We start from the raw sequence: 288,358 nt of genomic DNA, 5'->3' as shown, positions 1-288,358 counted from the left end.
TTGCCTGCAGACTCAAATCAAATTAGTCTCAGGGACAATGTCTCAGGGACAATGTCTACTTGACACTAAAATGAGCTTGATCTGAATTTTCCACTTGAGATGGATAGACATCAACATTTCAATGACAGTCCAAGACAATTTTTTTTCTCTGTTTGTGCTTTTTTTTTCCTCTTATGACTTGGAAAATGTTCAGCGTACAGTGTGGAGGAGGATATGCCGAGCTATAAAAATATAAAATACAAAGAGATTTAATTGCTCTAAATTGCCATGACTTAGGCTGTGGTAAACTGTAAAATTTCTGACTAAAAGCATTTACACCAGAGAAAGATGCATTTGCGGTCAAGCAGGAGAATAGAGATTACCGGAATTACCAGTTAAAATGTTTTCTACTAATGTATTATTTATCTAGAGCCAAAAAATCTTTTTACTCATACTCTTGGGGTAAACCAGCCATTATTTTTTAAGTGCTGCTAAAATAAACATTGCCTGTATGCATTTCAGATTATTGCAACAACACAACAAGACTAGGCTGCACAGTCATCCTTAATCATGTTTCTGATTGGTAAGGTCATAAAAGGCCAAGAAATCTCTGCAATATTGCACAAATCGTGTCCGAGATTACTTTTATAATGTCCGCTCAGATTTCAGTGAGGAAACTTTACTTGCACAGCCTTTTGGCAAAGATGAAAGGGCCAAATAATGCATGTATACAAAAGGATTAAAAAAAAAGTTGTTTTACAAGTAATTTAGATCAAAAAGTGGAAGTTCATTATTTCTGTGTCATATCCTGTTCTTGTGCAATATGATGGCATTTTGTTTAAAGAGTGAAACTGCTGCAATTTTTTTTCAGGTTTTCATCTCAAAACTAAGGTGGTATCATACAAATAGGACCAGTTAGCTTCTTTCTCACAAACCTTCCGTTTATTTAGTTTTAGCTACATAGATTTCAGGATGCAGTTGCTATCAATTAAGCCTGTAGACATGTTGTGTTTGTGGTTTCTTTGTGTGTTCTACATTGGTGAAACTTGGTGGCACACAAAAACACGAGCTAGCTATAGATTATAAAGAGGAAGTGGTATCCACAGGAATATCATCCCTGAAACTATTATCTATAGGATCTGAGTTACATTTTGAAGTGAGTAAACTTATTCTGTCAAGGCAATATGTAAGGTGGTGTAGAGACATTTTGGAGACCAGTTGACCTCTTCTTTGAAATAAATCCCCAAACATTCAAAATAACTAGATTAACTATGACAAAACCTGTTCTACATTGAACTGATCCTAATACTGGAACAGTGGAGGGAAATAGAGATGAAATACACATCGGAATCCCTCACTCTATCTTTTTAAATATAAAACTCACTGTAGAAGAAGCTTTGTACAGTCAGCCATAGGATATTTGGTACAATAATACAAATCTGTGTCTGACAAACAGATCCGAGGTTAGATAATTACACATGCAGAAAGAAAACAATGACTCATGATCAGTAGCCCCCTCACTCATTAGCTGTGTGTGCAATACATCACACGTAGAACTGTGTATTTATTTAATCTAGCTCAAATGATGCAATTTCCTGTGTTTAGGAGAATTTAATTTTGCACTAAACCTATACACAGTAACAGCCGTGGGGGTTTATATAGTTTCTATGTATGTTTCTTCTTTCTTATATTTTCCTATACAGAATGTGTAAACAGCGGTTAGATTCTGCTTCAAAGCCAGCCTGAAGGCATAGAAAAGCTTACAAATACACAAGTTACAAAAATTTCTGTGTAGCGTCCAGGAAACTATCCATATGTTTAGTGAAGAGCAACCTTATGTGAGGGAAAACATAAAATAAAAAAAAATAAGAAAACTTAAGCAGGACTGTAGTGGGCCATAAGACTGCAGTCATACTGTATTTTATTTGAAAAGCAAAGCAGACACGCAGACCTGATTTACCTTCTAAAAAATGAGCGTCTATTGGTCTGACAGTCTTGCAGCTGTTCTTATTTTACTACACGCCCAGATGTAACACATATCAGCCACTCGTAACATTTATCTTGGTGTTTACACGTAACAGTCCTCTTATCGTAAACTTTGGCCATAAAACATAAAGAAACTGTTCACATGTGATCCATTAATACATTGGACTGGTTTTGAGTTTTGAACAGATGACAGATAAGATAAACTTGAAAGAGCCCGTAGTTCCCTCTTTTCTCTTTTGATTCCACTCTCATTATTTAGCAAGACATTTAAAAATGAAAATAGAAAAGATGCAACATCTTTAAACGTTGCAGTCAAGGCATAATAAATCTACCAAACAACGCCTCTCCTTCACAGAAACAAGAATTATATTACAAAAAATACATTATTCATTCTCCATTCAATATATTTGCATTATGGAAATGTCTATTTTCTTTGCTCTCAACCTCAAGCAAAACATGACTCAACAACCAAGTGTCTCTAAAGTTTTCAGTCCATGTGAGGGCACCTTGAAACCTCAGCATTTAACACCCAAAAGAGTTTAGATGATCAGACAATCTCCTGATTACACCTGTATAAATAACCACACTATATCACAATGAAAATATTAGAATGTAATAACTAAATGTATCCAATTCTTAATTTTATATTCTTAATAACAAAAAACCTACTAGAGGAAAAAAGGCAACTGGAGCACACCCATTAATTCACAGCCTTTAATTGTGCAAACAGTCTAATTGGATGAAGACATGAGGCAAACAACATATATAATAAACCAAGACCAGGTGTACAATTATCATTGTATAATTAGTTGAACAGGTTTTCAAATCTATTGGATAATGAATCAAAGGGTGGGAGTTGCCATAGTCAGTGATCAGGTGCCACACCCCTAACACCATGTCAGAAACAAAAGAACATAGACTTCTCTTAAAGTTACAAAAATAAAAGTACAAAAATCTGTCAAGTGTGACAAATTGGAAGAAACATGACTGATTCAGTTATTCATTTATGCCAAAGGGCTCCACTGTGTTCAGAATGTGAATCCAATATGCCTCTCTGTGGAGCAGTGACTTGATGATGGAGAGGAGCACACAGATTAATTCACAGCCGAGGAGATGGTGAAATTTATTTCTATTCCCCAGAACTTTAATGATGCTGCAGAGCCTTGGTTAACCTCCATGTTCTGTGAATGTATTGCAGTCTTATGTTAAGATGTGCAAATCTTTAAAGCTCTTTTTGTTTGTCTGACATGAACCAGACCACAGGGACATTTAAGCATATAGACAATGTATGTGCTGCAGCAGTTAATGAAGGATTTAATTAAGTATTTTTTACCAGTACATGGATGTGTTAAGTACTTGGTGTCTAACAAGTTAAAGCATTGTGCACAGCGGGAAAAGCCTGTAGGTTGATTAGAGGAGACACTGTTAGGTGGTTCTCTAATGCCAGAATGAACAGTCTGTCTTTCAGATTGTAGCAACGTGTAAATGTGATCAGGGGAGTCACAGAGGTGATATTATTTAGAGATGGGTCACTTTTGAGGACATTCCAATGTTTAAGGATAATATTTTTGACTCTGCCTGCCAGAGGAAATTACTCAGTAGAGAAAGTGATCAGTGAGGAAGTAGTGGTAGCTCTAGTTTTCTTAACTAACAGGGATTCCCACTCTGTATGTAGGCCCCTGTGTTAGGCTGAAGAGATATATGATGTAAGGTAACTCCTATGCTGGAAAAGCTCTTTCATTTCAACAGCTTTAGACTGGAAATCTGTAATAGTACTGCAGTTTCTGCACAATTTCAAGAATTGACCAACATGAATATTGCAAATGAGTTGCTTTGGATGGTTACTCTCAGCTTTTAGAAGATTGTTTCGATAGATTGTTATCTCAATAGTACTGTTGTTTCCCTTGTAAAGTGTTTGGTCTATAAAGTAGACAAAGGTTTCATACTGTTCCATAGTGATAGAAAGATAGTTAGTAGTAGAATTTATACATTTCAGAAAATCAGACAGCTCTCCTCTATCACCTCTCCATATGACCATAATGTCATTAATGTATCTTTTCCACAAATCAAATCTTGGACAAAAAAGTTTTTTGGAGTGAGTTCTGAATGAATTTCTACTGGACCTAAAACCTTATTACATTCTCTCAGAAAAACAAATTCAAATGAAATTGCTGTTTGCATGTTGAATATATTTTTTCACTAGTCTTTATATTCCTTTTCTGCTAATGGAATCATGTAACAGCATTTAAATGTCTAATGAAAACTGTCTTTGTAATCTCCATGTCTGGATCATTTGAGACACATTTACGGTCTGTCATAACAAAATACCTTCAGACTTAAAATGATCTACTCGGATGGTAATGACAGCTTTGAGTAAGACAATGACTGCTTGTTGTACGTATGGTGAGCCCACATGAGCTTCAGAGCCAGCCAAAACATACCCTTCTCTGGGGACTTCATGAGAAGCCGTATGGTCCTAGTGTTGCCATGTGAAACTCATTGGCTTCAAAATGACAAAGGTTTAGCTCTCTGTGACCGAGATCTTCAAGCTGGAAAACTTGTTTTTTAATGATCAACTCATGCATGACAGCTGCGACACAATATCCTGGTTTGGTAAGAAATGATTTACAAAAATTTTAAGAGTATGTGCTAAAAATAAGAGTGATGACAGAGTAGTGAAGAGTCTTTTGAACTTTTTTCTTTATTCAGAGCTTCTACAAAGCAAAGTTAGGCCTTTAATTATGTTTCTGTAAGGCTGGTTGACATGGAAAAAATATCTATATCAATGCTCTAATGTCGAGCGAGTGTTGCTGTAAGCATCCCTGCTAAGAGAACACAAGCATCCCTCCAATGTGATTGATGTCTGGCTTTTAAGTAAACTTAAAACACAAAACATGAACATGCTTACGCCAGTTAGAATCTGGCAAATACTGGACCATGATGTCCATGATGATGGATGTTTTCAATCTGGCATAGCTTCGAGATATCCTTATGCCATAAACAGACTGCAATAGCAGATATTTGTACATTTATTTACTCTGATGCAGAATCAAATTGAATACTGGTCGTCTTAACAATGCAGCATCCTCCAGGGGAAATTATCCTTCATGTTGTATTGTACATGTTATTGTTCTTTGAGAACAGTGACCCATGTGCACAACTCATCACATCTTTGAAAAAGCTATCCAGAGGACATCTCAGGCCTGCACAACAACAGGGAGCCTGGAACACATCACCAAACACTAATTTGTGTACAGAAGAACAAAAGAGGAACTGACATTTTAACAATTATGCAAGGATTAAAGAATGTCTTTTTTGTTGTTTGTATGATATTAGTGTAACAAATCTTATTCTAGCTGACCTCTCTCCATCCAGAGAGAAATGGGGATTGCATGCAGAAAACAGCCGAGCCTTTTCATCCAGGTACAATCCAGGAGAATTTATCGACCATGTGGTGCGCAGATTCATACAATACTTCATCATAGGCTGGAAAAGAGGACGTTTGATTCATGGTTTCTTGCTCAGCTTGATGGCTCTTATCTTTTTTTTGACAGCAGTCTTTGCTTTTCAAAACCAAAACAATAAAAACTGGAAACATATGGTGAGATGGAAGAAAACCAAAATGACCTGCTGCGCTCTTCTCATTCAGCCACAAAAGAGCATTTGTTTTCAAATGCCTTCTTAATTTATTTATTTAATCAGTGTGTTCACTACATGATTGAAGTGTAGAGAATGAGGTAATCCTCAGCTAAAGACAGATGGCATTATGTCCAACATCCCTGTATTGAGCTGAAGAAGTGGTCATGAAGTGATTGATGGAGGAATTTGTTAAAAAGATAGATCTGATTAGTGATTTATTTTGGCCCATTAGGGAATTAAAAGGTGACAACTTATGAAAAACAACTTTTTAGGTGCATGAGCCCGAAGGACCTCATATCATTGGCAACAATTATGAGTGTATACAATACATTTACTGTAGAAATGCTCCCATTTTCTTGGCAAATGCCTCAACATGTGTTTGAATGTACAGAATATCAACTTTCAGAAGAAAAGGAGACAGCACACACCGTATTATCCTTCAAAGCAGGAAACAAAAATCCATTTTCCAGGTCATTTAGCATCGTAATATCTGATGAAATATTGAATACAAATGATAAAAATGATATAGAAAAGAAGTATTGTAATAATCAATTCCACATGTTTCCTTGTTTGTTATAATTAAGTCAAATCAAGTTGATTTTATTTATATAGCCCATTATCACATATCACAAATTGCCTCAGGAGGATTTACAATCTGTACAACATATGATAGCCTCAATATATATACAGTTAGAATAATGACAACAAATGAGGCAGATAGTGTCAACAAATCGCTACTTCAATCAAGAAACACTTACAAAAGTCGACTTATCTCCTCCCCATAAGAATATTCCTTTCAACTGTTCAAAAATATTATTCAATAAATAATAATAATACATTTAATTTGTACTGCACTTTTCATTCATAGTGAAACTCAAAGAATTAATAACATTGAGCACACAACATAAAGAAAATAGTAATAAGAGTTCAAATGAAAAAGCCTTCCTGAATAGAAAGGTTTTTAGGCCTATTTTAAAAGAGTCTGGGGTCTGTGCTGCTCTCATATGGTTAGGAAGTCTGTTCCACAAGTGTGGTGCACCATGGTGTAGAGCTTAGTACTGGGGGCCTGGAGGAGCAAGCTGCTGGCAACTCTGCCGGCAGGTTTGTGGTATAATCAGTTCCTGTAGGTAGGGAGGCGCAAGTCCGTTGATTGTATGTGAGTAGCAGGACTTTGTAGTCAATCCAGAAGGAGACAGGGAGCCAGTGCGATGAAAACAGAATTGGTGTTATATGTTCGTTTTTTCGCACTCTCATCAGGATCCTGGCAGCACTGCTTTGAATGTACTGCACTGTATTACAGTGGTCCGGTCTTAAAGGCATGGACAAGTTTCTCTGCATCTGACAGGATTAGAGAGGAGCAGAGTTTAGAGATGTTTCTGAGATGCTAGAAAGAGGTTTTGCATAGATGTCTTATATGGTCATCAAAAGTCAGCTGAAGGTCAAAACTAACACTCAGGTTAGTTACTATGGAGGAAAGTGGGAAGTCCTGGCCGTCAAAGGTGAGAGGATGTATGGGGGATGACTGAATCTGGTGCCAATAGGGAGAGCTTAAATTTTGCTGCTGTTTAAATGGAGGAAATTTGTGCTCATCCAGGCCTTAATCTCCTTGAGGTGCTGAGCTGTGACATGGCTGCCGAGGGGCTTGGGGCAGTTTTGATGCACAGCTGGGTATCATCATCATAGCAATGAAAAGACATCCCATGTCTGCTGATGACACTTCCAAGGGGGAGCATGTAGAGGGTAAAAAGGATGGGGCCGAGAACCGATCCTTGTGGAACACCACAGGTGACAAGGACCGATCTAGACCTGCATCCTTCCAGTGAGATGTACTCCGTCCTACAGGAAGGGTAGGACTGAAACCACTTAAGTGCAGAGTCTGACAGTCCAGTGGTGGTGTGGAGGTGTTCTAAGAGGATAGTGTGATCCACAGTGTCAGATGCAGTGCTCAGATCAAGTAGAATCAGGGGAGAAAGGGACCCTGTATCAGCTGCCATCAGCAGGTTATTCACAGCACTGAGCAGAGCTGATTCAGTGCTGTGTGCTGAATGAAAACCTAGTGGTGTACTGGTGATCGGGCATACTGGGACAAATCCCAGTGGGCTGCCGCATCAGTAGGCCAGTGGACCATCAAAACAAGCGCAGGATTCACAACAATCTGTTTTTGGGCCGGTGGACTGTCAAAAAAATCGCTTTTTACCAGCCCAGTCTGTCTCTTTACTGGCCCTCTCTGTGTGCCTGTCATTAGGGGTGCGAATGATCACAACCCCCTTAGGGCCGGTCCCAGAGGATAAGTCCAGGGCTGAATTTCTCTCCAAGTGCACCGCTTCAAAAACCTGACTGAAATTTTTCAAATAGGTTGTTGTTTTTAAGGTGGTCCTGAAGCTCAGAAGCAACCACCTTCTCCAACATCTTGGACAGGAATGCGAGGTTGGAGATAGGTCTGTAGCTTGCAAGAACTTCTGAGTCCAGGTGGACTTCTTGAGGAGGGGGTGGATGACTGTGACCTTGAGGCCAGATGGAACACTACCGGTTTGAAGGGAGAGGCTGACACTTTGGTTGATCAGGGGGCTGAAAATGGGGATGTATGATTTGAGCAGAGCTGTGGGAATGGGGTCCAGGGCACAAGTACAGGGTTTCATCTTCCTAAGGATTTCCTCAGTGTGGCTCTGCCTGAAGCCAGTAAAATGGAGTAGAGACGGCGAGCTCCCAGACAAAGGGTTGATGACAAGAAGAGGCAATGAAGAGGAACTGGACATCAGAGAGCGGATGTTGTTGACGTTGGCTCTGAAAAAGTCAATGAAGCTGTTACATCGCTCTTCTGTAGCCTCAATTGGGGAAGATGATATTATATATAATCAGTGCTGCATTGTGGAAAATAATTGTCTTGGAATGAAAAAATGTTTCAGGAAACAGGAATGAGAAAATATCTGTTATATATCTCAAGATGCAGACAACCTACATTTAGTTTTCCATTGTCTGTGGGTGTTTATGGGACCTTATGCTGTCTGTTAGAGGAAAAAAGAGAGAAGTCTGTTAGATAATAGTAATCACATTATGCAATACAATTAAGTAGTCCAGAGAAGACTCTGAGGATGTGGATTAATGGCAAGGCACAACAAGTTCACCAACTTCACATTAAACTAGAGATGCCTGCACATCTGGACTTGCTGGGAGGGAGTAATAGGGGATCCCTTGGCACTGCCAGATTCCAATGAAACAGAAGATTTTTGCTGATTAAAGTCAAAACAAACTCCTCCACCACCATCAGATTATAATTCCTCGCAGTTTATTTCCTCGCAGAGTTTGCACTTCCTCTGCCAAAACTAGAGCTTGTTTAAAGCCAGTTCCAAAGTGTTCCCTATACTAGCAACACTCAAAAATGATTAATATGCTGAGAGGGGCCAGCACAACGTTGCCATTAACAAAACTTAAGCAGCAGAAACTGAAGTCAAGAACATGTCATCCATCATGGATTAAAAATGACTTCATTTTGGGTGATTACTTGGAGGGGTGTTATGTGTGTGTGTGTGTGCGCTTTGCATAGCTGGACATATTTTTCTCCCAGACATTCATTACATTCATTTCAATTGTTTTATTTCAAGGTCAGATGTACAGCGTGTTTAGAATATGTCATTTGATATTTTGGACCATTATGGAAGTATGAGCAAAGGAATGTAGCAGGTTTCAGAGAGTGAAACCCTAGTATGGAAAAATCATGAATGTCAAATTAGCAACAGGCAATTTCTGTTATACACTTATACACATCAACTAAATTCATTCACTGTGGTCTAGCAGCACACTTGCCAGAGCAACAAGGACTGGCACACAGATAGAAAATCATTCTTACTACATCACCATGTCACAAGAATATATTTATAAATGGGATTATTACTACAGACTGTTGCTGGATAGCCATTATTTTGTTCTGTTGAGTTTCTGTAGATCATTTTGTAAATTGAAGGGTAGTTTCACAAGAAAACAAATGAAATCAAAGACCCATTCTCTGTACAGTACATAGCTTTGCACTACATCCTTATGGAGGATATATTATTTAAGATAAACAAACCAGTAATGCAAAACTACCTAATTATTTTTTCTATTAGCTGGAGGCATCATTGCATGAGGTCCTCTGTAATGTAGAAAAAACAACCTCTGTAACTCTCCAATTGAAAAAAAAGTCTCAGAAAGCTCATTAATTGGAAGGAGGGTGCATTTGTCTTCATATTACATCATGGACATGGGTGCTTTGTTATTGTTTTTATAATGGCTCAGTAATTGTACACAGAACACCTCTTTGTCTAGTATTTCCCTGTAGGACAAATGAGTTCACATTCATGGCTCACACAACACTGCCTAAAATTGACATTCCCATGAGTGAACCATAAGAACTGAGCAGAAACCCGTGTAAAACTTGCAGCTCTGTAAATCCGTGTGGATGCCGACATGGCAATCTATTCAAATAATCCATAACAAGTACCAGAGTACTTCACACGCAGTCTATTCATAGGAACATCTGCAACAGCTCCGGGGTGTGGGCTCGAGAAAGTTAGATTTATTTCAGGGCAGACTGGAATTGCAGCTAAGTGGCATGGGTTTGAGATACAGAGTTGTGACATCTCCCATTTCACTTCACACTTTGACAGGCATAAAACACATCAAACATTCAGCTTTTGTCGCAGTCTGAATTTACTGTATAGTGTTGACCAAGAATTGCAGTATATTATTCAAAATATATCCCTTTTAACTTTGAATATAATACACTGAGAGTCTTCAGACCCCCTTAGGCTGAAAGGTCGAATCATATAAGCATTATGTGTTGAACATTACTTTAACTGAAGTAAACAAGCCACTCATGAAGCACCAAATTCCTCACTGCAGCAGTGCTTGGATAAATGTCTTTCATTCCGTGAATGTAGACATTTTTATTCTCAGAATATTTTGTCCTGCCAACCACCAGTCTCCAAAACCAACAGAAACTATTCAACACCTCCTCAAAAAAAAAAAATCACTGACATTATGTCAGTCTAGCTAGCAGCCAGCTGTATAGAATAAGGACATAAAGGATATTTACAGTCTATTAAGAAGTTAATGGACATAATGAATACGAAGTTACCAAATTTGCATCATTTTATTGTAGTTTTTCGAATTAAAGATAAAAGAGTCTGAAACATATCCGTCCTCTGATTCCAGTCCTAGCTAAATCAGGGAACCCACTTTAATCTAATGAAAAGTGTGCCACCATCTGCCAACCCTCAAGCTGCTTGGTAATATTTGAGGAGTTGGCAGGAGACTGACTCACTAAAGATTCAACAGGACAAGAACAAGACCTCATCATGGCTTTTGATAGCAACAAGAAAGTAGAAACCTTACCCTGGATTCATAGCAACGCTCTCTCATCTATAAAATACTGTACATACCATAACTGCTAAGCCTATCCAGAACACATCTTTGAGTTACGACTTGCTGCTTGACTTTTTTACGGTTATCATCTCAAGCCAAAAGTTAATCTATCCAATTGTTTTAAATTATCTTTTAGGTTCTCAGTTGGACCAAAGGACACATATCCTAAATCATGACTTGCACGAATAACAGAACGTTTCTGGTGTAAAAGAGCTCTGTGGAAAGAAGGCTGACTTCACAGAATGCCTTGCTGCAATGCATGATAGATATATGAGTTGGGAAATCTATCAAATATAGGGCAGGAATGGGACATATAATGGATAACGTCAATGAAATTCACTTTTTAGAATCATATCTATGAATTTAAATTTGGAAGAAAGCATTTTATCTGCTTTAAAGGAACATTGGATATATTATAGTGCAATACTTGTGTTAATCCACGTCAGACAGACCATTGAAAGTCATCCGGCACCCAGAAATCCAAGTATTCATCCTTCCCTCGGGATGGTTAAAATAACAACCTGCTGTACATCAGCTGCTCTGCTCGGCCTTGGGTGAGGTTGTGAAACCTTTCTTCTCTGGTCTGGGAGAGCAGACTGATGCCGAGGCCTTCGGGGTCCTGGCCAAACACATGGCTGGCACTGCTGTGGTATTTGCCTTCTGGTCAGAGCAGACATTTACAAGATGTGCCACCCAGTGAGAAGGCAGTGCCCATTTAACACAGTGATTATCAGTGGGAGGTCCAGTCTCTCCCTGTCTGTCTATCTGTCTGTCTCTCTCATTGGATGCCTTATCTGACAATGTCTAAAGATACATTCCTTATTACTCTATATGGAAAGGTTCAAGACATAACAACAGCGTTGGGTATAAAAGTCTTCAGATCAGGTGTAACCATAAACCTGTGCACTCAATAACTCACCCTAAAACCACTCCCCACCTTTAGAAGTCAGAACGAGAGTTTTACCCCCCTGCGGACAGCTGAAACTCTCTGGGGCTGCTGAGCTATGTGCGCTGTGCTCTCCAGTTTACAGACTCTCACTATGTGAATAGATTGTATTTTGGCAGGAGCGCTGACAGAGAGCCTGGATGGAAAGTATCAGTAGGAGCCTGGCTGTGGAAAAGAAGCTGTAGCTCTAATCTGAAGGCCCTTGATCCCTTGAGGAAGATACAGTTCTCACCACAGTCTTACTCTGTAGAGCTTCAGGGTGATATTAAACTTATTGAGAGAGCTTTGACACCAGTTTCACATAGGAGAAAATGAATCTGATGTTTTTTTCTGCAGCTATTAGTGGAAATAGACTGGATGGAATTCACTCCAAGTATGTCATTACCTGATATGTGTAAGTGAACAATCCAGTAAAATTTCACAATCCACATTTATATATACCCCTGCTCAAAGTAAAACCAGGAAAAATAGGGGTTTCTTTACAATTCTGTATAATGCACCACAGTATGTGGCTTCTTAAAAGTAGGAGAACGCACCATTAGGACAAAATTTAACACAAGTAGGCTACATATGTGTCTAGTATTATTAAGTATTATGTGAAATGTGGATAACAAGTTAATGAATGATCAGCATCTCTCCTCAATTAAGAGATTATTGCTTTGTTTGTTTATTTTGACAAAAATAAGAGGTTATTAAATCATCAATGCTGATGCTAAAGGACATGAAGTCATATCTTATAGTTTGTTTGTAGCTCTTTCATAGCTGTTACCTCAAAGTATTTTTATGTTATGTTTATTCCTCCAGACACTTAACCTTCATTCAGTCAGAAAACCATCTGATGAGGAGCAGAACAATGATTGACTTGAATTAGGTGAACAAACTGGCTTTCTCATTTTAGAATTTAGGGACCACTGTTGGCTTTGGCCACAAGAAGAAGTATTTACTGTTCCACAAAGAGAGAAGATTGATAATAGTAATATTTTTACATAATGTTATGTATCCATAACAAATACAAACCAGAGCAGAAAGAGAGCAAAAAATGTTTAAAGCCTCTAACCATAAAATACAAAGCTTTGCACAGTTTTCCTTGTGATTTTACAGCCAAACCCAAACACAAAATATCAAAATATTGTATATGTAATTCTTTGTGTATCTTTTATAAATTGTGCAAAATAGCAATCTGCAATCTAGACAATCAAAACATTGACTTTCAGAAATGTTGCTGAAAGGCAGAGTTTGTTCAACAAAGAACCAAATAGCATCAGATGGTTGGAACATAAAGTAAATTTCTTACAGATTTGTAGGTTTCTAAGACTTTAAGACTTGTAAAATTCTGATATGTCCAACACAATTTCTCTTATATTATGTCTTGTAAAATCATTTCATTTGTTTGTCATCACTAATTCCAGCAAGTGCTTTATGATCAGTTTGTTCTTTCACTTCCAGTGCTGGCGCAGCATTTAAGCTATTTATTTTGGCTAAAAGTTGCCAAGCAAATTACCCCCCTCCAAAGGAAGAAAAACCCTGGGACATACAGTTTACAGACTTCAGAGCAGTCTGTCACTTTCATTTTTCTTTCTTGAACACAGAAAAATGGCAGATTTTTAACTCTATACTCACCAACACTTCATTTTAAAGAGAGGACTGTCCCATCCTGGGTTTCTTGACCAAATACAACACATCTGACATACTGCTGACTATAAGGGAACTTCACAACCATTTCAAGATGTGCAGTGCTGTCTGAGGGATACCATGCATGCTATATTGACATGTACTTAACTTCGTCTTATTCACCTCTTAAAGTGTTTCCTTTTAACACATACTTTATCTCGCACCAATGTGATTCTGATCCCTTCACCCACAAGACCTGATCATGTTCTTTTCTATTTGTCCTTGATAGACCCTGAGAAAATGAATATTATGCTGAATTAAGAGATTTGCCAACCAAGTGTATTCAGTATATTTACTAAAAAAAATAGACTTGGAAGCCTGCATGAAATAAAGGACAGAAACAGATGATTTCATCTGCCTGACCATCAGGTTCATAAATCAATCATGTATTTATGGTCAGGCCTGTAAAAGATTTGATGGCGTGGGGCGTTCATTTTCGCATCTGTACCATCTCCCATTTTGTACTGTAGAATACTGATATGAGCTGGTTTGAAAACTTTAAGAGACACTGGGGAGGCCAGCTATTTAAGAGGTGAACGGCTTAGGTTAGATTGATAAAAAAGTAAGTGGCTGTTAAAAAGGTGCAAGACATGGAATTCCATTTTAGTATCAGACCCATCCAAAAGAAAATGTCATTACATTTGTAAAAACATGATCTGCCAGTTTGATAGAGACTTAATTGCTTCATAACAACATTGTGTTCATATTATGTTGTAACACATGGTGTGTTGCCAGCTAGTTCTGCCAAAGCATGTTTCATTTCACTTATCCACCTACTTCCCTGTCTGTTCTATTTCATAAGTCACCACAACTAATAGACTACTGTGGGAGGACCGATCAGATATCCATTTTACAAAAGAGAAGCTGTAATGTAATCTCACTGCATGGCCACAAACCATCACCTTTCCATACACAACTGGGTAAAGGACCAATTGATCAAAGATGGGAGTGGAAGAAAACATGGTATATAGGATATACTGTGAGTGATGGCAGCAGATGAGTCAATCAGTGAAGATGTATGACGACCATGTTGATAAGAGAGTTATCAGCTAATAGTACCACAACCCTTTTTTAGGACATCAGAAATGTATTCTGTTCTGACAAACTGAAACAAACGAGAAGCTCTGTAAACTGCTGTGTGAAAGGAATATCTAAAAGCAAACATGCTTTGCAAAAGTATAACTAATAACAGAAATAGCAAATCCAGCTCTTTCTGTGCAAAAATTGTGAAATTCCAATTCATCATCACTATCACAACTACAGTATGACCTGTTACTGCATGAGGAATGGAAATTCTGTTTTATTCTGGTCTCTTCTTTGTTAAGCCAAAAAGCCTTAGTTTGGTTCACCTTCACAAGAAAATTCAGACAATTTATCCTAAAACAGGGTTATGACATGAAATAACACCAACAATTCATTTCTGCAAGAGACATTTATCTTGAAGTTTATGCCAGGAAATTGGCCTTTTTCTTCCTTTGAGTACAGAATTTGACTCTTGTAGGTTGTAAACTTGTGACTTGTGAAAGCCTGATCCAAATAAAAGATAAAAACACAGGTTATGAAAGTGACTCAAAATAAAGCAACTTTAGGCAACTGGAGCACATGCTTCAAACACCATATTTGGTGAGTCACTGGGAAAATAAGTCTGCAAGGCTTAAATGTTTTTTTATAAAAGGAAAAGTATTTTATTGTAGCTAAAAGCCATTTTACTCCTTCAGATTGTAGTTCATCAGGCTGGGATCAGCTTTGTCAGTGAGGATATCAGTTAAGAGAAAGTGAAATGTTTGAGGTCAAAGGAATAATTTGACATTTTGGGAAATAGGCAACACTTTCTTGCCAAGAGATAGATGAAAAAATTAATACCACTCTCTTAATTTGTACACTAAATATAAAGCTGGGCCAGCAGATGGTTAGCTTAGGTCAGGATACATGCTGGAGGCAGGGCGAAAGCTTGTCTGTCAGCATTTTCAAAAATGAAAATCTGCCTACTAGCATCTTTAAATTTGACTAAATAACACGATACTGTATATACTGTCCATTTAATCAGTTCAAAAACTGAGATGGCCAGCTATTTTCTCCTGCTCTAACCGTTTAATGCTATACAGATATGAGAGTGGTATTTATCTCATCAAACTCTCAGTAAGAAAGTGAACAGGCGTACTTGCCAAAATATCAAATTATTTCTTTAGATCTTTTTAGGCGGTATATAAGCATACCACCCCAGCTACAAGGTTACTTTAACACTTATTTAAAGCTTTGCTTTACTAGCGTAGCTCCTGTAGGTGATATAATCTAAAGGCAAAGATGATAAGAGGGTTTGTAGGTACATACAGCACAGTGAGATAATGGGAAAGTCAGTGTGGTCAGTGTGAACATACCAAGAAACCAATGGAACAATGGGAAACACATGTTCCCATAATCCCTTTGGGAGGGGCCTATGCTAAGTGTTAGTTACATGCAATCATACTGGCATGAGTCCAGTTTCAAGAGGGAATGGAAATCCTGATGCAAACGTACAGTATGGTTGAGTGCAGGTATTCAGCACTGGTCACCATGAGGGCTTCACTAATCAATTGAAGGTAATTTCATAATATTAGAGTCCACAGAGAATGAATGGGATGGATTGGTGATGCAATGATGGCCACCTTGGAAGCTTCCATTATGTCACACATCAGGCTAAAAAGTCTGGTCCTCAGTGTATCAGCAGCCACCCTGTAAATGGAGCGTGTAATAGATTGTCTTGCACAATAACCCTTTGTGTGATAAGAAGCAATAGCAGCAGTGTGCTTGCTTTGCATGCACACTACCGTGCTTCAGTGAGGACACTCAGGAGTCAGGATGCCACTTAGCTGCATGCCAACCACCACCATATCCTTGGAAATAAATCAGATTGGTCAGCTCTTTCATCACTATTATGTGAAAATACTTGTTTGCAGAGGGGAAACGTGAAGGGTAAAGTTGTTTGTGACTTAGAGGTATGCCACTTATGGTATTTTGCTGTAACAGTAAATTAACCATACAGTAGCTCTCATACAACATGAGCTTAAAAACAATTCAAAATTTTCCGCTTCATACTGTATTTACTCTCCCAGTAAACCAATATGTGAAGCATCTGCATTTCTTTCTAAAAGATCATTCTTTCTCTCACAAGATACCATGAATGAACAGCACATATTTGTCCTTTCCTTGACTTGCAGAAATGTGTGAATAACAGAATGGAAGATCTTAGATTATCCATTCATAAAATAATTTCTACTACTCAGCAGTGATAAATTATCCATGACATATTCTATCTCCATATCCAGAGCTCATTAGTGCGGGTGTTTTGGCTGCAACTTTAGTCTGCAGGTGCTCAGCTTGATTCTTTCACCACATTAACCTACTTTATAGTGCCACCTACAGGTTCCAGTGAGAAAGTGAAACCCCAGTGGATGCCCCCATCGAAGACAATTATCAGTTACAAAGATGATAAAACTCAATCACAGATAATAGAATACTGTCATTAGGTCTGTTTTTGTTAAAGTTTCGATTAAATAATTAAATAATTGATGCATTACAAACATATGATTATATGCATAAAATACATGCATTGAACTTGAAGCCAAGACAACTAGGCTAAAGTTGTCTTGAGGTCATGAGAACAATTGCCAGTGAATCTAAAGAAAAGGGGCACTGCAGTTAAATGAAGCTTGAATGCCATTTGGGAACCTCTAGGTGAAAATAAGAGCAAACATACTGTATCATAGCTGTCAGAAATGGTCTAAATTTGGAGGCCTTGTAGGTGACAACAACCCTTCAAAGTAGGTCTGACCTACATGAAAGTTTTCAGTTGGTTACTCAGACTGCAGAGGTGTAATGACAAAAGATCAGGTAGTCCTCATAAGGTTTTCCAGTCTTTCTGCTGCAGCATGAAAATGTTGAATGAGGTCTTCAGCTCTCCCTGGCACAACATCCTTTTGTCATTACCAGACTGAAAGCACAAAGAGCATATCTATAGACACCCCAAGCCCATAGCCACAAATACACACAATGATGCAGAAAAGTCCATGGCTTTGAATGGAAGAACTGTCCACATGCATAGCCTCTGGCATATCTCTGATCATAGCCACATACTGTGATCAGGCACTGAAAGACCACTAAAGCAGTGGCACAGATGACTCCAAGCCCCCAACCACACACCCTGTCATACTCGGGAATGCAGAGCTGAATGAAACTCTCCAAGTGTGATGTCAGTCCTTCCAAGGCCTTCAACCAGAGCAGTGTGGCAACACTGGCTGCATACACTCTCAATCCCTCTCCTTCCTCTCAGTCTCTTGCCACTCTGCTCTGGTTCTCCTCTCTGCTGGTGGAAATGTCTCCCAGAGGTCCTGTAGCAGTGTAGGATCTCTGTTTGGCTTCAGTGCCTGGCTGTAGTTTCTTGTCCCCCTGTGAGCTGCATGGATGATGGGGTTGGAAGAACTGTAGCCCAAATAAGAAAAATTTTGGAAGTGCTCAATAGGGATTAAAACAGATATCCAACAATAACTTAGTTTTCTTTATTGTGTACAGATAATGAAAATATATAAGAAATATTACAATCACTGAATATAGAATTTAAAGCCAGTGAGATCAAATAGAGAATTATCACAAACAACACAATGATCATTACTCAGCGTCCCCTGGTACAAACACATCTGGATCTGAAATCTCATCTGGACCATCGCCTTGCATGCATCTGTTTGCTGCAAATCTGGCTTTCAAAAACAACTTGAAGAGGATACAGCGTGAAGCTCAAGAGCCCTCATCATCACCACACATGTGGAACATCAATGTAGTTTCAATCTGCAAAGTGGGAAACAATGACATCCGTGGACTGGGAGAGTGTTTTTACACCTGCTTGGCTGCTGTGCACAGGAACAGACACATTTTTTTACACTACAGTATGAAACTGTTCCCTCTGTAGATGAGACCCACTTGTAATAAGACCAGGTCCAGTTCATTCATACCATTTATTAGACTATATCTGTCCAGATGGAGAGTATAAAACCTGCAACAGTATGTTGGAAAGTTTATAAACTATTATACTATTAAACTACTATATAATATTAACTTCTTCAAAAGCAGCTGATTAAACACGAGTTTCCTGGTTTATGATGGAAAAACTGGTGTTGAAATACTATTCACTTAATTTAAATGAATCAATAGCATGTGCCATACTGCCCTCATCTGAGGCTCATTGGTATTGCAGCTACACTACAGTTTTATGTTGCCCTATAACCCACATGTTGTTTTACAATATTTGACACCAAGTCAAAGCACATTTTTCTTAATTGATTTTTTCACAATTTCATATCTAGTTGCCCTGAAATAGGCAATGGTTAACAGAGAGCCTTGAGCTAAAACATGTTTTTATTTGAGCTCCTTCTTTTTTTCTGACTGTTTATAAATTGATTTTGCACTTGCACCAGTAAGGCAGCATTTTCTTCAAGCTTTGTGTTGGCAACAATTCAGCTGAATTCTTCTTTTGTGCCATAATGACTGCACCACTTGGTGGCACTTTTCTCTAAGTATTTGCATCCTGAACACTATTTGAAAAGAAAGTTCAGTCATCCAATAACAATTCCAACTAATATTATTATCATCTCCTGACTGATTCTGGATCCCCAAGGCCTTTTCACTCGAAACCCAACAACCCAAAGATCTTTACACAAAAAATGATTCTGTAAGGTCTGAAATACTTGTACTTTACTTCAGTATTTCCATTTCATGCAACCTCTGCTTTATTACATTTCAGAAGCAAATAGTGTACTTTTTACTGTGCTGCATTACCATGACAGCCATACACACAAAATCTATACACCATTCCATAAAAAAGATGCATAATTGTAAAGTAAATTACCCCACATTATGTAACTTTTTAATGAACTCAAGCTACAACATTAAAATGTTACTTATCAGTTGTTACAATGCCATAATATACTAATACTGATACTAATATAACACAAGGGCCATTCTACCTGCATAATGAGTGCTTTTTGGTACAATATGTACATTTTGTTTATAGGTTTCTGTGACTTTTTCTAGAAAAAAACATTTTTGACCCTACTAGGACCTCTACTTGCCGTGGAGCATTGTCGTGTCATGTCATAGCAGAAAGAAAAGACACACAGGTGTATCTAATTAACTGTGGCTGCATCTGATTTAAGTGCATCTGTTTCAAGGCACTGTATTGTTCAAGCCAAGCTCACTGGCATGGCGTGCTGTCACACCTAAATGGAACAGAGGGATTGTTAATGTTATTAGTTCCACCTGTGCTTTTCCTGCTGTGACAAGTCAAAATATCTGCTGTGATGACCTAAGTGAAGGATCTGAATATTTCTTCTATAGGCAGCTTTTATAGTGTTTGAGCAAGCATGCTTTCATGCCATAGTACACTGGTACAATACGGTGGATCCTTCCCTGTGTCCATTGCAGAAAAACTTGTTTCTCACTGACCTATCAAGAACAGCAACAGCTCTATGATCCAAAAGATACAACCACTAGTCTACATATTGCTTTAGTTTTGGTTATTTCCTCATATGTTTCTTGTGATTAACACAGATTAAGGTCATGTAACATTATCAACAAGTTTTAAACAGCAGATAGAAATAAATAATGAATATCATCTGCACTTGCAATAGAGAAAATAGTGAAACAATGTCACATTTAATTTTACATAGAGTTCTGATTTTAATATTACATGTTTTCCACTTGACTTCTGTTCAAATTTGATCTCCGTTTTAGAGGAGTTCTCTACTGTCACTGCAGTTTTGTTACAAAAAGTAAATACAGTCGAGGAAAGAAAATAGGAAAAAGAGGCCCATTTCTCTGGGCAACTTCCTTGTTAGTGTTGCCATGGTGACCAACGATGAATTCGTTGAAGTCCCGCCCTTCAAGTTTGCCCAGTCAGTGCTCAGTCAAATTCCTGCACTGACACAACAGTTGACACTTGTAAACAGTGAGGTTAAAAGCGGATAAGGCTGATACAGAGCAAGTCCAAACTGAATTCTCAGTTTTCATTCACTGGTACGTACCTATATCTTTTGTTCCCCGACAGTCTGCTTACTTACTACACCAGTATTCAGTTTAGCTTAATTAACCTGACAGTCTGCTGTCTGCCCTTGTTGTTGTTGCTCGCCTACAACTACTAGCGTTACCTGCTGAATGCTCCTGTATGATGTCTTTTACAGGTAGCGAAGGTTAATTTAGTGTATGTAAAAGCTTTATTTACACAATTCTACAATGTCAAACCTTTGTCGCAGGAAGTTTCACAATAGAGGAAAGTGCGCTTATCAGGAAGGAAGTGCGTTTTATCTTTTCACACGTGTTGTATGTTTAACTTGTTTGCGCTTAAGTTAACTGACTATTGTCTTCTGTCACTTGTAGCTTTTCCTTATCAGTATGAGTACGTCATGCGTGTGCATGCCATTAAACTATCAGCTTATTGTTCAGGCATTTGTGATTTAACAGTTGGCTGAGTGCTTGTCATGTGTACTGTTATACACATGACAATCTGGAAAAACTATATATATTGGTATAGTTCTTAAAAGACTACTCAGTTGTTGCGGATGATTGTTGTGGAAATGGCCGTGACCTCCTCTCCAGGAAGTGGAGTAAAGTGTAATTGGCGACTTGACTCGTTAAACCTGAAATACCCTCAGCGTTGCAGGTGGATGTATAGTTGGATTTAACCTCAATACCTTCTGAGCAACATCATCTTTCAGCAGATTCCATGTGCTGTGCTGGACATGTCTTGGGCCAAGCTACTGTATATGAAAACCTGTTGATACTAAATGAGAAGATGACCGGCTGTAGTTAGGGATGGTCTGGTCACAAAACAGCAAAATAATATGATTCAAAATTATATAAGAGATTTTCTTTTTTTCTCTTTAATAAGTCAACAATGGTAACTCTGTAGGAGACATAATATAGTGGTGGTGATAGTTGGGGGGGTGGGGGGACAGGCATCAAACATGCGGGAAAGCCTCCTACTGTGTTTCCTTCTCAATAGCTCTGTTATCTGTCATCATGGACACTTCAAGCCTCATCCCACACACACACACACACACACACACACACGCAGTATAGTCCAGTAAGTTATAATGACTCATTCTTATGAGTCCCAGTTATGTGTTTTTTGTGTTTTAAGCATGATCCATATGAGGCAGCCTATTTATGTCTCCTGTGTTCAGCTTCATCAGGTCATAGAACATTGACATTGTTGACTGTAGCTTTCCTAAATCATATGGCTGTTGTGAGAAGTGACACGAAGTGACTTCTGTTAAGATTCTGCAACAGATACTAAACGAGTTTCTTTTGCAGAATCATGTTGTGGTCAGGAGCATAGGCCACAAGCTAAATGTGTCTCTCTGTAGTCCTGACCACAGAGTCAGTGTCTCTTTAGAATGCAGATTATGAGTGTGCAACCTCTGTATGCAGGTTGACATAAAAAAACAAAAGTGTGTAAAAAAAACCAAGTGTGTTAAACCCATTTGTACGTCATATGTACAGCCTGTTAACCTTCCAATATTTTCATGCTTTTTAGTTCATTTGTTTCGCTTTTAACACAGTTTTAGTTTCTGTTTGAACTTATTTGGCTTAGCAGTCAGTAGCTGGTGTAGCTCTACCAGCTGTGCTCAGTGCTGAGCTCATGTCAAACACTAAAACAGATAAGGTAACTGTATGCAAACCAGTAAGGTCCAGCAGTTTTTTAAAAACTACAGATCATAGTCAAACAGGAAATAGTTCAGCGTCACCCTTTCTCTCACTGTGTCTAAATAATCAAGAGTTCCTTTTTTTGTAATATACGTTTTTTTATACTCTTCATACAGTATTCCCCAAACATATAACTGAGTAGAATGTAGTAAAGTTAGAAAAAAAAAAACAGAGGTCCACATGTGATCTTTGGGAACAATGTCTATCCATGGATTAACAAATTGCTGTTTTTCTTATTTGATATCCAACTCTAGTCTTAGGTCATTGACCACCTGTTTCAACACACTTGCAGAGTTTAAACAAAGTAACCGTGAAACCTTCTCTGGCTTCTAGTCAATAAGATAGTCTGTAGAGATTAGACAATATTATGTATCATTGTGTGCCAGAGGACAGAAACACTACATCATTCTTTCCAAACTGAAATTCACCTTAGTTCCCTTTCTTATTTCCTTTCTCATGCTCTCATGAGTCTGTTGCTTGCTGTGGGTTTGTGACTTTCCTCGTGAAGTTTGTCACGCTTACAAGATGTTGCACAATGTTTCGGCTTAAATTTCCAAGCATGACGTATTCAGAAATACCAAATATTCAATATAGAAACATGCCCATTTGTTAAAATGTTGAGACCAGTAAAATGTCTACAGTTATTTTCAATTAACTCTCTTAATTTCCCCAAATGTTTTAATAGAAATAAAGGTTTTCATCATTTTAATTCAATAGTTTTAAGTATTTTAGAGATTTTTCCTCTAAGTCTGTGTTAAATTAAATGTCTTGCTTTAATTGGCAGTGCCAGAGTTTGAAGGTGTGTGTATTTCTGTGTGTGTCTTCACTTTGTCTCTGACTCTGTCCTTCCACCTGCCTACATGCATGTTAGTTTTTTCCTGTCTGTCTAATACCAGTCCCACATATCTACATTTGCATGGGTCAACACACACACGCACACACACACACACAACCAAAGTGTCTGCTCTGTTCATGAATCGACCATGCCAACTCATGATGCACAACATCCCAGGTTTAGAAGAAGGCGCTCTTCCAAACCAGTGCACAAAGACCTGCAGCCTGCATGCAACCCACCACTAAGTGAGTTATATCAGTCAATATTTCCAGGCAGACAGGACCCTCCTCGTCATACCACAACTTTCTTTTCAGTTTTGGGCTTACTTGTCAAATTAAATTAGTCTCAGCAAGGGCCATCACCCCCTGAACTGAAGAAGAAGAGCAGCTGTTATTCTGGATGTACAGCACACAGCGGGCCATGTTTAGCATTGAACAACAATATCTAAAGCAGACTGATATCTGTGTGTGAGAGACACTGGCAAAAAGAAAGAGAAAAACAATAATAAACATACAGGATTGCATAATGTAATATGAAAGATAAAGATTGTTTCTGTACTGTGAATGCATAATTACCACATATAATAATAACCTAATAAAAACTGAATTAAGGTACCCTTCTTGAGCATATATCCTGTAATCATATTCTCTTAGGGATGTCCTTTTAATGTGTTTCTGAGTTGTTAATGTGCTGGAGTAATGGTGATGTATCTATTATTTTAGGTTCAAATATTGCCTCCTTTTATAGACTTTACATTTAGTACAATAATATGTTTTTGATGCAGTCCATATATTTGGAATATTGTTGTTATTAACTCTATTCTTTAGGAAATGGGCTGTACTTATTTAAACTGAAGACTCTCCTCCTGTCTCTCTCCTAGGTTTCATCGACTAATTAAAGAGGTGGTTGCTAAGAGATGACAATCGGTGACATTGGTAAAAACCTCTGATGCACAGCAGCCTGAAGCTCGACTTCTCCAGGATCTCTTTCCTCCACACCTCTCTCTGTACCTGGCTCATGTGAAGCACGCGGGGAAACGCTCTTAAACCAACGGACTCACAAACACCATGGCGGCTTTCACTGCTACCTCTGCCGTCACCAGTACCACGACCACCACAGTGGCCCGAACTGCATGGCAAAGGCAAGGAAGTGGCGAAGGGGCGGGAAAATGTGAGAGTGACTGGAAGAAGAGTGAAAATGTGGGACAAAACACTATCCTGGAGAAAACCCACGAGTTTTTCCAGATCTGTGACATCGAGAGCAAAGGCTTCATCACCCGACGTGACATGCAGGTGAGGTTGCTGATACAAGTATGACAGCCATGGATATACTGATCTCCAATGTCATGATGAAATGTGAAGACTGATCTTTGATGCATATAAATGAATTAAAATGAGAGAATTTAGCATTATGTTACACAGTTTTTGTTCCTAGGTAGGTACTATTATTTCCTAATTGCTTATGCCTTCAAAGTATAGAAAACGGCTTTCATTTCCTTTTGCACATTTTCATTCAAATAAGGTCAGAAAAAACAACATGTGAATCAAATTAACATGTACTTATACTAAAGTAATACAAAAGTGGCAGAAGCAGAGCCCATCCCGATGGGTGAAGAAGCTGTAAAAAGTTAGGTGACACTTCCTCTGATCTGCGACTTGCACGCTTTCATCTAACAAGTTCCACTGCTTGAGCCTAGACATCAGAATGTCAGCATTGGACCCTGTGAGACCAAGATCTCTGATCAAGTTGTTGAGGTCTTTTTGGTTGGGGTAGTATGGGTTTCTGAACTGGTGGGCTTAAGGCCCTGTATTTATGCTACTGTTTATATTACTGGGAAGTTCTAGAAATTTCTATATCAGCTACTCAGCACTGAATCTATCTGGAATGTTCTGGAAAATAGGTACATTTCAAAACATCCCTGTCCTGGTCACAAAAACAAAGTGTGAAGGGAATAATCACCATTTTCTATACTTTTTAGGCATTATAAGAAAATAACACTTCCTACCCAGGAACAAGTTAAAATGTGTTACACAGTGTAATTTTACACACATGACAATTATACATTTGGTGGCATTTTAATCTGTGAAAAAATAGACACGTCACTACCTTTAATCACTTGTGTACACCTTACCAACAAAGTATCAGCGCTGTATCACCAATTATTAGCATCCACAGTGAACAGAACATCAAATTCACATTTTCATAATTTTCCAAGATTACAAGTCCCTATTCATGCAGAATGGGCAATTCAAGGTGGGTCTGTGCTCTCATTAATGATGTCGAACAGGACACAGATAGAACATGTGCATCTTATTCAAAGCACCATAAAAGAGACTGAAAGGGGGATGCAGTGAGAGACAAGCACAGAGAGCCATGCGGACGCTTTGTCATACAACTCCTCCACTGGCATTATTGTGCAGATTCACTTGCCCCTCAGATATTCATCCCTGCCGTGGCTAATCCTTTGATGAAGCACTTGTAGGCTCTCGCTCAGAGGAGCATAAATACATAGAAGATAAGCTTTGATGTGTGTTTATGATAATGGATTGGAAATTAGCTGGCTAGCAAGACTGGGGATCAGTCCTTCTCACCACTTTTTTTATATGACAGTATTTATATGACAGCCTGTACTGATGAGTACTTAAAGCAGCACTTTTATTTGTTTTACTCTTCACATTCATCCGTCAAAGTCTGTACATGATGTAACAAGCTAAATAGTGACACTGCTTACATTTATTTTCAGTCACAATATTTTCATTGGTTCTTCACAGCTTAAAAGTACATTTCACACTATGTCCACTAACAGGGAAGCTCTACAACTGTTGTGTCTGCTGACATAAGGGATGTGTTCTGCCCAGATAACAGATTTTACAAGAGCAGCTGGTAGTCTTACATAGATGCTGTCCTTTCCCTGTCCCTCCCCTGGATTGTTTGGGTGGCCTCAGTCAACATTTGGAGCCATGTAAACACGGCATAAAACCAAGCTGCTTACAGAGGTGTGGCTGTGTTGGCTGTTCTTGAAAATGGTCCAGCGTTTACTGTCATGATCACAAGGTTCTCATTCTGGCATGTACCTTTGGATTAACCCCTTGTATAAGGAGCAGCTGTCACTCCTCCCCTCTCAAGTAGTGTCTCAGTCAACTTAAAATATTCAGTTAAAGGGTCCTTGATAATATCTTGAGCCACTATGCGTTCCAGTGGGGCTGCTCAGTGGTCAATCATTGAATACTGTAGCTGCACTGGGAAGATACCAGGTGTTAATGTGTTAAACTGCACAAGTGTGAAGCTTAGAGTTGCTGAAGAGTGTGCATGTGCCTTAAATGTTTTCTGGTTTAATTAAGAATGAGGAAAGAGGTTGTTTATAGTGTAACTTGCATCCTGTGTCATTAGAACTAAATTAGTCTAATATAGTCAGGCGGGTTTAAAACTGTAGAGGAAAGAACCACCAACTGTTCCGTTGCACATAATGACCCGTGGACAAATGACTGTCCTCAAGTAGCAGTTGTTATAGCTACAGTATAGTTAATGTCCTTGACGCTCTGTTCTTGCCAATAGCAGCTGTTTTGTGTCTTTTAAATAGAGGCTGAACGGCGAGCTCCCTCTCAGTGCGGAGGAGTTGGAGAACGTATTTGATACCCTTGATTCTGACAGCAACGGATATCTTACCCTTGACGAGTTCTCCTCCGGCTTTAGTACGTTCTCCATCTGTCTCTACTTTAAAAAATTGCTACAAGTATTGTCAGTATGGGTAGTCTGATGTTTCAATTTTAGACCTAAGCTCTTGATTTTTCTAGGTGAGTTTTTATTTGGCCGAACGATTTCTGTAGAAGAAGGCATGGGGGAGAAAAACTACAGTAAAAACTCGCCAGAGGTGCTGTACCAGTCCCAGTGGGAGGAGAGGCTGGCAACCTCAGAGGATGAAGAGGAGAAACATTTTTGCATGCTTATGGAGAGCCTCGGAGCCAACAGTGTTTTTGAAGAGTGAGTACTGTATGTGTGTAAGAGACCGCTTGTGGTTACCGCCTGTGTTCTTACGTCAACTTCATATCTTTGAACACTTTGTCTACTTTAAGTCTACACAATAACGTCTGAAACTATAATCAGCTGTGCAAACTAAACAAGAGTTGGAAGGTTCCATTCTCAAGCAAAGCTGTTCCTGTGTTCCCTTTCTGAGTGTGACTGCTTGAAATTCAACTCTATTTAACAGGATTGCATTTGAAATATCAAAATTTTGTACTAAACATTAGTATTTATGAAGAGGTTTCACTTCCAGAAAACAGACACACTTATCTGAGTCATTCTTGTTAACTTTCTTTGCATTGGTATTTCACACAATATTAACTGGCCATTAGTAACTATAGTTGAGGTCTGTTAAGACAATTCAAGTCAAGTCAGTTTTTATTTATGTAGCCCAATATCACATATCACAATTTTTTCCTCAGAGGGCTTTACAATCTGTACAGCAATACAACATCCCTTATCTTTAGATCCTCAATTCAAATAAGGATCCCCCCCATTAAAAAAAAAAAAAAAAAAAAAAACATTACTGGGGAAAAATTTTAAGAAACCTCAGGAAAAGCAACAGGAGAGGATCCCTTTTCCAGGACGGACTGACTTACAATAGATGTCACTCAGACAATGACTGAGTGAAAGATATATGATAACAGGATCTTATGAAATGCATGACTAGACTCACCTTTAGCAAACAACTCCGACTCAATAAAAAGTGAACAGTAGTGGAGGTGGATGCCAGATTTACACATCCTATTGGCTTCCGCCTACCAGGCTAGAGCCGAAGATGAAAGATGACATTTCAGATCACATCAGTTTGTGCAGCACTAACTTACATCGATCTTGGCCAGACTTTAAGGATAAGTATTTGTAACTATTTAAAAGTTGTCCACGGATTTGTTTGACTTTCCTTAACTTAGGGAGGCACATGAGGCACATGTTATTGTTTCTTGTGGAAACATGAATTCCATAATTATTACATTTCCTTTCATCACCTTCATCACCTTCCTTCATGTTTTTACCGTCTCAAAACTGATTTTAATGTTCATTTCAATATGTCAATCATTGTTTCTATTCAGTGTTTTGTTTTCACTTTCAGTACATACACACTTTCTCATTCAAGGTAATGGGAAGGTGTGTCCAAACTTTTGACTGGTATTATATGCAGTTATGACAATAGTGTCAGATTTTTCTATAAGAATAAATGGATTTTTCAAGAATATCTTGACCTCCTAAAACCAATTTCGGGGTTTCAGCCAATACACCACTATAAACTGGTTCCTGAACTGCTGTTTCTATGTATGTCATTCTGCTGGATTGACGCTCTAATCACTACCTATTTCTTTCATTATCCTCACCACCTTGTTTCTATTTGTCTTCTAAAAAATGATTGCAAATTCCTAGCTAAGTGAAACCATATTACAAAGAATGAAAATAAACAAATTGTCTGTGATGCTGCGCTTATCTACATCTGCTCCTTCATTTTTTATCCCATCAGTCCTGCTGAGGTGCGCAGTTTGTGGGCCCAGCTGCGCCGGGATGAACCGCACCTTTTATCCAATTTTGAGGACTTCTTGGCCAGAGTGACATCCCAGATCATAGAGGCAAACCAGGAGAAGAGGGATATGGAGAGTGCTCTTAAAAGGTCAGGGGACATCTTTGTATCTTTGATTATCAACATGAAAGGTTGTTTATATTCTCAGGTCTCCACTGAGGAGCATTTGGCTGACTAAAGATGAGCTCTGAAGAGGCTCCTGAATTAATTTGTGCATATCATTTAAAGAAGATACTTCAATGTAGTCCTGTCTTACCAATATTTGTCTTAATGCTTCAAGCTGTTGAATGCTGACATTTAAAGATATGTGTGTTAATTTAGTAAATTATCTCAATTTTATCCATATAGGAAAGCAGCAACACACGATGATGAGATCAAGCACCTGTATGAAGAAATGGAGCAGCAAATAAAAAATGAAAAAGACAGAATTGTGCTGCAGGTACATATTTTTTAGGGATGTTGAACAAATTTTGTCACTGTCCATCAAATACTTTACGTCTCATTCTTCTCACCCTCATGCTTCGTTTTTGTGTTTCTCTTTTTGATTCCTGCACTAAAGGACTATGAGCGGTTTCTGTCTCGGAGTCAAGACCTGGAGTTGCAGCTGTCCAGTAAAGAGAAAGAGCTGGAACAGCTCTTTCAGAAACAGAGGAGGGTGAGTGAGGAACAACAAGAGATTCCCCATTTACACTGCTGTATTCCACCCTATGTCTATATTATACAGCATATTGGAAAGACGATACACTCACACTTCATAATTCCATAAGCAAATTCATCTGTCAGTGCAGCAACACATGTGAGACACAGATGACTGATAACAGATGCTGTAAAAAGCTAATAAAGTCATTTAGACTCATCAACATGCATGTTAAAATCTTCACATGACACTGATAAATCTCTATGCCCATTGCTTACTTGCCCATTGGATGACTGGGTTTACCTCCCAGTACTGGCACACTTAATGTTTAGAGGCAGAAAGGTACAGTATAGATATCAAAACATTACCTCAGTCCAACTTTTGTGAAAGACCTTGTGTAACAGTTTTATCAAATATAATCTAATCACTGATTAGATTGTATTTTATGAAACTGTAACATTAGTATTATATAAGTTCACTAGTATTAGTAATCACCGCTTCTCCTGTGAATTTCCGCAGTAGCAACAACAGCTTGTGTTAATACAGTAGATACTGATAGATGTTAATAGGCTCTGTCACACCTTCATTTACAGACTTGCACTCAGGCTTTTAAGGCTAATTAGTGAACTGAAATTGATTCCGGTCACGCCAACAAGGACACTTCTTTTCTTCACAGCCCTTCAGCGCCTCTAATTAATATGTCAGCTGTTAACCAAGTTGCTGTGTGTGTAGAAGAGTTATCCATACACAAGTATACAGTACAGGCTGGCACAGCATTCAGTATGTCTATGTTTACTATTGTCTCTTGTTAATGGGATTCATCTTACAAAAGTAGCAGCTTATTGGTATATGTTTAGAGGCCAACACAATAGTGTGTCCTTACATCACGGTGTCTCCTCGTGTTCACCCAATTACTATTGGTTAAAGGGCTCAATGTACAATTAACAGCCATACATTTTTAGAGCTGAGACCACAATGGTTGGTATAGATTGTGTGAATGTGTACCACTAGGAGTCGCCAAAGTCTCCAAAGAAGTTTTTATCTTCCTAAACACAGGGACTTAAAATTGATAAATACATTTCAGCTGTTACAGATTGTATTTATGTTGATGTGATCAGGGGCGTACTGGCTGACTGATTATTGAATAATACACATAATCCAATAATATCCAATATTTTTTTTTCTTTTTTGGTTGTTCTCCAGTTGGAACATCAGTGCCAGGAGCTTCACAGTGAACAACATGTGACCAAGGTGGAGAATGTGAAGCTCAAGCAGACAAATAATGAGCTAGCTCGGGAGCTGGACCACACCAGCCAAGAGCTGATATCAGCACAGGAGCAGCTGAGTCTGCTGCAGGAGCAGTCCACACGGCTTCACGAGGAGAAAGAGATGTGAGCTGTAGCAAGTCTTATTCAGGCTTCTTTATAACTCCAGGATTCATTATTTGACCTGTCTTCTTGGTTCATGCGCCTTGTTTAGGATCCAATTATGTTTTTGCTTCAAACACTTAGAGAAACAGTAAAACACACCACTATGATGAACTGGTATACTGAACATTTACCGTCATTCTATTAGAAAGAGAAGTCCTATGTTGGGATTTTCAAATGCTGTGATACTCTATATTGAAGAGAATAAGCAAGAAAGAGAGAGAGATAATGTGTGCCATACACTCTAGTCTAATAACTCATTTTTCATTCCTTTGCTCTAGGTTATATTATCTCAGTTTTTAATAAAGTGTAACTGTGTTTAGAGCATTAGTAATAACGGGTGCATTGTTGTTCAAAACAGGGAAATATACAGACTGACTGAGGGATTGCAGCGTGAGAGAGCGAGCCTTCTCAAGCAACTGGACCTGTTGAGGTATGGATCAGGAGAAAAATAGAATTACACCTGAGAGAATAACCACTTATACAGAAATGTAGCATTGATATTGGATGTGATGCTGCACTTTATGCTTTGTTTCTGTTGCTTTTATACTGCTCATTAAATGATGAGTTGTGTAGTCTGGCCCACAGTTTTGAAAGTCTAGTGGAAAAAATTTGTTTTTGTTTATTAGTTCTCTATATTCATGGCAGATGTTGTTTCACTCGGGTGAAAATAAAGTTTACCACAGCTGCTCACTGCTGGTTTAGTGCCAATACCTCAGTCGGTATTTCACCTCTTACTACTGCAGTGGTCACTGTGCAAAGCAAGACTGATTTGTTTCTTAGCTTCAAAACATTTTTAGAATAAATTTTGTTTGTTCCTTTGTTGAGCATTTTTTAAGCTCCTCAGAAATTCTTTGCTTAATGGTCAATTACTATTACTATTATTAATTCTACTTGGAAGCTGCTCATTCTACACTCTTCTACTTTTGGCCAACAATAGCAACCCCAGGTTCAGAGCTTCAAGATAGAACCTGCTTCTCTAACTTTTACTGACACCATCATGATTAGCAGCCTGAGGGAGAGCTGGATGTGTGAGGGCCATTATGGCTAGTAAACTGTTTAACAACAAACACATATCAAACAAGGCTTGGCATTCAAATTCATAATGAATTCAACCAGTTGCACAATGCTGAATTTTGCGTAATCGTTCAGTATTATGAAAAGACTTAAAGTTCTCATTCTGTCTTCAATATCTCTATTTATTTGTTGTATCCAGGGAAATGAACAAACATTTACGGGATGAAAAAGACATATGCTATCAGGTATGTGCTGTGTATTATGATGTAATTCATTCACTGTATTACTGAAATTTCCTGTCTGCACCGCATGTATCCTCTTTTTAAAGGTTGAAGGAATAGAAAAAGATGAAAATGATCACTAGAGTCCAGAACAGTCACCCCAAAATTTAGATTGAACTCTGTATCTTGTGCTGCAGTATGACTAAAAGCTTCATGTTTTGACTCTGCAGAAACCAAAGAACTGTAAGAAAACACCAGTTTTGCAGCAGAGGCCATTAATGAATGTTTTGAAACACACAAACACAAACATCTACAAAAGGTAAACGGTCACCTTGTGATACAGTAATACAAATTGAATCATTATTTGTTAAGACTGTGTCAAATGGAGTACAAGGCACAGTATTTACAGTATATGGCTTTGTTGGTATCATCAAATGTGCCCTGTTCTTACTAATTTGTATCTGCAGTGAGGAGGAGGAGGACCTGACCACCAGCTCTGTGAGGCAGAAGTTAGCCAATGGGTCATGCCAACCCTCTTGCCTGGAGGCGACAAGAGGGCACCTCCAGAGGATCATCTCCATCGAGGAGGACCACCTCCCACACTTGCTCCAGAATAGCTGTCAGGCTCAAATCCCACTTCAGGAGTGTAGTGAAGGAGAGGAAGCGTCAGACAATGAGGAGAATATAGACTTGGTGATGAGCGATATATATCCTTGTGCATCTTCTGCGCAACCACAACATTCAAAGGGAAATGTGGAAAAAAGGAAAACTCCCACCTCACCAAGGGGTCAGCCTGTTGGCAAGGAGACCAGCATAAATGTAAGCATGTGAATATGGTGATATGCTGTTTGTAAGGCATGTTTCTGTACTTCTAATTATGTAATCAACAATTAAGGACTACTGTGATGCTGTACACTTAAATTACTTTAAGTGTTTACATGATTATTCTTGCGTTGCAGAACGCTCTCCCTTTCCTCTGAGGTTTGTTTGGCACAGATGTTCAGTGAGAGGGCATCACTTGTTATTCATACTCTGTTGGTGCCTTCCTCACACAAAGAGGAGTCAGCAACTTGACTGAGTGTTCCCAGTACATCCCTCTAATCTCTACCCCATAATGCCTCTTTTTATTTAGGAGGAAGGTGGTCCGTCGCCGCCTGATCGCCTCTTCAAGATTGTTCTGGTGGGGAACTCTAGTGTAGGAAAGACCTCCCTACTTCAACGATTTTGTGACGACTGCTTCCGTCCAGGCACTTCTGCTACTGTGGGTGTGTAAAGTGCAGACACACACAATATGTCCCTTGTCAGTTCCTGTAAGCAAAGGCATTGAAACACCCAGCCATGTGGTTGACCTCAGGCTCTGTATGTGTTTGCCTACAAAGCACTTGAATGTACTGGTTGGTTTTAACAGTGAAAGCACAGCAGTGAAAAGTAAGACTACAAGGCTGAAATATTTTATATCGACTTGAGCTATGGCTAAGCATTAGTGCTAAACATTCTCATTAGCCTGTACACACTCCATACTGAATATGAGAATGACACACTCTCAAGGCCAATCTGAAAAAATGAAAAGCTGGCATTATGGTCTTGGTACACATCACATCAAAAAATGTTTTTTGTGGGGTTCATTGAAGAGTAAAAGTTAAGTTCATTCTTAAAGAAAACACCAAACTTAAAGGTGCAGTGTGTAGAATTAGAATTTAGTGGCATCTAGCAGCAGAAATGACAGAAATGGAATTTAATATTCATAAGTATGTTTTAATTACTGTATAATCACCTAAAAATAAGAATCATTGTGATTTCGTTACCTTGGAATGAGCCCTTTACATCTACATAGTCTGCCATGTTGCACCGCCATGTTTCTACAGTAGCCCAGAACGGACAAACCAAACACTGGCTCTAGACAGGGTCTTTTCCATTTTTCACGAGTTTCACGGCCACCGTAGGTTCTCCTACATGCGTGGAACAGGGCAGGGGGGTGTACTCAGGTGGTTTGCAATCTGCAACCTCACCACTAGATTCCACTAAATCTTACACACTTGTCCTTTAACACAACTGCAGAGCAATAAAAGAAATGTGCTACAGACTACTGACAAAGAGCTTCAATTAAGCCTTTGAAATTCTATTTCATGTGAGTATTTTAGAAGTAGCACAGTATTTCTTGCATTGTTTGTCTCAAGTAAAAAAATCCAGTGTCAGTTTTTCAGTTTCTTCCCTTGATCTGAGTATATGATATTCCAAAATGAGCATATTCTTGATTAAAATTGGTTACATTAAAAAATAATGTATCATCAATCACATAGATTCAGGTCATTGTGTAGATTTGCATATTGCACATTCGTACATAATTTTATAGTAAATTGTTGTTATGTGTTGTTGGCATGGTAATGTTAACAAGATTACTGATTTGATAAAACAGGTTGTGCTAAGTTTCATGTCTGTATGTGCAGGTATAGACTACAGTGTAAAGACAATAACTGTGGACAACAGTCAGGTGGCGCTGCAGATGTGGGATACAGCAGGACAGGAAAGGTGAGGTATCATCTCGTAAGGTGAAGGCAAAGAGATTTCTAATTTAAAATGTTACTCTAGTTCACACCTGTGCTACTTTAATAAGGTGAAATGTACTTGTTGAATGCTAAGAAGTTTCATGAAATCAAACAGTTTCCTTGTCTTTGGTAAAAATGTAAACACACCACACAGCTTTTCTATCTTTCCATGTGCCAAGTCATTCAGTAACATGGTGTTTTGAACTTAAAGCACTTCAGCAAGTTCTCATATGAAAGCATTATTCCTCTGTTTTTACAAGTTGAATAGATCCAAAGAACAGAGGGAGTTTTCAGGGATTTTTCTAAGTGTCAGTGAAAATAAAATACTTCCTCCTTCTCCCTCAGGTATCGAAGCATCACCAAACAATTCTTTCGCAAGGCTGATGGTGTGGTTGTGATGTATGACATCACAGCTGAGCAGAGCTTCACAGCTGTCAGACAGTGGCTGACAAGTGTAAAGGTAAGACAGTAACAGTCTCCCAGTCACTGCTTCACACATTTTTCACAGGAATTCCACAAAATATCCATATTATATCCAATATTATTATTTATTTCATATATTCAACAAAAGAAATATCAGGCAAAGGTTTTTGTTTAACTTTCTGTTTGCAGTTGTTGTGCTCTTTTGATTTGGCTATATGTTATGGACCATTAATATTTTTCACAGTATATTAATGTAGAAAATATTGGGCTAATACTGTAAAGGTTAATTGTTAACAGTAATTATTCTGTACACTGCTGGCTGGTTTCCCACTGGGGAGCTGAGAGCAACAGGGAAGCTCAGCCTTTTAACTGCGATGCTGTTATGTTGAGTTTCTTTAAGTCTGCAATCTCTCCTCTTCCTGTACAGGAGGGTGCAGGCGAAGACATAACCATTATGCTCTTGGGAAACAAAACGGACAAGGAGATTGAGAGACAAGTTGAGAAAGGAGTGGGCGAAAGGCTGGCCAAGGTGACTGTTTATTTAGTTTTAATAAATGAAAGAAACATGATGATTGTTGAATTGAGAGAGTTTTAACTCCTGTATGATTCTGAGGGTGTTTTATCTTCTTCTTTTTTTTCTTTGTGTTTTATTCTTCTAGTCTCTGGTGTGTACTGTAGTTGCTATGGAGATCAGAAAGAATCATGTGAACCAATATTGTTACATAAGAAACTTTGCTTTCTCTCTTTCAAATATTAATGCAGAGTATGGTCTCAGTTGGCCCACCGTGATCAATGTGCTGTAAAAGCTGAAATTGCTCAGACACACTGTTTGTTTCAGACAGAGCAGTGTTTCTCTTTTGTGGTAATAATAGCCATCATCATCATCATCATTTTGGCTCTTTTTCAGGACTGCCAGATGACTTTCTATGAGTGCAGTGCATGTTCTGGACACAATGTGGTAGAGTCCATGGTTCATTTGGCCAGGTGAGCAAAAGTAAAGTCCTTTGTGTGTGAATTTATCCAACAGGAAAAGAAAACAAAAGAATCAGGAATGTGTCACAACTGTCTGCTGAAATAGCTCTCAAAGTGAGATTTGTGGTTTGTACTGAAATAAGGCAATTCACACAGAGCCACATGTTTAATTTGTTCTGTGCTGGAGGCGCAAAGGACCTTGTCTTATCAGCCGATTACGGGGAGCAAACAGAGAGAAGTGAAAAGATCTGCCATTGTTGTGAAGTAAAAAAATCAAACCTTCATGTTACTGTCTAAACCATATTTCGTCTCCTCTTTGTGTGCGATGTACAGTTACTTTATTTCATTTAGACAGGTATAGTCCATTGCACTGCTCTGTCAGTAATCTATCTATTATATCTATCTATTATTGACATTTGCAAAAAATAACCATACTGCACTGTTGCAAATGTAAGTAGCATTACAGTTTGACTCGACATTATGGTTCTCCTCTTGGGGTTATCCATGCTGTGACGATAGAGCAAAACAGCATTTAATACACAGCAGCATGACAAAAAAATATTAAATAACCATTCAGGGTTTAAACAGACCTGATGCAGATGGAGCAGGACTGAAGCAGGTGCAGGTTGGGATGCAGTAGCAGCCGCAAAACATCACTTTTCAAAGCAACCGGACACAAAGGACACAAGACATCAGCATGTACAGTACACCCAGGTGTTGTGCCAGAACTGATTCATTTGTTTATGCCTCATTATGTTTCTTAGAATTCTGAAAGAGCAAGAGGACAGAGAGAAAGAGAAGACTGTCCAGCTGGTCAGCAGCCCCGCAGAGAAGAAGAGATCCTGCTGCTAACAGATAAAAAAAAAACACACACACACACAGTAGCACTACTATTTACTAAGATACACAACGTCAAAATGTGACCACATTATTCTGAATAGCAGCACAACTTCTTCTCACCCAGTCTTCACCTTGCAGGGTAAAGTCTACACCAGAGTGAATACTGTCATGTGTCACAGATGTTATTGCACTATTATGAATAGTCTACTATAAATTATTTCCCAAATTAGTTGCAATTTTAATTCTCCAAATAATAATAATGTAAGCTAAGTTCAAATATTACCTTTCAGGGATAGATATAGGAATCAGCAATCAAAAAACTGAATCCTTTTTGAGTCAAACTAAGACTTTATCATTTTTTAAATGTTGGATATTCCTTCAAACTTTGACTACTGTAACTCCTAAATATTTATGACTTCCGAAAGCCTTTTTATCTGTCACATGTGGACTTTTTACTGTATGTATTATTCATTCAGTGTTATGAGTACATTTTTAGCTATGTTGCTTTCTCACCTTTTGTAGTACACACACATATGTTGGACACAATAACATGAACACCTATGAGTTATAATCCAATCTTGTGTAGTTCTGTTGTAAACCCTACATTTTGAAGCTTTTGGTGTTCAAAGATTGTTTAATGATGTGTTGATTCATCTCTGTGTTATCTATTAGGGCCCAGATTAGTTGTGGTGTTATGTGGCATTGCTGGATGTGGCACACATGTCTCAGTTTCTTCACCTGCTGATCCTGTAGTCAAATCAATACCTCTCAGACACACAACTGAACAATATTAGCTTAAATGTAGTATTTGTTGCAAGGTATTTTATTTTATTTTACAGGTGTTTATGTTATTTTGTCCATCCTCTGAATATTGTAATTTGATTTGCAATTCTGTGTTGTTGTTGTGACAATACTGAAGGTTGGTGGGCTAGCTGAGCATTTTGTTGGGGGTTTTCTTAGTTGTGTGTACTATTTTAAGAGCCAGACAATAATACAGAAAATTATTTCTCTCCAAGGGACCAAATGAGGTTTAGTGCACAAAATATTTATTTCAGATCATCTTAATCTGTGTGCCAAGTATTTTATGAAAATGATGTCACAGCAACATGTAACATGTTAAGTAAGTTATGTAATCTGTATGTTACAAGAAGGAGTTCAGATTCTATTGTTTGGCATTGCACTATAGTCACTTATAGTGATTCACTACTGCCAGTGTCTTGCACGTCACTTTAATGTATACACAGAAATGTAAATAGCATAAAACAAATAAATAGATAAATAATTGTTGCTGTTAATATAATTTGTAAAACACCTGGTGACTGAGTCATTTCTTCCTTGTACTATGAAATTGTAAAGAAGTTATACAGCATCACCTGGTGGATGAGTTTGCACATTGCTGTTTATTCAATTTTTTAAGTTGACATGACAATATGTAAAACAACATTCAATTTTTTAGTAATACATGTGAATTAACATGCCAATTTATAAGAATTTTCATAGCTAAGAACCGATATGGCCAGCAAGGTTTTGGTTTAATTTGAGCAGCCAAATCTTCATCACATTACTTTTTCCATAGGTGTGTTACTGTGGACAGATTAAGAAGGTGCTCTTTCAATACAAGTATTACTCTAGATAAATATATGGTTCATTGTGTATAATTGATTATAAGCATTAAGTAATGACTCATAAGAATGTATTGCTTATTTGTACCAGTCAGCGTCCTGTCAGATACCAGGATCAAAGAAATTGTCAGACTGTGTGCTCTCAGAAGGCAGCATTCAGTTTGAGACTGAACTTTTTGTTGATTGTTACTAGCATTAATTGCATGCTTTATAAATTATCTAGTTTCTTCAATTGCTTCAAGGTGCTCATACTCTGTATTTTGGTTACAGCCCTGAAAAGATTAATTAGGCCCTCTTGCACAGCATAGAAGACACAGGAATCGAGGCTGGTTCTTGTCTCTAGATATGATATCATTTAACACACAATTACTAAATTCTTTCAAAGATAAAACTAATTGTATTTTATATTGTTTTCCTTAGTTGATGTTTGAGGCAAGTAGGTACATTAATATGAGCTTTTAAAAATATTTAAAACCTCTTCAGATAATCCAGATCCACATCTTGACTAAAGACAACCCTTCAGTGGGTACCTTGGCAATGACCTCAGAGCACCAGTGAAGTGGGAAGATCATTTTCATCAGCTTTCAATACACTACAGTGTGTCCCAACTGTGTCCAATGCAGTAGACTGGAACAAATTCATAAACTCCAGTATCACATCATGTGATGGTAAATGCTACTAGAAGCATGATTCTCAAACTTATTAGGTTCAAGCCAAGATATTAGCACAAGTCTTCAGGTTTTATCTCCTAAGAATACTTCATTGTAATCTGAGATCATAGCAGGCTAGCTAAAGCTTACAAGCATCCCTTCTGAAAAACCACAGATTTCAGACCTGCTTACAAAGGAATTTATAGGATATTATGGGTTCGATTGGTTGATGTGGATCATATCCAGATATTTAAAGAACATCAAATCTTAAATCAATACAAGGTAAAAGGAGAGTGGTTAGTGTCTATATATGAAATTATAGACAAAAGCTAAATGCAGCAGTGCGGAAAAGAACCAGGTACACTTCGGCACTTGTCAAGGCATTTAGGATGGAGGAAGGTATGTTATTGGCATGTCAACGTCACCTCAAACTGACAACACGGGGCACATCTGGAGTCCAAACTGTGCAACAGTATGAGCTTCGACACCTTCTATTATACAAGCTACTAGTACACTGACTATGCAAACACACTTTACCTTTCACATTACACATATACTATACGCACCTACACAGGTTTTTCCTTGGCTGAGGTGTTCCATTGCTGTTAGTTTTCTAACATTGCTGACTGATACTAAATTGATACAGCTATAAACTTACTTGTTGACTTGTTTTCTCTGATGACCATTCCCTACAGTACATAATGACATAAATCTTAAACTTATTTTCTACCTACAGCTTTGACAGAATGTGGAAAATACAGTACTTCATTCATGAGCTCTACTGTATTTTAAAAATGCCATCTATCCCTTCATGAGGTCCAAGTTTATGGTGGAAAACAAATACTGAACAAAACTCACAAGTACATCACTCCATCTCACATATACGCACATCAATAATCAATAACACTCATCAAGACTAGAAAATATTCCTGACCTCATTTTGTCAGTGTTACATTCAGAGTTGTTTAACAGTCAGCATCAATACCTTCCTGTCTTCATGAGAAACTGCGCTGACAATAGCGATATTGTCAATGGGGCCATCTCTGCCTGGTTTCTACCCTGGTCTTCCCTCTCACTCTTTGGCCCACTTGTGTTACGCTGTGTGTCTGTGGATCAAGGGAAGTCTCTGTCTCCCTCTGGTGCTCAGGTGTTGTACTCGGTGAGGCACTAGGGTCCCCAGTTATACTTAACGCATCTTGTAGTCGTGGGATATTGCTGCTTCACATAACTGTCCTTTGAAATCCAGCTCGAAGGTAAAGTCCAAGTCACGCTGCAGGTTGACAGAGAGAGAAAAGAATTTTTTTTTTAGAGAGAAGCCAGAGAAGCAAGAGACTAGGAGACAGCAACTAAGCAAATATGCAGCAGAAAGTGAGAAAAAAAGACAAGAGAGTACTCTCAGATTAGATTGCCTCGACAGCAGAACATGGTGTTAAATAAGCAACAGACTGTTTGTGTCAGACAACAAGAGAACACAAGCGCCGTTTCCTTCCCAGAGGGGGAGGAGAGGACACTGACAAGGTCAACAATAAAATCTATTGTTGTTTGTCTGGAAGTCATTGCAGTGCTGCTGCCTGCTTGACCGCTATCCAACACTGAGGAGAAAACAATCTGTCGTGGGCAGGCAGCACAGGAAATGAGTCACTTCTTAGCTCGGATATAAAGACAAGACACCAAGTAATACTGTGAAATATTTTCATTTTATATTTACTGAATGTTTATACATGTATGTATTTATATGTTACATCTATCTTCATCACCTACTTAGACAGTAAACATTAGATTGTGCAATACTCACAATGTTTTTCTCATTGGGCTTCATAGCAATGCTGCCAGTGATCTCTTCTCCTCTTCGCACAGTCAAATAATCCTCTAGGTAAAACACTGTCTGCTTCCAGTGGGTGTATGGAGCATCAGGAGCTGGAAAAAACACACACAACAGCAATTTTAATCTTTTAACCCTAATGTTCTGTTTGAAGTCCTGCTCTATTTAACAGCTCAAAAAACATACTTCACACTGTTTGGTGAAATATGTTTTGAAGTGATGAATTGTTGCAGAAAATAACACGTATTCTGGTTGGGGTTTCAAAGCATGGTTAAATATAATGGCTTTATATCTGTGCTCAGTGCTGACAATACTTTGCTATGCAGCACTGTTCCTCCTGAGTGTTAGAACAGTTTGTTATTAAGAGGTCTAAAGGGGAGTCAGACGTCATTATCTTGTAAATGACCCTTAAGTAACATCACTATGCAGGATATCAAACATTACTTTGTCCGTGAATTGCTTTTGACAGATGAAATGAATGTTTTTTGTTCTTGCATAATCCATATAACATATAAAACATGAGATACTTCCTCATTGTACTTCCTCATAATAGCAAGCCTTTATGGTTATTTCTGTATTTTGTCACTTACATTAAATGTGCAAGCCCAGTTTGTGGGAGAGGTTACACTTCAATACTTTTCTACATGTTATGTTTTCATATGGTTAGAAGAAAAAAAAAACATGTTTAAAAGGGGTGGGGGTGGAGGGATTGGTTTATTTTGCAATAACTATCATCGTTTTGCATATGAGGAAGTATAGCCTGTGTCAACAAAACACAAGGGTTAAGTTGAGTTTTTTTACTTTGGCAACACACCAAAGTCACAGGCGCGAGGCAAAAGTCCTTGTCAATGATGCATTCATTCATTACTTTACCCAGTTAATCTTCTTGAGTGCTGCCAAGGACCTGATGTCTGTGCCAAAATATACACTGAGCAGAAGGCGGAGAGACACCCTGGACAGGTTGTCAGTCCATCATAGACTCATGATGGTATCTACAGTCTCCTGTCTAGCCAACATGCATGTCAGGAGGACAAAAAACACAACATGTACAGAGAAAGAGCAGAGGCAGGGAACCAATTCTGTGTCCGTCCCTCTTGATTTCAAGATGACAGCTCTGAAGTAAAAGTTGGAAAATGCACGACTGCATTCCTGACCTTGAAACAATCATCTTTCATCACCGTTTTACTTTGTATCTATTGTGCTGCCTTACGTCCATTAAAGTGTGTGTGTGTATATATTTCTGTCTGTGCGCGTGCACAGAAATAGATGGGTAAAATCTAACACCCCAGCCCCAAAATATATGTGAGCAATGCATTCCCCAGTGCCCTGACCGTTACTGATCGCTTGGCCAAGATTCAAAAGGTCAGCTGCACTTAAATCGAATTTCTGCCAGCTGTCCTGGGGCAACTTGGTAATTCTGCCTCTATAGACCAGCTCTTTGTGAGTCCATAGATAAAAGGGCCTGCCAATCAGCACGGCGGCAGCACAGCCCTGGCTCTAGGTTTTTGGGCATAGTTCAGTTAAGACACTGACAAGCATGCTGTGTTTCTTATGCTAATTCAGTAGATGAGATGGCATTTCTACTGACAAGCATGAATTCTAATCTTTGACCCCTGCTTGCCCTTTCCCCATTGGCTGAGAGTCTCTGTGTGTGTCTGATATAACTGTCCTTCATGACTGTATGGGGAATCAATGGCATACTCTGGCTGTGTGTGTGTAAGTTTAGATGTGTATCTTAAAGTTTAGGTAGGCAAGAAGTCTGACATTGAAAAACTTGCCTGACAGACAAACTTGCAGAAAATCAATAGAACAGGAAATGAAGGGAACTGGGTTTGGGCAGAAAAAGCTTGGGTTAGCAAATAACTATATATGGAGGAGATTAAAGGTCCTGATTATTTGATGAATAAAAGATGATGCACATATTTATTTATGCCATAAGATCTATTGCACAAACAAACATTTATAGTGATACAACCTGTTTTGGTTTTTTTTGCTTTGTTTTCTCTAAGTAAGATGCCTTCCACTCCATCACAACTAGAGGTCAGTCACACACCAATTCTGACACAGCATTGCCCAGACTGGCCATAAAAATTCAGATCATGACAATAAGCCTGATATGAACTGCTCTAATGTACAATGACATTTACTGCAGTGATCCATGCTTAAAGCCTCATCACAGACCACGCTAGAAAATGGCCTCTGATCTATGATTAGAGGTACGTCTAAGCACCATGAGGAAGGAGGCAGAGTGAGTTCACACACAAAATTTCACCATGACCTACCTAGAGCCTTCTTAGCTTTCATATCTAGGCAAAGTAACCAGCTACTAAGGTTAGTTATGGGCATAACACACAATGAGCGTGAGAAATGGACCACTGTATAACCTGGGATGTTCTGACACATGGATGTTACACCCATTTTAGTTCAGCTAAAATAGTACTGCGAGCGCCCTAGTGAGGCTTCCCTGCAGCTGATTCCAAACCCCTGGCTGCCAGTATGAGGTCCCACATAAATGTTTGATTCTGGAAGGTTTCTTTTGCTCAATGAAGTGAAATACAGTTCCAAGGGCATTTATTCTCTTTACTCCCTAGTTTTTTCCCCTCCCTCTCAGTAGTCTATACTGTTAAGTGCTTGCTGCCAGCATCCTACTATTCACTGCAACATGATTTTGGATGCTCAGGGTTAGTTTTGGCAAGGAAGGCTGCCAGAAAATGTAATTTAATTTGAATGTAAACCTAAAAGTTTTTAAATCTTCTAATATCATTATTGGTTTACTTGTAACATTGGACAGGTTAAAGGCAAAAAGCATTTTTATTGTTTTAATTAGTGATATATATAGAAACATCCGCCTGAATTCAATATCATAAATAAAAGTGCTTCTCAAGCAAATGAATGGTTGGACACAAGTTGTTTTTTTTCTCACTAATTTCAACTACATTCTTTTTTCAGTCCTCTTAAAAACTTTTTCTCTTCACTGGTTCAGATGTCTGTGCTTTCATCCTCTCAAACAGAGTAATGTATTATTGGTTGTAAGGGCTGTACAGTTCACTTTATCCCAGAAGGGCTCTTTTCTTTTACATCTAACATTTGATCTATATTTGGCTCACTGAAGATGTCAGGGGAAGACATTGTATGTGTATGTGAAAGTATGAACTCTGCTGTACAAGTAGATACTGAATCTGACCTCTGGGGGGTACTGTTCTGTTGCTGAAGCTTTACTCATATCTCTCTGTGGAGGAAGGTAATCCTATTTAAAGAAAAATCCCATTACTATCACTATAATGAATATACCACAAGCTACAGATGTATGCCCACACATACACATAGGTCCCTATATTGCTGTATATAGAAGTGTGAGGCATCTTACCGGTGGAGAAACCTGTCTTCTTGTGACACTTAGTGAACTCAATGTTGAAGTAGGTGACCAGTGCATGGATGTAATCATTCCTCTGGATCTGCAGGCAGAACGATGAGGTGAATGAGAGGTCCTCAGTCTTTACTGTGTAGATGTCCACCTCCTATTGGAGTAAAGAGATGGATGCTTCTCAGATATCTGGACCACATAAACAAAACTCCAACACCATAAGTCATTGGTATTAATATATTAAGCTCTCTCCAAACATCCCTTATTCCCCTTTTAAAGGAATATATATATATATATATTTCTTGCCAAGAATTAAATGAGAAAGAGATACCTCTCTTATCTCTGTCCATTGAATATTAAGCTTGGCTTAGCACAAAGACTGAAAACAGAAATCCCCACAGGACCCAAGTGTAAAGACAACATATTGCAAATTAAACAAATTAATGTCTTAATTAGAGAGCTGTAAAGATGCTGGTGGGTGGAATTTGTTACATTCGGACAGAGCCAGGCTAGCTGTCCAGTCAGCTAGTGATAGCTTATTTATTCCAACCATTGACTAAGGATCTGACAATCTACCAATAATCTAGAAATAAATAAATCCAGAAATTTTGTGATGTTACATACAATACATAAAAGAGACTGAAAGGACGTACATCAGGACATACAGTACAGCGTCCACCCCCATTGGGACTATACCACAATGCTAATAACCATTGACAATGAGGCCAGTAACCCTTGTGTCAATATGACAAGGAGAGGGGGCCTGGGGTTATCTGGAAGCTCTAACTATTGTCAGCCTCCAGGTGTTATTCATGCATGGTGCTAGTAGGCCAAACCTCTAAATGTGCCCTATTTCCAGTCAGTTTAACAGGGTATCGGATACCTCATTGTCCAGCAAGGCCATGTTCAGAAAAGAACAAATTGTTCCAGATCATTGTTTACTGCCATGTCAGCGGCACTGCGCCAACATATCATGTTAGCTTTGATTGCTAAGTAACAGCGGGGACTGCAGCTCACCTGAAACCTACAGCATGCTGCAGGGTACACATGTGGGCAGGAGGTGTGATAATCTTGTTTCATGTACCATCCGTGCTAATAGATATTCACTACTAGCTTTCTGGCTTTGGTGCCAGATGTCACATTTGCTGTGGAGGAATGAGCCTTATGTTTGCTGGCAATAAAAACAATGCAATATTAATGTTGGATTACCCCTGCTGCCTTTGCAAAATAATCACTCTCATAAACACATTTACCATATATTTACTCTGGCCATGCAGAATAAAGTTCTCAAAGTCACATTTCAAAGTTTAAGACAGCAATATAATGCACTGCAATGTTTACCCTCTTGCAATTACATTAAAGGTAAAATAAAAATTTTAAGAGCACTAGGTTGTTAATATTAAATTAATTATTTTCTCCAGGATTATACTAATGTAATGATGCTCATCGAGTATTGTTGCCAAAGTTTTGAGCAGCAGTTAAATAACATGATGTCCTACGTGTGCTACTGCTCAGCTGTGCAACTTTAATAAGGTCATTCAGTAATCCATTTAAAGACAATAAAGTTTGTCAATGGGGTATCATTGTTGCAAGCCTTTTTTTTTTCTCCACAAGATCCAAAGACAGGCAGCATTCCCACCAGCTTCATCAAAAATTTTATTAAACTCTTATGACTGATCGCTGGGCCATTTTTCTTTAATATCTCACAGCATTTAAAATGAAATACTGTCTGAGGTCAAAGAGAACAAAAAAATGGGTGCATGACAGTCAGTGGCATGGAGGAAGCAACTCTGAAGTCAAGGTATGATCGTACTGCAATATTCCAGCAGGACAGAGATGAGATAGGGCAGGGGCGTCTAATCAATGTCAGCGATAAGAAGGCCACCATGACGAGGAGCACAATCAGGACAACTAGACAGGCTGCTATTGACATGCATGGCACAGCAGCCTGATCAGTTTAATCCACACAGTGAGGGACAAAGACAGGGCAACAGCCATACATCAAGGTGGAACTCATACCAGCCACAGCATGTCATGCAATATGTTTACCAATCAATCAATGTCATTGAGTAGTTATGGTTGATATATATGTGTGCTTGCGCATGTGTATGTATGTGTGTGTATTACCACTGTAGTCACAACTGCTAATATATATATATATATATCAACATTGTGCAGTCAAATCATTCCCTCTTACTACTGATGGTCTGTTCAGTTTTCGTTGGCACAGTTTTCCTCCACAGATGAAGTGTACTGACAGTAGTGATAATGTTGAGAAAACAATCTCACCAAAGGGTGCATTTGGTAGCTGATCTGGAGCTTTTGATCATATCGTACAATCTTCATCAGTAAATGTTTACATTTCCATTTTTTCTGATGTCTTCTGACTTCTTGTCAATGTTGGCTTAAAAGCTCAATAGACCTTCTGGTAAGACTGCTGGTATACTTCAAGTGCTCAGAAAAGAAAAATGGAAATTTGAGAAAGTGAGCAAACTCAATCTTGTGATGAAGATCATATAATATGATAGAAAGCTCCAACAGCCACCAGATGGATGTTGTGATAAGATTCTTTTGTCAATTGCTGTTTCCAAGATCAAAAATGAAGTTTGAACCATAGCAGTGATAATCTCGTGATAGGGTGTTGCTGCTGCATAAACCAATGGTCATCAGTGCCACTGATAGAAAACACCTGATGCCTACAATTTGCTACAAGGGTGATGAAGCCCAGTATTGTAAAAAAAAAAAAAAAAAAAAAGATTGATGACAATCAGCCATATTATGATCAGTATTTTACCAACCTTGACTAGGCAGGAGTTGGTCACCACCTGTTTGGAGTCCACTACATCCACCAGTGGTTCCTTCATGGCCACATTGCGGATACAGGTCATGTCAAAGCCATACACGTTCTCCCACCCTGGTAAATACATTATCATTACTTTACCATATTCAGTTGGTAATTAAACAGCAAACATATGAAATATGTTTCTTCTTTCCAAGTTTTTGTTCCATTTCTTCGGTGGTAAAAGTCGTAGGAGGTGTAAACAGGTGGGCTGCAGCTAAAAAACAACACTTGTCGGGGGCTATCTCACAGATCTTCCCAGAATAGTCTGATCTATGACCCCAGAGACAGAACTCCAGTGATTTTGAAACAATTTTCATTATGACAGATGAAGGTCACATTGTGTTCTAGTATGATTTGTAAACATGAGCCTCCGTGAGGCTTCAAGTCTTTCCTCGGATATCCTTGCTGCTTAGGCTAAATAAAATCATGCATTATTCATTAAGCTCCTTAAGATGTGTGTGAGTGTGAGCAAACATCTCTATCATGACCCAAAAGGAGAGAGCTAGTTGAGTGCGCCAGAGAGCTGGTGATAATGAACAGGTCACACACCCTTGGGGACTTTGTAATGTACTGTATTTGCATTTCTTGCCACTCACTTAAATAAGGCAGAGTAGCACTAATGACCACAGGATGCTTTACTGGAGTGCTACAGAAGCCCACTTCTAACTCAGGCCTGCAGAGAGAGACATTTGTGGTCAGTATAGTATGTGCACTTGTCTCACCACTCACTTCAGTCTGGCCACGTCTACAGTTCACAGTTACAGAATAATTGCAGACTAAAGTGTATCCAGGCATCTTAGGAAAGCTTTACAGTCAGTGAAGTAATGTGATATGACTTTCCGGAGATATTATCTGCTGCAGTGTGGTTGTATAATTTCCCAGATGTATGGGGGAGTGTGAGTAGGATGCCTATGGGCTATTGCTCTGTTTCCCTGTTGTCATCTAGGTTATGCACCAGCTTAACACTGACTTTGGCACCGCTTTGTGTCCAGAAGCAAAACATCGCCTACGGTCCTCCTTGCGGGCTTAGAGTGGGATGATACAGAGATGGAGAGGCTTGTTGACTTATAATACCAATTACCGCCCCCAGTGTTATGCCTGAGGAAAAGTTCAGAATCATTTGCAGTGCTGAAAGGGTTGTGCGTGAATGCAACCGCACTTGTGTGAGTACAATTCAGGGTTGTGGACAGTGTTCTACATGCATGGTTCATTTCCAATATAGAGACATAATCCTGGTTATAGCTGCCCAAGGGGCGAACTACAGCTACATTGAGGACACCTGGTGCAATACAAGACAGTTACATTTCAGAATCCAGGTTCAGGTAATGAATACACACACACACACACACAGCCCCACATTTCATACACACTCTCACACTGAGCTTACAATGTATTTTGAAGTCTTTATACTGTCTGTCCTCTATGGCCACCACATACAGAGAGGCACGGTCAGGAAACATTAATCCACCGGGTTTCTGTTTGACAAATGAGGCAAGGAAATAACTCAGCAATGAATTCTGAACACATTATAAAAGGTCTACAACATTTGTGACATTTCATTCCTAAACTAAGTACAAGTTTAAATAATTGAGGAGTTATTGCTCCCTCTGTGTGCTGACTGATGGAGCAGGACCTCTGCTCATGATGCACAACTGCAAGACTATAACTGTTATTTTCCAGTTATGTTATATAAAAGAATACATAATAACAATAAAAATATTTTTAATTAAACATTAAAAATGTCCCATTAATGTAATCATGCTTCCTGACTTTTGAATTGTGTTTTAAATTGTTCGTTTGTTCTGTTAATGCAATAAATCCTGTATTATTATATTTAGTTGAGCAGGATTATTTTTATTATTATTTGGTTAAAAAAATAGTATTTGTGGCTTAGTTTATGCCTGGTAGCTTAGAAACTGGTGTTACTGCAGGACACGCTAATTCATGTCTGTAATACACACATACATATTCCACGCAGCTTACCAGCCACTTGTCCCTGGCAAAGATGACAGTGTTGAGCATGGATTCATAGAAGAGGCAGTAACCCATCCACTCCGATATGATGATGTCGACCTTCTCTACAGGAAGCTCCACCTCCTCCACTTTACCTTTGAAGATGGTGATCACTGAAACACATGACATATCTTTTAAATCATGAGCAATGCTAGATGTTTCAGCATATAAAAAGCGTCTTTACAAACTCCTACACATGAAAGAAAGAAAGAAAGAAAGAAAGAAAGAAAGAAAGAAAGAAAGAAAGAAAGAAAGAAAGTTGGTACAGTATGTGCTCCCATGGTAGCCATGCTGTTCTTATGGAAATCAGCAGCCCAGTTGGGGTTTACAGAGTAGAAGTGGATCTTTGCCCTGCCGGAGATTAGCTGACTTCAGCTTTGTTTGTTCTGCCTTGGCGAGAAGTTATTAAAGAGTTTCCCTGGTGATACAAAGTGTTTGTCTGAATGACATGAGAACCCTCTTCCTCCAACTGGTGATTGCTTTCTGCTTATTCACTGGCCTTCTTGTGCTAAAACTGAACATAGTGTTAACTCTTGTTCCAATTACTGGTGCATACTTGATATTCATAAGTTTATAGATAGAACATTTGCTGACAGTGTGGTTTATGGAGCTATTATTTGGCAGATGCACAGTCAGTAAATTTATTTTCAAAGTTGCAGGGGTGTTATGATAAAAAACATGCTTTGAAGTTACATCATTTGGAAATATGTTTGTACAATTGAATACAAATGAGCCTGTCCAGCCAGTATGAAACTATAAATACAGATTCAGAATTCAACCAACAACCGTTCAAAATCCCAACAGTAGAATACCCATGATCACCCCTCTTCTTCTTTTATACATGTCAGCATCTGCAATCCTTCCTTCCTCTTCACTATGTCTATCATTACCGTAATCAAGTTTGCTGTTGTCTTCCACTGAGAATAAAGTGCAGTGTCATCAGGATGGAGTGAGGAGGAAAACTTTCAGCTCTTACCACTGTCGAGGTGGTTGGACTTGATGATCCTCTCTGAGTACTCTGATATACTGGAACATTCAATCTGGTGAAGTAGAAAAGAAAAAAGTATCAACTGACCATACTGTAGATCAATCACTGTAATGGAATGTCTACTGCACTTGTACTGACTTGTCCTCAGTTTGCTTATAATGTAAACTCAGAACACTATAAATGTTATTGCTGCACTGATGTTGATTGGAAGGAGTATGTCTCACATAGTTGTTGTTTTTTATTGCTGGGGTAATAAATAACACACAGGAGTCCAGTTGTGAAACAGAAAATAAACTCATTTAGATAGTTGAAATTTTGACATTTGATGTCTACATGTTTTGTTACATTAGACATTTGTAATAACTAGTTGCAACAGGTAGTCTCTAAAGACAGATGATGCAACCAGGATGACACTATATTCTTTTATTGAGAAGGGTCGTGGGAAAGCAATCATTTATGTCCCATGTGTGGCCCTAACAGGCAGCAACATTCACTTCTAGAATTTTAAAAAAAGTCCTAATGACCTAAAGTCTTGTTGCTGCACAAGCATGTCTGTCCAACACTGCAGCCACTTATAAGGTGCTCTTTGTTAGAAAACACAGTATTTTTTCTTGTTTCTTATCTCTCTATGGGTGGCTTTCATTCCAATCCTGATTGAAACACTTCAGGTTTGCACCTGGTTAGAAAACTTGAAAGAGTATTAGCTGGCTTACTATCACCAGATTATTTCTTTAAAGAGTGGAAAATAAAAGAACATGAAGGAAAAGAATTTACAAGGTAATGGCTGCCACTGAAACACTGCAAGAGCATCTTACTTTAAGTAATTATGGTGGAGATTAGTCATTGTTCAACCGAAACCAGGCATTTAGCCCTGATGGACCTCAAACTTCTAGTTTCATTACTGTTTTGTCATTTAAAATTCTTTTAAATTGTCTTCACCCTGCTGCTTTTATCTTTATCCCACTGCCTTCCTCAGTCTCTCCTGCAATATCTGCAATAATTTCCCTAAGCAGCATCCTTACATCCTCCATACCCTCTCTTGTTCTGAGCTCCCTCGCTTGGCATATTTTGTACTTCCTGGTCTGCCCACCAGCGCAGGACTCATTGCTGATTTATGGAGGTGCCAGCAATAACAGAGTTACAACATCCAGTAATAAAGGTCCTTCATTCATCAGAGGAAACTCTGGACACTTGTAGTAAGCAGCTCTCAAACAAAAATAAGGACATATTTCAGCAGGAGTCATTTGTCAATACAAGGTTCTTACAACATCAGGGAGTCTGAGAGTATAGATTTTCAGCTCAGTGTGTACACTGTGTTACACCATTCCAGGGACTCGGTTTGTCGGAGGTGTGCAGACTTATTTGTGCAGCAAGAGATCCATCTGGTCGCAATCAAGCAGACGACTCTTGAATGAATGAACTCTAGGTGCTCTGGATCGTAAAAAGGCAAAGCCAGGCTGGGACCCTTGTGGAGAGAGTGGGCTGGAAAATAGAAGCACTCAGGTGTGCCTTGGACTCTCATGGAAGAATGAGGTCTATCAGGCTTTTATTATAGGGCCAGAAACTGATTCGACATGCTCTATAAGCAACGCACCAACTGTGAGATGGACAAATTGAGAGATATCATCTTGGATATTTCTCTTTTTGTTGCTGCAATTCAGTATAACATGCATACTGAGATTAAACTCTGGCCTCTGATGTCTAGCTGAGGTCTACAGCACTGCCTCCCTGGGGCAGCCCTATTCTCTGCTGCCTATTAGTAGAGGAGCAGTCAGGAGGCTGCTGGTGGTGCCCACAGCCTTCTGCCTGTATGTCTGTCAACTACTCGTACACAAGGCCCATGGATCTGCCCATTAAAAACCAGCCTGTATCAACTGCATAAACAAACACCTACAGTAATGCTGCACCAGGTGTTTGTATGCATGTGCACTTGCAGGCATACGTGTGCATGTGTGTACTGCTGTGATGTTAGCGTGTGCCAACGCCAGCCCTCTAATTGGCGATGATCTCTCATCTCTTTCTGAACCTCTATGAGAAGAGACAGCCATTAGCCATGTGTCCATCCGAGTCACGCTTCAGTGGGAGTACTGAAGCCTCGAGGCGTGTTCAGAGTCAACACCCCCTCACCCGGTGCCTCTTGCACCTCTCAGTGGTGTCAGGAAGAGTCACTGTCACTGTAGTCAGTCCCTATGGGCTCCCACTAGTCCTTCTCTCCAGAGACCCAGCAAGTTTCTAACTTTGCTCTGGTATCATGGCACCTGAGTCATAAGTTTGAAACAAGTATCCTGTGTCAGGTTTTTACTTTTACTTAAGTTTCAGTTGGTTTATAAGAATTTAAAGCAAAGAGTTTGTGATATATGGGAGTGAATTCTAAAGCAAACAGATGAACAAGCTTTGATATATTAGATTACTTTTTTTTGAGTGAGTAAGGGTCTGAATACAATACATTCATTATTTCAATATTTCAACATGTTACATAACCATCATTTCTTTAAGATCACAGGTAATATTACATCCCCACCCACACAAACATTATGACTAAAACTGTACAAATAACTATATACCTTATCAGCTTCTTATAGCTAACATTTATCAAATACTTGCCTAATGTCACATCTATGAGAAACTGAGCAACATCAGTATAAATCTTCCTGCCACATGTTGAATTAAATTTGAATATTCACACATTTCTGCCAATTTATGGTCAACCAAGCCTGAGAAAAGTATCTAGCTCACATTAGCTTACTTTATATGCTACCTGCTCTGTGCAAAATTACAGAGAGCCAAAGTAAATGAGTGACTGGTGAACAATAAGCATGGGTGAGCTTGTGAACTGGAAGTCACTGCCTATAGTTTTATATCAGGGGTTGGTGAGACCTGGAATGTGTTATCTATACAGACTTCTTCATGTCATATGGGGTAGAAATTAACATTATGAATTACTTTGCTGATTCAAATAAATTTTTTCAGGTCAGTTCAAAGATTTGTATTCGCTGACAGTGTAGTTTCACTTCATCACCATCACACTGTTCACAGTAAGTGAACGCATCACCGTTCATAACGTTGTTACATTCAGTGCTGATTCAGGCTGAATTAATTTCAGTCAGTAGTAGATTCAGCTAAGCAAGATGAGGTTTTATTTTCCAGTTGGTACAAAATGGTTGATAGCTCAGCAGTCAACTATTTGCAGCAGAGTTATAACGTACTGTGAATCACGACTGAGCTGACAACAGCACTCTCAGTCTCCACTGTTAAAAGCTACTTATAAAGTCAGTGACAATGGGGATTCAGTATATTCAGTTCCATTTGAAGATTCCATGTTAAAGATTTGTTCATACATGTTCTTAACACCTCTGACATGGAGGGTGGAGATGATAAAAATAGGCTATGATATGACTCTGGAGGGATCACATCACTGAACAACTCAAGACTGTGGTATGATTGCAGCGTTGGTTGTCTGGGGGTTAAAATGCTGCGCTTTACATAATTTAGCACTATATCCCGAACATTTTGATTAAATTACCTTGAGCAATGGACTTTGGCAAGGTATATTATGTATTATTAAACCCCAATAGATATCAAAGCTTTCAGATGAATCAGTTTCCCAGTCATGATTACGACTTGGACATTGATGTGAGCACTATTGACAAGTCTGAAACTGATGATTATGGTAACTCTGATAAGATGAAAACCATAAACAAAACACACAAATAATTTAGTGTACTTTGCTCTCATGTTTGCAATCAGTCATTCTTTGCTACAAGTCCATGATAACACTGACATGTTCTATTATAAAATCTGTCAAAAGATATTCAAGCATACAAAAGAAACAAGCACGGAAAAGATTAAAACTGTCATTTTTTACGATAAAACAAACAATACTTAAACATTGACTTAATTCTAAAAAGTGATCCTTCTCTAATTGGGATATCTTTTCCAAATGTCCACTGACTGCATTCTGATGAGCATGTAACTTTAAAGTCTGTCTCATCCATTCATATTTCTTCAAACCTCCGCCCACCTTTTGGCTGCCATCTCCCCTCGCTGCTTTTTTATCAGTGTGCTCACTGCTCTAATTCCGCCGATGCAAAGGAATCTACACACTCAAGCATGAGAAGGAAATTCTAAATCAAGTCTTTAATCAACTGCAGTAACTGCAGTCTATATATTGAAATGTCCCTGCGGTCTTGTGCATGTCGGTCAAACTTAACAAGCTCTAAAAATGAGAATTGCAGAGCATAAAACAGATATTTGCACCAAGAATCTTAAATACTGTGCACTGTGTGAATGCAAATCATGTTTGGGCCTCCACCCTGAAATTGGCTAGACATGAGCAATGGCCAGAATCTGTCCGTCTGCACAGGCATTTCAAATGTCTACACAAGCACTGCCTGTGCTTACTCTGATGCAGACATGCTTTATGTAAACGTTAGTTGCTGCAGCCTATTAAAACGCTCTTACTGAGTGCTCCAGATCTCATCATTCCAGATAAGAATGTGTTTCTGTTTTGGATTACATTATTTAACATCTAAGTGTTTTATATTAATCATTTAATGATGTACAAGCGTGGGGCATTAAATATGGACTTAATGTATCAGGGTTATGTGGCTCAGACACATGTGGAATTTAGCAGCAAAGAGCCTTTTATTGGTACTCTGTGGATCCAGAATCGAGGTTATCACTTTTCTTCCTTCTTTCATGACGTCCATATGATAGAGTAATGTTGTTGTTGGCCCGCAGCCCATTCCCTCCACCTCACAGGCTCATCTTTCACATGGAGCTTTATTGGGTTTAGGTATGATAAAGGTATGAGGCTTTGGTGCAGAGCTCACTCTAAGAACATCTGAGTCAAAGGTGAGCTAAATCCCTGAAGTCTTAGTCCCATTTATATGGGAAAAAAGAACTGCGCCAGATGGGCAGCAGTACCATAACACAAAAATGAGATGAAGCACAAACTTCCAAGTGCAGAATGTGAGGATGGTAGAGACAGAGAGAGAGAGAAACTGCATGAGACAGCATAGGAGAAAAGACAAACAAACATGAGAAGCAAGGCGAAGTCACACACACACACACACACACACACACACACACACACACACACATAAACACATAATGTCAACCAGTAGCTCAGAACAAGTCTCTTGGCAATTCCAAGTTAATCATTCCTCCCCTGAAGCAAATATATGCTGTCTGGAGCCACCGCACAAAAATAAGTTCCACGTGGTTATCCCAAGCTTGTGGTGTGTATCCAGCATGTATCCTCAGACATGCCCTGACTAGCAATTACCTCTGCTCCAGTACACGATAACAGAGAGCTCTCAAATCACGACGGCTCAGCCTGTCAACCTGCCTGAGAGGCCACACACTTTTATCACCTGCCTGTCAGACAAGATATTCCTTGAAGATTATAGGGAGTCTGGGGAAAATGGTTAAAATGTATGAACAGATACACAGGGAGGCGGCCATACACATACAGTACATGTGCACAGTGTGAGCAGGTTGTCAGGCTGGGCTCGGCAGTGATCAGATCCTGATGGTTCTGTGCGATAAGGGGCTCCACTGAAAGGGAAACATGTCTTACCCCGTACACGTGCTTTGCCCCTGCTTTGGCTGCGAACATGGACAAGATCCCAGTCCCGCTTCCAACATCCAACACTATTTTGTCCTTGAACACGTGCTTATTGTGGTACATGGAGTTCCTGTAGGTCAGCGTCCTCACTTCGTCCTTCAGCATCTCCTGGTTTTAAGCAGATGACAAATAATATCAGGAAGATGTTGACAAGGCTTACCCCAGCGGAAAGTGACAATATGTTTTCTTGGATTTAAAGCTGGCCATTGGGGGTCTGGATTTGCTGTGATATCTGCAGTGGAGCAGTGACAAATAGCACACAGCCCTCACCTAATCTTACTCTATTTCCTGTTAGGTGTATGGTTTTACATTCAAATCCATAGCTGGGTGTTCCTGAATACAACCTGTGAGCCTGCAGGATCAGCCTGTCTGCATCTCTTCCCTGTCTCCCTCATTATGTGCATGCATGTGTGAATGTGTGAATTATATTCAGAACCAACAAAAAATACACCTGACCTACATCCCAAAAATATTAAAAATTCATTTCACAGGTCACACTCGTAACGTGCTCTTTTTATGCAGCTTTTAATACTTCCTGTGTCTCCTCTCTTCAGAATGCAGCTGATTTCTATGGGAACAGCTACGCTTGCAGAAATATTCTAATGCAGTTTTGAATAGTAGAAGTATGACATACAAAAAGAGGGAAAGAAATGTTATTTCATATGTTTAATAAGGTCTGACTGTTGATCAAGATTGGAAAAAGTTTCATCGGTTTTGAACTTAATCAAAATTGTCTGCTGCCATTTTCCTTCAAGTAGCGCTTACACAAGGTCATCCGCCTCCCGAGCAGAAATTTGTCTTATGATGGGTTCAGATCTTATGTCCTTTAATGGGACTGGCTGACCGTAACCCCAACCATGGCCCTAACCATTTCTGACATAAAGCATTTATTTGTTAGAGGTTGTTGGGGTGGTCCAGAGCAGGAGGATGAGCTTCCTGGGAGGCTATGTTCACGAAAAAAGGTCACACAGAATCATCATTTAAGAACTGAAACAATCGGGTATAAAAAAGGGAAAAGAGGCAAAAGGAAAAAGGTCAGTGGCAGAAAACAAAAGTAACTATTAGTGTGGCCTTTTCAAGATGGAGAGCATTACATTTGTCTGATTTTCTTCTGTTTTCAAACCAAATTAATAATGGCAACTTTGGGGTGAAATCTTTGGGAAGAGAGTCTTTAGACCTTATTTCGAGGAAAATAACTAATAATATTTTTTCCTTTTTTACAAATTGGGACATTTTACCACAGACTTAATTGATGAGATTTAAGGTCACAGAAACTCTTTTAGAGGTGAATGAAAAAAACACAAAAAAAAGTGATCAGGCAGGAAGTCTATATTTTAACTATATCATCTATGCTTCTTTAGGGGAAGTGACAAAAATAAAATTTTTAACCTAAACTGTCCATGTATTTGTTAGCTAGATCTTGCAGGGATATTGTAATCTGTTGCTCTTCCAAGCATAATTGTGTTTACATCCAGTTTTGCAAAGCAATGTATGATTAATAGGCGCACTCACTCCCATTGACTGACTGACACCCACATTCAAAGTGAAAATAAATTGTAAGCATTATAATAGATTTTGAATACATTTCTGTATGTGGTCTATTTGTCATATATGGTGTTATTATTATTTGTAAATTACACATTTTTCACAAATGTGCAGTTGTATGTAGAGCTGTGATTACAATTATTTGTTGGCCTTATCTGATGAGAAAATTAGTACGTCAAGGAAGATGCATATTCCACAAGCTGCAAGCAATGCAAGAATCAATTTTGTCCTGGGGCTTCTATATTAGATGTGCAAACATTATTTTTAGTTCCTGAGTTTATTTCCTTAGATTATTTCTTTCCTTGGGACTATTTTTTTTTTAAAAACAGCTATTATGCATGACTCAGATATTGTATCAGTATATCAAATTATCCTCAACAAAAACGGATGCAGAAATAAGAAACAGAATAAATATCTATTGTGGATATCACTGTCATAGGACATACAGGCATACCTCATGGATACCAAAGTGGGCATAAGAGTCAAAATAGTAGTCTCGTGAGGTCATCTCTTCGGGGTTGAGGAACTTGGACATCTTGCCCCGGCCAGGACAGCTTGGGAGGCTGGCAGCATGGGGTGTGTGTGGCGGTAGAGGAGGCCGTGTGGCATGCTGGATGGAAGGTACAGGCTTGGGCAACGAGGTGGGCTGTGCCGACTGGGATGGAATTATGCGGATTGGCTGTGGCTGTGGCTGCGGCTGTGGTTGCTAGAAAGAGAGAGATAAAGAAGAAAAACACTTCATTAAGTCTGAGGCCACTGGGATTTTTTAAAGTCAAACTTCCTTTGGAATAAGAGAGGTGTTTTCTTTTGGAAGCATTCAAGTAACAGAGTGATTTATCTGTGCTGATACACCGGAAAACTTCCAGGTTTGTCAACACATGTTCTCTTCCAACCAAATGCATCAATAGTATCAGAGGGAACAGTTTGCATTTATAGACAGTGATTGGCTTAGACTTATCAGCCATTCCCCTTAACATTTTTATCTGCTCTCATGCCTCTTAGCTCATCTGTCAGCTTGCTGTTCAATGAAGCTGTCTGGTGAGTTCACAGAGTCCAGAGAGTCCATTCAATCTGGAGGAAACTCGGATCACTGACATGAAGTCAGCCTGTCTGTCAACAGAAGGCAGAAGGCGAGAAAGCACAGAAGGTACACCCATAATGCCCTGATTATCACCTCTGAGACCTGCTGGGAAGGTATAAGCATGGTGAGACAGCCATGCATCTCAGTACTGAGCCAGTAAACCATTCTGGTGTTTATTCTCATTCCAACTCTCAGGCTTCTAAAAATAAATGATAAATAATTGTGAGGGTGGACAAAAATAGGTGGCGTTTATTAAAAGAATATATTTAATATTTTATCTGAAAGAAGAAAGCAAGGAAGAAGAATAGAAAATTGAAAGACTTGCATCTTTTTCAGGCATTGTATGTATAATTTTAGGAATAAAGACCTTACCACTACTGTTATTGCCTCTTCATTTTTCATTTATCCAGTCTGATCTTGCAGTATATTGTGGAACATGCTTCTGCTGGGATTTAAACTATTCCTTGCATTTTTTGATGTTGTACCTGTATCTTTCAGAGCTATGAATTCTGTACTACACCTTCCTCTCCAGCTAAGGTCATCTAGCTTTTCAAAAGGTGGTTTTCTATCTTTGAGGTGAAGGATAGCACCAGCTTTTTTGACTTAAGTGTTAAGATTTCAACAATGACCTTCAGAAGGAAGTCCAGCTCTACATTTAATGCACCCCAGGCATCTGGCAGAAAAAGAGTTGCCCTGATAAATGATAATGACACAATTTCCAACAATTCTATAAATTTAAAGCTGCTTTTATCCAAGTTTTTTTCCCCATGTTTTTCGTCATCGTTGTGTTTACAGCCTATCTGTACTTTCCCCAAGTGGCCACAAAATCAGTTAATGTTCCAGTGTGTAGAATTTAGTGGCATCGAGCAGAACAGACCTGGCAGAGATGGAATAAAATATTCATAAATATGTTTTAATTACTGTATAATCACCGGAAGAGTCCTTTATACCTACATAGAGAGCGGGTCCTCTTCCACAGAGGCTGTAGTGTTGCACCGCCATGTTCCTACAGTAGCCCAGAACGGACAAACTAAACACTAGCTCTAGAGAGGGCCTTTTGCATTTTACGCGTGTTTCACATCCACCGTAGGTTCTCCTACATGCTTTGAAGGGGTGGATCGAGGGAGATGTATTCAGTTAGTTGTAATCTGCAACCTCACCACTAAATGCCACTAAATCTTAGACACTGGTCCTTTAACCCTCATCATATCAACATATTTAACATACAAGGACTACTAACTGGGGTCCCTGGGGACCCCAAGAATAAAGTAGTGTAAGAAAAAAACGACAAATTTATTTAAAAACTTATTTCTTCTCAAAACATTATTAGTTATGTGATTAATGTCATCTGAAAAAACAGATTATTATTATTATTTTAGGAAAGTTAGTTGATTTACATATTGTGTAATACAAAAATGTAGGGTTGTCGACAGAGCGCATGAGGAAATCTATGTCTGCTGCATTTGTGTCTGTCTCCTTCAAAATGACTGACAGAGTGCTCTCACCACCCCCTGATAGTGTGTGATACTTTAAAATTAGGACCCACGGCAAATATGAACTCAATAAATTGTTCCATCTATTAAAACTGCATAGGTGAAATTGGATGCTTTTGACTGGGCTCCCCCAGGACCCCAAGTACATTGGTATTTAAAAAGTACTCATTAAAACAGAAACAGAAAACAGAGATATGAAGTCATTCAGAACAAATTGATTGACAAAGTCATAAAAAAATCAGAATGATAGAATAAAGCACCTGTGAGATATGACAAAAAGTACAAAAAGTAGATCTCTGGGGTCTGCAGGTACCCCAGTCGGTAGGATTAGGATTAATCTAATAGGACTGACATATAACAAAGTCAATAAGGTGTATAACCTCACTAACAGATGAAGTCATACTGTTGTAACTTACAGCACCAGCAATTTGTGGCACATACATCTAGTGGACTTAAAGTCAGATTTCTGTCAGTGGCATTGATTTTCTTGTTTGAAAGAGTCGATTTTCTTCCTCTCCTCCTTTTTTTCCCTCCTCCTACTTGTATGTATCCCTTTAAAATGGCCATCATATTTATCTTTGTCCTCTCTTTTCCTGCTGGGTTTAAAATGGCAGGGACAGGGACAAAGCGACCAAGAAAATGATGTGTGAAAATGCCTGGTCACAACATGGTGCATTCACACCAAAGCTGACCTTGGTCAGTTAAATATCAGGTGTTCACTAATGATGCAGAGCAGAAACCCTGAGAAAGATCATTTCATGGCTGCTCAGTTACCCTACTGCTACCATACATGCCATTTTGAGATCTGGTCTCTAATTCCACCTGCAACATCCAAACATAAATGAACAGTAATATCACTGTTATGTTAACTTTTATACTGAAATTGTATGAAAATTCTGAAAACTATTGGTAAAAGCTAGAACAGCAGTTGTTGAATAATGATCATATTTGAGTGCTGCCTTCTCCTTGGTTTAAATGGATTTTAAGTTGATCTGTACAAATAACAATAGTGACGGAGTCAAATGCTAAGTAACATTACGCTTTTATCATCCAACCTCTGGGAAATTAGAAGATCAGTGCCTCTGCTTGGTCTAAAGTTCAGAGAATTTGTTTGTTATATGGGAGATGCATTGTGACTTGCTTGTAATTAAGAAGACCAACTGTCAAACTTTTCTAAGCCCCGATGTTGATCTGAAAAGGGACCACTTCAGTGCAGTGCAATACATTCTCACATGTTCATCACTTTGGTTATCAATTACTCAATAATGCACTTTCTCAGAAATGACATAATCAATGTTGTCTTTTCAACATCTGACCTAAAGTTAAACTATGGTCAGCTGCGGGATCCGTACAGTTGTGAAGACTGCAGGTTAATTCTTGGCATCTTCCGAAAAAAAAAGCAAAAAAAAAGCAGGATTTGATCAACAGCTGGCTCCAAGCCAAGACTCACAGAGTCAATAGTTACAAGACAGGGCCACAGAAGAGGTGATTAAGGATGCCAAGTTTAATACAGAATCCGATAAGCACTTTCTAAAAAAGTTGCATTGCGGAAAAACAAAAATCACTCTGAGCCGTCATTAAGAGATGAATTGAAGTAGACTCGGGGTGCAGTACGGTCAGAGGAGAGCAGCTGCAGAGAGTGTAACTGAGATGCCCTGTCAAAGGAAAGCGAGGGTATGCGCATCCTTGCCACCGACCCTTCAGACAGATAAACACATTTGAGGTTCTATTTCAGACTGGATCCTCATTTCTACACTGAGGTGAGGCTTGACATCTGAGAAGGGCATTCACTTGCTACTCGTCTGTATGAAAAGTCACTTTGTTTCACTATTGAAGTTGACTCATTTGTATAATGTTCCTCCTGATGTCAATGCGTAGATTAGTTGGTAAACAAATGTGTCTTTGCATATTTGTGTCAAACATTATAGGCAACACTTACTGATGGTCTACTGGAAAGAAAGCTTTTTACTTAGATAAACTTACAGAAAATCAGCCTAACAATTCATAATTTCATGGGGAAAAAAATCCTCTACGAGCCAGGAAAGACAATCACTTTGGTTCTGTGCCATTACTGCACTTAGGCGCCTCTGATAACACAAATATTCCAAAGCAGCAGAGAGCAGGGGAAGGGAAAGATCCATCCATCCAGTGCCCTATTCTAATGTATCAGGTGCCTGCTGCCTTCAGGAGGTAAGTATATTGATAAAATGCTGTGAGTTTGAGGAAGGCTTCTCCTGTGAATGAGCTTGCTTAGAAGGAAGTTTTTTGTGATTAATAATGTATAGTGAAGCAACATGAGGCTGTCTCCAACTTCACAGGGTGTTTTAATCTTTTAAGCATTCCTTCCAGATAAATCAGCATCGCATTGCTCATTGTGAATACAGATATAGCACAAGACTCAATGAAACATTGAGCTCATGCTGTTCCGTTTTGAATTTATAGCAGCAAAAAGGAGGCACGGTAGATAAATTCCTCTATGAAATGTGTCAGAATGTAGATCATAGTGCAAGGTACTTACCACATACTGTGCATTTGAGGAAATAGCACTGTAAGATTTCTGGGGGAGGCAGAAACTACTGCCTGCATCTTTGGGTTTCCCCTATTTAGAGAGATCCCTGAAGGACCCATGGGCCCTGAAACACCATTTACTATGCTCACTCCACTTTCTGCAGTCCCAGTCTGCAAGGTGCTGCAGTACCTTGGACAGCGCAAGATGGAAAGCAGCAACACGCTGTGTCCCGTTCAACCTCATAACGCTCACCAGATATTCCTTATTAAAAACAAATCAAAGACCAACAAATACATTGTATTTTACGTTTTGGTTTTTTGTTGTTGTTTATTTTGCAAGACATTGTCTGCGAACATGTTTTTGTTGGACAACTGTTTATGCTGTAAGGGAGGGAGAGAGCACAAAGCTTTGTTGCAATATCCCATCACTGTCTTATCTTCTAATAAAAGTGAAATCACACTGTTTTTCACACTGAAATCCCTGCACAACAACCCAACCTTAGGAGCTACACGGTTAAAAACGAGACCGTATAATACGACCAGTAAGTCGATGCAAGGATTTTTTTTCCAACTGTGCTCGATGTTTTAAAAAAAATCTCACTTGTCTGGCGCCTGCTCTGCACAAAACGCCTGTTTTGTCGAAGGTGAACATCCTTGCAGGGGGAATCTATCACTCAGGACTGCTGTCTCACTATCCGGACAGGCAGCATCCGGCATATGTCCTAGATGCAACTTTTAAAGCTAGGACTCATGCTGCAGGACGCATTTAGGGCTCTAACAGAGTCCGAAAACTGAGCACTCTCATTCTAGCGAAGAAAATCAAAGGTGTTCATTACACTTACCTCCATGCTCTCGGATTCCGCCATTTTTCTCCTGAGGAGCATGCAGCGGGACGAGTGCTTAATTCCCATAAGAGCCGGCAAAAATGTGCTTCCACTTGACAGAAAACACTATGCGCCTCCCGATTCCCAGGCTCCTTTCTGTAGTTCTTTGTCGTTGAATAATTCTCATTCACATCCCACACTGCAGTGTTTTTTTGAAATTCTAAGACTGTAAAATGACACAAAACTACATGAGGTCCCTAAAGCATAGCAGTCGACATTGCCATAAAGTGTAGATTCCATTGTGCAAAAGTTTGCAGTCCACTGGTGTGCTTTCCTAGAGAGTATGAGAGATGAGAGCATCATCAGCTGAGATAACATAGGTATTAAAAAAAAGCAACGTCCTATCCCATGACCTGGCAATCGCAGATGGAAATCGCAGATTGCTGCACTAAAAGCAGCAGATTGTCATGGATTCACTGTTTTAGCCCCAGTTTGATTGATTCCTCTACTGCAACATTGTTTCTAAAAATAGTACGGCTGCCGCTGTTACCTCTCAGAGTGAGAGGACTTGCATTTGCCGCTGACTACATGCAGAGAAATCTGATGAGTGCACTCTTAAAACGTGCCCAGGAATTTCATCTGAGCACATGCCACCGTGGATGTCCCCCTGCTCATCATACTCAATGCAACTCATCTGGTTTCAAGGATCTTTGTTCCATTTATTCGCTCTCCGTGCACACAAAGTGCTGAACGCCGCCTGCCCAGAGAAAGTTGGAGTTGGTTCACTCTGTTGAAAGCCGAGGACGCTCTGTGCTCAGGTTGCACACAGGAGTAAGAGAAAGTGCTGTTTGCATGCCTATTATATGCTTCACCTGCTCTTCTCACTCCAGGGATAAACCAGTTCAACCTCAAAACACACACATACACACCACACACACACACACACCCGTCTCCTTGATTCCTCTTTCCTTTCTCAGCTCTTCAGTATATCCCTAATGAAATTAAATGTACAGTAATCCCTTGTACAGTTCTGCTAGTGCCATGTTTGCAATTTTCATATTTCTTTTAACCTTTTCATATTAGACCTGTCATAAAAAAAATATACAGGTTCTGCCCACACTGCAGTGGTTTTGGCTGTAAGTTTCATTCTCTGTGTTTACTGCAGAACGCTCCTGTCGGCAGAACAGTTTCATAACTAAGCATGTGCCACTGTATCTTGTCTGTGAAGTCTTCTGCTTTTGCACTGGAGTCTATTTTGAGGAGAGGCCATCCCTCTCTACCACCCACACCACTCACCACTTGTTACATTATTCAGCAGAGAGGGTGGGCAGACACTCACCAGGCAGCGAGCAGGTACCAGGATAGAAACCTGCTCAAATGTTCTGTTCAGTGCCAACACCTTGCGCCACCATATACATAAATAAATTAATTAAATGCATGTGCATAATGTATGAAAACAAGGATACATTACATTACTGTGTGTACAGATGTATATATTCAATCAAATAAACATGGCAGCTATACAATATCCATGCAAGCATATACTGTACACCTGACAACCCCACACGTTTTGTGTCTTGAACATGGAGATCAATATTTCACCACATGGACAATTGATCATGCAGTCAAGCAGATTACCGCTAAGATGTTCTTTGATCTCAGAGTAATTACCCTCCTATAATGTGCTGTATCATGTCTGACAATGCAGCAGATGACTTGGCTTTCTCACTGGGTCATCGTTTTTCCTCAGCCTCACAGTGAGAGGATCACAATCTGAGATGCAGTGAAATCTCTTCAATTACCTCATTTTGCCTCCTTCTGATGTGTATCTTTTGGTCTTTTATCATTGCAGGACTGATTGCCGCTGAAAATACCTTGTCACTTTTTCCTGATAAAAGAGCAATGCAAAGATCAATGCTAATAGTCTATTGTCCAGAGTTCCAGAGTTACAATAATTGCTTCCTCCTTTCTGATGTAGTGAGAGGATGTATTTTGACAGGTGCGTGTGTGTGTGTGTGTGTGTGTGTGTGTGTGTGCATGCATAAGGAGGAGTCATTACCTTTGAGAGGACACTACAGCCTTGTGAAGCTTAATTAGGTAGTACTGCTTCTTTCATTTTAACATGAACTTTTTGAATTGTAGTTATACACACACACATGCACACACGAATGCAGAAGTAACAGAAGCAGCAAATGGTTTGGACTTCATTAACTTCAGTGTACAGTGAGAACAACTGGAACAACTGTCATATGTTGTTTAATTATGTGCTTACAGTTTATTATTCAGCTAGGACAGCTACTTAAAGATGAACACTCTTGTATTTGCTGCTTTGCTTATTCATTCAGTTCACAGGAAGTCGTATTTAATAAATATTCAAGCCATATTCCATTTATCCACCCTGCCTCTCGCCTGCCTTGCACTTGTTTGATTTTGGCTTAGCATTTGTTCTTCTCATGTCTGTTTACCCAAGAGTTCAAGGTGGGTTCATCTATAGCAGCCGAGTGAACATTTTTTCCAACGGTTTCATATGTTTCTTATCAGCTCACTGAAAGCAAATAGGACTTTTCACACACAAATTGTGGTACTGATAAAACTTGAAGCAGCTTTTCTGGAGTTTACGCGTCTAGTGTAACCATAGAGCTTTGATAGGGAACAGAGTGCAAACCTTCGCCTACCTTTGCAGAAAAACCCAAATATGCAGAGTTTGACTGGTTAGGTTTTGTTCACATTCAACCTCCTATCTCATCCTCAACTGAAGTCCCATTTCACTGATTCAAATAAGAAGAAGCAGCACGGGGTCTCATGAGGCTTTTGATGTACTTATAATGCTGTAAGCACAACTGAAATTACCACTTTTTTTAGAAGGTTACCAATTTTCACCCATGTGGCAAACTGGACAAAATATGATTATAAAAAAAACGCTAAGGGCTTTACTCTGCCTCACTAGTCCCCAGGTTTACACATGTTCATGTGTAGATTTCAAATGATTTTTGTCAAAGCCCCCTATTTTGCAAAGCTTCAGCAAGTTAGCTGTACAGTACTTGGCCATTGAATATGGCATTAAAATAGTTTCTGACAATAAGGACCACAGTGTCATGCATAGTTAGATGCATGTTGGAAGCTTGTCTGACCTTTATTAAATAGTAGAATACAATACTACAGCCTACTACATAAGGCTTAACTAGGATTGTCATTTTACAGAAGCCTCACAAATTTGTCACTGGGGGGGTGATATTGTGTTATCTATTTGCTTCCAACATATCAATTAAATATAATCGTCCTATTCATTCACTATGATAAGAAAAATCATGGTCAATGTTTATTTTGGAGGAGCATAATTATGCACTTCTGGTATCAATTATACTGGAAACAACAAATCCCTAGAGATATAATTTTATGACAAATGTGAGGCATTGGATTAGAAACGAATTGATTTACGATCATAATGAGGCAGTGGTGGAGAAGTTGATTTTGATGTTGCATTGTTGCCAGTGCACTAGTAAAACTGTGTTTCTATGTCTGTGGCCACATTTGAATTTGAATTTATTGAAAGGATGGCCCCTTGAGATGTAGCATCTCATTTTCAAAGGGGTCCTATAGACACAAATACAAAATCATAAAACACAAACAAAAACAACTCTACATAGATCTACATAGTGCTGTAAGTACACACAAATTAAAAGTATAAACAGGTTATTTTAAGATGAGAAAATAAAGATGTCCTGAAGCAGTGGACAGAGGCATAGTAATAGATCTCAGAAAAAGAGAAAGATTATTCCAGTCGGATAGATGTGTCCAACTTCAAAAAAAGTTATATTCCATATGTCTGAGTGGATATGAAGATCTACATGGAACCAAAAACTGTTTCAAACAGGAAGGACAATTAAGGTAAACACATTTGAAGATGAACTGAACTGAGTGAAATTGCCTTATTCTATATGGACACCTCAAAACAAATATACATAGAGAATTATATACAACATTAAGGGGCCTAAGGTAGGTGTAGGTGTTCTGATAGACAATGTCAGCATAATCAATAATAGATAGTATCAACTGCGAAATTATTCTTTTTCTGACTTAAAATGTAAAACAGTTAATTGAGCAATAAAGTGAAGTCAGACAGCCATATGTTCTTTTTATAATACAATCAATGAGGGGCTTGAAGGTAAGTTCAGGGTGAATCCAAAGTCCAAGATAATTTAATGAATCAACTTTCTCATGGGGTGACCCATCATCAAAATTAATATTCAAATCAAAGGGATATGAGCGATTGTGTCGCGTAACAAACACCATGCTGCAGGACTCGTTCTTATTCAATACAAGTTTGTTGTTATGAAACCAGTTTTGGACCAAGTTAAAATCAAACTGTGAATTCTGGATTTGTAATGTACCAGAGTCAGAATTGTAAATAACAGAGTCATCAATAAGTCATTAATAAAAATAGAGAAAAGAAGTGGTTCCAAGGTGGAACCTTGTGGAACACCCTTTTTAACATAAATAATCAGACTGAGAAGCTTGAAAGGCAACACACTGACATCTCTTATGAAGAGAGGCATTAAACCAGAGGAGAGCATTTTGAGTTAAACCAATAGAATAGAGCTTATCAAGGAGGAGGTAATGATCAACCATTTCAAAAGCCTTGGAAAGTTTGATAAACATTTAAAAGTTAGGTCTACAACCTGATTGGGATGGAGATATAAAATATTGAACAGATTGATATATTGTGATAATTGATTAAAAATAAGTTTCTCAAAGATTTTGGCATTAGCACAAATAATAGAAATTGGTCGATAAATATTCACATCGGATGGGTCTCCACCTTTGAAAAGAGGGGTAACTCTGGTACATTTCCATATGGGGGGAATTGAACAAGTAGACAGAGACAAGTTAAATAAATCTGCAAGGGGATACATTATTACATGAGCAGCAAGTTTAATAAATATCGTTGTTTTGGTCTTACATAAATTCCTCAAGTATCTGTGGGCTTCCCAATCAGCAGAATCTTCTTCACAATCAACTTCAGGCTCACCTTAATGCCAACATCAAATAGTAGAGCAACAGAAGGAAGGCTGTGTCTTTTATCAGTCATTTGTAAAGTTAACCATGACTACTGTTCAGCATCAAGTGTCTGTGTGCATCTATGAGGCTGTCAAAATAATTCTTCAACAGTTACAGTCAACTGGTTCTTACATCTCCACTTACAACATGTCACAACAGCTGTTTTGGAAAAACGTCTCCTTTTCTACTTCTCATCTGAAAAATAACAACATTTCCACTGTAGCTTACAGACACCTAACCCAGTCAGAGAAAACATCTCCTGTGAAATTGTTGTAAGTATTTGATCTAAGTATATCCTAATTTCATCTGCTGAGGGGTTCTGTGAAGCAGTATTTTGCAACCTTTACCAGCTGCTCTGTCATTATAATATGGTAGTGCCTCATATGTCATCCAATTATGTTTACCACCCCTTGGCTTTCTTCCCAAATGTAGCTGATTTGATTTTGGGATTTACGTAGATGCAAACAGCTTCTACTGCAGGTCTGTTCACTTGTCTGTCTTGATCAGATATTACAGAAGCTCATGAAGGTAATACAGTTTCGAAGAGGACTCCATATGTAAACTCATGAATCCCATTCTCAAACTAAATATCAACCTGTGGGAAACAGTTCTTTTGCAGCACCATGAACTTCTAAGGTTTTAAAGAGCCAAGGAAAGTCCATACTATAAACCAATAATCACCATCAAAACACCAGTGGTATCTGTCTTTTTATGTGCACTCACTCATATTCATACACACAAGCACACAGGAGTAACAAACAGCCACACATGTCTCCTTATCCAGTCAAAGTCAGACCTTAGGCAGTGAGCTCATAGTCAGACTGGTACCCAGGTGGATCATTGGGCTCAGTGAGGAAGGTAAGCCTGGGACCTCATTACTGCTAGTCATCAGTGTGTTGTTTTCCATCAGGTGTAAGAACCGATGCTCTGTTGCTGATAGATTGCTTCCCACAATTCATCAGTCTCTCCCTGACAGTTTGCAAGACCAGCCTTATTTATTCCTCCCACTCTCCCTGATAAGACACAAAGCAACAGTGGACCTGATAGCTTCTTATTAAAATTTACCTCCCTTGAAGACTGGCGCAGTGATTGTCCACAGTGTTTGCTGTCAGTTATCTCAGCATTAGAACAAATACTGAATAATTCTGCTCACATGCACTATGGTAAAACCCTGTTGCCGTTTTTAGCACGGTAGCTATGCTGTTGTGGCTCTGTTTTGTTTTGTGTTGATTAGACCTCGGTGTTGTGACACGAGGCCGAGGCTAAGAGCGGATGTAGCCGTCATTCATGCCTGCTGCAGCACGGTGTATGATGAGATGACTGACAGATCAATGGTTGACTAGAAACCTTATTAGTCTCTCTCTGTGTATTGTGGTTAAATGATGCCTGATTGTATGAGGTTGTTTTTAGATGGTTTATTAGATGCCCTGCAATCATGACTTGGTGACAAAGGCAGTGATTGGCTCCCGATAATAAACAGTGTTTACATTGGCATTTAAATGAGTCATGGTGATTTTTGAGGTTTACAGCAGATGATGTGGCCAGAATCCTTTAGTTGAAATGCTCATTAATGACGCTGTGTATTGTTATTATACTGGGTGATGCAAGTTAAATAACATTACATTGCAAACTTGTGAGAAACCATAAGAAAGTGATAAACACATCAGTTTCTCCATACAGAATTCATTGATCATCGCTGGAGGCACTGCGAGTACAACTTGCATGCTGGTGTATTTTTATATTCTTGAGACAGAAAACTCGCCAAATTATGTGTATCATACTTTCACAGACTTTTGCTTACATTATAGTGTTGTTTCAAAGACAAAGCCTTGTTTTTCCATCTCATTAGTAGCTGCTCCGCGGAGCACTCAGTGGGATAGGTCTCTGCATTGGAAATGGATCAAATGGAGCCGGCTGAATTAAATGACTGTCGCATGTGTTTTGACTTTGATGACGCAAGGTGGTAGTTTTGAGTAAACTCACATGGGGGCAACAGGAAAGTACAGCATGCTCACACAAATACTCCTCATTCCCTGCCAATATCTCTATCACACACACTTACTGTACATACACAACACATGGCTTTTCCCATCCCAATGTCTTTTTGATGTGCTTTGTGTTTGCCTTTTTGGTGGGACTGAAAGATCCATGGCAAATTGACAAGTTCTTTGTTCTATGTGGCTCTGAAGATGAAACAAACAAACCTGCCACTGTTGAATCTACCTGACTATATGTTGAAATATAATACAAAAACAGTCAATCAGATGTTTATTTGACAAAGAATATTGTAATACAGTGTTGTTCCTCTTTTGATGCTTTAAATTTGTGCAGGTAACTGTGGCAGATGGAAATTTGCAGACACAATCATATAGTATATGTGCTAAACACATACAGAGACTTGGATTTGTGTCATAGTTGTAGAGATAAAGAACCTGCAGAACAGACCAAGATCTAGACCTATAAATGCTCCTTGTCTTTGTGCAAAGCTAAGCCATTACATGGAGTTAATTCTGTATTGAAATTACAGAGATGAAACTGGTATTAATTTTGCCATCTAAATAAGCAAATATACTGAAATTTAGTATAACTTTAGTGTTCCTTTACTGTGTTGCTACTAACTGCTATTCACTGGCCAGTTTGTCATCATAAACATCAATCAATGTCAGATCATTCAAGAACTATTAGTTAACCCTATTTTTTACAATATCTATGATGCACCAGGCATTTCGTCATATTTGCACATACAAGGATCAAGGATCCTGTCAGATCTTTCCAAATAACTTATAACTACAAACCTCTCACAAACTTGGACCATGGTCACAATAACTGTTGAGTTAATGCTTGAGTTTAAGTGGGGGAGACATCTGAAATTGGAATAAATGGTTTAATCTGTGTACTCTCACCACAGCAGAAATGCAAGAACCTTATGATACCTTTTCAATAAAATCATCAAAAAGAAGAGTTTTCCAAAAATAGATGCTCAAAAGATTGAGTCACAGCAGTAGCAGTCATTGTTTCTGTCTTTCCCACAACCCCACTCTGTGAGAAATTGAGGTCATGCTGAGCAGTTAGGTGAGTGATGTTACAGCCATGCAGGAGGGCATTAGGGGTATGACCTACATCATTTGGCCCAGAATTTTACAGATGTCGCATACCATCTGTAATCTATACTGACTGTCCTGAATTTCTTAAGTTTCAGTTGTTTTAGGGCAAACTCTAGATATTTGACACACAATCAATGTGTTTCACCAGCAGTGGAAGTAAGGGATTTGAAAACAAAGCCTGAACTAAACTAAAAAAGGGTGTGATGTTCTTTTATTGACTGTCAGGCTATCTTTATATTTAGTCAGTAGACATTAGAGTTAACATAATCATAAACTCATTTTGTGCACTTCTTAAGAATCTGTGCTTGTGAGAATGGGAAATAAAATCCACAAAGCAAAGTTTTTGTCAGTATCCAAAAGTTTCCAGTACACAGATGGTTAAATGTTTGTGCCTTGCTGCAGTTTTTTTGCACTCAGCCCTTGCTCTCTTTCTTCCTCCCTCCTGTTTTCCTCTCTCCCACAAGTTCCTGCAGTTGTGACACTCTCTGGAGCGAGAATCTATATTTAATGACCCAGCAGAAGCTGCATGGAAATGGAGCACTGTAGAACCCAGCAACAGGCCCACTGGCTCCTTTTAATGCCGCAAAGATATTTTAGGAAGACAGAGAACTTGTATTAATGAAAACACATCCATTCCCCAGTGGGACAACCATTGCAGGGTGCTACAATAGCTAAACTGTTTAATGGATCATTGACAGGGAATGCTAAACAGTTGTGGAGTACACAAGATGGGGGTCTTTTCACTTTATCCTTTTGTTCTTCTATTGTTTTTCATTTTTTCATATCTTCTATTGTTAATCTGTCACTTATGTTTCTTGTATTTTGCAGTACTTGACTGTTTTTGTCCTCACACTATGTTTATTGTTGTCATCAGACCAAAGCAAATTCCCTGTATGTGAAAACCTACTTGGCAGTAAACCTGTTTCTGATTCTGATTCTGATGTAACTCAATCTATTACCAACATTTAGTGCATTGCTCTGGGTCTGCCTTGCGGGACCTGCTGTACAAAAACAAGGTATCCAAGAGCACTAATTACATGCTGATCCATCACTGGCAAAGTGAAGGAGTTCTATTTTCAGTTCCTTCTGGATATATCCCATGATGAAACTCATTTTGGCCTCTTATGTCCATGATATTACCTTTGTGGTCACAGGCCTTGTGACCAAACAGTAGGTGAGGACTGTAATGCAGATAGTGGCTGTGTGCCCAAATACAAATACGTTATTCAGCAAAGCACAAATAGTGGGTTTTTTTTACAAATATTTGTTTCACACAAATATTTTAAAAATTATTTGTTTTCAGTAAGAAAAAAAAAATCATGTCAAATACCAGCGCACAGGTCGGTTACATCGCTATCTCAGTCTCTCAGTCGGGGGTGTTCACCAGAGATAAAGCTGAGCTACTGACACACGCAAAGTGCTCCCAAGGGACTCTCCATAACCCATTGTTTCCCTTTTCCTTTCCACAAAGTTAGATTGTGAAAAATAGGCAATAAATGAAAAGTGCAAAGCAATAATCGCCTTTGAAGTTCTTCCCTACACATTACACAATGTGCTGTCTCTGTGTTATGGGAGTATAAATCCGTAGAGGTCTGTCTGCAATGAGGTGATGAGTAGTTTTAGCTCAGTAGTCAGCGCAGTCGTCTATGATCTGGGAGACTCCAGTTCGAGACCCGGCATAAGGTTTATTCTTTATAAGTTTATTCATGAACACTTATTGTAACACTTTAATATTCTAAAATTAAAAGTGTAATAAAAACAAAAACAGGATTTTTAAGTCTCTTTCCATTTTTATTCAAATACAAATACAGATAATTTTTGCTGCCTCAACAAATACAGATACAAATACATACACTGGGACCTCTGCACATCCCCAGTAGATAGACTTGTAAACTGAGAGCCTCACCTTTGAGTCTTATCTTCCCTTTTTGCCACAAAAATCCAGTATAAAGTATGCACATGGCTTTGGCTGTTGCAACCATCCACATGCTCCTCATGCAATACAAGATGCTGAGATAGTACCCACCGAATAAAAGCTTGACTTGGCATCAAGCATGCAAACAGCTACAGCCACTCATCAAGACCATTCATCTTCTTTCAAATATTACTTTTCTGCACAGGCTCAATAAAAAACAGCATATTTCACTCATTTATGCAGTTTTGGTTAATTGATGATGAGTTGCACCTTAGTGAGACCACAAGTCTAAGAGAGAGATATTCTCACTCAGCTGGTACATACATATAGACTATATGGTTTTGCCTCATGGATAACAACTTTATTACAGTATTGTCGTACTTGTTGATTAGATCAGATGGGTGATGCAAAAGGCTGACTACTCAACGGTCTTCATATCTGAAATACTGCACAAACAGAAAGCCTCTACAGTACTTATCTATTCAGGTAACTGCCTCTCTACACTGGCCTGTTATTTATTGTGAGTCTTCATAATGAAGCTCTTATCGCTCACTTGTTTTCAATAAGAGCCGTCCATCAGCGTGTGTGTGCAGCTCGGTCACAGCTGTTTGTTTTGTTAGCTCTATCATCACCGATCTCCGTCTCATTATAAAGAGACTGGAGCACCAGATTGATGTACAATGTGCCTTTTAGGCACATCGCGCAAAGCAAAAGTGTGGTGGTTTAGGTCACACTGCTGGGCAGAAAGTTTGTGGAATATGAATCATAAAAACACTACCCAGCAAATATTTAGATGTTGAATAGATGTTAATGTGACAGTTCGCACCTAAAAAATACAGTTGCAGAATGATAGTTTAGCCATCTGTTAGGGTTGCTTTGTTCAGAGCTAAATACCAATGTATTTTTACTATGTACTACTACAGTAAATCATTTTGTGTAAAAAATGTGATAATGATCTTGGCCACATCTCACATGTTACATTCATCAAAGGATTGCCATATATCTACAAAACGTCTATGGAATAAAGTTTGATGAGTATCAAGGCAGAAAGCTTGATGAATGATATAAAGCAACTTGAACTGGTTGCATTCTATCAGTATGGCTCTAATAAACCACTTGGGACACACTGACATTTGGCATTTTTGGCCTGTATGTTGGACGTGGCACCATTTGGTGTGTGTGTGTGTGTGTGTGTGTAGGTTTATGGATATCTGTGCACAGTTGTATATAAAGTAACTGTGTATAAACCCCCTGAAACCCCAAAGCCAGGCTATGAAACTCATTTCATGTGATCATCAGAGCTTGACGGAGCTGCAGGCACTCACAATGTTTGTTATGACTCCTAGTGGAGTCATTTAGCATTAGGCTGCAGTGATTTAAACCTGACTGCTGTGTCCTCGGGCCTAACATGTTCCCTTTAAGATTAAATGCAGCAACCTAAACATTTAGAAAGGGAGAAGTCATTACAACAATCTGTCAGTCAGTTTACATGCCACAACTGCCTGGCCTACACTGTTGCTAACATCTTGCTCCTTGAGCTTTAACATTTGGTGCCTTAGCTGGTGTAAAAGAGTCAGGTTAATCACCTTTAATTTGGACTGTGATTACCACACTGTCAATATGGTGTAAAACCTCCAACAATGTCTACGGATATCCATCAGGCTCTAACAGCCAATTGGCCCTGCTTGGTATGCAGGAGTGTGGAGGGCTATAAAACGGCTCATTGCAGGTGACATCTTCCTGAGGGCATTCTGCCAATATAAAGGCCGAAAACTCATTCATTCTGGTGCGCCAATTCATATTCATTACTCTCTCACATCTGAGAAACATGACAGATTGATTGAGACTGCCTGAAAATGCAGACCCAAACAGTTTCTCCGTTAGCCAACTTTCCATCAGCAATAACCGCATTCCTGTGTGACTTGATTAATTATCGCTGGTGTCTCAGGAGCACATCACCTACTGGAGAGGGCCTGGGTGAACACAGGATGAGAATGATGAGGGTGGGTCACTCTCAGAGGGGGTAACACTAGAAAATACAAGACGGGAAAAGGTAATCCTTGAAGGAGAGGAAAGAGAAGGTATACCAATTTATTCACTCTACAGTAGTTATTCAAAGACATGGGTAGGTAGAGTATTCACATCTCTGACTTTAGCTGTACAGTGATGTAAAACACTCGATACTTGTTCAAGTTTTGCATTCAAAAAATACAATATAATAATATATATAATAATATAATAATGGTCTAAAATATATCTATGCTAAAGCTAAGCTAGTGACCTCAAGCTACGTTTGAAAAAAATACTTTTACTTTGTTGGGAAACTTTTTCCTGTTCTGAAACATCCTTTTGAAATCTCAGCTGTGCAACAGCAGGTTCTTCCCCTTCCCATTCATGATCACATTCCGGTTCATAGACTGCAATATACTGTCATATGTCTTTAACTGCAGCCATTACTCCAGGTAACTCCAGACGTAGGAGAACTTGAATTGTTCATTAGGTTGTATTCCAATTGGCTGGGTGTAAAAGTGGAGGCCACACCTGCAGCCAACCCAAGTAGGTGGTCATTAATAATTATTAATTAATTCAGTATTTATAAAAATGAGTCAAAAAAGGCCATAATACCAGATCTTTAATAGCTTATGTATTGTACTTTATAATGGGATGATTATTACTGATGTGTGATGTGTACTGTATAGCATTTTGACGTTGTAGTTGGTGGAGGTGCAGCAAATTTTGACTACTTTGTATACTGCTTGTCTCTAACTTTGCATCATATTTTGCAAGCACATCACAGGTTTTTATATGAAAACTTGCAATCTATAAAATATCTATTAGCCTTAAAAAAAAATTGTAGAGGAAGAAAATCAATATTTCCCCCAAAACTGTAAGTATAAAGTAGTGTATGCAGCTTGGACTACTAAGCCTAAAGCTGCATCTTGATTTGTTGTTTTTTTTGAAGGGAAGTGGGAGGTGGGAGATGCAGGCCAAATGCAGGACAGCAGGCTTAGCAATTCTGAAGAAACTTCTTTATTTAACAATTGCAGGCAAAAAAACAAAGCTGGCCGACCGGAACCAAACAGAATGCAGAACAAGACTGAACAAACAGAAAAGAACCAGAACAAAGGATCCAACAAAAACTGAAATGAAAACCAGAGATAAAATACAAACTGAACTAATCAGGGAATGGGGAACAGGTGACTGGACACAAGGGCAGGCTGGGAGTTGATTGGCTGGGGAAGACAATGGGAGCAGGGTAGGGCTAATGAGGATAATGCAGGGCAGGTGTGAAGGGAAACGAAACCCTCACATCATACAAACATTTGATTCAGTGTTAGTGTAAAAGATTGATTGATGCAGCTTTAAGTAAAAGTACAAACACTTCAAAGCTGTAATGAATTACAATACTTGAGCAAATGTAGTTACATTGCATCACTGTCCAATAAAAAAAGTTTAGATGTCATTTTTTAGCAGACTGTACATCTGAACACTGGAAGAATGATAGCTCTATTACATAGTCCTCCTCATTTCCTGACTAAAATCAACTACACAGCCTTTACTTAGGGTTTTATGATATAAATAATTCATGATTTGGCTGAATCTATCCAAAGTTTGAATCCATGTTTTGACAGTAGAGATTGTAAATCCTGGTTAGCGTCAGAACCACTGATGTGTGTATTGATGGGACTCTGTTTGCCTGTGGAGGAAGTGAAGATATCTGGGCCCAGCTGTGGCTCAGCAAGATAAGAGCTACCTGACTGCTATCTTCCTGACTTTGATGACTACAGATGACAGAGGATGATGGACAGTAAGCCTTATTATGGATTTGACATTCAGATCAGGGGGATCAGAAGTACAGACGAAGGGCCTCAGAGGGCACTGACGAAAGCCGTCTGCAGTCTTGACTGTCTGCTGGAGCCCTGTGTTTGTATAACAAGGCTTGGGGCTTTGCTTCTGTCATTTTGTTGAGACTTCATTGATTCGGATATCAGTGATAAAAGCCCAAACAGACAAAGTCAGTTGATTTAAGTATTGATCGAGGATGAAGAACTGCTTTGAAACATACAGAAGCTTGCTCTTCCCTTATTGAGTTGCGAAAAATGTTTTGAGTATTATGGCCTTTTTTCAAAGGATTTTTGTATTAACAAAGTAAGCAGTTTTTTGTTTTTTAGCTTCTGCAATGTTGTTCATAAAAACATCTAGCTATTTCTTTTGGTTCTTTTGCTCTTCTGTGTAGGGCAGCACAGTGTCTCAGACATATAAAGGCTTTCCATGAAAGGTGCTCGTTCATCTTGAGGCATCAAGATGCCACTCGATGGCTCTTAAATCTGATCTTGGCATTGTGAGCTTTGATGATAAAGGCCACATTCCTCCCAGGTAACTGTTCTCATAAAAGAGGAGTACACCCTGAGAATCAATGGCGGTAGCTCGAAGGACACCTTACCTCAACTGGCTAAAAATAAGTTGATATTTCCTCCTCTGGTGACAATTTTCTTGGTCCCTCTCAGTGAGATGTTTTTAGCTGGGAGGTTAAAATGATAAGAACAGAAAATATACACATTTTTATCTGGTGTTTTCCATAGTTTTTCAACATATCCTCCAAAACACAGGTGACACCAACAAAAACAAAAAGATGTGAGGACTACATCCTGTTAGCAAGTGTGATGGCCACAGCCACACATGGTAATATTAATCCAATTCACACACTCCACCTCATTAGTTTGCTACACAGGTTCATTTCATTTGCAGTTAACCACACCCAAACAATTAACATCATACAGTTTGTTTGATTTGGAATCTGTTTATTTGCTTTTAACCTCACATTGTTCTATATGAAGTGTACACTTCTTAACACTGTAGGGTTACACAGGCAATTTTCTGTAATATTAATCATTTGTTTCTTTGTCTTTGAGTTACAGTGGTTACAGGAGGTCCCTTCCTTGTGGAGCAGAACGTGTGGCTGAAGGTTGAGGACTCTTAAAAGCTGGAGCCAGCTCATCAGGCCAAGCCATGTGCTACTATGTCATGGGGGGGGGATTTAGGTGAGAAGAAATCAGGGAGAAAAAGAGAGGAAATTTCAAGTTACAGTAATGATAGTGTGAATGAAAGAGAAAACCTCTGGGTTGGACTAAAAGTGACAAGGAGCAAGGACAGATTTGGAGTTCTGTCCAACAAGCATGAAATCACAAGTTGTGTTAAGGACAAACTTGGCAATACCAACCTAGTTGATGTTAAAAGAAGTAGATTGATCATTGTTGGATGTGTGTCACAGAAACAGCTGAAGAAGGCATTGGAAATATCTGAGTTAGATGGTTACCAAGTGTCATGTTTCCCACTTAGAAGGGTTCCAGTAAAGGGTGTTGTTGATGGACTACCGTATGTGGTCGATTTGTGGTCGACAAGTAGATTTAGAATGTAGCAGAGTTGCTGACAGTCATAGAATGATCAGGATGAGTGATGAATCAGATCATGTTCCAAAAATATGAATATGAAAATATGAATATCGAAACTATCAAAATATGAATATTTTTGGGACATGCTCACTGGATCTTGGGTTTAATACTCCACTGAGAATCCCATTGTTGAACCTCCCTCTCTAATTCTATTCTTAGATCATGTCAGTTACCCAGTACGGCCTTTTGTTCCCAAACCCATTCAGTGCAGATGTTGGAAATTTGGACACAGCTCACTTGTGTGTAGACATGATTTGGGGATATGTGGTAAATGTGGAGATGAAAAGTGCAGCAGCAGAAACTGTGGAAAAAGAACCCAAGTGTAATCAGTGTGGGGGGAGTCAAGAGGCATGGCAAGCAGACTGTCCAAAGAGAAAGAAAGAGATGGAAATCATGAGGATCAGGTCCAAGAGAAAGCCAAGCCATGAGGAAGCAGCTGGAAATGAAAAGATTCAAGAAGTAAGGGAGAATAAATCAGGTAGGAAGCATGATGAACATTGTTTTTGTAAGGACAAGATTAAGTTCTTAGCATTTCTGCCCATGGTGATTAACTGTGCCGCTGAGGCAGAAAGGAAATCCGAGAGGATAGAAAGAAAGTTTTTGGATATTGTGGAAATTACTGGGGAGGAGGTGCAGGGGCTGTTGAGAGAGGCTTTCAGGCCCTCTCAGAGCCTAAATTGAGAAGTTATGTTAGAGAATGGGATGAGGAGTGGAGAAGAACTTTATTTATTTATTTTTGGTATTTTAATTTATTTCATTTTATTTTATATATAATAATTTAGGGTAGATAGGAGAATTGAGTCTTATTTTCAATCCAGTAAAAGGTGGTAATGCAACATTTTGGATGCAAACTGCCTCTAAAAACCAACAAAGAAGACGAATTATGTTAGGTCAGTTTGTTTAGTTTACATCTTCTTTTGTTGTCGTTATATTGAGTACAGTTATGTTTCATTGACCTCTTTTATAGGCCTAGTTATTAAATTTTTGGTTTATAATGTTTTTCACATTTTTTGTGTAAATAAAAACTAAGTTTTCCATTTACAGCTCCTGTTTCCTCATTGCTTCACCGCTTTACTCTCCAAACAGTTGATGTTGAGCCTCCAGCCAATTCATTATGTTGATGGTGGAATAAATAAAAGAGGCTAGAGTCAAATAAGACAATATTTTGCACAGAGTGCAGACAAACTAAGCAATAACTTCTTGTCACTGAAGGTGTCACTAAAAATCAAGAATAAAAGCAGAATATAGATCATCATTTGAACTTCAATCAGTTCTGTTGCTGAGCTGTGTTCATCAAGCTTTAAATTTCTTAACATGTTGAAGCGGCGTACATGGGGTATACAAAGAGTTCAGAGAATGGAGTCTTTGTATGGCCCAGTATATTAAGCTCATTATCATTATCTTAATAAAATAATAGTCGTCTCTAACATGTTCCTTATCAGACTATTCTATAATACTGCAGATAACTTGCTCTATCCTGCAGTACAAGAACAATTCTGCTCCTCATTCAAAATGTCTTCTGACTTTTTACCTGGGACATGTAACTTAAGCTTTCATTTTATGACATGATATCATGTATGTAGCCATCAACTGTATATTGGTTCTTTTTTAAAAGCTGTGGGCCAGTGACAGAGTTTTCAGCATTCAATGAGTTGATGTGTTAACTGTCTAGCTACAGCTGATAAAATCTTCTAGTTACAGTTTCAGCCATCAAAATTGACGGTTGCTGACAAAAAACGAGAAGCCAGCGTTTGTTTACCTTTAGTGCAATCACTGTTTCAAAAATGACTGTAATTGCATATGTGTCGTGCAAAAATGGAAAGCTTTTTCATCCATTTTAGAGTATTAAATGTGAACACAGAACCCTCTTTGTCATTACATGTTCTCCTAATGCGACATGCCACACAAAAGACACTCTCCTATTTATATTGTAAAAGAGGCATTCATAGCAAAACTGTGAAATGTGCACATGTGTTTAATGAATGCATAATTAATTTCTTGTGTGCATCGCTGGATCTATTTTGTTTGAATCACACTTTGCTCTCTCTTTATATAAAAGGTCATGTAAAGCACTACTACTTCTCCTTAATTTACTTAATCCAATTAAGTCTTTGATGTGACAGCTGTATAGCGGGCATTAGGTCATATTTTTAACTGTGTATGTGAGATAGTGATGAGAAAGTTAAACCATTAGAGGGACTAATCAGCCTCTGCCTGCCATTAGTCCTTACGCAGAGGGACAGGCTGATATGTGACTTTATAATGCTTTAAAGCAATGCATTAACACACCCACAGTTCTTTTACAAATGCATTTCTGCCATCTGGAAGTAGCTCATTGTTGTCTGGATTATTGCCAGACACATAAGATGCAACCAAAACACACACATGTACTGTACACACACACACACACACACATACACAAGTACACAGGTCTCTCTTGGATTGGATATGAGCATGCAAACACAAACAGACAAAAAAACTCACTTTGTGAACTTACTATCCCACTAAGGATTGTTCAGTAATTTCTAGACTAAATAATCAGACCCAGACTCAAATCAGACCCAAAGCCCACCCTGCTATTCCCACATACACACACACACACACACACACACACACACACACACAGGTTCTCATGAGTTAATTAGAAAGTGGTGCTGACAGGGAAAAGAAGAGCTCCGAGGGCTCTTTCTCCATCAGTGGCTCCTAACCAATCTAACCAATCTTCTCTAATGAGGTTTAACTCTATCTAACTGTGAGGGGAAAAAGAGCCGATGCACGGTGAGCTTTTGATTTCACAGTCAAAGCCCTCAGACTGAGTGCTTCCCCTTCCCCTGCTACCTGCTGAGGATAATGCACTTTGTTTGTAACGTGATTAAAGCACATGGAGAAGCTTTGAAGCCACATCCTAATTCACTCTGTGATTGGAGGAAATAGATCCTAACTTACACCAGGTGTGGCGTACTCTAGACCTTTGTGTTTGGGAAAATGGGTATTGAATATTTCACAAATGGGTAACATTGTTTGAGCATATTGCTCAATGTTAATACTGTACACCCCACAAGATGTAGTGGTTGGATTCAGGAGACTATTGTTTTAACACTGGAAACAGCACAGAACACATGTTTCAATATGTAGTTTTCATACTGCAAGACACACTTAAATTGTCACAAATGACCAGTAGATACAAGCTACATTGCATTTTTGGAATTAAACTCTTCACAGATCATTTAAGTCCGCCTCCACTCAAAAATATGTTTTTCTTCTTGTTCCTTCAGTTGGATGTTTGAGCTTCACTGTGCAGAAGGATGTCTGTGCAGAGTTTGACACTAGAAGGCTGTTCTCTCGTTCATCCGCTGAAAGTGGAAAGTTTCTCTGTGTTCACTGAAACCTACGAGCCTATGAGCAGGATTTGTGACATCACAACTAGTTTGGAAGCCAATCCTGATCCAGTATCCAACTTCTACAAGTGCGATGTGGAAATTTGAAGCCTCCAGTGTGTATACACTGAGAATGAATGAGACATCTTGTATTGAGCAATTAAACTTCTAAAATGACATATATTTACATATTCATAGATTCTGGAATTTTTAATGAGGCAGAAGGAGCCATTTTAAGGATTTCAATGTAGTAATTGTACTTTTTTGTGGAAAACCATATCAGACACACATTATTGTTCCAAGCAGAGTATTTCCATATATCTTAATACATGTCTTGAGTGGATCTTTAAAGACACAGCTGGGTCTAAGCCAGACTAACTGTAACTACTTCCAGTCTTTTTGCTAAGCTGAGCTAACGGTCTGCTGGCTGTAGCTACATATTTGGCATATAGACATGAAAGTGGTATCAATCTTCTCATGTAACTTCCGGCAAGATAAGCGAATAAGCAGATCTCCCAAAAAGTAAAACTATTCCTTTAAATACCCTCAATTCAAAAACCTCTGACAAGGCTCAGCACATGAATATCTTTTATTTCGTTTCATTAAATTTGCTCATTGTGATACTTGCTTTGCAGCATTCTGGACACTGCAGCATCTGCCGGGTGCCGCAGGGTAAGAGGGAGGCAGGTGGCTCGGAAGGCCTGGTGGTGGTGAACGTAATGTTTGTTGTGTCATCTCCGCGTTGATGCATCGTTTCACAGGACGCAGCCACCGTCTGCTGAGAGGAAGAGTTAGGGCACTGCAGATGCTCTCTCATCTCCTCTCACAGAGAGGACCACCTCACACACACACTCACTCATAAACACACACACAGAGATCTCCTTCTGCTGCCATGGCTGCTGTTCCGATTACTCTTGCTAACTTGAACAAATCCATCAGACAGAAGAAAGTGAAGGAATGACAGTAGCTTGTTTGCTGCGACATTCATGTCTGTTTGCCAGAATGGCACCATCACAGGTTGATTTCACAGTAAAGTCAACAGGAGACAGTCAGTGATGCAGTTAATCTATGATGAGAAGCACAGGACACCCTAACGACGCTATCTGAATACTAATGAACAAATAAAGATGTTTTATAGCTGGATCCTCAAATAAAAAAAAAGTCACAAACAATTTCACAGTGCACACAGGCAAGAAAAAAACAAGTTGTGTATTTTTTTAATTCGTCTGTTAAAGTTGATAGAAATGCTAAAACAATCAGACTTCACTGTGGTTTTGTGATGGCTGAGCATTTGTCACATTACTGACAATAAAGATAAACTCTTATCCAAGAAGGAGTGCTTTTTAATGTTCATCATCAAGTTGAGGAGGAGGAGAGGAGGAAGGAATCCAATTTCCATCTTTGCATAAAGCTATTTCCAGGAGTTCTTAATCCCTCACTCCTCTAATTAATCTGAATTTATAGCAATGTAAAAATAGCAAGTGTGTGTGTGTGTGTGTGTGTGTGTCATTGTACTTCCAACATGAACAGATTTGTTTAACTACATCTTTATTGCCATGAGCAGCTACATGCTCTGGTTATTGCATTTCATTTGATGTATTTGTTGAAACAAATACATCATGTGTTCTGCTGTCACAAAGTGTTTGCCCATGCTGAGGTTACAGCCACCAGAGATGTATGCCGCACACTATGATATAAACACTGTTTTCCCATTGACACAAAACAGACAGTGCTTGACTCTGCTTGGAATACATGGGCTCTGGTGTATGTGTATGTGTGTTTGCATCCGCGTGTTTATTCTACGCTGTGTGAGGACATGAAGGGAAGATACTCGCAGCATCATTAGAAACACTCAGATGACAGTTGTAATGAGTCAGCCATCACTCAGCGATTAGCATCATTAACCTCTGCTGCTGCCATTGCTTCTCTAGGCTTCTGTGATATTTCAGCCATAAATCTTTGCATTCGAAAAAGACAAGGATCATTTTAAGCATTTTTTTTTTCCTTTTCACTTTAATAAGTTCTTTAGTGGCTTTTTACATTATGTCAGCAAATATATACAAATGCGATTCACAGAGCATATACTGTCCATTCAAGATATCATTATTTCCCCTCCCTCCCGCAAACCCACCTTCCAGCCTGTCAGCTATCACTTTGACGTCTTTGTAAGTCTGATTGTATCCATTCATTATGGATCAAGAGAGTGCGAGAGTTCTAAACTGTGCATGTAGAACAACAGATACTGTTTACGTTACAACAAACTTATTGTCATAAAAGTGAAAAAAACAAAAGAAAAACAAACAAAGCAGAATATATATGTATTACAAAAAAGGAAAAACTGGGTGGGGGTGAAGTGAATGGAATTAGGGTTGAATGAGAGAAAGATCCTCAAACTATCATTATCCTCTTGGTCTTCTTCATTAAGAGGCATGTATAAATCCTTGTAGTATTGTATAAAAGGGTCCACGTCCTCATGAATCGTTGCGTGGTCCCTCTGAGTTAGTATTTCATTTTTTCTAATTAGAAATAGTGTCTCTCATTCATCCTGTGAAGCTAGGTGGAGACGGAGCAGGATGGACCTCTCAAGCTTTTCCTTTCATGAGACATGGTGCTAGCATAACTCCAAATATGGCACATAGAAGGTTGGGAGGGTATTTTTTTTAAAATCTTTGTCCAGTTTAAAGCTACGGGTCTTTTTGTAGTTTTGGCTATCAAATCAAGCCTGTGTCCTAGAAATTGTGTTTGTATACTTCTAAATGGTTTTGACTAACATATTTTGGAGGAAACTTCATTTCTCTGTGGAGTATGTTTACTGGCAGCATTTTTTGTCTTTGTCCACAAAACTTTGCCCACAAAGTTCAGCATTCTTGTACTACACACTAGTCATTGGGAAGTGGTCGGGGTGTTGCAGGACTTTGACCCTGGTGACTGGGATTTGCGTTGAGCATGTGGTTAGGTTTATGCTACAAAAATGCTTTGCTTAAGGAAAAGAAAATGGTTTTGGTTCAATATTGAAAAGGAAAATACGCCCTATGTCACGACTCAAGTCAGCATTGACTTTTTTAGTATTTAATCAAGACAACCATTTTTCCCCGACCATAGCCAAGTCTTTGAGTTGCCTAAACATGGTCAACATGCTTAAATTGGCAGGAGTGGATATTCAAATTTTCAGTATAAACAAGTTGACATCATGTTTCCTTCAAAACATATTTGCAAATTAACATCATTTTAGGAAACAGGGTTGATCATATGTATTGGTGACATAATGGCCGCGATGGGAACACAGCAACATCACTATGGGGCAAGAAACACAAGCAGTTAGATGATCAAACAAGTTACAAACAATGCAGTTTGTAAAAATATCTGGTTACATACGTTTAGCCAAATTATGTACAATAAACCACTTTATTTGGAGGTAATACTGAAAGTTAAACCTGTTGTCTGGGGAATAATTTGATTTTATTTAACTCTCAGAGGATAAGATAGATTCCATGTTATCTTTCTTTATTTATGCATCTGCCTGAGGCTTTTCTCCTCCAGTGCGTCTCATCCATTCTCTCTTTGTGATATATTTCACTGACACAATGTCCGCTGCCAGCTTTGCCCGGAGATTTAAGACCCCTGGTCTGACCAGAAGGCAATGTCCATGGTGGGTACAGCTCCCCATAAACACTGACCACTTGTTCATTTTCACCCTGTCCTCCAAGCTTCATGGCCATTTGGCAAGAACCTTGACAGAAAGACAGCCAAGGGCCTGGTCCCAGACCCTCAGTCCCACAGCCTCAGCCGCTCAGCCCTGATAGTATTGAGAGCTACACACGGACTGCCAGCTGATAAATGAGCTGACAAGCCTTCTCCCCGTTACTCATTTCCCTCCTGAGGCACGGAAAAGAGAAAAAATAGGAGCATTAGAAAGGAAGAAAGAGAGAAAGACGGAAAGAAAAAAAAAAAAAAGAATTGACTTTGCAGCGGGGCTATTTTTAGTAAGCCTGTAATATGCTCCATTAGTTTGAGAGGGTACAAGAGGGAGAAGAGGGCTGAGAGGGGTTAAGGAGGAGCACAGGTAGGAGAGAGGGAGTGAGTCAAAGATAAAGGGATGGAAGAGGTGAGGGCAGCATGAAAGAAAAGAAGCATGAACTTGATGAAGAAAGGTGAAAGAGAAAGATTCCAGAAAGGGGAAAAAGGGAGATGAAGATCACAATAGGCATATCACTGAAAAAGCAGCAACAGACAACCAAGCTCATGACAAGAGAATGCACTGTGCTTGCTTTACAGATGTTTCTTGAATGAAATGCTTCTCTCTGCTTTTCTACAATGACTCCATCTGAGCATCCATTGTGTTATTTTTCCTGCCTTGTTAAAGTTGAATTGTAATCTTGTGTACGTCTGCAGCGTGGTAAACAGATCTGACAAAAACGTTGTTAGGTCTGTTATCTTCCATGACAGGTAATTACAAAAGACATCCTCCACAATGGTTTGTAGATGGGTGTTTTTGTTGCTTTTTTTGCCAGTTCCCACTCTCATACTGTGCGTGATTTGAATGAAAAATCATTTGTTTCGTCAACAGAAAACTAATCTCTTTGACTGCTTTTAAGCAGCAGGAAGAATCTTGGTCAGAGGGATTGATATACCTTCTTTTCACCGATAAGGGTTTGTCAAGTGACTATACATAACTGATTTACTTCACTGAAATACAGAAGAACTTCTAGCTTTAAATAGAGGAGGAAAGCATGTGTGTTGATACCACAACACAGAAACTTATTGTTCACATCCTCCACAATCTGCCTGACACTTTTTTTGAGGGTTCTAGCCAGCCACGTTGGCTCTGTGTGGCCTGTGTGGATTTAGATTTCCTGGCAATCCAGCACTGCAGACACATTAGCAGTAAATAATGCAACATGTTCCTCATCCTGGAACTCTAGTGGGTCTTAAAATGGGAGTCTCCGTTGCCTAGGACTCAGTGACATGGGTGAAACAATCCTTTAAAAGGGCTTCTTTTTGAAATTGGGGAGAGGTCAGGATAAATTTACACTGGTATCGAGTGAACTTTAATGCTTCCTTAACATCTATCATACAGGCTTTTACAATACAACCCAGACAAAGTCTAGTTTCCTATTCATGGTGAGAGGAGAGAGCTTCAATCTGTTGACAGAAGTTCCCGTTCTTTGCCCTCTCCAACCACGCTTCATCACCATAAATCATTTCACAATTATTTGATTTGGGTGGTCAGAGGCAGGAGTTTGGACCAGCATATTTAGTGCCGATTCTACCACCCTGACCACAAATCTGCAGCTTGACTTTGATCACATATGTGTTTCAATAACTCATTGGATTCTTATTGTTTGACCACAGCAGTGTGTTTAGCTGTTAACAGAAAGCCAGTGGGATGAGGGCGAGGGAAAAGGGGAAAAAGCTGCTTACATTAGACATTCTCAGTTATAATCGGAGCACACAACGATGTGGTCTGCTACCCACAAAACCAATCCAGTGACCTGTCAAAGTGTCATAAGCTGAATCTACACAAACAACAAACAGCCTCATGCTCTAATGAACCTGAATGGAACAAACACATTTCTAGAAGCGTCTCTATCATCTCCGCAGGAAGCTTCAGGGCTCATTTTACAATAGAAGGAAAATGATTTTTTTTAAGGATTTTGGTAAGTATAAAATACATCAAGGTTTGCAAAAAATATATGGCCATGCAAATTCATATTGCATTTAAAACACCTAAAGCTGCATTAATCAATACGAATCTACAAAGAATTATCACACGACTGAAGTGTTTTAGCGTCTTTTGGCTGACAAGGTTGTTTAGTACACCAGGGCTAGACCCAAAAGCACGACTTGAACAACAGTTCCAAAAAACAAAGTCTGTTCATTGTAGGTTCGGAACACGGGTAGGCAATCAGCGAAGGCAACAAGGCCAAAAGGGCTACACAGAGGCAGAGTCAAAAAAGCAGATCGTGGGTCAAAAAACACTAGAGACTATAACAGAGAAAATAATGCAGGAACGCTTGCGACAAAGGGCTAAGACGAACTGGCACAGGGAGCAGGGATCACACAGACTAAATACACAAGAGGAGTGAGGGTAATGAGACGCAGGTGGAGGACATTAGGGGATGATGACGAGGACAAGGTCGGGAAACACACAAGGGCAGGAAGTGGATCTGAAATGAGAGGAGAGTTAGCAACCAAAATAAAACAGGAAATGCAGAACTAAATGGGAAAGAAAAAAAAAAAAACATAACCTAAAGACAGGATGAGTCCTGACATTGGCTCAATGTTTTGGTTTTGCTGCTTTTTGGCTCTTGGTTTGAGTGTGTTTTCAGTTTCATATAATTTTGTGTACTACACTGCCCCATCCTGGTCCTTTGACAGCAGCAGTAATAATGCAAGGGATTCCCTCAAGCGGCAACCTACAGGGCTGAAAAATGAAGCCAACGTGGAAGTGCCAAAAACTGCAGTTCCTCGAAAGGCCACTTGAGGCTGGCTCCAAAAGCAAGTCAATCCCCATAGACCCCCATGTTAAAATGTCCAACTCAGCAGAAATAAACATATTTACAGCCTGGTACAAAAAACAGTTTATGCCTCTATACTTCCCAGTTCATGACAACTGTACGGGGGGTGAATTTTTTTTTTCAACTCACCCATTTCAATTTGATTAAACTGTAAAGTTATGCATAATTAAGGACATGGCTGCTATGAGTGAAAGGTCGCTTGCTGCTAGGTGGCTTGTTTCAGCAACCAGGCTTCATTCAGCCTGTCTCAGCTCCACCTCTTTGCCATATCCATTTTGGACTAGCCGGGAGTTAGGCGGAGTCAGGCACTGCCAAGATGGCACGTCCGGAGCCACCCACTTTGAGATTCAGAACTGCTCTTCAGAAACCAATGGCTGACGTCATGATAGCTACGTCTATATTTTTTTTTACAGTCTATTGATTTCCCTCAGTGTTAATGAGGCATGGTGGAGAACAGTGTGACTGCTTCTCCTGCTGCTATTTATCTTCTAATGTTGTGGTTTTGGTTGCTCTTCGTCCATTGGGATTTTGTTATTAAATTTTAGATGCTGTAAGCAGAATATACAGCTGCTGTATTTTGTTTTGCTGCTAATTGAGTCTCAAGTTGATTTAAATCATTGCTAGAATAGCTGTAAGCTTGTATGTAACACTGCTTGCTTTCCACATGACTCAGCATTTTCTTACTCAAAAAGTTCAAGCCTTAGCCTACATGGTGTCAGTTTGATATTGGATTGATTCAGATTTTTCTCATTGCAAGGATGGTATACAGCCTGCAACTTTACCTTTGTAGAATGATGTCAAAATTAATCATACATGTTGCAAGGTAGTTAACAAGCTAAATGGACAAAAATGAGTTTCTCACAGTCAGCCATGTTGACTGTTTGCATTTGGCGTCATGAGTCATGGAATGCTTTGAGCTCAGAATTAAGAATTTTCAACATGGAAATTCACAACCTCTGATTTAATTGGAGTGCATCATTACAATCATCTGGTGAGCAAAAGCACAGCCCCAAATGAACACTAATGTTGCTGTTTGTCTGCTCGCAACTGTATGCTAACATGTTCACCATATCAACTTTTAAGGTAATAATGTATTGATAGCTTGTTCTGCTACACCCAAATTGAAGAAAAAATGTAATCCTGCTTTGATGTTTTTGGTAAAACAAAACCATCTAGACATTAACCATAACCCTGGTTTTCTTCTAGTACTTATGCAAAGTAATTTACAGTACACTACTGTACTTGTAATTACATTACTGTTGCCTATGGTACTTGGGAAAAATCCCCCTACCATATTTTTTTTTAGCCCTTTAAGAGGTTTTGTTGTTACACCGTTATAAATATATTACATCATGATTGTGCAACCCAATCACCAGAAGAAAATGTCGGCATTGAACGTTTCTGCAAATGACAGAAACGTTGAATATATACGTTTCAACACATGTAATACGTATCATATCGACATTTGTACAAACGTAGCATATTAACATTTCTACCCGTTGAATAATGATATGTTATGGTGTGACAACGCTGTGGGTAAGGTCTGGTTAGGTTTAGGCACAAAGACCACTTGGTTAGGGTTAGGGAAAGATCATGGTTTGGGTTAAAATAAAATAAAAAATAAAATAAAAACGGCTGATGTCTCAATAAGAACACCCAGTTTTCTCGCCAGCTAACCCGGCTGCAAATGTCCTGACGTCTCGCTAAAAACACCCACCCGCTTTTGTCGGTTGAAACGGGAAGCAGGCATTGCTGCCGAGAAACTTACTAACCACCCACCAACCCCTCCTCCTAATAGGAAAGATCAGCTCATATAGATCGCAAGTTAACTACATCACTTTAGAAATGTTGAGATGATACGTATTTTGAAAATGTTCATATGATACGTTTTGTTGAAATGTTAAAATAACATGTTTTGTTGCCATTTTGATATGATACGTTTTGTAGAAATGTTAATATGCTACATATTATACGTGTTGAAACGTAGATATTCAATGTTTCTGTGGTTTGCAGAAACATAAACTGCCAATGTTTTATTCTGGCGACCAGGCTGGATTGTGTTATTCTAATTAATATAGAATAACATTATGCACATGCAATTTTTCCATAGATTAACGCACATTATATAAAGATCATTATCAAGTGTAACCATGTCAATATTTTGAAATATGCTCCAGCCACTTTTCATCTATCATTACAGTCATTGCTGGTTTCAAAGAGTGTTTGACAGTTTGACTGACTTCATTTGTGGATATTACAACAGCATGTGTGGCAGTCAGATTACAGTGGCTAAACTGACATCTTGTTTATCCCTCTTATGTGTAACCATGGACTTTTATTTTAACCATAATCAACCCACATCTCAAATGAAGGCGTTTAAAGGAGGTGTAAAGAGTAGTTTAATCGTCTATCCAGCAGAAAAAGGATGGAAAATTCCTGTATGTCTGTCTCACTGAGTGAGTGGAACTTGTGAGGCTGTGCTGTCAAACTGAGGAGAGAAGGAAAGTAGAGTAAAAAAGTAAAAAGTAAAAAGTAATTCAGGATCCCAGGTAAGTAGGTTCTCCTGCAGGGTGTTTGTAAAAGCTGTTTGTACATCTCACCAGATGTTCTACTGTTCTGCTTAAAGGTGGGAAATAAAGAAAAAGTTTCTGTCTCTCCATCTGACTCCCTCTATGCTTTTCCCTCTATGTTCTCGCGTTTTTTTCTAAATGCTCAGTGCAGATTGCAAAAATGAAGATCAGTCCACCCATGAAACCTGCCCTGTGAAAGGTGTGCCATATTCTCATGTGGGTGCAGTGAATTATGTATTCCTCTCCAGAGGACTGTTGGAGTCTGACAAGCAGTAAGCCTTCGATGGTGGTGCAGATGGAATTGGCAACATGGTCAAAATGAGTTTAAATTGGACCTAGAGAATGACTGGCAGACACACAAACAGAGCATTGGAAAGACGGGGGTTGAATAGAGGTCTGGAAGAACGGCGGACTCTCGGATTGGCGTGGTGCAAAGCCAATTTAGAGCCAGCAAATTGAACAGCGGGTCACCACAGTCTGAATCAGCTCAATGAAAAAGTATATTTACAATGACTGGCTTAGAACAATGACCTTTCCACAGATTTTTCCATTAAGACATTTTGGTAGATATAAAGTACAGCAAGTAAAAACCCTGCCCTGAGCATAAAATACTTTTATTGATTGGATTTGAAATTCATTTGGAATCCAACATAAAACATATGATTGTTCTCCTTAACAACCCATTCTTTAGCAGTGACCTCAAATCTAGGACTGGAGCAAAACCCTCAAATGCGCAAATGCTGAATCAGAACCAGCCTCAGAATTGTGTTGTACTTAGAAGAATATAATTCCTTTCTCAATTTCCCTCACAGCCACAACAAGACCCATCATCAACCCATTCCTCTTCCCGTTAGCAGCACCTGGTAGCCAAGTGGAAACACATTGTGATTAAATCTGTCCTTTATCCTTTCTGTTTCCACTTTCATTGCCACTCTTGTGTCCTCTCTATGTATGTGTCTCCTACTCCTTGGTGCACTCTCCATTTGTTGTTTATTCAGACTGTCTTTTCTGTCTGGCACGCAGGATGAAATACTAATCCAGTGGTCTGGATCTCTGGTCCCATTCGCTTTTGTTAATGACAGTGCCATGTGTTACTTAGGGTGGCTGAGCAGAATAGGGACTGGGAATATGTTGTTTTTTCACCTCAGTCAATGACAGACAAGCTGTGTATCGCATCTCTCAGTGAGGGACGGCTTGTTTTTATACAGAAAATGTCTTTCTTTAAATGTGTACAGACTAAAGTTTCTATCCGATACACTCATACAGACATACCTGCATTTATACACATGCACATACAATATTGATGATATAGTATATGATCAATTTTGTCCTTTGTTGAGCTTGTACATGGCATTTCACAAATTTGTAATGAGCGGGAATACAAATGATCTTGGGCTGCCGGTTTATGGGCTGATTTTATTTCCTATGTGCTGGCTGGCTGCCTCTCTGCGGTTTGATCAAAGGTTATCTGAAGCATTGTCTAATTGGAACAATGGAAACGAAAGTGGTGTTGGAAATTTTTATAAACAACAAACAGTGGAAAATGAGACCATCTGCTTTGTATTTCCAGATGGCTTTTTGAAACACACATTTATAACTTGGACTCAGTTCATTGCAGATTCAAGTCTGCTGCTGATATCCATGAAATCCATATATATATAATAACACAGTTTTCTCTTTCTCACCACACTGAGATATTTCCACAAGTTTTAAAAGCAACAAAGTGAAAAGTATGTATACTGGGATGAGGAGGAATCCAGCAGTGGAGTTTGGTTTTTTTGATGCCATGACTGAAGTACTAGCCTAAAGCACAAAAATGATTTCCCCTACTGCAGGAAAGCAGGTTCAGTCTGCAGATAGAATCTTGCTTGACATTTTGAAATCTACTTCATTTACAGTATAGGTTATGCAACTCCATCCACAGTGCCTTACATTAATGTGCCCTCTAACATCAGTGCTAGAGGGACTCAAAGCACTGATAAGAGCTATAATCCAGAGCTGGGCAGCATGGACAGATTTGAATTTGCTCTTTTATGATGGCGCATTCAGAGTCTGCTGGAAAAAACTGCATTATTTATAACTGTTTGCCAGCCATGGATGAAATATTTTCTGTATCACAAGAAACTGCATGAATAAGTGCATAATTCTGGGAATGTCAAATGTGCCACCATAATGCCTCTACTTATACACATGACAACCAAGACGTAAATTAATTTTGGTGTAAATATAACATAGAACATATTGAGCATAAGGGTGAACAGCAGGGAATGAGATATTCTCCAGAAGTAGTTTAAGAAGTTAATAAGAAAAAACTACAAACATTTTACAGCCATCTTTCAAGTCAGGCCATGAGTGTTTCTTACTCAAAAGACTCATTCTGGGCAGAGTATCACTTTCAGCTCTAGTACAGTGAATCATATGGGTAGAAACTGAGGCATCATCTTGACTTTCCCTGTGGAGTGCTGAGCAGTTGGCTCAATAAAATTGAATCCAAAACCATTCAGTTTAGTCGTGTTTATGCATCTAGTTTGTCACAGTGTTGGACTTGCCTCTAGACTCGACTGTGGTGACATGGTTTTCCGTGCACTCCAACATCATGCAGCTGCTTGATAAATATAGCAGTCAGGGCTCCAATGGGTCACTGCAAGGGCAACTGCAGACAAGAAGCTGCAATGCCAAGCATCTCCCCCCTGCCTCTCCCTGCCTCTCCCTCTCTCCTCTGGTCTCCCCTGCCTCACTCTGCTTCCTCTAGTCTATTACTGTCTCCACCTGCCTCTTCTTCCCCTCCCCCTTCTCTTTTCTGTGGACCATTGATGTCTCTCTCTGCCTATCCCTGTTTCCACTCCCTCCCTCACATCCCGCTGGTACTTTTTGAGCACCAAAAGCCTGATGCCTGTCTTTGTTACTGTCTCTACAGCAATTCTGATGCAGTTTAAAATGCCACATTGGTAGCATTTAGAGTCAGGTAATCTTGTTTTTAGTCATGCTAGTAAAAATGCCTCAACGACTACTGGGTGGATTGCTATGATGTTACATCTGTCTCTGGAACATCATCTGCCACGCCCTCTACCTCTAATTCAATGCCTTCTTAACCTGCTACTACTCCCTGAGTGGCTCTCTCCCTCGTTCCCTGTGTGTGTGTGATTGTCTGCAGGTGTGCCAGAGTCAGAGCAGAGCCACACCAGCTGGACTTCATCTCAATAATCAAGACCTCTACAAATATTCAGGCCTGCCATTTCCATTCTGCCAGATTGTAGTTGCTGCTACCAGTTAGTGCTGCTAAGTTTTGAGCCTCTTTGATTCCTTGCAAATTGCAATTTTTGATTGAGCCTGTTTTCCTGACTCCTGTCTCCTCTTGTCTGCTCTGCCTTCAGCCCGTGTTTCCTGCCCCTTGTCTGGTCAAATCCTGCTGTTCTGCCTTTAGCCCTGCACCTTAGTCTCCCTGGATCTCACTCTGGACTTGCTTCCTCAGCCCCTTTCTACCCCTGCCCCAGCCTCAGCTCCTGGCTCTCAGTTACTAGCCCAAAATTCCCTAGCCTGCAGCTTCACTTTTCCATGCACCGTAGTAAACCTCTTTTACTCAATTCCAGTCTCCTCATTGTGTCTGCATCTGGGTTCACTTGTTCTGCAGTTCCTCCTAACATATGACATTTGGTACCAATATCCATAATGGCCAGAGGATGCATCCTCTGTTTCTGTGATCTCTTGACTTTTTTATCAAGTGCAACCAACAAGTAAAAGTTTTCATTTATCCAATGGATGGACATTCATGATTCCCAGACAAAGTATTGCTATAAATAAGGCTTTCCCTCAACTTTTTCTCTAGCGCCACTGTGAGGTTGATTTTTGTGGTTTTCAGTGAAATATCTCAACTGGATGGATCACCATTAAATTCGGTAGAGAATTTGAATCACCTGACTTGACTTTTAATCTAGAGTCATCATTTGGTCAAAATTTCAATTGCCTGATGTTTAGGTTTTAATACCTGCAAAACGAATGACATGCCTGTCAGCCTTTTTGTGTTGCCTATTACAAGATGTTAGTATGCTAAACAATGATGGTAAGCATGGTAAACATTGCACCTCAGCAACATCAGCACTTTAGCATTGTGAGCATGTTAGCTGCTAGCATTGCTGTAGACTTGCAGTAATGTTATTCCGCCACTTAGAGTGAAAATTAGGTCATCCAACTGAGAGCCCAAACATATAGCAATACTTCAAGGGAAATTTTGCTGCTTTTTATGTGGATGTCCAATTGGTCTTGGTGGTAAATGTAGTCAACTGACGCACAAAATTCCTCAATGCGTGCAATATTGACCAAGAAAGCTGAGTTTTTCTGAGTATGTACAGGTATAAACTTAAGACAGTCTTAATTTTGTGTACATCGGTACATGGAAAAGCATGTTTGTGTTGTTATACACTTGTCTGGAGGGAACTCATCTGTGTCAGAGGTCGGTAATAGGGAAAAAAAATGTTGCTGTAAATGTGGAATAAATTGTAGCTCTGTCTTTATCTAAAGCACGATGATCCTTAAATGTATTCCACAGATTCTCAAATTTACCCTGTGGGGAGAGCAATTTGTTTAATGGAATGAAATACCTTTATTGTAGGACAGGAAAATAAAGCTAAAAGAGCACTGACCATCAAGAAGCCTGTCTTCACATGTATCTTTAAGTTTAACTCACACGTATCTCCAATGAGCTCCAGAATCAGTGCTTTTGTCCCCTGAGATCACACATATTAGCCACAAAACTCATTGTACTTAGGAAACAAAGTTTATGGGAATCATCTATTACACTGTATACTTAGTGTTGCGACCATTGTTCATTGTAGCAAGCTCAAATATTGTAGATCAAATGATGTTAATGGAGTTAATGGCTTTGTAATTTATTTACATTATGCCTCATCAGCCTTAGAGAAAAAGAGTCAGTCAGGGAGGCCCCATGTGTAAACAAACACAATTTTTGTGGGTTTTTGTGTGTGTGTGTGTGTGTGTGTGTGTGTGTGTGTGTGCATGGGTGCATGTACGTGTGTGACTTCATTGGTAGATTTATGAGCATGCGTCTTTTCATTTGTGTGTGTGCAGCTCATATGTTTGAACAGTCAAGTTCACTCAAATCCTAATGGAGGGCAACTGTGAACAGTTTGTCGAGGCTCTCTGTACACAGTGAATGTTCAAAGTGTTAAGGTCACTTATACTCTCATAAAGCTCACTAATGAGGTGAATCCAGGTGAAATTAGGTATCCCTAATTGAATGTGCAGACGTGGCCAAAAATATTGGTACCCTTCCACCTTTTTTTTGAAAAAACAAAATTTTCTCTGTATTAAGTTGAAACTGACAGAAGTATATGGTATCCACCATTCCTTATTTCACATGGAATATAACTGAAACTTTGCTTTTGATTTACAACTTAACATATTATTTAATACATTAAAACAAATGAAAATGGCATAGCCAAAAATATTGGTACCCTTCACTTAATATTTTATAGCATAGCCTTTGGAGGCAATAACTGCAGTCAAGTTCTTTCTGTAGCTCTGAATAAGGTTTCTACACTTCTCCACTGGTAGTTTGGCCCACTCTTCTTGTGCAAACTGCTCCGCTTCTCTCAGGTTTGATGGGTGCCGTCTCCCAACTGCAAGTATCAGCTCTTTCCACAGATGTTCAATGGGATTCAGATCAGGACTCATAGCAGGCCACTTGAGAATGGTCCAATGTTTTCTTCTCATCCACTCTTGGGTGCTTTTGATGTATGTTTGGGGTCATTAACCTGCTGGAAGAACCATGACCTGTGACTAAGACACAGCTTTCTGACACTGGGATGTATATTTTGCTCCAAAATGCCTTGATAGACTTCGCATTTCATTGTGCCCTGCACAAAAACATCACTCAGCCTCCACCATGTTTCACAGTAGGCATGGAGTTCTTTTCTTTGGAGGCTTTATTTTTTCTTCTGTAAACATAGGGTTGGTGTAATTTACCAAAAAGCTCTAATTTTGTTTCATCTGTCCAAAGCACAGTCTCCCAGAAGGATTGTGGCTTGTCAACATGCATTTTGGAAAAGTCCAGTCTGGCCTTTGTGTGTCTCCCTCTTAGAAGTGGAGTCTTCCTGGGTCTTCTACCATGGAGCCCATTTTCATTCAGACAGTGACGGATGGTGCAACTTGAAACTATTGTACCTTTAACTTGAAGATCAGCTTGGATCTGTATTGAAGTTTTCCTTCCTTCCTTTTGTTCAATCTCAGGCCAATTTTCCACTTACGACCACGTCCAGAGATGCTGGCTACAGCTCCATGGGCCTTAAACTTCTTAATAATATTGGCAACAGTTGTCACGGGAACATCAAGCTCTTTGGAGATGGTCTTGTAACCTTAACGTTAACCATGCTTGACTATTACCTTTTTTCGAATGTCTTCAGACCACTCTCTAGTTTTCCTTCTATTTTCCATGTTCAATGTGATACACACAGTGGCACAAAACAGCAGAGTGAGTAATTTTTTCCTTTTAAACTGGCTGCATGAGTGATTATAAGCCTGAAAACACCTGTGATACTAATTAAAACACAACAGTCTGCTTAAAGTATCACTATAAATCAATTATTTCTTACAACTTCTAAAGGGTACCAATAATTTTCTTCAAGCTATTTTAGAATGTCTGTGTAGAATAAATATGAATTCAGTTATTTTCACAACTTTTTTGTTTTGTTCCACAACAAACCAAACATAGACATGCATTGATAATAAAATATAATTTAATTTCAATACTGTTCAGGGCAAATGGTGCATTATTTTAATAAAATGCAAGGGTACCAATCATTCAGCCATGTCTGTATACAGTGCCACAGTACCTATAAATACTTAAAACAAAGAGAGACAGACAAATCAGACAAAAGTATTTAAACTCTGTTGAGACTCTTGTCGGGAATGTGGAGTTTGCTAAATTATGATTTCAAGAATATTTTGTTGGCTACTTTTAGTGTATGTGAGGGAGAAGAAAAAACCTAAGAACTGAACCCAAAAGGGTCATTGTGTGTAATAAGCATAACTGTATTGTTGTCCACAATGCTGATTATAGAAACAATGGAAACAGTAAGAAATCTGCTCTAATGGCAAGCATTCAGTGTATTCTGGACAATATATTGTAATATGAGTTTTAAAAGGATTTGTAAACCCAGGATTATTGCCAAATATTTATCCACCCATACAGTCCCATATGATTTTACATTGATTCAACAACAAATAATATAAACAGAAGTAAATACTGAGCAGGGACACATATCTACACATTCATATATACACATAGACAGTAGGGTGTGCCCGAATACAAATACATTATTCGGCAAAGCACAAATAGTGGGGGGTTTTTTTTACGAAGATTTGTTTCATACAAATGTTTTAAAAAATTATTTGTTTTTGGGAAGAAAAAAAAAATCATAATGAAATACCGGTGCACAGGTTGGTTACATCGCTATCTCAGTCTCTCTCCTTTGCTCCACTGTTACGTCTATCGGCAGGTCTCAACGAGGGGAGTCACATCCACCTGCTACATGACGCACATTTCCTAATTTTGACATCACTCCTGGAGTTGGGGGTGTTCCCCAGAGATAAAGTTGAGCTGCTGACACACGCAAAGTGCTCCCAAGGGACTCTCCATAACCTATTGTTCCCCTTTTCCTTTCCACAAAGTTAGGTTGTAAAAAATAAGCAATAACTGAAAAGTGCAAAGCAATAATCGCCTTTGAAGTTCTTCCCTACACGTTACACAGTGTGCTGTCATGGGTGTATAAACTGATAGAGGTCTGTCTGCAATGCGGTGATGAGTAGAGTTTTAGCTCAGTAGTCAGCGCAGTCGTCTATGATCTGGGAGACTCAAGTTTGAGACCCAGTGTGGGGACCTCCTTTGTAAGGTAGTTTATTCAGAAACACTTATTGTAACACTTTAATATTCTAAAATTAAAAGCATAATAAAAGCAAAAACAGTATTTTTAAGCCTCTTTCCATTTTTATTCGAAAACAAATACAAATACAAATAATTTTGCTGCCTCAACAAATACAGATACAAATACAAATACTGGGACCTCTGCACATCCCTAATAGACAGTCACATGGTCAAACTGCAGCTCTTGCTAGAAGGCCACAAGCTAAGCTAAACCAGACAGCCTCTCTCATCCCAGAAGACTCCTCAGGAGACTCCTGACATGCTGAACTGGGCTGTTCCCCTGTGTCTTTTCTTTCCATTTCTTTTAGAAAAAAGGCGTTGCTAGAGTTTATAACACTATGTGGTTCCCCAACAGACCTGAACTCCTGTTCAGTCCTTATTAGGCCCCTTAAGGACCTTTCCCGTGTAGCACTTTTCATGTTTGTCAGATGATATGTCACCGAAACTAGCTATGATTATTTTTGCATTTCAAGTGCTTTATTTTTGCACATAGAACTGCCTTGATCTCATAGTAGCCTGCACTTTTTCATTAGACTGATGTGAAGCAGTAGTCTACAGTACATGGTTGTGAGAAAAGACAGATGTTTTACTATGGCTTCTGGATTCTTTCTGTTGTGGTTGGATTTTTTTTTTTTCATTGTATTTCCATTTTTTCATTTTTTTTAGTGTCTGAATGGATTCATTGTATGTTAAATCACTCTCTAGTTCTATATATTTTAGACTTTATTTTTTTAGCTAGAGTCAGATGGAAACATTGAATATACATACCTCTCACATTGCTGAATTTTATACTTCAAGCAAAATTATATAGAAAAAATGAGACCTTGGTGTCTCAGTTTTGAACTTAAACCTTCTCGACTGATGTTATCTTACAGAAAGGTCTTCTGTCTGTATCAGCGCAAAGGTCTCTGCTCAAGATATGAGAAACACTGGAGTCTCTAAGCAGCCATTTATTGCCCAGGTGATATGAGTCAGACGGCTTTAAATTGAGGAGATTTAACCTCACCCTCCCTCCCTCCCTGGCTAAATCATATCGGCTGCCAGTTACACTTTTTAATTTCAGTTCCAAATGACAATAGAAGGGTGATGTTATTTCCGGAAACATGCACTGTTTCAAGGCTGTTTCCCTGTAGCCTGGTGTGTAGCTGCACCAGCAGTCATCAGCATTCATGTCAGGAAATTAGAAAACGGGGACTGTCTCACAGCATTATGACTGACAGAGAGCAGATTTCTGTCTATGGTTGTACTGTGTAAGGGAACAATAAATGTTACAAGAAAGAAAAAGAGAGAAAGGGAGGTTCAAGAAAAGGAGGAAAAGCTGTGAGAGTAGCTGATTACCAGGGCAAAGAATGAAGGGTGTAATGATGTTGGGAAGATAACAGAGTGACTGAGGGAGAGGAAAGTAAACATGGACCCAGAGAGCAGACAAAGCAAGAGCTGAGAAAACAGATTCAGGTCCAGAAGTCTTCGTTACTAGAGACCTATAGAGCTGTAGCTCTGTCAGCACAGGCTGTCGAACCTGCTGGCCCACCAGCAGTTACAGGGTGGTAGTCCTCAACACAGCCAGGTTTACTCCAACACACACACATGCACAACCAAGCCTATAGGGTCAGGGAGGGAGAATAGGCTTTCCTCATAAAGGAACATTCCTACCCTTTATATGCCATGTGTTAAATATTTAAAGGCAAGTGCCTCCTTCTTTGATCACACAAGTTATTAGTAAGGTAACACTGAGTTCACCTGCTCTTTTCCTATTTTGGCTTATGGCAGCGTAGTGCAAGACAGAAAAAATGTGGATTTAAAGGTCTAATCATAATATTTCTAATAATAATATAATTGTCATTTTGTGTGCTTCTCAACTGTTAAAAATCTAGGCCTATTTCATTGCCATGTGTAAAAATATTTGTGATTAACAAACCTTTTACAGCAGCAAAAAAAAGATGAATCACTCAGATTTAGTGTTTAGTGTTAGTCTCACATTGATCTTTTAATATCTGAGTGCAGTTTCCAAGCTTGTCTTTCAAATTTTTGGGAGAGCTACCACCCTTTTCTTTACATCTCAATCAAAGACAGCCTCTTAAAATATATCAAAGAATATTAGCCCAGGTCCTACCAGTGTTTGGCAGAACCTAAAAGCTGCTTGGCATCTCCCTGGATCCATATTTTTCATATGATGTTGTTCTTATGTCATTTTACTATTGTCGTGTTTGCTCTGGAAGAGAGATCCCTCGTCTGTTGCTCCTCCTGAGGCTTTTCCTCATCTTCATTCCCCATAAGAAATGTATTAATCCTTGATTCACATGTGGGCTATTCATATGAGAATGAATGGGCCTTTAGTGGTTGGATACAGTAGGAGTAGGAGTGTCCCTAAAAAACACAAGGGGATGGACAAAATAACTAAAAAAAAGTCCCAGCTCTTTTATTGTATCTACCACCTGTGCATTTATAATTATTTCTGGGAAATAAGAATACTTTTTCCTCACTTGCTCCTATTTTTCCTCTTTCAAGGACATGCCGATAAAGCAAAAACCTTCAGCCATCTGGTCCTCAGCCCTTAGCTGTGGGCAGCCTGGTTTGACTGTAGAGCCGTGACCTGACAGGTACAGTCTATCACACAGCACTGCTGGATACAACATGCTGGTTAGCAAAGGCATTATGAAGACAAATATGTGCTTTCCTTTTCTGCAGTCATCACATCAGTCTCCTGCATGTAAACAATGACATTTTCACCTGTCGGTGTTTAAAGTGCTTAAAAAGAGAATAACTACAACCAATGAGGTATGGAAAAATTAGTCTAATTTGAGCTGTTAAAAGGATCATTCACTGCTTAGCCCAATAATACAGATGTTTTCTTACTCAGCATCATAAAACCCGGGTGTGGTTGGATGCTTTTTCTCTCACAGTTGCACCATTCCCATACTGTGCACACATGATTAAATGTATTATTCATCAGACAGAAAAAAAGACTCAGACAGACCCATGAAGTAGTTTTTATTGGGGAAAATTTGCATCCAGACATGGTATTTAATTTCTTTTCACTAAGCTGACATCATTTACTGAATCATTATGTGTAATTAATTTTATTTTGCATTATTAATATACCATTGTTACTGCTTTAATCATTGCATTTCTCAGATGTGACTAAGCTGCTGAACAAAGTGCAACAGTTTCAAATTGCAGAGGCTTTAAGACTTTAAATAAAAACATCCTGATGTATATTTCTTTAATTGGAATATTTTTCACTTGATTGTTTCACACAACAAACTAATACTACTATGGTGATCTGTTACCTGTTTTACTGGAGTGCAGCCTTTGGCCAAATAGTCAGTTGAACAACATTTGAAGAGAAAGCATTAATAGGGGTGACTCATGTCTTTTGATTGCATTTTCAGTGCTTTGGCCCATTGACCCTATTCAAGCCTACTTGAGGCGTTTCACAAGGCCAGGTCAAAGCACGCCTGCTATTTCCCTTACTAGATTGACCTATAAGCTTTTCACAGTTAAAACTATCAAATAACACTCCACAGGTTTCAATAAAATGGAACAAACTTATTTTAGACTTAAACTACATTCATGCACTCCAAAACCATTTTTCTTATATGTGGAGTTTTTTTCGTACATCAATACTTTGATTGAAGATTCAATACTGCTGCCTGTTTGCCCTGTGAAATAACTGAATGCTGGAGTTGCTTCTAAAGATGGATAGCAGTAGTGTACCCAAGATGTAGGGTTACAACATCATTCACGTCATCTCAAACATCACAGTCTAATAAAATGGAGAAAAATGGACTACAGTCACATTTTCTGGCACCAACAAGCAGTATCTGACAGTGTTCCTGATGTTAATTGTCACAGTTAAATGTCTCTTGATAAACAGGAAGTTTTCTGTTCTGTTCTGTTCCACTTAACACAAGAGAGTCCAATTATTCACAGACGGAAAAGAGACATCATGATTATTCCACTTTGAAAGCCTGTCCCAGTGCTCCTAAAAAGATTGGAGTAAGATCAGATTAAGCATTTAAGGATAGACACAGTGGAAATGTTGCATGATAAGATCTCTACTTGCGCATGCTTAACTTGCACAAAAGGTAATTGTTACTTTGCACCAATGCACTTTTTGCACACACTTAGCACCGTAGCACTTATCCAATCCTATACAAAACCCATCTTTTATTGATTTTATTATTGTACTTGTTGTGTGCATTGTCATTGTTTATCTGTGCTCTGCTGCAAGACAAATTTCCCCCAGTGGAACAATAAAGTACTGAACTGAAATGAACTGAACTGAACTAAATTGAACTTGACTTGGTTACTCCTTATGTGGTGGTCATGGTATAATTAAGGAATAATTAGACACATTGGAAAATACACTTATTTGCTTTCTTATCAAGAGTTACATGAGAAGTTTGATACCACTTTTGTGTTTGTACAGTAAAGATGAAGCTACTGTTAGCAGTCAGTTGTTAGCCAATATACTCTATATCATCATCTAAACAAATCCTCTTTTATTTATACAAAAAAGCTCATCTTGGATTATTCACGTCCCTGACCTTTCAACTGTTGCTGTTCCAACTTAGTAGAATTTGTCCCAACAAGGTGAGCAGTGTCCTCTTGGCTGAAGGTGCATAAATAAGGACTATCCCTGGAGGCAAATCGTTTCCATATGGCTCCATCCACACTGATTAATCAGATTGAAGTAGATAGAGTGCACTCTGGCTGGTGTCCCTGTTGTTTGTTATCAAAACTCTTCAGCTCACATGGATCCATTTAAAGGCCACTCTGTTGCCCAGCACAGCTTAATGTGCTATTTAAATGTTTAACAAGCAACCATGTGGATATGAAACTGCTTGTCAATCAGATCGTATTCTTCTGAGAGGGGGCGATATCCTTTGGGGGTGACAGTGAGAAAGTGAAATAGATTTATCGATAATATCACTGTGTCCCCAATCCAGTTCAACGTTTTAATCACTGTAATCTAAAATCCACGAGCAGCTTTTATCAGTACAAGACTTTAGACCTCTGCTATGGTAATGTTTGCCACTGTAGAGGGGGGGGGGCATTATTATTCCAGCTAAGCATGTAAAAGTGTTTGCAAATAACAAACCGTGGCTATCAAATTCAGAGAAGACACATTACACAAGAAACAGATGACTTTCTTACATGGATATGTTAGAGATAAGGCAAAAATTAAAAAAGGGGCCAGACTTGAAATCAAGAGAGCTAAGCTCCAGTACAAGGACAAAATTGAGGGAAAATTTTACAGCAATAATCTAAAGGTAGTATGGGATGGCATGAGAACCATGACTGGCCAGACAAATAGGGGAAACAAGCTTATTAGTATTAGCAGCTTCAATAGCAACTCTGAACTAGCTGATGAATTGAATGGATTTTACTTGAGATATGATGACAGCCCTAATTCTAATTTTGGAAACTAATGTATAGGCCTGTCTAACATGAGGAGGACACTGTGTCTACCAAATTCTTATTTCAACCCCCACAGTGTAAGAACAATGTTTAGAAAATGCAAATTTGGAAGAAGCCCTGGGCCAGACAGGATTAAAGGAAAACTATTGAGTCTGTGCAGGACATCTATGCAATATTTTTTCCTACCTGTTTAACCTATCCATAGAGCAACAAAAGGTCCCCCAACTCTGGAAGGAGTCCATCATAGTACCTGTTGCAAAGAATAAATCCCCCAAAGAGCTCAGTGACCTCAGGCCAGTAGCGCTAACCTCAATGGTAGTGAAGTCATTTGAGAGGCTGATTAAGCAACAGCTAGTTAACAGAGTTGAGGGGTTACTAGACCCCACTCAATTTGCCTATAGAACCAACAGAGGGGTTGAGGACATTACATAATTTAAGGAAACATAATGTTATGTTACTGCGAGTAAAAAGCCAATAAGTGTAATTCATTAATGTTATCCGCGCAAAAGAACAACCAACCTGCAACTACAGCTTATCACCATATGGTGTCGCCAAAGATAATGAAATGGAGATGTTCGAGATTGCCACTTTAAGTCTAAGACCAAGATAAGGAGAAAACCTTAAATACGTAAGTAAACATTTTAAGGACATCTCACGGAGATGACTTAATTGTAGTTTGTGCAACCGATTTTATTTTAAGGAAACCTTAACTTGGACTTTAAGGAAAATTTTAACTTAAGGGGTTTTGTGCAACTGGGCTAATGGCTTCACTCCGATCAGCATCACTCCGACCCTCCCAGACTGTTGTCAAAGGTCAGGAAGTAGATATAGTTGAGAACTACAGGTATCTTGGCACAATCATTGACAAGAAACTTAACTTTGTTCTGAACACAGCGGCAATCAAGGAGAAATTAATGGTGCTATTGTATAGATCTTTCATAGACTCAATTTTAACCTTCTCACTGGGATGGTATGGCAACCTGAATGTCCAAAACAAAAAAGACTGGGCAATATTAAGGTGACCAGCAAGATCATCAGCAAGCAGCAGTCCTCCTTGTCAGACATCTTTTCTGGCCAGGTCTGAAGGAAGGCAGGATCGATTTTAGGGAGCCCAGACCATCCTCTCTTTGAAGCATTCGATCTTTTCCCTGCAGGTCACAGGTACAGAATTCTCAGGGCAAAGTGCAATAGATTTCAATTTTCCTTTGTCCCTGGTGCAATACTCATTCTTAATGTGCACAAAAGGTAATTGTTACCTTGTACCTATGTACTTTTTGCTCACACTTAGCGCCGTAGCACTTTATCTTATCCAATCCTATACAAAACCCATCTTTTATTGATTTTATTGTTGTTGTTGTCATTGTTTATCTATGCTCTGTTGCAAGCTGTATTTCCCCCAGCGGGACAATAAAGCACTGAACTGAACTGCAGCTTTTGTTTGCAGGGGTCCGTTTCACAAAGCAGGTTCAACAAACTCTGAGTCTAATCCTGAACTCTGAGTTGATCTACTCTGAGATAGGAAACTCCGAGTTTCCGGTTCCAGAACAGCTGATTTGAGTCAGTTTATTCAACTCGGAGTAGTTTCACCTGGAGTTAAGCGCGTGCACCACAACTATAAAAAGCCAGCATCAATTGAGCCCCGATTCAACGAGTCACCATGGCAACAGGGAAGCGGAGGGCTGCGTTTTTCGCCCCACTAGGGCTAGAAATCTTAATGCGATAATACGGCGAGTTTGAACATGTTTTCAAAAAGAAGTGCAACACCACTGCAGCTGCAAAAGAGAGGGAGACGGCGTGGGAGAACATCGCTGCTCGGGTCAATGCCTAAGTTTAAATGTGGTCCTTTGCAATCACAATAATATTACAGAGGAAAACTGCTTGATTGGTCGCCTATTAATTTATTTTATTTAGGTCCAATCCCGCGAGGGAGAAGCGCACTTGGAAGCAGTTTAGGATGAAATATAAAAACATTGTTCAAACAGGTGAAACCTCGGCATAATCTCATGGGGGAACCTCATTTGATCATGTTTTACATTGTAAAGTAAATATTAAGTGGCTGTTTGACTGAGCAGCTGTTTTATCCCAAACATAATACTGGTTTCACACACATAAATGTCTTCTCATCTACATCATGTTCTGTTAAATAATTAACCCTATTTAAACTAACACAGACTTCTACTCAGCCAACAGAAAGAAGGCAGATGCCCGTAAAACGGGTGGTGGTCCAGCATCGCCACCTCTAACGGAGGCAGAGGAGCTGGCCCTAAGCCAAAATTTAGGAAGGCCAGTGGCTGGCTCCGACATTGTACAAAAAACTTCCGTTTGCAAAGAAACACAGTGCAACACACAATATCTGCTGGGATGTGAGAGCATGATTACGATTGGTAATGTTGCAAATGTAAGGACGGATTAGGTTGTGTATGTAGATGATGGACTGTGACGTGAAACGGTACCGCTCAAAAAGATAATTGTCTGGAAATGCTAGAACATTTATGCGCGGACTGATAACCATCTCTCAACGAATATTTAATTCTCTGCGCAGTAATGCTGCACCTTCATCCACGGGATCGTTATCAAAAGGACATGCCATGTTAGTGAAAAAGTCGCCACTTACTGTGCCTAATGGACTTCTAATATACTGACTCTGATTTTTTTAATGATTTTTTTAAATGACAGACGGCAGAACTAGGCTACGCCAAAACTCGCCTGCTGACTGAATGAATGAGGAAATCAAATGGAGTGTGTGGCTCTGAAAGAGGGCGGAGACTGAGAGAAACTCGAGGTTCATTGAGAAAAACCTGGTCCCGACCAGGTTAGGTTCATAGAGTCTGTTACTACGGTAACTGACCGAGAGCTTAAGTTACCCCTCTCTGTGAAACAGGCTAGAGTTATCCCTCTTTCTCTGGTTTGAGTTACCTCCCTTTTTGAAACGGAAAACTCAGAGTTTCCCTCATTTCAGGGTTAACAAACTCTGAGTTTTCACTAAACCCGCTTTGTGAAACGGACCCCAGGTCTTACTGATAATCCATGTGAAGACTTCTGTCACTCATTCAGGTTTGTGTGTTTGCAGTTCTCTCTTGATGGTTTCCACATGTAAGAAAGCATGTGGAGTGAATGGGACACCCGTGCTAGCTGCTGTGGGGGAAGGGAGGCAGTCAAGCTTCTTCGCCCTCTCCTCTGCTTGGCTCTGTCTGTCTGATGACACCTCTGTCCCACAAACCTGTGTATGTACACACACACACACACAGATGCAGCATCACTGTCACCAGCAGATGGGAGCTGAGCAGCTTCATTAATCCTACTCCAGTAGGATCAGATAATTAGACACCTTAATTGGAGTTTAAAGACTTTAATAAGTAAAATGCCACTTTTCGTCTCCCACATCGTGCCAGTTGAAGCATGCGCTCTGTCTTTGAGTCTCTCTCTTTCTTTGACTCAAAGTGAATGACTCATCGTGCGGGAATTGAAATTTGGCTTGTTGATCAGTTCCACATTTACCACTGGAGCATGAGAGGATTGTTGTTGTTGTTGTTGTTGTTGTTGTTGTTGTTGTTGTTGTGTTGCATCCTATTGCTGTTAAAACTCTCTTAAATCTCTCACAATAATAATAACCAGCTCCCAAAACGTAAAAGCGATTTATGAGATTAAACAAGGTTTAATTGGATTTACTGGAGTGCTTGTTTTCATGAGTGTAGGCATTCCACTGAAAGAGACCTTTCTGTCAACCAGGGCATTGTAATCTTCGATAGTAATGAGTAAAAAAATGGAAGATCACCTCCAGTGTTATACCATGCAACAGGGCAGTGATACAAAGAATTAAATGAAGAGAAAAGTTAATAGGCAACAGGAAAACACCAAAAGCTCATTAAACTTTCTTCCCTGAAGGCAGATAGAAAATATACTGTGGGCTTTACATGTCAGCAAGCTATTGCCCTTGCTGTATTGGCATGGGACCCGGAGGGATCTCATTCTCCTTTCTGAAAATATTGCAGCCTTTCTCCATAAAACACCATTTTCTGGAACATGCCTTGAACAACAACAAGAGCTAACGAAATTGGCGGTTGTATGCAAAACGATATGACTCAATATAATGCAATAACAAAAAAATAAATTGACATAAAAATATCATGCTTGGATTTTTCATGCATTTCTGATATTTTTTCATGTATTCATCACTGTTTGATGAATGGGATTCATTTATTCCTATGAGTGATTGATGGTGTTGTCACTTGAGAGGACGTATAAACAGACCATCGTCAGACTCAGACTCACATTCCTTTCATATCACTCAACTTCACTCCTGTTTACACACCTGGAGATTGTTTTAGAGGGTCTCATTTGATGCCATTGGTTTGTGGATCTGTACGATAAAATTTCGAATAAAAACAGCTATGAACTCTCTATAAAAAATTTCATACTACAGTATTTGCTCGTGATCATCTGAACTAAGATTTTGTTTAGATTTGGATAAGCCATTAATGTAATAAATGCCATACTGCTTGATTAATGTGACAGTGCACTGCTCCTAATAGTAAATTATGTGCTGCAGTTCTTCCTCTCAGTTCGACAGCTGGGCACACAGTGATGCGATAAATCCTGTATAGAGTAAATACACTGCGTGAATCGGACTACAGCCAGGATGAGTCCAGGTCTCTTCGCAGGTCCTCATTTGTGTGCCAGAAGTACTTTGATATGAATCCAACAGACATCTGCTGTGTCCTGAGGTGAAGACTGTGTCAGTGCAGTTGTTCAGTGTAAATTAACCTCAGTGTCCTGCTTATACAAATGTTTTTGCCCACTTTTCTTTCCTGCACTAATTAGCAGCAGGGAAAGGTTAAGAGCTACCAGAATACAATCATGTTTCCAGAATGGTTGTTCATTTTTTTTTTACACTGTGTATGATGCTCTTGACACACACACACACACACACGCAAATTTCCTGTCCTTTAGAAGTAATGTACACTCGTCTTTCTCTATCGTGTATGCACGGCCCACAGATTTGATTCAGGCAAATGTGATCATAGTGTCTTACACTGGGTGTCCAGTTCTGCTCCAAAATCAATATACAGTTTACCCTAACAGGAGCAGAAAATGTGCTGACAAAGGTTTGGCAAATGGAGTTAATTGTTAATGTAATATAGTGTAATCAGCCGATCACTAAATGTTGACATAACTGACGATAGCGAGCAAACGAGTCTTGGATGATGATGATTAGTGCATGTGATCATGCAGGTAATCACGAGCATTTACTCTACTAGTAAGGTTTGTATCGAGTATGTGTCAATATTTAGAATCTAGACTGTTGAAGATTATAAATTGATGACACTTTTAATTGCACTCGTAAGTTAACTTTTTGAGATAAATTAAAATAATGTTTTGAGTCAGAGATGTTACAGCGTGTAATAAACACAGAACAGTGTTTTTCATGTTTAACATGAGCACAAAAGTTGAAATTCAGGACATTAATTATTAAATTTCCACTTTTTTTAAAGATGATTTATTACCTTACATTTACATTTTCTGCAGAAAATGATTGAGTACCAGGATAAATCATACATTAACGGTCTATGCACTGTTATCATTATATTGTACATTAGATGACGACTGAATTAATATCCACCTCAAACAATGTTTAGTGCGGCCCAGTGCTGCTCATTTTGGACAAGAACACACGTAAGAAGGAATTCTCCCAACAACATAGCTGACAAGTCAAGTTTTTTTAAACACAGACACTTTGGTTGTAACATTACTTCAAGTTACTCTAAAAGAAATAACTAAAGAGCAATGTATTATTAACGCATGAACCCCAACTGACACTTTGTTGCCACAGAAGCATAACTGAAACCTTCACAAACTGAGTTGTCAGTGCTTCTTGTTTCTTTCCCAGACACATTGTTCACACCTTTGCAAGCCGAGCCAATTTTCTGTCATTTCTAATTTTGCTTAAAGCTTTTACTGCCAGCCTGAACTGAGCCTGACCCTGCCCAAATAAGTTAAATTATTTACTTTCTCAACTCTCTTTACTCCATATTCTCCAGATTCAATGTTTATGCAGAGTAAAGCTGTAGAGGTACAATAAGTGCCATCAGGGTGGGTCACGAGTCCCATGACAGAAGCAAAAGCTCCAGACACTATTTTCCCTGGAGAATCTCCTAAGCAACAGACAAAAATAATGGAAAGACATGTTATTGCCACAAGTTACTGTAGTTGTAGTAAAACCGCATAGATTTTTTTAAAATGTATTTGCTCATTTGCTTGGAAAACATGGCGTCAGGGATTTCACTGTTGCCTGAAATATTAATTAAACTTCAAAAGAGACATCATCCGCCCTTGCCAGCGATTTGTGAGTGCAGTGTATTTGCATTTGGGGTTGTGTATATTTGAGCCTTCGGATTCTGCTGCCAGACAAGGACACTTTCCTCATAAGAGAAATCTGCCTGTGGACTCTGCTCCCAGCCCATTACCAAACTGCCAGTTTGTTATGGCAGGGAGTTGGACTGTTTTGAGAGGGGGTGCGAGGAGCTGATTGAATTGGCCAAATTGAGGCCCACCTCACCTCCACCTGCTGATGGTATACTTTGATGTTCTTACTAAAAGTGTTTTCATCCTGCTCCAGCTCCTTTCTCTGATTGATTAGACATGCACCTCACATAGTCTACTTGCACTACTTGTGCAAAAATCTGCTAATGTCAAGGTCAACTCCACAGCAACACATTAGTGTCAAAATTGTTTGTTTTAATTGGGTTCAGATTCATTAAATGACTTGCACTTTGGTTAAGAATACAGATGAAGCTACGCCAGTTCATGTCTCAAAGGTCTAAAAATGTAGGATTGATCTAAACTCCAACCTTGTTTGTGACTGCACATTTTGTGTTTTAATAAAGGATATTATGTGTTTTCATTCTGTTTGCCCTGATGGAGACTGCAAAGGCCTTCATAGATGACATGTCAGTGGCTTCAAGCTGACTTTAACATCAGAATGAACACAGACTGTCAGAAATGTTTAATGACAAGAGTGCCTCTTCTGAAGAACATGTTACCTGTTTGTTCATCCGTGTCATCTGGGCAAGGCTGGAACGCAACTGTGATCCCTCTGAAACTTGTAGTTTCTAATGAAACCAGCAAGAGAAATGCTCTTGTCCTTTCAAACCCGCAGTACTACATCTTGACCCCATGATGTAAAGCTATATATATATATATATATATATATATATACACACATTATTTTTTTTACTACGGTTCAGCTCCTGTCATTAAACCTAATGAGATTTTCAGTTGAGCATCCCACATTTCTAATGTATTATATTAAATCGATACCTCTTTAGGTCATATCACAGTATTGCTGGGCACCATATAATATATTTCTACCATTATAATGCTATTAAGAGTCTGTCTGTGCCATAATATGATCAGCTGAAAAGTTCCAACTCACTGGGGGTTTTAAAGTGTAAAAAAGTGGAAGAGATGGCTACAGTAACTCTGTCCCATGGCAGAAGTTTAGAGCATGATTTGTTGTAACCTGCACATCTGTGCCTTTTATCATCACATTTCTAACAATAAGACTACTGATCCAGACAAATATTTCAAATCAAATACTGTTCTTTACATAATTCTTTCCTAAAAGTCTCTGGACAGCACTCTTTTTTTCCACTGTGGAGCTTTATGGCTAATGGCCTCAAAGAAATTGGCTATGTGAGACCTTAATCTAAACCACCGAGGCCCTCAGACGAAGTCTGACAACTTATTATCTAGCCTTGCCATCTGTATCAAAGACCAGGAGAATGTACACTGCCATCCTCAGGCTGAAGCAACAGACTCATTACGGGTTACATATACACTACTGTATGTTTACAGAGGGTGATTAGTGGAGCATGGCTGCCAAGGTACACCCATGTGTTCCAGATGGTTATGTTTCTGATGCTCCTTATCATGCACGCTCAGACACTCGTCACAGGGGCCCAGAAACACCCAGGCAGCACTTTGATGATGTCAGCCGCAAGGGACCCTCGTTAATGCTCCATAGAAGTTGTTTATAGTATCTGCATTATCCTTCAATTTGAAGCACAAAGAGATGGCGCTTTGGTGATTATGTCAGTAAATAATTATGTGAGCAATTATTAGAGCTAAACTTCTGCCTGTGAGCTTAATTTGATGGAGTTATAATTATGATTAGCTCAGTTTTAGTGTCTGTTAAGAAAATCTGGTCAGTCTTGAAATGCAGATGTGCCCTTTTGGTTTGTTCATTTTTTGGGTGGTCTGCAGCGTATTTTTATTTTTATAACTTCTCTGTGAGATTTTTTTTCTCATTACCCTTATTATAGCAATAGGCAGATGTTGCCTTGAATGCAGTGTACTGTATGATGTGTTTAAACTCTCCTGTCATTCTCATTTCTCCCTGTGGTTAGATTAGCCTGTTTGCAGACATATTAGAAAGAAGACAGACTTGAGATGATCGTGTGAGTCATGAGAAAGCAGTAAATGAACAGTGGAGTGTAAACTACAACAATCTGTCACGACTCCTAATTAGCCCCACAGTGGGAAAGGCAGGTTCACCCTTCAAGCTGACCTCACGTCATAATTGTTATAACACATGAACACATATGCAGTGTATTTCTTCTTCTTGTGTGTGTTCATACAACTTCCCCACCACTCTTTCTTCTCCCCCTAGCTTCTCTTTCTTAACAACCTAATTACTGCTCCACTGGAATAACCACAGAGTCCCAGTTCCCATAGAAACTATAATGTGCAAGCTTTCACGCCATAAAAAGTCTCGCTGGTCACCCACCCACCTCATTTTATGGAGAATGCAAGCTTTCACGGCACAGTGACAGGGATTGGGTTTTACATGGAATTCCTGGTGTGTTCTTCAGAAAATACATGAAAATGTTTTTACAGTACAGGAGGCTTAAAAAGTAGAACCAGGGAGCTTCCTCTGTACATGGGAGTCATAAGTTTCAGCTGACTGAACCTTGCAGGCCTTTAGATTTAGTCTCTTTTGGGAAAGTGGGTTTGCAGAAGTTCAATCATTTGAGCGCTCTTTTGTTGATTTGTTGCATTTGATTGTCTGTGATCTATCAGACAATTGATCAGCCCAGTTAATATCCTCAGGGAGGCCACATCCTGAGGATGAGTCACCTTGCCAAGTCTTGTTGTCTGTGCCTATGACATAAGAAACAGTTTTATTAGTATTGATGTGGATGACGTAAAGTAATCACATCAAACTCATTTAGCTTTTCAATGCATCTTCACAAGGTCTCCATACTGACAGCACAACCTCTGGTCTAATTGCACAAAGATGGTAGAGTGGATGTTTGTTTATTTGAGGGCTGGATCTTGGTGGAGTGTAATGTGTTTATTTGTTTTCAATCAACCTGTGTTTATACCACTGCAGCAACATGTGGCAGAAAAGCTGTAAGTCATAAAATGTCCTCTGTTAATCACTGTTTCTTTGATGGCACTAACTTGCGGAGCAAACTAAAAATTTTGCTTGAGTCATCTCACATCATGCAGTAATAGAGCAAGGGCTCAAACTACATGAAATGTTAAAACCCAGTATAATGTTACTGTATATACCATCTTCAAGTTCCAAAATGCTAAAAAATATATATATACTTGAAGCTTTTGGGATTGCATCTAGATCTTACAAACTTTCATTTGCTACAAATAACATTGTAAGACCTTATTTCCAGCGAAATTACTTTTGATGATCACTCCAGGGGAGCAGGAAACTGGCTCAATATATACGTAGCTTGCACCACTGGCACATTCTTACACTTAATTCACAGGGCTATTGTTGAGAAATTGATATCTTGAGATTCCTTTCCCTCTGTTTAATCTCACTCACAGTTGGTCAGTTTCGTTCTGCTGTGTTTCAGTGTGCCAATAACCCATGAAACAGACGCTGCTGTGTGTTCACCTCAGTAATAAGCAGAACAAATAGCCATGGCTATTCTGTGCCCCTGTCAGAAGGTCAGAAAATTGCAAAACAAGCACTCACAGAGGTTTCAACTCTGTTAGAGCAGTATACAGAGTGGTGTCTTACCAGTCTATGACAGCCTACAGAGGATCATAGTTTAACAAACTCAGCTTGATTGTTTACTTGCAGGTGTTTAACGGTGGCTTGCGGTTCCCGGGGAGCTTCTCTCAAGGGAAAAGCCTGTTATCCCTAATCAAAGTCTGCCGCCAACCACACATTTCAGTCGGCTTCAAATCAATTTTGCATGCTACTGTCAAGGTAGATTTCAAGTAGTTTAAAGGCTTTAAAGTGGGGGTGATCAGTAAGGTAAGCAGGTAAATTGTTTTTGTTCTGCTGCATTCCTAAAACTGCATTGCAGGATTTTTGTCTGCTGGAGGACAGAAAGTAGACTTAAAACAAACTCACAAAAAAATGGATATACTCTTATATTCATGTTATCAGTTTTTTCAACATTTACACATGCACAACCCTGTCTAAGAGAATTTACATTTACTATATATAGTGTTAATTAGCATTTTTTCAATTATGTTTTTGATTAACACTAATAGATGCCTAGATAATGTTCAGTGGCATTGTTTTTTCCAGACAAGTAAGTGCTATATAGTTTTACCATTCACATATCTTAGGTAGGTGATCTGGGAGGATGGTGGGTGTAAAAAGCGCCAGAGTTAGACACCGGAAGTAAACATCTCCTTTTTAATCAAGTCACTGTCGAGTTATTCAGTATTTAGCCAAGACCATAATTGTTCCATACTTAGGCATAGTTTTGTGGGTGTAAGCATAACCATGAAAAAGTTTTAGAAGAATTGTGCTTTTGTTGCTACGAGTGAATATTGTAGGAAATGCAAATGGAACACATTGTCAGTGAAGGTTTCACAGATACGTTTGGTATGAACATTTCCTCATTAAGTTGATAAAAATGTAATTGAGTTGGCAGTCACTTACAGAATGCAAAAAACAATGAGCTGAATTCAACTGAAAGCATTGCAAAGTATTGGGTTGACTCTCAGTGGGATCAGTAGTACAGTGCAAGTAAATATTTCACATTACAGGAAGTCTTACAGTAGAGTCTTCATAATAGAAATGTTGTTCAATTGAGCTGTTTTGCTCAAGTGGAAAGCTGCAAGAAGAAAATACTAATTAAACACATATTTGCACATTAACATGCGTGCTGAAACAGAACACCTTTTTTTCCCTTCTGCTGCAGATATCACATTTTTTACATTCAGGCTGTCAGCTAAGTTGGCATCCTGATGCAGGATCAGAGCAGGTGGCTGGTGCATTGATGAAAACCAAAGAGCCAATGGAACAAGTCGATGGCAGAGGGAGACCAGGAGCAGCTGCAGCAAATCTTTTTTGCTTAATCATGCGGCTGGTGAAGAATTTATCAGCAGTTTGCCACATCGGGATCCAAGGCCTTGACCTCTCAGCTGGTCTTTGTGGCTGCCCATTACTGCTGACACTCATTGTGACTGGTGTCACACTTTTAGAGGGGTGTCTTCAGGAGGTTTGGGGAAAACTGTTCTTGTTACACTCACTGATTTACTGTTAATCTGTCAGCTGCTGAATGTCAGCAGCCTGTATTAAAAACATTGGTTTGGTGAATGCCAATTACGCAGGTTTCTAAGCCCAAAGACGTATAAAGAGCCACAATTTTCACTTACCTCAGGGTTCATTTGTGACGAAGATGAATGATGTGTATTACTGTAATAGCTTTTAAAGTAGCTTCCCACAGCGGCAGTGTCAATGAGCATATACAGTCTCGTTCACAAACTGCTGGATGTTAAAACCAGGGAAATGCAGCATGTAATGTAATATGAGCAAAGCTATTTAGGATATTATATGAGCTGTCATGGAGAGGTCCCCGTTGAGATTTTTAGCCATAAAACCAAAGCCCTTTTCCACCCTGCAATCAACAGTTAGTGTGAAGGTTTAACTACTGAGGAAAGCCCTGGGTCTTTGGTCCCCAGGACACTCCCAGAGAGGGGAACACTTTGACATATGGACACGGTGGAAGCCAAGCATTTGCAGGAAAAAAACAAGAAAGAAAAACCCATCCCTCCTATTTTTATGAATTGACATTTTGCATTTCTCTGTGTGAGATCGGCATAGCTAGTTGAGAAAGTGATGTATCTGGTACTATTTGTTCGCAAGTTCATTTCTTAGACAATGGCACTGCTGGGATGCTCATTACCTCATACTGTGTTGGAGACCTAAATTTGTCCTGAGCCCAGCTGTGATTCTGTGTCCATCTCCTATTGGTCACTGCGGGGAATCTTCAGCACTGAAGGAGCTGATTGACTATTGACTCATTGATTTGCACGCCACCCTGCAGTGACCAATGAGGGTTGACAGTTCTTTTCTCTCAACTCTGCGAGGTGCATGTTACTGTCACTGATGTGAGATGCTGTTGCATATACAGACATGTTGTTTGAAGGGCATTGGTTGAGACAGCTGAGGTGTATGGCAGCACAAGAGGCCTGTGAATAATTTATAACAGGGGTTCACTATGTCTTTGATCCTTTGCCAGTCGCACAATGCATACGTATCAAATAACTGCCATGAGGTAATAGTATGGTTTTATTTTAGTGTGGGGTAATGTCATATAATACTTAAATGTTTAGTCTTTGTAAATACACTGGATAAATGTTGATACTGCATATCATGTTATACTTCCTTATTTGAAAAGAACAAATATTCAATTATTCAGTATTGTAATTATAAATCATATATTGGTATGCACAATGAGTAATATCTGAAGACTTGGATCTTTGTTTAGCTGTTTTATTTTCCTTCCTGGCATGATCCCTGATGGTGAAAACAGTATTATGTGAATCGTCTCTCCATCATAAAAATGAATCCAACAATTGTTTGGGTGTCCTTCACTTTATGTAGTTCTTACTGCTCTCTAGAATGAAGAAGCATTTGTTTAAACGAGCAAGGGTATCAGTTCTCCACTGCTTGTCTTGAGGCACACACATAACATTAATCTACTACATAACCTTCACAGCTATAATTTACTCAAATCAAATGCTTTTCAGCCTATTAGAAAAAAAGCCTGGTGTCCTTTAAACAGAAGCAAGACAAATAGCCAAGCATTAAGACGCAAGTAAAGCCTGAGTGAGGACTCAAGGGCCTGAGTTCAATTTGTTCAAGGTCTCCACTCCTGTCTGTGCTCTGACAAATCTGGTAAGAACACCTTTCACCTGTGCAAGACACCAGTCCATGCTGAGGGCCCAACAGCTACAACAACAAACACACTATGATTGGACAAAGACTGAATCTAAATTAATGAGCTATACCTAATTGGGTCTGATTAAGTGAATAAGTGATAAAGTGAATTTGTGGAGTTTATGGTAGATTAACTGTGGTCTGTAAGTGACAAACATATTAGTGATGTAGGAGACAAGATGAAGACAAAGGACTGAATGTGGAGAGGTATGACAAAAACACATCTCACACATGTAAGACATGTAAGCATATGGACATTTGTGTGCCTATATAACAAACGTAAACCAATTTGAAGACTATTTTCCATTTCAGCCCTCCATTTGTTAATCTAAATATACATTATACTTGAATTTTCAGAACTAGTACACTGTGAAGCTCAGTAGTCACACATAACAAGCCTTTAACACTGACCAGATTTAGCCATGATGAAAATCAAAGAACAGAAAATGACAACAATGACTCCAGGTTAGGGGCTGCTTCAACTGATGCCACACAAACTAGTACTGCTTGCAGCCAAGCTACTGCAAGATGTGAGGAAAATGTGTTCTCTAGTTGACATCTGTTGAGTATAACATCTGTCACTTATACTGATGTGATGATGATGATATGCTCCATAATCGTAACAACTGCTGTCCCTGCTGTTCAAAGAGTGTCCTCATCAGTCTAATACCCCAAACCCAGGAACGTGTTTGGAACCTGGCCATTGAGACAAAAATAGCTTATATTTCATACGTTATAATGCTAGATTACATATTTGGAAACTATGAATTACTTGATAATTTCAGTGAAAGGTAACTTATGACACCAGACACTCAAATTATGCCTAAAGAGAAAACTCCACTCATAAGGTGAGCAGAGCAGACCACACGTCAGGTTGCTCACAAGTCTGAATCACTTTTTTTTTTTTTCATTATGCTGTACAGTGTGTGTTCATCTTTGTTCTGAGTGAGAGTGAACTGCTCGATAAGCTTTGCTGATTATCATGGGCGTGCAGGTACTGTAATTAGTGCAGGTCTGGCCCTCTTCCAGGTGCATCCAATGCTGGCTATTAAGTCATTAACCCAGCATGTCCCACCTGGGCTGCTCTCCTCATATTATGGCCCCTGCTGTGATGCAAATTAGTGGTCACATCAAGCTGTACAGTTTAGGAAGTGTTTTGTTTGTCTTTTGAACAGTCATCTGAGATACACTGCAGTTATCCTTCATATAGTCTTTCCCCCCCATCATAGGAAATGACAGGGGAATGCATGATGCATACCTCTGTGAATTGAAATTCCTGAGTCAAAAGGATGCCTGACCAAACCCTGGCTGGGAATGTTTTTACACGGCAATGATTCTCAATTCATGAGATGTCAACTGATGAAATCTCATGCCAGCAGGAGAAAAATAATCACATAATGGGTAAAAATATATTAAAGTAAGAGCTTTTGTATTTGAAGGGCTCTATGCCAAGTGTTAATTTGAAGAACCTGCAAACATAGAGACATAAATCTTATTTTGTTTGGTGTTTAAAAACACTGACAAGGGATGCAGTTGTTTTACTGTAATCCATAAACATTTATTAGAATCAATCAATCAATCAACAAGTTATGTCTATGGGAATATCTGGTATTAAAAGAAACTATTCAACAGTTAAAAGAACAGTTTGACGTCTTTGGGAAATAAGCTTGTGTCTAGAGACCACTCTCATACCTGCACTAATTTTTGGCTGGGAGCAGTTGCCAGGCTAACATGCTCCCAGCCAAGAAATAGTCCAGGACATAAAACCCTGTAAAACAGCAAATTGCCGTTATACGCTTTGGTTTTTGTATGGATTAAATAGACAAGATATAACATGGTAATTAGTGAGTTTCAGGGTTGCTGGTACTAGCCAGGCTAGTAGTTTCCCGCTGTTTCCAGTTTTTGTGCTTAGCCAAGCTAACCGGCAATTGGCTTGAGCTTCATATTTAACCGACACATATGACAGTGATATTAATTTCTTCATCTAAATCTCTGCCAGAAAGCAAATAAGCATATTTCCCTCAATGTCAAACTATTGCTTTAACATTACATTATTGTTAGTATTGTCAGTGGCCAGCAAAGAGAAGAGCTTTTAAATGCTGTGTCATTACATGAAATTTAAACACATAAGGTCTGGTTTCATTGCTCACATGATGCCATCCATCAGGGGACCACCATGTGCAGTTTAATGATTATGTCTTTTAAATTCGTCGCAGTAACACATGGTAAATAGTGTAATCATGACAGCAGGGGAATCCACACAGACACTCATGATGAGTGATGAGTTCAAGTTTTCCCACCATGTCTGTAGACTGAATAGTAGGCCTTCTCCTGGTGTTCCTGATAGAAACCTAACATGAGATGATTACATTTATGTAGGTTATGTGAAGGTCAAAGTGGTAGCGGACAGAAGAAACTATGTATAAACTGAGAGTAACTGTTCCTGTTTCAGCTCTGCTGATGATTAGAATGACAACTGAGGGACCGTAGTAGCACAACTGTGAGACGAGAGGCAGTAACATACATCAACATGCATGCAGACATTCCCCTTCATGCTCAGTATGTAGTTGTGTAGACATGAGAGAAGGCGAACTGGATTTCAATAAATAGAAGCATGAAATAGTGTGAAATAGTTGTCAGATTTGTTGCATCTCATTCTCTTATTTCTCTTTGGACCAAGTTAAATTCTGTTTGTATTAATTTAAAAAAAAAAAAAAGAAGAAGAAAAAAATAATTGGGGCTTGGCAGTAAATATTTTCCATGTTTTGCCATTTACTGTTCTGTACTTTTACAAAAAATTAATTTGCTTGAGCAGTGTATTTATGCATCTTTCTTTATCCCTGTTGCAATACTCTCCCAATGGAACAGTTTGTGCGAACACGTTTGCTTTCATGCTGCCTTAAAATTGCCTTTTCATACTCTTTTTCTCACTTTAATCTGTTAATTACACACATGGCAGAAGGAACGCCTGATGGCTCAGTACACACACCATGCATGTGTGTGATTTGGCTGCATGAACACGGTACAGTCTTGCCATGACAGAGTTTCCTGGCTGCTGCTCTACTTATTCATAAAGTAATTAAAACAGAAATCAGGCTCAAGGAGAGAAAAATCCCAAACACTGCTTAAATCCATCACTGAATGATGGATTTTGAGTGAACCACGCTCATCATCTTTAAACTTAATCCCGCAAACAAACATTGACAGCTACACACTAAATTAAAATGGGAGAAAAAAAGATTTATAGATGCACTGAAAGTCACAGCGTCCTTCTATATATTTTTTTTTATTAATTAACAGTGACTTTACATATCGCTCATGATATTTGCATTACTGCGGGTCTCTCTGGTCAACTGTCAAAACTTTTTACAGCTGCCAAATTAAATAGTTCAAGCTCTGAGCCCCAATCTTAATAAATCAAGTTTTTATGGGCTCCCCAGCCTCTCTTATTCTCATATGAAGGTCCGGGGCTCTGACACGCCTGTAGGAGTCAGTAAGAGCCCCTTTCGTCTTCCTCAAACTTCATTTCCTCCTTGTCCAACCAGAAAACTCAGTTCCCAATTCATCATCAAGCAGAGACATATAGCGGGCACCGAAAGTTGTCAGGAGGAGACGACCCATCTGTTCTGGAAGAGGCGCAATCCCAGATACTTTTTAGCCGGACAGAAGCGGAATAAAATAGTACTGAATAGGCCCGACAGGAAAGTTTGAGCTGAAGCTGCTGTACTGAAGTTGCGTGGCAGTAGTTTCTCTCTTCCAGGCTTTGATCCCACTTCTGTGTCTTCTGACAGGTTGCAGCTACAGTGTGAGCAGTAAAGTAAAGTTAAGAGGAGGACGGTCACCAGGTAAGAGATTGTTCTTTTAGCTCGTTTGTTGACAGAAGTGTTTGTTTCTGGGTCACATCCAGCGCAGTCGTAGTTCAGTGAGCCGTCCAACTTTACTGTATGTTGTGTCCCAACGATAACATGTTTTTGTGCGCTTTTTTACTGCCTTCAAACAGTCCCAGCAGGAGGATTTTGACATCGACATGATTAGATGTAATAAAGTGAAACAACCACAACGTAATGTCTCTATAATGAGCAGGCGAAATAGTGTGGTAGCCAGTTTGTAGTAGGTAATCTTATGGTATTTTAACTACAGTGGGAATATTTATATTACTGCACTTTAAGTTGTAATAGTGTGTCTGACGAGCTGAATCTTGAATGGTAAGAGCTCTTAATATCGTTTATGAACTCCTGTTGGGACTGTATCCCATTAATATTATTTTATGACCATAGGCCACTTACTATATTTTTGTCACATGCCAAGAAGCTGTGAATATAAGTCATGTACAGTCATAAAATGTAGATCTCATACAAAAAAAAACAACCCTTTACCTTTTACCTGTAAAAATTAAGTTACTGTGCTCCTGTTAAAACATTTGGCATTCTGAGCTGTAACCTTTGCCATGAGTTAGGCTACGTGATGAATTGATTACATAAGTGTAAAGGAATGTCAAGAATTAAAGCATAAATTCTTTCAGAGGCAACAGCTGAATGAGATGCTGCCGTGATCCATGTGAGCAACACGCCTCATTCAACAATGGACTCATCACTGGAGTTCCTCGCTGATTGTCACTTCTTTTCAGAATTGTACAGTGTGCATGCATATGCATATGTGTGTGTGTGTGTGTGGAACACAAACACTCTGATGAGCCTTATCACTGCGATTTTGTTTGTTTATGACTTAATGTCACCTACGGTTGGCTGGAAATGTAAATTTAAACCTGATCAGTGAGGAGTGAAGTATTTTCCATCCACAGGCCACAGTGCTGCCAGCCACTTTTGTTTCAAGTCCTGATTTTAATTTTCTCTGAGTTGGCCCCAGTGTTTAAGAGCTCCCGTAAAGCACAGTGGTAACTGAAAGTGAGACGTGAATGACTTTTTGTGGCACATCTCATTCATTGATGAAGTAACCAGATGTTGTCCCTTCAGCAGTTTCCTTGTTTGCCTCTGTATAGCTGGTTTACCACTATGGGTTATATTTGTTTGTGAAAGAAAAATTCCGGGATGCAAATCCAGGCCTGCTGGTATTGATGTTACTATTGTGAAGCTAAAAGCTTATATCAAGGTTTTGAAAAGTATCTTTGGCTCATTTCATCAATCATATGTGTTTATGTGTAAGCTTCTATCTTCAGGGAAAAACACACTTCATCCTTCAATTTATCACATGCTTTGGTTAAGATTGAGTATTTCACACACCCACAGGGGAAGCACTGAATTCACAGTGGACACATTGTGAAAGAAATATACCCCCTAGACCCAACACAGAAGTCAAGTGGGGCCATATCAAAACATCGGCTTCTATTTACTTCACGTGCATGGCCAAGGTGGTCTTGCACTATCTGACCCCACATTCCTGCCCCTCTCATGGCATGGGGTCAGTGCCCCCCATGACCCACTGTTGAGAAGAAATATGTCTATTTTCTGCTTAATTTCACTCTTGTGGTTAATTATTTTCACCAGCTTTGGAAGGTGATTTTCATCTATGGCTGCACTATCACCATAGATTTACTATTTAATTGCAGACTCTAGCCCAGAATTTTAAAGATTGCATTCATTTATCAGTCGTGTCTTGCCATACCCACCAGCAAGCTAGACTCAAAAGGAGAACAAAATGAGTGGTTTGAGCCCTCAGCTGCTTCTCATTGTGTTTAGCTCCTCAGTGAGGCCTCGGTTTACATAATGAAACCAACAAACAGTCACTGACATCAGAGGTTGCTATCAGCAGTTAAGTTTCTCTATGACTATTTTGAATCACTAACAATCATAACCTTTGTCATTAGGTTTTTCCTCTGGGACTCACTGGCTGATTCTCTGCAGTGGTAAACAAAAGCAGCAATGTGAGCCTCCAACTGTGTTTACTTCCTCAGCTTTCTGTGTCCCACACAGTCACCACAGAGCTCAGCTCTCTGTTCTGTCCCTTCATGAAAGTTCCTATTCTCTGGGACGAGGGGGGCAGGACCATCCGTGCTGGGCAGATTTCATTCCACTAGGCCTCACAATGGATGAGCTGTGCTGCTATATCAACATTTATTTCTCTCGTCTCCCCCCTTTTTTTGTCACTTTAATCACATCCCTCTGGGCCAATCAGCAACAGGAAGAGCGAGACTGTGCATTGCTGTCTTTGTCTGTGTGAGATATCGCTGGCTCTGTGCTGCTGACCAGTGGGTGCCATGACTCACTTTGACTTTGCATCCTGTGTCAGAGAAGTCTGTGCTATATACACCTTATTTCAGGGTTGCAGGCGAGCCTACCCATTTTTATATGTGCCCTACTCAAGCTGTGCATTCATGAGATGCAGATCAGATATCTAGCTCCCAGCCATATGTACACTGCAAGCAGCACATTCTGTGCCTATATTTTGACCCCCGCTATGTGAGTGGCAGGCGGTTGTTTACAGTCAAGTCTATTTCCGAGCTGGGATCCTGTCTGCGTGGGCTGAAGGTGCAGCACATTTCTTTTACCAAAACACAATTCATGCCGGAATCTGTGTGACCAGCGGGAGGGGATACATGTCATGTTTCATATTAATTGTCTGTGGGAGGCTTTTGTTTCCCCGTTATTTACAGCTTGGACCATTTAAATTGTTTTGTTCATGTGCATCACTGCCAAAATATCTCACCATGGAGGATTTTATCGTAACACTTAGTCAAGACAGATTGAACAACAGAAGTGCAGTGGGACATCATTCTGTACCTTGTGTAGCTGGTGAATCTCACCACCATAAACTCAATGAATGGCATGTTAGAGTACATGCCATACATGTCATCTTTGCAGTAAATGAGCACGTGGAAGTTGTGCTCTGTGCTCTGCAGACAGCAGTGCACTGAGTGGGATTTGTAACATCAGACTTGTTGACTTTAGCCGGGAGGGCTTCCTCTCCTGACAGCCTGTGTAGCTATAGCTGGTGTTTGTCACCTTTGTCTGTGTTGGCAGGCCAATTTTTTTTCATCTAATCTCTAAGGCAGGAGCTGCCATGGTGGAGGCATAAAGAGCTTCACATGCAATGTAGTTTTTGTTGATCTACTGTAACATGCAAACTCTTCATGCTACTGAACTAATGGGCAACTTTTTCTTTTATGTTGGGGGAAACGTCATTTTAATTCAGTGCAGATTAATTCTCATGATGAACATTTTTAAAATATTATAACTTAAATTATATAGATTACATAAGACACAAAACGGTATCTTATATTGATATAGATTAACTGAAATAATGTAGCATTTTCACCTTCTTATTCCCTTTTATGATAAAATGTGAACTTGCCTTTGTGGCGAGTTTTTCCGGCCTGTCGCATCAGATGATGTTGCACTGGGTCATTTGTGTTTTCAGTTTTAAAAAAAGTGGCCAGGGGCCGCACACTTCTTCTCACTACCAACTTATTTATGCAAATGTTGAGCAACAGTGGAACTCAAGCTGCAGATCTTCAGATCTCAGATCTCCTCCAATTTTTTGCTTTTCTGTCATTTTGTATTATTAAGATTCTTTTAGATTTTATAGAATCAAACAATTTTCTGAAGTTCACAAAGCACGAGAAGAAAACCAGCACCTGGTTGTATTTGACATGTTTTCTCATCAGATCACATAAATTCCTGTTGGTATGGTTCATGTCTATATGCCATGATTCAATTTCAGTTATAACCAGTGTCATAGTCTGGCAGTTATAGCTATGGCACAGTTTTCTTTTGAAAGGATTGTGTTACGTCACTGTGACCATATATGTTTGATGTGTGCTTTATGGGATGGTATTGACTATAATGTGGAATACAATAAAACACTAATAAGTCACATTGTACTAACACATTTGCCACTAACACACTTTAAAGTGGAAACAATTTCTGTTTTTGGACCATAAATATATACTGTATTTTACTCTTTTGACATAAGAAATACTTTTAATGTGTATGATTGTAGCCGGGCCAGCAGTGGGTTGATATTATCCTGCTCCAGACCATTTTGTCCATTTTGTGTGAGAGATGGCTCCAGTGACTATAAACAGGACTTTGATCATAGAATATCCGAGGAGTACATGTAATGTCTCAGCTTTCAGCATTTAACTTTATAGCTGCATTGAATAAAATGTGACAGTTTATTCAGTGCAAATGATATCATGTTCTGGGAAAAGGGACAAAGTGCATGAGACTCAAATGTTGCAATACATGACTTTTAGATCATATTGAATTGCACTCCATTGTTACTGACCATTTCTCTTGAATCTGTCCTTCATCACACACATGTTCTGTTTCACATAAGAGGGAACAAACATACATCAGACATATATCAAACATATTGCTACGGACACACAGCAGGGACCCAAATGCAAGACATGGAGAGGGATGTGTGGTAAGTGGAGTTTTTATTGTAGGGGAGGATCGGGATGAGAGGCTGATGGCAGGGAAAAGGGATCCAGCGACAGCAGTGTTGAATGAAGATAATGTAGGAGTGTGGCTGGTGTGAGTGGGAGGGAATGAGGGGCAGCACTGCAGGCAGGGATGGAGGCTTGGAAGTTGCTGACAGGCAGGCGGACAAGCAGAAGGATAGGCAGGCGAGTAATTGTCTTGGGACACGAAAGAATTTAGCATGTGAGAGAAGAGGAAACTGAATCACTAGGAATATAAAATGAGTTGGCCTTGAATCATAGCTACCACCGTGGTTGAAACAACAATCTGGCTAAGAGTAGGTGCTGAGCCGGGGTAGATACACTGTAAGCTGATGAAGTGATGTGAGGCAGTTGAGCAGACTGGGAGAGGTGATGAACTGATTGTAGACAGGTTTGCAGGATGAGCATAGCCGGGAGCCAGGAGAATGAGGAAGGGGAACCACGCCCATGCCAACACACACAAAAACAACAAAACATAAACACAGAGAGACAGACAGGGGAGCACTGGGAACACAGGGAAGGGAATCTTCTGGTACCGTAACACATACAGTATATATTATAGTTGACCTACTGTTTGCCCGTCTTCTTGTTTAACAGATTGAGGAAACAATGAGTTTGCAGCCTTTAAAGTTAAACCTGCCAAACCCTAAATTGTCTGCTAGAAGGCATAAGATAATATTGTTCACAATAGACTTTACGATATAATGTAGTCCAATACAACACCACAAACTGACAATAAAGTTGAGTAAACATTTTGACAACATTTCACACAAAATTAGTTTTATTGCAAAACTTTTTGTATGGTCATAGTACAGTTTTACATCAGACTCCCAGTTTGTGTGACTCAGTGTACGCCAGCTCATGGCACTGACTCATTGGGATTTTTTTTTCTTTTTCTTGTTTGTGTGTCATTTGTGAGCAGAATCAGTGGCACAAGAGTTGGGAAAGGATTGTTTTGGGAGGATTACAAATTAGGTGTGACAGTGGTTGGCATCAATTGTGGCCTTTCAAATCAGCTCCTATAATCCTAATGCTCTCCTGTATACACACTCCTGTAACTGTGAATACTGTGTATGACATCCCAAGTGTGCCATTAATGGTGAATGTGGTCCCTTTTTGTATTAAATGGATGGTTCTGAGAATATTGAAAACAATGCAGTGCATTAGCTTCTGTCACAATCTGTTGCATGCAGAACACGTGCATGCTGTTGTTGCTATATACAGTGAAGAGGAAAGAAACTTATAAATATCTTGAGGATCTTTTCATGGAGCTGTGTGAACTGCTATGTGAGCTATCATGTTTGTGTTGTTTCCATTGGTTCCCCTGCATGTCAGTGGTGTTGCTGCTCCTGTATTCTGATGATTGGCAAAGTGGCTTTTTTGCATTGTGTTGTGTAGAGTAGTGTGGCACTTTGGTGGGCACAAAATCATAGACGTCTGTGTACTGTACATACTTTTCTGTCTTTCTAAAGTCTTTTGATGTTTGTGTGTACCTATATACCTAACATTTAAAAGAAAAAAAACTACTGCATCCCTAAAATTAAATGCTGCAGATGAAAGAGCTACCTGCACCGCCACCCACAGATAGCCAAAAAGAATTTATCAAACTAGTAATTCTTGACATCAAAATTACTGCCACACCTCTCTCTGTACCTCCCCTCACACTTTGGTGCAGTAACTTTCATTGTGAGTCACCAAAATGTGAAATGTGCAAAGGCGGGAAAACAACATGTTCCTGCCTGATGCAAATATCACTATTGCCAGTATAAAGCTATACCATGTACCATCTAGCCTGCGGAAGTTATATTGATTCCTAACCATGTTAATTAAATTGTTTATTTAATTAATTAATGATCCCATTAACACAACAGACACAACCAGTTAGGTGTAAACTTGGTGGCTACCAATGTACTCAGTATCAACTACCAGAATTCTTGATCAGATTCTCATCTCGTCTTTGTTGTTATCCAAGGTTAGGCCTCAAACATCTTTGGATGCCACTTAAAGAAACACTGAATAGTTACAACCCAAATGTTCTCTGAGATAAAACAAGAGAGAAGAGAAAAAAAAATCAATGGCACAGTTCCCACATTTCCTATTCTGCCACCTTTGTTGGCACAACTTCGGGGGCGCCCCCTCCTGTCCTGTCTTGTCTTGTCTCCTAAATGCTTGTTGGTACAATAAAAAAGATCCTGAAAGATTAATTGTACACAAGGGAGCCTCATTGGCAAGGCAGGGCCAGCTCTCCTACTGCCTCATGCCAATGCTCTAATCAAAAGCACCTTTGTGAGTCACTACAGAGCCTGGTGCTTCTTGGATTGAGACCTTGCCATGGCAATTGAACCCCTTAAACCTGATCCTCTCTGCTCTAGGTTCTTTTATGCCACTTCACTGGTGACATGCTGTTTTGAAACTCGGCTCTTCCTTTCATCATCATTCAATTATAAGTTAGGGAAGAGGTCAGCAATAAGTGATACATCCACTTGTTACTAAACATGTCTGAAACAAATTTCTACAGCTTGTTTGCGGGAATATTTCCCCTTTTTTGTCCCACATGTGATGAATGTGGAGAGGTTGATGGATTGGACTGGCTCCAATAATCTTTCATTCATCAAGCTGTTGTAGAAAATAGTGCGGAATCCTAAATTAAAATGACTCTAAAACATGATTGATTAATGAAACGTTTTCAAACTGCCAGAATGAGTGGATCCCTGAATTAAAAGCATAATCTCTTGGAGGCACTAATCATTTATATTGACCCTAAATTAGACACATTTGGTTTATTAAAATAAGAAACTACATTTTCCAGTAATGCTATTATGCTCCATGCATCCACAAACTTTAAGTAGTTAACTTAATTATGCTCTTGATACAAAATCCACAACAACCATTTAATATTATACAAGTATTGGAACACATTTATCCAGTAAATACCTGGTCTACATTCAACTTTGTGGTAAAACTTGTCATTACTCCTCTATATTAACCTGCCAACACACTGAACACTGAGGAAAACATTTCTCTGTGCTGCCAAATGCTCTGTTTTAATGCTACATTTAAAGATCCCAGATGGACATAAAATATATTGGATATAGTTCTATTTCAATAACCACAGCATTTAGAGCCACACAGCATTGAAGGCTGCGTTTACTCTGGCCATTCTATACCATCAGTGAAATATAGGCTTCCGTCTCATGGGTCATTTGCTTTTCACTTTCACTCTGATTTGTACTCATGCCATGTGATGGGAAGCTGAACATGTATTGAAATCATACATGCATCTGCACCTTTTTGACGGTTGACTGGCCCTGACAAGTTAGTGGAGTGGTGCAATCATCCATTCGTCAAGGCTGTTCAAACGTGACCTTAAACATGAGTTTTAAAGTGTGTTTTTAGTTGATGTGTGCCTGTTTATCTCTGACTTGCTCAGCCTAAAATAGATGTCCTTATATGACCTCTAAAAATAGATCATCATGTGTCTTCAGGGTTCTGTGTAGTAAGTTTTGTAACAGACATGCCTCAAATATCTTATTCACAACAAGAGACATCCTTCTTTTTCGTGTCATAGAGTTTTTTTGTGTTTATGTATATGCATTTGATAAGGAGAGACAAACAGAGTTCAAGCATGATTCCCAGAACAACAAAGAGTGAAAGTGAAAGAATCTGAGAGTTCGATGAGTGACATCTGTTTATGTACCTAGTGGGAGGCTGCAAGCATATCCTCTAGCAAAGTTATTCCCAAGCCCCTGACCTCAGAGACAGGAGACATGGTTTGATAACTGTGACGCTCCAAAGAGTAGGTGACAGTTCATTTAACCTGTTATTATGGTTGATAGGTGTGACATTTTCATCTTGTCGTTAAAGGTGACACGTTTTGGCATTCTCTGATCATGGAATGAATACATTTCTTCCAAGGTCAACTTCAGTTTATGTTTATCTATGACCTGTTATTCATCATAGTCACAATGCTCTCCCAATTTCCTGCTCTGTTATTTGTATTTATACAAAAGCAACTCCAAGCATTTCATGTTTATACAAGAAGAGCGAAGTATATTTTTTTATTATCCACTAACTGCATAATAGGCTAAATAGGCAGTTTGGTTATTTTGGAGGTCCTGGCCTTCAAACTGTTCAGAAAAAAATTAGTGAAAACACTAGAATGTCCTTCAGCCCTACAGCTTAATAAGTGTATCATCTGATTTTGATTCATCTGTAAACATCCTGGTATGAGTGAATATAACCTGAACAGGCATATTTGAAATGTACTTGAAAAGGTTTGATTCCAGTTAGAGAAAGAAACTAGTGGAGATTGAAGGCATTCTTAATTCAAAGCCTTTTGGATACACCTCAGCGGACATTGCAGACCTGGACCCCATAATCCCCAACTGTTTCCTCATGGGGCAGCAGGACACGTCTCTACCTCAAGTGATCTACCCTGACTCTGCAGTGGCGCCACAGCCAGTTTCTAGAAGACCACTTTTGGAGGCACTTTATCAAACATTACTTACCGAGTCTCCAGGCATACAGACATACAAGTTGGGGACACAGTGCTCATCACACTGTCAGCTGCCATGGTCCCTTTGGCCTGTTGGAAAGGTGACCCAGGTCTTCCGATGTTGTGACAACAGGGTTTGGTCAGCAGATGTGCAGGTCAAGAACAACTTATATGAGACCTGCTACCAAACTCATATGGCTGCCTGCCCTACCAGATTAAACACATTTGGCATTATGGTGTCATAGCCTTTTATGATGTTCAAATGCCCAGTGTGAATTTGGGGGCGGCTGTAAAAAAGGCCAATCAACAAGAAGGTGGCACCGTTTTACATCCTATAGTTCTGATTGGTTGTTATGGATCTTCATTTTGTTCTACCAGTCATGTACAACTGAGGTGAAACTAGATAGCGCAGCTCTAATTTCTGTTGAGAGAGTGTTAGCAAACGGTAGGCACCCACCTTGCGCAGGCAGAAGTAATATTAGACAGCTTGGTTTTGGGACTTCAGTTGCCTGATTTTGTTGGTGTGTTGGCTGTCATGTTCGTACAACAAAGTAAGTGATGAAAGTCTTTCTGTTTAATTGCCAAGAAGATGCTGTACAATTTTAATTGCTTTGAATCATAGAGTTTTTGTTACGGTTTCAGTACAGTTACAGTGGACCACATTAGAATTGTTTTTCAGTTTATTGCCATGATTGCACTTAACTACCGTAACGCTTGGCGAATGATGAAACATAGAGTTGTATGACGTGTGGATGTTACTAATTAATGCTTGGTGTGTAGGAATTAGTGAAGTTTAATATCATACTATGTTAAATCTACAGTTAGAGCTCATAATTATTATATATCACAATTCCTCGTCATGCTGTGCATGGTAGTAATGATAGATCATTTGCATTGTTATATATTTGGAGTAGTTTGGTTAAACTAGTCCTTGCACTAGGCTAATTTTCATCACTTTGGCTGAAAGGTTTAATAAGGTTTAATAAGTTTATTTTGTGATAATAATTTCCTCCATATCATGTGCATAGGCATATTATTATTCACTATTGTTTCATACTCTGTGTATTTCATTTACATTTGTTGTCAGAACCACACATATACCCACCTTTCCTTGCACATCTTCAAATGTGGCAACAATGAAGGAGCAGTTCGAGTGGAAATGAGCAAGTCTGTGATTTAACCCCTCTACTAAGAAACTGACTGCCAGTTCGGACACCCTGTAGTGATTCAGCCCCATGTATCAGCATGGATAGTATCTTTGAGCTATATTTCATTGATCCTTCAAGCTGGATTTGTGGATTACTACAGCAATGTCATAACAAGAGAAAACAAGCCTTACAGTTCAGGAGTGTTGGCAGACCTGTCTCCCTGCACATTTAGCTGATTATGACCTCACTGGACCAGAGTCTCTGAGGTGGTCATCACAACCAAGTCATCCCGACCAAGATGAAGATGATAAGGATTCTGCTGGTGCAGCAGGTTCATCCAGATCAACTTCACCAGTAAGCCAAGCCTCTAATCATGGGTGCATGGTAAATGAGCAGTCAAGACTCTGGCATTAGGGTCAGTCAGGCCCCTCATATGCTCAGCATACTGAGAGAGGAGAATGCAGAGCTTAGGAGGGTGTTACAGCAACATAGGTTGGAATTGGAAGGCTCCTCCAGGATCTTCACACAGGTGGCTTGAACAGCAGCAGAAGGGATTTGACAGTACCTACTTTACATAGAGACATTTCCCAGACTGGAGCTTACCAAAGAGACAGACATACACAATCCCCAGTTCATGCCTACGGGCGGAACATATCTGACCAATTAGAGAGGTGTGGTGATCCCTATACATCCTTCCATCGCTTGGCATCCAGAGTCAGCTTACCAGACTGATCCCACTCTCCACCCAAAGACCGTTCAACCCAGTGAGGGCTCATAGTGTCACTATGCTATTGCCCAGACAGGCCATGCCCCCTCAATTCATTCCCAGAGGACTTATAGGGGACCAACTACCACTATTCCTCATCTGACCTCTTCAGATCCAGGAGTGTTTGCTCAGCCAAGGATCGCATTGGAGAACCTCCTGCCTGAAGATACAACCAAGGTAAGGTAAAAGGAGAGATAGTTACAAAGACAGCCAACAAGAGGGAAGAGTGCTTCTGTCTTTTTTTGGCACAGAGAGACCGCTGTAACTTAAAGTGCCAGCTCTGGAGACACTGCCTCAACCAAGTAACAGCAGAAAGGAGAAATAAAAGACATATTACCCGTATTGTGACAACAATAATCACTTCTTGAACCACTGTGCTAACTTTAAGCAGCTGAGCTGAGAACAAAGGGATACCAACAACAACAACAACAAACCAACAACAAATGCTGGCATTGTGGTAGGGGGCACCAAGCAGCCAAGTGTACACTGAAAGCTCTCTGCAAGATGTGCAACCAGAAGCGTCTGCTTGTGCTTCACAAAGTTAATGAAAGGTCAGGGAAAGCTACAGACAAGGCCCAAGCTGAGAATACCAGTCTTGTGAGCACAGCAAGTGAGGTACTGTATATTGACAGCCCCACTGATAGTAGAAAGGTACTACTGAAAGTTAGTAAAATTCTATTGAGGAGTGGCGACAGGTCCCTTGAAGCCTATGCTGTGCTAGACGACGGATCAGAGTGGACCATCTTCCTTCATACAGCAGCTCAGCAATTAGACCTCAGCGGAGACCCAGATGAGTTGACTTTATCCACAATAAGGGAGGATTTGCAGATCCTTCAAGTGGCCACTGTTTCCTTTTCTGTATCTTCTGCCGCAGACCCCAAGAAAGTGTTCATTGTTCAACATTCGTTTACTGCCAAGCCTTTGAGACTAGCAGAACACACTCATCCAGTCAAGATGTTGCAGTGTAACTACAAGCATCTGGCTGGTCTACCCCTGCAGCAATTAACCAAGGTGCATCCAGTGCTCCTGATAGGATCCGACTGTCATCATTTAATCACCCTCATTGAACCTGTACAACTCGGGCCCCCAGGAAGACCAGCAGTCGTAAGAACACGTTTAGGATGGACTCTTCAGGGGCCAGCTGAGGGGCTCAAGCACACTCTCTCTCCACATCAGTGCCTCTTCACATCAGCCTCCTCCTCCACCAAACTTTATGCTCAAGTGGAAAAGCTCTGGCAAATGGATGGGCTTCTTTATCGGAGTGAAAATCTTGTCACCAGATTCCAACAAGACCAGACAGCCATCAACCTGCTTAAGGAAAAGACAGTGAGGGTCAACACATCACTGCTCAGGATAAAGGACATGCCACAGCTAAGAGCACTAGCAGAGGCAGCTTTACCACAACTGAGGGGTATTGAAAAGAGACTTGAGAAAAACCCTGAGCTTGTGCTACTTACCAGGCGGAGGTTGCAAAACTGGAGCAGGCTGGTTACACACTCAAGTTAGACCCAGACCAAGTAGAGAAATCAGATAAGGCCTGGTACATTCCACATCACCTAGTGACTCACAATGGGAAAACCGGGTTGTGTTCAGCTGCTTGTTTCAGTACCAAGGACGCAACCTAAATGAGCTCCTGCTACCAGGTACAATATTGGGGCCCTCTCTACTTGCTGTTCTCCTCTGCCTCAGGGAGCATGCTACCACCTTCAGTAGTGATATTTGGGGCATGTTCCATCAGGTGTGCTTTCTTCAAGAGGATAAGTCGCTGCTAAGATTCTTGTGGTGGAACATGAACCTTCCCATTGGGACCATGTGCAGCCCGTGCTGCACAGAATTTGCCCTGCATAAACATGTGTTCGACCATAGCCAGCCGCAGAAAAGATGTGAGGGATTGCATTGAGAAGTCACTCTATATAGACAACTGTCTACATAGTCTACCTTCAGAAGAAGCTACAAATACCTTGTTGATAGGTTTCGTACCCTCTTGGCAGCAGGGGGCTTTGACCTATGGGAGTGGGCTTCCAATCTCTTATCAGTCATCAACTAACTAGTCAACTCATCAACTAATTTATCAACTGAAAAAATGTCCACAGGTAATAAAAAAATTAAACTAAAAAAAAAAAAATAATATGGCAGCCTCCATCAACTTCCCACTGCTTTTGAAAATGATTTTTACATCAATTGCTTCAAAAGTTTGTTCCTGAGTTTGAATGAAAGTAAACACAGGAACTAACTGCCTGTAGCAGCATTATGGCTAACTGAATCCAGGGCAGTTTGCTGGCTAACCAAACCACCCACATATTGATCCACGGACACCAGTTTGTTTACGTGTTTGAAGCTGACTTTCACTGTAGTTAGACTGTAAGGAAACTAAAAAAAACAAATACAATGACGAGCTATTATGAGGACGATCCTGTGTCATTTCACTTTGAATGGCTAAACGAAGAAAAACGAAGAAAAATGAAGAATGGAAGCACAAAGGCAACAGACAGTCAGGAAAGTCAATGTACAGTAACTGTTACCTCAGAGGAACTGCTATTTTCCTTCAGTCACTGCTCTCCTGAAGAGAGAAGAGGAAAACTTTTTCTGCAGAGTGGGACCTGTTGCTGCCAGATTGAGAAAATCAAGAAGTGTGCATGGATGAGAGTATTACCAGCTGTGTAACTACTACAGATGGATTTACAGCGTTGATCAACATTGTCGTCCGGGAGATTGTTTCACTTCCACAGAATCAACTGGATGAGAGGAGCGAGGCCAGCTGGATCAAATGTTCAGCTCCAAAAAGTAAGAAAAATGTGATTACAATACATAACTAGGAGGAATTACAGTATGTAAGTCTTTATTGTCCAGTGGTAGTCTATGAAAAGTGTGTATCTTGTCATTTTCAAGCAATCAAACTATTTATATCGCACTTTTCAAACAAATAAAATGCAATTCAAAGTGCTTTACAAGCGATAAACAAAATGTGGGATGTTAAAAATTGATTTAGGGAGTAATGCGCACCAAAAAGCAATTAAAAAAGCAAAAAGGTTCATATCTATATTTTCAGCTCCTCTCAGATCCTCTTGAAGGCTAATCACTACTTCTATTTTATCCTGATTGAGCAATTCTGTGACATCCGAGCCTTTATATCTAAAATTCCATTAAAAAGTGAGTCAATCGGCCTGATGTCATCTGGAGACACAGCCACATAGAGCTGAGTGTCATCAGCATTGCTGTAGAAAGTGATGCTGTGCCTCCTGATGCCCACTGCCCAGGGGCAGCATGTACAAATTAAAAAGTAACAGTCCTAAAATTAATCTTTGTGGTACACCACAGGTAACCTCATATTGTTTGGAGGAGAGGTAATCTATGGATACCAAAAAATTTCTTATGCAAAGATAAACCATAAACCAGTTAAAACCAATGCCAGACAGGCCAACATGCTCAGTTACTCTATCTGAAAGAATCTGGTGGTCACAGTATCAAAGCCAGCACTCAGGTCAAGTAGCACCAGAACTGAAGGCTTGTCGCTGTCATGATTTGTTGTGATATCATTCACTACTTTTAGCAGGGCTGTCTCTGTGCTGTGATGTGTCATAAAACCTGATTGAAACATTTCTATTTCAGTGGTTGAGTTTAAAAAGGTGCTTATATGATTAAAAACTAGTTTCTCTAAAATTTTGCTCCAAAAAAGTAGATTTGAAATTGGTCTAATATTGCTGGATGTTAAAATATCCAGGTTCCCTTTCTCTAAAAGAGGTTTTACTAAAGCAGTTTTAAAATCAGTGGGGAAGACACCAAGCTGTAGGGAGTGGTTTACTATGACAAGGATGTCTTCAGATACAGAATTAAAAATAGTTTTAAAAAGGGAGGTAGGAATTGGGTCAAGGGAACACGTGGAGGGCCTCAGTTCTGTTACTGTCTTCTGGAGAGTTTCAGTATCAACCAGGTCAAAAGGTTCCAACTTGACATCACTCTGTACACAGGATATAGGTAAAATACATTGTGCTTGTTCTGCTGATCTAATGTTGATTATTTTCTCCCTGAAGTAGCCAGCAAACTCTTCACATTTAGAACCTAGAAGCTGGATACTGTAGTTAAATGTGGGATTTACCAGAGAATCTATTGTACTAAAAAGAAGTCTGGGATTGTGAATGTTGGTGTTGATCAGGTTTGATAAATATGCTTGCCATGATATTTGAATTGCCTTGTTGTCATTTTTAAGTTTTTCATTGAGTATATTGTGATGTATCACTAATTTTGTTTTTTGCCATCTGCGCTCTATGGGACAACCTTTTTTGTAATTATTTCCCTGGTTTTAATTGGAGCGACTGCATCAAGCACTGTTTTCATTTTATGGCTAAAATCATTAACTCTTCAGAGGATGATGGTAAGATGTTATTTTTGTAGGTTGCAATATGTGATGTAAGGGTTGTAGCTACTTCAGGGGTAATGCAGTGTTTTTTGACAATACATTTTGTGGTACTTTGCAGAGGATAATAAAAACTGTTAAAAATCACGCAGTGGTGGTCAGACAGAGTCAGATCAGTGACAGAAGATATAATGATGTTAAGACCATATGATATAATTAAATCCAAGGTGTGTCCATGTTTGTGAGTCAGTATGTTAACATGTATGTTAAAATCACCAATTAAAACACAGGTATCATAGCTCGTGTATCATAGCTGAAAACTCTGTTAAAAAAGAGGGGACAGATAATTTGGGACATCTATGTACACTCACTGCAAGGAAGTGAGCCTGAGAATTTTTATAAAGTAGCATTATATTCAAAGGCATGAAATGTGCCTGGGTCCACATCCTTGCCCTTCAGTGTCTCTGTAGATTGCAGCTGTCCCTCCACCCTTCTTCCTCTCTCTGGATGAGTAGGAAGAGGTGTTAAGTATTGTAATTAATGATGGCTCCACATTCTGTATTATGTAATGCTGCCATCATTAATATTATTAATAACACAATAAACAAAGTGTTATTAATAACACTTCCTGCGGTTACAACTCAAAATGCTGTGGCCTATAAGTCTGCAGCCAGCAATTATCATTTCAGCTTACAGTATGTGGCTAAAGTTGAGAATCCTGATGATATTACTCTCTTTGGTTATGTTAAAGGGAACAAAAACAAGCACCATTTGAACTGCTGTGTGAACAACTTTGACCTGAGGAAGATAACACTAAAATTCATGTGAAGGTAAGCTTAAGATTACATCAATTATGTTCCTGACTATATCACCTGTTTAAGTTATGATGTCATGATGGTTTTTGAATGTGCAAAACTAGTGGTAAATACTTAATTAATATAAGCTCTTTTAGTTTCTGATAAATTCACTACAAAGAAACCAATATGTAATTTTAATTTCTTAAGATGTTTTCTGGAAAAGACTGTTATTTGGTACTTACTAATACTTAATTCCTATTATTGCAAGTATAACTTAGAGAGCCTTTCAGTCAATGCACAGCAGGCCAGCTTAATATGCAAAAAAGAAAATGAAGAAAATGTGAAATTCGTCTACAGACAAGAATATGATTCAACATAAATGCCGAACAGTGTCCAATAACAAATGAATAATAAATGAATATTTACTTGGGTTTCAATGGGACAGTTAATTTAAGGAAATCTCTCACTTCCTCATAAGCTCAACACAACTAACTACAGCTTTTGGACATACTGTATAAATCTGTGAACAATTTCTTGCTTGATTTGAAATGTTAGAGTCACACATGCCTGCAGGGTGCTGGTGTTACTGGCAGGTGTGTGATGCACACAGATGGTTGTTGTTCTTCCAGTCCTGGCCCACAGTTTGCTTGACATTTGCTGAAATGATGCAGTGTGCTTGACCCATGACCCTCTTCCCTCCTCCTGTCTTTGCTTTCTCTTCAAACACCACTGGAGGGCGGTAACAGGGACCTCTCTGCCCCTGCGCTGAGCTTGTTTGACACACGTATTCACATATTTTGAGAGATCCCGTTTAACATGCAAATCAGATGGACCCAGAGGATGCACGCTGAATAGACTGGCTTATACTCAGCTCATTCAGAGAACAGTTTTCAGGTTCACAATTGGGGCTTAAAATGGACACCAGTGAACTGTGCGAATGTACTCATTGTGGGTGTGACGACACTTGATTAAAGGTGAAAGGTGAGCTCCCTTTTAAGATCCGTATTATTCTTTTCAGAGAGAATACAAAATGGTTGCCACAGCAGGCCGTGCAGGGTGGCACTGGCTTCTGCCTGAACTGTGTGAAAGTTCTGGATTAAGAATTTTTCACAGATGCTTTTCCACAAGTATTGTTCTTCTTTTAGACACTGTGGTCAGGAGTGATGTCCCATGTTTCTTACTGACCATAGTGAGCTCACTGACTGAAGCTCTCAGCTGTGAGAGTGCTGCCGGGACTGCTGGTTCAAGTTCTGACTGATACAGCCCATGTGGGATGAGACCTGCCTGCCACTGTCTGGCTTTGTCAGTATCTCGATGTAGCCCAGCAGAGAGATGCTGTATATTCTAATTTAAACATCTTTTTTGCGTTGTGTTACTTAGGTCACCTTTGATAAAGAGTTTCTTACCTGTAAGATGTAATTGTAAACAGTCTTGTATCGCACCCAAGAATCCAGACTGACTGCTGCTCTCTGTGTTTGAATTCCAAGTTGTTGGGGATTGCCCGTAAGCATGAAATTGGCTCTGAGGCAGGCAGGCCTGTCTAATAGTATATCAGAGGTATTTGATATCCAATTATAACCGTGAAGCCTGAGAGGAGATAACAATTACAGCCATGTGTGCAGTAATTTTGTGTTTTTTACAGCTAGACGGTCTCACAAAAGAGGCTCCTCTTAATATGTAAGTTGTCTCACATGGGTTTCTGTGGTAATTATACACAGAACACACACTGATTTTTCCAAAGAAATAAGTTTATACAAACAAAGTTAACTCCCTCTGTTCAAATCCAAAGCAAATCCAGCTTTGGCAAGGCAACCAGTTTGGAAGTATTTTTCATGACTGAGTAAAGTGTTTCTTACCATTTTTAGAAGTGAATGTATGATGTTTACATATGAGTTCACTAACCGCTTTCACAATCAAGCTGTGATAATTCTATAAACAATCAGAACTGGTGTCGTGAAAGATGCAGTGCTTTGCTGAATGGTATCCAGGTTTTGCACAATAGTTACCCTGTCAGACCCAGTTTCCACTGCTGACTGAGGTTTGTTCTGATGATGAGTCCGGCTGCTGTTAGTCACAGCCCTGGTTTATTTCTGACTAAAGGCTGCGGTTGGAGGCAACACAGAGGTTAGTAACTTTTCAACAACTGCCCTGTCCCTCCTTGGTAATCAGTGTGCTGTAATAATTTCTTAGGAGGACTTGACTCAGACTTGGCTTGGCTCATCATAACTGTTAATGTGCATATAAGTTTTCATTTTCTGCCTAGTCTTACTGTTTAATATGCATGTAATGCTGTTTGGCTGCTTCATATGCCCGCTGCCTCCATACTCATGCAGAATGTATCTCTTTATGGATGTAAGGTTTGTGTGTGTTCATCATATGTCAAATCAAAATGTAGTGAACACTGAAGCGTCATCAGTTTGTCATTGTAGCTCCAATTAAATTGTCTTTTTTTTATTCTTTAAACACAACTTCTAGTCTTCAAACAAACCTTCACATCTGTCTCCTTAAATCAAGCCTGTAAAACCGTCAGAAGCGTTGCATGTCTAAGAAAAGCCTAGCTCAACCTGTGGATGTATCTTTGGAAAGAAAAACTGAATAAACAGAATAGTTTCATCACTTGACTTTAATTCACCTTGAATAAATAAAAAAATATCTGTAGGATGGGGCTGATGAACTCTGCTGCAATACGCTGCTCTGTTACTTCACATGATGCAGAATATTTTAACAATGTGTCCTGGATGTCATGATACTGTGTCTTCATTATCTTGAGCACTTTTTTTTGGAACAATGTAAAAAAAAAATCCATATTGGCCATATACCCAGATACTATATATCTGTGATAAGCTATAGTTGACTGATATTGGCTCTTTCTATACAATATGTATCCTGCATATCAGTCAGCTTTTAGCCTTGACAATTTCTGCAACAAACAAACTGCAGCTGCTGTTTATTAGCTATCTTTCCACAAGAATGCTTGGATTTTTGTGTTTTTCTTATTTCAGTATTATTTTATCCAAACATGTTCTTCTCATCATGGTTAATTTCTGTTTCAAATTTGATCATTTAATTTTTGTGGATTTACCCAAGATGTCATTTGTGATTAATAGTGAAAATATGCATGCCAACAATATGTAACAATATAACTGATTTTGAATTTCATCCGATATAGTGGCTAGCCACTATTTTATGACATACTGTAGATTTCTTTATTTATTTGAACCTTCTACATAAGGACATAGCATGGGGAAACTTCCATTTTACTACTTGATAACAATAATTCAGTCAAAAAATATGATTAGTCTAATTTTGTCATCCACATAGTACAAAAGAGGGATTGTCTTCCTGTCATTTCAATAGATCAAGTCAATCAATAGATTGCAATGACAGAACATTGTCCTTACATTGTGGTGCTTTCTTATAAAATATGGACTAAATAGTATGAATTTATGCATGTGTGGTACATTTAATTTTAATCATTGAGTTTTGATCACTTTAAACATATTTACGAGCAAAGCTGTTGAGATCATTGAGTCATCAAGTTGTATTTGTATGACATTAATGCAGCATAAACTAATAATAATCTCATATTAATAACAAAGTTGGTGACAGAGAGTCAGACAGACACATTCAAAAGAGGAGAAACAATACAAACACTTTTTTTATTTCATTATGCCTGCCAAGTTTCATGTTCTTTTTCAAATACAGATGATAGTTTGTGTTATCCCATGTTAATTGGGTCAACATGTATGCTGTATTAATCCACCATTTGTATACAAATTTTGGATAAAATTAGATTAGAAGTAATGCAATGAATATTTCTGGAATGTAAACAGCTACAAACAATTCTTATCCCCATTTTTTCATAGTCTGTAAAAACAACTAATGTGCTAACAACTAATTAATTGTATCTACTACTGTACGCAGATATCTACACAGTAAGTTATTTAAGAGCTGTGTGTGATCAGTAACAGCTGTGTGCTGCACTACCTTGTTGAACAAATGTCAGGTCCTGAAGGCCTTGATAGTAGTGTATAGTGTCAATGCAAGCCAATGAAATGCTGAGTGACGTACCAGCGTGAGAGAGGGCTTTTACAGTGAGAAATTCAGATGGACCAACCAGGTCACTTCAGCCTGCCTTGAGGCTGACAGGCCTGTTGTTTCTTAACTGAGGTCACAAGTGGTTTCAGGCATCAATTAGTCAATCCTCTCCAACAGCCTGACCTGCTGTGACCCCATCTTGTGTTTGTTTTTTTTTTCTTTTCTTTTTCTCCTTCTCACATACACGTTGCTGTATCACACAAGCTCTGCAGCATGATCAAACAGGCCATATGTTCTGAAATATAAGTGCAGTTGCTAAAGTTACTGTTTCACTGGTTGCACTCTAGGCATCACAATCAATTACCTATAGAAAGAAAGTACCCAGTAATTGATGTAAGTTGTATGCTGCTCATGTGAGTGCTTAAAGCTGTCAAATCCTTTCAGTGATTGATCACCACCACATTTGTGTTGGTGTTTATCCAAAGCTGTGTGTGTGTCCAACCTCCTTCTCTTGGCGATGACTGTGTGTCATTAAAATGGAATGCCTTGCTACTTGGAAAAAAAGCTAACTGCTGCTTTAGTGTAAATCAGTGTTTTGTGCTTCCTTTATGGCTTTCCATCTTGTACAAAACAACACACACTCTGATTCATACTATGTCATACATATAAAAATAGCTGTGTGGTCATACTATAACTATTACATTTATGACTGTTACTTACTACATCGCATACCCCATACAGTACAGTAGCTCATCATGTGATCATCTGATCAGGATGCTTGCCTGGAAGAATATAAATAGAGTTTTATCTCCTCTGATTCAGTTTTCCTGTTTGGAATGTGGACTGCTCCCGAGGGCAAGAGGGCTGTCTGGCTCAGGCTGGCCGCACTGCAGTACTTTCTCAGGATAAAATATCAGTCCTAATAACCTCAGACGTGCAGGCCAGGGGGCATAGAGGGATTCAGGCAGAGAGGGATGCAGATAGTACAGTAGATGGGAGAAAAATAAACACAGCGGCTAGGTAAGCAGGGGGACATGCAGAGAGACATGCAGGCAGGCAGATGTCCCTTCTGCTGAATCTGTTGTGACCACAAGACTACATTGCACAATGAAGGGATATATTTACTGTAATTGTACATACTTTACCTGTAATCAGCTAAATGGAGGACACTACTATACAGTATTTTTCTGTGATTAGTGTAGATATCACCATCAAATGTATGTGTTAAAGCTGCAAGTAGTGATCATTTTGTCCAATGTCCTAAAGCCCAAGATGATGTCATAAAATGTCTTCTTTGTCCAACCAACTGTCCAAACTGAAAGATCTTCAGTTTACTATGAAATAAGACAAAAAAAGCAGCAAATACTCACACTGGAGAAGCTGGAATCATCAAATGTTTCGTGTTTTTACTTGAAAAATTACTTAACAATTAGTATAAAGTAGTTGCTGATTATTTTTCTGTTGATCGACTAAACAATGAATTGACTAATTATTTCTACTCTATAGTGTGTATGTCCACCACATAATTCAAATGAATAAATCAGCTATAAAACAGTTAGATAATAAACCAACATAACACTGAGTTCATTGCTTCTTATTTTGAGTTTTTAGATTCTTCTCATCGTTCGTTGGTATATTTGGATCGACAGACACTTTTTTCTTCCTCCAAGTAAATAGTCACAAATTCAAAATGAAAAGAAACTGGGGTATAACAGAAAAAAATACTGATATTCAGTGGCATATTCTTTTATGTTGCCTAAGCGTTGTGAAATCTTGCTGGCAGATTCCAGTGTCACAGAGAAACAGAAAAATAAAAGACTTGATGGGCAAAGCCTAAAAAAGAGGCAGGCCCCTGGGATCTAGAAGAGAGGGGAGAAAGGAGAGGCAAGGAGGGAGAGGCAATACTAAAAATACCCTGAAAGAGCTTCTCACGCTCCTGTCTTTATCACAAGCAGCTGAAACCTCAAGAGGATATCCCACAGACCTGCCTACTCTACCCATTTACAGGGAGAGCTAGGGGATCCAACTTTCAGAGTGCTAGTAGTATTATGAAACCAGTCCAACTTCACAGCTCCATGTCAAACTGTTCGGATGTTAGTTTAAATATTCAGCAATAATTATTAAAGGTGCAACTGAGAGTTAAGTATTGACATCAGTGTGACTGTTCAGATATGTGATTTGCAAATGGTGTAATTATAGCAAGCTTTTACATGACCCGCAGTGAACCTAAAGTTGAGATGCTCAGCAGACAAACTTTCAGGGTCGTTCTTAACACATTACACATTTCAGTATGAATGCCAAACTTACATCAAGTGAACATTTACAGTACACAACCCTAAGGGCAAGTTTTTCCTCCTTGTTCTTATTATCTGGAGTGGCTGTTTCAGAAGTTTGACTCAAGACTTGCTTTCCTTTGATGGTTCAATCCTCAATGTCGGGTATCCAGAGTAGTGTATTAATTCAGTAGCAAGGATGACTTTTAAAACAAGGAAATATCAGTGTTGTGGTGTGAGAGTTTGTTCACTTGAGCAGTAATTCAGATCTTGTATCAGTTCTGCCTTGCAGCCCTTAATGAATCAGCTAATAGATTGTAGATAAGATGTTCTTTTCAGAGGTCTGTTAAGTGCTGGCTCCAAAAACAAAAGCAGTGTGAGTGTTATGCCCCCCTTGTTCTTTGAGAAAAAGAACATTTTTATTGCTGATGGAAGACTGAAAATGTAGAAAGGAAATGTCAGCCACAAGCTTATAGTTTTGAAGCCACAACAAAAAATTGAATCTAATGACTTGTTGACTTTGCATTTGGCTGAAGCAAGGGGAAAACTGAGTAAATAAATGCCACGTCTCCATCTAACATTTGCTCATTCTTTCCAATTTTGTCTTTCATCATATGCTTCCCTTCTGCCCTATTCTGCTTCCTCTTTATTTCTTCCACAATTGCTTCCAGTCATCTGTCTTACAGCAGAACCAGACATTAAAATGTTAAGTGAAGCACCTACCCTGGCTTTGTTGTGGTACGCCTGTCTGAGCAGAAATTCAATGAGTACGGCAAGTGGAAAGCTACAGGTTGTAGACACACTCTGCCGCTTCAGGGGCCACTGGCTCTGGTGTAGGATTATTTTACATCATGTGGAAGAGACAGATCCACAAGAAAACAGACTGGGTGGCTGTCTGGTGCGGAGCCTGTCACAGCAGACGGTAGCCTGTGGTCTGTGGTTTAGTCTGAGCTCGTAGGACCGATTCTGGTGTCGCCTGCACTGTCAACCTGCGCTCATTATAGGTCATGTAATGTATGAAACACATTGTCATTTACTCATCTTAGCATGCCTAAAAGCATGCCTAAAATTGTTGTCTGTGACTATGATTATCAGGCAGTTGGACTATTTGATCTTGTGACAGTTAGTTATTTCCATAGTAGTCATAAATAGCATCTGTTGGATACTTGGGAAGTGCTATGGCATGGACTATATTTTTCCTCCATGTTCAGTGCATCACCAGTGGCTCAAATTTGCCTCCATGCTAAATTGGTGATCAGTAGTAATGGCCCTGCCTCATGAGGAAGGAGGTTGTGTATGGTCATCTGGCTTCATATGTCATTTCTATATATTATTGTAGCATTGCGTTTAATGTACATGTTTTAATGGGAATTAAAGTGTATGCATGCTCACACAAATATCCATATCAACCACCTACAGCTGTGCTGGTGTCAGGGCTGCTGTTGTGTTGTATAGCATTCAATATTCCTCCCTGCTGCTCAGTCATTCACAAGGCCACATAACTGTGTATAACTGTCATGTAGCTCTGCCATTTCTCCAAACATCTACCTTTTTAACACCCCACTTTTTAGCCTTGTGTGTGATTATCGCTCCATGAATTTTTCCAATTAGAAGTTGATGTAATCAGAGGAGTCATTCTCAGTCCTTGTTTTTCTTCCTCTGTTTGACAGGCTGTCACAGGCGAGCCGGGGAACCCACTGCCTCTGTTTCCAACCACATCTGAGCTGGTGAGAAATTACGCCATGTTCCACTCTGCCTGGTTTTTAGTTCCAGCCCCTGGATGACTTAATTCTGTCTTTAACCTATCACACTGTAATCACTGCTTAAGCATTTGTTTGTTTGCAAAAGGCTCCTCTCACTTTGTGTGAATGAACCTTTTCCTTTCGGTTGCTTAATTTGAAGATAAGAATGAATGTGCTCATGAATATAGTTAAAGTCAAGAATTTCAGGAAATGAAGATGTAATGAAGGAATGAGGCAGAAACAGCCAAGTCACACAGTTTAGTTCTCTTGTAGTAGAATGTTGTGGTAATTTCCCAGTTCGCTCTAGAGTGTTGTAATAGAATAGACAATCGACCTTCCAGGAAGCACGCTCCTGGGACTAAATTACAGATTGTTCAGGGCTGACTTGCTGCTCTGGTATGGGCTTCCTGTCCACCTACTTCCAAACCTTGGGGTGGGTGTCTACAGGAAATAGCCCCTTACGCATGCACACACACACACATGCTCACACACAATTTTAGGGACATAACCTCCATGACCTCCAGCATTGCCATTACCAGCAATTGGTTAAAGGCATTAATTATTTCAGACCATAAGGACTGCAGACACACATGGAAAAGCAGTCAGAATTCTCCTGTGTGGTAAATAAGTGTCAGAAAGAATAACAAGTGCCAGGAGTCATTGACTACCTACCTATGATTGGTTGTGAAAATACATTTTTCTTCTCCAATTTCCCTCCCGATAATGCTGTTCCCAAGCACAGTGTCTTTGCATCACTAATATTTCTGCTTGCTTATGAATGTTTCAAAGTTTTTGGACTAAGTGTTAATCTCTTGCATGAAATGTGCAAATATAATATTGCATGGACTGTCAGTTACATCTATATATCTGTATATCTGACACAGCTGTTTGAATAATGAACTGCTATTAGACTGCTTCTATCTGAAGATCAGAAACCTCTGTTTTGTACACAGTGCAGTCATGCCTTATTAAGATCTCTGGCCATTGTTCAGTTCAGCTGTAAGTTATATTGTGCTTGCAGAGGCACATACTTGAGTATGTTTGGAAGCACACGTCAGCAATATGGCTAGAAAACCGCGGGATAGAGAGTGTTGATCCCGCCAAGCAGCAGTCATTTTATGTGTTGTCTGCCACAGATCAGGCCTTGAACTTCAGTGGAGAAAGCCTCGGGTTAAAAACAAACACGACTGCTTCATAACATTAGCGGGTAAGAATCAACAGTGTGGCTCATGTCTGAACTTCAAGAGCTAGAGGACATTCAGACAACAGTAGTAAGAGTAGTTTATTTAATTTCATGGCAGTGATGCAAGCAACAAGAGCCCATTCATTTATGTATATGAGCGATCAAAGGGAAAATTCCAAGTAGATTATAGCAAACACAGGGTAACATTTTGCAACACTTAATCAGAGAGGTATTGATTGTCATTTTTGAGGCCTGAGTTTGTGATGGTGTTGTATTGGATTGTAAAGTGTGTTTTTGTTAGTTAGTATTTTCAGGAGCGCTCCAGCAATTTTACACATCAAGTTCAGTACACCCACCATGAGGAGTATCACTCAGCCTGTGAAAACAGTTGTACAATATAATATCAGTGGCTCTGAAAAAATAACTCTGATATCACAGTGATGTCATCAGGGCTGTATTATGGGAAATTTAGGATCCAGTGTTTTTGGAGCTTGGCTCACACTAGGCACTAAAAGTCAGGATATCTCGGCCTCTCTCACATGTTTTCAGATTTTTAAAAAAAATCTCTTTGGAGTCCCCCAACTTTTTTAAAAATGTATTCCAAATCACTGTAACGCCCATTAAAAATTATAATGCAGTCCAGTACAACAGTGAAGTACAACAACTCTAGAATATACAACCTAAAATTTAGTCAACATACACATAACTAAAGTAGTCTACTCAGCAGTCACTGAACATCTCAGTACGATGTAGAATTTACTGCAGCACTGTTGCATAGCCTTACATTGAACAGGTGCTTCTAGTTTTCTGGATACTCGGTGCATATTCAGAGGGGAAATAACATAAGTTGCTAACCTCTTTCATGCTTCAATCCTGGCTGAATTGAGGTGTGCTAACATGAATAAGGAAACACTCTGGATCATGACTATCCATGTAAAACAGCTACTACCAGGTGCCAGCAAGCACAGTGAGAAAGCAGGCTGCTGCTCTCCATTCTGGGTCACGCTGTTCAGAATGAAGTACCTTGTCAGCAGTAAGCAGCAGTGAAGCATTGAGGGTCCTTTGCTCCAAAAACTTTGTGTTCCTTAAATCTTCTGAGCTCTGCTCAAACACTTATAATCAGGCTCAGTGGCTTCAGCTGTAGATTGTCAGTGACGGTAGTGGACAGTGTAGTGTGGTAGTGACCTCTGGCAGGAGCTGTGGGTTCTGCAGTCAGTATCATAACATCTGCCTATGTCCAAACGTATGTAACCAAATGTAACTTGTAAAAACAAGTTGGGGTCAATTGTGGCATTGTTGCAGAAGTGTTTACAGTTTTGAGCTGTTTCTGAGAGAGGCCTGAAGACAAGACACATCATTGATCCATACAGCTGACTAAAACTTCATACTGCCACTGCAACTTTAGAATGTTATTCTTTTCTATTTCAATTCAATGGCAGTAACATCTGGGTCCTCAGTCAGCTCTGAGCAATAAAGGAAATCGTCCATGGAGACTGGTTGGTCTGGACATGCCTTTTCTGCTGGGGGAAAGGGAAATTAATAGCCCAAGGTTGTCGCTATAAATCCCTGTGAGGCAGAGTAGATGCTTAGCTTCAGAAGAGGGTTTTTTTTGTAATGCTCATTCGCTTTGCTTTTTAAATTCTGCTCACCGTTTTCTTCTGTAGAGCAGTGCAACAAGGACAAGAGTTATTGGTCTGGTTTTTACATTCTAGTAGAATTCCTTCACTCTGCTGTTTAGATTGGCTCGATAAGGGAAATCCTTGTTAACTTATTCTGCCAATTCAATGATTTACTGAAAATACCTCTAATACTTCAGTTGGAATGTGTACATGTTCAATTATGTAATATATATTTGTGTGCACACGTGTTTATACTGCTAGTCGGTGTGATATTGTGCTCGTTTTTGTGTGAGTGTCCTTATGCAACACTTGCTTCTGCTCTGCTTGCAGCTCAGGTTGTGTTTTGACTTAGGAACATGCAAAATTGTCCTGATCGATTGGCAATGACTGATGATATGCTTTGTAATGAATATCTTGAGCCTGATGCCTGATACTGATCACCACCTTCCCTATAGGTTTGTCATAGTTTTTTTCTACTTTCATTGTTGCTGAAGTTGACATAATGGCACTGAAGCAGACCAATTCTTAAGTCTAAAAGTGAGAAAATACATCTTAACCCGTTGAAGAACAGCTGACGCAGATTAAAACAGAGCGGAAGGCCGGAGCTGTCTGGAAAAAGCTCCCAAAGTGCCGTCAGTGTTCATTATTGCTGGTATTCCCTTTAATCACAATGAATGAGTTATTCATTTTATTTGACTTTTTTTTTTCTCCGAATATTTTTTATTCTGTAACATCAGTTGCTTCTAGTCTTTTCACTGTCACTGGCACCGGTATGGACATCCTCTGGCTTTCAGTTTGAAGAGTAAAAGGCTCAGCTGAAATGAAAAGCATTGAGTGGTTTCAGGCAGCACCACTCAGTACACACACCGTAAACCCTGACTGAGGACAGGGGGGAGTGGGAGAAGGGGAGGATGAAGAAAGTGGAGGTTGAAGGACAGGGAAAAGGGCACTGTATTTCACAGCCCCAGTTATGTTCTTTCTGTAAAAACATCAAGGCTTTGCTTCACAGCACGGCTCCCCTGCCTCTGTGTTTGATGGCTGTGTTAGCAGGACCACAACACAACACCCTTGCTTCAGCAGGGTCAAATGGGCTCAAAGAGGATCCTGGCTTTTAATCAAACTATATGGAATGCTGCTGAATGTTGACTTGGCTTTATAAAACAGTGCTTTTTGTTTTGTTTTACAAAAGATAAATTTCTATGTCACAAAGCCTATTTGCAACGATCATGTTCCAGTATCAAAAGTGTGAACAATGTTTGTAAAATGCATTCATGACACATTGTTTTGGTTAAGTTCTTCATCTTAGTTAATCTGACATAGTTACCACATCTTTTTTGTGAAATTAAGGACTTCCTTCGATTCATCGAGAAGAGCAAATTTAAGTTTTTTATCTGCACATAAAGCTCACTTGTCCTAAATAATTCCTCCAAAAATTATAAGGACATCTCAAAGTTTGTGGATGGTATGATGATACTTCTTTGACTGTGTCTGGTTTTGGGACACCAAGAACTCAAACTGGGTCAAAGGAAGATTTCTTTCCACTGTTAACTTTTTCCTAATTTTAACTTCTCAGTGTCTCGTCTGCACACCTTCCCGCATCCTTGAAATATTTACAGTGGCTATCTGCCAGCAACTCTAGATGATGATATAATATATGTAAGTTATAATTCCATATCTTCAAGCGTGGCTAATGAGCTCTCAGAATGGACACAGATGAGCAGGTATTAATCTCCCACAACTGCTCAGGCTAATTTTGGTCTTATCAAATGACTGATTATCTTTCTCTTCCTCTGCAACAGAAATAGTTTGTCCTTGAAGTGCCCTCTGCTGCATTGATTCCGAATAGAGCGAGTGTTTGTGGTTATGTGGTTCAAAAACCATTTAGGGAGAGATTAAAGACCTAAAACCAGAGCGATGAAAGGAAAAAAGTATTTTAAAAAAAAGATAAATTGGGTGCATTAAAACTGAGCAAACTTTCTAGTAAAGTGTCTTTCTAATAAAGTGTCTCTTCTCATAGATGGTTGCTACACGATGCATGCTCTCAAACTTTTTAATTAATTATTGCCTGCATGAGCTCACTGCAGCACCAGTGCTTCATTCATTCTCTGTTGAATCAACTGAGCCAAAGGTGGCATCTCTTCCAAGCTCTGCCTCTTGAAACTTTCTCTCACTGCTTGTGTGCCAGTTGTGGTTGTTCAACATTTGGGCTTGGTCTCTTGCGAGGACCTGAATAGCATATAAAATCCCCAGAGTCACTGATGAGTGACATTTTAGTGGCTAGAGGAGAGCTCTTAACAATACCTATGAGCATTTCTCTCCCGCTCTCTGTCTGTCTCTATCTCGCTGTGGTAGAGAGAAAGATAAAGACCAAGTGCAAGAGGGAGAGAGAGAGAGAGAGAGAGAGGATTAATATTCAAGCTGATTGTGTCACCAAGCCTCCTGCAAACTGCCTGTCATTGGCTCCATTGTGAGTTTTGCTAACTATGACCTAATGGCTCTACTGTGTAGTACTGTGTGTGTCTCAACTTGTGATTAAACCCATTCATTTTAAAGCTGCTACATAACATAACATAACATAACATAACATAACATAACATAACATAACATAACATAACATAACATAACATAACATAACATAACATAACATAACATAACATAACATAACATAACATAACATATAAATAATTCTTGATTTGGGTTGCAGTATATTATCAATGACATGAGCTTCCTTCAGGCTGACAGCAGACAGGCTGCAGTAGAAATCATCCAAACTTTCATGCTATAAGACTCCACCCAGACAAGTGGGGAAATGGCCATATGAGTGACAGTCAAAGAATCAAGAAAATTACTGCTCTGAATCATCTGACAATTCACAATGAGTTTCCCTCAAATCAGCACTCCCATTCTAACATAATTATGACCATATTCTCCAGTAGTTTTTGATAATAACAGGGCTGCAAGCTGAGTTGAGGAGACAGCCGTTCAACCAGAGCACCATGACAACCTTATCACATATGCTGTGATGGCCGGCTTGACGTGTACCAGCTAAAGGACCGTTTAAGAGGGCCAATCTGAATATACTGTAGATATGACCATTCTAATAATCCCAGGTGCTTAGTTGAGAGTAATACCTTTTACTGTACTCTCTCTATGGTGGGTATTATGTGGTACCTATATGTCGACTGGGTTTTATGAGATAAGAATCAGTTCATGGCATATAACTAATGATTTGACTTTAATATTAAGCCATATTAACAATGCTGATGATGAAGGAACAACAGCACTGATGAAATTTACCTTGCCTTGTGCGCCATCTAGTGAGCTTTGAGGAATATAACACAAGTGATTTTTTTTTCTTACCATAACTAATGGCCCATGTGCAGTGTGTACCACTTTTCATCCTGTTGTGTATACATTTTGCATACATGATTACTGTATATTATAGATGCAGTTTTTCCAAACATTCCCCCATGTTGCTGATTGAACAAGCAGCCATTTCTCTGCACTTGCATAGGCACAATTTTGAAGGTAAAACAGCTTGCAAAGTTTGCTAAAGAAACTCTTATCTGTGCTCTGAAGAAATTCGATTTAAGATGTTATCCAAGCCTCAAGGCTCTTAAGTTGTTTAAAAATATCAAGTAATGCACTCTGCACCAAACCTCTAACTTCATTAAACAGCACCAGGGAGAGGTTACACTTTGATGCCCACACTAAATAGAGCGGTTCTAAGTTCTGTCAAGGTTTTGTGGTGGGTCTAACCCACAGAATCAATAGTGTTCAAATTGAAAATTTCTAAAGGTATCTAAGGAGAGAGAGAGAGGCGGAGAGGGGGAGGGAAAGAAAAAAGGGAGAGAGAGAGAGTGAGGGGTGGAGAGAGTGAGGGAGGGAGAGAGAGAGAGAGAGGGAGAAAGAGAGATTGTTCACCAGTGGATAATTGGAAAGTAGGGAGTCTGAGACTGCAGTTCACATGGTGCTGAAACAGGCTGTTCCCAGTGGCTATTTATCCATATCACCTGAGAGGTGCTAGACCAGTGTCACTGACAATCAATTTTCTGATAAAATTACTTCAAGAACAAATTATCTCTCATTCATGGCCTGCTGTCATGATCTCTGTGTTCTTGTTGACACCACCAGAGGTCAGTGTGACCCTGAAATGTGCAAATGAGGGAGTGAAGATTTCATGTACTGTTTGGATGGGTAGGAAAGGAGTTTGCAGCATGCTTCATAGTCATGTCTGCAGAAAGACTGCATGGTGCAAAAGCTTTGGGTGTTTTCTTGCTTGAAAAAGAATCTTCTATTTTTTCTCCTCTTGCTCACTTTCTTTATCTGCTCCTTCCATTGCATTTCAACCTGGGATGGGTTCAACCTGTTTATGCAATTTGCATAAGCTGGCTTCAGAAATCTGTGCTTACCCCTGTGTATTGCTCAGTCAGACTGAGCTGGCTGTTCAAAAGGAATAGCTAATGACTCCATTGCCCTCGTTGACGCACGTCAGTCTATTTCAAGCTCAACGACTAACACTCTCATACATGGCCAAGTAAGAACTGATGATCTGCGAGCTGGATCGTCAGCCAGCCACTCAGTTAGTCAGGAGAGGGTTTTTCAACAGGGCAGGGCACTTTATCCTCATGCCTCGGAAACATCACCGAAGTGTATATTCTAGCCTCGTGTCACGCTGCTGACAGCACTCCACCGATGGAAGAGACGTACTGGGATATCAAACATATGATCTGACCTGATGTGGCAGCAATGGCATTTCTTCAACCCCATCCTCCTCCTCTCTGCCCATAACAGGAGCCATTCTTCAGCCCCGTCTCCTTATTGATCCCCATTTGGCTGGGTTTCATTCCTCCCTCTCCGTTACCCACCATCAGTCTCAGTCCTAAGCTCATCCACCACTGACCCCTGCTCTCAGGATGAGAGAAGCCGTAATTGGAGGGGAACGAGGTTGAAGAGGGGGATTTGAGAGTCAAGCCATAGAAGGGGCGAGAATGAGTGAGGAAGAGTGGAGATAAAAAGACAGGGGAAGTGCGAGAGAGCGATTGGGCAGCTGGGTGGAGACGATTGGCATTAACTGGACTGCTGAATGCTTGGGCAGGAAGGGCACTGCCAGCCGCAGAAGCTTGTGGCCGGCATTCACATGACTATCTGTATGCTGGGACGCAGGAGAGTAATAGAATCCCAACGTGATGTGCTGGGATGCTTGCAGAGGGGAGGGGGTGGGAGTGGGGAGTAAATTTAGCCACACAGCCGCAGGCAGGCAGCTCCACAGGGCTGGGGGGATGTTCACAGCTCTGGGGCCTTCTCTGGCTACCCCTCTCTGGTCCTCTCTACCCTTCTGGAAGAGTCATGGAGGGCAGTGCTGCAATCACAACATGAATCACCTCCTTTCCATACCTTAGCAGGCTGAATGGCCAAATGGCGAGATGTATCGCATTGCAATGTGATGGCAGTGGGGGAAGGGTGGAAGATAAGTCAGTCGCACTTTATTTTCAGGTTCTGTTAGGGTAGCATCTGTTGGCTTGCGCAGCTATTGGGTTTCAAAGGCAATAGTGCATGTGAATGAAGAGATGTTCTATGATCGAATAGATGTTTCATGATTGATATACAGATGTTTCTCTGACGTTATTCAGCCAGTTAAGCTACAGTAAAGCTATTATTTTGCCTCCGAACATGCGTGGTATTTGGCATCTCTCAATGTCAGTGGTTTTGTCCTTAAATACATCACACATTTCTCCTTCAGAGTCCTAACTGAGCCCTGCTCGCTATCCCTATCATTTCCCCTCCTTAATACCTCCCCAAGCAATATCAGGTGAAGATCAAAAAAGGGTGTCGCGACTTTGAGGATCTCGTATCCAAGGCCATGTAAATCTGTCGTGGAACATCTTGAAATGATTATCTTTTCTCTTAATGGAACCGTTCAGCAGTTTGACAGTTGATTAACTACCTTTTGTCATTGAAAAAGGCCTCACACTCTCTCTAATGTTGTTATTAATAAAAGAAGTTATTATGATATGTTTGATACCTATGAGAAAATTAATCAAATATGAAGCTTTTGTTTTTATTTCTAGGAATTCAGTTTACAGAGTAACTCACCTGTTAAGATGTGGCCAAAATTTAGGTTATATCAGGTTATAGTAGTATCCAAGGTTTTTATCTATTCAAACACTGGCAAGTTAAAACATATTTTGTACAACTCCTTAAATGAGTCAAAGCATGTAACTTAGTGATGCAGTAAACTAAAAAAAACATAATTAGCTGAGATGTTTGCCAGTTTGTATTTTTTTTGCAATCATTTATCTTCTATCTAGGATTTAGCTTCAGTTACTTTGCCGAAAATCATGTAGCATGTGAGGTAATGATATTTCTCTTTGATTGCTCTTATGTTGGCATCTAAACAATCAAACATTCATCATCTCTAGTTATATACTCCAGAAAAAAATATAACATCTGATCATAGTATTATCAGGTCCTTTGAGCCGATTACCTTTGTGTTCATACTCCATTAGTGGTTGATCATCCACATGTTATTCTTATTCACGAACCACTGTCAGACTTTGATGCTTGCTGTTTATAATTGCAAGTTTATGGTATAGCTGTATTATCTCAGATGAGAGCTGCAGTCCTGAATAACAAAGGCTTCCCATCTGTTCAGTTTGTCAGAAACTATAGCACAAATGATTTAACCATTCAAAGCGGATAGTGCTCTGGCCATAAAAAGTAATTCAGTGTTAACCAAATGTTCCTCTCTTTTCCTCTGTTGAAAGAGCTAAGGATACAGACTTTGAAATGGCAGGAGGTTGAGATGAGACACTGTGTGCGTGTTGTGTGAGTGAATGCAGTGTCAACAGCACGCTTTATTTTTCCAGGATGAGTATTTCTCTCCTTAGCCTGAATCTTAATTTCAGATCCCTCTGACAGTCATGAACAATAGCTAAGCCTGGCTGTTGTGAATCTAATTTTCACTGAAACATTGGCAAATTCTTGTTGGAATTGAGGGATTATGACTTGGCTTTAAGAAATAATGGTTAACATAAAAATAAAAAAAAAAACAGATACCTGAATTCCATCTGCTTTCTGTAGTTATAGATGGCAATGGTTGTTTTGCTTGTGTAATATCCTGTATGTAATCCTGTTTTGTGATGAACAGATGATACAAATACAGTACTTGGCCATTTTCCTTCATTAGACGTTTATTTAAGTATTTAGGTGGACTATAACACCCAAATTCACAGTTGACACCTTTTCGCAAATGGGTGATAGGAAAATTAACTGATGGGTTTTATTGCTGCTAATATTCAGTTCACTCACCAGTTGTCTGCTTTATTATTATTTTTTGTCGGTTTATTTGTCTTTAGAGAGTAGGATGCAAGTAATGCAGGAAAGCTTTGAAATATTCCCTTATTATGTGGCTTGTTTCATAATCCACAACAAAAAAGTTTTGCCCCTCTCGAATTAAAAGTCTCCCTTGCAATAAATCTTATGCTGCCTTCCTAAGTGTTTGACACTTTTTGACAAAAATAAACAATGAACTGAGTGAATATAATACAATACAGATGTTCTTCAAGACTAAAATGATCTTGCAGTATCCTTTCAATGGACCAGTGCTGGTGTTGAATTCAGTTGAAGCAACTACAAGGAGTTTTTAACTGGTTATGAAACAGTCTCATGATGCCTCTATATGACCCACATAAGCAAACAAGACCATCAGTGAGAAGACTGGCTGTTTCTATATAGTTATTCTAAATGACTGCAACTGAGTCGGATTCCCCGTGAAATCAGATGAAACGATTTATGGCATGCAGACCGGAAGAGACTATGTTTACATTACATGTAGCATTGAGGGGAGGACAATTTTCTTCATTTGATAACGTCAAAAGTGACATGTAACCTAGATGTATGAACGATACTAAAACAAGGTTTACTTTGTTCCGCCATCATCATATTACAGTTATTAATCTTACATAGCCACAAACGGATACATTAACTCATCGCTATGCGTCCTGCAAACAGCTGTGTTTAAAAAAGGAAAATAGTGTTAAAAATAAGTTATATCTTTATTTCACCCACTTCCGAAACAAATGCGTACACTAGCCAGATCAAGATCTTTATGACACGAGGTGGTGGTGCTCAGAGGATATGCAGTCTTTATTCTGGGAAACACTACTGCTTTTTTCCACAGTGGCTGCCAAAATATAGTTCCTTGTAGTAACTTTAAGTGGCATAGCAGTTAAAATCAGTCTTCATCTTCAGTCATGGCCAGGTCAGGTAGCTTTTGTTTCATTCATTACTTGGTGTGGAATGCAGCTCCAAACTCCATCTGATAATTCAGATGTTCATTTTAAGTTGTACTCACATTGAGAAACTAATGTTTTCACCCTTCTGCAAATGATGTGAAGAGAAGGCATGCAAATTACACAGATAAGGCATGAACATAGTACTGTTGGTTGCAATACATTTTGTCTCCATGTGAGCAGAATTCAGTCACTCATTTTCTGTTATCTCAGCCTCGGCAGCACAGAATACTAGATGTTTTTCTTTTATATCATCAATTTAATTGGGCCATTAGCCTTTTTCCTAATGTTCATCAACACTGGTCTGTACTATTCAATGTTGAGTCTTTTATGCATCTGTCTACACCATGGAACTAACATGCTTTTAAAATTGTAGTGTTTTTTGTCCTCTCATATTTGCTTACAACCATTGAGATGTGGTCTTAGTTAGTAGTAAACATACTGTAGACTGGCCGCTGTGACACTTAGAACTAATGCATGTATATAATGTATATTGTTATACTGTAAGGCCCCTAAGTAAAAGAGTACCGAACTACTTTATTTTAATGGTTTTGTATTATCTAAAACTTGAATACCGGTAACCTAGCATGTGACTTGTGCCATGCTGGCAGGCCCAGTTGCTTCCAACCAGCTTCCCACTAACTTGTGGGGGGCAGACTTATAACCTGCTGTAAAAGCCATGATTGCATAGCTCTTCATCAGCTGCTTTTGTCCCTGCCATCACTACATAAGATTAAAGCTAATTCCTTTAATAACTCATTGTCTAGACTGAGTCATCCATGCTACACGGCACTTGAGCCACAGGTGTGGTAGGCTCTTTTTTTAGATGTCTCCAGCCCTCTCTATTGCCTTGATGACTCTCCATACATCCCAACTCGTCAGTGCCTGGGTGGTCACTGTTGGTCAGTCAGACAGCAGTGCTAAATGGTCAGGATCATAGGATTTAGGACTTTCATAAGATGCAGTACATTACAGTACATATTCATCATCTTAAAGAAAGTTAAGCTCACGAAGACAGCATGTAGCAGTCCATGCATACAAATCAGTGGGTGGTGGACACTGAATTTTGTATGTTAATAGCATTCACAGTCTGGCAAAGCCAACACACAAAATAAATTTAAAACTTACAGAAGATACTGACCTTTTATGTACAACCAGAGTTTGTGAGCTTAGTTTACCAGCAGAGAAATATTCTGGTTAATAGACAAGCAAACAAATATACAGCAGACTGAAAGATTAGTAGAAGATGCCACAAAATCATAGCTAAATATTAATAGAGTAAATCAGCCTTTCACAAACAATTTTGACATTTTGATGTAACCTTTGTTTGCTTTTTTGACAAATCACTTGGTTCTATTACAGGGAAGACTGATCAGCAACACAAAAATGCTGTGACTGAAAGTAACCCAGCCAGCATTTTAAATGTGTTGTTATTGTCAGCTTAAGCATAAGCCTGTGCTACACAGGGATGACGCTTTACATGCAAGCCTCCCTCTTATTTTTAACAACTTGGCCCTGAATATCTTCCTGTGTGTAGGACAGTGAATTAATATGCATTGAAGCTAAGCGCTCAGGTGTGGAAGAGGAGACCTGGCATTCTGTGGAGAGCGGCATTGAGAAAGTGGGCCGTGAGTGATGAGGGATAGGACCGATCGTGACACTTTGAGTCAGCCTTTATTCAGTGTGCACCTTCTGTCATCATGCGCCCGCCACTTCTTTCATCTCTGTCATGCACAGAATGCCATAACTCGGTTAGCAACACCCACGGCAAATACAGACCAGCCCTCCTTCAAAATACACACATGTTCTGTACTGTGTGCACCTTTGCCTGCCATCTGGAGTCACCATTCTATGACATTTTAATGGGTATTTATAACACCGTGATTTGTGATCTGTGTTCTGTATTGAATTGCCATTCAGGAGATCCTCTAATAGGTTGTTCCTGGCTGAGAAACTCAAGACCTCCGGGAAGACTTCTTGTCTCCATAAGTCATCTTTGCATTCATTTTAATAGCTTCCTGAGGCTATCCTTTCCTATTACCCCAGAGAATTTGCAGGATACAAGAATGAATGATGAAGGTGACACTTGGCTTCAGAATGAATCCTTTCTAATGAGGAAAAAAAACTCACACACACATGTACACAAAATGCACATCTGGAGAACGAATAGTTACCCCAGTCACAGACATATGGTATGGTACAGTACTGCACATCACCGTGTGAGTGTGTGAGTGTGTGTGAGTGTGTGTGTGTGTGTGTATGTGTGTGTGTGTGTGTGTATAGATCCCCCCTCTAGAGCCCCTGTGGAGCTCAGAGAGACATTTTGGTCACCAGGAGACCTAAAGAACAAACAGTGGCCTGGTGCCAGGGAGACTGCAAGGCGCTTAATTCATCACTACCCCTTGCTGAGTGACAGATTGAAATGACACTCACACAAAGTGTAGAGTAGGGTACTCATGCCTTGTCTCTCTCTCTGTCTTTCCATCTCTCTATCTCATTATGTGGAATAGCTTGGAAAAGGCTAACATGGCAATATCATAATTAGCGGGGCACATTAAAATCACAGCCATGAAGCGTATCATTAAAAATCCTCTGCTGCAAGCCACCTCCATCTTTCCAGACTCCCACATTCGCAAACTAAAAGTGCTTACAGTCTCCCTCTGGATTTATCATTGCATCACTGCAATCCACTATCTGTTTTTTGGCTCACTTTCTCTCGGTCTCTGTCTTCCCTCCTCTTGCGGGGAGATGAATAGGCAGCAGGACTGACGTGGATCCATCATTCACTGTGTCAATCCTCAAGCGGTGATCAAAGCCACAGGAGAAGACTTGTCCCATCCACAACATGATTTAGCCATAAGATGAAGAGGATCCGGACATCTCTGTTCTTCACCATGTCTGTCAGTACACTGATAAATAAGAACCACAAAGATGGGGGTGTTAAGAAAGAAGGCTTGAAATGTGTTTCCTCTGTGGATTTGTATTATCCTGTTATTTCATTTTGCGAATGGATAGTAAAAAGATGAGGGCAGAGTGAGAGAGAGAGTGCAGGACAGTTCGTGTGATAGTGTGTGGACTTGCCTGAGAACAGGATTTCCCTCAGTCACAGGTCAGCTGCAGAAGTGGATGAATGGCTCACTTGCTCTTTGGCTGCCTGTTCAACACTCATCATCAAATGATGAAGCTCTCAATCACCTGACCTTGTTCATGTGAGACTTACCAATTTACTGTTATCTACCAAGCTTTCTGCAGAGAGTACCCCCCTTATCCTCTTGTATCTCCTTCCCTACCATGTTGTTCAATGAATCATAGTGTGTATATATATATATATATATATATATATATATTTTTTTTTTTTTTTTTTTTTTCTTTTTCCAATTTTGAAGTGTACCATCAGCCCATGTATCTATCCAGCAGTGGCTCTAGTATTAATGTCCCTGCCAAGACACACTTCCTCAAGCTATATCTCATTTCTGCCCTTATAGCTGCAGAACCTAAATAATGCCGGGATCGTTTGAGAGACATGACAGAGACAAAACAATCATCAGAAAGCTGACGTCTGATGTTCTTCTGCAATTTATCATGCAGTGGTTGTCCCTTGCACTCACACAAACTCACAGCTTCCCATGTGTCTTTGCTGTGCAATCTGACTCCAGATTTAGTGTAACCTGCTCGTGCTCTGTGTATTCATATGAAATCCAGTTGTCCATTTGTAGTGGAAGACATACAGACCCATTATAGTCTCTGTGGACGGTTGGCGGATGTGACTGTGTCTTTGCTTGTTTTGAGAGGCAGACTTAAGATGTTGTACTGTACTTGTTAAAACCCTCTGGAGATGACTTTGGTGTATAGTACAACCCATTACATGTCAAAGGTCACATATTTTTTCCTCCTTGTAGACTGCCATTACATTCCTTTCTTCTTTTCTTTGCGTCATCGCCATTTGCCCTCAATTTCCATACTTTCCTAAATCTCCTTACTCATTTTACTCCCTCCTGTTTTTTTGCTGTTTTTCCCTAAATATTGCTGTTTCTTCAGTCCCCTCTCTCTTAAATCCTTCACCCTTGTCTATATGCACTTCATCTTTCCTCATCTTTCCTCTCACATTCTCCTGTGTCTGCTGACACAGTGCCCAGCGGATGCCTGACACCTGGGGTTGGCAGCGCTTTCTTTCCTGCCTAACATGGCCTGGAGAACGAGAGGGAAGGGGAAGTGAGCCTTGTGCCCCTGTCTCAGCTGGGAAGGACCAGTGGGGATTTGTGGAGATCTAAACACCTGCAGGGGGCTTGAGAACATTGCTAGGATGTTCTCACACACACACACACACACACACACACACACACGCACACACATACATACACACATACAAACATTCAGAAACATGGGGGGGGTTTAGGTACGGACACACATTGTCACACACATTGGCATCCTCTGCGTCTGCACACATTTTCACACAAACAAATGTACACAGAGAAAGGGTATCCATAATAGGAAAAAGTATTCATGCTGTGTGCATCTTCTGCCCATCAACGACTGCTGTCAATGGAGAGATTGTGAAGGTTGTTCAATAAAGCCTGCTTTGGAATCTGTGTGGACCACTAGGCTTTCATCTGTACACTGATAGAACGGCACTCAGTGGAATAAAGCAATGTGAGGGAAATAGTGATCAATGTGAATTGTCTTCTTCTCTCAACACTTTGTCCATGCCTTTTAGTATTGCTGCAGTACTGTGTGTAAGGTCTTTTTATAGCTACTGTGCACATAATCCCCTCTCAAGATATATAGAGCATTAAGACAAGAAATTGTAGGATATCTTTAGTGTGCTATATCTGTGTTTGACAGTCTGTAGTAGGGTTTTGGCCTCTGTACTGCAGTGAGGTAGGAGTGTATGACAGCCATTTTTGCTAATTATGTTTTCCAAGCACATATTTCATCTGCTGCTCACTGTTCCCTGTCCGCACTTATCATACCCCCCCCTCCTCCCTTTTCGTTCGGCCCCCACTTTAATTCTCTAAGACTGTACCACCAGCTTGTCTATTACCTTAATTTAAAACTCAGGGAGAGAAATGAAATAATAGAGGTTTTATCAGCTATAAATCCAGTATGGCATTACTCAGAGCAGACAGACTCTCTGGAAATTAGCATGAATAATATGAGCCACTAATACCACATCTCGTGTCAGACTGATGTGTTTCTTGGTGTTCATCCAGAATCTATTAATCTATTTTCTACTTATTCTGTCGCCCTGTCAGGGAAGGTAAAGGGCACAGGGGTTGAAGCCCTGCTTGTTCATCAGAGGAAGAACAAGATGTATTTTCTTGTCTTTTGGTTTCACATCAAAACAGTTTATCCATTTAATTTAAAAAAAACAGTAAGTGAATGGCCTCATTCAGCAGTATGAAATGTCCGGTTCGAGGCAAATGTAATCAATCATACCTCAAATGTTTCAGATTTTTTGAAATCTTAGGCAGCAATTGAAGTCTTGAGCTGAGCAGAACATAGGGCTGTGAACTTTGCCAACTGGTGATGATATGCCTTAGTCAATGATGAGATGGATTTTGTTAGGTCATGGGTGATGACAGCTTACCCCAGTAGCACTGGAGCACTTGCTTACTTCCCAACCCCCTGTGTGCAGTGATCTCTGATGAGTATGTTTCCAAAAAATGTGTGTGTGTGTGTGTGTCTTGGTTGATGGGTGCACAGCTGCGCCTCTCCCTGGCATGAGTGTGTCCTAACAGATGCTGTAGCATGTCTATGTGCGTTTGGGGGAGACGGAGGAATTCTGGCAAAGTGAGCGCTGCAGATGCCTCTGATTGCACGCTGGATCAGGAAGGAAATTCCTTTAGGACGAGGACAGAGGATCAACAGCTACAGCCTGCTGGGCCAACTTGGCATGGCCTCTGCAGTGGACACAGGCTAACTGTATCCACACGAACAACCTAGGCATGTAGACACACACACACACACACACACACGAGGGGCATCAGACCTGGATTCAGTCCAAACCTCTGGTGATGATTGTACATGATGGCCGCTGTTTATCTACTGGCTAAGGTGATAATCTGCTCTCATGACTCCCCTGAGACTCCAAACCTTCTCTTGTGCATTAGAGTCATGGTTGGCCAGGGCCACAGGGGATAGTAGAAAACGGAGAGATTATTTGCTAAAGCACAGCCTTAGGTACCTTGGGATTTTCCCAGCGTTCAGGAGATCTGCAGCTCTCAATCTCTAGATGTAATTGTGTAAGGATCTGTAAGACCTGCATCCCAAGGAATCTTCTTGGCATATTCATTACAATGAGCACAAAAATTAAAGTGATCTACAGTGTTCTTAGGTGCCTTAGCTGCTGGGGAACATGAAACTAGTAACAGTTCAGTTGCTGGATGTGACAAAAGGCTGGGGAGTGGATGCAGTTTAATATAGGACTGGATGTTTGGTTCTTCACAGTTGGCATTAAATATGTGAAAATAAAAGCAACATATAAGCCGTGCCAGCTAGCACTGCGTAGGATAAACTGGCATCCAACACTGGAAACCTGACAGTGGAATGGTGGTAAAACCAGAGCTTTTGGAATAACATCTGCAGCTGCAGACAAGCTACATGGGTGAATGATTTTAGTTTGTCATCAGCATTCTACAAGCTTGCAACCGCGCCCAGGGGAGTACAGGTCAGCAATTATAATACATTTGTATCGTTGTTGTATTCATTCGATTGCACTGGGTTGTACAAAATATTGCATAATTGATGAATCATGATGCATATGGAATGAGCATATGGCATATATATATCTGGCATGTGCAGAACACATGTGCATGTGTTCTGTACAAATGACTTCAGAGAATGGGATTTATGAATTTGGACACCATCTCATTAAATGGTAAATTTGTATGATACAATAACTTTTTTCCGCCTCACTCGTCATAAGTGAGTATCTTAGTTTTTTTTTTGTTTGTTTCAGTGTGATTTACTTAGCATTTGTTTTGAATTATGCATCCCTCCTTGGAGTCCATCTGTTTATTTAACTCCCACACATAAACTCATCTCAGACACCGAGACCACAGGGAATTAAGAAAAAACAGGATGCAAACTGCCTGAAAACTCAATATTTATCTTACAAGATTACAGTATTGTAAATACACCTAGCACAGTTTTCAGAATTTACAGCATAGTCTGTTAAATGACACTGACCCTCAGACATGCAGGGGCTAAACTTTGAAGGTGTACCTAATATTTAGCTCCTCAACAAAGACAAAAGCTGATCTTAAAACAATAACAGAGACACAACATAAAACATAAAACAATATAAAAATCCAATATAAGCTTCAGAAGGCAGTATTGTCGCAGCATAATTGAACCGGATTGCATTGTGCACCCCCTAAGTGTCAAAAAAGGCAGAATGGAAAGCATTTAGCACTTAAGCATCTCTTGCCGCCTTGATGACAAAGCAGAACCTTGCTGCAGGGTGTACAGGCTGGTCTTAATGCTTGTAATGTTTGGAGATTTGTTTTCCTTTCTTTTCCCAATGAGAGGCTAATCGTCGATAATCACAACAAGCCTGCCTGAGGGCCTTCCTACAGTATCTCCCTCTTCTTCTAACTGTTCACTCTGTGCCACATGTTTCCCAATGAGATAACCATCTGTTCCACGGGCACGCACTACAGGACATATTCTGTAGGAAACCTAAACCTAAAGATAGTTTTGAAGGGCGAGCGTCTCTCCTTTAAACAAAATGTTGTTTTCCTAAAAGGAGAATTGTAACAGATAAAGCTGTGAAATGTTTTAACCAATTTGTCACACCAGTTAACCATAAAAATCTCTGTTCCATTAAGTTTTATTCCTTGTCCTTGTTTGTGTCTTGTGCTTTTTTGTGGGAGTTTTGCTCGACCAGTAGCTTTTAATTGGCTCATTTAAATTTTAATCTGGCTCCCGTGGCCCCACCCATCTCCAGGCCTTTGCTGTTTGAGAGAGCCCCCACATTAATTCTGCAATGCCACACCTACACACACACACATACACATAAATGATTCTGTGTGAGTTGACAGTCAGGCTGATGAGATAGAGCAGGGCTGTCATAACTCTTCCTCACTAGGACAACATGAACCTTGGCACACAGCTGAACCATGAACTTTTTCTAACAGTGACGGAATATCTGTGTGGTGTGCGTGTGTGTCCCAGTCACAGTAGTAGTAGTAGTCAACACCACGGTACACAAGGACTGAAAGTGAGGAGGCAGTTCCTGTCATCTAAATTGTCTATAAAAGAACAGCTGATAAATTGTGACTCAAGGTAAAATAATAAACTGATGATTGCTTCCTTCATATGTGAAATCTGAAGATGTACCAGCAAGCTAAATGAAAACAAGCCCATTATTACAATCACCTTGACAGCCTCAAACTCTATTTCCTCTCTGTTCTACTTCCAATTGAGGATGTGCTCTGTATTGTAGTTATGCTGACAGCTTTTTTCAGTCTCTATGTAGAAAATAATTGCATTGTTAAAGCTGTCCATTGAATTCTGTGCTGCCTCTTATAATTCAGCCTTTGCAGAACCTCCGTGCATGTATCTCATCACACAGCAATGCCACACAGTTTGGCTCACTGCCAGAGCCTACAGTAGCTCCCTCACAGCCCCCAACCTAACTTCCACACACATCAGCCTGCAATCAGAGCTTGGCCAAGCCACCCACTGTCTTGAATTACACAGCAATTCACTCTGATAAATACCTGCGCCTTAGTCATGCAGATCTCTTATGAAACCCATATGGTCTCCATACAGGGCTGGAAGTACAGTAGAGTAAAGATAACTATAGACAAACTTAAGCCTTCTGCTTCAGCCCAAGAGCTCCCTGTTTTCCGTTTGTCATTTTCACATCGTCATGGTGCCAGAAGAATAGTGTGTGTGTGTGTGTGTTGCACAGTCGCACGTGTTTGCTCAAGCATCCATGCCGTTTGTACACTCCATGGAAGGGGATCTGGTTTGGCTCCTTTCCAGCATTCCTGGGTGGAAACGTCATGCCCTCCATGCCCTGTCCTACTGTGAGGGATGGCGTGAAGAGGTGAAACTGGGTGAGACTGAGGCACAACGACAATGTAAAGAGATGATGGACCGAGAGTCCGACCTTACGGATGCAGCTGTCAAGGATTTGGAAAGTGAAGTTTTCTCCCCTCCAGCGCTGTAGAGCAGGATTAAGTCAGGACAGCACTTACTGTGGAGAGGCTTTTGCCTGAGAAATCTTTTCATGGGCAGAGAAGATACAGGGAGGGAATGATGATGGAAAGAAATTGATCTGAACAGACAGATATGGAGGGACAGCTGTTGGGTGCAAACGTCCGATGGAGGGAGAAAGAGAGAGATAGAGAGAGAGACAGAAGCAAAAAGAAGAAGGGGGAAGGTGTGCACAGTCATTTATATACACTAAATGGTGGTTTTTTGGATTACCCTCAGGGCTGTTCGACACAGCAGAGTCAGCAGTATGGCAACTGCAGAACATTTCTTGCACACCTATCTCACACACAGATACGCACATGCTGGCGAGACATGTATTTGAACCTCAAGGCTTAGCCAAGGAACGATCAATAGCCTGTCAGTTCCTTAAACGAAGGAGTGATACCTTCATTTTACCCGGATGTGCTCCGTTCCACGTCTTGTCATTTCAATTTCGCTGTCCACTAACCAAACTGCGTATGGAACAGAGATTAAGCATTGTAGTGTCTCAATTTATGCATTTGTGCAAGAAAAGCAGATTGAGTGTGGAATGGATGCAACGCTCTCTGCAGCGTGTTGTTCATAATCCTTACAGGGTGTTAAACGTTGGATGGCGTGATTCATGGAGGCACAGTAAAGCTCACAAAAAAGCCACAACAGCCTGCTTCACACTTATTTCAGCAAATGCGTCACAACTGGACTTTTGGCATCCCATCTGAAAGAATTACTGAAATCAATCCAATCAGGCGATTTTGCAGCACAGCCTGATATTGGTACAGTAACTTTTACCTCCAGACTTGACCGGCAGTGCTACATGTCATGAACACTTTTCTTCCTCGGCTAGAGTAAAGCCAGCCGTTCTCAGCTGACTTACTGTTGTGTGCCAGTGCTGGCTGACACTGCCTCATTCACAGCTGTGTGAGCTCTGTGTATGCCACAGCTGCAGGACTCTGCTCTCTCCCATGAGACAAATGATACCCCATTACCACACACAGTACAGCAGCAGCTTTTCAACGCCTCTCCCCCTGCTTTCTTATTAAAACAAGGTTGCCTGCTTTCATGATCCTTATTGCAAGGCCACATATTGTACTCAAAGTCTGTTTAAAAAAAAAAAACAACAAAAAACATGACAGTCTGAGTGCCTCAAGTCAAGTGTTCCTCTGAGTTTAAATCTCTTTTTCTCTTTTTTAGATTCTTGATTTGTCGCAGCCTCGAGAACAGAGGACTGTGTGTGTTGGAATGCCAAGGTCAGCTTTCTTCCCCCTGTCGGATCTTGAGGAATTGTGTTTGAATGCTAACATGCAAACACCCACAAAGCTGTGAGAAGGCTCTCAGTGTCCACAGTGTAAAACAGAATGTCATGTATGTCTCTCCAGATAACTAGCTATCATCATGGTTGCTGCAGGATCTCACGGGGGCACACATTGGAGCACATTCACTCATACACACATGCTCTACATGCTGCATACAGACACAAAGAGGGTAAAGGGCCACAGATGGTAAATATAGCTCATAGGACTGAGTGATCACATCTCAAGCCAAATTACGTTCTGTTTATTGCTATAGGACCATTACTAACTCAATAGGTTTATACCGCTACATCTCCACTGTACTATACAAAGCCTGATGACCAGAAACCAATATCTATCCTCTGAGCGTGACTTACTACGGAAATGTTGTTCCAGCATTCTTCTAAATGAATGCTGACAGCCATCTTGTTTTTTCCACGGCCACTGTTTAGAGTTGGCTGTCCAGTTGGCTGTCTACTGTCCCCCAGGGAACAGGAAGGAGGCAAGCTCGTAATGATGAGGAGTAATGATATAACATAATTATATTTGTCTTGTTACACAGTGTGTCAATGGAGTCCTAATTAATTCTGCCCGCTAATGGAAGGAACAAACTGTCTTGTTTTGCAGGCTGTGTCACTCTTTGGTTTGTTCTGCTTGCATTCTGTGCAGCGGTTGGCTCGTTCTCGCTCTATTGATCACTCTATTTTTCTCCTTTTTCCTCTTGTTATCTCTCTGTTTCCTTATTATGTATCAGTGCTTGCCTTCTGCCACACTCGCATGCAAACATTACATTCAGTCTCCTCTTGCTAGCCAATTCATTCTGTCATGTCCTTGTCTTTAAATCCTTTATGCGATAAATGTATTTGTAATGAAAAGAGCTTCTGAAAAGACAGGGGGGAAAAAAAACACCGTAAGGTAATTCTCACTTGCATAGTAAGGTTCACACTTGACTAGTTGGATACAGTGTGTGCGCTCATTGCTCCTGACCAATCATGCTCAGACATTGTGCTCAAACGGACAATGCCACGTCCCCCTCTCCTCTGTGTGCCGAACATTTGAGCTGTTATCAAATCTCAGGAAGCCAAACCTTCACACTGGAAATTGAAGATATATTGAACTACTATCACTATCCCTGTAGAGAACATGACATTGCCATACAGAAATCGCCCCTTAAGCACCGCTAAATGGTCATTGTCTTTAGGTAAGCTTATGCAACAGCTTCTACAACAGATAGAGGGAAACTTTAGCCACCATTCCTCACAATAAAATGGAAATGAAAGCAGTGGCTGTGCCCTCATAAGTCATCGCGCGGGGGGAAAAGTGACCCCTCTTGTATGAGATTGAGGCGCTAAATCAGCCTGCAGACACCTCCTGCTCCTCTCATCTGAAGGTGCTCCTGGAGAACCATCATTCATGCTAGAGCGCAAGTTCAGTGCTTTGATATTCTGTGTACCTTGCCTTGGCTGCACGGTTCTGTGTGTGCGTTATGCTCCTGTGTCTCTTGTATGCTGAGCGTGTTTGATCTCAGTTGTGTGCTTGACAAAGACCGCAATGAAAGATAAAGAAAGAGAATCGCATATGTGCCCTGCTACATGGGCGTGAAACGGAAAGGCACATTTACTTTCAAGACTTAACATTCACCTGGACATGTTGCCCCATGTTCATGTTGCGACCGGGCTTTCTGCTGCGGTGTGCAAGGTCAAACTCTGAGTGCTTTATTGTCTTGAATGAGGCTCAGACCAGCTGGCCTACCACTCTGTAAAATCACGGGGAGACAGCTTTAGTGTACTGCTGTGTAACCTGCTGTAAACACACTCTCCCTGAGGTTGTGCTGCTGATGCTCTTCAAATTTTAATAACAACTCCGGGTTGGTCGGATACAAGCCTATGTTTTTATATTCCTGTTTTTATTGTTTGAATAAGCTTGTTTCTCTGGGACATTATAATTCATGAGATTGAGTGAAGCTGAGGTAGAGAATACAAGCTTGTAGGAGACTGGACTGATTGAATAAATGAAGGGGTAAATAAATAAAAAAGAAATGAACAAAAGAACGTTACTCAAAACATAAGTCCTTTCCGACAGTATGACCAGAAAAGTGACTGACTGTTTGTTTTTGCAGACTTTTGACCTCCGCAACCTGAGGTGCAGACAGTCTCTCTTCTTATTTCTCGCCCGCCTAGGAAAGGTAAGATTTCTGCCTTCACCTGCTACATCCTTCCTCTATCTGCTATGACAATCTGTTAACATTGCATCAAAATGAAACTGAGGGCCTCTAATTCCCCAGGAGGATTTGAGAGCACCCCTACTCAAACATCTCCTGTGTATTGCTCTGTGTATTCAGCAAGCCTCCTCGGATGGAAAAGCACTTTAGCTCATTCTTTAATTTCAGCCCCGTATTGTTGCACCTGGGATTGCTCTGAGCGCAGAGTTGATTAGGATACAGATGTAGCAAGGTGGATAATCTTGTCCAGATTACAGAAGACCTTCATAGATGTGAGGGCTAATCCCGCTCCCTAAAAGTGTAGGGGCCACACTGATAACAACCCAGAACTCCCTGCTGCATGCTTCAAAGAGAAGCACGGCTTATAGGGACTAACTAAAATTAGCCGGGCAACAGATAACCTGTGCCTTGAGATCAAAGCGAGTCTGAACTGTCAGACTCTTCAACGGCGCCTGTGGTGGCAGAGCCTGTAGAAGGAGGAATGTAGAGCGGAGAGAGACAGAGAGATGGGGAGAGAGTGAGGGAGGCTGCAATGCTATTCATGCAAGGGGATGAGTGTTCAAGAGGCCCCGTATTGAGGTGTAAAGTTCCACGGCAGGAGATTTTTCATGGGGTTTTGGTCTGAAAGGGTCAAGGTTTGGTGTGTTACACATCAAGCTCGCTCCCACAGTGCATCTCTTTCACCAAGAGATCTAAGCATCCCACAGTAGACTTTATATCAGCACGGTGTTTGATCACTGTGCAGTGTGTACATATATATGTGAGTGACAGATAACTCTTTTCCGTTGTAGTATTGCACCGTGAATTGTCCGTGTTTAAGTTGGTTTGGTCAAGTTTGCATATAGTGGCAGAAGGTAGACAGTTAAAGTGTTTATCCATTTCCTTTAGCTAACTATTTCAACTGTTCATCCTTTACAACCATTTTGAAACATGGGTGTTTTGCAGTGTCTTTAATTTCAGCCAATACTGTTACACCTGGGATTGCTCTGTGTGCAGAGTTGATGAGGATACAGGTTACTTGTAGCTAACTATTTCAACCTCTCTGCTTGCTTGCTAATTGGTTTTCACTCTCAATAGCAACATGTGGTGCTCAGGTGTTACAGCTAATTCAATATGTGGAAATATTTTTCATTAATCGAATGTTATTTCAGTTTTTGTACCCCCTGGGGTACAAGTAGCCCTGGTTGGAAAAAAGAAAAAGTAAAAGAAGCAATACCACACTGTAAAAGTATTGTTAAGGGTAAAAGTCCTGTATTCAAAATTGTACTTATACAAAAGTACAGTTATTAAGTTATTTTTACTATGAAGTATATTATTGGATGTAATTGTTGATGCACTGATATTCAAGCAACATTTTACAGTTGTAGCTGCATGAGTTTGGGTTGATATTTGTACTGTTTGGTAGTTCTATAACAATGTATCCTGTTTTACGTGTTGATCATGTGTTTTGTATGTGAAATCTGAAACTACAAAGTGATTAATATCTACAGCTGTCAGCTAAATTTAGTGTAGTAGAAGTCTAAAGTAGCATTCACTGGAAATACTCAAGTAAAGTACAAGTACCTCAGAATTGTACTTAAGTACAGTACTTGAGTAAATGTAATGTTGCATTGCACTTCTTCCAGGTCCCTGCTGCTCCATGCAGCCCAACTTCACTATCATTTTAATGGTTTTAAGTATCCTTAATTTCAATTAATCCTTTTTATAATTATGTATATTTCTCCTTGAAGGGTCAATATACTGTTAAAATGCCATCTTGTTATTGATTTCCATCTTTAATTAAACATATATTGGCAGCAGATTAGGCATCCATTTTGTAGCAGATCAAATACATCTTAATTGAATTAACATACTACATTGTTATTCTATAATGTGATAATGCCATATTGTTCCAAGCTAGAAATAATTCAGAGTAATTAATTTATGATCAGTTGTATTTAATTTAAGAGCTTCTTCCCATCTCTATTTGCATTTCAAAGCATATATAATATTCACATAGGAACACAAGATAAAGTAAAATCAGATGATAGCCTCAATGTCCTCCATGTTTGCAATGTTGTCTGCAGGGAAAATATTGTATTTCTAGCAGTCTGTTGTTTACAGTTCTGCTTTGGCTTTGACGTCTCCAGCATTACTGTGGCTTTTTTTTTTTTTTACATCTTTTTTGGACTGTCAGAGATAGAAACTATATCTACATATCTGGAACCAGCTGTATCTTTACTGCCTTGTTCTCACCATGGAAGGTGACCATGATCATTCAGGACAGCCTGGGGTAACAGCTCCTTTGGGCCTCTCGGACCACTAGTGGCCTTGCAGTACAGTTTCCGAGGTGATGTTGATTGACTGTGGGGGAGTATTGGGGTGTGTATGTGGATGTATGTGTGTGTGGGGTGTTATTGATATCCCTCCCCCATGTGCTTGGTGAAAGATACTGACTGATGCTCCTCTGCCAGTGAACCATTTACATATTTATTTCCCCGGCCAAACAGCACCACATGCACTGGTGGCCACCGGAGACTTTATATGCCTGTCTTTAATTGGCTATTGATTGACTCTGCTATGGCAGTGGGAGACAATAAATTACTGCCTGCTTGAGAGAGGGAGGTGGCAGACACGTTGAGTGCGGGGGTGGCAGTGTTATTCTGAGCGTCAAATATGTGATTGCATTATTTATATGTCTCTCATTCATTTTTATCTCTGTCAAGAGTAAACTGGAAGAAGATTATGTGGTTTTGGTCGTGTGTGTCCGTGTGTCCATGTGTCTGTGTATCTGTGTGTGTGTGTGTGTGCATGTGTGTATCTGTCCGCAGCTAATCGCTCATACATATATCAGCCTAATATTTTTCATGCACATTTATGACTGTATGCTCAATGACCTCTCATGGTTGTGGTGATTCACGATTTTTTAAAAACCTATTTTATAACGCCATTGACTGCTCTGTTTTATAACACCATTGACTGCTGACTCCTCACTCCTCTTAAGTGATCAACAACTGCTTCAGTTTGGAATCTTTCATTTCTTGCAATCAGCTAGGCTAAAAATAAGATTTACCTAGTCTCTTGCAGGCCACATTTTGACCTTTGACGTGGCTCAAAAACTGACGTTAGTTGAAAAGTTTGGTCTCATCTTGAACTGGAGCATCTGCAGATTAATTTCATACCTTATATGTTATGACCCACTAAAGTTAGGCATGATACAAGATGAATGAATCCCTGTGTCTAGTTATCTTCGCCGCCATCTTGACTGCAAGGAGACACACCTGGTGCACTGTTCTTGTTATTTATGTAGCAAGGATCAGTGACGCAATACGAGATGGAATGATGGCAATACAGGCTCTCTTGTGGACACTGTTTATTTGCATAGGTCAATGCACATTGGTTCTATTTGGAAAGATGGTGTGAGCGTACAGAGGCATTGTATATTTGGAAAGGATGCGCATTTGACATGAAATTGAAATCACTCCACAATAGTCCTCATTGTCATAATAAATAACGTGACATTCTGTATGTATATACAACTGTTATTATGTGTGCTTCCATGCACTGATTTATATTTGTACATGCTGGTGTGTATGAATTGCTTGTCTCATAACAATGCAATATGATGATCTACTACTGAATAAATATAAATGAAAAATAAAAACATAAATATGAAGTACCTTTTCTTTATGTTGCATTCAACAAATATCTCTCAGCATTTGCATTCCATTGCAGTTGTCTAATGAAGGTCTCTGCACAAGAGAATTTTATTGGGAGGGAGAGAGATTTCTAATTTCTCCAGCCAGGAGGGTAATTATGCTGCCTATTTGTGCCTGAGTGGAGCCTGATGTTGAGGAGCTCATCAAAGCCTTATTGCAAAAAAAAAAAAAAATCCATCTTAATCTTTCATTCACCCTAAGTATTGAGACCCAAAATTACATTCTCTTTTAACAAAGAAAGCTAACTCGTTATATTACAATGAAACATATCTAACCTTATGATTGTGTATACTTGAACAGGGTGAGTAAAATTGTTTACATGTTGTATGTTTTAGTGAGCAAATATGTATTTAAATCTTCATCTTGCACTGCACATTCTCAGCTAATGGAGCCACACCAAAGACACTATTAGCACCAGAGCTCAATGAGGTGTCACTCACAAATGACCACACACAAAGGCTCCCTCAGAGGTTAAACGGCCACCCTACCACACACCTCTTGATTGTTTCTTCAACCTGTTGCTTTGTTCAGTCAGTCAGTCAGTCAGTTCGTCCATCCAAACTGCTTAATTTAACCAGCCGACGGAGCCAAAGGAATCTGTGAGCAGAAACCACAGATGCGTCATCCTCCAATCGCACTGTTCCTCTAGGCTGGGAACTATCCTGGGAATGTCCCCTCCTGCTGTGTTGCACACATCCAGGTCCTGTTCCGGTAAATACCAGCCGGCTCAGATGGGCTTTGATGCTAGCCTTGCATGTGAATGCCTGTGTGCGTATGTATGTGTGCATGTGTTGTGTGTGAGTATGTGTGCATGTCTGTGTGAATGCTGACAAGCAGCCAGCTCGAGTATTGATCTGTAGCCATTCCGACTGGAGCCCAAAGGGCAGGCTGTATCATCTGTCAGTGTACTGAGAAGGGCATTACAGCCACACTGATCTTAGATCACAAATCCCACTCAGAGAAACAGAGAGGGGGAGAGAGGAGAAGAGTGAGGGATTCAGAGAGCAAGAACGATTGAAAGAAGCTGAAAGCACGGCATAAGTTTTGATAGATTCAGTGTGTCACTGTGTGTGTATGTGTGTGTTAACATGAGTGTGCCTGTGCTCTTCCTCTTGAGTGGTAAAGCTGCTCTCCATTCACTCCTCCACGGTCTTTGTTGATTGAGACAAACAGATCCTCTTTAGGACCTGTGGGTGAAGACAACACTCAGCGTTGACCTTTTCACCTCCACCATGACCACCAACACGCTTTAGCACCCCCACTCCACGCTCTCTCTGTCTCTGTCTCTTCCAGCAGCTCTCTCCACACCTCAGTGACAACACAATTACACACCACTCAGGCAGTATACAACACTGACACACATGGACCAAATTACATGCGCAGAAACAGCTGCATATACCCTCATATATTACACATGCACATAGCCTAAGGGACAAATAATAATACATAATCATCTGTGAATATATTGCGGCTCTGCTTATAATGACTGTAAAATGACTTCAAAGGTTACAATATCTCTTGCTAAGATAAGAATGTGAATTTATCTGATGTCAGTGGGTTTTTTTTTTCCTCCTTAAGACTTGAAGTTGCTCTGCTTTTTTTTTTATCTTTCTCTAAATTTATTTTTTTATGCTCTCTCAGTGTTATTGTCTTCATTCGCAAGCGTCTGGTATAAAATCTATGAATTGTAATCTTGACTGAGATTGGTTTTGATTTTAAGTTGTCTGAAAGGCAAGAAGCCTTGTGTTGTTTGTTCGAGATAGACACAGCTGATTGTATTGACGAAATCCAAGGTCGCCACAACTAGTCTTGCATGACTCCGCTCCGCCGTGCTCCTTCACAGTGATTATTCCATTACTCTAAATCTTCTAAATCTGTTCCCACCACACATTTAACACGCTGATGGGTCTCTGTGTGGCTTCAGTTTAAACGTTTCATGACATCAACCCTGCAGTGTGGGAGCCGCTGAGACTCATAAAGTAGGAGTGCCGATAATGGATAGACAAAGGCCCATTTGTATTTGTTTGTTTGTTACCTTTTTATCCCTGCTAATGGATAAATGGCCTGTCTGGGCACTGACATGTGCCTTTTGTGCTGGACTGGAAAGACTACTTGTTGATAAGATGTGAACCCTGTTTAATAAAGGAGGTATATTTGTACCTGATAGTCATGTCATTCCTACAGTACAAAAGTCTCTGCAGCAGCCAACAGCCAAAACATAACAGCCAAAATATTTTAGTTGGCAGGTTATTAACTCTACAAATTTTTACACTATTCGATTAGTTGCTCTGAGAAACAGACAGTTGTACTTAAATGAAGTAGCATGACGACATTTATCTTCTGTTCCAAGATGAAACTGTACCAAAATCAGTAACTTAAGTTTATCATTTTATGCCTATAAATTATTGGATGCCCAATCTGTACCACTATGATAATTTCAACAAAAATTGCTCATACGTTTAAATGTGGTGGTTTCAACCATTTGTGAGGTCCGACTTTTTAAATTATGTTTTTGGATAAAAATTCTGAAGATCAATTCCAAAATAAATTTGGAGTTTAAATATGATACAGAAATGAATTAAAACACTAAAACAAAATTCATGCAAAATTAATATTCTGGTCACCATATTATCATCATCATGGCTGCCAATTTACAGAAAAGGTTTTTTGATTTTATGATTTTTATTGGCATATTTTGGTGCAGCAACTTCCACATTACAGTTGCTAGGAAAATTCTCTCAGTTTAACAGCTGACTTGTTCTCTCTGCGGATCTCTGTCCTGATCATCTTGTCTTGCAGCTGACAGTGTGATATCACCAAGCAGCAACCTCCAGAGCTGAAAAATGAAGCCGGACGCGGAAGTGTCAAAAACTGCAGTTCCTTGAATGGCCACTTGAGGCTGGCTCCGCTTTGCTTTAGAAAGATGTTTTTTTAGCATCTAACTTCACGTCAAACTGTTCCCTCTTTATTTCTGTCACAGTACAGAGCTGCTCTGATGACACAACGTTGGCAGCTGGATTCATATTTTCTAATTGTTTTGGGTCATCTTCTAGTGGCGTTCCTAAACTTATTATGTCTGCTCATTACTGACAGCAGGACCTCTGCCATGTGAAAGTATTGTTTTTACTGTTTGGTAATTTCTTTGTGAATGAAACTTGCCCACAAACGGAGTGGAACACATGCAGAAGCCTTATGTGGACATTTTAGGGGCGTGAATTATGATAATGTTCAGATCTCAACGCGCGCCTACTCATGAACAGGTGGCATTTATCAGGCTGAAATGAAAGTTTTACAACATGTTCGGGCAGTTAAGAGAGTTTGTTTAATCTGACTTGGAACACTCACATGAGCAAAGCTCACAGAAAAAAGTAAGACAGGACAAAAATACAAAAATGTTCTTGCATGAGGCTCACTGTTTTCCATTTTTTATGTAGATGATTTATCTACTAGATTCCTGGTGATGGATGTAGCTTTATACTGTAACTCAATCAATTTTTGCAGTATAGTTTCCCCCTTAATAACACCCCATGTGATTATATATGTTTATTATATTTATATTATATTATAATCACATGCATATTGTATTTATATTTCTTTATTTCCACTTACTTCAATTTACATGCCATATCTGCTCAAGTAGTGGCAGCTTATAATTCATGCTCCCCACTGTTGAAGCTAATCATCTAATTAGCTAAAATGAAAAAGAAAAAAAAAAGTCTTGTATCTTTCTGCTAATAATCCTACCAGAGAGAGTCTCTGGATTTGTGAAGCAAACACTGATAACAAAAGGTTACTTCCTTTTGAGGTAGATAACACATTTTACACTCTGGCTTACCGAACCAAAAGCATCTCTTGCAGGTAGGTATCGACTGAAAACACAGCTCAGATGAATAAGAGCCTTTTGTAAGAGCTTCAGTAACCATTGAGGGATCAACAAAGATGATACGGATAATCTTGTTTGCCACAGAAACATATGAATATTGAAGCGCACAATATAACTTACAACATCATTTTTAAACCTCACCCAGTGGAACACAAGCTTCAGGTAAAGATACAGTACAATGTGGAGTAAAAGATTGGTATGACCCTTTGATCCCTCAGTGTACTTCACTTTAAAAATGTCAATTTTGACATATCATTTAGGTATTTGCTCATAAGAAAGTAAAAAAAATAGGCAACAGGGTAGATTAAAGACCTATATTTCAAACTCATCAAAAAATATCTTCATAAAGCACACCAGTCCATTAGCATCAAGAAAATGAAAGAAAATCCTTGACTTGGATTTGACATTAAGACCTACATTTTAATATGTATTCCAATTCTACAAAGAAAATAACATTTAAAGATTGAAACTATGCAGTGTTGTCATAGTCAGGGGACCGACAGATTGTAAATGTAATCTAATTAGACACAATTTGTCTAACATCAGCTCACACTACAAATGAAAGCACCATCAGCACTGAAAATACCTGAGACAAAGACCCTAAGGAAAAAGAAAAATTCCTCTGATCCTCCAAATGAAAACACCTCATTCCTTTTCCTTTGGACTAAGACCTGTTTGCTGCACTCACTGAATGTTTTCTCCCCCTTTGGTCCACTTGTGTCCTGCGCTCGATTCCCAGTGGAGATAATTTAGAAACAGTGGTTTCATACTTTAATGTTGAGCGCTAATCTACTCATGCATTCCTTTGTCCCATGTTTAAAGCGATTTTGTAAGCTCTGTAGGAGTTGTAGAGAGCGGTGAAGTCTTTTAGGCAGGCATGTGGTGTGGATGTCTATGTGTGTGTGTGATGTGTGTGTCCGTATGAGGTGGAGGGGGGATATGATTCTGCATGGTGTCTAAACAGATCTGCGTGTCGCCATGGTGAGGTGATAGGCTAGCCGCCATGGAGTCGCTGTGTGCTGTACTGTGGATTTGTGTGAGTGTGTGTGTGTGTATGTGTGTGTGTGTGTTTGTGTGGAGTAGAGCGGTGTTTAATGTGCAGGGCTGGAAGGGTGAGTAAGGATTAATGTGAGATTTCAACCCCCAATGATCCAGGGTATTTCTTCTGTAGAGGTGCCCTCTGTCAAGCCCTAATGATGTGTGTGTGTGTGTGTGTGTGTGTGTGTGTGTGTGTGTGTGTGTGTGTGCATATACATGCGCGTGCACGTGCATGTGTGTCTGAATGCCTTTCTGCTAGTATCTGAACATGTGAGAATTACAAACATGTCATCTTTTATCTATTCAGCTTAATTTACACTTTCCTTTAAAATTGATCCTTTACAATCTGATTCTACTGGTCTACATACTGTAAGTTGTGTAAGTATTGGCTTCAATATGTCTGCACCAAATACTCCATTTAAAATGTTCCAATTTACTGTCAGAATTATTGTACACTCGCCTTCACACTAATCCTGTGACAATAGAGACCATATTTTTATTTTAATCTTATTGCTGGCACAATCTTCCTTGTATCAATATTGTATATCTAAATGTAATATTCCATGTTGAATAATAACTGATATAATCTCTTTGATTCTTCTTTGAAATGTCATCTTGGAGAGGATGTTGACACTGTTGTGATTTGAGATGCTGAAATCTTTTAAACAAAGGATTATGTAGTGATATAGGTCTGTGCTTGCTTTAATCTCTCACTGGGTTGGATTTGTTTATGTATGTGTGTTGGGCTAAAAGTGGGGGGCTGGTAGATTTGAATCCCAGAGGCCTGCATACAGCCCATGTAGACAGACAGATGGGTTGTTCTTATGCTGTTGAATATTGCCACTAATGCCAAAGCTCAAAGGAGATCAGAGGCAACCTTTTCACCTCAGAAGCAAAGTCCATGACAAAAGGAGGCTGACCTGGTTGCTGTGTAAGTGTTACAATGTGTTCTTTATTTTTACAATCATGTTGGCAACTGACAAGTCAGCATATCTTGACCTGACCTTGAGCAGTAACTTCCTGGAGTAGCTGCTGGTTGCCTGGTAACCTCACAGGGATGAAGTCCCTGTTCCCGGCCAAGAGATAGTTCCAGGACATACATACTGTAACCGCCCTATAAACCAGATGTTCCTTTTTACAGCTCAGTTTTCATATAGATTAAACAAACAAGACATAACATGTTAATAAGTGAGCTTTAGAGGTGCTGGTAGACCAATTTCTTTGCCTTTGGACAAGGCCACGCTAGCTGTTTACAGTCTTTAATTCAGATTCACTGCACGTCCATCTCCCACCCCAACTTTCACACCCTTATTTTGCACCTCACTGGGCACAATACTTTGTGCATTGGCAGTGAACGCTGGCAATGGACATAAATAGCGAGTTGTGGAATCATCCAATATCTATGTAATTCCAAGGGACACTGGGCTTCACCTGCACTGCGCATAAAAATAACTGAGCATGTTTTTTTCATCTACTGTATATTTTCTTTTTTTTTTCATAAGAAATTCTACCTTGAAATATGTAAACTTATCTCCACATCGCCATCACAAGATGTTCAAGATTCAAGAGGGTGGCAGTAATGTGACATAGTTGTATCAGAACTGAGAGTTTCCTGTCTCTGTCCATCTGAAGCCAGATGTGGTTCATGCAATGAGACTCTCTGCCCAAGCCCCACCCCCATAGGTGTCTGTCAGACCCTCTCAGCACCTAAAGAGATTTAAACAGTCTGTTTATGAATAGAGAGATTATCCTTGGGGGTAGGGTTGACTGGTGTCCCCCATCCCTGCACATTGTAATATGTGCACGTATAAATGTTTTGTGCGTTATTTCTGTGTTGAGGGAGCAGCTGCCCCCATCAGGGAGGCGAGAGGGAGAGTGATGGGGATAAGGTACCAGAGGGCTTTGCTTGTCCCTTGTAAGGCTCCCATTGTCTGGAGATCATCTACTATCCCAGCCTTAAGAGGATTACCACATGTTATGACATTAAACTGGAAGCACAGTTATCATCTCCTTTTAATGACAAGCCGTCCGCCACATAAGCGGCCTACCAGCGGCGATGCTTTACTGAGCACATATATCACAAGTACGCTTCACCTGTGTCTGATATATAATATATGTAAACAGATTTCTGCGCTACGCTATCAGTGTCAGTCGTGTTTAGAAATCCTTACGTATGCATACATTCAAAAACAGGACTATTGAGTTATTTAGATGTATGATGTGCATCCACTGCTCCGTCTCTCCGGAACACATCAAGGTTCCTCCACCCCTCTCCCTCGCCTCCTGCACCTGGTGGAAGCATCACACATACAGACACATTTGTTTGTGTTCGCGTCCCCTCAGAGCTGATGGGGAAGGAAAGAAAGGGCAGAGATGAAAGAAGAATTGCAGGAATAAACGTGGGATGAGAAGTGAAAGAGAGGTAGGGAGGGGGGGGGGATCCAATTGGCAAGTTGCGGACCTCTTTTTTTAGTTTGGAGTGTGCTTGCTCCATATTGCCATGAGCTGCCACATAAATTGGAACTGAAACCCCAGCTGGCCATGAGAAATCCATTGTGATTTTTTTTTTGTTAGTCTCCAACCTTTTTCAAATCATGTATTCCTGTCTTCCTGGTAGACTTATTATTTTCTTCCTTCATATTACACCACTATAAAAAGTCCTCCTCCCCCTTCACCCTTTTTAAGAGACATGGGAATGTTTGGTTTGTAGCTTGCTAAACAATGATTAAAAAAAAAGCCCAGGTATTTCTGTAAATAATAGTTTAGCTTCTCCTTGGCAAATTTTGAGGCCGAGCACCTGGCATGCAGCACCCCCTAAAGTGTCCTCAGAATTTATCTGGTCCCACACCCAACAGTATTCATCACAATGTAAAACGCTGCGCCTCTGCAATACATCACAATCCGGTCACAGGGCCACCGTAAATCAAAAACTACAATGCCCTGGACGTCTGCATTAGACCCATAAACCACCTTTTTTTTCTATTCAGGCCCAGTGGACAGTGATCCTGTGTGTGTGTGAATGTGAATGTTTTTTTATGTGTGTGTAAAGCTGTAGGCAGTTGTGTGACACAAGGCGGAGACTGTCTGTGTCTGTGTCTGTCCCTTGTCTGACTGAGCAGTGATTTATGGCCCCTACCTGCTCTGTGACTTTGTTCCAGGCTCGGTGTGGTCTCTGCACTGCACCAGCAGACATCTTGATGAGAATCATGTTTCCTCAGCGTTCTAACAGGCCTCCCATCTACATGCACACAGTAACACCTGTGTTTATGGTGGTTTGTGCTGTATTTAAGCAGATGAAGCACGTGCACAGACGCGTGCAAAACGCATTTTGGATGCAGCGTAGGGGAAAAGTCTCAGCAGAGAGCCTGTGCTTTAGCATTTAAGAGAGAGGAGTGAGTGCGTTTAACTTTTAGATTGACTTAGCAGCTAGAGATCAGTGGTGAGACCCAGATGTGTCCAGCTGGTTTCCACATAGCTGCACGTCCTCGAGCACTTTGTTCTCGTCCCCTCTAGTCTCCTGCGCCGTTGAGATATCTTGAACTGAAACTGATGTTTTATGAATTGATGTTTTAACACAGCGAGTCCTTCACCTCCCAAGGAGAATGGAGGGTTATGCTGTTTAAAAAGCAACACGCATAAGTTCTCTTCAAAAAAATTATTATTCCCACCCTCTCAAAGTCATTTGTATGCTTGATGGGGGTTTGTTCTCTCTCAGGGGATTACAGAATAACTTCCACAACACTCCTGTGGCTGTCGTTAGCCTGCTGAATAGCTCCACAGAGGTACAAGCAGCTGAAAACCTGCAACAAACACGGGGTGCAACAGCTTTGGCAGTGGATTAAACACAAAGCCTTCGGCGTACAGAATAAAATGCTCTAAATTGATGTGGCATGTGCTGTTTAAATGGAGAATGCTGCTAATAGCTTTTCATTAACACAGGTCCATTGCCTGCATACTTGGTGATAGTTCGGTAGACCCCCATTAGACAGAAGGCAAATTTGTTCACTTTAAAGGCTGTAATATTGATACAAGGTAAGGGGGGTTTCATAGATATTTTATTTGTATTGCTTTAGGTGATTCCAAGTTAAAAATGATAGTGTTGTTTTCTCTAATGTTTTTAGACGGCTTTTATCTCCTCTTTGTTAGTTCGGAATCACAACAAAACATAGACTGAGTTTGAGAAAATATATTGTGGTCACATCAGCAGCAGTATGAGGAGAAGAATGAAAATCAGTATAGACAAAACAAAAAGGGGTGCAGTCAGGGAGGGCAGATAAAGTAAGAAAAGTAAGTTGAGAAAAGGTGTCTGGATCCTCTCTCTTTTTTTCCATTATGCTTGCTTGTACAATTGTTTCAATTTGTTTTCACCAAACTACCTTAACTGTGTAAACTTGTCATAATATGCTCATTTCAACATGTTTGTGAGATGGGATCATAATTGACATCCACTAATTGCTTGTTAAGGCTATTTGCGGGCAAGTTACGCAGGAGTAAAAAGAAGAATTTTACACCGCAGAGCCTCATGTCCTGCTGTCCGGAAATGAGCAGACAATCAGTAGTCATACTACAGCTCCCGAAACATTCAGAAAATATTAATACAGCTGCCAATGATGTTTCATCAGAGCAGAGCCTGAAGCAAAGCAGCCCATGACTCAGATGGGAGGTGTACATTAATATCTGAGCCAAATTACAATAGCTGTTGGGACATTTCACTCAAAAACACATGATGGTACTAAAGGGAGAGTCAGGGGATCACAATTGTTGCTAACATTCGTCATCTGAGGACTGTGAATGACTTTACAAAATTTCATGGCAATCGATCTGACAGTTGTTGATTGTTAGCTCTATATCTTATTCTGTAACATAGATTTTCTGTCTTTCTGTCTTTCTCAAGATATTTTTTAGACTTAAGAAATCTCCCTTCATATGGGGAAGTGACAGTTACAGTTTGGCATCGAAAATAAAATTTGGCATGGAAAACAAAACCTGAACTGAAGAAGGAAACATTGGCATTGTAACATTTGGTATTGGAAAAAGTTGTATTGGCACTGAAAAACCACTGAGAAATAAAACACTGGCGTTAAAAAATTACAATCTTATTATCTTATTATCTTCTTTTATTGAGATATTTTTGGCTGGATGTGTTTTTCAATGTCTAGCTTCAGATTTTTTCTTCATGTCTGTCTTTTTTCAGGGCCAGTTTTTTCTTATGCTGTCAGGTTGGGGTTTTTTTCAATGTCACCATTTTTCAATTTAAACTTTCTATTCATCGCCCTAGGACGATGGCGGAGATTTTGAGCCAGACTGTTGTAATTTTCACTCAAGGACTGTTAACATGTCACTTTATTAAGTTTTAATATTTTTTTCAGGCAAGAAAGTAACCATTTAGACTCCCAATATGTGGTCAGTTTCTCCAAATAACAGCTTCTTGTAAATCTGCTGCGATGTTTCCGGAGCCGCTGGCCTGGTGAGACCAGCATCATCTCAGCTGCTAGCAGCTTGACTCCTGATGGTCGGCCGGTCAACGTCCATCATCATCCCGGGGAAAACATGATCCAATGAGCTGATCTCCAGCTCTTTTGTAATTTACTGCTGGCTCTAATGTCGCCGCAGCGCTTTGATATATGATATAATTCCTTTTGGAGGATAAATGTGGGTCTCACAGATGAAATCTAACAGTTGTAGCTGCCATATTAGTTGAATAAATGTAAAGTGAAGCTTCATGTTTTTATTGGACAGAATAACAGCGCTGCCTCTGGGGCTCTATATGTACAGATATCACCACATTTCAATAAATATAAATGTATTCAAATGAACAGAATCAGTCTATATTAAATTTCATTTTATTTTATTAAGCTACACAGCGGTTTGGATTTTATTATAGCTACATTACAGACTGAATAACACAATTTACTGCATCTCTCTGTGAATTGAGTGAGTGAGTTGAGATTATTTTGTCACAGTACAGTCAGGCAGGTTTGTTGAGGGCTTGGCAAGTTCGACTCACGAGTACAAACTTCCAAGGACAGGAGGACGCTTAATAAAATCAGTCTGTCAGTCAGTGTTTTTCCCCGAGGAGGGAGGCAGACTATCTGTACTGATTCGTACCACAGGTTTGCACCACTCTTGAATTTCTTTTATACCTATGAGAAAATGAGTGGGACGAAACTGGTCAATGCAAAAAGTTCTCTTAAATCTCTTATGTGCTGCTTAAGAACAAATCTGTTCATATGAGTGTTTCTTGCATAAGGCCCAATGTGTGTATTTCTTCTCCACAAGAATATCTGCTACAATACTTGCTTGTCTGTCTGCCACGAAAACCAAGCCTGAGCTCTTATGATTCCACACAGTGTTTTCTACATCTCGACCACCTACCAGCAACACATACGCACCAAACTCACGCACACCTGCTTGCCTCTCAGTGCTCTCAGCAGGCCTGCCGCCAGTCTCCTCAGCGGTCAGCCAATCAGTCACTGCTCTGTAGTTTAGATCAGACGGTGCTCCCGTCACTGGCTAACTCACAAGCAGACAGCCAGGTTTGTGGCAGCGTTTTGGGAGACTAGCTCTCACTGTTTTGTTGCAGAATCAGACATCCCATATTCAGGGCAGTGCTGTTTCATTAGTTTAATGCTTCACCGGGTTAGAAGTTTCATTAGCTAAATGCACCCTTTCTTCTCTAATCAGATCAGCCAAATCAGATCAGTCTGTATCATCAGCTGCCTTTTTCACATGGGGGATCTGCTGTACAAAATATTGGAAGTACAATTGCTGTCCCGTGAGACTTTTTCAAACTCTCTCTATCTCTCAAGCTCCCTTTTTTTCCCTCTTTCTCACTGTCTTCTTCTTATTCGAGTTATTGCTTTCTCCCACAAAGATTTAGCATGCCAAATATGTTAAAAATTACTTTATCTCATGCCTCAGTTCATTTTGCATTCTGTACGCTGCGACTTCTGTCTGTGTCTGTTTGTGTGTTTCCTTTTCTCCGTTTTCTCATTCATTCTTACCCAGTGCTGCAGTCATGGTGTGGAATGAATCCACATTGGCCAACAGTATTTCTCAGAGGACTATAACTCCAAGGAGAAAACTCAATCTTCTAAAATGCTCATTCCGAAAAGCAGCTCAGGACTGGCATGAATGTAGCTTGCAAAGACAGGCCTTGAATTCAGTAATTGGAAATTACTTTTACACAGAATACAGTAGATAAACATTTTCTGCAACATTCTCGAGTTTGGACAGTGTTGTAGGTACAGGGTGGCTTCTGATAGGTACATAAAAGAGGGAGCAGAAATGAAAGAAATTGCTCAATACTTTTGTCAAAGAATCAAACCGCAGTATGAAAAGAACTAGCAGCTGAAGCTCATTTTAGCCTCTCTTTATCACTCCAATGTCAAGCCCTCAGGTATTCTTGAACGTCTGACCTTACTTCCCTCCATCCGTACTTTTCTTTTCACGTGTTGCCTCTTTCCTCTAGGGAGATGGAGGTGAAGCAAATTGATGAGATGTCCTGATAGATAATTTTGTAATGTTGCTAGTTTTTTTTTCCCAAGCAGGAGCAGTTCTCTGACACTTCCATGTCTTTGTCATCTGGCTCACAGACTTGTATGTATTTTATTTTGCACGGGTGTGTTTTTGTGTCAGTGAGAATGCGAAGACGTTTTAAAACTTTTCAGTTATCATAGCAGCATTTTTTCTTTGCCAGGACATATTTCACAACAGTAACACATTTATAAGGCTCAGTAAAGGTATTTATTCTTTCCTTTGATCAGTCCAGACATTAACTTGTCTCTTGTATTATATGCTGTCCCAGGAACGATGAACTGTTTCTGAGGCTGGTGATTATCCAGAATAATTGATACACATGAGAGAGTGGACTCTTAGTTTTCAAAGTGGATATGGTACAGTTACATAAACACCAGAGTAAACTACATAAAAAGGGAGGAAACATTGCATTCTATTTGCATAGTAATGGATTTCTGGCCCTCTTATGTGTTCATAAAACCTCATATGAGTGAATCTGCAGAAGCAGAGAGTGATAAATAAGTCATATGAACTAAGCCTGCTTCCCTCTGCTCTTTGGGGAGCTTCTGTGTTTTTGTGTGTTTCAAGAAATGAACATGTTAGATTCTGGTCAAGTGCTCTGAATTACCTTCCCAAACATAAACACATCTGTGATGATCATTAGAATCATTTCTCATATTTTCCTTTATTTTGCTCAGTTGAAAATGCTTCAGAATACAGATTAATCTTTTACCTTGACAAGTCTAGTACATTTACATACGGCGCTGTCAGAAAGTATAAGGACAGTGATCTGTTTCTCATTGTTTTGGCTCTGCACCACCGCACTGGATTTAGAAAAGAAAGTGCTGACTTTCAGCTTCATCAGTGTTTGAGGATGTTGTCATCCATATCGGGTGAACAATGTAAGAATTGTACACTCATAGCATTACAATGCAGCAGGACAGTGTCAACATGCAGATGAGGCGGCCAAGGAAGATTTTTATGGCCCAAGAGAATAATGTCTGCCTAAGTCAGGCACATGACCTCAATCTAGGTGTTTCACTTGCTAAATAGCAGACTGAAGACCAGAAGCCCCTGAAATAAGTAAGAAGGAATATGGCTGCAGTATATTATAATCATAGTATACCAAGAGTCTGCTGATGTCTATTGGTCTTAGACATAAGCTAGACATTGACTGCAAGGGATTTACAACCAGATATTAAATATCATGACTTTTTTTAAGTTTATGTCATTAGTACCATTAGAAACTGTTGCTACATCTGTCAAGCTTTCCGTACTCACCTTAGCTGTATTATAGGACTCCCAATACTGGACTCCCAGATTGCACCCATTCACTTGAATAAAAATTGCTCGACAAGCGCATAAGCCAAAGACGTTTTCTAGCTTCTGTGAAGCCAACTGTGCAGCCAACATTAGTGTTTCTCCCATTGGCCCCGCCAGAGTGCTCCTGCTCAGCCTAAACTGTAGCTTGGGATGACCTCACGCACTTCAAAGTCACTTTTACCGGAAACAGTGAAGTACTGTGAGTGGCTACAGGGACAAACTAGCAGCAAGGAGAGGCAACGCTGTATTCACCTCTCTTCCGTGATTCTCTTACAGCACATTTGCAGTTTATAATGATAACCGTGGCAGAAATATTTCCTCTCAAAATATTTATTAATCAATGGGTCCTTGATTTCAGACAGAGGTAGACAAAAGCAGGCTCGTTCCCTAAACTATAATGGGCACACAGCACCAGCTTCCACACAGTGGAGAAATACACAGCAGATAGGCTAGTCATGAACTGGGCTTTTTAAAATATAACTTGTAGCCCCACAAACTGTAGTTAGATAATGATGTGCTGCTTGGCTTTGAAAGTAACACTTTGTTATTACTGTAGGCAGTAAGCATTTCAAATACAGTACAGAGTCAACACAATGAAAAATGCATCACTATCCTATTACTTTCCAACTGTACTGTGCATTGTTATACACAATAATGTCTGCATGACGACATGCAACTTCGCACCAGGCTTTCATACAGTGTAAAGTCGGAATGTGTAAAATGAGTAAATTTAGCAGGAAGTTTTAACACGTTTACAGCACAGACACCAATTACTAGTAATAATCTGCTGCAGCCCCATGGAGAACGGTGTGGCTGTAAACCAAAAATAGGCTCAGGTCACATGGTGTTTTTTTAATTACAGAGGATGCACAACAGTTTGCCCAGAAACCACAGAATTTGGAAGAAACATCAGCAATATAGCATATGAATGAACTGACAGATACTCCTGTATTAAAAGACAATACTGGTGTAACTTACATTTAGTTTTATGAGTCACGCATTTTTGTGTTTATAATAAAAACTACAGTGTCAAACTTAGCCTGAAATCAAGTGCTTTCCGGATCCCCTGAAAATGAAAGGACAAGCAATAAGATTGTAAGGTGTCATGTTAGTGAGGGATTAATTCCTGGCAGAGACTCACACTTTCTCCCTGTTGGTGTCAGGTGACTGACAGCCAGCAGAGTATAATGTAATGCAACGCACTGATGTGAGACCGTTCCATTCTGGGAACGGTGGTGAAACCAAAACTTTGACAAATCCAAATGAAGGCTGCATGTTTACGGTGACAGATTGTCAAACTTTCAGCTTGGAAGTTCGATGTTGTTTTTCATGCTGTACAAAAATTAATGGAGCCAAATGACTTCTGCCGAGAGGACAGCCGTGATATGTGCAGGCAGTGCAGACTGCTCTCAGAATAACCTCAGTCTGAACTCAACAGGACCAGCTCATTACTTACTTTACCAAACTTCATCACATAGCATTTTCTAAAAATAATGACAATATGAAATCTTATCAAGACCTTATTTGTTGGTCTTTCCTGTGATTAGCTTGCATAGACTGCTGTTATACAGGCATTTTTGTTAGATATAATATGTATATAATCATAACACAGTTGATATAAGTACCACTCTACTCCTCTGTGTACTTAAAAAGTTGTGTTTACTAGTGCTGTGTTGAAAAATGTTAACCAGATTATCAAGCAATACCATATTCTCTTGTTTCAGCAAACGTAGTCTATATTGAGGCACGCTGGTTTTTAAAATGATCAGCCATTACATCACCTTTTCATTGCTTGACACTCAACTGCATCATAAAATGAGTGGCGTCAGTCTAAAGGGATGAGGTGTCACTTACTCAGCTCCAAGTTATGTTCCCCTGCTCCACCACTGCCTCCAAGTTAGTGGGAACTGCACAGAAATCCTTCTTCATCCCATGAGAGTCTAGTTCTCAACACCAAGACTCTAGGGGCAAATTATCCTCCTCGCTGTCTTAGGACTTTGTTGACATTTGGTCTTGCCCATTTTGCAGAGTGAAATGGCAGTGGTTGCATTATAGCCTTTAATGTGACCAGAGCTGACCTGGAGAAGTATTTAAATACGGTGTCATCAGAGTAGGTCACTTTGTACGGGACTGTTGGAGCACTGGAGCAGAGCTCTCTTTGCATGGTCGTTACCTTTGGAGCACAAGGTGAAAATGCCTGCCAAGTGAGTCACTGCAGGACGAATGAGAGGACCTAGCAGTGAGGCATAAAGTTTGGATTGCAGGGGTGCCAAAGTGGTCAAAGAGCTGGTCCACAGCTCTCTGTTTATGCACTGCTGGACAGACTATTAAACCTGGATGAAGTCCACTACTGGACAGGTCTCACACAGCACCACAGCCAGCAGCCAAGCAGGGAGACCCACTGCGTGCCACTGGGACTGGGGCCTGTAGTGCTGACACCGTCCAGTACCTCGTTAGGAAAAACAATGCATCAAAGTGAGCCCAGTGACTGTGTCTGTTTATCCTGAGTACTATGCACATTGGTCTGGGTGCAGCAGGCATTTAACAGTGTCAGGCAGCAGCTCCAAAGGGGAAGTGGGGTTTAAATTAAGCGTCCTCCATCTAGTTTGCCCCCTATGTTACCTTGAGCAGTGTGGAAAATATTTTTTAACCTTGGAACTAGGGCTGACTTCAAGGCAAGCTTCCACATACTATATCCTACAGCAAGGCAGAAAATGCTATTTATCCTCATCCTCCTGATCTTGATTCTCATCCTTTATCACATACAGTAAATAGTATGATAATTTTTTTTGCCCCAGTATGTTGTAAGATTTTTCACTGCAAGGGCCAAGCATGGCCCTGATTCGAAAAAATATATAATATGTTAAGTTTGTGTCTCTAATGTTTTCAGGAAAGCTTCACTGATGATTCAGTGCAGGATTGTTAGGAAAATGCCAAGGCTTATCTGTTGTGTAGTATCTACCCTGGAGAAGGCTTTGAAAAAAGATTGTAACATTTACATATTGATGACAGTGGCAAAAGCATAATGAAATCTGACGTCACTCAGTACAGAGTTATAACCAATGACCCGTAGTTGTCAACAGAATAAAGCTGGATTGTTAAATTGAGGGAAATTACTTGTCGAACCATCGTACCATGTGACTAACCCATTGTGTGTGGAGGCAGATGGGGTCGCATCAAAACAAACTGCTAATTAATTCTGACCATGAATAATTGCCAAGGTTTCAATAAACAATGAATCTTGATTTATGTATGAAAAAATTTGCTGTCAGGATGCATGAGAGGAAGAGGACTTGTGTTTTAGCTCCTTTTTGCTGTAAATTGTTAATCCGGGGTTGTTTTAGGGCTTTTGCATTGCTGGATTTATGAGAAGCAAACCAAGAGAACACCAGTCTGTTTCTTTGTAGAACTTTTACTTTGCTGCAGCATCATGTTGAACCCATTGTCTGCTCAGTTTTGCCCTTTTCCAAACATGTCTGCTTGTACAGAATATGTACTCATATTATTAGGTTTTCAACACTTACTGTTTGTCCTCTATGTCTCTCTGAGATCTTTTGGGTATAATTGAAAATGTTTGATGCAAGTGACAGAGTTATCACAGGGTTGAAACACATGGTTAAAATGATTATGTAAGACACTGGAATCATAGTGAGCTGTTCCCTTAACTTAATTAACTTAATTAATTTATCATCACGGTCTTGGAGTCCTTGTTGTACTTCCACCTTACCTGAACTGAGACATTTTAAGTGACAGCCAGGTTGGATACCTTGTTTCTTCTAATTACAGTATGTACTGATGTTGTGCTATGTAACTGTTCCAGGGTCTAGGTTGTCTCTTTCCTACAATGACACATGCTCTGTCATCTTTACATCAGTGGCAAAAAGTCCACATGTTCAGTCCAAAGCTGCAGTCTGATGCTACAGAAAATACACCTAAAGGATGGAAACAAGGATGGAGGGAGAGACAGAGAGAGGAGAGAAAGGCTAAAAAAAGACAAATAAAATCTTCAACTCGAGACATCAGATATCGGCTGCATCTCATCACCTCTTTTAATTAAAATCATTGATTGCTTAAACAAGGGTCCAAAGTGAATTTATCTTCTTTCTCATTTGAAAAGAAATTGAGATATCTACCAATTATTCTGTCTACTTGATACCATGATACTTTGTTGTTGTTTTTTTTTAGGATTCCATTCTGTATTTTATACCTCTGCAGTCCAGCTTTTTTAAGAAAACATATCCCAAGTTTTCTCCAAGGTCCATTTTTACTGCCTCCTTAAAGGACTGAGCCAGGACAGAGTGGAGAAGATGTTTACTCTTTGAACAGTGTTTCACTTTAAAGCCAGATACTCACTTGGAAGTAAAGAGTGTAGCCAGCTGTGGTTGAATTACCTTGTAGCTTTAAGCTTTTAAAGTGTTTTTTTTTGACTCCAGGTAGAACAGTTTTTTCTTTGAGGGAATATCCAGCCATCTTCTTCTTTCTTTTATTATATCATAATAAGAACAGATGAATAGTAATATTGCAGGCAATGTAATTCCATAAAAACCTAATTGAACCTCCTAATATGACAGCAATTACATGTAGATTCTGTTTTAGGTTGGGGTGCCCCTACTGATTGCTGGGCTTATTTTACATTGCAGCTCACATCATTCAGAGTAATGGGCCTGTAGATGAGATTTGGCACTTGGACAGAGCGGCAGTGAATCCATCCGTCCACCTGGCTGTACCCCTGAGAGCATGGAGCACTGCAGTGTGAAGAGGGCGAGCGGAGGGGAGAGACGAATGTCTAATAGTGGTGAAAGTGCATTTCTGTTTTCTAAAAGCTCCATCGCAAGTTACTTTACTCCATTTCTTAGCCTGCGATTGTGCCAGCTTGATGAAGTGGATCAGCGCTGCCCTGAGATGACCACAGAGGAAATTTTAGCACTACTGCCACCAGGCCTTCCCAAGTGTCACCATTAAACAGCCCCGTATGTCACAAGCTATCAGTCGTTATATTATGTAAAACCATTTTGCCATCAGGGAGAAAAGATGTTCCCTCTCATTCACCTTGTAAAAAAAAAAAAAATCTCAGTCCCAGCCAAGCTGAGACTAACATGACTACACACATGTCTCCTAAGTCTGTAAAAGCACATGGACTCAGGTAACCTTTCCAACTGATAAGTCTCAGTAAAGACGTGCTGCAGCATATCCTGTCTCTTCAACTCTATGTCCTAGTGTCAAACCAGCCCTGAAGACTACTGTCGCTTTTCATTTGTCACTTCCTAAATAAGAACATGATTATCCTTCACATTGGTTTTAGCTACTTTATTGACTACCCACCCTGTAGCTGCTCCCCACATCCTGGAAAAAATAAATCTTATGACGTGTGTCAAATCACTGGCTTTCACCAAGACTTGATATAGTATTTCGTACAGATGATATGGTATTATATGTATCCGCACCTGCTATTGTAAACCACATCAGTGTGTGCAGGAGTTAAATTGGGATTTGTTATTTGGGGGGGGCTCTGTGGTATCAAGGTTGCCATGGGTGAATCTGATTGATCTCACTTGACAAACTGTAAATAAAATATAACAAGGTGAGATAACTCTCTGTTCTGAACACTAAAACGCTAATCAAAGTCATTCTAGATACTGTTATTAATACCAGAGTCAAGTTTGGATGAATGCAACAAACACTTCAATTTGTATGGTTAAAATAATAGCTTTGGCATTTAAAGACATGTACCTATCAAAGCAAAAATACATACATATTACATTATATTAGAGAAGAACACCATATAGTCAAGTAAAAAAAACAATATATAGATATGAAATTATGTTTTGAATATGTATTTTTGTTTATATATTACTGTTTTTATTTTGAATACAAAATCTAATTTCTGGTTGTTCTTGCTTCATAGCGAGCTTGGCACTAACATGAAGCTGTTAGCTAGCTTAAACTGGGTTGTGTTGTGTTCAGAGAAACAGACAGTAAAACAGACAGGTCCGTGTTTTATTTCTGTCCGTTTGTAAAACTGAACATTTATCAACAGATATTCTCAGTAAACGGCGCAGTCTGCTGCATGTGAACTGAGCCATGTTTAGCCGATTTTTCTCAGCTCACTGGTTTGAGGCGCCTGAACACTGTGTGTATATATATATGTATATATACACAGACAGGTGACAAATTAAGGGAAAAACCGGTAGTGAGCGGATCTGGTGGCTCTGTTATGCTGTTGGGGGAATTTTGCTGGCATGGTTTGGGTCCACTTGTCCCTTTAGAGGGAAGGGTCACTGCAAATCAATACAGAGTTGTTCTGAGTGATCACCCCCATTTCACAGGGCACGAGGGGTCACTGAATGGTTTGATAGTATGAAAATGATGTTCATCCTGGAAGAATAATGTTCCTCACCCTTAACACTGATTCTACAAGTCTCTAGAACACCATTCCTCAAAAAGATATTCTTTCATTTGGTGTTTGAAGATGGTGGTGGAGAGCGCTGTCTATCATGTCGGTCCAAAATCTCCCATAGGTGTTGAGTTGAGATCTGGTGACTGCAAAGGTGACAGCATATGACTCACATAATTTTCATATAGCTATGAAGAAAATGTGTTTTAGTCATTGCATGAATATATATAACACGTGTGTGTATATATATATATATATATATATATGTGAGTGTTGGCCTTTGTGCTGGGGCTGAGCCCTGGACAGCCCAGCCCAATTTAACCCCTGATTGTGGGTGACTGACTTTGCAACCCCTTTCCTTAAGGGGGGTTGACCCCAGCTTTGGTTAACAAGCTCTTGTTCTATTAGGGATGTGATTTTAATTTAATGGTATGATCTTGAAACAACATTTGCTTCCCGACTCATCTAAAAAAAAGAGTCAGAGGGAGACTGAGACCAAGAGAGCAAGAGAGAAAGAGTGGGCGAATGATCGTGTAGACTGCTGAGAGAACTGAGACTGAAACTTAACTTTATTTAGTACTTATGTAATGTAATTCTGTCTAATTCTGTGGTTTAGCAGTGATGTGTTTGGAACTACAGTGTCAGACTGGAGTCTGTGTGAACGCTGACTGCAGTCTCATATGAAAGGGTCCAGCCTTCAGTGGACCCACATCATATGTGCACACTCACACCAGCATGCACACAGTATGTGTGCTATTTGGTATTGCATTTTATTACTGCATTTGTAACAAAGACACTGGGGAAGCAAAAAAAGACTACATTAAATGGTAGTAGTGTGTGCAATAGAGAGGAAAAAGGAGATTTAGCAATAAGCCCTTCCACTGTATCGAATTTAGCAAGCCTTGTAGATCCCTTGTCAAGTGAGCTTAGTTCTTAACCCAGATATTGAAATGCATTTCTACTCCATGCACATGTATTATATGGTCATTGTTGGATGAGGATATGTAAATGTGGAGAAAATGGCATTTTGGTAAAAAGAGAGAGACAGCCTCTGGGCTCATGTCTGTGCATCTGTCGAGACTCATACTTTTCTGTATGCTTTGCACTCTCTCTAGTGACGTGACAAAGGCTGAAAGCATGACCAATCATTTTTCATTAATGCAGGGTACAAGTGTGCAGACTCAAGCGAGGGAACAGATGTTTTAAACGTTAGCAGGTGATTGGAGTCTGCTTTGGTGTGCGTCACCACATGTGCACACATCTCCGGAGCTGTGTATTTTCTCACTTAATTCATCACTCTGATGTCTGTTTGATAAATAAAAAAACACCTCCACAGGACTACCTGAATGTTCAAATGTTTCAGTGTTGAATAAAACCTCCAGGACTACATACAACGCATACAGCACCAGGTGAGTGAAGCCAAGTAAATGCAGCGTATGCTAAACACTTAAATAGCAAGATGTCAAGATGAAATGTTTTTAAATTAATCATGACTGATAGTTTCCTCATTTAAAACTAACTGGTGAATTACACTGTTAATCTCCCCTGCAAGACATTTCCACTTGACATGCTGCCATCTCAGAATTGTCAGGAAGGAAATGTGGCTAATTAAATCGCAACAACCAAACATGTCTACAGCAGCAATGCAAGAAACGTTGATGTTGCGGCCCTACAAAAACTAGTATTTGGCTCTGATGCAGAGGAAGCAGTGCCAGCAACACCTTAAAGCCAATAGCTTGAAAAAAGCCAATAGCAGGAGGGATGAGGAGGAGGATGCTTCCCCCTCATCTTCCTCCCCTCTAACCCTTAGGGCTTCATTGTTCCAAGGGAATCATTTGGAGGTGTTGGAGTCCTATGATGCGCCAAATGTTGTTTTTTTCTGCTTCCTCTGGCTGCAGATTCATTGTGATGTTACTCTCTGTCTGCAGAGATGGCAGAAAGCATGCATGACTTGCTGTGGTGTAGGGGAAGGCAAGAGTTTTTGTGTACAGAGTACACAGGAGGCAGACAAAGTGAGCCTTCCAAATGTGACAGTATGGGACCTTCCAGGCACAAACAGACAAAAAAAGGAAAATCCACATGGATGAACATGCAAATCCATGAACACACAGTGGTTCAACAAGAAAAGGAAGAAAAATACAGTATACACAAGGACTTACAAGCAGGCATGCATTTCTCTTCCTCTCTACATGCACTCTCATACACACACAGTGTGACATGTTTGTTTAGCAAGCAATTCACATAGGAATAATTAAATTGAGTGGAGTTATGGCAACACAGAATAATGAATCATTAAGTGTAAGCCAGAGTGACTTACATCTTGCAGTGTTGTGCACTCACTTTTCACATTAGCAGCCTCTTACAAGCCGTCAGACAGCAGGACCACCATCTTTCATCTCCAAAAAGAGAGGACACCAACAGAGCTGGCTGAAGGGGGGAGAGGGATATCAGGAGAGAAATTGGTATGCTGAAAGCAGTCGCAGGAGATGAGAAAGAAGATAGACTTGCGTGATATATTTTGGGGAGAAATTGGGTTATACAAAAAGTCAGAGGAAAAAAGAATGGTAGGAAATAAGGGAAAGCACAAAGGAGGAGAAAGAAGGAATTAGGAGAGGAGGGCGCAGACATGGGTCGGCACAGATGGAGGGATGAGGGGAGATGTGATTTACAAGCAGGAAGCAATGAGTTGTTTAGCTTGCTGCGTGCCAACTGAATGCCAGCGATGGCGGCTGCTGCATTGGCCTTGGTGAACATGTCCGACAGCCATCCACTTAACTCAGTGACCTGCATCGCAGCACAGGGTCGCAGCCACACAGTCCTCTAACTGGCCCAATAAAAGTTCCTCATCAGCAAGAGCACTGTATCTCATCCAACACACTTACAGCACTCTTCACTGGCCAAACTCTGTAGAGTGGATGTCCGTAATTACTAGGTCATACCCTTGTTTGACTCATTCCTGAGTAGTGACCATCAGGAGAGTGTTAAAATGGAAGGGTACAGAACAACAAACAAGCAAAGATAATTACATAGATTACAAGTGCAGATGGAGTTGTAGCCGGTTTCATACTAACACAAAGATTCCCAAATTTGTTTGTGATTAAGCCCCAACTGTTCAACAATTTAGTCTTTCAACATTTGATTTTACCAAAATTGTAACAACAGTTCACAGTGCAGTGCACTCTGCAAACATTTCAGCCAGTCTGTTTCTTTTACATAATTTAGGGTCCATAACTTTAAGTGTGCAGTGAAAGTAATTTACTAACCTGTCTTTAGCTCATTAACAACTGTGAAATTACTGGCTAGCTGCCAAAAAGATTGGCACCGCCTATCCTTTGCACTGTGTTGTTTTACAGTAGGCAGTGCTTCTAGTACCGTTGTTGGGGGTTGTAAATGGCAGAAGATGCCATCAGACATCTCTTCAGCTTCTTTTTAAAGTAATGACCAGGGCATTGCAAATTCTTTTTCCTCTGTCTCTGCATCCCACCTAAGCGATCAGAAATTTATGGAGCTCATATCATTCATTCTCTAGTAAAGAGTTACCTCAAATGACCCTCGTCTTGAACCTCATCACCAAAGCCACTGTCAAATGGCAAGCCAAGTGAGAATGGCAGCACTTCAGAAACCCATGGGTAACACAGAGGGAAGTCACGAAATTGTTGTCCATCTACGACACATATGGAAGCAGGCTTGTCTATTTTAACCACTGGTATGGTGCTTTATTGAGAGAGTAGCTGGGGGTATTGGGAAGAAGGAGGAAGATGGAGAGGCTAAGTGACAGAGCGGAGCAGCTGGATGTGAACTATTGAGCCACTCTAAAAAGCTGCTAGCAGTAGACCACTTAACAGATGCCCCTCTCTTGTCAGTAGCTGATTTTTGAAGTGAAGTAGCAAAATAATGTTCAACTCAGTTCAACTTTCCAATAAAGTGTGCAGCAAGGCAATTTGAATGATGTTCTTATAAATTCTTCTAAATGTATGGTCATGCCATCATGTTTTCATCTGTTTACTTGAGATATTGATATGATCTAAGATGTTCAGCGAAAACTTTATGTTTTGAATTCAAATCTTTTGCACTTTATTGCATTTAAGTCTATGCTTTTTTTGTGAGCATTTGCAGACACCAGTCAATACAAAATGATTGGACTGTTGGTGAATGTTGGTGAATTAAAGGAGGAGAAGTAATACCTTTTTAACTAAACTGATGGATTTGCAAAATTCATTACCTTGTAAGCCTATATTGCAAAGAATACAGAGTAACACCAGTTCATCCCAATGGGAATAGCATCTCTGATATAATTATTCATATCTTGCAGGCAGAAAGAACTGATCAACATTTTTAGAGAAACAAAGTTAGAGAATAACCAACCATTTTGTAGTTTCCTCTGAGGCAGTGAAGTTTCCTTCCAAACATGTTTAAAGACATATATAAATATTCTGCTTTAAGTCATTTTAAATTTGTGTCTGATATGTTTTTTTTCCGGCAAAAACATGTATCTTCTCATCCTTCATCAAAAAATCCATGACAATTGGCTTCCAAACTAGTTGTGATGTCACAAAGTTATTCTTGTATGCACACATCTTAAACTCAGATTTAAGGAGAGCACAGAGAAACTTTCGCACTTCAGCAGATGAATGTGAAAACAGTCTCCTAGTGTCAAACATCCAAGTGACATAACAATAAACCAACACAGATTTGAGTTGAGGTGGATTTTTTCGAATAAATTTAAAATTGCTTGGTTGGAACTACATTGAGACAATAATATAGATAATAGAAATTAAAAAGAACTGTAAGGAGACACCCAGCTGGTAATGGCATGAACATCATTCACATGAAAACCACCTAAACTGGGCCTGTGGTAATCCAATGGCACGTCTATTGTAATGGTGTGGTTGTTGTCCAGCAACCTCACCATAATGTGTAAGATACAGGAAGGTTCTACTTAAAACATTAAAGTTACCCTTCACAGTGACCTGAGACCAAGTCTGTGAAAAAACCCGATCAACTAGTGCTGAAGGAAAATAATATGTTTGTCTGGTCTTTTGTAGGCTTAGTGACCAATGAGCAAAAGGGACCAGAAGACAGCCAGCTGCACTAGCTAGCATGTGAAAATAGCCAATTGCCATGCTGAACCGCAAGCTAAATTTCAAGGGAAAATGAGATTGTAGTGAGAGGGTGCCAGCTCATAGCTGCCTTTTAACCCATTAGTAATCCGTGACCATACAGACACCCCTCTGGAAGGTAGGCAAAGAAATTATCTTTGGAGTGAAGCAACAGCTGCTGAGTATCCACTGCTTAATATCATGTGGTAGTGGATACAACCATCAAACGAAGAGTAAAGAGGTAAATTGTTAGGGAAATGGTTCCACCTCAAAGCATTATTCTTCACATGCTGCACAATCCTTTGTAGGCTGTGACTGAAAGAGAAGATTATTTATATCCTCAGCCATAGTATATTTATGACAACATCATGAAAATTTAATAATGTGGGACCTTAAACAGAAAATTTTCCGTTCTGTCTGTACCATTTTCTTAACATGCTGTCTGGTGAAATGCTTGACTGACTGAATTGACAAAAACAACACGTCTCAATCATTTTATACTGCATTGCTATTCACCGGTGTACTGGATGGATTGTGTGGTGACAGTCAGATTGGGTGAAAATCCAGAAAACTGTAGATAACTGCACTGCAGTCTTACAGCACAAGAGCGGCGGTATAGTTTATTATTCTGTCATCTTGCATTTGCTTTGCTGAAGTTGTCGATAACTGGGTCTTGGGGGGGGGGGGGGGGGGGGGGGGGGGGGGGGGGGGGGCGGTCTGAGATATGCATGCCAGGCTTGTAATGAGTATCCCTCGGGTCTGGACCTGAGCCTGCGCTCAGGGCTGCATGAAGCATTGATGCATGGATGGGGAGGGCCAGCTAAATGGAGGTCCTGGCAGAGAGCTCCCATCCATACTGTAATCACAACTCAGTCTGGCCTTGCATGCACAGTGTGCTGAGCTCAGATTTCTCTTATCAGGGAAAGGCATAGTCAAGAGGGCAGTCAGCTCAAACCCATGCATTAATCCTTCCATGTGGACTAGGGCTCAATCTCTAGTGATGACACTTGTACCCTGTGATCCCTCTTAGTTTGCTTAGATCATTTTGGCTTATCCTGCATCAGACATTGACTTTTAACCACTGTGTCCTCACAGACAAGCTTCAGATAAATCATCTTAATATAAAATAATGAGGGCCTCTCAAATTTGTAGCTCATGCATTTTTCAACCCTGGCAGTCCATTGTGTATCAACAGGTGCCAGTACATAATGAGTTAAATTTAAAGTTAATGTGTGTGAGGCATGCGGTGGACTGACATCGCTTGGTTAATCAACCTTTCAGTGCAATATTTATTATACTGTAACGTTATACTTTTGTTCTATAGGCAATGACATTTCTTTTTCATCATTTTAATGTATTTGGAGACCTACATCAGACATCTTAAGCCAGCAGTTACTTTTAAGTAACAGCCTAGCCTATGCTAATTAAGTAATTTCTTTAAGTATTTACTGCTGCAAGAGTCATCACAGACCAAACAGATTTCTCCATTTATTTAGTGCAGGCTACTTAGGAGCTGTTGTGTGTTGTAACAGTTGTTTTAGTCTAAACTAATGAATCATTCCTTAGCTTGCCCAAAAAAAAAATGCCCTGCATCTGTGCTGTGCTTTACCAGCCCCAGAGTATAAAAATGTTAGCACAGATAGACTGATTCAGCTCTTGTGCATTGTATATTCTTACCTTGTGCCTATGTGACCATATAATGAGTTTTTATAGGGGTATGCATGTGTGTGTGTTTATGGAGTTATTAGTTTCATTGTTAACTGAGTAAACCAAATTGGTTGATTGATTTTGTTTGTTTTCTGGTAATTTGCTTTCTGAATTACAACCTATTTTTACAGCATATCTCAAATCAAAAATTCATTCCCAACAGGGTCCTTGGCTTAGTAATCATTTTTCTACATTTCCCAGTATGAGCCATATCAAATCAGTGTCACATTGAGTTTCTTCCACATTTGTTTTACTAAGCAAAATAACTATGTCCTGTAGCTATGTTTGCCCCTCCAGACGCATTGTATAGAAGAAATCCATGAGCAGAAGGAAAAAAGTGTTTATAAGCTATCTCTTTGAAGAATACTTACTAATTATCCATGCTGCATCCTATTACATACAGTATACGACTCCCACAGTGCAGTGCCCATTTCTGTCTAATCACATGGTTCTGTTTTTGTGTGTCTTCTTCATGCTTTATCTCCAAGTCTTCTGTTTTGATTAGCGTGTCAAACCCACTACAGATGGAGAGGGTTGCAAGGCCCTTGTCTCTGATTTTCACTTCCTTTTCAGCACATTCTAAAGCTAATTCAGTCTGCTGTATTCGTTATGTTCCTCATACTCTGTACCATAGCCCTGCAAATTCAGTCAATGTTTGAAAAGGTGCAACAATAAGCAGAAATGTAGTGGTGATATTTGGGGTCAGAGGGGTGGGGGTTGGCAAGAAGCCTGTCAGAATACAAAACGGAGGTGTGGGATGTAACGCCGCAAGCCGTTGTGGATCAGACGACCTCCGACCCTGATTTCCAGGCTGTCACAGATGTTGACACCCTGCGGATTCAGCTTGTCATTGTAATACTGACATTCAAACTCTCAATGTCACTCCGTCCCGCCTGGAGCTTAGAACGAACGTAAATCTAGACACGGATCAGGAATGCATTAAATATCATACAGTAGAGCTAATGTCATCACGTGACCCAAACAGTGATCCCAGATCAGTTCTGATATTCCTAGAAGCTTCATGAATATGAGCCCTGAGGCTTGTTTAATAGCGTGTATCACATATCCATTAAAGCTTCTTTTCTGAATGTGTCAGCTTTACTGTGATTTGTGGAGACAATCACAGCTCAAAGAGGCTGCTTTTTGATGATTTCTTGGGAAAAAAACTGAAATCCTTAAAAAAAAAATAGCCTAGAGAAAACTATTGTGATTGAAGACAAAAAATAGCATCTATTAATGAAGCAACTAATGATACTATAGACAAATCATAATTAGAATGCATGGGAGTAATACACTTCCCAGCATGCCTGTGAAGCTATTTCCTGCATTTTTTAATTCTTTGGTTTAGTGGTTAAGGTTACATAAAGTATGAAACATTATGTTTACCAGCATGAGCTATTACAGTAGATTACATTTCATTTACACCTACATTGTAGCTGAAGTTTGAAAGTATCGTGTTGTGAATATTTGCTCAAACATTAACCTCAGATATATATGTTTGCATGTTCCCCTCCCTCTGCAGTGAACTTGTGTGGCAAGATGCATGGCTATAGCGAATTGCAGTATGAAATTTGAGCTGATATTGTGAATATTAATGAGGATGCAGCACAAAGCCAGAGAGAGAGGTGTAGAATTGTTGATCCAGAAAGTCAGGTATCTGCTGTCCCTGGACCAAAAATGTAGTTTAGATAAGGGCAGCGAGACCTTTAACTCCAGTCCTATTTGTTCTGCTGCCTCTTTATAAACTGGCATGAGTCATAATGCAAGAACTGCTTCCTTATTTGTGTGGACAACCCTGTGGTTTTATCAGGAATACCAAATGTGTGTGGTGTCTTATCAGAGAAATCTGGACAATTCAAAATGTCTTGTCTCCCTGCAGTCTGAATTCCTGAAAAACTTGTTAAACTGATGGACTATCCGACAGTCGCACACCAGCATTCACTTGTGCTTATGTGAGATGCAGCCTTTTTAAAATGGATGAAGACTGCGTGTTATGTTGAAAGAGTGAACATGAAGGACAGTCCCCTTCCCCTAAAGCTTCCCTCCGTCTTTTAACATTCTGTGCAGTGCGCAGTTGCTCTTTGCCTCCACCTGTGATGTGGCAGGAATACCACAGTTGAGACAGGCTGGAGCCGAGCACACTCTGAACAGGAAATAAAACTCCTGACGAACTGAATTAGGAACGGCTGACCCGGCTCGCCCAGATTCCACATTTTACGCCGGCACATAGACAGACAGATAAACCCACATGCCACACAGGCAGAGTGACATTAAGTGCACTTTGGCAGGTTAATATGAAGGTCATGGTGTGACAATGCCGTGTCATGTCAAGAGAAAGCATTACATTCGACCGGCCTGCCAAACAGCATGACTGTCAGTTGTTGAATCATGGTGAATTTTGATATTTGGCACTTTGGCCACAAAGAACAACAATTACTTTACCATTAATTACTTTATTTTTACCATTTTATAATCTCCCATTGAGTTGAAAATGCAGTAATAATGGCTATACAGGTATGCATGATGATTAACTTATAATTACCATGGAGTAAACAGCACTGTGTCCCTGGAAGGACAATGCAGCATTGTTTATTTATATAGGGATGCTAATCAATAGAGTAAAGAAGTAAGTAAGGCTGTTTTCTCACTCAGCTGAAGGTCAATGCGTGAATAGGGAGCGACAGGGGAGAGAGCATGTGTGAGTGCGTTTGTGAGGGCGAGAGGGACCGAGAGATGAGAGCATAAAATATACAGCTGTGTGCACCGAGTACAGGGAGTAGAAACACTGCATTAAATGTACTGTAACTGTGCAGGAAGACAGGCTGTGCCTTAGCCCTGTATCTGGTTTCATATGTGGTGACATAGAGTTAAAGATCTCCTCTGTTTCCTCCATGCTGTGTGTGTAACAGTAGAGTTGTGCTTTGGGAGTGATGGAGTCTTTATATGCGGTCCACTGTCACCTCACTGCAACAGCTGCAGAATATTGGTTTTTACCTGGCTGAGTGTGCGAGGGAGCATTATTAGATGTAGCATGACTCAGGCTTGCTTTAACAAGCAACTATTTAAGGTGTTTCGAAAAAAGTGATAATGTTGCAAGTGTGGGCGAATGTGCATAGAAGTGGGTTTGCTTTTACACATCCTTGCAAGTATATAAAATATGACTACTTTTCTCTTCAGAAAACGAGATGATGATGTCAAAGCTATAATGTGGTAATGCTGTGCCCCTCTGCAGATGGCATAAACAGTCACCTTCAGCAAGCTGTTTTCCATGCTAAACCACGCATTACACAAAGTAACGTGACTGTTTGATGTGTGCAGATTATGATTCCAACACTCCGGAGGAGAAGTGGATATTATAATCCATTGCCATGGGTGATAGGTCAGAGGAAATCTATTTTCTGGCAGTGAATCATTTTTAGAGCAACCTTGTGCTCTTGAGAGTAATGTAAAATTGATGACTGAGTGGCAGAGTGGCTCACATTACTTTCCCAGTGGCCCCTCTGCCTCTGAAGTTTTTGGGGCATGTCATGGCTAATCTTGTTAGAATTCATATTCAATCATTTCCTCAGAGAAAAAAAAAAATTCATTTACGCTGCTTATTTACATAGTGTATTTTTATATGTATAAGCACACAATGAATAATGTTCAACTCATTAATGCTCTGCATAAATTGCTTTTGCCTTCTTCATTATGTTTTGGGATTTGTGGTGAAACAAAAAATTATTTTCATTTAAATCATCTACAGGCAATTTTGTTCCAGTATCGTGCTGCCAAAACCATGACCACATGGGGTGCAAGAATATTGAGTTAATTTATAATCATCAGTCCTCAAACAGAATGAGCAGAATTGGGAGCCATCAGCACAAAAAATATAAGAAGGTGAAATCAGAAAAGTAGCTGGAGCCAATTTCAGCTCGGACTCTGTAGAGACTTACTGTCTGCACAATCTAATTAAGAATATTTGGCAGCTAAACAAATGGTCTCTTTTTATGTGCATAACAGATGTTTTGCTAGGTTGCATACAGTATAAGTAATATATTACTTTATCATTTGATTAACAGTAAAATTTAATTGTCTTATTAATGTCTAAATCATCTTGCCAGAGGGCTGCAAACTCCATTTTCTGCTTGGGGAACCTGTAACCACGCATGGGATTTGACTCTGCTACTGTATGTAAGTGTGTATTATTGCTTGGTGTGTATGTGCGTCCATCTTTGTAATTGTATGTTTTTGTGTATTTGTGTGATTGTGCAAGATGTGTGACCGTGGGTGTGCTCTTGTGTTGCACGTTGCCTTGCGCATTATGTTTTAAAAATGATCAGACAATATGTTTCAGTATTTAGCAGATTGTGAAAAGGGACTCTTCTTGGCTTGTTCCACACCATTTATGCAGCTCTGTAGACATCTGCTGTTTTCGCTCCCCCAGCTATGGAGGTGAAGAGGCTATGCGTGTTGCTTTGTGTTGTTTACATAAAACATCCATCAGCTCTTGTTCTCCACTTCTTGCTGTATCATATTCTAGTCTGTTTAGGCGGGATCACAAAGATGCTCTGTCTCCTGGATTGCTGAAGGGATTTTTATGAAAAAAAGAGGTGTGCAAATATTGGTTTATGTCCTACAAGTGTTGTGATTTTATGTGGCGTGAGGCTTTATCTGTTGCTTTATCAGCAGTTGTTGATTCATATCTGGAGTTTGCCCCAAAAACAAAATGACATGGCAGCTGCTTCTTTAGAGGAGGGCATTAATCCGCGGCAGGGCAGTTCCTGTAAAGGCGAAGGGATCCAGGGCACTTTGCCACAGTCTGCTACCTTTATACCCTTATATCTCCTCTCCTCTCCTCTCCTCTCCTCTCTCCTCTTTTTTCCTTTCCTCTCCTCTCCTGACGTTACTTTTAGCTGGTGTATTGCCCCCGCTTTCTGGATGGCAGTGACAGAGCGGCTGCTCATGAATGACCGCAGACATATTGACAGTGTCTGTGCCAGGGGCCATATACAAACAAACACACACACACAGGCTAGTAAGGGCGCGCCATATTGTGGGGAGTTGCTATCCAGCTGGTAGGGTTGGACCTGAACTCTTGAGGGCCATCTTCTCCTCTCTGCAGGTTTCTACCATACTTGGTTTGATCTTTGTTTTTTCAGATTAAATTTCTCTCCCCGCCCACCTCTCTCTCTCTTTCTGTCTCTTTCGCTCTCTCTCTTGTCATATGTGGGTGTGCAAATATCATTTTATGATGAGATTATGTTAATGGGAAGACAGTATATGTCATAGGCAACTCAAGATCATGCAGCGATCAATACCCCTGAGGTACAAACAACAGTCTGGAAGACGGAGATGAGATGTCTTTGTGGTGCACACAGTGGCAAAGCTCCTCAGGCATTCTGTTGTGCCTTTAATCCATCCTTGCCTTTGAATCCTCAGCCAGGAGCCGTAGCGCCGAGTAGCATGAATAGCAGAGAGATGGATACTTTGCCATCCCATGCTCTGTCTTTCTTCTTGCATTTTGTATCGTGCACTCTTTCTTGTCCAACTCCAGCTCTCTCCATCTTTGTCCCAGCACAGCAGTGCAGCCTTCTCCTCCTTTGTTTGCATTTCTCCAACAGCTAACTGAAATATTGATGAACCCCATCTGACCCCCCATTGCTGCGTCAGCAGCTTCTTTAACATTCTTTCAGAGAGCATGCTCATCTGCTCATTTACTAGATGTTGGACAGTCTTCACATGACGAGGACATGTGCTGTGTGTGGCGCCAGCTGTTTCCCACCCTCTTGTGGGTTAGGAGCCAGGGATAAAACCTTACTCCCTGCATACACTGACCCTTTAATCTAGCTACATGGACAGACAGACATCATACACTGACTTGAGCTGTGGGGGTTGTCACTGATATTATGCAGTCATAGCCACCACAGCCATACTGACAACACATAGAAAGTAAGGGCATTTCTTACTACCACATAAAGGAGGCTCTGGGGTCTCTATATGTTCAGGAAACACCACATGCTGCATGCCTGATGGTCTCTAATGGTCCGTATGTTTGTCTCCTTTCCTTGTTGTATGTCTCATGTCACCCTGTCCAACCACTGTAGCACCCAGAGGACATTTTTGTCTTTAAGCTCTCCACTGTGCCCTATAACCTGTTTCCCTGAAGGACATTTAAGCATGTGTTTGATTGCTTATGAGGCACCACACGAACACAGCTCACCCACAGGGCTTTGGGGTTCCAGAGTAATCAGGATCCAACCACCTTATACTCTTGTTCCTCCACAGCCTTAAATAGTTTTTCTGTTGCACCAGCGGCATCCGCAGGTTATGGAAACTTGAGCTCTGAGTGGCATCGCTTCCGTTGCGGTTGCCATTTTTTCCATATGACTTGGACTTAGATTTATAACTACATCCTCTTTATCCCATCTCTCTTTCACTTCCTACAGCACATAAAAAGACCCATCACCTGCTTCCCTTTTCTGTCTAGGCCCTTGGGACCAGTAACCTAAGTCGTGCTGTACCACAGAAGAACTTCTTTAAGCATGCAAGAGTTATTCCTTTAAAAGTTATTCCTTTTCCTTGTGTTTTTGAGTTTAATGTCAGCTATTATCACCTCTAAAAGCGGCAATACTTGTGCCAATTATACACATTTCTTCAAAATTTTCACTTATGTCATTTTTAATAATGTATGGATTTTCTAATCATGTGTGTGATCTCACCTAACCTACCAGCACAGGCTCTCAAGGCGCACACTGGATGTGTTGTGCCTTGGGGCAGAAACAAAAACTGCAGATGTGATTGACAACATTGATTGCATTATTCTACTGCCTTGCCTCTCAGTGGCGTGTATATATCCAGACACTGTCTGTACATACGAGAAGGATGATATGGTGGAAATCAATATCATGATATTTTCTGTTATTTTCTGATGTCAATCAATATGACATATCAAGTAAGAAAAATGACATATAAAATAAGTAAACTGATATTCAGAGCATGAATTGTTTTTTGTTGTTTTTCAGTACATGAGATCAGATGCTTTCAACGTGTCAAACGAAACCTCCAGTAACTGAGTTTGTGTGCTGCGTCACTAATTTGGAAATTTCTTGAAACGCTCACATCGTCACAAAACCATTCCACTGAAAGACGATAAACAATAAAATTGAATTACTGACCAGCCCTAAACACCAGTGTCAGTGTTCACTTTCAAATGTGGATATTTTTTCTCTAATTTCTTCTGTATTTTCCCTCTAATGAGATGTTCTAATTGAGTACATCTTTAAATCTCTGTAAGTGTATCAGTCTTTCATTTGTACATTTTATACTTTTTAGAACCATTGCTCACATTATACAATATATAAAAAATCTCAAATCTAGCTCTGAAAAAGAAATTTAGCATACCTTTTAAAAACCCCACAGTCAAGTTTAATTGACTCAGAGCCAGTAAATCGATAACTAAGGCCTGAATTCAGTGGCTCACACTCATTCCCAATGAACTGGATAAGATTCATATTGCTGATGCTCCATCTTTTTTACACAGTTATGACTCTTTTTAATATTGCATAAAGCTTAGGACACTGGTGGACTTAGCTATTCCACTCCTTTGATCAGCATTATCAGAACACTGTGTCACTCCTGATTTATCTGTGAGGCTATTCTGGGATTCATATATCGTGCTGCTACAGACATCACAGGCATTTGACCTCTCTGCAACGGCCTTTATTGAACTGGACTTTACTGCACCGTGATACTGTGTTGCATTTCAATGGCAAGAGACACTTTCTGATCTAAATGCTAATGTAGTATCCTGTAGTTGGAGTATACTTACTTTACTTGTAAAACCTTGCCCGTCTCCTGTGTCCTACCTTATCTCCCACAGCTCTGATGAATGTGCCTGAAGGAATTAAGTTTACATTGGGGCTTGGCTGCAGGACTGGCTGCTGGGGCTTTAGGTGTCACGGCTGGTGCAAGCAGGGGGTGGGATCCAAATGCAGACGTCTGAGGCAGCTTAATGCAGTTAAATGATTTAATAAACAAAGGCTTACGGGATGGTGAGGCAGGCGAGGGTCAAAACAGGCCAAAAGCAGAAGGCAGTCCAAACACACAAACAAATCCGACAAGGAGCAGGCAAGAATCAAAAGTCCGATAAACAGGCGAGATCCAAATGGGCAGGTAATAGATCTCAGGTATAAACATAGATACAGAGGCTAGAGAGTAAGACATAAAGCGTGTGGCAACTTAGCAATCTGACAAAGAACAATGGAAATGGGCTCACTACTAGTGAGTGTCTGATGAGAGAATGAGTTGCAGGTGAGGAGTGGGCTAGTTAACTGCAGGACAGGAACAGGTGTGTAGGTGGTGAAGGCATCTGGTGTACAGCTTGAGGATGGCAGGTCTGGGGAGTTGGAGGAAAGTACATGGACTGAGACAGAGAGCAATGCAGAGGGCTGCGGATGAGAGAGTGTGGCTACAGAGAGAGACTGAGGAGCAGATTGTGACATGGGGGCTTATGTGTATTTAATTTTATGTGTGTGTGTGTGTGTGTGTGTGTGTGTGTGTGTGTGGGTGCATGTGTGCATCTCTGTGTCTGTCTGCAGCTCTATGGATATGCCATAACTGCTGCTTTTTCACCTAAATCCTGACATGTGTCACTGACAAGTGTCACTGACATGTGTCTCCGGTTCTCAGCATTTGGTTCCCTCCTATCAGTGTGACTGTCAGGGGTTTTCCCTCTTGACAGAATGAAATGAATAAAATAAATACAAAACTGTTCAATATGTTTAAATGAAATATGAAATATGTCCTAACTATGTCTTAACTAGATGGAACAGTGTGTAAAACCAAGTTGATACTCCAAAATGTGGTCAGTGTTCAAAGAATTTGACTTTGAGAATCAGTGCTTGATCCTTTACAGTGTCAGTGCCATTATCTGGGTTCCTCACAGTTGGATCTTCAGGGGAGCATGAGGTCATAAATTCCTAATTAACACCCTTTCCAGACACTTTTATTGACTTTTTTGTTGCAAATCACCCAGGAATGACTGAAGAATGGCGGTACTGTCTGGCCAACCTTATCTCGGAGGGTAATATTCTGTGCATCATAAAAGGGCAAGATAGAACCATAAATATCAAACCAGATTGACATCTGATTTTAATTTGATTTGGTAGTCGAGGCAGACATCGGAATAAATAGCTTGTTAGCACATCTCGGCATCACTGCATACTCTTGGAGGGGAAATCAATGCAAAGATGTGTTCATCGTCTTGTTTGTTAGGAAGTTTGATAGGACATGTCATGTTGTCAATGGTGTCTGTTTGCGTCCACGGCAACAGACGTGGCCAAACGTTCAGAGGATCTAAAGGCCACTGGCAGTGACATATTGTGTGGGAGGAAACCCTTTGTAGTTTAAATCCTCTCCTTATGCTCTGGCCTTGATCATACATTCACACCAGGATCATATGCTGTTGCATGTCATATACTGTATGTCTGCAGATCTGATATGGTTTCAGATTGACTGGGTAAAGTATGCAGCAGTAATTCCTTGTGTAATGTGAGCCAACATAAATTAGCCAGTAATTATCTAGTAAAGGTTCTTTATATCTTTTTCACCCTTGTAAAACACAGTAGGTATTTGTACATGCTGTGAGTCCCCCTTCCTGATTACTTGAATTACTGTACCGCAGAGGACATCAGTTACATTCCTCCACTGTTACACTCTCATCTGCTGTCACTTCTTAAAAGCTACACATTTTCTTAAAGTTTCATCGATTGACATTTTAATGGAGCCAGTGTTTTATTTTTGGGACTCTGTCATGTGTGAGATGACCTTGTGACTGTGGCTGTGATTGTCATGATTCAATTCCAGTCAGCAAATCAGAGACATTCGGTGGCAGGATATCAAAGCCATCAAAAAGGAAAAAAAATGATGACATTTTCCCCATGAAAGACATTATTCTGTTTATTAATTCAGCTAAAAATAGTGGGTCGCATTTGTTATTCCTCTTAGGGGCATCATGGGAGGTTTTGGTGTCTGAAAGGTGACTGAATGAAAAAAAAACAACTGTTATTCATCAAATTAAAAAGAAAACTTGATTAATTATCTCTCATGCTAAAAACAAATTTAGGTCATGAACAATAAATCCGCCACCAAAACACCAAAGATTTTAACCAGATTTTATGAAAAAAGATGTAAATATCTTTGATCATTCTGTATCATATCTGCAAACACTTTAGAACACCTCCACCATCAAACATTCGATTTTTCCATATGTGGTTCATCTCATGTAAATGTGTAATTATCTCAGCTGTTTATCTTGTGTTTTTTATCCTGTGACATTTTGAGGGGAAAATGAGTTTCGTATGAAGTTAGAGATGAATAGAGGTACATTTAATGATTTAACAATAGATAAGCATATTAATTACTTTTTGATTAATAGACTAATTAGTCATGCAGTCAATAAAAGGTCAAAAATAATGACAAAAGATTATGATAAGAAATCAGAGCCTCATTTTGTTTTAAAGGGGACTTATCCTCTTTTTTTGTGATTTTGTGTTATTTTTATAAGGTTATGATGTCAGATGCCTATGTTAAAGATGGTTAAAGTTCCCAAACCTGAGGTGAACATATATAAAATGCTCCCTGTAAGTCAAAACCCAGGGCTTCAACCTGCTCTGAATGCTTCATTTGCAATGTTACCTCTACTTCCTCCTTGTGATGACATTAGACAGTTAGCATATGCCCACAAACAGCCATCCATTCCATACCCTTTGTTGCTAAGGATGTTCCATGGGTTGTTAACGTTGTCTACTTGCATATTTGGATCACATTTAGGCTCAAATAAATGAAAGTTTCCATTTCGAGTAAAGAAAGAGAAGAGGAAGTTAAATCCTATGACTACTGTTTGTTTACGTAGCCTCTGAGCCAGCAGAAGTCCCCCGGGGGCAGCTTCCCAGAGCTTGCTTATTAGAACAGAGTGGAGAGGGGCCTTAAGGAGACAGTAGCTAAAACGGCCTGTTTCAGACAGAAGCTGAAATGAGGGGCTGCATAAAGAGCCAGTATAAAATAAATAAGGAGTTTTTGAACTGGAAGATATTCCAGGCGAACCTGAGAATATCTATATAGACCTGGAAATGTGCATGATAAGTCGCCTTCAAAATAGTCAGCAACCAAAATATAAAATCAGAGAACAGCATCTATAAATAAAAAGACACTTGGAGAGACACAGTCTTACCTGACATGTTCATATATCATGTTACGATATCAAAAACATTCTCTCAAGCAAACTCAGCTTCCATACAAACAAACTACTCTGTCATTTTTTTCCAGGCCTCAAGGACAAAGTGCACAAGAACACACTTTATCAAAAGCATATTTCGGCTCATAATGCAAAGCACTATATTACATGAGTGGGTTTCATTTTTTAGCTTTCCCCATTCATTTTCAGATCTTCTTTCTTCTTCTGTTGTGTATATGAACTAAATTTTCCTCTAGCTGTAACTGATTTTTGTTTGGGAGTTTAGCACTGTATGTAGTTATTGTATCGTTTAAAGGAATCAATTATTGCTAATAAGCTGGATTTCACACTGTAGTAGATTTCTGTAAATTGCACTTATTGTGTTTGATCGAGATTAGGTATTGAGACTGTGACCTCTAGGTTGATGTAGGTTAAGCCACAGAGTGTACACATATTGCATGTGGTCTTACTGTTATGGGTGACATTAATATTCCCCTGACAGTGTTCAGTTTTGATTAGTGCATGGCCACCTGGAACAGCCAACTGGCTATTCCCTGTTTTTGGAGAACCTCTGAACATAATTAGAGACTGAGCTGACAAAATAAATTGCAAAAAAAGCAGTAAAAGTAGGATATGCAACTGTGCAATTTAGACTATCTCTATAATATACGTGCATTTGAGAAAAATAACCTAAATCCACTGTTGAGTTGCTACAGCAGAAAGTATGTTAATAATGAAGAAACACATTTGTAACAAAAATTGAATTAATCCATGAGGTTGAACACAAAGAACAGTCACTAGTTACTATAAATGTAATGATTAAAAAAAAAAATAATTGGGTTACTGTTAAGTCCCTAAACTCTTCCAGATACGTTTTAGTTGTTTAGGAGTGCATTAGGGAGGCTTGAAATGATAAAGCAAGTGAACATAGTGTTCTGGAAAATAAGTTTTTTCTGTTCATGGTATTTTCCTCCAACATAATGTTTGTCTCCAAGACACAAATTGAACCAGCAGGTCATGAAGTTTGTTTATCAAGTGTAGCCTCTTTATTTAGTTTGTATAAAAAAACCTCTTCTTTATATCCCTACAGGATAATGCATCTGAAAGAACAGAGGCATGACTGTTAAGGCTGTGGGTTTTCATCAATTTTCATCTAGTCCTAATGAATTATAGAACATGTCTCCTTCTTGTAACACAAAAATATAATATCTGTAAAACATTTTAGGTTTAGTTATAATTTGTTGGCACAATAAAATGTTGTAGTTTAGAAATAAAATACTGCTCAAGAAGAGGAGAGACATTTCCCTATTTTAAAGACGATATTTGAGTCATACTGCAGTAGTATAAATGAACGTCTCTAATGAAGGGTTTCACTGCACACGTCTTTTATTATTTAATCATGATTGTAAATTTCACTTTATCTCCTACTGTTTGTAGGCGGGAATATTTTTGTTACATTATCTAGACCACATACAGTGCTGTTCTTGCATACTAATACTGCCCAACATACGTCCAGTAAAATAACAAACCAAACTCATATACTGTATTTCTCCTGAAATATCAATAAGTCTTTACAACTTGGCTTAACCTCTCCTTTGAAGGAGAAAGTGGCTGGCATACACTCCTTACAGCACTCGTGCAGTTATTTGTTCACAGTCCCATTGCCCTGACGCAGGTTCACGGTTAAGTGTTTGCATGCTATTACCTTTTGTGTGGTAGTGTCTGAGGAGCTCTGAGAGAGTCCCTGCTGGTTCCCTCTGAACTCTAATCTCCTCAGTCCTGTCTGTCTTTGCAACATACATATGTTGAAGAAGCTGCCAGATTTACTCAGCATCAGAGAGAATGTTTGAATACAATCTCATCCCACTCACCCCCTTCCCCCCCCTCCGTCTTAGCCTAGACTCACTGCTCTGGTCTTCTTCGCTTTGCTCTGCCGTGCTCTGCATATTTTTCATCTTCTCTCCAAGCCTCGACTCCTTTGTGTCCTCCTACAGACGTCCGCTTCTCCTGAGTCTCTCACTTTCTCTCTCTCTCTCTCTCGCTTTACCCCCTCAACCTGATGCAGCAGTGCAGAGCCCCATTGCTCTGAGTCGAAGGATGGATCTGTGCAAGGCTCAGGAGGGAACTGGCTCGGGATGTGTCCTTGAAGCTACTTGAGGAATCAGTAACATGCACACTAGGAGCCCCACTGAGCTCTAATAAATGTGTGTAACTCTGAGAGAGAGCGGCCCTGACATAGACTGTGTTGAATTTGAAGTTAAGGGCCTTAGAGCTCACCAGATGGAAAACACCTGGATTCTGACAGTCTTTGCAGCTTTTCACATTTACTCCAGGGGGCTGATGGGAAATCTTGACACTTGTAACTTCTGAGCAGCTATTTTCGTCATGTGACATAAATACGCCTTAATCATGTAGGGTTACTACCTTTTGCAGATAATAGACCTATCTCTGGAACTTCAAACCTGACCAGACCATTGAGGCTTTTTGGAGACTATAAAGTGAATAATTTGTTAAAATACTGGTGTTAAATCAAAATATCCGAACTCCAGTGATTTGGTTTTGAACATTCTGTAATCTTTCAGTTGAAAGCTTTTCAAAGCCCCTTAGGAAACTTAAAAAAGCATGGTCAAGATTAAAAATAAGCACACTTTATTAATTCCTGAAAAGCTGAAATTGTAGAAATATGTGATTTTCTCCTGACAGCAGTAAATGTTGTATTGAACTGTCAGAGTTGAGAAACACATTACTTCATTAACTTTTCTTCTTGACAAGCAAAACATGGCAGTGTCAACAACGGCAGTGTCACTTAAATACATACTGAAGGACACAGATGTAAAAAAATGTTTTAAATTTTGAGTCCTTTTTTTTACTTTATTTATTATTAATTGTGCCGTTAAGGTGCCCGGTCGTTGCTTAATTTTTCAACCATGATACATGCGCTTTCTCAAGGCTATTTTTTTTTATTCCACAATAGTGAAACACAAGAAGGTTGGATTAGGTTATCTCAATTGGGTATTACTGGATTTACCTTTAAGACCATTCAGTTGAAACTCTCCCTCCATCTGTCCGGAGGCTGAGCCATCACGACACTTGGCTGACAGTGTCGAGACCATTACCACAGCAGAACAATGTGCAGTCTAGCGGTAACCTGTTTTAGGAAGACAATCCTAGAGAAAAAAGTTGATTGTGGGAGTCAATAATGGCAATTACACTGTTATTACAATTGTTACAGTCTACTGAGAATACAGTTAAGCTCTGGCAAGCTCACACAGACAGACACTACTTGAATATTGAGATAATTATCCAGTAGCTGCCTTGATCATTTTATACCGTTTAGCCTTTGTTCTTTGATGATGTGCACATGTAGATATCTGGGGAGGTCTTTGAGATCAGAGAGCTAGATAAATTTAAAATCAAAGCTATATAATATCTTGTCAGCTTGGTGTGTGAATCAGCAGGGCTATTCGGTCTTTGACCCTGGCTTTGCGTTGGCAAGTGTTCAGCATCTTAAAGCCACTATCCCCTTTCCACGCTTCAGATGGTGCCATAATTCCAAAGCCTGCACGTTGCCAGAAAATTGGGTCCCCTTACATGGATGTGGGCATTGCAGTGATGAATAACGCAGACCAACAGCAAACTGCACCTCAGTACTGTCTCTATTACCCACATCAGATGCAGTAATCGCTCTAGTGAGAGTTATCTAATGTTTCAGTTGAATAAATCACCTGCTGTTAAAGTTAACTAGCTCATTTATGGCAACAGTAATCAATGAAATCACAGACTACAAAACTGTGTGAGAAGCTATACTGGAATGTGTGAAAATCACATGTGTGGATGTTGTCATCAGACTGTTAGTGAAAGCTATTTGCATGCAAAAAAGCTTGCCAGCAATTTCCACCTCACACCCCCTGCCCCTCCCAACCCTACCACTCCACAGACAACCCTCAACTCATCTACAATTACCTTGACACTTCCTTTTTTTTTTTGTTTTGTTTGATTGGTTGATATTGTTAAATTAATCTCTAGCCTCTCAATTCCCCTGACAGCAGAGATGAAATTGCTGAACATGTATAGTCAAAGCAAACACAGCGATGGGCTTATTAAAGACACGGGGGTGAAGAGGAGGAGCTCGAGTCTTGCTGCAGCTGCTGCATTGGCTGTCTGCTCAGCAGCGGGGAGGGGCTGAGAGAGAGGGAGAGAGAGAGAGAGAGAGAGAGTTGGGGGAGGAGGGCAGTGCTCTTGTTGGGAGATAGGGAATGCCCGTTAGTTGCGTCTGCCGATAATAGCACATCAGCCAGAGAGCTGCTATTGGGAGAGCAGAGCACAGGCAGTGCGGAGGACTGAGCTGCTGAGCACAGAATGGTACACTAGAGAAGACAGGCACACTCAGAGAGAGATAGACCAGGGGAAGAGAGAGCGCATCAGAGCACGCTGAGACGGTTAAGAGGAGAGGAGGACAGAGAGGGAGCAGAGCAGTGGAAAGAGGAGAGGAAAGTGAAGAGGGGAGAAAAGTTAACGGGTCAGCAAGAGACTCATTGGAGTCTCACTGCCACTGGAATAGCCCGGCACAGCAATAAGCAGCACAGGAGGAGAGTGATATTACAAAAGGGGATAGAGGGAATACTGTAACTTCTTCCTGGAAAGACAGTCCTGTCAGAAGACGAGGGTAGTGCTCCTCACAGGACCCTTCTGCACAGCTACTTCAGGGCTATCAAAGCAAGACAGCAGCAGCAAGCAGAAGACACTTAAGCCTGGTAGAAGTGCCTGAGCAGTTCAGTTCTACTCACTTCTGTCCTGGAGACTTTCTAACCTGAGTTGCTTGGTTCAACCTGTGCGTTTCCAGGTGGATGCAGTTGTATTTCTCTGTGGCTTTGATCTGTTTTTGCTTCAGAGTGTGAAGCAGTGGAGATTCGGAGGACGAGTTGTTCTGTCCTGTCATCTCTGAGACTATGGTAGACTGTGCGTCAGGGAGACCTTCATCAGCAGCTGCAGCCCTAGAGCATGGAGAAGTCCAGCAGTGAGGAGTCAGCCATTCACCGTAGCCCCTCTGTAGATAGCCGTGACTCTGATTTTGCTCAAGCTTCCACGTCTGGCCGCCCATTTGGCGGCCGCGGCTTCACTGCCGGTGCATTCTACGGCTCCACGGGGCCGCGCAAAAACGCACAGCAGGGGCAGGCTGGAACGGCAGCTGATACCAGCGCAGGAGACAAGACCAAGAACAAGTACAGCTCACCCAAAGGCAGCAAATACGTGGTCTTTTACCTGGATCTATCCTTTGTGTTCCTTTTAGAATTCAAGAAGTGCAACATGGCAAGAGGCTGCCTCTGCTGCTTGAAGTATATGATGTTCATCTTCAATCTCATCTTCTGGGTAAGTGGCTCATGATTTTATTTCATCATACTTGTTAATGTTGGTCTAGCTGATGTTAATGATACAAATGTGTAGATATGGCTTAAAAGATAATATTGACTGAGTAAATTTGAGAAACATAATTTCTCAAATATAATTATCCATATCTTACAAATGTGAGATATGGATGAGATATGGATAATGTGTGTTGTTTTTTTAAATGTTAATTATGAAACATTATGGCAAAGTGATGGTTGTCAGTGCAATCATGTGTTTCTAATTATTACATCAGGGTGTTTATGCCTGTTCTTCCCTGTGCATGTTGCTATTCCTGGATGTCATGACAGAGTCAGTGGCATTGCACCAGGTCTCCTTTTGTATGTGACGTGTGGAGGGGGGGGGGGGTTGGATTGTGGCGGTAAGGAGGACAAGAGTTCGTTAGGGTCACTCAATCAGATGTTTATATGATTTACAATTAACACAGAGTTGCAATGCTGGTTTTGGTAATGTTAGTGAAAGAGTACATGCCTCTTCAGTACATTTCGCATTGATGAGCAACCCAGTAGTACCAGGGGGGATGTGAGTTGAGGTGGTCAGCAAGAGTTTCAAATCATTCTGTAGGAGTTAATCCGATTAGTGTGCTTCATTTTATTATTCAGTCTTTTAAAAAAAAAAGTCTTTTGTCTTAAAATCTGTGAACAAATGTAATAATCACGGCCAAAGTTCAGAATTACTCTTAAGGACTTTCTTGGCTTTTTCTGTGTAATTTAAGTGTTGTGATTATCCGTATTTGTAGCAATTACAGTAATAATAGAAAAAATGATCATAATGCAATAGTGCTCTCCTTGCCAATAGATTTTCACCCAGAGAAAACCTGGCCGGCGTGTGGCAGGCTCTGCTGTGTACCCATGCATGGGCATTTGTTGTAAAAGTGGGCATGCCTTCAATGTTTACAGAATGGATTATAGGGCTTATGGGTTATGGGGCCAAGTCTTTTGTGTAGATGCAGCGAAGCGTGAAGCATAAAAACATCCCAACACTGGGGACTCTACCAACCCCGGCCCACCATGTTACTGGGTTGCGAGCTTTGCTAACTGGGGCACATTGGAGGCAACAGAGTGGGCATTAACTGGAGCCCAGCTGTGAACAGGCTAGCATTGAAAACACACACACGTACACATGCACCACACAAACCAAGATCTTTCTCATTGTCTGCTCCTTATACAGAAATGGACAGCACTGTTAGTGGCCAGCCTCAGGGCTCAAGCAGGGGAGGTCTCCACAGCTTCAGGGCAATATCTCCATATCATTCTCATATCATTACCCATATCAGAGAAGCAAGGGCAAGGGTGATTGGCAAAGACATACAAAGGGCTCAGGGGCTGGTCAGTGTGCCTTGCCTTAATGTAAATGTTTGTTTAAGGGAATGAAAAGGTCAGAAAAGCTTAGCTGATGTTGGATTCATTAATGCAGACACTAACATACCTTGATGTGAGCACCTCTCTGAGCTCAGTCAGTAAGTCAAGTTAGTACTCATGGCTAATTGGAGCTGAATTGGAGATGCTAATTTTAAGCAATTTCCTTCAATTGATCATTTGCCACATGAATAATCAATAAGAAGTCAGTCATTAAAATAGAAAATAGGTGTTTTCTTTGACTAAAGCTTATTTTTAACAGCTTGGGCTTTTTTCACAGTACAGATCAGGTTAATTAAATATTTGAATCATGAACTAGATAAAATGATAAAAATGCCTTTTTGAAATAATTGCATCTCCAGCTTTTTCAGCAAATGAAAAATTCAATTAATTGAACATATTTATATCAGCGCCAAAAAGGGCTTTACAACCTACAAATGCCTTTAAAAGTGGGCAGCTCAGATCAACAGACTCAAATGTGACTGGTTTCTCTTTGAGAACATGCGCATATCTTTACATGTTCACTGTAATGCCTTGTTGATAGAAATATGGCAGTTTTGCAAGGTGAGGGATAGTAAAACACAGAACAGCCACAGTGAAGATGAAGAGCTATAGCCGACAAGCGCTCACTGCTGTTCAAGTGAACTTCAACCTCCAACACATCATTAATATAAACCTTCTAACAACGCCTTTTAACATACTGTCAAATAGAAAACCACACACGCTATGCCATCACAAGCTCTGAACTCTAGTGCTCACAGAAATTCAAAAAGTCCAGCCACTAAGAACCACCCACACAGACAGAACTCACTGCCTGGGAATGCACAAGTAAGGTCACTTCAGCTTTGCTTCTTGACTTATTTTTGATTGATTAAATTTGCCACAGTGAAAAATGCTCAATTGATGAATTAAGACTTCCTGTCATCATTCTTTCTAGAGACTGAGAGTGATATATGATAGATGAAGGCCTTATTAGACTCTACATTAATAGAGTGACATCAGTTACCCGCATGTCAGTTCTGGCCTGCTTGGCTCAGTTAATAGGTCAGAAGCTGACTTGGTGCATTGCTATAGGTCAAACTTAAGAAGAGGTCATAAGGTCAAGGTCATTGTTATCCGCTATCTTCTTGAGGGGCTGTCAGAGGAGATTTGCATGAAGGTGTTTACATCCCATATTATTTCTAGGCTCAGTTTGTGTTTAACCCTTTACAGTGGCAGAGCCCTGTCACTAATAACCGGCTGCTGCACAGCACTAATAAGGAGGTGGAAAAGAGGCTTTGGATCTCAAGGCTGGTAGCCTCCAATTCATATGGAGCCTAGCTCATTGCCTTCCATGGAAATGCAGTACAACCATCTCGAGTGTGTGCAGTGATTTGAGGACTCTCTCTGTCATAATATATATGTGTGTCAACATATATCTATATATATATATATATGTGTGTGTGTGTGTGTGTGCATGCATGCATGCGTGGGGCATAGGGAGCTTAAGTTGCTATGGACTTTTCCCAGCATAGTACATCCCCCTGCTGTGCAATAATTGAATTTTTACTCTGGTAATGTTTATTTAATGAACATCCACCATGCATATTCCCCTTTATTCCCACAGATTGATACTCTTGTTTTCCTCCCACCCCTAGTTCAGTTTAATGGCATTTTAATCAGTGACCCATGGGAAAAGAGTGGGGTGATGAGGGGGTTAGGATGCAGCACGTGACTGGTGGGTCTCAGTCCATCAGCATGTGAGAGCTTCAGGCTCATTGGCAGCCGGCTGACTGGTACTCTGGATCCTGGGCGGCAATGCGCCCAGTTGAAGGTTAGTGGAGTTTGGAATAAAGGGTTTGCTTGTCAGTGAGGGGTCAGGACGGGGTGCCTGATCACTCTGGGATATAAGGGGGAGGGTGAGAGGCATGTTGTATCCTGACACCCCTGAGACTGCGCTGCTCTACCTCTGACACTCTAGGAATCACAAGGTTACTGCAGCTGGTAGGGAGGTTTGCCTCTGAAGATCTGACATCTCATCTCAGGACTGAAGGGGCAATGGTGTGCTGAAGTAACTTGACACCAGGTACAGCAGGGGTCTCTTCTTTCTGATTACGCGCACATGCACACACACTCTTGCTGTACGCATATGCACATCAGCACGCACACATACACACACCCACAAACAGCCACCCTTGAAAGTACGCTCACCACCCACACACCATCCGCTCCACAGGGCTTACAGTGGTAACTTGAAGCACAAGGTAAACAGCGGTAGGCACTCCAGGCATCTCCATACATGCGCTCATCCTCAGGCCCCCCAGCAGTTGTTCATGACCATCTGGCTCCTCTTTCTTATAAGGGATTAGAAGAGTCTGAGCTGTAGGGGGAGTTTCGGGCAGATTAGAGCATTATTGGGTGGTGCGGTTAGGATTGAGAGCACGGCTTCTTCGGACAGCTCTATGCTAAAGCCAACAATCATCAAAGCAAATGGCCTTTGTGTTGTGACAATGTGTGGCAAAGTGTGTGGTTTAGTAGGGAGGGGGATCTCTTTCTCTCTCTCTCTCTTTCTCTCTCTCTCACACACACACACACACAAACACACACACACAGTGACTGTTTGACCAGCATGATAGGGTGATAGATGTTAAGTCCTATTGGTGTCAGCCTTGTGAGCATATCAGTGTTAGTGTTCTTGCTGGGAGCAAGGATTTCAGCCTCTTACTCTTACTCTGTGTGTCCTCTGTACTCGCAGCCTCCACTGTTAATCTCCTCCATTCAAGATTCAATTTATCGTCCACCGTTGCAGTTATTTATCTTGTGCAGTGATATTGAACAACCATTGAGAAGTAAAAAAATGAAAAAAAAGGCCTGAAAACACAACACGAGGATTTACTCTGCCAAATTGTGTGTCCCATATCACACATACTGTAGTGCACAAGCAACATTCCCTTTGTTAAAGATAGGTTGTAGCGTAATGGGGCCCGTCCCAGCTGTGCCATTATCATGCCATATCAAAAGCTAAAGCCTCATTTGATATTCATATTTAAAAGAAAAGTGTCAGCTCAGCAGTCTTGTCCTACAAGCACAAGAGTGTGGTGGTATCAAAGCCACTCTTTTGTTAGGGGAGAGAAAACCAAATGTGTTTAGCATTCATGAATTCCTGTGCTTACTTAGGGGATTGCTGCAGGATTTATAAACCATTTGGTCTGAGGCAACATAAGATTAGTTCCCCTATTGATTTAATCACTGAATTTGACATTTAAGGTTTCAAATGTTGCTGCAAAGAGTGGTGCTATTGACAGACTCAAGGTGGTTTGTAAGAAGTGCGTATATATGCTTGCATGTCTGTGCCTGGTTGAGTGGAATTCCATAAAGTGTTTCACACAAGCTTTCCCTTTCCCGTGGGATTTCGATCTAAGGCGTTGAAGCAATTTGCCTGTTTTTCATTTTCCATATCGACACATGAAAAGTTCAGTCGTCTTTTATAGCTCGAGAGACCGTGTGTTGCAACAAACTTTTATCCTTTTTTTTTTTTTTTTTTTTTTCACCTTTCTGTTTCACAAGAGGAACAGCTGAACTCCATCAGTCACTGCCAGGTGAAACAGGGAATGGGCACAGGAAAATTGATGAGGGCTGAGTACGCTCTTCAAGATGATGAAACAAGCTGTATATGCTGTGCCGTCACATGCATTTAATTCCATCAATCCACCATGAAAGACCCGCTCTTGAATTGGCTTTGAGTTTGAAATGTCAGCATGCAGTCTGTCCAGTCTGTCCGCCTAAATTTTACGCCTCTGACTGTGATATAGAATTGGCCGTCAGTGGATTTAATCAATACAACCAGTCACGGATTATGCATCCTCAGAATCATCTATATCCATATAAAGCATTTATACTGTATAATATGCTCAAATTTTGTAAACTGTACCGTAGCCAGACTGTCTGGTGAGCTGGTCCATTGATTTTTCTGTAACATTTACATATACAACATCACAATATTTATATGCATTTTAATCATGTGAAGTCTTGTAATTAGCATTCCCTATAGATCGTTAGGCCTTGATTCAGATTGGCTGACCTGCTTGGTAAATATCTCCATATATCTGCCTTTGTCCAGTGGATCGTCTGGGGAGATCACTCTAATTTACACGTCTCTCTCGCCTGCTTCGATTTCCCGGCTGTGTTGCGTAGCGCCACTGAGCTCATTAGCTTATGTTGCAGATCAACTGGGATACGGAGCTGCTGTGTTGCACTCTAGGGGGTCGAGGTAATAGAGCAGGGGAATGGTGTGTGTTTTTGCTTGGACACAGTAGGTAGGTGGTGCTCTTGAAAGGGCATTAAGTCTCCCACCTCATCACTCATCTCTATTTATTTTGAGAGGATTGGCTTCAGACTTGATGAGCTGCTGTTTGGTTTTGTAAAAGGGTGACACACATGAGAAGCAGAAAACTGCAACATTTTACTTGAGGTAATAACTCACTAAGGCGGGTATTATATAAACATCCCTCACAAAATATGCATACCAGTGTCTTTTTATCTCATGTGGTATTATTCATAAATCCCTCATGAGAATTTTGATATATAGTTTGATGTTGCTACTCGGATAGCTTAAAGCAGGTGCAGTTTCAGCACAGTTTGTACTGTGTCAGCGGGGTGTTACTGACTTGTAGTGACAGGTGAAAAACGAGAGAACAGATGAAACAGTATAGGTACAGGAATTACAGTACATCATCTTGGATATGTATACCATTCACTGACCACTGCTTTGCATTCTCAGATTTGTGACAAAGATACAATCCAAAGACAGAACCTCCCTCATTCACATTACAAACCAGTGTTCCTCTTAGATTCAGGAAGTGCAGATAGATTATAGTGAATCCTGTAACTACTTTCTCTCTGTCATATTTGAAAGTCTCTAAAGCACCAGATGTGAAAACACACATAAACAGCAGCAATGTTTTTTGTCATCATCATGTCAACTAGTAAACTAGTTTATCAGGAACAGCTATATAGTACCTCAACCCTATGATGTATCATCTTTTTTTCTTTTTTGCTCCAGCGCATGAAACAGAAATCTTGCTTTTCTAAATATAGGCCAGAGGAGTTCAGTACAAGAGAGAATGGGAGAACGAGGGAATAAATATGAGTGGCATTAGTTCTGCAAACATAAGCAGAATCTTTTGTAATGACTATGTGCCAAATCGTGCTCCTCAGGCAATAGTGAAGAGAGCATCAGTGTTGTATGGTTCAATAATGAGTGTATATTACTGAACTGAAAAGCGGTAAATATCCTCACAGGTCATGTGTTTGGATTATTGATCTAAAAAGGTCTTATCCATTCTTTTTTTTTGTATTTTTATATGCATTTGAAAACAGTCCAAGCAAGGCTTCCATTCACTGAATGCTACTGGAAAAAATATGTAGAAAAACAAGCTGCATTTGAAGCTCTTCTGCTCAGCTCCACAGCTGCGGATGATTTCACATTTCATAATGGAATTCAATTTGGTGCAAATTGATTGGTATTATCAAGCAAACTGTTGTGGAAAAATACAGTAGTCTGCATAATCCATGTTAGAAAATGAGTGAAATTATTATAGCTCTTCAGCTGCCTTTGAACATTTTCACACGTTATGTAGCTAGTGACACTTTGTAGCGCCTGTGGACTTGTAGGGATTCAGTATAGCTGTGAACCAACACAACAGACACACTAAGCTCTGTGATTTGGTCAGCTCAAGCTTTTGATGTGCTGTTGCAGTCTCACTCTGTGACAAATATCTCTGAATGTGTGTTTACCTTCATATTGCTCTGTTTGCCTTTTCTAGTGATGCAGAGAAATTCCCACTTCATTTCTGTTTGTGCTCCACAAAGTGTTTCATTTAATATCGATGCAGCAAAGCATGTTCGAGCCTTCACATAAGCACTGTTACAGATGAAAAATGTTTTCAGTGCTTCTTTGTGTCCTTGCGGTGCAGGAATGGCCGCAGTATCTATCCTCACATTCTCTTTTCACCCCAGGAAGTCCAATCAATGCTAATCTGCACCTAAGCAGTCAATTAATGTAGAATGTTAGAACAGCTTGCTGGTTCAACTACTCAGCATTTTTTCTGACACCTAAAGGCAAATTACAGTGAAATCAATGTTTCCCAGTCAGTCCCCACCTCCAGCTCTGCTTAGTAGGCTTACAGAATATCATTTTCTTGGTCTTCTGAGAGCAAACTAAATTCATTTTAGATTACCCTGCTCATGTTTAATTAACATTATATGGGAAGCATATATGAACTAGCTACAAGTCCACAAGCTCTGCAGTGTTCAGAACGACATTAGCTCTGCGTGAAAAATTGCAGCCCTCTCTTTCATTTGAATGGAGCCAGTGTGTTGACACAGCAGGGGTGCCGACACACAGCCTCTAGCAACATAACACGACGTCATAAGGCAAGGAGCCGCGTTGGGCAATCGCATACATGCAAGCGTACATTCCTGATGGATTAATTTGTAACACAGACACCGCATTTCTGCTGTTAATCTCGTGATCATCGCAACGAAAGATAAAACAGCTGCTGCCGCGATAACTTAGCAGAATTGTAAAATCCTGTCCGTGAGTATTACAAACCACTGTGCAGTGTTATGGCATCTGATAAGCCTTTATTTGTAACTCCAACTGGACTTCCTGGATCATATTTCATTATCTCACCGGTTCGCCCCCACCAACGTAGTCCCTTGCATTGTTTTAACGCAGGACTGTTTTCGGTCTGAATGCAGCCTAACAGTCAAGTGGAAAGGCTGTTTCCCTGGAAATGCTAGACGTCTTAGATGGGCTGCAATTCAGTTCATCAGAAGACGATCTTTAATGTCCTGGGTCCAGCTCCCTAAGTTCTCCAGAGGTTATCAGCTGCAGGCTAAGGATGCATCAATGACTGACTCTAAGACCTATTTCCCTAGGGCCTCTACCTCAATTGATTCAACTGGGCCTGATTCTTTTCCCACCACGAACCCACTGAAACAACCCACACAGCATCCGTGAGAGCTTGTTTCCTCTCATCTATTTCCTTCTCCTCTCTAAACATAATGCAGAGACCCAGGACGCATTGGGCAACTGCGCCACAATCTGTTGAAAATATGAGTAGCAGATTGACTTTGAATCTGTTTAAATGTGTCATCCTGAATTTGGGTCAGAGACTCAGGCATTCATTGCCTGAATGGTAATGAGCCCAGGACACATTTTCAGCAGGGCCCTAACATGCAATGAGCCACACACTGATCCATGTTGTTAGCTATGACAAATGAGAGACAGATTTATGCCTTAAACATGAGAGAATATATTGTTTTATTCATCTGAACCACCACAGATTACTGCTGCGTTATTGCTCAGCCATAAAATACAACATATTGTAGCTTGCCAGATGGAAATGCATCAGTACATACCCAGCAGGGCTTGACATTTTGCTTACCAGCCACTGTGACTAGTGGTTTTCCAAAGTTACTAGCCACTCAGCCTTTTCACCAGTCACAATTTTGTTGTTTGGAAATTGCGATGATGTGCTGCAATTTGTTTTAAGGACCAGATTTATGACCCTTTAGATGTAAATGACCACTGTAAACACCCAAATCAAGACTACATAAAATGTATAACATTGCAGTCATCAAATATTCAGCTCTGATAAGGTTGTGTGTGAAGCTCCTTTTGTATGAAAATATGCAACCAATTAAGACAAAGACATAAAAAGAGTAGCCTCTTATTGCATATAATAAAAGTGGCACAGGGTTATAGAGGATTAATTGAAAAGATAGACGAGAGGAGAGAGGTTTATATCCTCACAAGTGAATGTGAACTGTGTGTAGATGCAGCAGTAAAGTCTGTAAGCGTGTGTGTAAGCGGCCTGGCCATGCTCTCGTAGCTGCAGCAGGCGGGCAGGCAGGAATGAGGGGAAACGGAGGGGGCATGAGAAGCGGTGCTCGTTGGTAGTAGAGCTGACAGCAGTTTTCCTCGGATCGATCTGCAGCGCTGCTCCACTTTATGACAAAAGAGTTCACAACACAGAATGCCACCCTCCAAAGTGGCTAGTAAGAGTGACTGTGTTACACGCCACCGCTGAATTCTACCTGCATTTGGCTGGTGGGCAGGTGCTAATGTCAAGCCTTTGACCCAGACTAGATGATCGTGGAATACTTGATGTGTTTTTATTGCTATTTTTTAATGGGGCAGTTTTACACAGTATATGCAATACGCTGTACAATTCATACCATCAGCCTATGTATTAGACTGTTTGTTGTGATTTAAAATGGATGCCTATGTTGTTGTTTTCAGAGCAAAACCTAGATCTTCATCAGAGCAGGTTGTTGCAGTGCTCTCGTTATGTCTGATCCAATTTGAGCTTGACTCTTATTTGATGTGCATGAGGTGTGCTCACAACCGGCTCTGATTTTCTCCCTGAAGAGGGAAAAGCAGTAACTAGTCAAGATCCTTCACTGCTACAGTAGCAAGATAACTGACTGGCTGACAGGCTGTGTAAACCTAATAGGGATTATTGTCGGTCTTCCTTCATGCAGATTCATCCTCTTCCTTATCACAGCAGAGTTTTAAACTGTCCCCTTGACTTTGCTTAGTCTTATCACATGACTAAAGCAAATTGTTCTGCTTGTTTGTTTTACACCAATTTGCAATTACTAGTCATATTTCCAGACATGAAAGAGCATTTGCTTTGTGTATCTGTTCTGTTTCAGAAGACATCAGGGTTTTATATGTCCTGAAATCGGAAATCTGGTACAGTCTGGTTGCCTGCAGCATGCAAAGTCTTCATATAAAGAGGAAGCATGTAAAACCAGCCTTACTCCATCACTTTGGTATTCTATGTAGGGCACAGAGAGATGTCTTAGATCTTACTTTTTAAAGAGGACTTCATTTTAGAGAGGACTTTTATTGCATGGTGGAAAGAGCCATTCAATTAAGTTGTCAGTAATTGCAGATATTCACCTGAAATGATGAATGATCAGGTAAAGGGTTTCCATATCCACATTATATATTTCCTCTCTTCTCAAACACAAAAAAATTCAACTAATTGCCTTGAGTCCATTTTCATTAACTTTAATTGAACCTCTAATTCAATTAATAACAGATACTTCAAAGTAATTAATGTGGCCTCTGCAGTAAGTATGCCATTTTAAAACTGCAAAGATAAATCTGTAAAACCTCTATATTTCACAGTTTGTCGCACTCTACTCTGTAATTCCATAGATATAGGCTATAATTTACCTTGTAGTTGAATGCAAGCATTGCAAAATACTATAAAATCAAATAAGATGGAAATATTCTATGAATTATATATGTGCTCATATCTTTGTCAGTTTGCTATTGTTGGTTATTCTTAATTAAAGATCGAATAAAGTGAGAAATTGGTGTAGAGACCCCCCTCACTCACCATGTGTCGTTTGAAGTCCCTGTCTGTAGTCATTATTTCTGCACAGATGTCTCCATTTCTCTTATTAAGCCACCCAGGCTTCAGTAATGGCTGATTTGGGATGGTGGTAGAATATGAAAGAGTGAGTCTAAGAGAAGCTATGTGTAGGCAGAGTGAGGTTAGGGAGAGGAGTCTAATTTGAGAAGTTGATTATAGGGTCATTGCCACCCTCAGTGAATGATCTCATTCATCCATTTTGAGCCAGAGTAATTATTAACATAGACCTGTATGCACTCATCAGTGTGTATGCACTCATCAACGCAGGGTGGTGAGACAAATCCCCAACATTGTGTTTTATCCAGTGATAATTTCAGCTAAGGACACAGTAGCATGTTCGGGGTCAGCCCATTAATGCCCCTTCCATTTCATTCACATTTCAGCTATTTCAGGGTTGGCTTGTCTTCATTTTAGATCTCCATCATGACAACGTTTTTAGTTCGCACTGGTTGCATGCCCGTTCTTGAGCACAGTTCACAAGTGAACTGGGACAGATGGGGTTGGCCAGATTTTTCTCCCCGGTCCCCTTCTGAGAGGACAGACTGGCACACCCAAAATGCTGTTCTTTTCCTGGATGGGAAGAAGCGAAGCATGAAGGCAGAAAGGGAGGGAGTTGGAGGTGGTGGTGGTGGTGGGGGGGGACCTCTTCTCAAGAGCAAGAGAGGTGAACACATTGATATTTGATGACAGTTCCCCAAGAGGTGAGTCACCCTCACTCTCAGATCCTACTCTCTCTCTCCCAGGCATCCACGTCATTTTTGTTTATCCTGAAGACGAACTTGAAAATCATTTGGTCTATTTTAGTGATAAAAGAAAAATGTACAAATCCAATTCTGTTCAGACAACAGTGATTGAAATCGTAAAGCAAAACAAGATCCTAGAGAAAAATGTGGATTTACGGCTGTATTCCCCCGACTTTGTTTTTCAAATAGGTGAAATGTCTGTGTTTGATGAATGGCTTCTTATTAGCTCATCATTTGTCACACACCATTAATGACATGTTTTCATCAGGTAAACGCTCACACTTTGATTAAAGAGCAGCTCAACAGTAAATCTTTCATGAAGAAAGAGCACTGTTGTACTGACCTCTGTGAAAGTAGTTGCACCTCTGACCACATGCAGCATCACAGGGGGCTGAGGTTAGGTGCTGTGCTGCTGCTAAAGCTACGTGTCAGCAAAGGCAGGATTTTCAGACTGTGTGTAGTTACTTTTTTAACAACGTATATCATCTGTTCTGGAGTAACAGGCATTAGTGGAATACCCAGTGGCCAGACCATACAGCTGTGGTAATATGTATTATTATTCAGTTTGGGTTTTTTTGAGAATAAAATGAACGAGCATTAGATGAACAGATGAAAAGCGAACGCAGGTGTACCTAGAGAGAGGCATTCAGACAGTAGAATTAAACTGACTAAATAAGTAAGTTGCTTTTTCCTTTCGACAGCTCTGAACTCCCCAGCCTGATTAGCTGTGCTAAGCACATACAGTAGAGTTTAGGTTCATTTTTTGCATTATTCATCTATAACGCATGGGCTTTAAAATTCTGCAAGGCTGTGCTGAGCTTTTATGAGAGTAATTAGACAATCATAATGATTGTTAATAGACCTTGTTTATTCATTCATTCATGCATTCATTCATTCATTAAACATCTATTGTCTGTACAACCCTGTGTACATATAAAAGACATGAGTCTCAACAGTATCCATACACATACTATACTCATGTTATTATTATTTATGGCTGTGCAGGATGTTGTGTAAGCACCGGAATCAAAGCAACAGTGATTTTAGAACTCAAACAGGAATCTAATTGAGTTGCAAATGTACTTTATGATGAACTTGAAATATCCATATGATGAAAACAAGGCTATAGTGGCAGCCCTCATCTCACATGTGAAGGCTGATATGCCTGTGTGATGGCCTCTGTCAATAAATACTGAGAGCACAGTAATTGGCACATAAAAGCACATCTCTGTTTGCTTCAGTTGGAAAGCGTTCTCCTATCTTCAAAAGCCCCCACCCCACCCTCCCCACTACAGTTCATTTTTCATTGAAGTGCTTACCTTGCAAAAGAGATGTGAGGGGAAGAATACTGTCCTGCAGCATGTTCTCACTCAGTCTTATACTTGCAGGGATTTCTCTGTAGTTTTGCCATTTTTTTTAATCCAAAAATGTCTGGCAGGGTCCACAAGTCTTTTCTAATGGATCATCACAGACACCTGTGACAGGTGAAGACAACAAGTAAATAATTATAACATCAATGAAGACACATTTGTCATGGACTATTTGTCAGACAAGTCACCCCGTCTTTTTAATCTCTAAGAAAAAGTGGTTTGACCTTCACTATAGTAAGAAATCTTCCTCAAAAGCAATCACATTTCACGCTACACGCCTACATAGAATCGCTTTATTAGCCTAGTGTAGCTGCTGATCCAATAACGCCTTAGAACACACTGTGGCTGAGCAATCTGGCTGTTTTTCATATTAACTGTGGTGGGCGGTCAGCTTTATCGCCCATAGAATTCCTTCGTGATCAGCAGATTCCATTTTCATCCGTGAGACAAGAATAACTTCATTTACAGACAAATTTATTTGCAGAGGATGTGCTCTGGCAAGAAAGAAAAACAAAATGTCAATATGCTTTGAAACAGTTTCACGCTGCCTCAATGGTGGTAACAGAGAGATTGGAGAGTGTAGCTGCAGGGATCCAGATCCTCATTACATCGGAGTCCATCTCAGATGCAGTCATTGGATGTACTGTCCGTAGAGATTCACAGTTCTAGCTCTGGCAGATATGGTGAACGTGGAAGCATTGCAGGAGAGTATGAGCACAGTGCTGCCTGCAGTTCACTGTCAACATTTTTGTGTCCCTGCATAATGCATCCAGTCGACGTCCAGTGTACCCAGAAAAGGAGTCAAGGTCAGGAAAGTGAAACCATGGCTTGGAATTCATGTACATTTTAATGCTGCATTTGCTGTTTGTACTTCCCAACATGAAAAGAAGTTCTCTGTAATGGCTTTGCTTTGGTGCTGTCAGTCACTGACAGTTCTCACCTACTAGCCTAGCTGACTGTGCATCTAAGCATGCATGGATCTTTATTATAGTCAGTCTGATAATACATCTCAGCTAGTTTGCTGATATCCTATTTTTCTTTTTAGTGTGTGATTGTCAGCGCAGCGCACCAAACAAAAGCTTCTTTGAGAAGGATGTGTGATAGGAGGAAGGTGAATAAATAGGTTGCCTTTAAATTGGAACCTTTTCACAGCACATTGCTTTATTTCTTATACAGTTTAGACCTTGGTCTCAACCTCACTGGTAATGTGACCCGTTCTTTACACACAGGGGACATAAAGAGGTCACAGCTCAGAGACATAGAGAAATCACCCTTTGTTTTCTCCCAACAGAAATAAGCAGCATGGATAAACTGGATGAGTTTCTGAGAAGTGGGATCAGGCAGTCTGACCACCATGTTGTAGTCTACTGTGTAAAACTACTTGTTAGGGTTTTGCATTTTTTACCACATGGCATTAAGAATTTAGCATCTCTAAAGGAAAATCTATGCTCTATTGAGTTGCCCTTTTTTTCTTGGTAGTTGTTGCTAATTAATTTCCTGTCCTCTTCCAGTTAGCATAAGCTGACACCTGGCTATTCTTTTGGGGACTGCTCCAACAAATATGTGATTACAGTTGACATGGAGACCATGGGGACTCTACAAGCAAATTAATGTCACATCGGTTACAAAAATCAGGTCATTTAGAGTAAGCAGCTAACACATTAGCTAATTTGAGGTGAGGTAAGGTGAGATGATGTAATTTCTGAACATTTGAATGCAAATGGGGCATCAAAATCTTACATACATTACCTCAGCAAGGCATTTAATGTGCTTATTAATGGTGGATTTTGAACTCTGTCACCTACTAACCTGAGTGCCCTCTTCTTATTCTGTCCTTGTCATGTTGACTACCCAGGAGGTCTGCCTGTTTATGGCAAACTACTGGCTACACAATAGAGAGCCTGGGTTGTGGCATCTACAACCAGACACCTCCCGAGCCAGCTTTTTCCATGTCATAAACACTATCTCATTATACTGGAGATACCCGATCACATGTGCCGTGCAGTGCACACAGGGGGTAACTCAAGCAGCTCAAGAGGAACAAATGGCCTTCATCAGCAGCTGCACCAAGAATACCTCTCCTCATGTTCTCTGATATTAAATCAGAAATAGAAAGAATATAAAACAATACATGTTTTGGAAATGTTATTTTTACACATAATGGAAAACATTTCAATATGTAGACATGAGGCTCAAATATTGTTATAGAAGTAGAAGCTAGTATAATCTGCAGACCTCAGTTTGAAATGGCCTCTGGACACGGCGATAAGTCATGGCATGGATCAGCTTCAGCCCTATCTTCTGCCTCATTTGTTCCTGTCTAAACGAGATAGGCCTGCTATCTGCTGGCAGCCGTCCTGCTGTGACACACAGTGACAATACGACAGCCTCTTTAGACGCATCACCTGTGTGGTATGTGTGGAGTATAGCAGACTTGTCACTCCACCATTTTCCAGCCTGATGCAGCCCAAACCTCCCAGGAAGGAGGACAATTAGAGGACAAAGCAGACAGGAGATGAGCATGCTAGAAGCATGTCAAGACAGCGGGGATCCACGGATCGAATTAACTGAGCTGACTCCTCTGATGTTACTACCATGGTTTGACAGGTGGACAAACAGATAGTCTTCCTCTTGAAAATGTCCCCGTCACTTTGGCAATCGCAAGGGAAGTGCGTCAGATGGAGCACCATGTTTATCGCTGCTGCCTTTCAGCAAGGAGTGCTCTCTAAATGCTCACTGTATGTGGATCCATCTGAGGTGGCCTACTTGAGAGACACCCTGCACAGCACTCGTTTAAGTGTGTGCGTAATCTGGAGACATTCCTTGGTAAACAAGCCTACTCTGAGGAGGGTTATTTGCATACTAAAGCAGAAGAAAGGGAGGAGCAGGGAGGGAGGAGCAAGACACCTGTTGCAACAATGGCTGGTGGATGTCTATGATGTGCTTTGATTTATGAAAAGAAGCAGTCGGGCTCAGTCTCTCAACTCTCGTCCTGAGATTTTATGTTTTCCATCTACTTTCAAAGCACTTTTTACTGTTTCCTCTCTTTCACGTTGGCTGAGTGTGGAGAGTGCAACAACGTGCAGATAGAGCAGAGTCTGAGCAACTAACGAGTGCAGGTATAATTAACACAAAATGTGCACCTTCCATGTGTCTGTACTTTCCAATGATTTCACACCAATTTAGTAGACTTTCACTCTGCCAGTCCCTTCCTCATTTTCCAGCCATTAGGCAGAGCTTTTCATTCTCAAAACTCTGTTGCATCCTTTCATTCTGATCATCCAGCAAAAAAGAACTCTAAAGGTGAGGACTCAGTCTCTTAAAATGTCATGTCATGATTAGAACATCTGTGCTAAACTACACCTTTACACTATAGTTTCTTGTAAAGGTTAGCCTTTGACTTAGACTTTACAGCTTGTAAAAGCCACTTTGTAGCTGTGGTTCAAAGTAGACTGTTTCTTAATCTGTCAGATTCTGCTGGAGTGCAGGTTGCCGGTTGAGCATTAATAGCATGAAGAGCAAACTGATATTTTCTGTGCCCAGGTTATCAGCTCCAGCGACGGCGTACTGTAGCAGGACCAGACTCAGCAGCAGTGGCAAATCTTCTAATATTATCCACATCTCTGCACAATCTTCCCACCGCAGGCTGTTCCATTACACTGGAAATGAAGAGTGAGAGAGGTCAGGGCAGTCAAATAAACAATTTTAGGTGGAGAATTTCATTATGTGTAGAGCGAAGAGAATGGTTTACTGAGAGATTTGTTTCCTCAATTAACTGTTGCCTTCGGCTGCAGATGGGATCTTTTTGTTACCCAACCACAGTGATTAGCATGTAGGAGAACGTTTGTCGCTGTTAGGGAACTTCTGTTTTGTTCTTTGATTTTTAACTGAACTTTTTCTGCTCAGTAGGCCTGCTGCTTCAAGACCAAGGATTAAGCTGAGCAAAATATTTGTTAGTTTACTTGTACTGTTGTCTGTGCTGTGTTTGTCCTCCCCCCTCCTCTCGTTAGCACTGCAGTCTTTGGATCAGCGCTCCACCACCACCGCAGTTTTTATTCGGTGTGTGTTTGTTTGCAGTGTGATTGCTTTGTTGTATGACTTTTAACAATGCTCTGTGAATACAGAGATCACACTGTACCTTGGAAGATTTCAGATCTGGCTTAACTTGACTCTAAATTAGTGTGAGAATTTCATTTGCAAGCTACATATGCTCTAACAAGGAGACAGATGTGTACACTCACATATGCATGCATATATATACTTGATGTACACACAAACACACACTCAAATGCTGCACAGTCTACAAGCTTAGTGAAGGCGAAAATAGCCCCTTTTCCTATGCTGAAAGTCATCTTATAGAAATGCAAAATTCTAATAGCCATGGTTTCTTTAAGAGTGGCGTTTGAAGTAACAACATCTATCTAAATGGTAATTTCATCCATGCATTTTGTGTCAACTGTACGTCTTCTTGACGTGCTCGTCAATCGTCATCAAAAAAAAAAAATCAATAAATTGAAATTGCATAATTAATCAAGCAAAAAGAATCCAAGTATGAATTACTGCATTACACCATCAGAGGCTGCATATTTTAACCAGCAGGAGAACGTTTTGAAATTCTTTTTACTTTTCAGCCACGTTAGCGGAGTGGCTTTATAGATGTGCAGTGTCAGTCTGTGTGTCTGCTACTTGAAATATATCAACAACTACCTGATGGATTGCTATCATATTTTGTTCAGACATTCATGGTGCCCAGACAATGAATCCTCTGGTGGTCTGCTGACTTTTTTTTAGCTAGCGTCATCATATCATCAGGTCAAAATTGTGATTTCTCATTTAAGACTGAATACCTGCAAAAATACAGAATGTTAGCAGTGTTATTGTGATCATATTAGTGTTAGTGTGTTGCCATTTAATAATAATAATAATAATAAGTTTATTTAGTATAGCTCCTTTCACAGAAATGAAATTCACAAAGTGCTTCACAGATAAAAATTAAAAATAAGACCATAAAAACATACATACAATAAAAACATATAGCACAAGTTAAAATTAACATAAAAAACAAAACACAGGCATCAGAGTACCTCAAGAAGAAACACATGAACAAATGATCATTACGCATCACACACAACTCAAGATGACACAAAAGCCAATTTAAAAAGATGGGTCTTCAATAGTTTTTTGAAAGCTTCTATAGAGACTGCTGTCTGTATATGTACGGGAAGAGAGTCCCATAGTGTTAGAGGCACAAATGCAAAGGCATGATTACCTTTAGTTTTCAGCTGCGAGCGAGGGACAGCTAGTTGGTCGTGGTTGGATGACCTAAGTGACCTACTGGCGATGTAGGGATGGATGCCTGATGCCTGTCCATGCAGGGCTCTATATGTAATAACAATTTAGGTCAAAGCACCAGTGTCGCTAAGTACAATCCAAATATTACTGAATGTTCAAACCATGCAGAGTCACAAATAGTTGCAACCTTGTTGTATACAGCAATGTTTGATTAATAACAATGAATCCCAATGCCATGTGCCGTCCATATACTTTCAATTGGGGATCCAGCTAAAAATGATAAATGTCAGAGGTTGTTTATTATATGAAGCCTGGGTGTACTCTGTGTCTGAATGGAAGATGAGATGCAGCCAGAACTGATAGTTACTATAGTAGAGCAGCCTGTACTGAATGATGGGATGTCCCTGTATAGAGAGAGCTGAAGGAGGAGTAGCTTGATGAAGAGACAGGTGTTTATAATATAGCTGCGTGAGCACCCGTTGGGAAATAGTGTTTACAGCAGCCTTCTTCTCGGTCAAATCTATTACCAGTCATCCCTCCGCTCTGTATATCTCTGCATCCCTCTGATGTGCACCGCATTATTGGTTAAACACCGCTGACCTCGTCGTGATGGAGTACACAGAGCCTGGACTGGATTAGAGTCTGCTTGAAAATCGACAAACATCACCAGCATATTTGTTACAATTATTATTATCATTACCTCTGTGTGACTTTTTGCACTCCCATTTGTTAGTCCAACTTGAGTGATTTGTACATGATGGAAAAAAAAGTATCAATTTGGAATACCACCATCCACGCTTTCACCAAGTCAAATGTGTTATTTGAAATCAATTTTGCAACTATTGCAAAAACATGTGTTCCTCTTTGATGTTGAATTATACCTCTTTTTCAACAGACATGCCCTAATGTGTCATTCCCGTGAGAACATTTTTCAACTGCATGACCCAGATATTAAAGAAAGATTCATCTTGAATCATTTACTACTCTTTAAAAACAAATATTTGGTTTAATGTTCTCATTTGATGGCATATTTTTTATATTCAGTAAGTATTTAGCCGGTCAGAGATGACAAGAACTCACAATGAAATATCTGCAGCTATTTCTGGCCTTTTTTTGTATTTTCTAAACAACATCCATGATAAACAACAGATCTTGGTGTCAGTTTTTCAGAATCAAAGAGAAAGGACTATTTAAAGAATTAACCTCTTGCTCTTATATTTAAGAATCATAAAAGAACAACTATTTCCAACAGGCAGGGATGTCAGTTTCTTTACAGATGGTAGCCTTAATAAACCATAATACAGCACAGCCAGAAGAGGCTTTATGTTATGCATTAGAATTCACACATATTCTCCAATGGCAACATTAACACAGCTGCAATTGCTCTCTTTACCTGCAAGTAAACACCAGATGGAAATTAGCTTGATAAATATTATCATAATTCCCACTGGCTTGTAAAGAAAGTAATGCAAAATGTTAAGCTATATACTATTGCTCATAACAAATAACTATTCACATCTTGAAGTTTCAACCTCTGAAAAAATGTTTTACACTAAACTGTATAGATTTTTTTTTAAAAAATAGATTTTATATTGTTAATCCTCCTGCAGTGAGTTCACTTTATTCCTGTCACTTGATTCCATTCACTGCCGGGACTGACGTTCATGCCCATTACTCAAGCATTTGTCCAAAGTGTTCTGGGAAATGAAGAAATCACTAAAGTAAAATCACAAAGACAGACGAGAAAGACTGAAAGATTATACCAAAAAGAGTCAATTGCAGCTTCTTTTTTTTATCACAAAATGACTTACTTAAGAGACTGAGATTCACAGATTAATGACAACTATTAATGAGAATAAGAAAAGAGAATAATTTTTTCCTTTATTGCCCATGTCCTGGAGTGCCAGTAAGGAGCACCGAGTCTCCACCAGCTCATAAGCAGCTATTTTGTAATGGAACTTGGTCTTAAAGCACTTTGAATTGCCTTGTTGTTGAAATGTGCCTCACAAATGAACTTGCTTTGCCATTTAGCTGCTAACAGAAGGTGGTATAAAAAGTAATCCCTTATTTTCACATGTCCTGTAACTTAGACCAGACTGTTTTACATTTGTTAAATACATTTTTACTGCTCCAGACTTATTTTTAATGTTTGACCATCATCCCTTAATGTCTGCTCATGTCTAGAATTTCATTTGCCCCTGACATTTCCTAACAGAGACACAGAGTCTGGGTCATGTCACTGACCCAAACTTCTCTCTCTCTGACTCTGTCATCCTGTGGTTTTAGCTAACATACCTTACCTCCCTGCTCTACAGTATATGCTCTTATCACACAGAACAGCCTTGCATGTCATTCAGTCACTCACACTCACACACAAAAAGGACATGAGTGGACGCTTATCTTCAAAAGATGTCTATTAACCCTCCAGAGAAATTAGCATTGTCAACCCTTTTACAGCCCTTGAAATTTTGAAATATTTTTCAAATTCCAACTGTATCAAAAATAGTCTAGTTCTGCTATAAAATCACATGAAAATGGGTTTTGATAAAGATGATGATGTGCTGTTTAGACTCAGAAATATTTAAAGTATTCCAGAGTATTTGGCATGCCTTTTTCTGAGGGATTTTGCAGGCTGTCTAGAATAGAAAATGTGCTCTGACAGAGGGATAATTGAATTGACCACCTTCACCGCCCACTGCTATCCGCCTTCACTTCACACCTCCTCTGTGTCGGTGCAGCGGATAGTAATTTCTTTGAGCTTCAGAGAGAAAATAGTAAGATGGGAGTGTATTGATCATTCTTCTCGAGAGTGGAGCTTTACAGATCACTGAGTTTCCCAGGCAGCCAACATTTTTGCACTAGAAGGGATGTTCTTCACATCCAGCTTCTGGTTATCTCTCACTGAGAGCAGTGGCTGCTAAGAGGCTTTACCTTATCATTGTCTGGAATAGAAATCACCTTTTATATACCCATACTCTTGTGAATAAACAAAACAGGGAGATATCAGCTACCGGGCTTCTGCTTCTCTTTTTCTTGCAGCCTCATCACTCCAGCCAGAACAAGCATATTGAAATATTGTGAGACGTATAGAGTTTAAAAGCAAAATAGGAGCTTTCTTGGCAGGCATCAGTTTCCTGTAGTACATGTAGTGTAGTTACCCTGCAGTGGAATATAACTAGGCAGGGGCAGAGACATGATCATTAATTATTGATACTCATGCGGGGAGATAGCAGAGAAATGCGTACTGTACAGTAGGTGCTGGAAAAGTTCCTGTAAATGGATATTTTTTCACACCCCTGGTTTCAGTTACCATTTTTTTTTTGTCCTGGCCTGGGTTTACAGAAGCAGACTAAGGTCATTAATAATGAGCTGTTAATGCCAAGATGAGACTGATCTGTCAGAGCAGCAGGGAATGTTTATATTTCTGACATTTTCGATTACGTAGCAATCGGGTTAACCGCCCGCAGGGTTTCACTGTATCGCATAATTTAAATGATAGAGCATGATTTGCCTGGCTATTTGCTGACACTTACAGCATGACTTCATGCATCTGAGAATATGTAAATGTGTGTACGGTCATGAATATGTAAATATGTGTGCGGTCATGTTTACTGAAGTACACTTGTGCTTTGGTTTTTTTTTCCTCTTGACAAGGCAGTATAATCAGTTTGGATGAGATAGGGTAGTATTTTATTTGATCTCAGTAGTGATGTACCGTATATGACCACTTCTGTACACAGCACAGATGAAACAGGAAGAAAATTGCCTCCAAAAAAAAAAAAAAAAAAATATGAGAACATAATCTTACCTTCCTTTCCTGTCCCTTTTCAGCACTTTCTAGAATTAGCAACATACAATGGGTTCTAGCCTTAATATTTCAGAAGTGCGCAGCTTGGCAAGGCACCATCTCCCTTAGGGCAGAATGTGGAAACCAAATGCAGTGATGTGTCAAAGCGAGTTCCTCTAACAGCCCACTAACAGAAGGATCTGTTTGTGTGTGTGTGTGTGTGTGTGTGTGTGCATGTGCAGGCATGCATACATCTGTGTATGTTTTTGGTGTGTTTAGTATGACTATCCTTGATATGCGATCATGCAGAACAGCTACAGCGTAGCGCTTTTTCTCGCAGCACATTTCCAGTGGCGATAAGCCAACTTCAACGCTACATGACCTCCTATGGTGTGTTCTCATCTAATTACAACCCAATTATCTACACTGTGCAGCTGTGATCAGGATGCCAGAGAGAGGAATAGAGTCTTGACATGTTGACATGGATTGTCTGAATATTCTTTTATGTGCACCGTATCTCGTGGGGGGTTGTGTGTGTGTGTGAGTGTGCGTGTGTGTGTGCACGCGTTTTATAAATGCCTACTTCACAGTAATGGCTTAGTATGAGAAGAGAGCTCAGCAGGGTTGCTGGGTCAGATGTACAGATTAGTAGCACTAGACTTGGGGGTATTTGTGTGTTTTAATTGTAATCAGGTCTAACAAATGCACAATGGGGTGCGGGCCGCCTGTTGATTCGTCAGCTCTGATTTCCATTTTCATCCTCCGTCCTTAGTCCAACCATTTAATTCTTATTGTTGTGTCCCAGAGGAACTGATTTGGTTCTGATTACATGGTATCTCATTATAACAAAAGACAATCCAGCACAGTAATGATGAGGAGAGCTTGCACCCACACCATGTACCTCCACATCAAACCAATTATTTGTATGAGGAGACTATTTCTTCAGTTCTTTCTTTCATTACTGCTACAGTATCATCTTGTGCCCTGGTCCAGCTTACAGACTCACAGATCAGCTCTGTCTCACTGAATGTTTTTTTTCAAGGATCTTAATCACAGCTCCTTTCAGCCTGGCATGATAAAGAGATAGAGAAGAGCGGGAACATTGCAATGCTGTGCGCCAGAAACAGCTCAAAGATGCCAATTTAGATGTCATTTTGTCTTGTCTTGAAGTCCAGTTTGTTTAATAGCAGCAGAGAGATGAGATGTAGCAGAAAGCGGTTATTGCCTCCAGTGCCGTATCATTCACTAGTAGCTAACAGATGAATGTGGTGGATCCGGGGATTGGAGGGACTGTGAGGTAACAGCAGGTGATTCTTCATCGGGCCACACTGTCTGCTCGGTGTTTGGCACACAGGCAGACAAGCGGACTGATACTGAATCCCAACCTGCAGTTATGCCACGGAATCTTAATGTGCATGCATCTGCAGCATAGAGGCAGAAATGAAACAGGAGCTGCCTCCTACAGTGCCACTTGGCCTCTGTCTCTAGTAACGTCAGTCCTCATATAATCATGATAAGGTACACTGCACTGCATGTTTTATTCATAACTGTAAAGTTTTCTTCCCACAAAGAGACCAAAAATACTAACCAAAATCATTTCAAACATTCTGTTAATTAACTGAGAGCTGAAGTATGCACTCGGGCCCAAGAGGCTAGGCTGGCTCTAGTATGCAACCTTATTTTTTGTGCGTTTTCCTCAGCAATCCTGTGTCCCTGGTGTGCAGTACTGATGTTGGAAATCACTAATAGGCAGGCTCAATCAAGAGGAAAATTAAGTGTGCACAACAATGCCAAATGGAGTGTTTCACTGCTGTAATGACTATATAAGTCAAGATGAAATGACGGGGCATGCGACTAATGGACAGTGTGATAGTGGCAATACATTTCAATATTCTTGTCGCCCTGAATTAGATTTTCTTTTATTGCATTATTCAAAATGTTTGTTCAGGCATGTCGAGGGTAGATACCCGACCCGAGCCCAATGGAACCGGACAGGACCCAACCTGCCGGGTTCGGACAAAAATTTAGAAATGATGTTTGGGTTTTGGTCACGTTGGCTGGGCTATCCTACTTGACATGGTGTTTCAAGTTACTTTTAGTGAAAATATAGTGTAAAAATAAATAAAAATGATGGACCTACTGTCCGTGTTGGGCTACTTCCTGATCAGTGGTAACAACAACAATTGCATGACAGGGTAACACAAACTCAGTGCTTCAGCTTACATTAACTGTGTCAGGCTTGGGTTGGGTTCGGACATAAAAACAGGATTCATGCTAGGTTCGGGTCAGGCTTGGTTACTACTCTCTCGGACTCTGGTTGCATTCATACAGAAATTATTTAATCTCTTTATGTATTTATCAGCATTCTTGTCATAACACATTTAAACCAAAACACTTCAGTTCAGCCAAATAAGTAAAGTTTAAGGGCCTCATGAAGTTAAAAATGAATGAGATGAAAAGTCAAGAGTGTGTGTTTTGTGATGTTGTGTTCCAAATTCCAAAGCACAGAAAGTGTTTACTCACTGAGATGGAGAGGGAGTAATTTCATTGTATTCAAACAGATTTTTCACGGCCTACTTGTTTCACCTGTCTCACAAGAAGTATTGACAGTCATTCATAATTCATCACCCAAACTGCCAGTCTGCCGCGGAGACGAATGGAAAGAAAGAGAACACAGGCAGTAATGTGTAGGAGACTGCTCAAGATTAGAGGAATAGAAGCTGACGTGGCCATCTGAGGAGTCTTCCTGACAGAAGTCACAAGGTTTAATTTATCCCATGTGGTGTCTCTAAACTAAGAGTCTTTATTTTTATCTAGTCCTTCATCTTCCCTTACCGAATCATAATTGCTCCTCCTTTTCTCTAAGCAGTCAGTGTGTGAGCGACGACCCAAACAACAAGCCTGAGGCAGGAGATGCCATCTCAAATTGGAATATATTGTTCAGGTGGTGACGAACACAGAAGGAGCTTTCCGTATACTGCAGGGGCTGTTTCATCGGAGTTCGTCTGAGGATAGAGATACGTTAAAAGCTCTCTATCTCTTACTCTGTATACCCCCCACACTCACTCTGTCTCTCTCTCGCCATCCTTCCATTGGGAGACTGACTCTGCAGATTTTCAATTAGCCAGGGCAAAGTTGTCCTCATTAATTACACTACATTGAGATGATGCAAGGAGGTTTTTACAGGGAAATTATGCAAGAGAATTATGCAAGGGTCCCCAGAGTGGACCTTCTTCCTGTTGCATGGCTAAATGTCCCTCATGTTGCACTTAGCCGGAGCTTTCACTAAATATGAGCATCCCTAGACTGGGTTTACAGCTGTCTGGTTCTTAATGTCAATCTATAAAACATCACTTAAGACTTAGTAGCTTCTCACTCAGTCAGCTGCAGAGTCCGGTCCATAACAAAGCATTACTCTGCAGCCATGTTTGAATTCTTGTTTTATGATTTTCTGTATCTTTTGTGCGATCAGCTGTAGCTACCGTGCATCTCCATATATTTATAGTCTCATACCCGCTGTTTGAACACAGATAGCTGCCTTAGCCCTTGTGATTTTTTAATTGCAGTTTCAAGGTGAGCTGCACACACTGCACCTTTTTTCAGTCCTGACCTGAATGTAGAGTAGCATGAGGATCTTTTTTTTTTCTTTTTTTTTTTGTTTGTTATTCATGACTCCCCACTGTGAAGAGGCTTCTTTGCCTCTCTAGACTCCACAGTTTTGAAAAAGGGGGGGGAGAGGGGGGGGGGGGGGGGGGGGGGGGGCTCCTTCAACAGCTGAGTTCTCTGTCTTGCTTACTTATGGGTTTTAATTAAAATTACAGCATGGATCAACAGCCAAGTACACTCTAATGAAGATGAAGATGCGACAGAGAAGTAAACAGGCTAGACAGGTCTCATCAGACGAATAACGACTCCCGTAAAGTAATTTCCATGACTCCAGCATTATGGGCAGCTCTACCCTCCGTCTTTGTCTCCCTCTCTGGGCCTTTTTATGTTCAGTTTGTCATCAGTATCCAATTAAATCTCACTGACTGCCTTATATCTGTGTTATTACTGGCAACCTTTGGATGAAGATTACAGTCTCGTGTTAAAAAGTAACAAAATAGATACTTGTGTATATGTAAATGTAAGCCTGATGTCTGTAAATATAGGAAGAATGTATGACTGCAAGTTTATGTTTATAGTTTATATCTTCTGCATCCTGCCAGCTATGTTACCTAAATTATTTTACAACACAAAATCAAATTATGGTGGAGACTTGGTAGAATGAAATCAGTAGCTTCAGCTACTAGCCTATATTTAATATGTTCTTGCGTATGTGTTTCACTTTGCACATGCACTGTATGTGCATGAGCCATGTTGAGGCTGTGAAAGTGTGAAGACCCATACTGTAGCTGCTGTGCATTTCTACTGTGCTTTTAAATTGCTCTAACTTTCTAGAATTTGGGAAGTCATCAGGTGCTGTAATGTAGAAGCCTCTGTAATGAAGTAGCACAGGATTGGGTAGCCATAGATTTGCTGCGTCATGGAAGAAGAGGGAGAGAGAGAGAGGCTTAGAAAGTCGGGGCAGAGCAAGGCATTAATGTCAGCTAGCAAATATAGCTCAGGGTTGTAGCAGCCCTGGCCACATGGGAGTGATATGGTGGTGTCAGTCCTCTGTGTGCCAGCCCTGATGGATGAGATAGAGCAACTCGTCAATCATGAGGGCTCCCGTTTCCCCTAATAGATCGGGCCTCACATTGGGAGAACCTGCCCTCCGTCACCACCGCCACCTGACATCCACACAGAGGCAAAAAGCAAGTTAACCTGGTGCGCAAAGGTGCTGCCTCTCTGACTTCTGAGCAGGAATTGTACTTCCAAAAACAACTTTCTCTGACACAGTGTCAGTATTTTGACTATGAACTGCATTTCCTTAAGGTCATGTGCATATATTAAAGCACTAATCACTTTCCAAAGGCCTATTTCGGACCAGCTCTGGTTGCATACTCATCAGCCACGAGATACAGCACCACTAGCATTTGACACTATAGCAAAGGCCAGAGCAATTAACCTGTTTTCCAAAGGGTAATGAGACTCTGTCTCTTAATTCAGATCAGCTGTCATATGGTTAGCATCCGTCCAATGAATGATACGAGACTCCTCATCAGACAGTGGTGTTAATTCTGCTTTCAAGGCAAATACCACGACTGATGTTAGGTCCAAAACCAGAGAATTAATCCTCAGTGCACAGAGTCTGCATCTATATCACATCATTAAAGTCACTCTCTCGTCACTTCTAGTGCTTCATTTTCTTCCTGAGCATTTTGAATCTTTTAAGGTTCATCCATTAAGAAAATTCAACTTCCACACAGCTTCAGTTCAGTTCAGTTCAGAGTCTTTTCAACCATGTCATTTACAGTTTCTGGTGGCTCTTCTATAAAATTGCCTGTTATTGACTGGCAGTGTCAAACAAGGTGAGACCTAGATGACCTCACTATCTGACCGCTCCAGGCAGAGTCCTTCCCCAACCCTTGACTACACTCCACATATTTGGACAAAGTGCTGTAGTACACACAAAATTATCTTCTCTGAGCAGGAATTCTCTGTCTGTAAGCAGCGACTTCCTGCCCGGTTTGCTCAAGCCGCTGCGTTAAGCTTCATCATCCACACACCGAAATGCCACAATACTGCTCAGGTGCCACAGTAATTGCACATGTTAAGTACTTCCCCCTGTTAATCTCTGTCCTCGGTCCTCAGCATTTGCACCACACAAATCCAATTTTGAAGCTTCTGTCTTGTGATGAAGATTTGTATTTTTATAGCTTTTTTCATAGAAGGAACAAGTGTCATTGAGAATGTGCACGTTTGCTAATGAGTTTCCGTAAAATGAAGATGGACTGGAGTTAAAAAGATAACATAAAAGCAGCAAGATTCTAATCTTCAAAACAGCCATTTCTAATATACCTCTCATGAGTACCCTTCAAACCGTGTTGCTGTCTTTGCCCAAACAGCCTTTAGGGTTAACACTTGTTTGCCAGGCCAACTCAGTGATAGCGCCCTAGGAAATCTTTGTTTTAATGGAAATCAAGAGAGCATGTGTCAGGGGGTTAAATTCTGCGCACACTCACAAAACATCACAGCATTCATTCATTCAGCCACACAGCAGGAATAAGAGCGAAGGCGTATGTGTTCTGCATGCAGATCTGTTCTTTATTTCCTTTAAATATGTGTTGCTTTGTGATGCATTAGACTCATGAGTTCTAAATTTATTATGTTTAGATTTTCTAAAGCAAGAAAAATAAATAAGCACTGACACAATTTAAATTAAAACACTGTATGTTTTGAAGGAATTAAATGCTTATGAATCAGCACCAGCATTGTTACAGTGTGACGTGTGTGCTCTGAATTATTCAGCAACATCTGTCATGCCACAGATGTTGATAATGTGATGTTTCTTTTAAACATGTTATTAATTGTATTAGCAAAGGCTTAAGTAGCTGCTCATGTTTTAACAGGTACAAAACAAATTGTTCTTTTAAAGAATTGAACAAGGTGTTTTGTGATAGAAACACCCTGTTCTGTGAGGCCAACTGGATTTTCTGGCAGCAGTTTTAGAAGGCAGTATTCACTTTGCATTTTGTGTCGTGTTGTGTTGTTGGTGAATAAACAAACACCCTATCCTGTATTGATCTGATTTAATGAGAATCCTCTCTGACATCATTCTAAACCGCAGGGATACTTGACTAACCATGTGATATTCTTACAGTTTTATTTCAACACACTGTATACTCCCCCTAAGACAGGGGCGCCAGATTCATTTCAGAAGAGTGGGGGCCAAAAAGTGTGTGTGTCCTTTTCATACTTTACGCGTTACGCGTCCGCAGACAGCTGTGGACTTGCACGCGGACCGTAAACGTGCACATGGTTCCATTCATACTTTTCAGGGGTCTGCGGACTCAGACACATTCCACACGTGCGCACTAAATAGGGTTGCAGCGTGATAACTTCCCAGAGTTGTGAGTATTACAGATCACTGTGCAGTGTTTTTCTGATCAGCCTTTAAACACATTAATGTTACTCTAACTGGACATGCTGGATCGGACCAAGTTGGTATGGCCTTTAGGCTTATCTTGGACTTTTAGCTACTTAAAATAAAAAGCTCTGATGGAGATCAGGGATTCATCCGTAAGTGCTGCTTTTTACAAACAATTCTACCATGTAAACCTGTAATCTGTTTGTTACAGCTGACCTCTTTATATACAGTCAACAATGTAGATGGTTAGCATAACACAGAACATTAATTACCGTCAGATCCTGACCCATCCAGTGTTAATGCAATTACCGCTGCTGTGCCTCGTGCATAAATGTGTACATCACCCTCTCAATTTAAAGACGCACTTATCGTTTCATCTGCTGTGTGAGTCAAAGGAAAGAATCTGACACACGGCCAGCTGTGGGCAACAAACAGAACATCAGTTCTAATGTTTCTGCAAAATCCCGGATTACATTCAGTGAAACCTGAACAACATTATGGTAAGATTCAGACATTAATCTAACACGTTTCAGACTTGCCTGAGTCCCATTAATAGCTGTATTTTGACGGTTATTTCAGTAGATTATGTTATGGATGTGCAATACTAGAGAAGTAAAAGAAGCAAAATTCATGGAGGGTGGTTTGTAATTGTTGAATTTGAGGCTTTTGTGCTCTCTGCGCTTACTTTTCATTATGGACCAATCTCTGTGCTGTAATGTGGAGGAAAGCCTGAAACACTGGAAACCCACTCTGCTCACTGTAAACACTAACTTTACCGCCTGTAATACATCCATGGCCTGTATGCATCTTGTTATGTGCAGCACCATATTTCTACCAGTTTTGAGGACCAGAAATACACAGTACTAGGCTCTAAACATTCAGGGTTGAAGCAGTGGCAGCCCACAGGACCTACAGGACAGACCCAAAGCTTTGGTGACACACTCACAGCTTTTGTGTTCATTTTACTGTGTTCTATGATTCACAGAAAACCTCCTGTTTCTTTTCACCATAATCATTTCAATATAGGGGCATTTGAGGGGATACAGTGAATGGTGACTTAAAAAGAATGTGAGAGGAGGGTAAAGTGGGGGAGCCAATGGCCCCTTGGCCCCTTTATTGTCTTTCTCCCTTTTTGTCTTTCTGTCACTCTCCCTCTCAGTCAGAGGGGAACTGATCAAACCACGATTTAAAAGCCTTTCTGCCAGTGTTGAGTTTATGTTAGATTACATGGGATTGGCCACATGAAGAGCACAGAGATGATCAGATAATTTGAAAGGCCTGCTCCATCATAATAGGAGCTCTCTTGTGAGGTGACACAGGGGATGTAGATTAACCTTTCAAGGAGGATCATGATGGAGAGCACTGTAAAATGAAGTGATTATTGCCTTTGGAGGAGTGATTCTATGGCTTAGGAGAAAAGAAAGCAGGGCAAGACTTCTGGGGGAAATGGTGTGGAACCACTCAACTTAATTAAGCTAGTATTATTTCTTCATAACTTAGCAAAGAGGTCAAATCAGTCTTTTCCTCTCGTGGTTCAGTTTTTCAGCTCCAGTTTTTGTGTTTCTCACTGATGGCGGGAGCAAAGTGCAGCAGAAAATCAGCTTTTTCTTCGTGTTTTTAGAAAATTAGGTTGTCATTTTCTAAAATTCTGCAAAAGCACATTAGCATGTTTGGTCTTAGCTCTTTAACTCTAAATGATGAATCATGCCTATATCTTTCTATGGAAAAAGCACAACAGGTTTTGTGTTTTGGGAAAGATAAGCTACAGAGCCTTTCATCACACCAGGCTGTCTACCAATATGTTTGTCTGTGACATTTAGAATTTTTGAAAAGTTCCAAAAGCCATAGAGGTTATGAGTAAAGGTTCTTTTCATTTGATGATGAGAAAACTATTTTCTGATGTTAATTAGTTCGTTTTCTGGAAATCAGGAATGCGTATTTTGTGATAATTAAGATGCATACTTACTAAAAATGTCCTCTCTGGCCTTTCAACAAATGTGAGATTTGTTAAACTTTTCAAAACAAATCCACTGAGCTCTCTTCCTCCACACTGAAACTCCAGTCTCATTCTCATTTTTATTCATTCCAAAAAGAGACCATCATCCATCAGATGTGAAACTTTCATCCTGTTACCCAACATGAAAGGCTTCCTTTTTCCCTCAGTCGACCAACATATAAAAGCAGATATTCGGGGGAGGTTTTGAAAAGATTGGCCATGTACAGTAATTCCCTTATTTGCCTTCCAGTCAAGCAATCTGACACGAAGCCTGCATACTAACCAGATACAAGGAATAAAAGGGATTAAGGCCAGGTCTTTTTGATGATAGAATACCTCCCCAAAAGTTAAACTTATTCCCAAACATAAAAATAATCATTCTAGGCAAAGCTTTCGATTTTATTTTAGTGGCAGGCAGTGTCATTAAACTGTAAGAAGTCCATTCAGTCAGCCTGTCTTAACTCAGAGTCAGATTTAATCTTTTGGCTGACTGCCGTAAAAGTCTTCATTTCCACAATCCCTCCTATTTGTGCTCAGCTAACAGGGATTAGCTCTGAAAGTCTGTTTACTAAGCTAACTATGAGCAGCATGGATGACAGATGTAGCTTAAGTTAATTAATCGTCTCTGACATTTAGAGAGATACACCTCTGCTCCACCTCCGCTGTTGCTCTGCCAGCCCTTGAATACAGTATACATGACTCACACACACACATACAAACACACGCACATTTGTTGATTGATTAGTTTGTTATTATTTTTTTTATTACTTTTTTTTCCACACTTTACAAAAGATTGTGTGTGTGTGTGTGTACGTCTCCGTGCCCATAGTGGTCCATACAATATCTGGAATGTGGTGTGTAATGAACTTAATAATTAATGTTAGAGATGGATGATGTCTTTTCACCACCAACTGATTTTTGCTTCATTTTAACAGCAAAAAAAAAAAAAAAAAAAAAAAAAATTACAGCCTGTCTAAAGTCTTCATTGGTTATGCGCTGCTGTTTCTCTCTGTTTCTACTTTCATTTTCATTTCAAGATGCACATGAATGAGATTTCTTTTTTGCACTCACGCATGATGAGTGTGTGTCCGGAGTCTGAAGATCAAGCTTAATGAATGTTTTTCCATTTTTATTATAAGGAAGCCCATCAACCAAAGAATCCCCTTGTGATGCAAATTGGCAAGAAAGAATAAGATGTGACTTAAGTGCAGTAAGAAAAAACATACTCATATACATATATTTCTCCTGTGAAACACTTTGTGACATCTCTGCTCTCGAAAGGTGTTATATAAATAAAGTTACTTACAGACCTGCCACTCATAATTTCTATCCTGAAAAATGCATTTACTCAAAAAAAGAGGATTTAAAAAAAAACAAAAAAAAAAACTATGCCATATAGTCTTTTAGACTATAATGTCTCCACTCATTTTGTGTCATTTCATGTGACTGAAAAGTACTTTTTTCCCATATCAGGACAGAAAGTAGAGAGTACTTTACAATGTATATCAAAAAGTGCAGATTTCTCTGTTTCTGAGTTAATGCTCACTTTATATTCATTCTCTTTATAGGCGGTACTGTCTTCTCAAGCCACTTTTTGCTTATGGGGTACATCTGGGTGGCTCTATGCATTAAGCTTTCCGAATTAGGCTAGGATTAAACAAACACTATGTAGTTTGAGCATCATATACTTGATAGACCTTTCAATCTCATCTACTTTAATTTAAACTTAACTTCATCATGTATAACTGTAAAAAGCACCGTCAGAATGAGTCACTTTTCTTGCCTTGGAGTGTGTGATATTTGCTATGCCCGTGACATTGGTGGTCACCCTGCCACTCTCCAACTAAAACCCTGTGCTCACATACACTGCATAGCCTCACTCACATTAACATCTTCCAAAATACTGGGCTATTCAGATCATGTACCCTGAATCCCACAGGCATGTTCCCTTGGAGTCACAGAGGTAAATGGTTGACCCCCCTCACCATGCCCCCCTGCTGCCCTGCTTTTTGAGATCTCCCTCTTACACCCTCGGCTGCCGTCCTCAAGTGCACGCACAACTAATGTCTCATCATCCTCCATTTATTCTGAATTGATTCACTTCATCTACTCAACCCACCAGGGAAATATTGTTCTGGTTTGTGTCATGGAAAAGGGTCTGGCTCCATTACGCCACTGGCTGATTTTAGATTAAAGATCTTACACTAAATCAACATAGGCCTTGTGACAGCGCCCCAGCCTGGTCCCCTGTACAAGTTAGCTTGCCAGCGCTATCTATATATAACCACCTCAATCAGCTCTACGGCTAGTTGGACTTGAGCTGACCTTACTGCATTATATGGGCCAGAGGGATTCAGGGTTTTACTGACCGGGCATGTAGACCTACAGTAATACTCTCTATGATGAGTGGCAATTCAGGTCCTCTTGTAGAAACACTGGCAATGGCCGAATGCACTGGACGGTAAAACTGGACATGCCTCACTTCTAGATTTTTAAAAGCAGATTTCTTTTCTTTGCTTGACAGAATTCAAGATGGCTACCAAAAATGATGACCTTGATCATCTGTACCTTATTCTAATTAAAACCACTGGATTCCTTGGCCTTGAAGATTTAGGCTCAGCCTCTAGCATCATGAATCTGGCAATTAAGAGACAATTTAAAAAAAGGGAACCGAAGGGGGAACCGCAACAACCTGCAAGGGCAAGGGTCACGTGACAAATAGACATCAAAGAGGTGTCAGTAGGCTACCTTTTTGCTACTGACTTGGTACTGCTTGTACTGTAAAAAGGTAATCAGTGAAGAAAAAATGTAAGACTCACAGCAAACACAAAAAATACAATTATGTCATTATTTCACTTCTATTCAGTTTTGCAGTTTTCAAATTTCAAAAACCAATTATGAGAGAAAAAAAAGGCACAATAGCATACAAACTATCTACAAAATGTGACATCAACCAACATTTTTTGATAAATGTTGAGTTTACCATTTAAAAAAAAACAACAAAAAAAAACATGATGGCCTCCATATTGACATATGGGAAAACAAAACACATATTCTCTGTAGTTTCCACAGATATATAGGCTTCACAAAAACAACAAAACATACCAACAACCTGACTAAAAGGCAAATACAACATTCCTCTTTCGATAATTGCATCAGACTTCTTTTACCATTTATAGAGAAGGTTTAGTCTTTGCTACCTTGGACAGGATAGATACAATGTGAGAAAATCATTGGAAATACAGTAGCTCCTTTGAAATTCAAGGTGGACAACCCAGTTAATGCCAGGGTCAGTCTGTCCCTGAAACTTTCAATGTGAATACTGCATTCCTTTAGCAAATCAACTTCTGCCTAAACTATGTGCTTGACTGGGTATAATAACTTTAATTTAGTATCTCTTAGAACTCTTTGTACTTTTTTTGTAAAAAGAAAACAACATAGTTTCCAACTCTTCCAAACTCACAGCATGTACTCCAGGTATTTATTCACAACTGCTATTCTAAGGGGACTCTCAAATGACGAACCCGTCAGCCGTCAACTCCCACATAAAGCCTACAGCCTGCAGCTTCTCCTCCTCCTCTGTTCACTTTGCATTTAAATCACTGGATGTCGCTATGAAAAGAGAAGTTGGCGTGACAGGAAATAATTCAGAAGGTTTTTGCTTACTTGTGTCATTTTCCTTCCGGGCACCTGACCTAGCTTAACCCCCTGACACTGACCTGGACCACAGGCGTGCTTGACAGGTCTCTAAATCAGCCAGGGGCTATGGTGTTCCCACGAGGACACAGTTAACAAAAGCAACCAGAGAGGCATGAAACGCTCTGTGATAGTCACACACACCTCTCTATTCTAGGAACCAGGGAGGGCCGAAAGGGGTTTTTACACATTCAGACTCACACACACACACATGCACACAATAAACAGTAAATGAATCTGAAGATTATCTGCTGTGCTACTACATGTGAGGCCAGAGTTAAATGTGACCTCTCCTGCAGTTCTCTGATGTGAACCCTCACCCCCCCGCATACTAACTACACTACACTACAGGTTTCACACCAGAGTGCGAGGGGTAGAGGTTGAGAGAGCTTGAGAAATACAGTTATAGGCATCATACATGAAGCATTTCTGTTTCTGAACCAACAAGGATCAGTTTGTGGAACGATTACATCGATAATCCCAGAGAAAATCTCATCTATACAAGTTCCCAATTTGTACTTGCTTGTATTTTTCATAATTGTCGAACAGTTCGTTCCTCCTACACTGGCAGGGAATGGTAAACTCATTGCTGAGGATACAGTAGTCACAGGCATTTGTAAAGGATTTGTATCTTGTTGTATTACTCTGTAATCATGTTTTTTGGGATGGAGTAGAGGTTTGTCCGCCTGTGTGAAATCCTGTTTGCCAGCAAGAGTTTACCCACATGAGAGCCACTCAGCCTCCCTCTCAAATACATAATCACAACATTTTGAGGCAGAATAAATAAAATCATCTCAAGGGTTTCACAGATGACCGACAAGCCGATAATAAGACAGAACAAGTGACAAACAAACAAACTACAAAAAAGAGAAAAAACAATTTGAGACCAATGCATGGGAAAAAATAAAAATGAAATAAAAGATGAAAATGTAATAATAGATTTAAAAGCTATAATAATAATAATAAAATAGAGTTAAATAAAAACTAGACTACAAAACTAGATAAACAAAACAAAAAAGACAATTAAATTCAATAAGAAGCATAAAAAATATATAATATTATTAATAATAAAAGAAAATAGAATTAAATTTTATAACAAAAATAAGTGAATAAAGTAAATAATGTCTATAAACCATTCTTAATCAAAAGCCAGGTGAAGAAGTCGGTTTGAAGTTTATGTGTAAAGATTTCAACACTTCCAGCTGCTCTCAGATCCTCATCAGACTGTTCCAGCAGCTCGGAGCATAAAAGCTAAAGCTGCCTCACCAAAGATTTTAGTCCTGTCCTTGGAATAACTAACAGACTGGTGTCAGAGGACCTGAGGGGCCGTACTGGTTCATACACTGTAAGCATGTGAGACATGCAGTATATGCCAGTGCAAGACCACAAAGCAAATGCTTTAAAAACAAGTAAAGGAATTTTAAAATCAGATAAAGTTATGTGTCATTAGTATAACTATGGAGATGCTGTGTTTCCTCATGACATCACCATATATATATATAAACAAAAGAAGTGGCCTGAAATTGATCCTTGGGGAACCCCAGAGGTTATTTTGGAGGTTTTGGAGAAGTTATTATCAATTGCAACAAAGAACTCTCTGCCAGAAAAATAAGAGGAAAACCAGTTAAAAACAGTTCCCGACAGTCCAATGTGATCCCTCAGTCTATTTAAAATAATTTTGTGATCGACTGTATCAAAAGCAGAGCTCAGATCAAGTAGTACCAACACTGAAGGTTTTGAATTGGATTAAATAACCAACCTTCAACTAATAAATTAAAGTGAATTTCTCCTGCTTTGCAGTTTGGGCAGAAAATACAGAAAAAAGTTTAATTTGGCAGACAAAATTAGCACATCAGATCTTTGACTTTTAAAATTCTTCCATATTTGATGATTTTGATGTTGAGGCTTCGTCCCACTTCTGGCTTTTTTGTGTCCCTGCTCTGAGACTTTTGGCTGCCTTGATTTTAAATAGTTGTGCTATAAAGTGGATCTGTTGCCGTGTAAGTTATTTTAAGCAAGATGGCAAAATTTGTGTACAGCTCCACTGACTGAAAAAGGGAAAGGTTAAAGTCTTTTAGGATTACCATATTTCATATTTGAGGGCACTTGACAAAATCTTTCCCAGTGTGACTCACGCCTTGGCTTGTGATCAAGCTAACAGCCAGTGTGGCAGTGTGGCAATCACGTACAAAAATTACACACAATATTCTGTTGAAATGAATCCTCCTGTTAGCTTTGTCTTTGAACTCGTTTCTGATGACAGACTGGCCTCCACTGCCGGCGCTAAAATTCTTCAAGTGATGACTGGGGGTCACTAGTGGCAACTGGAAAGTGAAATACATGCACATGCAATCAGCACACAGGCACGCATGTGGCCTTGTGAGCGTAACACTGCACAGTTCCTTTAATTATTCAATCCATAGTACATATTATGTGATTTTAACAATATGCTCTACAGTGATGAATATATGATTTTTCAAGAGGTGAATGAAAGGGTCTATTTGTTTAGAAGAAATTTTAGCCTGATAGCATGAGTCTACCATTTTGATATGGCAGATATCCATTTGTGTAGTTATTTACTTTTTTTTTTTTCTTTTCTGAAATGCAGCCACTCTTTTCAAGTCTCACAGATACTTCAGACACTTCACTCAGACACTTGGCTATGCATTACTAAATTGAGCTGTGGTTTTACTGATTATAAGTGTCTCATCTAATATAGTGGTTCAAGAACTGAAGAGATATTCTTGGTCATTTAATCCACCAGAGGTACTATTGGCAGCAGACAGAAGTAGAATCTCAACCACAAAGAAAAAAAAAAACAGAAACTGGTTAAATTGTAGTATGGACATTATCTTCATAAAAAACTATGAAAAGAAAGATTCAATGTCAGGAATATATAGGGCAACTGTTAAAATTAGAAGTCTGGACTTATACCATAAAAGAAGATGATATAAGTTGTCATTAAAATGAATGACTGTAGTACTTTTCATGCACATATTAACTGTCCCTACAGGGCATTTTGGAGCCATCCATAGCTAAGTGTTATAAAATATGCACACTTGTGGGATGTGCGGACGGGGCTGAATGTGTGACAGCGTGTGTGTGTGTGTGTGTGTGTGTGTGTGCACATACTGAATAAGGGTGTAATTTAAAGCACCAACTGAAACAACTGAGACCCCACACTTCTCTGCGCCAGCTGACCGAGAGTTCTCGGATTGCTCCAACATGAAACAGGCTCCTTATCTTTCACACGCTCATCAGGGAATAATATACTGTATATGACGTTGAAAGAGTTAGTATGACAAGCTCGAGGCAAGTTCGTAGAGTACAGAGTATTTGTTTTCTGACAGACTTAACTGCGGATCTAATGAGTATTGATTTATTCCAATACTGTGTCTGAGCAGGCATTGATCCAAATGTTCCTCTTTCAGTCTGTCATCCATGCTAGTTATCCTGTTCCCTGAAAACAAGAATACTCTTTAATGAGGAGCATTACTGTTTAACCTTCTTCATCTTATTGACGCCTCCAGCCACATATCTTTTATGTACTAGTGTTATTCCTGACCTTGCATTTGCTCAGACTAGGAAGTGGAGTTGTGGGAGTTGATGTGGGTTGACTGTCCAACGTAGGTCACTGATGGAGTCGTCTTACAGCATCTTCAATGCAACATTACTGCCTGAATGAGGCCTCATTTATTCTCCCTCCTCTTTCGCTCCTCGTCTCATTTTCTTACAGCCTGAGGTGGGTTACAGCAAATAATACAGCTATGATTATATCACAACATTAATACAGGGATTGATGCCCTACTATTATTTAGTGATATGTCTCTTTTTGCGGTCCAGTGCATCGAGATGAAGGGCTGATGGGGATTCATGCGTTGGCTGACCAGAAAAGAGTAGTTACACAGTCCATTTCCCTTCTGCACTAATTGGCATGTCAACTGTAAAGGCGCCTCCAATGAGCCATTTAGGGATGGATTGGAGAGGAAAGGAACAGAGCCAGTCAAGGAAGCTTTTCTGCCACTAAATCCTGACCCTTACACTAGTCAAAAAGGGAAGACCGCACTTAATAGAAGTGTGCATTTTTGTGGTGATGGACGGGCTGTTATTTCTCAGTAGTGCTCAGACCTCAATCCACATTAGCATGTGGCGTGAGTGTGGAGCAAGAGTATGTTGTGTGTGTATTGAGTGGAAACTGTCAGAGAGGTTTTACGACTCTCAAGTGCTGACTGAAGGTCATATCTTTGGGGAGCCTTCCCCCGAAAAGTTTCATATCCTCACAGAGCCTCAGACACACACAATACCTCCTAATTCTCACTCCGTCATCCCACTTGAGCTGTTTTTGAATGAACAAAAAGGAGCAATGGGATTCTGAGGGAGAGCAGAGGTATAAAGGGGGATAGATTCTGCAACTACTACAGGGAACACTGATTAGGGCTTCCCCATATGGCAATAGAATGTAATTTGAGGCACATTAAAAGTTAGAAGTTTTTTCCTAAGCAAGGAAGTCTCATTGTGGTTAAGAATTAATTATTTCAAGAAAAATCAAATTTTTGTAAATATAGCTGTTAAGGCCACAGTATCTTGCGTCTATTGCTTTTTTCTCTTTACCTCTCAGTCTTGTCTACATTAGTAGGTTTTCATAATGATGGATGAGCAGAGCTTTTTGGCCTTTAGACAAGACTCAGGTGCTGTGGCTGGCATGCCAAAGGTGAAATAGAATCACTTCCCCCCTGTTCCCCTCTGGATGAGGAGCAGATGCAGACAAAGCGTCATCAACATTCAAACGGCGCCCGCAGACACACTGCACCTCTATGAATACAGATTGGCTCTCTGTATTGGTTAATGTAAGGTCTTGTTTTCACTCCATGTTTCCTCACTATCTGAGTTTATTATCTCCAACATGAAGTCAGTTGTGGAACACATTTACAACAGAAAGTCAATTTTCCAGGATTTGTGGTGAAGCAAACTGACTAAAAGAGAGAGGGGAAAAGGAGAGAGAGAGCCTGTTTTCTGTAGTATTCCCTTATTCCAGAAGGTCTGCAATATTCCCAAAGAAGCGTAATACAGTATGACTTATGACATGAATTAGAGGACGTACTTCAACATGCTTTAGTGAAAATGGCTAAAAAGTAGTGTTTCCTGCAGCGGGAAAAGAAGCAACAGGAGAAAAATAAGATATAAGGGGAGAGGGAACAGGGCCAATAATAAAAGGCTCAGTAGTATACCGTCAGGCTACTTTATCACTTCATAGCAAGGGGTGTAATAACATTAGCAAACCTCTCCCTTAACAGTATCTTCCCTTAGCTCTGTCTTTAACAGTGTGGTGAATAACTTACTGTATGAAGAGAAAACCATATTAAAAACCCTTTATAAGTGCAGGGAAATAGTCATTTACCCTCTGGCATGGCAGGCAGAGTGACTATTGATTATATGTCTTTCAATCTGAATATCCTCTTTTCTCGCTAGGCATCCGCCTGGTGCTCTGGTTTTCACTTAAGCGGATGTGCATATTTTGCATCTTCATCTCCCTCTGCCCCTCCGGGGATGCATAATGCCTCGCATTGCATAACAGGAGTGTTTCCATTCACAGTACCGCTGCTCCAGGAATAAACATATGCTTAGATGTTCACAATTTTACTCTTATACATTTGTTAAAAATTTGTTCCGCCCCTCTGCGAAGCACAAATACTGGATAGACACGACCTGTTTCTGCACAGGCACAGAGTTGTGCTTCACGTAACCCCCTCATATTCATTTTGGGTTCCAGCCACCATACCCATTGGCAAATAAAATTCTTTCTGTTCATTATGAGCGAGTGTAAGCCTTCATCACATTGTAGTGAAATGTTATAGGCCATGCGCTTGCGCCAGTGTCTCTAATGGATGTTATGCTCCAGCAATAGCAGCAGCAGCAGGTCAGATCTTGGTGGGCTGTGCAGTACTCAGAGCACCCCTGCAGCAAGGCCACGCGCCCACTCCATGCTTTTTCCAAGTGAAATGAGATAATAAACCATCTAATACACACACACCAGCATGCACATACACACAGGCGCACTAACACATGCACATTTAGTATCACCTTTCTCCCTGAACAGCTCACAGTGAACCCAGCAGCCTGTTTTTGCACAAGGTCAGGCAGACTGACCCTGTAGATAAAACCATTAACAATGCGCAAGTGCTTCGCTCATTTCCAGGGAGAAATCCCAAGGCTGCTTTTCACCTCATTTTAGGCCAGCAATTGTCAGGCACTTGAAATACATTTGTAACGACATGTTTTGCTCTTCTGGCAATCTCAAACATAGCCAGCCAATGTCACCTCAGTTCATTCCACAAAGGCCCTATGCCCATTAGGAAAGAAAAAATAGACAAGGGTTGTAGATGTTGTTTGTGGAGGTTGTTGTTTTGTTTTTGTTTTTTGTTGTTTTCTGAAACAGGGACGCAAGTGGAGACATGTGGGTGTATGAAGCATATGGACAGTCTGACCCCCATACAAGACAATTTAGTTGTTGCCCTTCACTGTCTCACTCTCCACAGTCTTGGGCTCATTTTGATACTAGGAGGAGTGAAAAGGAGCAGAGAAATGTGCTGAGCCTTTTACTTACAGCACACCCTAGCTTACCTTGCGAGGCAGCTGGATTCACAAGATCATGCGAGAATCTGTCACGTCAGGCTTCAAGTTACGCACTTGTGTCCCAACCACCGGTGGTTCCAACCAGGATTCTCGCGTGATCTTGTGATCTTGCGAATCCAGCTGCCTCGCAAGGTAAGACAGTGGTGGTTCATCCAATCACCTGCCAGCTATTTTTTGAAAGTGCCTGCCCTTTTTCAAACAGTTTCCAAGGACGACCTCTCAGATGGTTCTGTGTAACAAACCATGTGATGCGTCAGCTTACACTACAGCTGACATATAGTGTATTAGGGATTTCCCATTTCCTTGAGCCCTTTGGCCCTCTGCTCCAGGTACTGTGCAGGGAACAGGTTGAGCGTCTAACCTGTCTAACACACAGGTCTCTGGCCATGCTCTACCTCTGCTGAGCCAGCACGCTCATTAAGCCCTTCAACTAGTGAAACTCAATGGGAGACTGTCCAACCGTCTGCCCGCCTCTGAGGATTTTCGGCATGGCTGCACTGGCAGACCAGAGTGAGATATTTATACGAGCCAAATGTTTGTGTGCCTCTACAGACGAGGCAGTTTATGTGGGGGAAAACAGGCACTCGTAAAAAAGCACTGCCTTCACATAAATAGATATTTATTTTATTAACGTGTTGACTTTTTATTGTACGCAAACGCCTCATAAGATATCTTCATAAACACCTTTGATGTCAACAGCAAGCGGCAATATTCACATTTAATTAGCGCCTTGTGTTAGGAACGTCTCCCACTCTTATCAGCTCCGTTTATGTATTTATATCTCATTGTCCTCATTAGAACATCACTGGGATTTTTATGGTCCTTCATCTCTTTAAAGGACTGAGCACACTGGGTTTCTAAGCATTGGTTCTGAGCCGACAAGGAAGCGATAGCAGTAAGACATCGCAGCTGTCATCCCTGTAGCCGCCTTGCATCCACAGCATGAAGAAGTAAAGGAGCTCTGCTCTCCTGTGGCAGTATTTGTCTGTATTTGGACCAGGGCTTTGGTCTTTGGCTCTTGGCTTTGTACTCAGCAGGCCCCATTTCCCTGTGCATCTCTCTAAGTCTCCATCCACGCTCTCACTCTCTGACTGACTGTGGCAAGCAGAGCTGCATCGCTTTTTGGCTCCAGTCATTGGATGATTTTCTTCGTCGTGGTGCTCCCCTACTTGTTCTCAATGCATAATTGAAGTGCCTGTGGGTTCTTAGGCTGATTGAAGAGTCTTGTTAGGATGGTAGAGATCTAACGGTAGAATTAGTCAGGGATGTCTAATAGCGTTTCTTCTGACATTGTCCTGGCTTTCTTTCTTTTTGTGTCTTGTCCTCTAAGGGTAGAGGCTGTTGTCAGGTGTGAAAGAGCGTGGATGTGTGAGCGAAGACAGCAGGGGTAGCTCTGGACCAGCAGAGAACGGCTTGTCTGTCTTTAATCCTGCCTGGCGCGATTGATTTTGAGTCACTTTGCGGTGAATAGGCCTTTCAGCTCTTCTTGGGAGAGAGAGGGAGGGAGACATGGCAGGCCCTGCATCATGGATAGGTGCATCACTGAGAACCTTTAAACAGGGTAAAGGAGGCTAAAGCATCCAACCATGACCACCACAGAATTGCACCATTCTGGATGCTTGACTAAGCATGTGATGGATGGTGGGAACTCTTTCTCTGTGGAAATATATCAGCAGAGAATTCAAATGTTATATGACAATATAAACTTGACCCCATAAAAACTTAACTGTCCACAAATGAAAGGGTATATGTCCATAGAAAGTGGCACGGTGTTATCAGTTGGTCTGTCAGACAGCATGATTTTCTAGGTAATCTCTCGCATTGTGTGAACCCACCAGGACTCCACTGGGTGAATGAAACTTTAACAAGGCAGATATAGCTTTTTAATCTTACGTTCTGCATCTGTCCTGGCCCTTTGAATTCATGCAATGTTTATTCTGAGCCTGAAAGCACTGTTTCCCTAAGCCGCCATCGCAGACCCTGTGAATAATTTACTTGTTATACAACTCACATCGGCTGTATACTATTCACAAGGGTAATGACTAGGATGCCCCTCGGAAGCCTGGGGAGACAGGGGCGGGGATTTTTACTGGAAAGATATATATTGCCTCCAGTTAAGCTTGTCTACTGTACCATCATCAGGATAAATATTGTGTAAAGGGATGTACTGAAACACATGGGCTTCATCATGGAAGGGTTAGAGGTTTATTTCCTATTACAACAACCCAAGAAGTCTGTTTTTATTAATAAATGTATTTCTTGAAGCAGCTTCCCTTGCCCTAAGTATCTCATCTTGACATTTGTTTTTCACATGTTTCATTAAAGAACAAAAGATTTCATAGTCAAAAAGAAAGCTCAACTGAGAAACATCTTGAGTATCAAGCAGTTACACCTTGTAGGCTTGAAAAGTGGTTCTGAAAAGTTTGTGGCTTGCTCCTTCATGGTGAAAAAGTATCAATAGAAACTTCTTAACTACAGTATAATCAACTTCTCTGCAGGCAATCAGTATGCTGAGCACGTTCAAAACAATTATATTTGCGCTAATATGGCTAAATACACAGCTTCATGTCTTGCTTGTGCAATTAGTTGCTTGCTACTGTATATATTTATCATTTACGACCAATGTAAGCATGCAACAAAGAGAAATAGCTAATCATGCTAATGACAAAGGGGAGCTGCGTGTAAAAAAAATAGGTTATTTGTAATGTACTGAATGTACAAATGGTCAGTGGGGTGGTGGATTGTGCTGCAGAATCTGTTGGCTTGTTGAAATGAAGATGTTTTATTCATTGTAGTGTTGTTTAGTGCACTTTGATCCAGCAAAGAACTGTTAATAGCAAGTGTCAAAAGTCAAAGTACAGTTGTAAAATTGCTTTAATGCATTGTGTTTGGTGTGATACAGCTGCTGTGGAGTGAGGCTTAGCCTTAATCAGAATGACCTTACTTCTTTTTGCTTTTTGAGCAACCTCTTAGCTAGTAATGATAAACTGAAAAGAACAAGGCATCTTTAGGCTTGACAAGAAGGACAAGGTGAGTCAAAATAAATCAAGAGTGATAATGTGAAAAATAATATACTATTCTTTTCGCCTGAGTTTTTCTTTGCTCGAGTATGGTCACCACGGAGGATAAGTGCAGCAAAAGTAGTGATTTATCAGGAAGAAACCTTAAAAAAATAACCTTTTCTGACAGGAACACACAAACACTCTCTGGAGTCTATTCATAAGATGACTCCTTTTCTTTCATAGCATGTCTCAAAGAAGACTTTTTCCTTTGCTGGGAAGCAAATACAAATAACCCGTCTTTACTTTTGGGCCTTTTCTCTCCTTTTTGATGTTTACAATAGCTTTATTATGTTTGTCAGTTTCTTTCACAGTTGGCAGGCCATTAGTGCTTATATGGTAACATGAATCACAGGCTTGTAGGATCACATGGTGAGAAATGAAAAATCTTCTGTTTTCTGAAGTGAATATCCTCTGTCTTCATTTCAGCACAAAATCAATGCCGGCTAAAGCAGATGATGTTGTGTGCTGCAAGAAAGGGAAAAAAAAAATTTTTTTCAATAAAAAGAAAGATGGAGTTGCACTAAAGGGCAGAAGGGATTGTAAAGTGATAAAATGGCTCTGTCCCCAAGCAGTGCAGTCAGGTTGGCATTTTCCCCAATTTTATGCTTCATTTTGCTGTAATGGTAGAAGTGCTTGCTAATTACAAGGTTCGTTTTCAGTACGGCACAGCCGATGTTTATAGAAGATTATTATTTCTGTGCAAATGACGGCTTCTTCAATGACCAGTTATTTACTTGTGGCTCTTTGCTGTAAAGATTTTAATAAACCGAAGTAAGCGGCTTCAACACACACTCACAGCCACACACGCACACATATCACTCAAAACTTCATAAACTCTTTCACAGGGGCATTCAGCCCTTTTGATGAGAGCAGCCACAGAGGACAGCAGTAATTTGACAAAAGCTGTCATTCTTTACGACAGGACGTGCTCCCATGGTGACCTCTCTGAGAGCTCAGAGTGTGAAAAGGTCAATGTCCTCCAACTTCCACACACACACACACACACAGCACCCATCCAACCCTCAGACCCCCTTCTTCTCTGGGAGATTGAAGTGGGGTCCTGTCTTGGGTGGCTCTGTGTCACCGAGCCAGTTACTGCGGCAACTGATAATTCTCCGAGCCAGCCGCTCGGATGAAGGGTCAGCCTCTATTTTCTTCTTCTTCTCTCCCTCAAAGCTCAATATCTCTTTCTCTTATACACATCTCACGTGTCCATCCAATCTTTCTGGCTTTAATACCTTCTATCCCTGCTTCACACACCTTATGGTTGACCCCCTTCACCTCACCTTCCTGTTTGGAAAGTTGGCTCACAGTTTCTTCGCACAGTGTTATTGCAATTATTTTCACCCTGAGCTTGTTACAGGGCCCAAACAGCAGGGCCCCATTCATCCAGCTAGATAGAGTCACATCTCATGTCCTCCAATTTCCACCACCAAAAAGTGAATGTTATCCTCTACACCGCTCCTTTTGTCACCTCTCTCACAAATGACATTTAAACATTGGACTACATTCTGACTTGCCACAGAGGTGCTCACAAAATATTGCCTAACATGTATGAAAAGGTCACATATTCTCTCAGTGTGCTCTAAGTCTTTTTCATCGATTAAAAAAGAAAAAAAAAGACCTTGTATCAAGCATAATTACATGCACCCAGCGTAACGTCCCTCCTGCTAGAAGTGCTCTTAACTTTTTGAACTCAATTCAGCATTAAGAGCAGCCGGTTTTGTATTCCAGACTGCTAAGAATTTTTCATTATCATGGCTGGAAGATATGTTCCTATCAGCCTCAAATATGACTGAAACCTTCAAAGTGATAGATAGGAAGGAGGCATGTCTGCGCCGCATGTATGCATGGGAATATCAACAAGACAAAATAGAACATCAACAAGACAAAGCAGCCAAGTTGTTTTGACAGTGTTTCACTGTAATTAAAGCAGAAATACATATTTGAAAACCTAGAGTACCAAAAAGAGTCAACACTGTGTTGAAGCTTGTTAAAACTGAACTAGTTGTGGACCCGGCAAGCTGTCACCCATCATCCTCAGCTACTTAATGATGGGTCCGTGGCCTGTAAAGCTGCACACATGGAGTGAAGGGACAGTGAAAGTAGAGTAATTGCCCCGAGCACCTGTGCTGGTTGTTTCTATCTGCACAGATAATTGGTGTAGAGTCACACTGTGTCAAGTTCCATAGATAAGCTGGCAGATGGGGGGCCGCACCAACCAGCAAACAATCTTACGTAAACAATGGTAAGGTTGGTAGTACTGTGGGACATTCTTATTCAATGATTGGCAGATGATAAGTGTGTGATAAGAAGTGTGAACGCTGGTTTTAGATCGGAAAAGTCATTGCATCAGTCAGCGTGTTGACTTGCATCACGTCACCCAGATCGCAAACACATTGGAACGTTATTGCGTGAACTGTTGTTTTTGTATTTCCACATCCCTTGAAAATATGGTAATGGGGCAATTTATTCATCCAGCCCAAATGTTAATCATATCCCTGCTGCATCTACACTCAGATAACAATGACACTGCAGCACTTCCTTAATACTAAGTCTTCTCCATGACTCTTTACAAGCTTCTTCAGTATTTGGCCATTCCTTGATCCTTACCTACAAATGGGATATCAAAACATCCCACAATTAAAAGAGGATAAGGAGCTCAGCGTCGAGGCACGGGGTCAACCTCGGTCATACACGCTAAGGTCAGATAATCAAAGGGGATTGGGGCTTATACTGTAGGTATATCCTGTGGCATCTTCTCAGAGGTCTGTTGACAGCATGTAGTAGTAGTATTAGTAGTAGTAGTAGTAGAAGCAGGACAGAGATTAGACTCCTGGTAGGCTCTAAAAGACAGATAAGACAGACTGAGCAGGGGGGCTGGGTGGTTTCACAGTCACTTAAAAGAGCGACACACTTGGCCGAGCTCCCTTCACTGGGCATTAAACACAATTAAGTGAAGGCACTGTATCCCTCCCCACCTGGACTCTTAAACCTCCTGGTGCTCTCCTCACCGGACCGTAAATCCACTCTATCTAGGTGGCCTCTTAAATTTACTATTCCTCCTTTGCTATCTCGAACCCTTACTTACGCTCTATATAATCTAGCCTCCTGAAGAGTGTCAGCTGTGATTCCATATATTAGCTGCTCTGCATAGGGACATGACCTTTACCAGCATATTCAATTGACGTTTTCATTCTCCTGTTTTTAATCAGGGAAGCATAAAGGGCCAGCAGGTGCCTCCCAGCGAATTCAGCTACCTCTGAATTATTTAGATGTTGGGTGATTGAAAATCTGAAAGTCCACTGCACCCCTCTCTCTGTCTGTCTCAGGAGGGGTCTTACTCAGACCATTCATTCACATCCAGTTCGACTTTATTGTCATCCACGTGTGACTAAACAAGTGTCCTTCTCTCAGGGTCTGATAGACGGGCTCTGTTCACAACCCCCCTCACCATCGACCCTGACAGTAGCGCTCAGACTTTGTTCATTAGAGCACTGGCTACAATCTTTCACAAAATCACACCCTGGGCAGCGCATTCAATCAGTGCAGGAATTTGAGCACTCTCAAACGGAGCTTTTATCTACTCTGAGTCATTCACATACAGCAGTCCTGATTCTTTCTCTCTGTGTCCTCACTTTTAATTGCATCTAGTCGTTTCTTAGTTCTCAGGAAAGCTCTTCTATCACTCATTTTCCTGTACTGAAGCATGCTCATCCAGGGAGGTCAACCCACACAAAGTCAAACCTCACTGCTGAAAGGTCACGGGTTAATGAGAGTGAAACTGCACATCTCTAACACTTGAGAGGGTGTTGCTTGGTCGGTTTATGTATCTACAGATCCTATAGGACTCATTAGACCCGAGGCTTCTCTCATCACCTCATGAAGCCTCCATCTGAAACCCCCATGTTACTCTTTCACATCATCACCTAACATCGCTGAGAGCCACTCAGCAGGCTTGTTATGTGCTTTAAGTCACTTTGTTTGCCTTTGTCAGACTAAAGCTACACGTCTTTATTCTTTAAGTGCTGCAGCACATTTCCAGGTATATTATCAGCTGTGCTGTTTGTCAGTTTAATTTTGTCAGCTCAAGAAAATTAGCGCAGTGTGTGGTGGATTCTTTATTATTCTCTATTTTATTCCGAAAGAGAACACGGTTGAGATTTAGCCACAATGCCTATCTGATGATGATGGTGTGTTTGTATACTGTATACTTTTTGTGTGTGGCTCAGTGTGTGTTTGCATGCACAGCAGGTTTCTTGTACATATTGCTGACAGGCATTTAAGCGTTCTGGAGCAGCGGTGCGAAGATGAGAAAGGAAGAAGGGAGCTCTGTGAATAAAGGGAAAGAAAAGGTGGCAGTGCAATGATTTACCATGGAGCCTTTCCATATTTTATATCATTTGGAATTTTTTTTTATCCATGGTAAGATTGCCCTGGGTATTTTATTCCATTAGGTGCAGGCAAAAATGTCACCACTTTATATCCTAGCCTATATTTCATTGTGTGGTGGGCATGTTGTATGGTTCTTATCTCTGATAGATGGACCAACACATCAGCAGGCAGGGTGCTCCTTTCCGCCAATCAAAGCCTTCCATAAACACTTTCTTGCATTAATGGACTCACATTGCAGGCCATACACACATCAGCGGGGGGGCTGGCAAGGTGACAGAGTGAGATTAGGGAATTGCTCCCTCTAGGTGAAGTTCAAGTCCACTGCAGGGGATTTTGTAAAGCTTAGAAGTTTTCATTTTTTAGGGGGTTGGCAGTAATTACATCTCTGTTTGTTCTGGATTTAATGTAATCAGCTCAAATGTGCAAAACCAGCACGGCCCAAGTCCAATTTTTGCTCTAATCTCTTGCAGAGCAGTTATTGGCTTATCATAGTTGTAATTGGTGTAAAACCCCTTGTTTTTTGAGCAGTATTTGCTGTTGGATGACTGCGTGGGCAATTCCCTGGACAGCCAGGAAAATTAAGCCTGTTGCATTGGGCTTTTTGAGCTGGGACTTGTGTTCATTTAGAGCTAACCTTACTCTGGAGATTACTATATTGTTCCGAAGGTCTGTCATTGTGAGCAAAAATCAGCCTGGGGAGAGCTAAAAATGAACTTGGCTGTTAATAATTTCTGTAGCTAACCCTGAAGAGAGCGACTTACCTCTTGTTTTTTGTCTCACCTTGTCGTCTGTCTTATCTTTCTCCTTGCAGTTATGTGGCTGCGGGCTGCTCGGCGTTGGCATCTGGCTCTCTGTGTCGCAGGGCAGCTTCGCCACCTTCTCGCCCTCATCCCCCTCACTGTCGGCTGCCAACATGGTCATCGCCATCGGCGCCATCGTCATGGTAACAGGCTTTCTCGGTTGCCTGGGTGCCATCAAGGAGAACAAGTGCCTGCTTCTGAGCGTGAGTTTATCTACATACCTTCACAGTGTCCACACACACAGACGACTGTCCAGACATAAATGCACACACTGCACGTTCCCTCTTACACAGTCTCTCCTCCTTTTTTTTCACATTTCCCTGTAGAACTCATGCAAATATTGACAGAAATGTCTTGTGGAGACACCCTCTGACATATATGTCTATACACCTACACACACTGGTCACAGGCCAGCGAGAACGCTGCAGCATATTTGTATTTTTCTTCCAAGTGGAATCACAGCAGACGTAGACTGACAGGAGGAGTTCAGTCTGCATTGTATCAAACCTCAGGGGCTCTCAAAGGAAAATTAGAGCTGAGCAGTGGGATTCTCCCTTTCTGCAAATTAACACCAACGCATTCATGTCACTTCCATGGCTTTGGTCACAGCCCAGTGAAAGCGCTGTCAGTCAGGAGGCCTTTTGTGTCACCAACGTGGTTGAATTAGCACACTAAAGGCACTAGATAATTTTGTGCTCAATAATTGAGAATATTCTATTATTCATTACAAAGAATACTCTGTCTTGACATTGCACTGTTTGCCCAAAGCTGTACAAGTGTTTTATCTTAAGCACAAGTTAATTACAAAAGTTCGCCCAATGGAATGAGGTTGCATGGATCTGCTGCAAAAAAAAGAAAGAAAAAACTTTCATGTATAGAAACTTTAAACGAGAACTGGAGTTGGGGCTTTGGGTACTTAACATCACAAACAGTTCAATCCCTTGAAGCTCTTGCATCAGTCAAAAGCCCCACCAAATCCTCAGTGTTGGACATGGCTTCCTTCACCTGCCTAACAACTGTGAAGCAGAGAGAGGGAGAGAGCAGAGAGCAGGGGGCGAGAAAGAAGACTGAAATGAGAAAAAAAAAGAGAGACTTAATGGAAAATGTAAAAGTTCTGATGTTTCTCATTAAGTCACTTGCCACATCTGTGTATGGCAGCATTTTTTTTATATCAGCCGCAATAATTCTGTTTTGAGCAGGGGTGTCTGTTAGTTGCTATTGTTGCTTTTTTTTCTTAGCCTGTCTATCAAACCCAACACACCGGAGGGGGGGGGGGTGGGGGGAATGCAAGATCTGAAAACATCAGAGTGGGTTTAGATTTCCTGGAGCAAACAGACCTGAGCGTCTACCTTGACATATTATCTCTGAAGTTACTCTGTGGACAACTCTCTGCAAAGGATTAATCCTTTGCAGTGAATTTTCAGTTTGTTTTTGTCTTTGCCAAAAATTCTTCACTGAGAAAATAAAAGGAAAAAAAAAAAACAAAGTGGGAAATAAATAAAATATCCAACTGAAACGGCAAGCCTCGAAACCTTGAAAGTGTGAATTGCTAGCAAATGAGAACATATGCCCACAAAGCAGCGCATGCATGTGACTGCGCACACACATATTTTCATATTTTCAGTGCCAACAGAGCACCACCAGAAGCTGTTCCTTTAACTTTTAACACCAGGAAAAACCAACTGTGAGAAACCAGCTGTGAATGCACAACAATGATACACTAAACTGGCAACTCAGACATCCCACCAACAGCAAACTGTCGTTAACTATTTCATTTGGGCCTCGACACAAATAATAGCCTACCCCTTCCTCCCAAATGAGTTTGTTATTAATGGTGTTTTCTAAAAATCTAGGTTTGCGTGCCTCTTCCCATGCTGTGCTGAAGAGCTTGGTAAATATTGAGCTGAAGCGGAGTCAAGTAGGGAGAAGAGAATAGTAGATGAGATACGAGGCTGTGTTATAAATTAATCTTAGGAGGTCTTAAAACCCTTTTTTCCTCCTTCTCACACGTTCACGAACCCTCCGGCACTTAGATTCTCCTATTTTCCTCCCTCTGTCACTCCCCCACTCTTCCTTCATCTCCCTTTTTCTGCCTTTCCTTATCTCATTTGAGTGTTTTTTCGTGTGTGTTGCTATATTTTATTTTTGAAGAATCTGGGTTGCTCTATATTCCACTCACAGACTGAAATCAGTAACTGTAGCCTTAACCTAAATTGACTGATTATGTTGCTTTCCATGTATAGTACAGAAGGAATCAAATGCATTACAAATCTCAGATGCAGAGTTTATAATGAGGTGCACGAACACTGTCATCTACAGACCAGTCAAACATTTGGACACACTTTCCCATTCCCGCGAATGAGAAAGTGTTTCTCAAAATTTATATTCGACATGTTTTCATTGGCTTGACAAGGTAGATTTACAATACTGCCAAAGCAATTGTTAAAACAATACTCTCTCTCCTTTTCTCTGACAGTTCTTCATTGTCCTGCTGATAATTCTCCTGGCAGAGCTCATATTACTCATCCTGTTCTTTGTGTACTCAGATAAGGTAAGTTAATTTTGTTTTCGATGTTGTGTCTGAGCGTTAAACCTTACATCTGTTATTGTTCCTGTTAACTCACTAATATTTTCTTTATGCAGTCTAGCTCTTAGCCACAGCAAATCCATAGTATGAACTCATTTTGCCAAGGCAGTGAGGCATTCATTGCAGTTTGAAGTCTTGAACAGTTCATGTCTATAAGCTTGTACACACACACACACAAACACAGGACTTCACACAAATGCACAAAGCAATAAAAAGTGTGAGTGTGATAAACATATCCGTGTTCCAGCTGCTTCCGGGTGTCCGGGTTTCCTCTCTTATATTTGCTCGTTTCTCATGCTGGAGGTTGAATGTCTTCATTCTGCCATTAACCCAGCAGTCAAAGGTTAGGCCCCAAAATGCAGGCCAATCCCTACCAGTTGGCTCCCTGTAATTGGTCCCAAGCACATTTCCCATGACCCCTGCTTGGACTCAAGTCAGGTGTGTGTGTGTGTGTGGTGACAACAGATGCCGATATGTAAAGCTCTGGAGATTATTGCTATCCATGAGCAGACTACATCATTCTCCGTGTTCAATCAAATCACTCCACAAATATTTCAGCCTGAAGTCGACAAATGTCTTGCGCAGGACAAGCAATCTGTTTTCAAGGACACATCATTGATAGATCCATCTATTTATATATTCAAAGTCTCTATGTTGCAGGCCCCAGGGGCTGTCGGTTAATTCTCCCTTTTTGTTCTGAGGTTATTGCTCAAACTTAGTCTCTCAGGCAGATAAAGGAATTCATTTAGCAACCAATCCACTCTCAGATTTGGATCAGGTCTCCAAGGCACACCCTGTCAGGAGTAAATATGTCTGTTGCCTTATCTCCAAAATATTACCGGCTCAACTTTGAAAAAAAAAAAAAAAAAATTCTTCCAAACCTTGATCCCTCCAGTGGAATTTAAATAGAGTGCCTCTTGAATTCACGGCAGCACCTTACTATCACCTGTGAAGTCAGGAGATAGCCCATGTAGGGTTGAGAGTTTCTTGTATATAAAATGAAATGAGTCTACGTTAGTCAGGGATAGGATTTACGTCTCATTCACACCAGTTCCAGTAAATGGCAATCAAATTTTATGTTTCCCCTATCTTGCAGAATTACAGTGTGTTTATCCTGGCTTAGACCTAATGGGATGTGAAACCACGATAATGCTGATCGCTACCAAATAAATTTTTCTTTATTGGTCTTCAGATGTCATTGGAAAGCAAGGCTATTACAGCAAATTATGTGTTATTGGAGATGGCATTTTCAGACCGCCTCCAAATAAGATGTCCTGCAAATTTTAGGAAATTATCTGGTGCTATTACTGAGATGGCATTATATGTCAAAGAATGTCAAGATTAGTTGAAGGACAATCGGTGTCCATTACACAAGAACTTCAGATATTGCTCTCTTTTTTTTTTTCTTCTTCTCTCAGCTTGCCTCTCTCCAGTCAGATCTAGTATGCTGTGTGAGGCTCTCCTCATACTCTGCTACAGGCTGTGATCAGAGGAATCACTAATTCACTTCTCCTATTTGATCTTCTAATCACAAGGCATTTATTAACAAGTCTGGAAGACATACAGTAGTTGGCAGCTTTTAAACGTGTATCGACAGAGGCCTGCAAAACAGATATTTTAGTCTTTCAAATAGGTCATCTTTAAGTCATGAGTGACGCCTCTGCAAACTGTGATCCTTCCGGGTGACAAGCTGTTGAAGAGATGTGTGGAAGAGGGGAACATATAGTTTTGCTGAAGGAACACATTTTTTTCACTGCTTTCATTTAGTTAGCCTGTCTTGCACCCATTTTTGCCTTTCCACCCGCTAAATCCAGCTTAAGACGTACTCTTCTTTCTCCTTAATGGAGAATTTCTCTCTCTTCCTCACCCCAGTAGTCTTGCCTCCAGGTATGGCTTGTGTAAAGGTACTCCTTTCCCTCCACAGCCCAGTGGAGTTAAGCACTGATTAAATGCCATGTACAGGCCGTAGTATAATAAAGGTTGGCCCTGCAGTTAGCAACCAGCTGACTACAGCAGATGGCTGGGCCACAAACCAGATTACAGTCATCCGTCTTTAACGCTGTGACCTCATTGTGCCTCCGTCGACCCAACACACAGAGCCGAACAGCGGTGAAGGTTTATTAGCTCAGAACGAGGAAGCAGAACCTGGCAAGCAGAGAAGAGGAAGCACCAGAGCATGTACATGGGAATGTAGGGAGGAAGGGAAACAAAGAAAACTCAGGAGGGAGGAAGGTATGGAGGGAAAGAAGGTGGAGAAAGGGAAAGGGAGGTGAGATATTTAAGGCATGAAAGGAAAGGAGGAGGAATGCGTTGGGGTGGTAAGTTGAAGTGAGGGAGAAGACATAAAACATAAAAATAGTGTAAAGGATGGATTAAAAGGGGACATATGTGGCAAAAGTGAGGTGAGGTGTCACTGTGAAACAAGGATGTCAAGAAGGTTAGTCCAATAAAACACTGGTTCGGAAAGTACTTAAGGCTAGCTAACTAACAACCCAACAAAGCAGCAGACAAATACAGCCATGTGCCATTTGTGTATAGGCAGAAATATGTTCAATTCCTGACTTTACTTTATTTTTTGGGGCCAATTACAGAGTAGTAGCGGGGGTCTCCCCCATGCACTGTCGAGTGCCCTGGCCTCAGGCTACCCAGCACACGCTTGTAGAGCAACTGAGGGAATTAAGTATCCCGTTTAATGATGTGCTGTTGGGGACCTCTGGCTCCGATGCTGTTTCTCTCTACATCATTTATTATACTTTCAGGGCAGTTAGCTCACGCTCTTGTCCAGACTATGCAATGAGAGCAACAGCATAATATTGTTAGCCACAGTTCTTAGGGTCCAAGGAATCAAAGGATTTGATGATTAGAGCCAACGTGCCCTGACAGTAAACATGTGAAAAATGAGCTTGTAAGAGTATAAAAGTACTTAACATTCTAAAAGAGGTATAGTAGAGAGTGAATGTAACAAATCTGATGTGAAAAAAGGAAGATTAAGTGTGGTAACGGGAGTTTATCCTTGAAGAGTGTACAACTAATGATGGAAGATGGGGTGTGACTGACTGTTCTGACGGCAGGATATAACTTCTAGTATTTGGTTGTGAAGAAACACTCTGCATACTGTTGCAGTTGACTGGAGAGAAGCCAACAGTGCCTCCGAGATCTGACAAAGCATGACAAAGAAAAAAAAAAAGGCTTGCTTACTTTCATTTGAAGAAACAGTAAGACAAGTGGCAATTTGTTCTGGATTGTGTAGTTGTTTAAGACTTCACAGAATGAGTCATTTTTAAAGATTGAAGATGAGAGGGGTAAAATGAGCAGAGTAGAAAAGGGAATAGAAATTTGAGTAGTCCTGCAAAGAAAGATGGTCTCTTTATTCATTTATCCTCTATTTTAAAATCTCATAGTATTAGGGATTTATAATGGGGAGGAGCACAGGTCCACGCCAGCGAACTGGCATTTTCCTGGGGTGCACTGAGGTTATCTTACGCAGTCTGCTGCCCACTTATTCTGAGCAGGTCCAAAGGTCGGCAAACTTGTATTCAATCATATTTTCAGTTCTTTATTTGGTGAAGGCAAACCCATATAAACCTCTCTATAAATCACACAAACCTTTTTATTCATGCTTTGCTCATCTTTCCATGTCAATTCTACATTTTTCAACCAGCGGAAGTGTGATCACACAGAGAAACAAAGTTTCAATGTCGCTGTAATGATGTCATCCACAACGGCTAGTATCCAATACTGCCTTGATGTTACCCTGCCAGTTCGCTGTGCACAGATGCAAAAATAGAGCCCTAGAGCCATAGTTTTACCATCAGGATTATTGTGGAGTCTGCTTTAATGGAAAATTCCAGGTTATAGTTATGAAAAGTAATGCACTTTAATTCATATCATATTCATGAGGACAATACTGTGTCAAACTTTACTGAATATAACCATATTCATATTTAAAATTCAAATATGGTGCTGTGGTGAAAATAAGCCACAGACTTTAATAGAATCACTTCCAAAAACTTGTGATTTCCATATGATCTCACATGAACCATCACGGGTATGCACTGGGCTTTATATATATATATATATAGTTAGAATGTATATGTTATTATGTGTACAGTATAGAGCTACAATGATAAGTCTATTGACAGAAAATTAGTCAGCAACTATTTTGATAATTGAATATAAATTTTCATTTTCATTTTTAAGCAAACATGCTTTTATATAATCGTACACGGAAAATCTTCGTGTTTTTGACTTTTGTTTGGACAAAACAAGACATTTTAAGACATCACCTTGGTTTGTGGGAGATTTAATGGACATTTTTCACTATTATCTGATATTTAATAGACTAACAATTTATCAAGAAAATAATCTGCAGATTAATAGATCATGAAAATAATCGTTCATTGTAGCCATAGCACAGTATGTGTCAAGAATCTGCCCTGGTAGTCTGGGAAGGTCAATCTCTAAATAAAGGAATACATGTTTAATTTAAGACATTTTTCAGTGAGAACTGACTGTTCTTCACTTTTTTTCTTTGACCAAAGCCTCAGTTATCCTTCAGTTCTACATAGGTTCCTGCGTCAGTGTGCACAGAAGGTGGCAGAGTACTAAAAAATTGTATCTGGCTATATCTTTATACTTTTTTTATTTCACATATGAGCTGGTTTTTTTATGTAGTTGGCTTCTTTTTCATAGTGGTAATATACTGAATGCATCACCTTCATATTCTGTTGAGAGGGTTTTGTGTGTGTGAAATTTCACTACAGAGACGTTGGAATTCAACACAGTAACATCATTTGAAGATTGCAATTGCTCGAAGTGATAAACAGGAGTCGAATAAGTGAATAAAATTCACACAATACACTAATTGCTCTTCGATGCACCCATCACACCACCTACTGTAAATAAGCAATCATTTCTTGTGCTGTGTGAAAAATTCTAAATGCTTCACAGCATTCACCAAACTGCCATCTGAGACAGCAGTTGTTAGCTAGTTGTCCTCAGAGGCAAAACTAATGAGAAGAGGCAGAATAAATACAAGGGAATCAAGTCTTAGATAAAACTCACATATTTCTTACTTGTCCTTCCAGGGCAGAATGTGACCTTTACTGTCTGAACAGGAAGATTGGAATTTTTGATGCATATTCAACATGAAATAACTGACAAAAAGATCAGAATTTTCACATTTTTGAAAATTGGAGCAGTCAGCTCAGTCATGGTTATGTAGCCTGCTAATGAGTTAGCAGCATGGCTCTGTGTCAGCTCACTGACAGGTCCCAGTGTACCTGGTCCCTCAGGTGTTTACATGTCACCAGATCTGGAGCCCAATTCTGACAGTAGGGATGTTGATGTTGCTTGAATTTAGCACTTTGTGCTAGAATCACATGAAAGCAAACACATGTGCATGGGAGACTTTGGTAAAGTTGAAAAAGGGATTGTTCAAAGCATAAAACAAACAGAAAAGAACTTCAATACCTTTGGTACGCATTTGGTAATTTCAGTACTGACTGGGTTTACTGTATTATTACAGTGTCTTAGTGACAGGTGTTTATCAGACAATCCACCACCCACTCTCTGTTCTGTGCTGGTGTGCAGTGACAGAAAACAAACACCAATTTGGATAGAAAGCCCACGCCTTCCTCTGCCCTGTCAACATGTATATCTGCACTGTTTCCTCTGATCTCTCCCTTTTCTTCCTTTTTGTGATTCTTGTGTGTTCTCCCGGGTAGCCGAGCTGAACCCTGTAGACTTCTGTGATGAATGTGCTGCCCTGTTTTGCTGAACGTGGACTTGGTCAGCCCAGAGGAAAGCACCAGTTTATTTATTTAATGAGAAGTATGAGCTGTGTCTCAGGGCTTTGTCAATATGCCACAGAAGATATTGCATTGATGCTCTGTGGCAACTTTCAGAGAAAACTTACCAGGAGTTAGATGTTGCTGAAGTAAGGCGTTTGTGAACCATTTCCACTACTAGCAACACGAGCTTCAGTCAAGACGTTAGTTTTCCTCATCAGAAAAAAAATAGGCTAATGCAACAACGATGTGTTTGTATCTGTTCCTTTTGCATGGAGAAAATGGGTCAGAGTGTTGCATGATCAAATTCCTGTTTGTTCTGCAGTCATTTGTCTGCCTCTCGTTAGCGGTAAATCTGGATCATTAAGTTTAATTTCAGGCTGTAACAAAGACTTCCACACATGAAATAGAAGATGTGCAGAGACTTATTTGGAGAATCAGAAGATGATTTTTTATTGTAGTAGGGGGCCCCCTGCTCTTTAGTGACTGAGTTACTGCAAGGAGTCAGTAATGAGCGAGCAGCATCACATATAGCCTAGATGGAGAGGAGAAGATGGAGGATAGAAACAAAGTAAGAGGCAGAGATTGATGATACTGCTCTTCATCTCATTTTCCTGCACAAGGACAGATATGGTGGGGCCTGCAGCCTGAGGTGCAACACACAGATATGCTCCTCTGCGTCAGCAAAGTTACAGAATGAGAAAGAAGAATGTGATTTGAAATGATACTAATCTTATTTCAAAGGTTTTAGAGGAGGTTTTAAATGGGTTTTGCAAGATTAATGATTACTAAAGCACTTTATTACTAGGGAAACTTTAATTACCCAGTAAAAATCAGTTTGACTTTTATGTTTAATTCAGCAAATAGTTTCCTTATGCCTTGCAGCTCAGAAAACAAGGGTTTGAGGCTTTTTCTTCCCACCAATAAATTGCTGAACCACTTAATTTAAAGCTTAATCTAGTTTTCTGTATGATCAAAGAAAAGCTTGATTTGTCCCCTACAGTAGATACAGTACAGTATACAGAATACAGATTTTTGCTGAGCTACACAGGCAATTAGTCAAGTGACATTAAATTTGTATTTCTCTTGTAAAAGCAGGCTGACATTATCTAGTGGCCTGCTTCAATTTTCCTGCTTCTGTTATTTTTTTTTTTTTACTGAGGGCTTTACAGAGCAGAACAGAAGTCTCTGAATAAAGAAATTGGAGAGTATGAAAGCACCTTGTGGTGTCAGGCAATGACAAATGTAACGCTGCTTCTCATAGTCTGCAGATTTTATTTATTTTTTTCCCAGGCACAATCTTAGGCCCTAAGCTTTAACTGTTAAAGCAAGTTGCGTTCCTTGTGTTGTGCTATAAGTGCCTGTGAAGATGTAGTAGATGCAGTAAGCTGTAGTAGTAGCCTGTGTAGATGAAGTACAGCATAGCTCTGGCAGTACATGTAATTTTTCCACCAATAATTACCCCATATCTGAGGCGCCTCTCAATCTGTCCTGGCAGTTAGCAGATCCCCACGGGCAAAGTGAACTGCAGGAGAACTAAAGCCCTGATTTTGTATCTCATTAACACATCCATTGAGATATTAATCTCCATCAGACATGGCACAACCCTGAGCACAACGTTGGGGTTCAGTCAAGAGGAAAACGATTTGCTGGCTTTATGAAAGGGCATGTTGAAGCTGTGTGTGTAGAGTGAAGTGGCACATGAAGTGTCAGATCTGCTATCATCATGCAAAAGTCCACCATAGTACTAGAGCAGGAAAAAAAGGTTACCTGTTACTGAGCTGTGTAAGTCACTGTTTAGTAGTATTAGCTGTCTGTGTATAGTTTTCATCATGATTAGTCAGTTCATGAAGGAATACATGATTAATCCTCTAAAAACACTGAAAAGCACTTCACTACACACCAAAGACACCACCATTATCATCTGTGTCTGTGTGAGAATGACATTTACAGATTTAAAAGAGCAGAATTAGTGTCTCTTACAAACACTCAAGCCTAGGCTGCCTGCTTCAATATAAAGACTACAATTAATCCTATAATGCAATTCACATTAAATGCAATATCAAGCTCTATAACTGTGGCTGTTGTTGTCTTTTCATCCCCAGGTGAGTGATAATGCTAAGCAGGATCTGAAGGATGGGCTGGCTCTCTACAACTCAGAAAACAACCTAGGTCTGAGAAACGCCTGGAACATCATCCAGGCTGAGGTAGGCAACACCGAACATGATACGTAAAAGCAAAGTTCTACTGAAATATTCCAGTTAATGTGTTTGCTGGCTTGTAGCTGTAGAATTAATGCAATATTAAATGTCAAAGCTGGATGTTAAAGTACGTTTCACTCCATTACTGTAGCCCTCCAAAGCAAGGGACTAATTATAATACTTACATTAAAGTTAGTATGAGGTCTCCCTGGACTGACAGGAAGCATTAACCAATCTGATGTATGTGTGTGTGTGTTTGGGCATGTACAGTGGAAGTGCTGCGGTGTGATAGCGTACACTGATTGGCACGAGGCCCTCAAGGAGAAGGTTGTTCCTGACCGCTGCTGCCAGGAGCATTACCAGGACTGTGGGCGTAACACCACCAACATGTTCTGGAACAGGGTGAGTTGACACTGACTGTGACGTGAATGCAAACATGTTTTTTAGTTGTACACACAGTATGATGATAGGACGCTAGTGGTATCAACCAGATCCATACAGCCTTGTCCTTCTTTTCAATTTATGTGTGAAGTTGTGTTTGTATACGTGGCTTTAAATAATTACTATGTTGATTTAAGACACCATGACTGATATGATTCACGGGGGACATAAAAATCATAAATCTTATACAATTTTAATCTCCAGTCCATCTGTTCACTAGTTCATTTTACAACTCACTGTATGTATACAGAGGACTTAAAGTAGTTTTACTCATTGCTTAATTCTGATCACGCTGACTCTTTTTTCCATTATGCATGAGACAACAGCTCCTTTTTCTCAAAAACCTTGCAGCACAGTGTTCACCAATCTCCCCCCATTACAAGTCTAATCTGTTATTGGTCTGGCATGTGGTTTCTTTGGTCCAAAGTAGGATTAAAAGCTGTAATATAATTGCCAAAATGAGAATAGGCAGACATTGAGTCGGCCCATTGGGAAGGCGCAGCTCTAAAAGCTTGTGTGTAATCCTGCCCAGAAGAGACAGCGGCCACACACTACACAGTTAAGTCTTACATGCTGCCTCAGCACCCGCACTCGGGAAGGGGCATTACTTTGCAGCTGAAACCAACGCTAGGTCATTTACCCCCACGGCTCTGCTAGTGAGCAACCTCTGAATGAACCCAGGTGCGAATACATTTAGAAGCTCTGGATTATGTACCTGCAGTGTTAATGCACACGTCTGCCCATATGTCCCACAAGTCTGGATATAAAAGTCGTCACTCATGGGTAATTCACTTGTTTTAACACCTCACCTCGTAGTTCTTTCATCCGAAGGAACATTTCAAACGCAAAAGATGCATTTATCCTGGAAAAATGTAAAGTGGCTGGTTGAGTTTTTCTAGGTGATCAAACTGAAGTGACATGGTTCCTCTGCCACACTGAAAATGGTATGAAAGTGGTTTCCTTACAAGCTTTTGTTCCATTTCAGGGCTGCTTCGAGAAAGTGGAGGAATGGCTGGATGACAACAAGCACCTGCTGGGAACCATAGGCATGGTCATTTTGGTAGTGCAGGTAGGGAGGCTTAATGATAAAGAGTTCTTTTCTTCCTCAATTTTTTTCCCTCCCTTTTTCTTTGTGTCTTGGTGCGTTCGTCTGTGTCTGCCTTTCTGGCAACATTTTAAAATAAAGCCAGTGCATCCAGTGGCCTCCAGTCTAAGCATGTCACCATCTTCCACTGAGAAAGTTATGAGGTCTGTGCTCGGTGGGCGTTCTTGGCACCCACACAACTTGAAATGTTGAAGCCACTGTGTTCTGCACCCTGATCTCGTCTGGGAGAATCAAAGACACTCGGCTCTGTGCCAAGCAGGCTGTGGCCATATATAAGGATCCATCAGAAGATAAGAGAGCGGCGATACTGAATATAGAGGAGCAGGTATAGAGTCATAGATTAAAAGCGCTGTAGGGAGGGGTGATAGATATTCCTCCTGCGGTACTGTTTCTCTTCTTGTTGCGAACACTGCTTTATGTCCCTCTGTGCAGTCAGCGTCTCACTGTCTTTGCAGTAGTTTTTTTCATTTTGTTGGAGGTTGAGTGTTTGCATTTGCTCCAGACAGCAAGTATACATACGGTACAGACGTTTGCTGTCGCTAGCTAGAAACATATGCACCAACCATGTATGCCTGTGCTGTGTGACAACTTCACAACGACAGGTATTAAGCACATGTACAAACAAATCTTAAACATAGAATCTTCAAAGTGAACTGAATATACTGAATCATCATTGTCACTGACTGAATCAGTAGCTTTTAGCTCAGCTCACTGGTGACTTTAGGCACCGTTTTTGGCTCAGCAGTGATGCACAGATGTTGCTGTCTGGTTGAAAGCTTACTGAAAGACAGCGGAAGCCACATAAACAATCATGATGTGATAACACTTGCAAACAGGTAGCTGCTGAGCTAATAACTTCTAGATCACACACTGTTCTTGCAGAGGCCTTGTTTTGAACAGAACTGACAGTAACAGCTTGAACAGGCAACAAACTTAAGACTGAAGACAGAATCAGTGCGAGCGTTACCAACAGTGATGCATTCAATTATTGATATAGTATGTACTGAAGTGCATGTGAACTGTGAAGTGATTGCTTGCTTCAGGAAAAAGAAATTATATTAGTCAGTGACTACAGATCCTTGAATTGTGATTGTGATTTCCACCTCTCCTCACAACTCACTAGGAGTCTCTACCTTTTTCTCAGCACAGAAGTTGAAACATGCTCACCTTACATGTGTGCATCAACAAAGAAGGATGAATCACCATATATTGAATCCTTCTTGCATCTTTCTATTGACATTGTATGTAATATTGACATGCCTAGAGATCCGTTGAGGTTCGGTTTGAACACTTCTTATGTACCGCTCCAAACCTTGAACAAGCTATCTATCTGTGCTGCTTGTCCATTTAATCTTTTCTTTCCCCTACCTGACATTCTTGGCTGCATTTGGCCTTGTAATCCTTATATTTCACCCTGGCAGCCCCTACTATGAGGTTCATATCACGCACAAATTGAGATACATGTGTAGCTCTCCACAATTCTTTCTTGCTTTATGTTCCCTGCCCTCCCTGACCTGATATTACTGTCAAGTCTTCAGTCTGTAATATATCAATCCATGATTCATTCAGAGCAACTTTTATAAGATTCTGCACAATTATACTGTCCTTAGGGGAAGATGGTGCTTGAGCTTTAGTCTAAGTTCACAGCCGCACTGAGGTAAAGTCAGTTCACACATTCCTCCTACACTCACATGCATTTATTTTAATGGAGCGACTCTTTTATTTAGGTCTGACACTATCTCTTACCTTTCTGTTCATTTCTTCTCCAAACACACACACACACACACACACACACACACACACACACACACACAGTGTGCACATGCGGAACATTGACAAATATCGGCCCTGTTTGGAGACTGATAAAGTCTTCTTGCCGAATTAAATCCCACAACACTGCCTCGGCTGACATTAATTTTAATGATCTCTACCTCTCTCCGTGCACATACACACTCTGATTCAGGTGAGGGGTGAGAGAGCAGAGGAACAGACCTTGAGCTGTCAGATTAGCAGAAGACTCGGAGGCAAGGTGGAGGACATTACAGTGAAGAGCATCATCGAAAGCTCATTCATGGCTACAGAAATATGCATACGCATACTTTTCATCAGATTTATAAAACTGTCCGTACACATGGTTCCTGTTTTATAAATCTCAGTCATTGAGGAACTGGGCGCACGTGCACAAGCCTCATTTCATTTCATCATTTCCCACAATTAGCCATAAATAGATGAAGACGCACCCTGAACCAGCTGTTTTCATATCAATTCGCCGCCTGCTCCACCAGGCTGTAAACCTGTCAATGAAAGCAACGGGAAAGAAAAACTGTCGTTTCACAGATTGGTTTACACCAGCAAGGTTCTCCAGTAGCAGAACAGCTGTCATTATGCGCGGCTGTGCAGCTCTTTATACCGTCCATATCATTAATTCAATTTTATTTAATTCTATTCAATTAAATTTTATTTATATAGCGCCAAATCATAACAAAAGGCATCTCAGGGTACTCTTTAATTCATCACATGGACCTGTGAACCATCGTCAGCAGTGATATCTCAGAAATGTAATCAATGATTAGTTTGTAGCGCTCATACCTAAACCGACTTTACAAGGTGACACAACTAAGGATAAAATAAAAAGAATATTAAGAGCAAAATAAAATGTGGACTCCAATGTAAATGAAAAGAATGATCAAATTAACAATAAATGTGCCTTTGATTGGCATTTTACAAATCTCTGTGTAAACAGAGATCACACACATCACTCAATCAGTGTAGCTCGTTATCAACCAAGACAAACAATGTTTTACTAAAAGATTCCATCTCTCACCTTATTTCATCTCCATCTCATCACTTCACTTTCAGATCGCTTTAGAAAAACATGTGTACGCCTGGTCTGCAGAATGTCTGGGGTGCGCACATTCTCACCACATATTCTGTGTTTATAAATACCAGTTTATGAGCGGGAAATGGCATATGCATGTTTTTTGTGCGTACGTATTGTTTATGCATCTGGCCCCTGATGTTCCACAAATCTGTTTCATAATAGCCGGAGGCTCTGAGAACTGGCTTAAATAATTTAGACTCGGAAGCATATATGGCACACTTTGGCAAAAGCCCATAGTAAATGTATAACTTCGTCCACAATGGTTTCACTAATCTCAGCAGTATTTATATATTCTTAATAGGAGGCAGATGATTGGGCGACCGTCATGCTGTCTCGCTCAGATTGAATGAAGCAGACGGCAAAAACTTTCCGTGCATGTCAGAACCGCGCAGATGAGCCACCACATGTAAATAATTGGATTTGTTTTGAAGCACACTACTTTTTCATCGATCCAGACTCTCTCTTAGCTGGATGTTTACCTCACATGGCATATTGTGTTGTGATAGACAACAGCTTAAAGGTGGCATTTTCTCTGAAGCAGCCCTAAGAATTAGGTTTTGAATGAAACTAAAGGAAGAGAATCAGCAGCTTTCCTCACCTAATCATAATCTGTAAGAATCCCCTAGTTGAGTCTGTTTGCAAGAACTTCACATTGCCTCTTTATTAAAGACTGTGCACCATACTGTACTTTGCAGTTTTCTTGCCATCTGAACTTCGCCAGATAATAGTTTTAGGATCAGCCTTGTGACTGTGTTTGATGTAGAAGTATCAGGGGTAATGGAAACTTCAAAGAGATAGCTGGCTACTTTGATTCAGTGGCATCTCAATTTACTTCATTGACTTAATGCTTGTGCATGCTGTAGATTTTTTTTTTCCATCACAAAAATTCCAGAGCTTGCGTTTGAAGGCCATCTGAGAAAAAAAAGCGAGTGAGCGAAAATGTGCTCGTGCCTCACCACAGGATTTATTGTGCATCAAAACACACACCAGCCCAAGGCATCAACATCAAAAAAAGACCACACAACACAGAGACACCCATAAACACACATGTATACACTTTACATGCGGACACAAATTCACTATCTCCGTCTCTTTTCCTCCGCAGCTTCTGGGCATGGCGTTCTCCATGACGCTGTTCCACCACATCCACAGAACGGGGAAGAAGTACGACGCTTAGCCTTGGGGGGAGGCGCTGGATGGAGAGGAGCCCCACTGCCTGATGGGATAAGACTCTGATTAACCCCCCCGACCCCACCCCATTTACCCCTCTCACTTTACAACCTCTTTAGAGCATCCTTTACCCCCGTCCCCAGACCTTCTGTACAGATTCCAGCTGTGTCCCCGCTCTGTTCTGCTCTCTCCTCTCACCATTCATTTTGCCAAAGAGTAACACAACTGGAAGAGAAGGGACACCTACTTTTGGCACAGAAGAGAATCCCATTGGTTGTCACTCCTCTTGAGTACATTTTTTATTTTTGTCTTTTTTTTTTTTTCTTTTTTTTTTTTGCTTGGACTAACAATTTGCTGGAAGGAAGGACAGACTCTGAGACAACAAAGACTTTACTAATGCCCACACACCCCACTCAGAGGCAAAGAGAACATATAAAACTGATATTTCCCTCCACCTCTAGTGGATTTTTTTTTCCCCATTTGCCCCATTTTCCCTTGTAAATGAAAAAAAAACTTCCAACATGGCATGCTAGTTTTCTACTTCACTGATTTACCTTTTGTCATCGAAACGTCGCTGCCATTTTTGTTTCAAATTTCTTGTTTGTTTTGGGGTTGTTTTTTTTTTTGTAAGTACAGTATGTCAACGATGCTCCTGTGGAATGTAAGAGTTGAACAGATCAGTGCAATGAGCTCTCAGACATGCAGTGTGTGTGGGATTGGGTTTGATGTGACATTGCTGCAGAGGGGTACAGACATGTCGGGATGGTGTTTAATGTAATCCGCGATTCATAATTTTATCATCCTGCTACGAAAATTGGGGTAAAGTGAACGTGATGGATAGAACGTCATGTTCGCGTGAGGAATCATCAGTGGATGTGTTTCATACCAAATTCTGCATTATCCTCTGAATAATAAATTATAATGCACACATCTGCCTGTGAACACACACACACACACACACACACATCAACACACACTATGTACTGCCACACTCCAGCAGTATTCCCATTCCCTGTGAGACAATACAAATGGTGTAAAATGGCTGTTTATTAGGGCTCCACCAGGACTGTCAAGTGAAGAGATCTGCGTGATGAAGTTCCCCCTTTGAGAATACAGACTGAATTGTGTGTTTGTGTGTAGCTTTGTGGCTGTTTTTTTATCACATTGTCCGAGCTACAAAGGGAAAAAAAAAACAGCACATAGAAACACGGAGAAGCAAGGGCACAAGGGGCAAAAACAGAGCAGACATGTTGTCTCCCTGCTGCCATCAATTGTGTTAGTGGAGGCAGCTAGAGCTTCTCCCTTCTATATTTTTGAGATCTCATCCATTTGTTCTGCCCTCCTCATTCTTTCTCCGTCTGGCTGTCAACTCTCCCTGCCTCCTTTTTTTTCTTATTTTTTTTCACCCCAATTTTCTTCCCTCATGTCAGAAACCAATGAGCTTTATGCGCCACATGTACACACAATATCTCTGCTGACATTCCCGCTCATCAGGCAGTTACACCTCTGGTTTGTGACTTTGCCTATTTTTGTATGCCTTCTGTTTCTTTAAGCTGCGGAGAAGGGAGTTGGCGGGAGTGTAGGCAGCTCAAAGCGGAGACAGATAGGTATGGCAACATGCCCTGTGTGACACGTCCGTTTATGTCTGTTTACCACTGATTTGCCACAGGAGGCTTGAACATCAGCCTGCCTCCTTAAGACTGAAAAATACTCTTCGTCTGGTGTGGCAACTTCAAGAGAATGCCCTCCAGCGTGTGCTACTTCAAGCAGCATTACAGCTCTCGGCTTCACATTGTCTGCATGTGTACATGAGCAGTGGTGGTGTAAAAGGCTAGCTCACTCTTAAAAGGATCATTTTAGCTTTAGACTTATTTGGTTATGATCAGTTATAATAATATTGTACTCACTACAGTAAATGCTGCGATGTGAGATCATGGCTACCTATATCAGTTCAACGAAGTCCAATGGGGGGGCGAGAAACGAGCTAATTGTGGGAGTGGAATTGAGGTTCGTGCGCCCAGTTCCACAATGACTGAGATTTCTAAAACAGAACCACGTGTATGCACGGCTTTATAAATCCAGACGAAAAGAATACGTTTGAATCTATACAGAGTTTTATGCACCTGGCCCCTGGACTTCTTCACTCCTTTATTCAGTCTGACATGTATGTATGTATTGCCAATAGAGATGAAAACTAATGACAATATGATCCAAGTTGTAACTTGATCTGGAACTGGAATCATCCTTGAACAGGAGAGGACAGGTGATCATTTGTTTTGCTGCTGTTGGAAAGTGAGAAGAGGAATCACTGGGACCAGAAGTGGCTGCGTTCTAAATTTTATCGAAGGTAAACGATGTCGGGAAGAGTTTGTTGCTTTGGGTGGAACTTTGGAACTCAGACACTGTTCACTGCTGCTACATGGGCTGACAAATGACACGGTTAGTTTAACAAAAATCCAGAGATAGACATTCTTTCAGTGTGGCAGCCTGTATGCCTCAGCGTATCACCTGAAGCAATTCTTTCATTCAGTCGTTTGTTTTTTTTTTTTGTTTTTTAAATTGGTTTAGTAATGACGTAATCTGAGAGATACAGTTTTAGGAAGGGGAAGGGGGGGCGTTTGTGCATCAGGAAGCAACAGATTTGGGCAGTGACGTGTAGCGACCCTGCTGGCTGTGATTCACTGCCTGCCCCCATATGCTCCGACTCTTCTTCTTGTGTCCATGGGGGGAACATGACAGCTGCTGATGTACAGCGCAGGCACGAACGGTCACATCTCCTTTGCTTGGCTGCCTCCACAAACTCTCTACACATCCCTTATTTACTGCCTCGCTCTACAGACGCTCAGCACTACATACAGTAGCTGGCAGCACAGACGCCGTAGAAATACAGCTGTGCTCTTTGGAACGCCTGGAAGCAGGTGTGAGGTATATTTTGCACTCGGTAGAGGTTGGGAGAAATAGCTGTAACGGATCTGTAAATCAGACTGCATTCTAACTTTTTACTGCGGGCAAAGAGGTCGAAAAGAAAAGTCAAGATAAATATTTTTGTTGTGCTGCTTTGTCTTTGCTTGGGCGGAGGAAAGCGTTTAAGCGCAGATGTTGCAGAAAATGTGAGCGTGGCGGAAATAAAACAAATCCTGTGTGTGTGTGCGTGCGTGTGCGTGTGTGTTTCCGAACCTGACGTCACACTTCAGAGACGCAGCCTGAAAACTCTCTAACTCTTTGCCCTCCGACTGATCTGACTGCGTTGACATTTTCTCCTCCTCTGCGTGAACTCCCTCTCAGCTCTGCTACTGTCACCTACTTTTCATGGTTATGTCAAAGGAAATGTCCCTTCATGTTTTAGAATGCAGGGATGAACGCCATTTTAACAAAAGCTGTTTAATGATGTGATTTTTGTACATTGGTTGTCACTGTTCTAATGTTCGTTTTTATACAATATAATGTCGTTTCTGTTGTCGCAGGCTGTTTCTACTGTCTTTTCTTTTTTCCATTCATGACAGAGGCTCATTGTGAGAACATGACACCACTAAGCATTTGTTTCTCAGAGGATTAGCCTATGCGATGTTCCTCTACATGGTGCAAAAAAAACAAAAAACAACAAAAAAAAAACGCCTTTCTGTCTTAACATTGCTACGGGCAGTTAAAGCAATTAAGTCAGAATTGATAGAAGGGGAAATTTGGCATATACAGTAGCATCGGGTGAAGCCCACAAAAGACATACTGCACATTTGTCGTCCGGCTTCTCTGTATTAAGATCTAGTTTAATTAAATAAGGATGTGCTGGTATAATCTGCACTATGTCTTTTAAAACTGCCAGTGTAAGGCCCGTTATGTATTTCTAGAGCATGACCTATTAGATGACACTGTACAACAGAGCTCAAATCACTATATCAGCCCTGTACGCTAGCCCCGGATGTAAATATGCTGATTTTACAACAACTTACTGTTATACTTTACCTCCGCCACTTGTAATCACATTTACATCGACATTTTCTCATTTTTAAAATGCCTAATGATCCGTGCTCTTTTGTGGAGGTCATCTACTCATTTACTGGCTAATTTTCCACCCACATAATGTACGGATCCATTGACTTATGTTTGGTAGTTTTTCTGCCTGTTTTTTCTTTTTTCTTTTAAAGTACAGGAGCAGTGTAAATTTGATGTAAATTTGTGTTTTTGTTAGTAGGGGTTTCATATTTTATTTGAAAGCATTTGCATCTTGTAGTAAGACACATTTTTCTGTATGCTTTTTTTTTTTTTTTTGGAAGGAGAGTAAAAAGTATTCTCTCTTATCCATGGAAGCACTCCCAGTAAGCCACAGAGATGGTTCAGTAAGAATGCAACATGCAGAAATTGGGTTTTGTCTGCGGTGAATAATTTTGAGACATAGGAACTGTTTTTTTTTTTTTTTAATTTGTATTTATTTTTTTTGCCACCTTTGACATATTATTTCTGTAATCTCCCCCTAATCCTTCCTCCATGCTAAAGCTGAATATCTGAACAGTGGAAATGTATGCTCTCGAAATGGTGTGTTTGATGTTGTGTTCTGCTGGGTGGCACTGTCTGATACCTGCCAGCCTTGTCCTGTGGAGTTTTTCTGCTACATGTGAAAGCACTCTGAATATCTATACTAGGTGGTGCACTACCTTCTCTTTATTCTCTAAATCAACTATTTTTTAAATAAAGGAAAGAGTGTCACAAAACCCCGAGATACCGTACGCTCATTGCCTTTCATGTTTAATGACTCAATACTCCTGATGTATTCCCTTTTTATGTCACTGACAATTATATAGGCAGCATTTAAACAGTGTTTGATGGTGATTTTTATTTTGGGAAGGGGTTGAAAGACGGGACTTGGCATGAAGAGCAAAGTGAACGGTGTCACAACAGATCCCATGGTAAACTCAGTAAAAGAGAGTGGCATTGCCGCCTTTAAAATGGCCTCTTTTTTAAAAAAAAAAACAAAACAAAACCTAAGGGACTGTTGTCTAAAGACGCTGAGATGAACTAATGGTAGTCAGCCAGTTGAGCAGAGGGCTTTTTTTTTTCTTTTTTTTTTTTTAAAGAACAAAAGGGATATGATGAAAGTGGGAAGCATCGCCAATTTGTCTCGTGTTTCTACAGCATGGAGTGAGCAGCAGAGTATTTTTGTACGGATCCCTTTATCCCTTTTTTTAACCTAATTGTTATCAGGCCCGTGTGTGACAGTGAGTGGAGTTTATTGTGCCATTCCATCCTGACTTTTTGTTTTACGTCACTGTTCCTTCTATGCAAAATATGACCTATTTTAGCCTTTGTACAGATTATTTTGTATGAGTAACATGTACTGAAATAAAGTGAACAGAATCAACCGTGGATACTTCTTTTCCCCCTGGTTGTTATTACAGCATTTCACTTTTTTTCCCCCTTCATCCTCAGCAGAGGTCATTTCATTAACCTGAATTGGGAAGGCTTTCATTTTGATGAGGCTGTTCAGTTTGTCCCTCCACAGCATTATTCAGCTTGTTAACCTGCAGTGTGGTTGATTTGCGGTTTGTTTCAGCTGATATCTGTTCTCAATCTGTCGTGTTTCCCTGAGTAAACTCTCTTTTTAACTGCAGAGCAGCAGCTTTTTTGGTCTTTGTCATGCTGTTTTGACATGACTTCACATGCAAAAACAGCATGACTAATACCGCTGCAGGCGCACTGTAGAG

General features: G+C 40.1%; 3 protein-coding genes and 2 long non-coding RNA genes across 11 annotated transcripts; 3 read left to right on the top strand and 2 right to left on the bottom strand.

Moving 5' to 3' along the window:
• Nucleotides 1–20,536: 20,536 nt before the first annotated feature.
• On the top strand, nt 20,537–38,122 carry cracr2aa (calcium release activated channel regulator 2Aa). Of its 2 annotated transcripts, XM_042412445.1 has the most exons (18): nt 20,537–20,665; nt 24,070–24,481; nt 26,770–26,881; nt 26,984–27,170; nt 28,699–28,845; nt 29,104–29,194; nt 29,315–29,410; nt 30,596–30,783; nt 31,181–31,252; nt 32,036–32,081; nt 32,288–32,376; nt 32,525–32,876; nt 33,190–33,322; nt 34,505–34,586; nt 34,949–35,063; nt 35,454–35,555; nt 35,934–36,010; nt 36,763–38,122. In XM_042412445.1, the coding sequence occupies exons 2-18, from the start codon at nt 24,257–24,259 to the stop codon at nt 36,848–36,850; spliced, it is 2,202 nt and encodes a 733-aa protein (XP_042268379.1). In that variant the 5' UTR covers nt 20,537–20,665; nt 24,070–24,256; the 3' UTR covers nt 36,851–38,122. The 2 variants fall into 2 exon arrangements, with proteins under 2 accessions (XP_042268379.1, XP_042268380.1); XM_042412446.1 differs by lacking the exons at nt 20,537–20,665; nt 26,770–26,881; nt 26,984–27,170 and having other exon boundaries at nt 24,294–24,481.
• Nucleotides 38,123–38,178: 56 nt separating this feature from the next.
• On the bottom strand, nt 38,179–63,512 carry LOC121897742 (protein arginine N-methyltransferase 8-B). 2 transcript variants are annotated; one of them, XM_042412448.1, is made up of 10 exons: nt 63,238–63,512; nt 57,768–58,019; nt 55,721–55,876; nt 50,128–50,191; nt 49,122–49,264; nt 48,526–48,613; nt 47,095–47,210; nt 44,300–44,450; nt 40,906–41,027; nt 38,179–40,380 (listed from the first exon to the last, which is right to left on the bottom strand). In XM_042412448.1, the coding sequence occupies exons 1-10, from the start codon at nt 63,304–63,306 to the stop codon at nt 40,297–40,299; spliced, it is 1,245 nt and encodes a 414-aa protein (XP_042268382.1). In that variant the 5' UTR covers nt 63,307–63,512; the 3' UTR covers nt 38,179–40,296. The 2 variants fall into 2 exon arrangements, with proteins under 2 accessions (XP_042268382.1, XP_042268383.1); XM_042412449.1 differs by lacking the exon at nt 38,179–40,380 and adding an exon at nt 44,117–44,179 and having other exon boundaries at nt 40,941–41,027.
• A 30,568-nt stretch (nt 63,513–94,080) lies between these two features.
• Nucleotides 94,081–94,970, top strand: LOC121897990. The gene is made up of 2 exons (XR_006096322.1): nt 94,081–94,179; nt 94,369–94,970. It is a non-coding gene; the product is annotated as an uncharacterized LOC121897990 (long non-coding RNA).
• A 26,143-nt stretch (nt 94,971–121,113) lies between these two features.
• Nucleotides 121,114–288,020, top strand: tspan9a (tetraspanin 9a). Of its 5 annotated transcripts, XM_042412469.1 has the most exons (12): nt 121,114–121,629; nt 137,721–137,799; nt 145,748–145,804; nt 167,311–167,366; nt 169,528–169,593; nt 216,795–216,874; nt 266,500–266,691; nt 268,965–269,039; nt 276,970–277,071; nt 277,336–277,467; nt 278,492–278,575; nt 282,598–288,020. In XM_042412469.1, exons 6-12 carry the CDS (start codon nt 216,812–216,814, stop codon nt 282,667–282,669), a joined length of 720 nt encoding a protein of 239 aa, XP_042268403.1. In that variant the 5' UTR covers nt 121,114–121,629; nt 137,721–137,799; nt 145,748–145,804; nt 167,311–167,366; nt 169,528–169,593; nt 216,795–216,811; the 3' UTR covers nt 282,670–288,020. The 5 variants fall into 5 exon arrangements, with proteins under 5 accessions (XP_042268403.1, XP_042268402.1, XP_042268404.1 ...); XM_042412468.1 differs by lacking the exon at nt 167,311–167,366; XM_042412470.1 differs by lacking the exons at nt 137,721–137,799; nt 167,311–167,366.
• Nucleotides 261,088–266,545, bottom strand: LOC121897756. The gene is made up of 2 exons (XR_006096281.1): nt 266,469–266,545; nt 261,088–261,758 (listed from the first exon to the last, which is right to left on the bottom strand). It is a non-coding gene; the product is annotated as an uncharacterized LOC121897756 (long non-coding RNA).
• Nucleotides 288,021–288,358: the final 338 nt, after the last annotated feature.

Source organism: Thunnus maccoyii, chromosome 5, assembly GCF_910596095.1.
Source record: "Thunnus maccoyii chromosome 5, fThuMac1.1, whole genome shotgun sequence".
NCBI classification, from domain to species: domain Eukaryota; kingdom Metazoa; phylum Chordata; class Actinopteri; order Scombriformes; family Scombridae; genus Thunnus; species Thunnus maccoyii.
This window is presented reverse-complemented; position numbering and strand designations above follow the sequence as displayed.

Excerpts from the sequence above, each read along its gene's own strand:
- cracr2aa (XM_042412445.1), top strand. The coding sequence starts at position 24,257 with ATGGCGGCTTTCACTGCTACCTCTGCCGTCACCAGTACCACGACCACC. Across the intron at positions 29,195-29,314 it reads AAGACAGAATTGTGCTGCAG|GACTATGAGCGGTTTCTGTC; the intron begins GTACATATTTTT and ends CCTGCACTAAAG. Across the intron at positions 31,253-32,035 it reads AAGCAACTGGACCTGTTGAG|GGAAATGAACAAACATTTAC; the intron begins GTATGGATCAGG and ends TGTTGTATCCAG.
- tspan9a (XM_042412467.1), top strand. The coding sequence starts at position 216,506 with ATGGAGAAGTCCAGCAGTGAGGAGTCAGCCATTCACCGTAGCCCCTCT. Across the intron at positions 277,468-278,491 it reads CCAACATGTTCTGGAACAGG|GGCTGCTTCGAGAAAGTGGA; the intron begins GTGAGTTGACAC and ends GTTCCATTTCAG. Across the intron at positions 278,576-282,597 it reads TGGTCATTTTGGTAGTGCAG|CTTCTGGGCATGGCGTTCTC; the intron begins GTAGGGAGGCTT and ends TTTCCTCCGCAG.
- LOC121897742 (XM_042412448.1), bottom strand. The coding sequence starts at position 63,306 with ATGGGAATTAAGCACTCGTCCCGCTGCATGCTCCTCAGGAGAAAAATG. Across the intron at positions 50,192-55,720 it reads GGGCAAAGCACGTGTACGGG|ATTGAATGTTCCAGTATATC; the intron begins GTAAGACATGTT and ends CTACTTCACCAG. Across the intron at positions 44,451-47,094 it reads CCAACTCCTGCCTAGTCAAG|GAGGTGGACATCTACACAGT; the intron begins GTTGGTAAAATA and ends TTACTCCAATAG.